This window comes from Streptopelia decaocto, assembly GCF_964273445.1.
Source record: "Streptopelia decaocto genome assembly, chromosome: 9".
Lineage (NCBI taxonomy): Eukaryota > Metazoa > Chordata > Aves > Columbiformes > Columbidae > Streptopelia > Streptopelia decaocto.
Genome location: NC_138664.1, coordinates 3,605,614 through 3,893,971, shown reverse-complemented (window position 1 = coordinate 3,893,971; position 288,358 = coordinate 3,605,614). Strand labels below are relative to the sequence as shown.

The 288,358-nt window shown below is 39.2% G+C and overlaps 3 protein-coding genes across 5 annotated transcripts; 1 reads left to right on the top strand and 2 right to left on the bottom strand.

The window, feature by feature from the left end:
* Nucleotides 1-32,950: 32,950 nt before the first annotated feature.
* EFL1 (elongation factor like GTPase 1) lies at nt 32,951-92,128 on the bottom strand. Its single transcript, XM_082061495.1, has 20 exons — nt 92,076-92,128; nt 91,335-91,437; nt 90,596-90,663; nt 90,319-90,403; nt 88,794-88,927; nt 88,026-88,163; nt 86,941-87,149; nt 82,859-82,982; nt 80,975-81,051; nt 80,702-80,838; nt 79,762-79,884; nt 79,249-79,348; nt 75,703-75,854; nt 75,037-75,215; nt 74,262-74,397; nt 54,254-54,385; nt 51,665-51,812; nt 49,003-50,000; nt 44,482-44,666; nt 32,951-33,508 (listed from the first exon to the last, which is right to left on the bottom strand). Exons 2-20 carry the CDS (start codon nt 91,423-91,425, stop codon nt 33,320-33,322), a joined length of 3,405 nt encoding a protein of 1,134 aa, XP_081917621.1. The 5' UTR covers nt 91,426-91,437; nt 92,076-92,128; the 3' UTR covers nt 32,951-33,319.
* Nucleotides 92,129-92,261: 133 nt separating this feature from the next.
* SAXO2 (stabilizer of axonemal microtubules 2) lies at nt 92,262-100,801 on the top strand (the record flags this gene model as incomplete). Its single annotated transcript, XM_082060945.1, has 4 exons — nt 92,262-92,302; nt 96,839-97,018; nt 98,206-98,408; nt 99,819-100,801. 4 exons carry the CDS (start codon nt 92,262-92,264, stop codon nt 100,799-100,801), a joined length of 1,407 nt encoding a protein of 468 aa, XP_081917071.1.
* Nucleotides 100,802-103,763: 2,962 nt separating this feature from the next.
* On the bottom strand, nt 103,764-280,252 carry ADAMTSL3 (ADAMTS like 3). 3 transcript variants are annotated; one of them, XM_082060787.1, is made up of 31 exons: nt 280,118-280,252; nt 278,719-278,810; nt 250,934-251,053; nt 201,123-201,250; nt 198,706-198,751; nt 191,461-191,697; nt 177,449-177,575; nt 169,846-169,920; nt 164,546-164,703; nt 163,469-163,580; nt 160,890-161,028; nt 159,274-159,324; nt 154,942-155,146; nt 153,927-154,074; nt 152,842-152,926; nt 146,036-146,322; nt 139,001-139,130; nt 137,757-137,949; nt 136,908-137,087; nt 136,033-136,186; nt 130,818-131,898; nt 128,780-128,907; nt 128,328-128,456; nt 115,940-116,122; nt 113,784-113,903; nt 112,785-112,997; nt 110,254-110,437; nt 107,539-107,737; nt 106,975-107,084; nt 106,202-106,416; nt 103,764-105,699 (listed from the first exon to the last, which is right to left on the bottom strand). In XM_082060787.1, the coding sequence occupies exons 1-31, from the start codon at nt 280,236-280,238 to the stop codon at nt 105,539-105,541; spliced, it is 5,511 nt and encodes a 1,836-aa protein (XP_081916913.1). In that variant the 5' UTR covers nt 280,239-280,252; the 3' UTR covers nt 103,764-105,538. The 3 variants fall into 3 exon arrangements, with proteins under 3 accessions (XP_081916913.1, XP_081916914.1, XP_081916915.1); XM_082060788.1 differs by having other exon boundaries at nt 278,719-278,813; nt 280,118-280,171; XM_082060789.1 differs by lacking the exon at nt 112,785-112,997.
* Nucleotides 280,253-288,358: the final 8,106 nt, after the last annotated feature.

The following is a 288,358-nucleotide window of genomic DNA, read 5'->3' as shown; positions in this document are numbered from 1 at the left end:
TTAGAAAACCACATGCTGCACTGAAGAACTGCTTATTTCTGTAGTCATATCAGCTCAGAGAGCACTCCTCCTGCCATTATTTGTATACAGATTCTTTCATCTAGAATTTTGGAAATACAGCTTTTAACCAGGGTTCATTCAGAAGGCAGATTAATCAATAGCAACATTGCTCTTTCCAGGGCCTGTTAAGCCCTTTGTAGGTTCCAGCGCCACCCTGAAAAAGCAAATGATATTTTAGAAGAGAGTATCTTCGACATCACAGGATATGTGGGAAGCAAAACAGAACAGATAGCAGTGGAATTGGAATTGTGTTAGCAGAGGTCTGTCACGTATTTATTTGAGCTTTGGGCAGGTGAATTTCACCCATAAGGAAAAACAGAGACTACTTTTGTCTGTCTTTTTTATGGAGTGCCTTTATAAAGCCTCGTCAAACATTTCCTGAACAGATCACGCTACATTTACCGTAGTGATTAATCCTCAGCATGAGTGATGAACTGGCATATTCAGGACAACAACAAAAAAATACCAAAAGATGTCGACAGTGCATTCCTTCTGTGGAATAAGAATTACCAGATCAAAATATTAATGGTTTTAAATAATACTTCATGGCAACAACAAATCGAGCTGGCTAAACCTTGAGTTCTGAAGCACAGGTCTACAATTACACGTTTCAAAGAACTTCGTTTCCTAGATTATGAGTTTTCCTAGCCTTTATAAAATTAGTGTTACTAAAGCAGCAGCACTAGGATTAAAAGTTAGATTTGATTGTGTGTTGGCAGGCAAAGGCGGACCTCTACAAATTCCTAAGCTAAGAGATTGCCTTACTCTCTACAGATACAGATATATCCAGTCTTATCTTTAGATGAAGAAACTGTTAAGAAGATTCAGGCACCGCACATTTATGAAGAAAGAAAATAGAAATGCGAGCCATTCTTTTTTAAAGGTTAACATAGCTTAAACATTCCTGAAAATATTTATTGTCATAACAGACTGGACCTACTGAAATGTTCTTGCCTAGGATTTGGTCTTCGACACTCTCAGCAATCCTGTTGACTTCAGCTGGATCACGTGGTTGCCACAGAAAGCAGAATTTAGCACGGAAAATAAAAGACACAAAGTAGTTGAAGACCATTTGGAAAAAGACGCTTGCTTTCAATGTTACTGACTATCCCTCAGGACTCAAATTAGAGTTCTGTTATATTTTAAAATGTTGCTTTCAAGCTTGCTGAAAGTGTCAGACAATTTGAATAGATCTCCATTTTAATTTCCAATCTAGCAATATGGAACAGCTGCCATAACTTTGTGCAACGTGGCAGATTCGACATCCTCATTCCTCAAATGGCAATCATCTAGAAGGGACTCTGAAAAAAGCATAATATGCTTCCAGTTTTACTGCCTTTTAGTAACTCCCAGTCAAAATTGTACTTGAGATAAAGAACCCGAGCCCTCAGTTGTACTTTTAACTTACACTGTCTACAATGGGAAGCAAAGGTGTTGTGTGAAACTTGATGGGATTTCTAGAAGCCTCTCTCCTACTTGCAGCCAGTGAGCTGGGGGTTGGTTTACATCCTCCTGGCTTATGTGTCACACTCGGTGTTAAAGGCTCCCGGTCAGGACTTCCCCCCCAGCCGCACTGGGAAGGTGTAATGAATGGAACAAGCCCCAGCTCAGCCGCACCAAATCTGCCGTGTCAAAGCCTCCCGGCTCCTACAGCTCTGGCAGACGGGGGGAGAGCGTGAACTGACGTGTGTCACCCTCACGCTTTTTCTGCTTCCTAGCAGAAAGAAAATGTTGAAAGGAAGATGGAAATAACGATTATTATGTTCTTAGCTTTTGTATTTCAGACCGTGTTAACTCAAGGAGGAGGACTGAATCCAGAGGAAAAGCTCTTAGGGGTTCATATCGAAAACCTTAGCACAGTGGCCCACTCTGGGGCTGTCTAGGCAAGGACAAAGGCAGCTCAGGCGTATTCAAGGGAATTTGCCTGTATGAGCTGAGGTACATTTCTGAGCACAAACACATGTTACATGTAATTTGAGAAGGACTATCTCATTTTTTAGTGTGCTGTAGTGTTGATGAGTTGGTCCTGTTACAGGAACAATGTCCCATCTAGCTCACATTTTGTATTCATTCACAGATTGTATATTGTGTGCACTTAGTTAAAGCTGCCTCCTACTCTCCTCCTTAATTCTGAATAGAAAACTCAGAGGAGTTTTGAGACCTATCACCACATAGCGTGATGTCACCAGTGCACCCAGTAAGAAGAAACAGAAGCATCCAGCAGAGATCCTGTTGCTCCAGGATGGACTATTTATTTCTATACAAACAAAACACAATTTAAAAGCCTTCAGCATGGCTGATTTCAATTGCTAAATTAACATATCTGTTCTCATTTCTGCAACATTACCACTGAGTGTGTGGTTTCTTGCCTTCCACGTGATACAACCAGCTTCTGACCCTGAGATCCCTCCTTTTAATAGTCTACATTTCTCATTAAAATCTCCAAGCATGAAACCCATTCTCACTAATCTTTTTTCTTTTAGCAATATACTAACAGATACATTTATATACTGGGGAGGACACACATCAGGGTAGCATCAATGTCTCTTACTTGAGTTTGCCTCTAGCAGTTACCATTTGAAACACAAAAAGTAGAACAGAAATGTTAAGGTCAGCATTTTCCAAGTGGACTCCGACTTTGTATGTCTAACTTGATACCATTTCCAGTCAATAAGAATGATTTCTTCACAAAATTGGATTCCATCCCACCTTCTACCACACAATCAACTTAGATCCCAAGCGAACAGGTTAAGAACAACAGATAATACAGGAAGGCAAACAGGGAGGTTAACTAGATTTCATTTCCATCCTAGAACAGTTGGACATGGCTGCATGGGACTGGAAGCAGGCTGCAAGCCTGATCACCTCCAACACCTATTTATTTCACACTGCGTTTTCTTGCATTAATGGAGACCATAAGCATTGAGACAAAAATCAACAAGTAAAGAAGCAAACTTCAGTCCAGGTGCAGTAAAGAGAAGCCAAGACTCATTAACCGCTGAAGATGGAAGCGGTTTTGATAGTTTGGCTCCTCGATATGCCGAAGCCTTCCTCCACGCGCAGGAGGACGGCAGCTCCCTCAGCTCAATGGGAATCTGTTCAGCCCGACTCAGACACAGATCTCCTCTGCATGAGTCCTATGGGCTGCACTAATTCTGCTCCTGGGAAGGCCCCATTACTCCCTTCCTGACTTTCACTACAATTCCTGCCAAGTGTAGCTCGTGGACGCTGGTGGCGCAGACACATTAACTCCACCTGGCAATGAGGGATTCTGTCTGTCGGCGTGTGTGCCAATAAGACCCTGATTTGCTCAAGAAATTATAAGCCATGCAGTTATTTGCACTGAAAGCCCTGCAGAAACAGCCCTCCCCCACTTCCTTCTCTGCTAGCTTGCTCGAACAGCAGGCAGACAGAAGTGAAAGGAAAAACAATGAGAAAGGAAACTTGGGAGGGCCAGGTTAGAAGCAGAAGGAAGAAGCAAAAGGTCTGACTCTGCAGAGCGTATTCCTGATGAAAAGCATTTGCACAAATAACCTAATTGCATTCAGTGGGATTGCCAGGCGGAGTAAAAGTGCCACGAGTGCAAGCAACAATTGCAGAGGCAGGAAACGAGTAGGAAAAGAAAGAAGAAGGAAGCCCCACATGAATCAGACACCTGCACTGAGGAGAGCAGTCTCATACACCCCAGGAAAAACAAACCAACCAAAACGCGAGCTGCCTTTGAGTTGTTGCGGAAATATTTATAGAGCCTTTCCCAACCTCTGCCTCGGTTCCTGGCAGGCAACACCACAGAAAGAATCTTTACCACTGGCATCCCCTTCTTCCGCCACACAAAAATTCAGTCCCTTCCCAAAAGCACAACAAAGGCTGTAAGACAGACCAGCCAGGCTGCGAGAGCCGTATGGTCGTCACCTGAGGGGAGGACGAATGTCCAGCCAGGGACATGCTCATCGGAGATGTACGAACTGCTCTCACAGCAGAGAGAGTGGGCATCTCTTCCTCTCTGACGAGCTGGGGGAACAGCGTTGATTTAGGTTACTCTCAGCAAGGAATAACACAGGGGCCAAGGAAGTGATGGTTTCCACCGAAACTCCTTGTCTCCTCCAGAATGGTCAATTCTTTCTTTACAAAGGATGAAGAGGCACTGAAAAGAACTGGATGTCCGGTATCTGTATTGCTCCTTTTCCAATGAGTTCTTTCAGGAATTCTCAAAACAACTTCTCTGACAGAACAATTCTACATTTATAAATCATTAAAATTATGCATTTATTTATCAAAAGCTCTCCTTTTAAAATGAAACACTAGAGAGCAATCCAGTTATTCCAATGAATACATGTATTTCAATTCTCAGGCCTCATACTAATTGGCACTTTTCAAAATGTTTCCTGTTAGATTTGTCCATGAGCTTGAAAAAGAAAATCAAAATATATCTCTGTGAGATGGGCTGATGTTTGTGCAACAGAACTATGAAATCAGTGAGACCAGGGACTGAATTCAAAGCAATGATGGTTTGAGATCATACATTAAAGATGACAGGATCTTTCTAAATCACCTCAAACATGAAACACTTGCAGCGCAAACTTACAAACCTATCTGAAAAACACACACTACCACCTACTGGCAATTATTCATATATGATATTTACATACTGATAAGTGGTAACAGTATGTGCACATCTGATTTGCATGAACTTGCTAGGACAAAGATTGGGCTTCATCTTTACTAGACTTGTATCTGAAGAAAAATATATTCCTGTGCATTTTCTTCTTTTCAACAAGAACTTAGCCAGAATAGCTGTTTATTTAAATACTTCTCATTTCAGGTTGTTGCTTTTGTCAGAATCCCTCTTATGTGAGACTGGGGGTTTTTGCTCAACCATAGAAGGCTGGTAACATGGTACCACCGGGCTTACAGACTTTGCCATTTTATACCCACTGTTTTGGAAACTGGGCACAAATTACAATGGTGGCGTGGGACCAGGGAGGAGAATTTGGGCAAGTACTGCTCCTAGGTATGCACCTCTTCTGCACCAACCACACAGAAGCCTGTGAAAAGAAGGGCCATGGCTGGACAGAGGAGATAACACCAGGGAGCGATCACACTCGGAAACACTCCTGGAGTGTTTCCTTGCCTTTTGCTGCAGTGCTCAGCTTCTTGCCCTAAGATTCATGGTGACGCCAAAGAAACATCTTGGGGTTAAAAGTGCTGTGAGGTATATGCAGAAGGTCATGTTAGTTAGAGGGCCGCATGTGAATACCACAAACATCATCTTTGCTGAACTTGGATGACATGTTTTTCAGCCTGCGTGCTCTCTCTGGAGACCTTTGCCCGCTGGCAAAAATCTGATGGCCAATGTGGTGCTGCCATGGCCGATGCCTAGTTTTGGGCTGTATTTGACTTACACCAGTCAAAATACAAGTTAGTGCTAGGACTACATGAACAGGACCCGCAGCACGAGGCCTCACCTGTGAAAGGAAATGTGTTGGGGAGCTGGGCCTGACCCTTCTGAGTCAGCCCATGACCTGTCCTGGTGCCGCAGTACAGCTACTGCCATTTCTTCCCTGAGACCACCTTTCAGAGAGGATTTTGGTGTGTGGGTGGCAATGTCAGAAAGATCGGCTGGTCGTGATGTGAAGGTTCACTGGAGACCAAAGGCTGAGCCTGTGAAGAATTACCTCCGCAGTTCTGTGTGGGCACCTGCCCACACGACACTGAGTTAAACCTGAGACAATGTCTATTCAAAACTCAGGCCAGCAGCAGTAGAAGCTGATTGCCAGGTATTGTAGCCCCACAGGAAAACAACCTTTTCAGTGCCTTATAAATAAAACATTCTCTCCAACAATGGCATTGTATGTATATAATTAGATAAATATTTAAAAACTAATACACTTTGATATATTTATAATTAATCAAATTTATAGTTTAATTTAATTTTTTCTTACCCAAGTCAGTTTTCAGAATATTTTTTCTGTTACTTGTATCTTAATTAAACACAAGGTTTCCTGCTGGCAAGTACCAGTCTAGCTCAAGACAGGCCTTCAGCTATGCTATGCTAATGCCTGACACTCAGGAACAGACACTTTGCGTTCTCTTCAATATGTGCATTACAAGTAGTATTTTAATTGGGCTCCCGATTCAGAAAGCTGAAATGAGCTTGTGAGTCATTTTTTACAAGTTGACTCACATGCTGCAAAACTGAAGAATTTGGTGTTGCGAGAAAAAAAAAGAAGAAGAAGAAGAAGAAAAGGCAGAGGGTGGATTTGTGCACGTGACTGTCACTGGGGAAAAGGGTGAGTTTGTCCCTAGTACCAGCTGCAGCAGCACAGCGGGGTCAGCAAGTGCATCGCTTGGATGAGGCTTTTTTGCTGTAACTGTTGAAGAAAGATGCTCTTAGAAGTCTTTTGTTTCATGAGAGCTGTGATTATGAGATTATATCAATATCATAATTTTGAGATTCTTCCCTTTGCAAAGGGGACCAGTACCAGCACCACAGGATACCTGGTTTCAGCATGTTTCACTAATTGCATTTCAGCAGTTCCATTTCAAGGCTGGTTAATGTATCAGCAACCGGGAGAGGGATCCTCCTCTCCCTTAAGTGCCAACCCTGCAGACTCAAATTGAACACAGAGTCAGATTAAGTTATTTTCTCCTTGCACATCACCACTGGGAAAATGTCCCACAGCTCCCACGATACCCTTGTGAAAACCCTGTTGTCTTTCTGTTGTACTGTCTGCATTGTTTGTGCAACCCCAGAGCCTCAAACCAAGAGATGGGTGCAAGAGATGGGAACTCAGTCAAAACAAGCAAGTGGAATCAAATCTCGCCTTCTCTTTTTGCTGTGTTAACTTCAAACAGTGGTAAGAAACATATTTACTTACTGAAGCAAGTAAGGGAGAATTGCAAAACACAGAAACTGCAGGTATTCTGAGTAAAAGGCTTTTCTGAACTGTCACTTTTCCTGCTATAACCACATTTTAATACTTGTCTTTCCATATCCTTAGAGGAATCCATACAGTACACAAATGAAAGGCAGATTCGGAGAAGGCAGAAAATACCAGGGTGTTTTTCATCGTCCAGAGTACAAATGCCAGAGCCCTTCTGGGATATTCAGAACATCTAGTCACTGTATCTTATTCAAGGGAAAAGCCATCTGTCAACAGACTAATCACTGGACAGATTCAGAGACAACTGACAATAAAAAGCTAATACAAACGTGCAGATGAGGTTCCAGTCAGCGACTAGTCACAGAAAGCAAAGAAATCCTGCCTACAAAGCCTGGCATTTGGGTCCAACCATTTTTCACTGAAGTCAAGAGCAAGAGGAGAGATAATGCAAAGTGATCTTCAAACACAAACTTTCAAATCAGTCAATATGACTGTGGAAAGATGGGCATGAACCAAACCGGGATCCAAGCCCTACCTGTGTAAGCTAGCAAGAGCAGCAGAGTGAAGCATGAACAGAACAACTGAGCATGCTACCACATGTTATTAGCAGCAGTAAAAGCCCTACTGTTTTATATTTAAACATTCAATAATACTGGACAATTTGAGGCTTAGTTCCTGGCTGAAAGCAGCCGTCATTTTTTTATTGGAAACACACTATGCCAAGGGAATTGGTCCAAGTGACTAATGTTGAGAGTGGCCAGGTTTCTATCACCAGTGAAAAGTGAAGCATCTGCCCCATGTGTGGGCCCAACTCTCATATTTTTTTCATGAGTGTCTTCTATGACAAGGGACTTGATACGTGGACTGAGATCTTTGCCCGCCCTCCTCTTGAAAAATGAAAGCCCTCTCCTGGGTCACCACAAGTACACTTTCCTCAAGCACAAAGCCGCGAGGGAGTTCCTTGACCATCAGGATCTGCAGTTACTTCATTTTCTAAACCTTACTTAAGGAGGTGCAAGCAAATGACAAAATGACTTAAATTATTTTGATTCTGCACCGAATCTGCTTTCCCATTGGTGAAACAATTGAACAGCACAGAGCGAAATCAGGGTGTTTCAGAACATCACTGTGTGCCACATTACATACACAATTGGTTAGACTTCAATTTCAGCAACATGAATCATGAAATAAGTTCGGCTTAGCACTAGCCAAAATCAACCTGAAGGAGTCAGAACTTCTGACAGCTAAAATCATAATTGCTTCCTTAAAGGCATCACTTGAATAAAATTAAATGCATTTCTCCAAAAGCCTCACTAGCATAGCAACTGATTGGCCCTTGAGGATTCCTATAGATACTTGTCATTCAGCATGAAATCAGGTCAGCAGCTAAAATTAAACACCCACCTCTCCCCTGCACCACATGTGGAGTCATCGCTTTCAGTATTGCTCAGCCTCTGCCTCCCCAAATGGGTTCATTCTTACCACAAGCTTAAAGGATGCCTTATCAAGGAGCACTGATGGATGCAGCCATTCCTGTTCCGAGATGAAACGGTTGGGAATCAGCCTCGCAGTCCCGTTGACTCCATCTGCATTGATTAGTCCTCGGGCAGCCTGCCAAGGCAGTGGCTGCCTCTCACCCTCGCCACTGCTGATCTGCCTGAGCGAGGCCTGCAAGCCCTACAGAAACTGCAATTTCTCTTCATTAGTGTGATTCTGCCTGCGTGAATCTGATAACATATGGGGTATTATCATAAAACAGCCTATTTCACCAATTCATTTTCTCCTTTATGAAGATTATGAATGTACTGCAAGTGCATTGGGCAGGATAAAACAGAGGAGCCTACTGTACAGTTTATCTTTGATTTAGTTTCTAAAATGCAGATATCCTTCCTTTTAAATTCACATTTCCCAATAATCCTGTACTAATATATTATAAAAACTGCTGAGTCTCTCTCCTTGATTTCCTCTGGTTCATCATGGGGCTGATCCGCACTACATGCCCCTTGCCTAGATTGAGGCTGTAATGATGAGCAGAGCTAGCAGATGCCGCACAATGGAAAATATGGGAGCTACAGTAACTGTTTAGTCAACCCTAATCACAGCCACAGTCTGACTAAGCCTGAACACGAAACATGACCGCAGTTTGACTACCGATTATGCAATTCCAAACATGTGCTTTGTGCCCCCTCGCTCCCTGCCCACTGCAGAGAGCACAGGGCTGGTGAACGGGCAGCTTCTGCGGGGCCGAATGAGCGCTTTGTCTGGGAACGACAGGGATGCAGGTAGACTCCGACCTACTGCTGAGATTTATTAATTAGCACGTCCCCATTTAATGAAGCCCGCGTGCCCTCTGCTGGTACATGCCTGCACTCCCAAGAATGTCAACACTCCTGAACTGAACAGCCTTACATGTAGAACTGTTGTTGCAAGCTCCTTGGACAATGTGTGTGTGATTGCCTCAGCACGCTTCTGCATGCACTATAAAATGAAATGAAATGAAGACCACCATTTATTCTAAACCTCACAGCTGTTTCGTCCTTAAAACTGTTAGGCTGGGTTTATGCCTCTGTTTTGAGGGAATTTTCTGCTAAAAGGTACCATTATAACTGCACAGTGCCTGTCTCTTTCAGAGGAGGTTTTTGTATGCACTAATCCATTAAGGGGTTGTTGCGGAGGACAGAGAACACAGAAGCCTGCAGCAACCATAGGCTTGTTCTGAGCTGCTCCCAAGAAAAAAAAAGGTTCAGTTTTCCAGGATTAATCCATTACCAAAAGCTACACTAACTCCTGTCTAATCTGTATCAATTACTGAGTACAGAAACATGCAGTAGAGGTCATTTTAATAATAAATTCTCTCCTTAAATTGCTCCCACTGTCAAATCAAGTGAAGATTGCTAAGGATCATAACTAAGGGATCATTAGCTTAACCCATCTGACAGCCTAACTATTTATACTGACAAACAACAATAGCAACAGCAGACCTTAGAAGAATATGGAATGGCTCTTTTTAATAAGGAAAAATAAAATATAGCACAAAAAGGCATCACATGAAGATGAATATGCCCATATATGACCAGTGCGTGCCAGTGCCCAGAGAGAAGCTGAGAGTTCCCTGCAGCTGGATGGTTCCCAGGGGTATGGGACATGCCCTCATACATGGTGTTACAGTAGAGCAGAGAAAAAAATATCTTGCTGTGCCCTAGACTATGACAGATGCTGGGGAAAAAGACCTCAAAAAAGGAATCCTTTCATGTCTCACTAATGGCATTTAAAACAATAACAACAACAAAAAAGGAAACAGCTGACTCCCTGCCTTGGGAAGTGTGTTGGCGTATCCTGATCTGCTCCGGGCAATTGCACAGCATCACTGGCATGGGTAGTGCTGTGAGAGTGTATCAAAAGGGTTAACCATTGCACATCAAAGAGAAGTGCTGGCGTGAATGTAATTTATAACTGGCTGGCCCAGGGCATCTTAAAAGCTGCGTAAATTTTAAACGCTCCTCATCTACAGGACTCGGTTCGCAGTGCTGATGTAGTGACCTATGCCAGTGAGGTCTGGTTGCAAGAGGAAGTTATTGCTCAGATGTGCATCAAGGACTCCTTTCGATTCTTTCCTTTTAAACTGAGCAGAAGCTGCATCAGCACGTAAGTGAAAACGGGAGTTTTAACTGCTGCAGAAGACAGAAATGTCAAACAGCCTGTCAGGAAGAGAAGTCAGAGTTATATTCAGTCCTGCCTGGGTGAAAATGTAGCACAAAAATGACCTATAGTGGCATCTTCTCTGTATTTCTGAGATTCCCTTCATTATTGAACTCCATTCTCACTGTGGTCTCATCTAGACTAAAAGAAGCCACGTCCAAACATAGAAGCAAACACAGCATTAAACACAATTTTATGCCCAATGTACTGTTTTCAGCTGTGTTTAAGTATCGAGTTTCAAAGCAGAACCTGGCTGGAAAGGAGTGAATAGGCTCCCTAACACACAGGTACTACTGAATTTTGAACCGTGACCCATTTTACAGAGTCAGGGTACAGCAGATGTCCACACTGTCCTTCTAATAATGCCTGTGAGAGCGATCAGGGACACTGTGCAGTGCTGTTGCAGGTACAAGAAGCTGGATGTGCAGGTGAGCAGGAGATGGAGCCTGGCCAAACACTCCAGGCCCAGCTTCCTGCCATACACAAAACACACATGTAGACATTATTTTTCCAAATTGAGACGTAAGTTTATTCATTTCTATTTCAAGAATACACACGTTCTACTAGAGACACATTCTCAGTAGCAAGTATCTGTCCCTACATACTCAAATTATCTTCCTGTAGGTACTCCAGCTGGCTGGTGATGTCTCTGTTAGGGCTATGTGACTACCAGCACCAGGAGTTCCCCCAGCCACCCCACATTAATTACTGAACAACAACAACCCAAATTGCACAAACAACTCATCTATGTCTAAAAACTTAATTCTGTTTGTATGTCCTCACTTAGTATTTAGTTGAACTGGGAGGAAACTAGATCATCTCCCTCTCTGCCTTCTGCTCAGAAGATACAAAGGAGACACAAGAGTTAGGAGACAGACTCTATTTTTATATAAATATATGTTTATATATATAAAAATCCTGACCAGATGGGAAAAATCTGCATGGCTCCAGAAGCTTTTATATATATGTGTGTGTGTGTATATATATATATATAAAGTATATATATAAAAACCCTTGGCCTCCATTAGAAACAAGACACTGGCCCAGGCAGAGCTGTGACCTGTCCCAGTGCAGCTGTGCTGGTGCAGCAGAAGAGCTGAGGGAACAGTTGGCTCTGAGCAGCCTCAGTCCCTGTTTTTCTCTCTACACAAGTGTTCTCCCTGCTCAAAGTTGCTTTGCCCACTGGGTTGTAGCAGCAGAACTGTCAGACCGGGTTTCTGAACCAAACACATTAGCTTCTGGAGCCAGCCTTGAATTTTCCCATCTGGCCAGGATTAAAAACACGTTAGGTGGGTTTCCTGATTTCCTCCTGCCACCCTTGAAGCTGAGTGCAAAGGAAGAGGAAGGAAAAGAAATAGCAGCTTTAGAAGAATAGGGTTAGGTAATAAATATCACAAACGTTGTTACAACTTCCAGCCTGTGAGGACATAAGCAAAGATCTTCAAAGGATAAGATCTGAGGTGCAGTTGTGCAGCAGACTGAGGGGGCTGGCAGTGAGAGTCCAACAGACCTTGCTAGTTTGTGGGCCACCTTAGCTCCTCATTACTAATGCTCTATTCTGCTTAGCAATGGGTGAATGGTAAGATCTTGGCTAACAGAAATAACCATGCTTCAGTTTTAAAGCAGAGAGATATTTATCAATTTCCTGGATCCAGTTAATGTCTAGGTATTCAACTCTTAAGATTAATGTTTATAAGGTTGCCTGCCAGGTCTACCTTCATGTCTTCATCAAGCAACGAAGAGTTACTTAAGATTGGATTGTATTCTTTTAGTCAAAACAAGTATAGAAAAAGTTCTTCATTTCCTGTGAACAGATCTGGCTCACTTAGTGTCTTCTCCTGCCTTAATCCTAAGATTACAGTGACCTTAATGCTTGGCACTTGTTGTTGGATATATCCTCACTACTAACTACCACCAGCAACCACAGCATTCCCTGCAGAATCAAAGCAAGTAAAACTTCTCTCTCCTTGGTATTTTAAAAATGGAAATAAGACTATTTGATGATTTTAAGAGCAATTCCTGTACTCAAAAAGATCTTAAAGCTTAACTGGGCTGGGAGTACTCACTAACAGTGACCTATTGATAAACCTAGAGAATGAAGTCTTGTTTCCATCCAAACAGCAGATAGCCTGCACAGCACAACTTCTCCCACTTCCACCTCAGTCTTGTTCTGACATCATGTCTAGGACTGAGAAAGTTGCTTAGTCTCCATGTCCATTCAATCATACTATTCTTGGAATTAGATTTGTGCCTTCAGGCCTCAACCCATTTAGGATTCAGTTGTATGAAGCATTCATAACGTGAGACAGTCCCTGCCCCAAAGAGCTTACCATATAAATAGCACTTTCTAAAAGCAAAGAGCACACGGTCAAGCTTCGCATTTCGTTATCAGACTGTCCATATGATGTGAAAATCTTGCCTAATTGGAATAAAAATCTCATACCCAGCAAAGAAGCCATCAGATGATGGTAACTATTTTTAGACTACTTTTGACCTTTCAGAAACTAAGGACTGTTCAAAAAAGATGATTAAAATACTAAGTAAATTATGCAGAGAGTTGAATAGTCTGAAGAAAATGTAACTTCATTTAGTCTTGCATAATGCCTTTGGTAACACGGTTAGATTCTTCTGGCCCACAATAGTCAAATTTTCCACTGTAGTGTTAGGATGTAAGTTGGGCTGGTTATTGAGTAATGGAGAGGGCTTTCTTATTTGTGCAAACTTCTTAACCTTCAAGAGAACAAAGATTAATCAACAACTTTGAAGAGGCTGTTGTCATGAGATCCAGTCATAAGATTTGTAGGGACTCCTGCAGCAGTTGCAATCCCTAAAAAAAAGGTTTGGAATAAAATCTAAGAGATGGGAGCACACAGAGAAAACATTTTCAAAATAAAATCCAACATAGTTATTAATGATGGAATAAAAGAGGTTCTACCATTCCACTAAAGAAATCTGGAAAGCAAAGTGCAATTCCAGTGCATGAAGTAGACATAGTGAGCTAGGAAGAAATACAGACAGGGCCACATGGCACCCAGCTCGTTTTCAAAGCAAGAGCTCTTCATTTTGAAAATGACTTCCAAAATCATCACCAGTATAGACTGGCCTCTCTCGTCTCAGTGTGGTTTTGTGTTAACATGGAAGCAACATAAAGGGAAATCTCTGCACCTTAGGCAAGGTAGCTAAGGGACTCAAGGCTGTGTGGCACAGACGAGCATCCACACGTAGCTGCAGTCTATGTGGTTCCAGGAAATTGTGGACAAGATGTTCAAAACTCTTTGAGATTGCTGATTTCATCTTATTCAGCATCAAAATTTGCACTCATACTGGGAGCAGATCTACGGAGATGCTGAGCGAGTTCTTAGAAATTGCCAATTGTACTACCAGTTGTTCGGTAGGATTTGCAAAGAGGTGGGCGATGGTGTTCACCTGGTGTTTCTGCCTGCAGCCATACTGATCTGCTTGTGACAGTTGCATTTCTAAAGAAATCTTAGCAAACATTCCTTCCTAATTAAAGATGGACCAGCGGATTTCTGAAATTCCTTAACTAGGAAAGAAGCCTCCTCTCCAGGCTTGTCACGTAAGGCAGCCTGAGACGGGGTGGGCTCAGCTTGTCATATCACCTTTCTCTGCACTTCTAAATATCTTTTCTTATGGCTTACAATGAAGTGCTGAACAGTATCTGGGAGCTGGTACAGTACCGATCAAGTGACGAGCTGGGAAAGAACCGAGCCACGATGACTTTAGAAGATGCATCCTTAACTCCCTACAAAATCATTACTTATCTACCAGGCAAACACAAATCCTGAAGCAACCAAGTATTGAAACATCTGAGGCTCTGCTGCCAGACCTTTCAAAACAAGAGAGAAAAAGGAACAAGTAGTTAGTGGGAACCATAACAGTGAAGGAGTTGAACTTAGAAAGAACGATTAGATGTCCGGGTAACTTGGGGAGATATGAGGACGAGGGAAAGCTGGAAGCAGTTGGCTTGTGCAGCTGAATGAAGAACAAGTTCCTGATGAGGAAAGAGTGGAAATAGTCATAGGGCCAAAAGGCCAGGCTGGATGCAGGGAAGACTGTGGGGAGCTGCAGACCTGCACGGTGTGTCCAAAAGAGTAGAAGCAGATGAGTGAAAACCCAAAGGTCCTGTTTTCTCAGCTACCCCTAATAAAAATGAACATGGCACAGGAAAGCAAGTGCTCTGCATGGAATGTTGCAGGGTTTTCCATGGACTGTCAGCAGCTTCTTGAGCACTTCAGGGAAGTCAAAAAAACATTAAAAAAAATACGAAAAAGAAGGAAACCAAAAACCACAGGCCAAGCTCAAGGCAAAGCAGCGAGGGCTGAGCACAACAGCCTGCAAAGGGCACCCCTGAAGAGCTGCAAATCAGAAAAAAACAGTGTGTGGAGAATTAAGACTTGCCTTTGTAGGATCCAGTGGCTGGGGACACAAAGGTGCAGGAGAGAGAAGGGAAGCAGAACCCAGGCTCCGTGCCAACCCAGATAACCAAGGGGACCGGAGGAAGGAAACCACAAAGCGCTGCAGTAAACACAGGGATCAGGAGAAGGGTAGACCAGGCAGACAAAGTAACTGACCCAAAATTCTCTTCTCAAAACTCAGATAAGATTTGTGTTTTAAAAATATCCAGTGCTCTCCTCTCCTCCCACTTCCTATAGATCTTTTTTTCTTTTTTTTTTAACACTTTCTAGTTTTGGCCGGGATCGGATAAGAAAGTGCCAGGATACTGCTAGGAAACCTGTCTGTTCTCTCGGTATTTCTGGCCCAACCAGGAGGAGGAGGGAGCTGGACTCGCAAGAGGGAGTCTGTTTCCATTTAATTTCCAGGCCAGTTTTGCAGAATCACAAGGTCAGGGTATCAGCCTTCTGGGTGCTGCTGAAAAAACCCTTGGGCCCTTGGAAACTTGTTCCTTCTCAGCTGTCAGGAGAAATGTTGTAAACTCAAAGGGGAGAGACTTGAGGAAACGCGGTGTTATCGGTGGGCCACTGACATCCCACTAAGAAATATGGAGGGTTAGAGCCTCCCACGCCACCCCTCTTCAAGCCACCCCTTTCTTCCCAAGCCCAGGTCTCTGTTTTGTAATAGAAGCTGCATGAGCTTATTTAAAGCATTAAGCCAAGGCCAGCTCTTGTGTTGCGTAGCACCAAGCAGACACTAAATACAAAGTATTTCATTAACCACTCGAATGTTTCTTCCAGTTCTATATTTTACACTGTAACAAAATATTGGGGAAACATTTGTCATCCTGAGTTGGGTGATGTACTGCTGGAGGGTTTCCCAGGCGAGAGGCCCTTGTGGGCTACTCATCTATTTGCTGTAATTCCCTGGGGCAGCTGGGGGTGTTTTGAGGAGGCCAGAGAGGAAAAGTGTTCGGGGGCTGATGACTGAAAGGCAGGAAAAGCCTCCTTGAGAGCAAGCAGAAGTAAGAGCAAGGCCTGGTGGGAACTGTCAGCGTGGGTGTAGCTTGCTGGAGGTTTGGGGTTTCTCCCCTCCTCCCGCGGCAGCGGAACCCGCATCGGTACCATTCTTTCAGCTCCTGGCACCACTCTGTTTGTGTAACTCTTTTCCACACACCAGCCCTGGCAAAAGCTTAAAGAACCTCATGATGACTCTAAGTGTCATTAAGCAAATGGGGAAATGGTGCTGGATCTGTCACTCCAAGGGCTCATGGAATCAGTGCAAGAATTCGTCTAGCTTTTTTTTATTTTTTGCACTTATCTGGGGTTTAATTCTCAGCCCTTTTAAATATATTTATTTTCTTTCAGCATACCACAGAAACCACCCATTCAAAAACATTTGCTTGAAAAAAAAACTCAACCCATCCATAATCAAAGACGAATCATCCTTCCTGGAATTCAGCAGAGGGGAGAAGCAAGGTTCCATGTTTTAGATCTTGAAAGAAATCTTACCTCTAAGATGCAATGCAGATTTTAATTCTTCTAATGGCAGAAAGTTACTCCAGCTGGGCTCTCTCCACGCTGCCAACACCACTTGCACCCAGTCCAAAGGAAGCAACACCTCTCCTCGCTCTCCGTTTACACAACTGACACATCCAAAGCAGAATGACTGCAGCAAGGAGTCCCAGGCCAGGCACAGCGCTAGCAAGAGGCAGAAAAACAGGATATCAAAGCACCTGCTTGATGTGGGGTAAGTGATGGCAACATCCGATGTATATTAAAAAAATAAATGTTAGTGACATCGAAATACTTCTGAATGTAAGTAAATTCAAAATGACAATATCTTAATGCAAACTTACACTGAGCTGATCAAAACACACTGGACAGAATAGGATTTGCTTCTCCTAATGTCGTATACAGAGTATATTTAACAAACAAACATCACATTTCCAGCCTCTGGCTCCAGCAGAAATGCAAATTTCTGAATCCACCTGCATCTTTCTAAGGTCTGAGAATTCTTGTAACAGAAGAAACTTGTATGAAGGTGAGATCAGGCCTAACAGATGTTCACATTTATACATGCTTTGCTCCCTACATGCATGGTTTTTCTATTTATTCAGGAATTCTGCCCCCCTCAAGTGAACTCTTTAAGGTCTAGGTAAGATGTGCACATAAAACCTTCTGCGGTCCAGTAGGTCTCCAAAAGCACTTCTAGCTAAATCTCTTTTCTGAAAGGTTTTGGCTTGTCTAGCAAGGGCATGCAGGTGAATGCAAGGAGCTGTCTGGAAGATATCCATGAAGTTATTCAAAACCTGGCTGGCCATGGTCCTGGGCAACCTGCTCTAGGTGACCCCACTTGAGCGCGCAGGTTGGACAAGATGACCTCCAGAGGTCCCTTCCAGCTCAACCATTCTGTGAGTCTCTGGGTACGAGCCCAGGGTGGTGCTTGATGGAGAGAAGCAAAAATAGACACATACATTTTATCCACACTGAAAACTTTTCACACTCTCACGTTCATATCTCTATCCCAAACCTGGACTTGCCTCCCTAGAAGATGTACCTTATTTAAATTATTTTTTAACAATGTAGGAAAGATGTGAAGAACAAGCTCACCAAGGTGCAGCCTTAACTGTGGAGCAGCTACACAACTTCAAGTTGCCAGTTATGCCAGAGCATCTCTCCAAACCTGTTTTTAAATGGCATAAATGATAAAAAAGCCTACAGATTTTATTAAAAAGTAACAAATATTGTACATATGTCTGCTTTATCTACAAAATGTTAGAATCAGAAACAAAGGAAGAATGAAGGTTAAACATTCATAAATGGTCCTGGTAATGGAAACCTGGGCTATTAATTTTCAGCACTGCACATATGGTAGGAAACCAGGGCACAAGTGTATATCCAAAAAAACACCATAAAAGACATTTAATTTTCTGACTCTGAGCTTAATTAACGTGTGGAAATACTTCCCAGGTATGTTATTTAAGGTAGTCATAATATGGATGAATGCTAAAGGAAGGCTTGGGGCTGGGAGAGGAGCTAAGGATGAACTGTCTGAGGGTGTTTGTGTAAGGTGTCACCTACCAGGATTTTAAAAGAAGATACAGAGCATTTTCTAAAAACAACTTCTGAACATCAGCATTTTGGTTTGAGATTATTCACACAGCAGTAGCTTCTATCATCCACTCACTTCTGGGGAGAAGGGCAACTACATGGATATAGAAAAATACATGACCTCTTTGATGTTAGATGCTACCAGATAATTACCAGAACTGCACAGCCGGCTTAACGTTTGAATTATTTGTGTTTAAGTGTTGTGGGTTTTAACATTGGCAGAAATGCTCAAGGCCTCCAGTCGGTACAATTTTAAGTCATAAGCAGTAACTGTAAATTAACATTCTGAATGTCATTTGGTCACCCCATAAATTCCTTAGCACTGCAACACTTTCTCAGTGCACTGAGCCTTGACCTAATGACTACCCTTTAGTGATCCAAGAGCGGAGTTTATGTTTGTAGGCATTGAACTTTAGGGAGTCTTTGAACAAAAGCCACAAGGCAGATATGTAATGCATCTGACAATCCACTGGGGAACTCAACAAAAACATTAGTACTTTAGCCAGCCACGTAGCTTTAGGCTTCATAAGACAAAAGAAAATACCCTTATTATTAAACTGCCCATTCTTCCCAATGATTTAATTCACAGACTGAATAAACACTTTGGCTAGCTCCATAACAACATCTATATCTCTCTAGGAAAGGAAGAGTTAATGGAGATGGCAGGTGATGGGGAGTTTCACCAGCCTCCCTACAACACGAGGGCTGGCAGGCCCTTGGCAGCAGCAGCTCCCAGCCCAGCTGTCACCTTGCACGCAGGGACACAGGGAACGTCTCTTGGCCGAACAGCTGTCTCCTGTGATGGATTGCCCCATTCACTATTCCAGACACCATCCATTTCTCCAAATCCTCTTTGCACACGTTTGTGTAGCTTCTAGTTCAAACCTGCCCTGGGGACAGAAGAACAGTCAAATTCCGGACTACCTTTGCACAGGCGAGAAACAGAATTGTTTTATTCTGGCGTTCAGGCTGGAAACCAGATAATCCTGTAAGTGAGCTGAACTAGTCACAGTGTGAAGCTTTCAGAGAAGGCAGTTATAATTTCATAACGCACTTCAAAATAAATATAGAAAACATGTGCCTGAGTCAAAGAGTCCTCTTTGAAGGATACCACAGATAGCCATCTTCCTAAACAGATTTTTACTTCCTTTAGTGGAAACAAAATACTGTGGATAAGTGCTGAGACGTGTCTCGAAGTGAACTCGCATTCAAAAGCGAGGCTCTTATCTTTGCAATCTTCTCACTGCGATAGGAGTGGGGTAAGCAAAGCCAAGGTTAGATAGTGCTGGGCTAACAATAGAAGCACGCGGTGCCTTTCAGAGCGTGAATGCCAGTTTTTTATTGCAGGTGCTCTTGTGGTGTGGCCACAGGAGGAAAGCGATAACTGACATCCTCTTCCATTCAATTTACAGTCAAAAGAGTGCTTGTAATTCAGTAGTTGACTGGCTGAAGCGCAGCCCATATGGTGGCTGTTGTTTGGCAAAGGAGAAAAAATAAAGAGAGTACAGTACTTAAACCGGAAAGAACAGGCGGTCTGCGCATCAACTCAGCTTCAAGGGGGTTCTGGCCCACTTTCATTCATATTCAAATGTGCATGTTCACACTGGGGATGGAGACACCGAGCCACACTTCCTAATATTGCAAATTACAGCTTTACTCCAGGGCTTGTGTGTTATATACAAAGAGAAAAAAACCAAACTAAATGCAGATTTGCATCAGTGTCCCATGAGGAATGCGGAAGGTTAGAAGCAAAACCAGCTGGAAAATACATAAAGAGCACAACACAGACTACGGTCTGGTTCTTTTTTCAGAATATTTATCTCCTATTTGTGTTCTGATCAGCAGCTCGAAAAGGCCCAGAAGTCACTGTCTACAGCACGTAATTCTGTACACAAAGAAAACAAACACAAACTGCACAGATCATTTTCAATACATCTGTGAGCTGGGATGCAATTCTGAATGGAAATGGCTCGACTTCAGAGGAGAACAAAAATCACTGTTATTTCTTTTCCATCTTTTTAGGAAACGTTAGGCTGTTATCAACATTTCCTTAAAAATATTTTTTAAATGACAAATACATCCTATGGATTCTTATGGAGAAAACAATACTCCAAACAAGAAACTGAAAGAATGACGTGAAGATGAAAAGGGTAAGATGATTATTTCAGTTTAGTTTTAGCTTGGACAGAGTACTACAAAACAAATGAACAATGGCAAAGAACATGCAATCTTGCATGTGACAGCTACGGAGCTTCCCAAGAAAACATGGAATAATGGAAAATGGGCAAAAAGAAAAAGCAGTAAGCGGGAAGGAAGGAGAGGAAAAGGGGGACAAAGCTGATGTTTCCTACACTTTCACTACAGCCCAGCCAAGTTTCTTAAAGCATCTGTGGTATCACTGGGGACCTGGAACTGATATATGACTCAAAGTGGAGATGTAGTTATTAAAATTGTGATTAACAATCACAAGTGCAGGACTTGTGAAATTATGCTTTTCCTGTGCAAACAAATCCCAGAGCTTCACAGATACTGTATTTGTACATCACTGCACACATTCATCGGCTACTGCCAAGCAGCTTCGCTTTTTGTCCATTTTCCCTTTAGTTTGTGATAAGATACAGATCACAATAATGAGCCAAAGAGAACAATTTCCAGACTGAAAGAAAAATAAAAAATGGTCAGAAATAATTTTTACATTCTTCCAACTACTTCTCAAACTGTCCAGTGTGTATACCTTGCAATCATATATTCTTAGGCACTGTTTTCTCTTCCTCTTGCCTGTGAAAAGCCATAGAAACGTAACTCTGAACATGCAGGAGAAAGACTGAAAGTGTTTGTGCACAAATTGCTCTCAGACACAGGAGCGATCTGAAAACACTGGTTTGATTTGGTTGATTTTAGTGCCATTATGAGGCATTAATTAGGCATTAGAAATTAATATAAATAACAGAAAAGACCCATATCACCCAAAAGGTAAAATGCATACAAGTCAACATATGGAAGGACCAACAACAGAAAGAGGCTTTCCTTGCTTCAACCCAGTAATAGGCTGTGGCACTAATATCAAGTACTTAATCTTAAGTACTATCACCCCTTGCAATGCCCTGGATGCCAACATGAAGGTGTTTACTAGAGAAACTGACAGGCTCCATTCACATGTATTTTGAGAAAAAACACTTTCAAGAAGCTCCACAGAAAATGTCGTTAAATAAGAAAATGGTCTTTGTTGGCTCATGCAAATATGGCCTTTTCTATAAATTAAGGCCATTTGTTGTAGGTCAACTTGTACATTTTGATTTTTTGCAGTGTTCCTGCAATTTAAAAGTTGGTGACTGTGGAGAAGGGTCTCTCTTTGCTATTGTGTTTCAGGCTAATTAATAAAGCCGTGTGGATCACAGAATTAAAAGAGGTTTAAGTTACGGCTCAGCTAGATGTGCATATTCTATGGGTTGGCATATAATGGACCTGTTAAGAACATTAAATAAGGCTACGAGTATCTGAATTTACCAGCTTTAAAAAGTAGTTTTGAGCAGCTAAAATCAGTTACACATCCAATAATATTAATATAAGAAAGTGGTTGTTCCATCCTATATATTTCTGCAGGTTTTATTAGCCAGGCCAGGAGTCAACATTAGTGATTTACAGTCTGTAAAAAGGATGATGTAATTGAAATGTGAAGGTCAGAATCCCCAAAGACAAATTATCTTAACAATAGAGTGAGATCATTCCATATACTTATCTGCTCCAAGGGGCAATAATCAAACAGACCTACATGTAAAGCCTGTGCTGAGCATTAGATAAAAAGCTTCAGAGGCAGCACTTTTTCTAACGTAATACAGTAGAGTGCTGTAGGTTTTGCTCTGAGCTTCACTCATGAAAAAGCTTGCTCTGCAAGGGTCCCAATCCCATTTAGTTTTGCTAAAACATTACAAAGAAAATGTTAAAGCATATGTAAGCTTGAACAGGTCTGGTTTCATTTCAAATAGAAGCACTGATACCTACACGGAACCAAATAATAGGGCTCATTTAAAAAGGAGAGCTTGCCTTTGAACTTTCATGTAAGTTTTAATATACAGCTTTTACCTGAACTAAAATTCTACAGGCTGCTTAAGATCCAAATCTGCATAATGAATAAAATCCCCCATAGATTCTCAGCCAAAATAAATCAGATTACCTTATTCGATATAAGAGAGTTACAACACTAGCTAATGTTAGCTACCAAAACAAGAGAACTACACAAGTTTACACTATCTGAGAAAACATCCACATTTTTGTTATTCCTTGAGTAATTTTTACATAATCTCACCGGTTGTATCTCCGTCAACGTTCTCCTATGGATATGGGGGTGGAGGTTGCTGTGTTGTGGTAAAAGGAAAAGCTGTGCCTACAGAACAGGGAGCGATGCTAATCATCTGCCACAGGAATTAGCAAGTCATCAAAAATTAAGGAAGTTTTTAAAAATTAGGAATTAATTTGTAACACAAAGTCTCTCATTTAGAAGTGATAAGCATTGAATTGTTAGCTTGCCTTTTTAATCTCAAATAAACATAAATTGCCGAAGTTCAGTGCTTCTGAAGTGAAAAAGAAGCCCTCCACAGTGCATTTAATGAAGAATTGCGATTGTGCTCCCACATGAGCCAACCAGCTTCCTGGATGTGGGTGTTTCATTTAAACTTCTAAGAGGACATCAAAACACATTTACATGAATATAGATTGTTGCTTCCGCTGGGTGATTTAAATGCATGTTACAGCTGTGGAGAAGGATTTTCTCAGTATTCAAAACACCCTTCTTAAGGAGTTATTAGCTTATTATTTCACATACATCAATAAAATTAGACCCATGTCTGAACCACCCTCATCCTCCTTCCATTTCCCCTGTACAAGAATTCCACCACTTTTGCCTGACAAAGATTTGGTGGCACCTTCTGGGTTTCCAGGGAATGCTCCTCCAGGTGTAGACGTGCTTCACAGCTACCCCACCTGATGCTGTCACAGCATCCCAGCACAGCCTATGGAGTGTCTAAAATCAGGTTTTTCCATTACTGATTAATATGGGTGTGCTGGAAGACTGACAACCATGAGGAAAGAGAGATCTCTGTGAAATACGTTCTCTCTGAATATTCCGTCTACAAGGTTAGGATAATATTTAAAAAAAAATAAAAAAAAAGAAACAATACCAAAGGCTGTTTCTTTAGCAAGTGCTGAGAGTAGAAACTCGGTTTTGGATAGACTTCTTTCATGAAGTAGTTAAATGTTTGCTGGATTTGCAGCTCATCTGTGTGGGTGAAGGTGAATGATGCAGCCCTATCAGCTGATCTGGGGAATGTGGTCCATTAGAGCACCATCCTGCCCTGAGGGACCCAACAGCGTGTATGGATGGAAGGCTGTGTCAATTAATGCTGCACAGACCGGTAATGACTTGTGATTAGATATTATAATACATCCCTGCGCAATCAGCACAGAAAAAAACACCCCAGGTTTTGCCACCAGTTCCTCGTTGGCTACACAATCCACAAATCACACATAGAATCATAGAATGGTGTTTCACTTTCCACAAGTACGCATTTAGCTTTTTTAAAAACCTTGTATAGCCAATTATGAAGTGTTCAAAAAGACATTTGCCAGGCCTGAAGGAAAAGAGAAAACATGTTTTTTGATATCTTGATGAGTTCCTGGGCTGTCCCCTATTTTGATATCTCAAAAGAAAAGCAGCACACTCTTTGGGAGCATTGTTATAAATCAGTGATAAATATCATCACCAAGAGGTTTGATATAGCGGCATCAGAAAAGGAAATATGGCATAATAGGGGAAGTCCCCCTCTTTGCCTTGAAACTCTGAAAATATACCTATGACTCAAGCGATTTGTTTAAATCCACAGAGTAAAAGGGATGCAAAATAAACAAACTCCCTTTGCTGTAAGACTAAAAAAAGCTTTTTAGAGGATAACAACATAAAACCAACATAGCTCAAAGTTATGGAAAATATCCTTTGATTTGGAAATTAACAAAAGCTGCAGAATTTTGTAAGTATCAGGAAATCATTATTTCTGCAAACCTCCCCTGTAACAACTCCATCAACCTTTCCAAATTAATAGTTGGTGGACCCAAAAGGCCTTTGAACCTACCAGATTCTTATTTTCTCTTCTATAACGTTACCTCTGGTTGCACAACTTCTGCAAGCGAAGTTTGTAATTATCTTTCTCTCTTCTGGCCCTGATTACTCCTCCATCTACAACAGCATTTGTTGTCAACAAAAGCAGAGTGAAAAGCTTACACTGTGACTTTTTGCCCTTTCATTACTTAGTCAGGATGACTAAAGCTGATCTGAAATACTTTCAAATTGATTTTTACAACTGAAATATCAAATAACAACTTGTCATTTCTCTCCCTTTTGTTGAAGTGCTGGATAATAATGTTGTGCAAGACTTCAACATTAAGTGTGTCTTTCTTTCATTAAGCCAAAAAAGAAAGGCAATTCCTAAGAACGGCAGAGAGAAGGAAAGCTCTACTTCAGTTTTCAGTCTCCTTTGGTATCTCTTGCACAGTCCCCCGAAGATTTAACCAAAGCACTTTGGTTCACAGAAGGGATGACCTGAACTTCTCTAGAAAAAGCACAGTACAAACACACTTGTTTGTTTGCTCTGAGGTTGTATTTTGAGCAAATCTTTATAAAATGAAATCCAAAGTCTAAAAATTAAAATCGAATGAACTATTCTTTAAACATTTACCCTGACGAAAAGCAGGGGTAACTCAGTATAATTCCAGCAAGGAGGGAAGAACCAAGATGAGCGTTTCCCCCCGCAGTATTTCAGCAGATTTACTGTCAACCTCCAGCCCTTTTGCTTTGGATCAAGAATCAAATCTGGAGAAAAAGGCATCTGTTCAGGGACCATTAGCAGCTCTTTGTTTTATAAAGTGACCAACGTTTCCAAAGGATTCAACATCTTTTCTTTTTAAATAAGGATTTTGCAAGAAGCTTATCTGCAATGAAAAAATAAAAAGAACAACAAACCACCACCACTTTATAAAAAGTATTACAAAAGTCACTTTTACAGTTACAGTAAAAGACCACAACACAGACATTAAGATTCTATCCTTCAGAACCACAGGCCTTTCATTTACTTGGTGGTTTGGGATTTTTTGTTTGTTGCTTTAAAAGTAAAAGCCTATATTTGGGGGTTCTCATATGCATTTGGTTTTTTCTGCCATCATAGCAAAGCTGCAAAAATGTTCATGTCTTTCTCTAATTTGATGCCAACATGAAGCTGGAATTTTTTATTTTCTTTTTAATTAATGAAAACAGAAATTCTGATTAAATACAAGACCTGAGGTTTTTAGGAAAAACAAAATATCACAAGATTTGTCATAAAAATGTGGCACTGGCAACAGTAACAGTCTCCTTATGTACAGTAGCTTGCTATTTATAGGAGTGCTCACAAGTCTGCAGACATAATTCTGCTCTCCAGTAATAAACCTATGAAGAAAAAAGGCCCAGCTAGCATTATCCTGATACCTGTCACTCTGTACATCAAGAACAAAATCAAAGTGGCACAAAAACCAGATCCTCATCTGGCAGAAATCAAACAGAACTTAACTGAAGTCACACAAGCCACAACGAATTACCCAAAATGAGATTCCATCCTGATAGTCCAATGTGTATGTGCTAAAATCTGAAGGTGAAGCTGCATTACATACCACACTTGCACGTAATCAGCTGCAAAAGGAGGGCAGACCCTCCAGAGAGGCAACACGAGGGAGTGGATTTGCCACACCGATGCAAATGCCACATCAGTCTCACGGCTGCGCCAAAGAGTGTCTGATCAAGTACATATGATTTTCATACTGTTCAGTGATTCTTTCAACTGTTCAGTGATTTTCTTCACTAAACAGCTGCTTTGCTCCTTCCAGCCAAGGTTAAAGCTAATACCCCACTTCAACTCTTTTGGCTTCTGTTTTCCCTTGGCTGCTTGCTCACAGCACATACACTGCATTAACACAGCCCACAGCACGGACTGGAAAATTTGTCCCTTTTGCTTGTCTAAGGCTGAATCACCCATCATATGACAATGACATTGCTCGAGTCCAAACATCAAGTCCTAACTTCAATACTAACTTTGTTCATACAACAAAAGCAAGAGAACCTTAAACTTACCTCACCTTACAGACATGTTTAAAAGATCCGACGGTTTGATGGTTTTTTAGTGAGCTATAAGGAAATATGTAGCTTCATTCTTTCTGGACAGAGAAATGTTACCTGCAACCTCTAGAGCAAAAGCAAAGCCCAGCTTGTCAGCCACCAACTCTTCTCTACACAGTTAGGTGTTTTCCTTTGTCAATCTTCTCTTTGGCTTGGAAGAAAAGATGTTGATAAGCTCAAACACAGGTGACAGCTGTCAAAAAGCAGGACAGTTACTCTACCTCCCTTCCTTTAGCCCAAACTCTTGTAGCCCAGGTTGGAAAAGGCTTCTTCATGTGCTTTGGGTGCTCAAATGAGAGAGAACCACAAGAGCAAAAAAAAATAATCAAGGACTTTCCCTTACAGCGTTCTCTTACAAGAATTACTCTGTAATTTCATGACCCTGGGCCCCCACCTTCATGCAGCCTGTGGATCTCAGAACAACATCCCTTCAAATATCCTTCCATGCAGTTCTTCAGGCTCCATCTGTCCCAGCAGCAAGATTCAATAGAAGCCACGACTCACTGCTGGGTCCTGGCAGAAAGGGATTTAAAACGTTATTTAGAGCTGCTTTCTATACAGTCAGCAAACCGGTACCCAGGGAATTGCTGCTGCCGGGGATGTGCAGCTCCCTTCCACCACGCTCCCCGAAATGATCAGCCTGCCACAGTCAAGGAGTTTCTGTGACGTTTACAGGACAGTGAGGGAGACAGACATGAGCTCCAGAGGTTTGTTCCTTCACGCTTTCCTTCGCAGAGACAAGGCCACCCAGAAGCCACGCTCTGACTGGGAACGGCATTCTGCCTGCCAAGGCAGCCTGTCTGCCATTTAGCACACTTGCATACTATCTACTATTAAACGCTTCTGCAGCAGCACAGCAATCTCATTATGCAATTAGAACAGTTACTGTAAAGGCACCCATGCGAATGTGATGTTACTTTTTTCCACTGCATTTTCACATTTCTTCTCCAGCCTTTCCCTTTCACACCAGCTGCAGTCGAATTACTCACTAGCCTTGATGCTTACAATGCTGGATGTGATAGGAACAGACTAGACATTGTTTTAACATGAGAAGGTTAATTTAAAATAACCTTCCTAAGCTGTTCATACTGCATGACAGCACCATTACAAGGAGGACATGGATTCATAAATAAGATCAGCTTTCAATCCCCAGACCAGTGATAGCAGCACTTGTCCCGAACATACTGTGCCTCGTCTCCAGGGGAAGCGGCTTCAGCTGCCACTTCCACAGCTCCTTCTGTCACTCACTCCATGAAGCAATGCCAGGTTTTCCTTCTTAAGAGCCATTTTCTTGACCTCCTAAAAGTAAATGCTACCATGACAAGAGATGAAAACGCAGAAAACAAGTAGCTGCAGGTATCCTCCATAGCACGCCTGCGACTGTATTTCAGCACCAGTTGGCTCTGGATCAGCCTGCATCACACAGCAAATAAATCAGCCTTTGCAATTAGGTTGATTATTATAAAATCATCATTTAAAGGAGCATTAGAAAAATTAAGGATTTAAGGTCAAACACATATGTTAGAGGCAACCAGAAGCCACTGCTTAACAGTTGTATCACTCCTGCCATGAAAATTCTTCAGGGTTTTTTGTTATCTCAGTCCCTACTCCTACATGACTGACTTTGAGTTTGCATCCTCCCCTTTGAACAAAGCAGGAGTAAAATCTCAGAGTACTCAGGCAGTAAGTGTAGCCAGAAAGTTATAGTCCCCTCTGATGCAGCCAAGGAGCGGGATTCCTGAAGGAGCCATGGACTTCAAGTCTGATCAAGTCTGCCTTTCCATCATGAGCACCTTTCTTACAGCTCCACTAAGGACATTCAGGCTTGCACTGCACGGAGGCCGCTCCAAACCCCTTTCTTGAATCCTACAATAACAAGATAGTTGAATGTTCCTTTTTTCAAATGCTATAAAATCATCGCTATAGCAAAAAAATGCTTTTGTAAGGCACACCGAGTTAGAAGGCCACGGATCATTCTGTACTAACCACCTCTAAAAAGCTTGTTGGTTATTCCTTTTTACATTAAGATTGTGGGCTTTTATTTTTTAAGCAAGTTATAATCCAGAATTGTTGGTTTCAGAACAATATGGATACACATAACTGTCACAGAGGGACCATGAAAGCCCAAAAGTTTCATAAGACCTGACTCTGTGTCTGAGGCCTTTGCTACAGCAAAGCAAACGACAGAATATTCCAGGATAGAAGTTTACACTGGCACAAATGGTTCAGAAAGCAGTGAAACAAGAGTGGTTTATTCGTTACCTGACTTAATTTATTACAGCGTAAAAGAACCATATGAAAAATGCTGGAAAGAGCTCTCCACAGATGGGAAAAAGCCAGCACTGAATTGGTGATGATGATCAATCTGCCTCCCATTTGTAATTCCACTTGAGAAGATGCATATTTTAGCTGTGCTTTGTAGCCACTTCACAAAACAGCAGCACAACATGACTGAATTTCCCTCCCTCTCGGCGGGTAGCAACCGTGTTTGTGAGCGTGTAGGAAATGCAGCGTTTAAAAAGGCTATAGATTCTTTTGACAAAAGTTTCATTTTTGCTGTCTGTGCAGATTACTATATATTGTTAGCCGTTTACATCAGCAGCTTTTTTGGGGGAAAAAAATGCATCCAGATATCTCACCGGAGAAGAGTGAGACGTGGCACTGTTGTAAGGGTGAACACAAGCCTTTCATATGGCCATCAAAAACTCTAACAGGAAAACACTACTGAATTTTGTTCCCCTCCACCCCCTTGCTGATAATAAAAATACTCCTCTAAAGAATCAGTGGGGGGTTATGGAGTTAGATCCTTGGTGAAACAGGAAATGAAGGAGGAGAAATGAGTAGGGGGGGAGGAAGGATTAATTAACAATAAATAAATAGATAAAGCTCCTGTAGGAAAACAACATCTGTTGAAACAGAAACGTCTCTGCCAAACAGCCCAAACCACCCTACTTCATGGTATCTGTTTTTTTCCTACTGTTAGTCATGGTTTGCAGGAGTTTTATAAGCATAGAACGATACAGCTGTAAAAGACCAATGCCCCCCAAACCCTTCAGTTCAGCTTATTAATAGAAACTATAAAAAATCAATATTAATTTTTATCTTATCTACTTTTCAGTAGATCCGAACTAGCACGAAACAAGTCAAAAAGCACACACAATAGAGAATATGATTAAGCCACATCAAGTAGAAAAGAGACCAAAATTCAGAAATATTGCTAAACCAAAATGGCATTTACATGTAAATGGTTTATGTTTCATGTTAACTATTTGTCTAAGCTCCAGGCCTACACTGAGTACTCACGTTAACACAAAGTCTTTTCCTTCTCAGGGCTGTACTGAAGAAGCGAATCACAGATACTGCAAATTTGAGGAGTAAAACTGCAAACTGGTGAAGAACAGCACAATAAAAAGTAAGTGTATGCATTTTTAATCATCTTACAGACATGTCTATGCATGGTTTAAAATAAGAGATTCTACTCCACATTCTGCCAGCCTTTCCCCAACTTCATTGCATCCCAAGAAGGTTGAGTTACGGCTGTGGAAATGGCATCAGCTTTTCTTAAAAACACCTTATGCCTGGTAACACTACCAACATGGATGTTTATGTCTTAGACCCCTCAGTCACAGCTGAGATGTCATAAGTGAATCAAAATAATTCAACCGTAAGCTTGAAGATCAAACAATTATAGTTAAAAATTAAAGCACTGTTTCAGACAGGAACATGTATTTACTTGGCTTTCTGCATATTCTAATAATATCCGTATCTGTTGGAGTAGCAGGGTAGGCAGGAAACACAGGAAGCAAATATTCCCGTCTGAAATTGAAAGCTTTGGTTCATCCATGCTTTTTAAAATACTTCTTACCTCATCAGAAGTACAATGTACAGTTCAAATGTTGCATTTTTCTCTCATCTTCTTAGTGCGGCATGTGATTTTATGAAGGAGTGACACGCTCTATGTTCCAAATATTAGTGTATCATATAAGAAGAGTTAGTTCCTAAGGTTAGCAGGGAGTCAAGAGATTGTATTCAGACCTAATTTGGGAACAACATGTTTTGATACAGAAATATTGTGCTTCTCTGGTGTCTCTGTCCTCACCAATTGTAATATTGAGGCTGCAGCTGAAGTCCTAAACTAACATGAGAAGATGGGTAGGAAAGAAAACACAGCAGGGATTCCAGTTACGCTCCTATTTATCTTTTGGAGTCCTGCTTTAAAAGTGAAGTTTGTTGAAAGAAAGCAATAAAGAAATCTGTGGAAAAAAATGGTGAATCTCCTAAGATTACTAGTGCTTGAGAAAATGAAAGATTTGTAAAGCAAGAAGAGTGGCCACAGACAAGAGAAAGCAGCTTGCTGGCCACTACTTGGTCTTTATTCTTCTCTAGGGAAATAATTGAGATTATCACCTGGCTTGCACAGTGAACAGTTACCATTCTCTAGCAAATATTACCACATGGAAGCTGACTGTTGCTTTCATACATTACCAGCTGTAAGGAGACTTGAGTCTACTAAAGCCAGTAGAGCCCAATCACATTGAGTGTGTACTTTTTAGAAAGTTAAAAGTGTGCTAAACATTTACACATATAAAATATTTTAAAAGCTGTGTAAGCTTATTTTAGATATGTAACATACTTAGCAATAAAGCTTGTAATGGAAAATGAAATTATATAATGGCTAGCTCTCAAATCATTCCATGGCTTGCTCCATCAGCAAGTTAGTTATCCTGCTTTACAGAGATTTTCCAAAATTATGTCATATTGTTATGTATGTGTAAGAAAGCTGGGGTAAAACAGCTACATCAAGTTACTTTTTGAATAATCTAGAGAAAAATCTACATTAAATTACTTTTTGAATAATGTAGAGAAAAATGGTTAGAGATTCACGGCACATAAGCAATTAGATTATCTTCTCACTAGTAGCTGTTACTAAAGAAAATAGATCTCGAATATTGCCACTAGCCCTTCTTGCAGGTTGGTTTGATTGTCTTCTGCTAGTTAGTGGAGTTTTTGCTCCCTACAATTAACAGTGTTGCCCCATTCTGGATCAATTATTATCTTCATGCTGTTCGAGACGCAATCCAAAAATATGGCATAACAATAAATGACTGCTATTGTTAAATATTTAAAAAGCTATGTTAATGCGTTTCTTTTTACTTCAGTAGATTACAGTTAACAATTATGCACTCATAACAGTGACCAACCATCTCCACATCACCTGTTCCAGCACCTTTGTGACTGAAGGCCTGACACCCCAACTCTGTCTCGCTTCTAGCAGGCAGGGCAGCGATATTAGCCAAGATCTCATTACAAACATTGATGTCTCGACTGTTTTTTTTGCAGGCTGCACTAAGTTACCATACCTTGCATGGCTATAGCAGCTGGCAGTGCCCAAACTCTCCAAGTATGTTGGTACAAGCTCTAATAGGGCTGCTGTGCAGATACTCCTTGAAAAACAACAGCAATTTACAGAACAAACCTCCTAAGGAAGGCAAATATTTCATTGGCTTGAATAATTCATAAATACAATCTTAAAAGGAAACATTTCCATAATGAAAGCAAACAAGCTGGAAAAGAAAAGGCTGCTATTTAAAAAAAAAAAGTTAAGCATTCAAAATCATTCTATTTGTGAAACAAGTAACAGTTTCCTATAAGAAGCAAAACTGATACGAGTAAGTTCTGCCTGCTGGATTAATTGACACACACAGAATATTTATTCAGAAAGATCAAGTACCAAAGGAGTACAAAGCAAGCACAAATTAAAGAAATAGCTATATTTTGTAAAGAAAAGGACAACCTATTTGCATGGTTATCTGAAACAGAACTCTCTGCAATTAGCAAAGACAAGAGGTAGCAGGAAGTCAGATTTAAAGACTTATTTCCCATTCATTTAAAGAAATATCACAAACTCTTCAAGGACAGCTATCTATTTAGCCTTAACCTTTGAGAATTCTTGTCATTTCCTTTTACAAATCTAAGTAGCCAAATGAGAAGATAATTAATGCATCACGTTTCTCTTCTACTCAAGGCTTCCATTTTTCTTAACTAAAACTTAGGTCCTGTGAGGACCGTATTTCTTGTTAGTCTTGGTCTGTATCATTCGGGAGCATTCTGCATCCTAGACACCTGTAAACAGCAAGACATTTTGTATAGTTTTGCAAGTGTTTCCTTTCACTGAATTCAAGACAACAAGCTGAATGGGCAGAAATTTCTGCACTGGTCCTTAACCACACAGGACTGGCAGGTGTAGCTGTGTGCCTAGTTCAGAGATGGCAGCTCCCGGCTTAGGATAATCTTACGAACTTTGTAATAAGGTGTGTCCTAAGGAGGGAAAAGAGACAAAACTTGGTTGGTTTGCAGTGCTTAGTCTTCCAAATGTGCTGGTTTTGCCCTCAGGTTTAAAGAAGGTACATCGCTGCTGTAGGTGACTGCTCATGTGAGAAACGGGGTAAAACAATTAGTTTACAAACTCCTAATAGGGTTACATCTATTGGCATATAGGTAACTATGGAAAGTACTGGTGAGTAACAAATACATTGCAGAAATGGAAATAAATTTAAAAGACAGAGTCAGAAACATTAAGGAGCTAAATTCAGTGCATAGTTTATTTGTAACAAACTAGCTAACCAGCTCTAACTGTAATTACATCTGATAAATCATAAAGAAACAAATGAAATTAGGAGTTCCTAATCCTGTGACAGAAGGTTCAATATGGCAGTCAATTTTAAAAATTCAGACCGACTTCAATGAATATGCCTATATTTTATTTAAATAAACAAACTATTTTCTCTGTATAAAAGTTGGAAAGGATAGTTTATTGAAACACAAGCCATAGACATCATGGCATGTAAGAAAGTGGCGTCAAAGCAAAAAGTCCAGATGAAAGTCTGAATCTGCTGCATAGAAAATAATCCACTCACACTTAGCTGAGTCAGGCGAGAAAGGAAATGACACAGCTACTTATTTCTACTGAGCGTTCTTTGCTTTTCAGCATGTTCCACAATTTTCTCTTCTACATAAAGTCCCTTTCGCTTTCTTACTGCATTCATGTACTTGCGGGCCTGGTTCTCTGAGTCTGCCTTTTCCCCGAAGTGCAAATATTCTTCCTCAGTGGTTGGTACCCAGAATGGGTCACTTGAAATGATCTAGGAAAAGAAAAATATAATAATAATGCAAAGGTTTATTAGTACATTGCAGGTAATCAGTCTCTGAAGTAGAAGAATATGAAAGTTGTGCAGATAGTTTTCTGGAAAGGCTGTAATTAGCTATGTCGACAGAAAACAAGAGTTAAGATAAACTATGTAGCACTTGCCATAAGAAGCACACAATAGCTTTTCAAATTCAGTTGCTTTTATCTGCAATTTTTTCTGTTAAAGCAGTTTTAATTGCCAATCAGCAAACAATGCCAAACAGCCTTCAGAAAATTCTCAGTTTTAAATAAAGATTTCCTTATTTAGAATATTATCTCACTATGATTTTATTAGAATTTATAAGAACTGAGAGTTTTTGCTCAGTTCTGTGCACCATGTTCTCCAACCCCTATGAGTTGGACAGATGGTTTAAAAATCATTGTTTCTGGTGCTAACATATTTAGTGGAGCTGTTCTTGCAGCTTAATATCTCAGAGACCGCCTCTAGAAGAGATTTCAGATCTAACAGAGAATAACTGGATGCGTCTTTATCCCAAGTTCATCCTACAGACCTCACCCTTCCCAGACTACCATAGAGCGTGCCAAAGATCTGGTTATCTTACAAAGTCTTTAAAAGCTTTTCTCATTTCATCCTGCACAGCAAAGCTACATTCCCCAAGAAAGAGATATTTACTCTCAACCTTTGGGCTAAGCAGCTTTCACACAAATTCTAGGCTTAATGCTGAAGTGGCTGCCCAAAATGACAATTTATTCCATTCCTGGTAGTGACTCTCGCATTACTTTTTCTCAAGCCATCTGAATAATTCCGGCATACATACTGTTTCCAGAGCAAGTTATGGTGGCATCTGAAAATTTCTTTTAGAGGATCATAGCTATCTGAATGGTGTGAACACGCTGCAAAAGATGAGGTTCATTAGAGCACACCATTTGTATGACCACACCACGGTAAGTAATGAGAAAGAGGAAGCCAGATCTACGGAGTCAGTTGGAACCCGGGCCATCAGCTGGGCATCTCCTTTAGCAAGTCAGCAAATGTTAACATAACCCTACTACACCTACACAGAGGTGTTACTGACACAGCGATACAAAAGAACTAGGAAGGTTGATTTTTTTGAAAGTTCTGATTGTGTAAGTGAAGGTGAGGGCAGAGACCAGACTGTCCCTCTCGTATTCACATCATCTCAATGAATCAAAGCAAATGCATATAGCAGGTGGCATCCATCGTTCCCCGTATTCTGTTAATACAGTGCAAGCAAGCAAAAGGAAAAAATCTTTTCTGTATAATGCTCAAAGCACTGTCATCACTTTGCTTACAATAGTAGCTGTCAGAATGGTGAGTCTGGGTTTCCTGGAATCAGAGCTGAGAAGCCTTTTAGGGCCAGAGCTATTGTTTGTATTCATGGGAACTGCACAGGGATGACTCTGGAATCTGCGACAGAAATTGAGGTTTTGTCTGGATAAAGTCCCTAAATAATTAATTAGATTCTAAATGGATTAATACTTCTGAAATATGATGTAGCCATTTAACAGAAGGCTCTTACTGTGGATCCTGGAAGACCCACAGTATCAAAGCAGAAAAGACACCCACAAAAGTTATTTATTCCATGTTGCATGTCGCTTCTTATTTAAAATTATTTAGGTGTTCCTGCATACTAATTTTTCAGCACAAAACTAAAACATATAGCCTAAGATTCATTTTAAAAACAGAAATGTGATAACAACTTAACAGCAAAAGTTACACTCCTAAACAAAAATTTCAAGCCAAACAGCACTGGAAATTCAAAATGCCTTCACTGGGAAGCACTAAGCCAGGGCGACAAGCAAATGATCACAGCCAAACTGTTTATATCCCAAGTATAACAGGTAAAAGATGTCAAGAAGAACCAGTATTAGAAGAAAGACACTGTAAAACAAATGATGTGATGGTATTATTAGCACGATGGTGAAATACGTTTTTAAATACCACCATACTTATGAAACACACCATGACTGTTTTGATAACTTGATCTTTTTTTCGGGAAGTTTTGCTAGGATTTGGGAGTTTTTCTTAATAACAGCACAAACTAGCCACTGGCCTATGCTTAGTTGTTATTCAACACCAGAACAATCTGATGGGGACAACAGTGGCCTTAACTGCAAACTGCCCAGAAACAACACATGAAACTCCTTCCAAGTGAGCCCGGCGGAGCAGCAAGACGGCTCCTGGTTAACACAACCGAGTATTTCTACACTACATCTGCAAGGCTGTTCTGGAAAGTGAATTATAAATCAAGGTTTGTGTAGCGAATCATTGGGCTCACATTTACTCTGTTAGAGAACAAGTATTTTCTCTAAACGCAGCCCATATAAAATGCAATACAGTAAAATGAATTAGCGCACAGCAGCTCACAGAATTCTTAAATCTATTATTGCAAATGCAATTCTTAGGTGATGGAAATGTTCCTTAATAGTATTGTTTAATAATATCTTCATTGATCTACTTTAAAAAAAAATATATCACCCAAGACTTTTATAAAGTATGACTATAAGCAAATCACTAGAATTCCATTATACTTAAAAACAACCAAACAGTTAAAATATGTGCTGAAGAGTGTGTTCCATAGCTCACTGCAGAACTATGAGCCCACTCTAGGTATAAATAAAACATTGTTTATAATGAAGTCCATTGGGATTTGGTATTTCAAAAGAAGTGAAAAGATTACTTCAAATACTCTAAGTGCAAGGGTATTCTTGAGAAAAAGAAATCATTCCAAAGCAAGATATTTCATTAAATATCACAACTATTCAAACCAACACACCCAAACAATGAAGTCTCCTAAGACTTGTTTAGTAACAGGCAAAACAGCTGTCATTTTCTTTTAGCCTAACAACCTACACATTAATTATCCAAACAATAAATGCTTGTACCTTTATCAGAGACATAATCTGAATACCTGTAACAATCCATAAAAATACAAATACTATGAGAGTACTATGTTAATATTCGAAAACAATGCAGTGTGTACTCAATTCTGCGAAGTATTATGTAAGCTAATCAAACTTTTTAATAAGATTTGAGTTAGAACGGATCGCTTTCAATTCAAGAAGGACTTGGAATTTTAAGCCTTAATTTGAGGATGATTTATTATTTGTATTTCAGTGGCACCCAGATGGCTCCACTAGTGATCTGGGCCCCATTGTCTAGTGTATTTCACAAAACGATGGTATGAAACAGTCTGTGCCTAAGGCAGCCTAATTATGCAAAACAACGTTGAGAGAAGCATCAAAAGCAAACAGAAGGGATCTGCCTAGTTCATCCAAAAGGTCAGGCAGCCCGGGAACACAGCCACGTTCCTGGTAGCATTTCCCCGACTGGTCCTTACTGCCTGACGAGGACAGAAAATTTCTTTGGAGACAAATATCATCAGTGTGGAAAATGCTTTAGTTGCACCATGAATTGGAAGAGCAGTTTTACACTGTCCGGTGAAGATTTTATGACCAGCAAGCAGCATTTTGGCCTTTGTGAACTGCTTAATGAGAACTGCCAAGAACCACTAAATTCAGTGTGATCGGGCACTACCCTTAACATGGCAGGAAAAACATTATGCCAGAAGCTGTTTTTCAGAAAAAAAAAATTCAAAAGATCTATTATGCACAATTTCAAAGATGATACAGGCTTCAGTGTATCAGAACCACTTCTACCTTAGAAAAATTGATGCTAGAAAGATACTTCAAGAACATAGTTCAAATGGTGTCCGTCACTTAGTGATGACACAGACTATGCAACTTAGAGGGTACAGCTGATGTGCATGTCTGAGATGTCTGAAGCAGCCCTGTCAAATGGAAACTACCTCTACCTGTCAGATAAAATGACAGAACTTTGCAGAGGTGTACGTGAAATGCGACCTCGAAAAACTGTTACCTGCTGGGTTTTTGGTAATACGCTGGGTAATGCTGTAAAAGAGCTTCTGCACTGAACATAACCAAATGGTGCAAGGTCCTTTAGATCCTGGCGGTGCGCTGCCACAACAGGGAACACCAGGCAGGGTACCCAGCAGGACTGAGGGCTGGGGGAGGCTCTAGCATGGCCTTGTACATTTTTGGGATGTGGAACAGCAGCACGGAGGACACAACAATCTCCAAAGTGGATAGAGGCTAATTGATTGACTGCACTGCTCCTGTGAGCTCAGATCCAGAAAGACCCATGATGTCAGTACTTAGTAAGCCTTTCCTGGAATTTCACACCCAGTGTGATGCAGAGGTACCCAAGTGATGGGCTAATCCCTGGATTTAACCAAGCAGTTACCGAGTCAGGAAAGCAGCACTGGCAGTACACGTTTCCCAAGTCATTCCTTACCTCCATGTGAAAGAACACAGAGATCCTAGAGTGGTGTTGCAAGGTGATATTTGGCAACTTCCAAAGCAATCTCCACATCAACAGCTGTTTTCCATCAGCCGCAGGTAAAACAGCATAATGCTAGCATATAACTGGGGGCTGCCACAGCCTGCAAATGTAGGGAAGTCTCAACACCATTTTTAAAGTGATTTCTATTCTACAGTGTTGAAATACTTCTGCTCAGCAATATACAGTTGAAGAATAGGTAAAAATTATGATGAATTTTGCCATTCTGCTTTCAAAGCAGCCAGGATCTCAGCCTGTCCTTGAAAGGAACCATGATTTTTAAGATCTCAAGGAAAGATTCTACAAGTTTGCATCTTTTCTTGGTGGTTGTTTAAGAAACGATGGGGTCTTACTGGTTTTATTCAGTGAAAACCCCTTTCATCACAGGTGGCTCATTCCTCTGTAAGCCTTTACAGGCCCCAAATGCTTCCTATTCGGAAAGGAAGAGAAGATTCTCTCTGCAGATCCAGCTTCTCCGTTTTGCTGCACCGGTTCCAACAGAGGGGAAAGCAGATATCACCTCCTTTCCCACTCAGGAGTCGAGCGACTGTGGGAGGTGCTGAGCACCTGAAACACTTCCACAAAACATCATGCTGGGCATGAGGATTAAGTGGCAGAGGGTGGGAGGAGAAATATCTACAATATGCTGAAGAATTTTACAGAAGCACCTACACATAAATGTTCTCAAAACAAAAACAAGTCATGCTTATTTTGTTAAAACACAAACTTTCGCATTGTACCAAATACTTTGTGTACCAGCTCGCCTGTTTTATAAATAGCTAATCTCTATACCACATCCTGAAAGGAAAAAAACAACAGCTAATTTTCAGCCTCCCTTTTCACCAATTGTTTGACTACCTTGTAGTCGAATCTTGGTTTCCCAGCACGCCGCCACTTTGCATCACTACAGAACAACTGATGTATCAGACAAATAAACACAATATATCTTCTTCTCAAGATTATATGTACTTTTATATAGGCATTTAAAAGCAAGCCCGAAAACAGACTGCTTTCTTTGTAACTAACTTGAAAAAAACCTCCCAATTTTATTTCTGTTTTCCTTAGGAGTATTTTATGTCAACAGCTCTTCATTGTAAATTACAAGGTTTGGCAAAAATACAATTAGAAAAAAAAAGAAAAAGAGAGAGTAAGCAAGACAGATGGAAGTTATAAACCCAACAGAAAAGTTCACTTATTTGGTATCTACAGCCATTCTGCAAAAGCTTCAAAAATCCCCCAAAATACCAGGTTCATAACTTTTTGTTTTGCTTCCGAGGCTCAAGGGGATACAGAATAACTTGCAGTCAGACCTTAGATGTTTAACCTACCGAGATGTATTAGGAGTGCAGAGTTAAATGAGTATCCACAAGTATTTCATAATTCAGAGATCCCATTCACAATATATAAAGGGGATGGCCAAGACCTTAAAATGCCTGAAGTCAGATATGAGAACTCCTCCTCCAGTTAATATTGCAATAAGGAACATTTACAGGACTAGTTATAAAATAAACTGATACAAGTTTATTTTGTCTTAAGAGCATAATGCTTGTTTGTTTCAATCAGTGACAGCTGAGCCTTGGCCTTGACTTCAGTCAGTAGCTACAAACAGGAATCTGGGAACTGGGAAGAGGAGACGTGTGGCTCTACTGTTGCATTTTCCCCTTTTACTTAAGAAATGTATTCAGAGGGAAAATTAAAGCCACACCACTACCACATTTATTTACTGTTTTAATTAGCTCCAGATGTCCTGGCCAATACAATGAGCTTTTCTTATTTGAAAGGTTCCAGGTTGCTCCTAGCATTCATTTACATGCTTCAACTGTTACTGGCACAACGATGTATGTAAAGTTAGAGTTCAAACCTAGCAGAGATTCACAGACTCCTAGAGTCTCTCTCATTACCTTAGTCTGCTTCCTCTTCAGTGCAGGCCTAACAATCTCATCCAGCAGCTTCTATATTAAGCCCTCATCTGAGTTGTAAAATGACTTAAATTTTGACAGGAATGAATTAAAATTCAGAATATAAAACTTCCAGATTCAGAATGCCTCATATTCTTCTGACTTACTACATGCAGTCCTCCTCTTACCTTTCTCCAGAGCCCTTAAGAATGACAGAATGATAGAATGATCACCCAGTTCCAACCCCCCTGCCATGGGCAGGGACACCTTCCACTACACCAGGTTGCTCAAAGCCCCGTCCAGCCTGGCCTTGAACACTCCCAGGGATGGGGCATCCACAGCTTCTCTGGGCAGCCTGTTCCAGTGCCTCACCACCTTGATGGGGAAGAATTTCTTCCTCATATCTAATCTAAATCTGCCCTCTTTCAGATCAAAACAGTTACCCCTTGTCCTATCACTACATGCCCTTGTAGAACTCCCTGTCCAGCTTTCTTGTAGGTCCCCTTTAGGTACTGGAAGGCTGATACAGGGTCTACCTGGAGCCTTCTCTTCTCCAGGCTGAACAACCCCAACTCTCTCAGCCTGTCTGCACAGGAGAGATGCTCCAGCCCTCTGATCATCTTGGCGGCCTCCTCTGCACTCACTCCAACAGGTCCATGTCCCTCTTACGTTGGGGGCTCCAGGGCTGGACGCAGCACTGCAGGTGGGGCCTCGGCAGAGAGGAGCAGAGGGGAGAGTCACCTCCCTCCCCTGCCGGCCACGCTCCTTGTGGGGCAGCCCAGGGTACAGCACATTCTGGACACTACTCTACTTAGAAGGGACACTGAAAAAGAATTCAGATTGAACATGTGTTTACAGTGTGCCCATGCCCTACCCACCCCCAAGAAAAGAAGCGTGTCTAACAGCCAATCATTATGCAATTTAAAATATGTGAGTTAACAGGAATATTATATATTCTGCAACCTTACAACCAGTAGACATCTTTGACAATTTCCGCACTTGCTGAGAATTCAATCAGCATCTGAATAGAGCCACATGCATTTTTCTTTTAACTATAACACAGATTTCCCAAATGGGATTAGAGCTCCATTATTCTAAGCATTGTGCAATCACAAATATCTTCTTGTTCAAAGAACCTTATGATTAAGATAAAATGACATGACTGAGTGAAAGATGTAACTGCAAAGAATCAAGAGGGAACAAAAGAAACAGATTCAGGCAAAAACATACAATAATTGAAGGTGTGTTATTAATTCAAGGATTAAAAAATACAAGGAGTTCATAATTATCCCAAAGTTATATATTTCAAACTAAGAACTCAGAAGAAAGTTTATGGAGAAATCTAAGAAAATATGGCCAAGTAACCCCAATACACTTAATATTTGCCGAGGGATATTATAAAGAAAAATACTTGGCTAAGTTTTAAAATCAATTTATTTAAACTGGGATCAAACTTAAAGCCCCCATGAACGGTTGGTTGCTGCCATCCTCTACAGGCAGGAATAAATTGTATAACCATGACAGAAGAAATTAATAGAAAAGGTGTATCTGACAAGACAGACCTCAATACGTGTATTGTTTCAGCCCCTGCACCTGGAGCAACCTGAACTATACAAATACATTCATTAATTGAAGAAAAAGAAATGGTAATTTCATTTCCACAGAGATCAAAATGGCTTCAACTAAATGTAGGCTCTGTCACTGACCTTCCTATGTTTTACTCTATAATTCATACTAATGAAATATAAAAATAATTTAAAAATTAATTCAAACCTAATTTCTTTAAGCATAATTTAGGCATGTGATTTCCATGAGATCAAGTGTTTAAAAGTTTAAAAAAGTACCAAAAAGTGTCTATTTCACTATCTGTGAAATAGGGATAACAACAGTTCAGAAAGAATCGGTATAGAGAAATAAGTGTCCCAGGTACTCAGTTAATGAGCTGAGCACACTGAGAAAATACCACTGACACAGAATTAAATCAATGTCAGGGAAGGGTTTGGATAGAATGCAATTAAAGCAGCAACTAGACACTCGGTAACATAGGAAATGCAAAAATAAAACCAAGTAACTACTGCACTCCCTTTCCTTTTTTAGCACAATGGAAAAATAGTATAAGATTACCCAGAGTTCACATCATGTTATCTAACACATTGATACATTGAATAATTGAGATTCAAATAAAATGCTGGTGTTTATCATGTATATACATAAACCACCATAATTCATCGGTAGTGGAGCAATGTCAAAGTCCTGCCTAATACCTGATGAAACATGAAAGGGTGTTTAATTTATTTGGGGGTTTTGTTTTGTTTTTAGCAGAATACAGAAAGAAAAAGCAGCAGAGAAAAGCTCTCATGTGATCTGAGACACAAACCCATTTTTTCTGGCTTCTCTGTCATATCACCATACTGAAAATTCTATTTATTTAGCAATTCTGCTGATGTGAGGGTAGCGTGCGCTCCCTCTGCCATCACCGCACAGAGCCAACATTGCTTGTAGCTTAGTAAAAGGCTTATTTTGTCACAAAAATATGTGAGCATGTCCTTCAATGTGACAAAAAAAAAAACCCCAACCCTCCCCACCAACAGATTTGCCAGATGGAAAGGTGACTGGCTGACACAATCATTTTTCCTGCCATCAATACATTTTAACATAGGAACTGTAATTATAATCTCTCCAGAGGGAGAGTTTTAGAAAATGTTGCCAGTTGTTCAAATCTCCCTCTCCGATGCATATCTGTAATTATGTGTGAACATTTTCTTATGTAAAACTCATAACATCTGACAGACTGAACATATACACAAGGTCTGGGGATAGAAGGGAAGGTCAGAGAGGCAAGGGGTTTATGTTTGTGCTTAGTGTTGGAGCACAGTAGCTACAAATCCTAAATAAACTGGCACAGAACAATGGTGAGCTGGAATTAACATCCTTCTGACTGATATTCCTTCGGGGCACTGATATCAGAGCCCGTTCAGACAAAAGACCAGTTAAGCCACAAAACCTCACCAGCTGCTCTTCAGATGAGAACATCCCAAACTGACAAGATGCTGTGTGCAATACTGCCAGCACTCCTGGTTTGAGGCACCTCCGCTGTTACTGCCTTCCACCCACATCCCTGGACTCACAAAGCCGATTCATACACCATCTATGGAGGGTTGCCTTTTCTTTCTTCTTCTTTTTCATATAGTGTAGCTCTGTTTATCCCTTTTGTGGTTCTCTGTGAAGTCAGACTGAGTTACAAGATGATTAAATGAATCAGTACTGAGGGAGGAGAGGTAAGTCACTAGTCCGCTGCATTTTCTAACTAAGGTACCACTGCCAAGAAAGACATAATGTACTTTTCTAAGTGTACTGTTTCAAGGATTCTCAGCTCTTTTGACAGCACATGACTCAGCTGGTTTGCAGAAATCCTCCTTTTCCATTAGCATCCGCGTAAAATTCCTGAGGCAGTTACAATCATTACTAACAAAGAAATACTGCTAGTGAAATATTTAACAGACGCTACCTATCAGGACAATTTAGCTACAGGAAATGAGGAAGAATCTACGCCACATGAAAAATCGGCACACACTTCAGAGAGAAACAGTGGTAAACAGACCTTAACTGGCAACTGCATGGAGTATTACTGACCTCAAAAATCTTTAGTTGTTTGTACTCAGAGACTTGACATTTGAGGTCACAAAATAAATCAGGAGATGAAACAAACACAAACAACAAAAAGACCTAATCCATTTACAAAAGTGTCTATGGTCCTAACACCAAATGAAGGAATGCTTGACTAAAAAGAAATAACCAACAAACAAACAGAAAAACTTAAGGCTTTAGTTATTTTAAAGATTTCCTGTGAAAAGTTTCTACGCACTGACTCTTGCCCTTGAACCCAGTTTTAGCTCCTTCAGTGCAATCTTCTGAGGAGCTCTACAATGCAGGTTTGTCTTGAACAAGGAACTCTGATTAACAGCTTTTTATATTTCTCCTTGAAGATCTAATATCCACATCGCAGGAACAGAATACAGTGCACTCTCAGCTGATGACACTCCTCACCAGCTTTCCCATTTCCCTATTTCCTTTACACCTCCGCTTTCACCTCTTCATTTCTATAAGTGACAAAGATGACCACATTAAATAATTTTGAGGACACCTCAACTTAATATCGCCAGACTTCATTTTGAAAGCATTATATCTATTCACTTTGCCTTTAAATATGAAAATATATGTTGACTTGGCAAATATAAGGACAAAAAAAAATACCTAGGTGTCTGCGAACCCCTAAAAGGTTAACTCTCACAGGCACTAGATTTGTTGTTACATTTTCTATTAGTGGGAGGTTGGGGTTTTTTGTGTGTTGTTTTTTTCCATTTCCCAAATAAGTTTACCAGACAACTCATTAAAAAATGCACATAAAATTGAGGAAAACACATTTATGAAGAATCAGTTTCATTTGTGAAGGACTTACTTTCTCTTGAAATAAAAAAGCATCCCATCTAAATATATAAATACATTTCTGAAGAGCATATCCATAAAAGCAAATAAGACTAACATAAACCTACTTTTTCCCTCTTCATTTCAAAGAGGAATTAATCAATTGTCTTGACCAAAACTTAACCTTTTCCGTTTATTATTCCAGTCTGCCACATCTACAGGAAATAGATCACCAAAACAGATGGAGTGAATAGATATTTTTACCTCCCAGTGGCTGAACACCAGCTGCGGACTGGCCAGGCCACTAGTTCTCTTCCTGATTTCATCAGCAAAACCAAAGCTTTCTGCTACTGGCAGGACTGCCTTAATAATAAACACATCCGTCCCCTCTTTCATCTCTTCTTGTAACACTCTGCCTTCTCTTTTCGACAACACAGCATAGACGCGACCTGAAAAGACATAATTTTCATGAGTTTACCGATATATTTATATTCTGCATCATGAAGAGAAATACATAAATATTTATTTAGGAAACTCCAGCATTAAGTAAAACACATAATTTCTTTGGCTAAAATTCTTCCCTGTAAGTGGATCAATTAAATTAAAACAAACAACATATTCTGCCAGTACAATGTGCAGAATCATATGAGTAACCTTTAATTAGTACTACTGTATGGATCTAGATCATACTCGCACTAGGTGCATTTTATGCAATTGTATAGCTAATTTTAAAGGCATTTTGCCAAATTATTTGCCTACCTTGCTTTATTTCTTACAACCAAATATCTGAGAAACACTACTAAGAAATATTACTGTGTTTCAGGAACCATGTCGTGACTACCTTTAGAAGTTTGTTTGGATCACTGTATGGTACTCGTCCCAGACACTACAGTGCTATTCTAATCACAGTTTATCTGAAACACTACATATTTATTACAGTTAATGTGTTCAATTAGCTTTTTAATTAATTCAGCTTTGAGTTAGTCATGGATAATTTTTATTTCTCTTTCCCAAAGGAATGTTCAGTCCATTGAAACACAGTGTATGTATCATGAAAGTAGCTGTGAAAATGCCCATGTTCAACATTACAGTAGGCGTTAATTTTTTAAAATGTTTTTGCAGACGTATGGGCTAAGTATTCTACAGACAAAACCTGGCAAATACACGTATTGATCGAGATAATAAAAACACAAGAAAACCTTTGCACTGGAAAAAACGTTTTAGGTATACCTTCATTTACAAATGTGAAGAGTTAGTAAATATTAGATGTACAAATAAACTTTAAAAGTACCTTGTAGTGAAGAACAAGTTTATATCAATTGCTAAGAGGTTCAAATATTTATATTATATTGCACTGAAAAAACATGAATGCATGTTGCTACCTTGTAAATAGCTGGGCAGTACTAACTCTCACTGGAAACAACTAGAAATATCCAGTACTTCGTAATACATGCTACCTATTCTGACTTGACAGAAAGATATCATTAAATACTATATCCACATCGATGGATTTGCATATATACTGTAAGCCTTTTGTGGGATACCAGAGGAAATGTTGGAGTGCGTTTATTTGCAATTATATTTTAAATACAGAATCTGGTGCTTGTTCAGAAAATTCAGCACAAGCAGACAGCTAGTAGAGCTAAATCTTCCCGTTGGATGCAGGTAATGAAGCATCAGTCCAGCACCAATCAGGGTTTAGAGTTCTCTAATAAAACATGGGTTGAAGTTCTTTCTGCCATCACTGATCATTTTAGCTCCTCATGCCCTTACCAGGATCTGCTCCTGTGACTGAGCTTCACCTTTACTATGCACAACAGTCATCTTATTGCTCATGAGGCAATTGAGGAAATACTTAAGACTCTATATTTAAAATCACAAAAAGATTAAGGCGTTCTGAGGATAAGTCACTGACTTTGCCACGCATGTATAGCCTTTGTTAACATAATTAAGCAATTTCAAGTCTACAGAAATTTCAGTGAGGCTGGAAAATTCTCAGATATCAAAGGGTCATATTTCAGCACAGCTCACAACTCAGTAACTGCTTCAAAATGCAAGCTTAAATATACACGCTGCAAAAGAGCATCACGTCATGGCCACTGTAAATATACTGTGTATGTATCACACAGTATATATTAAAGCCATTTGTTAAAGCAAGTAAGTTCAAACCCACTTTATAGGTTATTCATATTATACTCCAAAATATTTATTCTACTGATCATTTTAAGTAGGACTTGGAAAGTTTTGCACACAAATTAATGAGATAAATAAGGTAACTTTATCACGAAGCACTTTAGATGTACATATTTTATGGTCATAATTCACTGAAGATTATTCTTTGAAATCATAAAAGCCAGAAGACAATTTATAGCTTACTAAATGGTTCGTAGCTACATGTATTCCATCCAAGCAGTCAGGAGTATTGCCTCAGTTAATAGCATCACAAAGTGATAGAAGGTCTTCAGTTTTACCACTATAGGCAGACTGCAGTATACTGAAGAAATACTGGCTCTACCTCTACATTAATAAGTTGAATGGATTTAGCACCATCAATCACCAACATCTTCCTATTCAAAATAGTTAAGATGGTTATTTTGAAAATCTGATGCTACTTCAAAAAGAAAGCCCTGTTTCCATTTGGTTTTATGGTACAACTGATGAGCTGATGCATGCTAATTACATCACTGTAAACAATCATGATTTTTGGTAGAAGTCATTTTCGAAAACAGCAATTTATACAGTGGTTTTGTGGTATGAATATTGATATCTTGCTTATAACTTGATGTAGAGATTCAGAGTACTGTGCCTACGTGCTCCTGGAACAGTAATGTGTAATGCTATGAAGTCCAATTGTGATAGGCATTCTTACATGTTAAAAAATAAAGACAGTTTAAGATGCAGAAGTTCTATGTCACAGTAAGTTGTACGTTAAGGTGCTAATAAGGTTACCACAGGACACCATTTACCAGGTGAAAAAGAACCTCCAGAAAAGAACAGGATCACGCACCTGCATGAAAAAATTGCTCATTCAAAAGCATTTCTTTTCATTAGACACAATTGTAAATTTTGCCCTTCAGACCAATTTGTTTTTTTATAACTGCTATCACAGAATCACAGAATGTCAGGGGTTGGAAGGAACCTCAAAAGCTCATCCAGTGCAATCCCCCCACGGAGCTCCAGGTTACACAGGAGCCCAAGACTCTGCACTTTCCCTTGTTACATTTAATTACATTTTTCCCTGCCCAGCTCTCCAGCCTGTCCAGGTCTCTGATGGCAGCACAGCCTTCTGGTGTGTCAGCCACTCCTCCCAGCTTGGTGTCATCAGCAAACTTGCTGATAGTGCACTCTATTCCCTCATCCAAATCGTTGGTGAATATATTGAATAATATAGGCCCCAGCACTGACCCCTGGGGCACTGCACTAGATACAGGCCTCCAACTGAACTCCGCCCCATTGACCACGACTCTCTGGCTTCTTCCCTTCAGACAGTTCACAGTCACCTCACTACTCGGTCGTCCAGACCACACTCCCTCAGTTTAGCTCTAAGGATGCTGTGGGAGACTGTGTCAAATGCCTTACTCAAGTCAAGGTAGACCACGTCCACCGCTCTGCCAACATCCATCCATCTTGTTATGTCCTCATAAAAGTCAATGAGGTTGGTCAAGCACGACTTCCCCTTGGTGAAGCCATGTTGACTGCCCCTAATGACCCTCTTATCCCTGATATGCCTTGAGATGGCACCAAGGATAAGTTGTTCCATCAGTTTCCCAGGGATGGAGGTGAGGCTGACTGGTCTATAATTACCCAGGTATTCCTTCTTGCCCTTTTTGAAGACTGGAGTGACATTTGCTTTCCTCCGGTCCTCAGGCACCTCTCCCGTTTCCCAAGATTTGGCAAAGATGATGGAGGGCGGTCCATCATGCTTGTGTGCACAACAGCTGAGATTTTCACAGCAAATAACCAAATATTTAATTATTGTATGTGGGATATGCTATAATTTCTGTCATGAGTAGTATAGTCAAAGGAAATTTGCTGATAGCTTAAATGCAGTGGAAAACAGTTTTAAAGAAAATCTTGGTGCACTGGATCAGATTAACTGTGCAAGCAACTCCCATGGAAAACTCCAAGAACAAATGCTAGGGTAAGTTAAGAAGTGTTGTAAGTAGGTCATAAAAACAAGTTTAAGTAGCTGTAATGGTAAGGTAATATAAGTGACACAAATTTGGTATGCACTGGGTTTGCAAAATGAGCAACTTGCATACCAGAAGGATACAGATGCTACTAAAAAAAATATTAAAAATCTACCCAGCTGGACTGTAACAATAATTTAAGATTCTCTCTCTTCCTTGATTTTGTTTCTATATTGATTATTATATTAACTCAAAACGTCTTGAAATGGCATTAACTAAGATTTTGCACTCCTTTTACAAACAGGATAGATTTCCTCATCTCTTCATGGAACTAATAGTTAATTATGAGGCAGAATCTTGTTCTTTGCATTTACTGAAGTTGATATTACAAAAAATTCATTAACATTTTGTATCTTGCACTTCCAAAAATGAGTAGCATTGCTATTTGCGCATGTGCTTCAGATAAGCAAGAAGAACGCTAAATGTCCATTCACAGGCATCAGAAAGGCATTGTAGAAATCTACTGGAGAACTATAAAAAACTTCTGACAAAAGTTTTAATCAAGTTACACTTTCTGGTTCAGTCTAATTTATAAAATCTCACCTTGAAACTCAGGAAGCAAATTCTCGACAAAGGTTTATTTTGTCTGTCTTACCTAAAACTTCTGCAGTAGCCATAATTTCACATGTGTACATTGCTGCCATAAGCCTCTGGGGTTTTGCTTGCAAAGCATAACGACACGCTTCCTTCATGGTGGCAATCAGTTGCCCAGAGAAGGGACCGTAACAATCTGCAAGTAAAACTTCTCCCTTGTGTTTACTAATTTTCTCAGGTGATTTTGTAACACTTTGACTGCTGTCCTGGTGTTCATTCGCACTGCAAGCTTCATCAGTGCAACTGCTTGCCAGAGTAGTATCTTCTTTATGTTCTGTGGCATCACATTCCACTGAATCCTGACTACTAGTTGACAGCACCTCTCCAACTTTATTCATTTCCCATTTTTCCACTGTAAAACAAACACCCATGAGGGGTTCTTCACACATGGGACCTGAAAGTGTAGCCAGCTGAAATCCACTTACTATGCTGTTGTCAAAGTCTCTGTATCTACTGACTTCTTTCTCAGCGTTCCCAAGGCACTGCCACACAGACCTTTTATAGCCCTCAAAATTATATAGCAAAATATTAGGCCCACACTTCCGTGGTCCAAATGACCAGATTTGATCAACAGCATTTCTCCATTTTCTTCCTGTCAGATTTTGCTCCAACTTTTGTTTAAATTCCTTGATCCTATCAAGAGTCTTCTGATTTATCTCATGGATTTTTTTATCTTCATTCAGAGATGTGTTGAGTTGCTCCATAGTTCGAATTAAGTCACTGTTTTCTTCAAGAAGTCGAGTTACCTCCTCAGGAAGTGGCATTGCTCTTACACTGAGAGTAGCTTGTTTATTTGGAGTAGATATTGTAACAAGCCCATCAGAATCGACCTGAATTCCTTCAGGAATTTTATTTTGGTCCTCTTTCATTTGGTGTATGACAGCAACTTTCTGCTGTTTTCCTATTTCTTCATTCACCATATCAACTTTTGGAGGTCTCGTTATTGTCTCTCGGAATGGTATAATAGGTGCTGATACACTAATCTGTACCTTTGCAAACCTATAAAGTAAATTTTAAAAATTAGTTCAAAATTTATAAAATACTTTTAAACTTGGGAGGTGGGAGAGGGAAGGTAGGGCAATGGCCTTAACACAGAACAGACGTTCATGAATAAATTGGATTGCAACACAGATTACTAGATAATGCACGTCAAACTCAAACTCTTTTAAAAGAGTTACATACTTCAATAAAGAAGCATTTCCTCACATCTTCAGAAAGATTTGGAAAGAAACTGAAAAAACTAAAAGCAATAGCACTGCTGTGCCCCTGTATAAATCCCTCATTCACCCACATCTTTGCAACTATGTGCTGTTGTTCTCTCCCATCAAACAAGGTACAATAGAACTACAAGAAAATGAGAGTAAGGATGATCAGGGGAATGAAACTGAAAGCAGCCTTCAGATGTTTCAAGGATACAGAGGTCTACAAAATCATGAGGGGCATGGGGAAGACTGATCGGGATTAACCGATAACCAAACGACAAGAGGTTCTGAACTGAAAACGATTAAGGCCCAGGAAAGCATTGTGGTCGCTTTGTTTTTACTTCTCCCCAGACATCTGCCACGCTGCTGGAGACACGATGCTGAGAAAGATGGACACCCTATCTGAACCAGAACACAGCTGTTCTTACAGTGAGATGCTCTGAAAGGATGAAGCACTGGGTAAGCTGAACAGGCTTTAGTAAAGGCGTGTGGAGCCCCCAGATGCTATATCCTCATGTTTTCAGATCAAATACTCCCTCTGCAGCTAAGAGCGCTTGGAAATCTGATACTCCCATTTTCCCCACACTTCTGTTACAGCAGATTCAAATCCACGCAACGCTGTGCTGCCCACATGCGTGAAACTTCACACGGCAGTGCAGGAGCAGGAGGATTGATGTAGGGAAAAAAAAGCTCCCGGTGGCTTCACACTGTGATTAGCTGGTGGAAGCCTTACCCACTGCTCTCCTTCCAAACCTGAAGGATCATTCTGAATGGTGATCTGGTAACAATGTAAATACACAGGGCACTATTCTGAGGGTAGAAGTCAACAACTGCCTACAGTGGAATGCCTTTAAGTGCCTTGAGGAACAAATTTCAAGTGAAGCAGCTACTACAAGTATCACCAAAGGGACTCATTCATTACAGAATGATGCCAGATGATTAGTTCATGTGTAGACCTGTCATTAGTAGCAGCAAAATCCAATCCCTCTCCCCAATACAACCTAAGCAGATTTATATTGTACAGTCGTTCCAATTAAAATTAAGTTATAATTTTTTAATAAAGTTACTTGAGTACAGCTTTATACAAAACTAAAACATAAACGAAAGAAACTATGGGAGATAATTAAAACAAACTGACCATTAACTACAGACAAAAATTGAACCATCAATTCTATACCAGAAAACCCTATTATTTCAGGTCATTAAACACTCTTAAGTTTGTTAGAAGAGTTTATATTGGAAGATTCTCAAAGACAACAAATTTCCTAATGGAAGGAAACAAACAAATTTATTATGTTTTGGATGAATCTTATTTTTGGGCTAATTAAGAAAAGGTAAGAAAAGTCAGTGAGGTTGGTCAAGCATGTCAATGCATGATAAAAGGATAAATTACATGACTGCATGGACATACAACAGACACCTACTGAACTAAAAATATTTCTTCCTCCTTGCCCCTCTAACCTTTCTTTCAGGTCATCCAAGCAACGCTGAAGATGAACTTCTCCTGCTGTCACTAGCACATGCTCTCCTGTCTCCTGGATTAAAACTTCAACACATGGATCAGCTTGGTTTAAAAGCTTCATTCCTCTGACCAATTGAGGCATATCACCTGGTAAAAGAAGGTGTTATTAACAAAGAAATACCAAAGGAGGAATCCTTGAAGTAGGTTATACTTAAAAAGATAAATAGTAACACTCTTTTTTATAGAAGTCTAAACACAAGTACACATTTTAGGAAAACTCAAAAACTTTCAGCTAGATTTGGAGGTCTTTCTGTGGGCTAATTTCTGCTTACGAATCACAAGGAGTGGTATGGTTTAGGAGCAGCAACTGAAGTTATAACCTATACTCATAATTTGTCACCAAGAATTTACATACTGATGATAAAATTCACATTGTACAACCATAACACACTAGATTGCACATTTTTGTTTTACATAGTTTTACAATAGGGTTAGCATACCAAGCTATGTTATCTTCCTTCCTATATACAATTCAGTACAGATACAGCTCATAATAAAATTAAATGTTATTGATATGAAGCGATTAAAAATTTCAGGATTTCACTCCTCATTTTCACAAATTATGAGAACATATAACCTTCCTTATTTATTAAAACTGTTTAAAGTCATCTTTCAGTAAGTAATTGTATTTCTTTGCAATCTTTCATTGCTAAGAAGTGTAGCAACCAGTAAACTGCCTACGCTTAAAATTCTCTAAATACATAAATACTAAGATGTTAACTTTACTAAAATAAAAGCAAAAATAATTCCATATGGATTAATTATAAGGCATAGGAACAAATGAAGCACAAGAAGGATTTAAACTAGCTGGAAGCCACCGAGAAGCTTCAGTGCTGCTACAGCCTAAAGAGAATGTGAGACCTTTTCAGTGAGACAAGACACTGCTGCCCCTAAAATGAAGGTGTTTAAAAAGAGTTGCCTTAAAGTTAATGGAGAATGAACAACCACAGCTGAGTCAAATTTGGCTAGATTACATCAAAGCTATGCATAAAGACCTCATGTCACCAGCCTTTCCTAATTAATACAATTAATACAAATTAATTATGATTCCTCTTTTTATTTTACCTATGGGGTAAAGAATACCCACAGGCTTCCTAGGAATACATATTCATATACAGAAGGAAGAGTGACGTTGAAGTTGTCATTCTCTTGGAGACTATTAAAAGAAATATGATATTGTATATTTAATCCTAAGCTTGTAAGGGTATAATAGAAAAGTATCCTTGAAAAACAGACATAAAAATAAACAAAAAGTGGAAAAAACACAGTGTTAGTTCACATGGCGAACACAGCTGAACAAAGATTTTCATTTAAGCCCACTGAGAGGGATGAGTAGATTTTTTGAGCTTAGGGCAACCATATTGGAATGTGGATGTGGACACGAAGATGTGCAGTAATTTTTCAAAATATACATAAGGAAATAATTTGTATTTATTTGAGTCACTTTCCCAAACAAACAGATGCAGTTTTGAAGGAGGTTTGCTGTGGCAATCCAAGGCACCTGTATGTGCCAGTGTGCCAGAGCCACCTCAAGACTCTCCGCAGCTCACTGGACAACCAATTGCTTCCAAGCTGAGCCTGCAATGGCCAAATTTTGCACAGCTTTCTGTTAGCACAAGTGCCAGCTGATTTTCAGGAAACTTTTGCATTTGTAGCTACATTTGAGGCTTCTGTCCCTCTAACAAATTTAGTTCAAGCCATAGATTCAGAAGTTACTAGTGAGAAGAAATTAAGCAATGGTGTAAGAATGATACAGCTTCATTTCTGTAAGAAAAAAAATTACCCCCAAAATCAGTCAGTAGTTCTAAATTTATGTTTCTTTAACATTTTCACCTTAATACAACACTCAGTAGAACCAGTAATTTCCAATATTTTAAAACTGCTTTAACAAATGCGAGAAGTACAATGTATGATTATCTGTTATTCAAACATGCAGGACAAACAGCTGCTAAACTGTCCAATCACATTCTGAAAAGCATGTAATCTTAGTGTTAAGAGTATTTTGTAACTGAACAGAAAGAGGGTTATTTTTGTTCTACTAACACTACAATAAAAAATGGAAATTGGGCTGCAATTCAAATATAGCCAGAGATACACTACTCTGTAGAGAAGGGGGAGTGGGGAATAAATTTGAAGCATTACTGCAGATCTGTGCCATGAACTTAGTGATGTAATATAAAAGAATACCAGCAGAAGTGAAAAACGCAAAGATACAGTTACCTTCATGGTAAAGGAATAGCCAACCTTTATAGTCACATAGTGTCTTACTTGTGGAACAGCTAAGTCTGCCCATAAAGGGCACAAGGTTGTCTGCTATCTCCTCACCTACTGAGCCATGAGCTGGCCAGCTAGAAGAATTCGCAAGGACAATAAAGTATGGCCCTCTAGGCAACAAATACATTCATTTTACACTGGGTCAGTCTCTGATTCAGTGGATAGATCATTAACTAGCCAAATTGCTAAGGGTGGGAAGCTGCACTGCTACCACATTGAATTTGCGTTACCATCCCTGTTCTCTTTAAACTTACTTGGATGTTTGGGTTCAACAGCCACCCGCACAATCGGTGTAGCTTCAAAGTTGAGAGGTGTAAATGGTGGACAAGCTGGCGATGTTGACAGTGTTGCAGACTTCAGCACAAAATCTTGCAGACCTCCTATTCCTAATGGAAATTGGAAAAAGAAAAGTAAAACGACAAGAAATCACCCACTGTCATATTACTTGAGACTATAAACATGATGGCAAAGCTGAAAAAAAGCTGAAATTATTCTAATTACAAAACTCAGATTCAAAATCCCTCACTGTTCATATAAAATATCTGTTAAAATATTTGTGCATAATCTCAGTATTGAAGTCTCTGGTGTAACAGTTGATATTCAGTCTCACATTTCCCATTGCATTCCCTCTGTATTTTTTAACAGGGTGTTTACAGCTCTGAAGAACAAAATGGACTTTTTTTTCCCGTCTAATATGTCCGATCCTTTGTACAGCTCACACTTACTTTTGGTGGTTTAAATTTAGAAAAATTCAGATTGCAAGAGCCCTCCAAAGGTCATCTAGTCCAACCTGTAGCCCAAAGCAGCGTTAATTTCAAAGTTAGATCAAGCTGCTCAGGGCCTTGCCCAGTCAAGTTTTAAAATGCTTTAATGATGGAGACTGCACAGCCTCTGCTGACAAGCTCCCCCAAGTGCTTAATTAATCTTATTTTGAAGAATGCTTTATTTTTTTCTTCCCACCCCCCATATGCCCATTTGGGATTTCCCTTTTCTGCAATATGAATCTTGTAAAATTTAATTTATCACATAGAAAGCTATTAATTCTAATCCTACTATATTTTTAAATGCTGCCAGGTTGGAGAAAACGGAGCTTAAATTGTAGTGATAAGAAAAAATACAGAAAAATATATTAGCTATAAATCTACAAAATAGCTGCTGTAAATGCGAATTTAGTCTTGTCTGGCTTGCTGGCACGTTTAAAACAATTTGAAATTATTGCCTCCAAATTTCTAACCAACAGGACATCATTCATAATTTAGCCAGAGCTATAAAAACACTACCAGAAGTGTCTGAGTAATAAAGACAACAAATAAAGCTGATATTGATATATACAGTCACTTTTCCTGATTATCCTTCAATTGTAAGCAATGAGCACTGCAGTACTTCTAATGGAGTAGAAATTAAATGCACATGTAACTTACTATGAGAAAAGTTAAATCTTTAGCTCATAATCTATATGTGCTTAAAAATTAAATTTGCATTTGTAGATTGCAGTATATTTGTGTTCCTTCCTCATTCTCCCCTACGTGCCTGAGCAGTGATAAACAGAGAAGCTCTTAACCCCAGCTCCCCATTATCACCCTAATACTTTTCCAGGTTCTTTTTTGGCTTAGTCTTTATTTGAGGCCAGAAACAAAGCAGCTCGGCTTCCACCCTATGAGATCATGAGGGAGTTTAAATTCTGAAGAGCCAGTCTGCTGCAGAGTTCTCATCTGCACAATCGAGCTGTTTCTACAGCTCTGAAGCTGAATGTCTGTTCAGTAGGATATGCCAAAACCCAAAATGTCACTATTTAAGAAAACCTGCCTTAAAATAAATAGAAGTAGAAGAGCATTCAATGGCTTTAAATCCAGGATAGCAGATGCTACAAAGAAAATAAATCTGTATAAACTCTGTGTTGCACCTGACCTATGACCAGCATGTATTTCCTCTTTTTCACTTATTCAACATGTGGTTTGAATGAAAAACAAATGCTGGATCATCATCACCACCAGGGACTGAGAAAAGGGATGGGTCTATTTTATTCTGATCTTCTCCAGCTGGTAAAAGGAAAATGATTTAGAGTGGGAGGTGAACAGCTTCTTTTCACAGTGTAATGTGAACCAGAGAAATCAAGTTACCAAATCTTACTTCAGATAGACTCATTCTTTTCTTGACACACAATACAGTGTTCTTATTACCATAAAGAAAACTTAAAGCTCTCTGTTCTTTTATTTCCCATTTGAAGGCAAAAGTACATCAATTATACTAGTGTCTGGCAATAATCATACACTAAAAATAAAAAAAATCTGTCACTTTTCACAAAAATCAGGTTTACGACCTGAACTTTTTAATTGCTTAACTGTGTGAGCCAGCACAGAGCAGTGCCCAGCCCTGATGAATCTAATTTACAAATTCTTAGTAATGAACTTAGACAAAAAAAGTCCATAAAGGTTCTTGGACACTTTTTTCATAATATCATTATGAGTAACTGCTAATGTATTTTCTGAATAATATTAGACCAAGATGTAACACAACGAATTCCAAAGTACCACATGACATGTCGATTAAAGAATTCTATTGAATATGCTGATACATCAATCCTAAATTTACTTATTGTTCATCCCACTAAAATTTACACATGCTACTTGTTAATTACTTGAATGGACTCAGAAAAGCCACTCCAAAATTAAGCTTACAAATATGCCTCCCATTTTAAGATTGGTTTTGTCCTGTTCAGCCTTTGAAGACAGACATTGTTGTAACACAGACATTTTACTTCACATTTCTTTTTGTAGTACAATAATTTTCAAAAAGAAAGGAACCAAAGGTAGGAAATAACTGTGTAAGCAAGATGAGATAAACTACTGCTCTCTTGTTTTAGGTGATTGTGAGGCTGCTCTCAGCTGCCTGTAGAGGCCCCATCAACTTCCTCACCCTGATCTGGTGGCCTATAATAGATGCCCACAATAGTATCACCCCCGCCAGCCTGCCCCTTGACTTTCACCCACAGACTCTCAACTCACTCCTCATCCGTGCCTGGACAATACTCAATACATTGTAGTTGCTCTCTCACATAAAGAGCGACTCCACCACCACGCCTGGCTGGCCTGTCTTTCCCGACAAGGACATAGCCATCCATGACCACATTCCAGCCATGTGTGCTGTCCCACCATGTCTCCGTAATTGCCACTAGGTCATAATCTCCTGCCCTAACACAGGTTTCTAACTCCTCCTGCTTATTCCCCATGCTGCACGCCTTGGTGTACAGGCATTTCAGGCATTTTGACAAAGCATTTCTACTGATCAATAAATACAGGGCCGGAACTCAATTGGACTTGAATAATAGGAACTGAAAAATCCCACTCTCCAGGCCTCGCTCTGTGTGCCAAGGCCTCCACAGACAAAAAGGTAATTTTACAAAACTTAACACTCAGATGGAAACACCCAGGCGAAGCAGTTCTAGTTCTACAAACTTGATACCATCTTTAAAGGAACAGGCAAGACTTCAAGTATTATACAAAGATATAATTTTTGAAAGATGACAAATTATCTCTCTCGTCCTAAAGAAGCCATTCCTACACGTATTTGTTTATCAAACTGATTTTTGATAGCAGATATTAGAAGTGTTTTCCACATTTATAGAAATGTAACCGGTTGCTTACTTTTTACATAGACTATTCAGATTACTCTGACAAATCATTCACAGTGACCAACAATAAACATTTCAAAGCATTAAAGTTATTTCAACAGTAATTGTCAATCTGTAGGTGGAAAATAAGACTCCCTCTTAACAGACAAGGAATTTATTAACAGCCTGTGAGATAATGTTGTGAAAGGCCGCCTGAGTTGGGTTGTTTTGTATTTAAAAGTAGACCAAATTACGGTGTACATCAGAGAGAATTACTACACAGATGAAGAAATGTGGGATTTACAAAGGTCCTTCTTTTGTTGAGCCGTTTCTATGGCTTGCCCTAGAAGATAAGAATACTAAATCAAGTATACACTTGTATCACCAGTGTTTTTACCACATGACAGAAACTAAATTGTAACAATAGATAAGAACATCATGACTGAAATTTTCAAAAGGAGTCGGAGACTTAAGACAAGCCTCCATATACTTTTCGCTTCTGTGTCTTGCTAGTAACCACTACACCTTAGACACTAATTTTGCAGCCTTTAAAGATAAAGTGCACTTTTCCAGCTGAATTCAGCTATCAAGATCCAAACACATAATAGATCAATTTCAAGATAGATGTAATTAGTTTCCTTTGATGTAGAAAGATTTAGCATTTAATATTCTTTCAAGATGCAAAAAATGAAGCCGACACCACCACCATGCATAACTTTTACAATCAGATAAGGAAATAATTTAGTTTACGGTGTGAAAATCAAACAAAGAAGAATGAAAGCTGTTAAAATTTAAACTTCTGCCACATTGTTATTAGCCTCGGCACACGAGTTCGGGGCATTTTTATCTTCTCTCACTGATGATATCACCACTTAAGAATCCTTGGCTGCTTTGGAATGGAGACATGTCAAGCTTTGGACTAACACCGTAACGAATAAAGTAAAGCAAAAAGCTAACGTTAATCTTCACAAAAATTCACAAATCCACCTTTCTGTATTTGCCAAATGATATTAAAATCATTAAAACTTAATTAAATAACTCCACATCAATTATAATTCTCCTTCAAATCTAGCATAAGCCCAGAAAATATTATACCAGAAGCCCACTGTCACCTATTAGGGTGACTAACATGGTTGCAATGTCTCCTCGTACACTTTAAGCATTAGCCTCCATCATTCCATTACTATCCCTAATAAGTAAATAAAGAGTAAGTAAATAAGTAAGTAAAGAGAAAGAAGAAGAGGAATTTTGCAAGGGAAAGGTGGCTTTTGGTAGGGTTAAACTCAGTTATTCCTTTTATATTTGAGGAATCTTAAAGTGTTTTGCAAATTATGGGGATTAAATGATGGTAACTGTAGGGACTTTGGATAAGTAGTCACTATACATTTATCACCTTAGATTTTTAGCATGTTTCTCTTGAGTCTCATGGGCACTGCATAGAGACATCTGATGGCAGAACTTGACCTTTCTATATTAGAAACTGTTTCTGGAAAGGAATGTAAATCAAGACACAGACCACATTCTAGTCAAGATTTCGTCAACTTTTTTCCGTAATACAGACCACATGTTAGCAGATTGCCGGTGAGCCTCCTCTTCTCATCTGTAATTGTGCACTTTCCCCTCAATTGTTCTTTCTTGCTTCTGAGGCAAGTGAAATTGCTCGTATGGAAAACAGAATATTGTAAAATATGTGCATGATTTCAGCTGTTCTCAGTACTTTCCAATCATTTTGCAGGAAAAGTTAATTCAACATTTTCTCTCATATTTCATTCCTCTCTCCCAATGTTGGGGGTTTTTTTGAGCTGAATCTCTAAAAATCACCAGTATCCAACAGAGTGTAGATGCCTCTGTCACAGTTTCTTCATGACTTTCAAATAAACAACTTCTACCTAAATACATGCTAGACATTAACAAGCAGAAACATGAATTCAGTTCCTCAATACAAAGGTATTGTAGAACTTTACTGTTAGTTTCACTTCAGTTTGAGGGCAAATTAAGCGAAACTTTCGGATCAGATGAGAGTAAACTCAGACATATTATTAATAATGTTTTAACAAAACTCCCTTTTGACGTGCTAAGTGACCTTTAATACAAGAAGCCCCATAAGGCTTTACTACTGAATAATCGAGTATTGAAAGATGAAAAAGCACCAGAGCACCCCATTGAGTTCTTTTAGGGAAAAAGACTATCAGTTCAAAGAACAAAGCTCTCTGCTTTTAGAAGAACTGCACGGAGAGCAATAATATGATCTAATAGTATGTTCCAATAAAATCTCCTATTGCAAGAATATAGTTTGGAAGAGCATTGCTAACATATGAGTAAACAAGCATAGTTTATCTTCTTATCTTCTGCTGAGATTCCTCTGAAAAAAAATACCATATATTTGATAGAGTACTTAAACTGCATGATAACATGTTTCCTAACTGTAGATTGAGTTGACAATTGTAATTATGAACTTTCCTACACTTTTTCCAGATTAGACTAAAAACAATTTCAAGGAAGGTATAAAAAAAAATTTACATTAAACAGTAACAATTTAAAAATTTAAAGTGAATGGATAGAGATCTACCTGCACTCAGACTGTGTGAAAAAGCAGACACCAAACCTGAGTCAGGAATTTGCTTGCTGAAATACAAATTTACCTTAAAGGAAATAGAATTAAACCAAAATCAGTTAACATGCCAATCTGACTTCTGGGTTTACAAATAGGTGTACTTAAAATGAAATATCCATTCCCTTAAATTGCTTAATGAGGCAAATAAATATAGAAGATGAAAGTATTTCAGATAATGGTGTTTTTCTTATGCTACAAAATTATTTCATTTGTTATGCCATACCAATTTTTTGACCTCAGAACTAAAGTAAATCATCCTGATTTTTACATATTGATAGTTAAACTTCATTTTAGCATTGAAACTTAGAAAGAAATTTAAAGCTTGTAACGTGCTACCATTAGTCTTTATATATTATGCGATCAAGGCGTTCATAGATTTACACCCAAAAAAGTATATATGTATATAAGTATATATGTAATATACTTTGCCTGAGTCCACATATTATAATTCCTTTCCACACACCAGCTGAACTTGACATCATTTGAAAGCAGAGATACCGAACAACAGTAGATATGTGGACAGATCTTTGAACAATGTGACCACATAGGTACTGGAACTCCCTTCAGTTAGCCTGTACATCAAATTAATACTTCCATTACTGCATGTGGAAAGCATTTAGCATCATACAAAACTCTTCAAGGCTTTCTGAAACACAAACCAAACTTTAGATTTATAATTACATTGGGTAAATTATTTTAATTTGACCTGACAGCAACACATCTGAATTTACTTATTTTTTTTTAAAAATGACTACCAGAACTTCAGAGGCAGTTCAGCACAGTTGTTGACCCAAACAAATGGAATTTAGGAATGCTTGTTTCAACATATTTACTTTGATAATCTAAAAGTCTTTTGAAATGCTGATTTGTTGGGGTTTTTTATTAGTAACAGTAAACATGCTTTTGTAAATAAATTAATGAAATTGCATATTGTACTGGAAAACAGATCAACTGAATTCATATTGAACATCCTATGCAAGAGAAAAAATTTTGCCCAGCAATCCTTTAAATAAAAAGAAAAGCCTTCTACACAACAGAGCATTAAGTACACTCTCTAATGACAATATATATTTTTTGGAGATGAGAAATGTCTCACAGGTGTAGCTCTTCCTGTTGTCCTTGACCCCTCTCGCCAGGTTTAATTCTAAGGAGGCCTTAGCTTTCCTAGTTGCCTCCCTACACCCTCTGACAACAGCCTTATGTTCTCCCCAAGTGGCCAGCCCCTCCTTCCATGATCTATAAACTCTCCTCTTCCACTTGAGCATACCCAGCAGTTCCCTGTTTAACCACACAGGTCTCCTGGCTCCCTTCCTTGACTTCCTACATGTCGGGATGCTCTGATCTTGTGCCTGGTAGAAGCAGTCCCTGAACACTAACCAATTATCTTGGGCCCCTTTACCTTCAAGCAGCCTTGCCCATGGGAACACTAATCTCAGCTAACAGATCAATAACATCAAATGATTTCTTCATAAATCAGGCCAGCTATGGCGTAGTCTAACAACCAATCGATCACGAAGAGAAAATGCCATTTTAGGTTTTATTCAGTCTCAGTAATGTGTCCTGAAAACAGGCAGACTTCATGTATATACTGTTGTCTTAAACTGAAGATTATAAAATATAAATAACATCTGTTACTTCCCAGAATCAATTATAAGTGGTGTTAAAATTAACGAGGGCTTCAGGCACTGATCTTGCAAGGAGTTCATTTTGATCTGTAGAAGTCTTGGAGGTTTTGTCATGTTTGCCTAGAAAAAGCTACATGAGCATATCACTACAAGTTCTGCATTACTTACCCTCAGTACATGGGGAATTTAGAATCTACTACTAGAAGTGCCAGCCACAAAAATACAATGGTAGTCAGTTTAAAAGCTCATTAAATTTTGCCCATCTTGTGCCAATCTAAGAATTTTACTGTAGAATCCCAATATACCTGAATTATATTTTATCAGATAAAAAGAGAATATGAGGACTTTATCATTCAGTACATCAGGTAAACGCAAAGACGGACTAATCAGTTCTGAAGATATTTCAGACATCACACGTAGAAGCAGCATACCAATTACCAAATGTGTACAATATCCTGTGGGAAATACCCTACTGAGTCATTGACCATTTATCCTGTTAACTTGTAAGACATGCAAGTAGCTAATTAAAATTCAATTTTCCAAGAGCTGACCCGATGCCCAATGCTCTCCTTTAAAGGCAACAGCCCCCCTGCTCCCTTACATCTGCCTGTAAGTGATTTCTCCTTGCTTATTTTGTTGCCCTGGGAAATAGGACTTGAAGTGTTCCAAAGTACCATGAATAATGGCTCATTTCAGTCTATGTTATGCAGAGGTTGATGTTTATTTTAAATACAATAATTTTCAAGGAAGATAAAGCATAATATAAAATTTGGCTTCAAGCTAAAAGAAACCTTTAAATAGCTCATTTGTAGTTACAAGCAATAATATTTTGGGGAATCATTAATTAGAAGAAAAATGCTACCAAATGAAAGCATCTTTCCAATGCCTCAGATTAGGACAATTTGAAATAACGGGCATACAAAGAGATGGCAAGAGAGGGAACCAGGAATGCCTTCAATACACTTGTTATATTAGCAGCCTAGGAAGTTACTGATAACAAGTTATTTATCACGTGCTCCAATTTAATAGCAAAATAAATTCAAAAAAACCCCAGAAAATGCATTCAAAAATGCACATGAAAAGCTATGACTGGGCCATTAATATTGACCTCAGTTTGAAAGGCAAAGATATGCTCCAAACACATCAAATGACACTGAGCTACAATAGCGACAAATTCTCAGTGAAAAGTAAAGATGGAATTCCAGAAAGTTATTTCAAAGCACACACATTAATCATTGACTAAAGTACCTAAGAAATACAAAATAATAAAAATCTGGAGAAAATGTTCTGTTAGCCCTTCATTATTCTGGTTAAAATAGGGAGAAAAAAACCCCTCTAACTTTTCCACAAAATTAAGACTATATTTAAATCATTAATTTTACAAGTCAGCTTCACATTAAGTATTTCTGGCTGTCTGTGTAAACTTAACATACCAAAATCATGTATATTTAAAACATTAAAAAAAAATACTTAAAACATAAGACTGCTACTCCTTTATCCCCATAATAACCTTTTTTCCCCAAAGGGATTCCCCCCTAATCTCTGATTACTTCAGTTAATGTATCATTGAGAGTTATTACTGTAATTCATAGTCCATATAACTTTGACTTCCGCAAATATTGCAAAATAGTGACTTTTATTAGCTCTAGGTCAATAAAAAATGGGAAAAATATATAGGTCATTCCTAAGATATGAGGATTCTTAAGACTAGTGCAGAAGACTACATGTTTGAATTGGACTCTATTTCAAAATGGAGAAATTAAATAGAACTAATCTTGATTTTTCATGTCCCCTTGCAAAAAAGTAACTAATAAGATTTAATTTTATTTACATCCTATCAGTCTACATGCAATGATAACATCCCCAACACTGCACTCTTTGTTAAAACCAGGCATGAGCCTCATACTGACAAAAGATACCAGGAAGGGAGCTTGGAGCTTTAACATCTGCACATCTGGAAGACCCTTAGTGTTTAATTTCCCTTTCAACAGTAATAACAGCAGTCGTTGAGTGCTTCATTTGCATTAGAGGACAGAAGGAAGAGAGGCCCCACTCCAAATGGTGGTTTCAGAACACCATCTCTAACAGAGCTGGGATGAGCCAGCAGCCGGTTGCCATCAACAGGAGCAGCCGTGTCCCCACTTCTGCCTCCCCAGCACAGCACTGGCATCTGTCAGACCCGGGGTGAGCCAATGCAGGACACTAAACAGACAAGTAAAACCAACCTAACGAAAAGGCAATTTTCCTTCTCACCCAATTTTCACTCCCCTCAACTAAGAAATACATTTTTAAGAGAAACTGCTTCTGACATATTGTCCAATAAAAAGCAAATCAATGTATCGATCATAGTGAAACTCCTATGGCATAATGAAGCCAACCAGAAGTATAGGATTGATAATCAACATCTTATAAAACCAGTTAAGAAACCTTTTTCACCCTGCCATCCATGCAGAAAGTGGAGCTAACACCTCACAGTCCCATGTGTCTCCATGTCGCACTGCCACCCCCTCCAAAACCAGACCAGTCTGCTATCGTTTTGCTGAGTAAGCAGAAGAGCCCGCAGACACCGTCTCATGTATCACCCACAGGCAGCAGCAGCGACTCAGCTGCTGCCTCAAGACAAAGCAAAATCTTGAAACACAGAATGCCTGTCAGCTGCTTGTCTGAACAAAAGAAACGTGGCCATTTGCCACTGCTAGGTATCAGCTTTAAACATTTTGGAAGAGCTCTGGGTAGATGAATCTTTTCTACTAAAAACAAAAAGCATTTCTGCTAAAAGCGGCTGATTACTTAAGACTTTTTTTTTTCGGTTGAGAAGGAATGCTTCCAACACAGTATGTCATACTTCCTGATGGGATTATGTACACAAAAGAATCTGTTAAAAATGGAGTGTGTTTTTAGTCTTGTTTCCAAAGTAAACGCAACTCCTGTAATCACACAGTCTCCCCTCAACAACTTTTAAACATGTTGTCAACTTCCACTAAGTTTACCAGTGAGAGAGAGGAGAGGATTCAGATATAATTAAGTTTCCACAGATTATGTGAAATCAATGGCTAAGTACTGAAGGGAAACCAAAATTGGTGAGCCCACTGAAAAAAGGGCAGGCAAAACACGATCATTATATATCCCGCTTGGAAGCAGCTGCCTGGTGACCAGCATGCGCAGCCTGGCTGGCCAGCTGGGACAGACACAACTGCAGGATAAGCGGAGCTTAGAGGGAATCCGAGGATTTTAAGGACACCAGTCCACAGGAATCCAGGCTTTGTGAGTGCCACTGCTCAGACAACTTGCTTTTTGAATGTCACAAAACAATTAGTCCTTTGTGGAAAAGCTCCAAAAAATGCCACCGTCAGAATTCCATATATTTTAGGTCCTGTTTTGAACGCTGCTCAACACTCAGCTCTTTGCATCAATGAACCATGTAGGTTGTCTTTAGAATTCATCACATGGGCTTTCAACTTTGTCCTCAACAGAATAAATAGGGGGGAATCTGTTTGAATGTCTTTGCTGATGGGTAAGTGCGACAACAAAGGTAACAAGAACTACCAGCAGGTTCACATTTTCATTTAGGTTAACGGGTTCACAGTCATGCAACTCACAATGGTTGACCCAATACTTCAACATTGCATAAAGCATGATTTGTACAAATCTTAACATATGACACGTAGAAACCACCAACTATTTAAATGAATACTTATTGCTCGATACTCTGTTTCAGAAATCCAATTAGTCACCAAAACAGACTTCTATCAAAGTTGGTGATGACAATACTTTAGTCAGTGAAGCCTAAAATGACAGTAACAGATAAACTAATGTGTCAGACACATTAACCTAAACAACTGTACAACTGTGTGGTTTTTCTATTTCCCCACCAGCACATTGTCTTGGCTCGTCTGCCTACATTCAAGTCAATAATCGTGCTTAAGTCAACACCAAGTGCCTCTGAAAAACCTGCTCACTTCAAATTCATTAGGATGACGGAAATCTCTTCATTCTGTAAGGAAAAGCTTTCACTCACGTCTCAGCTGGGGTCCTTAAATTCATTGCAATTTTCCTATTGCAATCTCACTGTCTTCACACAGACTGGCCCAGAAACAAAAATGGCAATATAAAACTACTCACTACCAAATTAGGTGAATTATCTACCCAAACATGCCTGCAGAAAGGAAGGGTACCAAATGCAACACCCCAGAAAAACACCAGCTAGAGTCCATGGCGGCTATGACAGAAGAGCAGCCTTGGAAAACGGAGCCTCTCATTTTTTGAAATCACTAACTTGAATTTTGCCCAAATACAGAACAGACCTCATTGACGAGAATTAGTATGGAACAAGAAAGGTCTGAGAAGAACCGTATTTCTTTTAGGCTTATTTAGATGTAAAAAGTTACCTAAATTTCGTTCCAGGTATCAATGCTAAAATTGAGGAAAGTCAGTAGCTGTTCTGCATCTTAAGATAAAACCTCAATGGCAACAGCCCCTCAAACATTACCCTTATCTACCTATAACTGGAATGAAACAATTCTCCACAAACAACAAATTCTTACAAATTCAGATTCTGAAACCTGTAAAGTGAAACCAGTTTTCTCTATGCTTACTATTTTCAACTCATACAATTTTGACAATGAAATAAATGCAACTAGATAAATACAAATGGCATTGGAATTCACACTACTTGACTTGCAACCTCTCTAGAAGAATATTTCTAGTAAATATCAACTTTTCCAAGTATTTACTAAATGATAAACCACTCGAAACAATCTCCACTTTGAGCCTAAACTCCCCAGTGCTGCCCCTTTAACACTGTTGTTTTGCAGTGCTCCACAGTTTGCAATCAGTTGATATTCCTAAATATAGCTCTGCCTTAACCCCCCCCACAGTTCACCAGCCACACAAAGCCAACTTCATGACTCACACCCCAATACAGGCCAAGCAACCCTCAAAACACTTCTGCAATTTCACGTGAAGCATGAAACAACATCAGAATCTCAGGAAGACATTTAGAGAATAACTCACTAAAACATAGCCTTTCTTAACAATCTCTTTGATTTTGTAACCTTCCCTTTTGCTACGTGGGATTTGGATTCTCTGCAATCGTGTTTGTGTTCAGTGGGGTTGCACGTAGAATCAGTTCCAAATTGGTTTTTCTCACTCAGGCTCCCATTCCCTCACTGCAACCCCCTCCCTGCTCTTTCTGAACTCCTTGAAGAAATTTTGGTAACAGCAGACAATGGAAGCAAAAGAGAAACCTACAAAGTAATATGAGGCTTGTGTGACACGTTCAAACGTAGAAGTAGGGGCATTTCACAACCACAGATGGTATTTATTGCAAGAATGCCATGTATTGCAGGCACCAGGCCTGTTACACAATAAGACAAACGCTTCTTCCCATGCGGGTGTGAACACGCGTGTCCTGCTCCTCGCTCCGTTACGCGGGACGCCTGGCTAACAGTAGGAAGTGCTCTGGCAGGAATTTAAAATGCATTCAAATCAATTGCCCTCATGGACTGGTGGTTTCTATTGCATAAACAATGCCGGTTAGGAGAAGAGGTTTTGCATTTGCTTAGGTTGTGGTTAACTAAAATGTTCTCATATAGTCTTACTTTATTGACATAGGATAACTAATGTAATCGACATAAAAAAAAGTAGAAAGAGTAACAAATAGAAAGGCAGAGGGAAATGTGGAATCTGAAGAGAAAACATGAGGTAAACACTACGATTTCAGGTGGGGAGCTTAGGGGAAATATGGTACTTTTCAGAGCCCGTTAACACTCCAAAAGAAAGCTGAGGGAGGTCCAGCCTTATTTCTACAGCCTGGCTATTACTCTGTGCAGAAGGTAATTAGCGTAGCCATGAAAATTAAAGAAGCAGAGAGGAGATTTTCCCATCTCTTTTTCATATAAGACAGTAGCTTTGCACAGGACAAAGGAATTATCAAAGGAAAAATGGAAGCTAAACAAGATGTTTTCATGACAGTGGCTTTACTTAACACTACACTGCCTCTGAAACCACTACATTATTTCCAAGTTGAGCTAATAAGTAGGCACCACACTGAGCACAGATTTTTGGCTTTCAGAATACCCAGTGAGACTAATTTCATTTAGAGACAAAACATTTGTAGATTTTCTGCATGAAGAAGTGCACATTAAAAACCATAATCCAAAGTTTTCACTACATTGACAGTGCTGTGAATCCATGAGAGACCTTTCCCCAAAATTACACATTTTTGTATCGTATGAAAAACAGTGCCCCCTGGCTTCACATTAAATGGGAATCAGAAAACAGTTCAAGGGATAAAACAAGTTACCTTGTTCCTATTTATATTTCTAGTAAGGAAACATATGGAAAATTACGTGACAACTCTCTAACTACCCTTACTTGTCAAAGAACCACATCATCACCACATATTCTAAACCAGGTTTGATTTATGGAGCCTTCAACATGTCTGAATTGCTATACATTAACTTACATGTAACAACACATAGATTTTCAAACTCAGTTGTGTTTAAGCAAGTATTTTGTACTATCTCTGAAATGATACTGCGTGTTCTCAGTTTGAATTTCAGAAAACCCATGGCCACATTAAACAAAGGAAACGCTCCTGTAAAATAGCTTCCTGAAAGTTTGAGGTTTCCAGCACACTACTTCTGCAAAGGGAATAATCCAGCATGTTTAATTCAGAAGTAGGAAAACAAGCCTAATACCACTTTGTACAGAGGGATAAAAGGTTTAATTATATAGTCTAAATACAGATCCTTGGTAAATCGGGTAATCTACACCTCTACAGAAAACTGAACCTTAAACACTAACTCCTCAAATTAAGCAGGATTGCTGGATCTTGCAGTCAGTGTCCTGGTGTCCACATTCAACCCTGCCCTGATGTTTCCCACTTTGTACAATATTTGACAACGGCACTAACAGGCAGGATATTCTTAGAAACGGAATTCTGACAGAGTACACAACTGAAGCCACTTTGGTTCATCTATCATAGATTCTCATTTAGTTATGGATCTTTAGTTAAGTCTCTAGAGATTTTTCAACCAATCAAGAGAAGTTAGATGGTTCCCCTTAAAACCACATCATAAGAAAGGAGAGAGCACACAGTTGTACTACAAACTGCCACCTATTAAACAATACTGACATTAAAAATGATACTGGTTTAAAAAATACAAAGCACCAAACACAAACTCATGTTCCATGTAATTTTTATAAGCAGACTGAGAGAAGGATAGTTTTCAGCCTCTTCAAATGAAAATGTGAGGTAATTTCCCAAAATCGTCAGTGATGTATCTCAGCGTGCTGGAAAAAATCCCAAATGCAACATTACGAATGTGAGCTCAGCCAATCATCTCAAAACTTCACTTTAACACTTCTATTACTATTTTACACTGGTGATACTAACTACTTTAACACTCTAGTTCATTTACAGTATTGGAAAAAACAAGAGGTTTATTAGCCAAGTAATAAATATGACTGTTTCTGTAGATAACTGTTCTCCCTTTATTTATACATGGACATATTTTGTTTCATAGAGGGAGAGACTAAAAATAACATAGTGAAGCTAACTAAAGAAAGTAACTGTGAAATACTGGGTAAAATCCCTGCCCTCTGTACTTTAAAGAGACTTGAAAAATCACACCCAACCAAGTACTCACACAGAAGATTTGGAAATTTTGGAGATGAACCAGATGGTATCTGGGACCTAAAACCACAAAGCTACAGAAAAGCTGAGGAACATCTCCCCAGTCAGTTCTCCACCCTTACACCAAGAAAAGGAACCAGTCTCCTGCTGCTGTGCTGTGAGTTTCTTCAAGCAGCAAAGGTATGAAATTGTCTTGATTCTTGTTAGTCCCACCACTGCCCACAGACATATAAGTAGCAACAAGGGACACCGACAAGTTTGGACAGTCTTCCTTCTAATACAATTTGGAGAATCTTAAGCACCAGCAGTATCTGTCTGCATACAACCCCCTGCATACAATGTGCTTGTCTTACATTCAGAAGATTATTTAGAAATCTAATTTTTGCTTATATGAAGACTCAGATTTTACAGATTATAATAACTAAAAGTTGCTTTAAAACTGACATAGAATGTTTCACTGCATTCTCTCCATTCCTCAAAAACTTAACTATTTGAGTTTTCTGACATTATAACCCATCAGCGGTCAAGAGCTAACTTAAAGGCATTTTTGGCTGGATGAATGTATTATGACTGTAGCTTAAATAATCTTATACAGCTCGATTTTTAAATATGATTAAAAACCCCTTGTGTTCCAGTGGCGAGATGAAACACATTTTTAAGATCTCATAATAAACCCCTGAAAATTAGGAGCAGAGAACATTCCAGAAGCGCGAGAGAATTCAAAAGTGATTTTCTTCAGAAAGAATTACTACACTTATGATTTCCTTTTATAGTGCTAAGAAGCTACAGTCAGAAAAATAAAAAAACAGAGCTACTCAAAAAGCAATTTAAAAATCTTCAATATAAATTAAAAGAAAAACCATCCAGCCTAAAAAAGGCTTTATAAGGGAACTATTAACCAAAGTATTCTTCCCCAAAAAGCCTTAGCTGGGTCAATAAAGACACATGTCAGTGCTGTACTGCTGACCTAAGACATGTCACATTTTTTTCTTATTGAACGATATGTTGATATTGATTTGAAAACAAGGCAATGAATCACTTATTCTTTTGCAATAGTCAAGTCAAATCCCCTGAAATAATCACAAATAAAACAGTAGAAATTGTAAGGCAAACAAGGTAAATTAAACTTCTCAAATGACGAGCAAAATACGCTTCTAATTTAATTTGATCCTGGTTCCTTAGATGCATGCCATATTATGATACATTGCCCAACAAGCAACACAAATTACTCAGCCTGCTTGTTGGAACCACACAGAGCAAAGAGCAGTAATTGCAAAGGGAGTAAGTCCACCATAACAAAAATAGAGTTAAGAAAATGGTTTCAGTTTCCAGTGCTGAAAAAGGCCAAACAGATTAAGCATCATGTCTTTAACTCAAAGAAATAACCTGAACGTATTATTTTTTTCAACAATTTACCTATTTATAAAACATGGATTAGGTAGGGAATTAACAGAGATACAACGATGTCAGGTAAACTCAACAGTTCACAGAGATAAAATGTAATTCAATAACAAAATCCACTGAATTACATACCTTTTCCTGAATAATACCAGATTACTATAAACTAGTTAAGAATGCAAGGTTATTTTATTGGAGTTCTAAGATGGCAGTTAGTCATAAAAACTGTAAGCATTCCAAAACTGAAGACAAAGGGTTGAGTTTTCTTTGTTTCATTCACTATTTTAGGCTAATTTCAGTAACATTCTTGAGCAAGACTGCCCTCCAGTGTTCACTGATCATTGTGCTGAGATTCCAGCCCATACAGCTGGAATCACTTCAAGCTGGCTATTTTTTTTTTTTTTTTAATAATCACATCACTGATTCAGCGAGTGAAATTAGCCCACCAAATGTTTGCACAGAAATAAAAGGCTGGTGCAACAGCAGGACTGTTCCTAGGGCTTTCACAGAAGGTGGTAACGCTTGCTGTTTGGCATCAGTCCTAGAAAGCCATTCTGGGCCTTTAAAATGGCATCGTTGCTTGCAGCTGCTCTTTGCTCTTAACAGAGGCTGCTTATTAAAAGCTTCTAAATTGTTCAATGAAGGCCTAAAGGAATGAAATGCTTGTTAGACACCTTGTAACAAGGTTAGCTGTGCTAGTCTGTACCAGCTCTTCACACTAACTGCAGCTGTATGGCACCTTCCTTCAGAAAGGTACCGAAGCATCCACAAGTATGAATCCATCATCACCTACAGCTCCCACGTCATATTGTTTACATGGCAAGAATCCTTTAAGTGCTTTATAAATTATTAAAAGCATTTTAGAAATGGAAAAGCCAAGGTACACAGCAGTCCATCATGTAAAGTCAGTTCGTAGTGAGCTGGCAACAGGAGGGACCTCTAGATTCCTGCTTTTAACAACATCACTTGGTAAGTTAAAGAAACAAGTGCTCTAAATTTGGTAAAACACTTGATATTCGCATAGCTGACTGCATTTGAAAACATTCAGGAAATCATCTAGCCTCCTATGAGCACTACACTAAAGCACTACAAACCTGGCAGTAAGCAAAAAGCTTTGCTTTTAACGGTATTCAATAAAAACAAAAAACACTTAAATAGTCACACAGGCGACTCTAAGAAAAAATCTAGTTTTTGTATGCTAGCAAACATAAGACTACTGTTGTGGTACTTCTGGATGAAAAGCAGTACATACATCAATTTTAAGATATGTGTTACTCTGAAATTGTGTGTCTGTGTGCATGAGTGCGCATGAGTCTACCTTGACTTGAGTAAGGCATTTGACACAGTCTCCCACAGCATCCTCACAGCTAAACTGAGGGAGTGCAGTTTGGATGACCAGGTAGTGAGGTGGACTGGGAACTGGCTGAAGAGAAGAAGCCAGAGAGTCGTGGTCAATGGGGCGGAGTTCAGTTGGAGGCCTGTATCTAGTGCAGTGCCTCAGGGGGCAGTACTGGGGCCTGTATTATTCAATATATTCACCAACAATTTGGATGAGGGAATAGAGTGCACTATCAGCAAGTTGGCTGATGACACCAAGCTGAGAGGGGTGGCTGACACACCAGAAGGCTGTGCTGCCATCCAGAGACCTGGACAGGCTGGAGAGTTGGGCAGGGAAAAATTTAATGAAATATAACAATGGAAAGTGTAGAGTCTTGTATCTGGGCAGGAACAACACCAGGTTCCAGTATAAGTTGGGGAATGACCTATTAGAGAGCAGTGTAGGGGAAAGGGACCTGGGGGTCCTGGGGACAGCAGGATGACCATAAGCCAGCACTGGGCCCTTGTGGCCAGGAAGCCAATGGTACCTGGGGTGGATTAGAAGGGGGGTGGTCAGTAGGTCAGAGAGGTTCTCCTGCCCCTCTGCTCTGCCCTGGGGAGACCACACCTGGAATATTGTGTCCAGTTGTGGCCCCTCAGTTCCAGCAGGACAGGGAACTGCTGGAGAGAGTCCAGCGCAGGGCAACAAAGATGCCGAAGGGAGTGGAGCATCTCCCGTGTGAGGAAAGGCTGAGGGAGCTGGGTCTGTTTAGCTTGGAGAAGAGGAGACTGAGTGGTGACCTCATTAATGTTTACAGATATATAAAGGGCAAGTGTCAGGAGGATGGAGCCAGGCTCTTCTCGGTGACAACCAATGATAGGACAAGGGGTAATGGGTTCAAACTGGAACACAAGAGGTTCCACTTAAATTTGAGAAGGAACTTCTTCTCAGTAAGGGTGACAGAACACTGGCCCAGGCTGCCCAGGGGGGTTGTGGAGTCTCCTTCTCTGCAGACATTCCAACCCGCCTGGACACCTTCCTGTGTAACCTCATCTGGGTGTTCCTGCTCCATGGGGGACTGGATGAGCTTTCCAGGTCCCTTCCAACCCCTGACATTCTGGGATTCTGTGACAGCAGTTAAAAAAAACCCAAATGGGTCTGAAGGGCAAAATTTACAATTGTGTCTAGTGAAAAGAAATGCTTTTCAATGAGCAATTTTTTCATGCAGGTGCGTGATCCTGTTCTTCTCTGGAGGTTCTTTTTCACCTGGTAAATGGTGTCCTGTGGTAAACTTATTAGCACCTTAACATACAACCTACTGTGACATAGAACTTCTGCATCTTAAACTATCTTTATTTTTTAACATGTAAGAATGCCTATCACAACTGGACTTCATAGCATTACACATTACTGTTCCAGGAGCATGTAGGCACAGTACTCTCTCTACATCAAGTTATAAGCAAGATATCAATATTCATACCACAAAACCACTGTATAAATTGCTGTTTTTGAAAATGACTTCTACAAAAAATCATGATTGTTTACAGTGATGTAATTAGCATGCATCAGCTCATCAGTTGTACCATAAACCCAAATGGAAACAGGGCTTTCTTTTTGAAGTAGTGGGGGGATTGGACTGGATGAGCTTTTGAGGTCCATTCCAATCCCCGACATTCTGTGATTCTGTGAATTTCCACTGTTGGGAAAATAATATAAATAATCCTTGCAATTTATAAAATATAAGACCTTACTGCTGTCTTTGGCAATTCCTGGCAGCAATACTTACCTGGCTATACTCCAACCTGAGGTTAACAGTGAATTAGGACAGTGTAATCCCTAGTTTTCTCCTATTCATGCATCTTTTCCCTCCTCACAATTCAAAGTTCACAGAACCATTTAATTAGAGTGCCTTCATTTTTTACACAGATAACATACGTAAAAACATTCATAGATTTATTTAAGTTTTCTTCTTATTAAAGCACATCAAAACAATTTAAGCGTATTTTGGATGATATACGGATTCAAGCTCTAGGAAATTAACTGTTAGTTACAACTTACCTAGGACATTTCCTGCAGGTACTTCTTCAAGATCTTCAAGTTCTCTTCCCATAAGCAAGTAGAGATTCTCCAATGTACAGCAAGTCATGTGAGGTACTGATGGCAGATCATCTGTAGCAGAACACTGGGATGACAGCTACACAAACAACCAGTGTTACACATTTATCATTTCTTACCAATACAAACTTCTTCCTCAAAACCTATTTGCATTCCAAAGCTAAAAAAACATTCTCCAGTATTTTCATTTCAGAAGTAAAAATATTAAAAACCAACATACAGTTGAAAATATTTTTCCCCTTCCAAAAACCCAGTCTCGTGGCAAATGAGTAAATGTTACCAAGAAAACTTAAAAATAATGCTTTCTTTGTTAATTTTTAAATGCATACTACTCCTACTTTTCATTGTCACTGATAAAACAAATGTTTTAAAGTAAATTCATAAGTAATGAACATCTATGATCACAATCTCAAATCATTTAACACCATTTTTTTTCCCCAAGCTTTGTTTTTTCGTTTTACAAGTTTTCTTTGAGTCAAAGTATGCACATACTGGATTCATTGTTCACTAAAGCAACACTGGAAATGCTAAGGTTTATAATGAGTTTACGGATACAACCAGCCATTACCACAATTACCTAAATTACTTTGATACTTTTTGAAATTTTTGACTTGAACTTCTTTTTTAAATTTTCAGAGTGAGCAGCATGTAAAAAGTTACGTCATCCGTGTTACAACGGAGTCCCAAGTTATGGTAACATTTCACTGTCACCTCTTACCTTTTGCAAAGACTCAGCAGGATCATATTTTGGTCCTAAAACAAAGATCTTTTGCCCTCTTTGCACCACCCCACTGAACACTCTTGCAAAAGCAATGAAAGACTCCTTGTTGTCTGCCTCCTGTTTCACTGCCTTTGAGGTCGCGTTCTCTACTTGACCAGTGAGCTGCTGCTCTTCACCTAATCAAAGTCAGAAAAATATATGAAGTATAAAAGCAGTTTTTGCCTTATCACCTGAAGGAAAAAAATAGTCAGTTACATACTACATACATCCTATCACACCTTGCAATGCACTAAAAGACTGAAAGAATGCCCCGTTATAACTCATAATCCAGTCCTGTTGCTTATACATTGCTTTTCTAGCAATTTATTATTAGGCTGTTTAGGAGGGGGGTTTTGGTTGTGGGTTTTTTTTGGTTATTTTGTTGTTGTTATTGATTTGGTTGGCTGGCTAGTTGGTTTGGGTTGTTTTTTTGTTGTTTGTTTTCTGGGTTTTGTTTGGGTTTGATTTTTGTTTGGGTTTGATTTTTGTTTGTTTTTTATCATCTATGGAACTGTTTGGACTGGCATGTACATGATTCTTTGTATGGTACACAGACCCTCGACAAGACCTAGAAACCTCTATTAAAAGTTCTATGAGAAAAATAGATAGCAGAGCATGACATACCTTTCGTATCACCACTGTTTGTAGTTACTTCAGATGAATTTTCACCTGGTGGCTTTTCTGACATCTCCTTTCCTTGATTTGCTGCCAACTTTTCTGCATGCCTTCGTTTCGCAAGTTCACGACGATGAGCTATTTCTTCTTGAGTTAAAGGCCTACATTATATTTTAAAACATTAGTATTTGGAAATGTCATTTTTTAATAAATCAAATCACAATAATTAAGATTCTGCAAGAGACTTAATTTAGAAACTGCTTAATGAGACCCTTCATTTTAACAAAATTATTCTTAGAACTTGAGGAAATCACTTTGAACACAGTTATCATACTTGCCTTTAATCCAAACATTTAACTCAAAAGAGTAATAAAACTATACATAAATTAAAAATCTCTCTAAGAATTATTTAGGAGAGTCCTCCAGGATAAAATGGCAGAATTTGAAGCACAGATTTCAGAACTCAGAACCTGGGACAGACACATCACACGTCACAGAAAAGGCAAAAGACAGACAAACCTGCCACCATAAACCTCTCAGCAATTCTTTTTCTTCTACTGTTAAAAAAAATCATCTCTTAAACAATCATTGTGACAGAACTATGAACATGTATCTCTGAAATTTGGGATAGTGTGGTAATTCTGTTTGGTTTGTTTAGTTTATTTTATTGCAATAGAGAGTGAAGCTTAACAATACAAAATGCAAAACAGATGGTAGAGAAGAAAACTTTTTTATGATGATTTTTTTTTTCCCTGAAGGCAGCTGTTCAAAGCTATTTAAGGGTTTGGAATGTCTGAAAAATTCCCAGAGGGGAGAGATTGATAGGGAAAGTACAGATGAGACAGCCATGGGTGTCATAAATGCAGTCTATATATGATGGCATAGCATACACATGAGACATACATATGCATTCCAACACATTTTATTGTCCAAAACCACTTTTCATTTGTGTAAATAATCCTGAGAGTGAAAGAAAAATGTTTGTTTGTTTTTTTCCCTTTACATGGTATTTTTTAAAGTATCAATATATTTAGATGTTAAATAACCCTAATCACAAATGTTAAATGTACCTTAAAATTCTGAATGCACTCACATAATGTGCATATGCACTCACATACAAGCATATGTAATTATATTCTCAATTCGATAAGAAGCAGATTGAGTGTAGGTGGGACTTTAGCTAGTAGCTACAACCTAGACTTCCATCCTGGTTTCTGTCAGCATCAATTTCTATAAAATTAGTCACTCCCGGTAGTATCATTAAAAAACACAAAAAGATAATGTTGTCAAATAAATCCTTATATAGAATTGTAACATACTCAAACAGAACACAGAACTAGATTAATGCACAAAAGGCACTGAATCTTCAACAAAATCAGTCTGAAATTATACCTTGATTTATTCAATTTCCCCAGATGGCAAAACCAATCAGAAGGGAAATCCGTTTTGAACAAATGCTGCCCAAACCAGAAAAAAGATCCTCTCCATTTCCCTTTTTTCACTCTGCAAGAAAGGATCTACAGCCTCATAATATTGGCAGAAAAAAATAATGGCACCATGCAGTCACACAAAAACTAGTAAATTAAAATCCTGGAGCAGAAAGAAAGAGATATTCCCTACCTCTAGAGAGAGGCTACAGCATCCAGACACCATACACATGAAACAGGCACAAGTAACGGAGCTGACATAGATGGGTAACTCACTATTTCTAATTCATCTTAACCTCAACTGTGTGGTAAACAAATGCTATACTTTCTGTGCCTGCTATACGTAAAAGCCAGTTTTGCCACTATCCTCATCACGTCCAAGAACCTCGATCCTCTCAACAAACAAAAGAACACGTCATTATCAGTGACAGAACAGCCAGAAAGCGATGGCCTCGGTGTAGTCTTCTCTGATAACTAGAATAGCTATCCAGGAAAGCAGACAAAGCAGGAACAGCACTGCTGTCCTACACCAGCACCTGAGCAAAACCCCTTGTTCCAGATACATCTAAGGACACGACTCAAAGTAAAACTGCACCATCTAGTGTCTGGTCTGGCCGTAAGTGCAATACACCTTTTGCCTGAATTCAAACTTAACTGCAAGAAAGATTTTTGGTGGAAGATTCATAGATAAGTGTGGTAAGAAAAAAAATGAAGTAATTCTAGGCAATGTGTGAAAAACCTAATATAGTAGTAAAGCTTTCAAATATTACTACAGCAATAGTACCACTTTTGAACAAAGACTTAACAGTCAAAAGCAGTCTAATTTATTATAGTAGATAGACTAATACTTTCTATATTACTACACTGAACAGTGACAACCCCAGAAAAACATGGAATGGCCAGTTAATACATAAGTTGACTACTGAAAATGCTCCAGAGGCTTCGAGGGATGAAAGGTAAGAGGAACTGCATTATTATAAACCTATCAGAAAAGCAGATGGTTTCAGCTAAAAGCAGTCCACTTAAGGACGTCAGGGAAATGAAATCAAGAAGGATTTACCTCTCAAAGAAAATAACAATAAAAAGCTGTAACAAAAAAAAAATCTTCAAAACCCCCGAGAATAAAATCTTTTGAAATGCATTCATGCCTTTCAGTTCACTGCAATAAGTTCGTCAAGGCTTAGACTACTTTAATTAACCCATTTTATTTTGCACTTGCAATGGACGGGATGATGACTTTGCTAGTATGTCAGATACGACGGCAACTGTTGCTTGGTACAAACACAAGCTGTTATAATCATGCCAAGACAATCTTACTGAAGAACTGAGAAAGCATTACAACTCAATCACATTTTCAACCAAACATCCTGTAACAGCATGCAATGTCTGCATTAGGATGATGTATATGGACAAAAGTACTCTTCTCCAACAAATGTGGGCAACAAAGATGCTGAAGGGAGTGGAGCATCTCCCGTGTGAGGAAAGGCTGAGGGAGCTGGGGCTCTGGAGCTGGACAAGAGGAGACTGAGGGGTGACCTCATTAATGTTTACAGATATATAAAGGGTGAGTGTCAGGAGGATGGAGCCAGGCTCTTCTCGGTGACAACCAATGATAGGACAAGGGGTAATGGGTTCAAACTGGAACACACGAGGTTCCACTTAAATTTGAGAAGAAACTTCTTCCCGGTGAGGGTGCCAGAGCCTGGCCCAGGCTGCCCAGGGGGGTTGTGGAGTCTCCTTCTCTGCAGACATTCCAACCCGCCTGGACACCTTCCTGTGTAACCTCATCTGGGTGTTCCCGCTCCAGCAGGGGGATTGCACTGGATGAGTTTTTCAGGTCCCTTCCAATCCCTAACATTCCGTGATTCTGTGAAATGTGGGGTTTTGGGGATTTTGTTTGGTTGGGAGTTTTTTGGGTTTTTTTTTAATCTTCTAAAACTACTATGATTAAACAAATATTCTCATGAATTCATCCAGAAAATCCCTACCTGCTGAAGGATTTTATTGCATCTCAAGAATTAGTGAATTATCTTCTCGGGTCTAAAACAATTTATCCGCACTTGCAGCATAACTCTTTTCCTAAACGTATCTAATGTAAATCAGAAAGTTAAATGTTACATTTTCTTACCTTGGTTTATTGTGTGGTAATGCCTTTGCATCAACAGCAAACATTTTGGAAACAAAGACAATAACTGGGGCTGTTCCTTCACTACTGCATTTCATAAAAGCTGAACAAACATAAAAGGAAGTTATTTTCACATTTTTTTCCCCAATGGCAAGGACAAAACTATGGCTCTCCATTGATTTTATAGGAATTACTGTTCACTTGCTATTTCAATGGATAATATGCTAAAGACAAATTAAGAAGTAGAAAATTACTCTAGCCTTATCATTTGATAATACTCCCATTATCTTCAAGTCTGTTTCACAACAGAATAAAATGAGCAAAATTGTAAAAATAGAACTCTTCATGGCCATAAAAATAAGACATAATATTATGTCACTGACAAACATCAACGAAGCCACTACAAGTAAAATAATGATAAATCTAAGTAGAGATTACTACACATCTTATGATACAAAGAAACAAAACCACCAAGACAGAAACAATCTACATGTTAATGGGAGAACACCTACTCACCACTTTTCAGTTCCTGAGTTTCTGGTGGCAAAGAATCAAATGTTCTTGCTCCAACACACATCAGCTTTTCCACTCTCTCTGCAGTGATGTCAAGAGGACTTGGAAGTTTATTACACACCATGGCTAAAACACATTGTTAAGGACATATATTTATGTTTCCTTACTGAAAGCAAATAAAAGGAAGACAAATGCTTCCAGTGTTTGTTTCTTTAAAGCAACCTCATGCACAAACTGCCAGCAACAACAGATAGCTAAAATCCTGTCTGTAACTGTCTGTTAGTGCCTACAGCTCCCTGTCAAGTCAGCAACAATTTATGGCATGTGTCCAGGGGCAGAATAGAGAGTTAAATGGGGTGGCTCACCCTATGTGCAACTGGGAAACTAAGAATAACACAATAGGGCAAGATTTTAGAACTAATTAGTATTTATACATTAATAATGTGTGCATACTTACAATAATATGTGTATTATGTTATAAACGATGGAAAGTTTGCCTACACAGCAGACAAACAGCAAAGGCTAATATTGGATTAAGAATGCATATGCCTAAAACGTAACACCAGATACTTCCAGAAGCTCGTGGACATAAGAGCAAAGATGCTATTTTATAAAAGGAAGATTGGGTTATCCTTCAGGAAAAATACTAAAATTTGTATAGAAATCTACATAATGAAAATGTTTTGTTAAACTGGCGCTAGTCTCATAACTTATTTCCCTAAAAAAAAGGACATGTGGAAAAGCACAAAATCTGTGGAAATATAAGACTAATTGTAGATATGGAACTTAAAATTACAAGTGAGAAAATAGGTCCAGCTAGCATAGACACAGATGTGAAAAAAAGAGAACAAATCACACCAAATCACACGTTGAAATATGCGAGTACTCTCTGAAGTCTAAGAGCTGCCAATAGAACAAAATGTTCTATCTTCCTTAAGGATACAGAGGACTGCATCAGATATTGGTAGCCACTGGCTACAAATGGCATTAAGATGAACTTTTGGGTCTGCATGCCGTGATTCCCGTGCACCGATTTTCAATCCCAAAGAGGTGACTATCTTTTCAATTTTTTCTTTGTCTCTGTAAGGAAAAAAATGAATAGATAAAAAAACACAGTAGCAATACATAACAAGCACCTACAACATTTCTTGAGTATTTCAAAAAACACCATAGCACATGGAAAGAGATGCCATGAAAACTGTCTAGATCTTCTCACCTTTTCATAACAGCTTCATACAGACTCCATATGTTGTCCAGCACCAACTGCACGAACAAAGGCTTCTTTCCTTTTGACTAGTAGAACACAAACATACAGCTAATTACCAGCAATTCCTCACTTTTACAATAGGCTGAAGATAGCACTTTTAACTGACCATTCTCACAAGGAAAATCAACACAGTCATGTGTTTCTACACAAGATCACTACTTCAACAGTCTGTCTTATGAGAATGATAGAAGGAACAAAACAAACACAAAATTTAAAAGTAAAGAACAGGGTTTCAATTTCAAAAAAAGAGCCTAATAAATATAGAACATGTCTACCTTGAGCTTGTTATCACCCTTTTTATAACTATTACTCCTCAATTAAGAAAATGAAAAAAAAATCAGTGTTAATTGAAAATAGGGAAACTCCCTTCTCCTCTCTTAACTTTTAGTGGTGGAAACGCTTAATGCAAGAGAAGTGTAGTTTTCAGGCCGGGGTTTTGGTATAGCATTCAATGGGATCTCACTAAGACAAAAATTATTTTCTAAATCCTAAGCTAAACATCAATATCCTAAATCCCGATCTGCTGAAGGACTCTTCAAATAAGACAGAGATGCACTCACTACTCTGGTTTCTATATTGTTAGTCTTCCATTCATCTTGTGTGTTTTGCTCTATGCTGAATCCTTGAGCTGGAATGTCGCTTCTTTTGTGAACAGAGACATTTAAGAGCAACTGTTAAATTACATTCCTCCCTGTAGCTTTTGAACGGTCAATTTTGGAATATTCTCTCTCTCCAAGGGCTGGCGCAAGGCTATCCGAGTGAATTTATACTTCCACTGATGAGTGAAAAGGTACTGAGGTCAATTTCACAGAATCACAGAATGTCAGGGATTGGAAGGGACCTGGAAAGCTCATCCAGTGCAATCCCCCCATGGAGCAGGAACACCCAGATGAGGTTACACAGGAAGGTGTCCAGGCGGGTTGGAATGTCTGCAGAGAAGGAGACTCCACAACCTCCCTGGGCAGCCTGGGCTAGGCTCTGGCACCCTCACCGGGAAGAAGTTTCTTCTCAAATTTAAGTGGAACCTTTTGTGTTCCAGTTTGAACCCATTACCCCTTGTCCTACCATTGGTTGTCACCAAGAAGAGCCTGGCTCCATCCTCCTGACACTCACCCTTCGTATATTTGACCCCACTCGCCAGGTTTAATTCTAAGGAAGCCTTAGCTTTCCTAGTTGCCTCCCTACACCCTCTGACAACAGCCTTATGTTCTCCCCAAGTGGCCAGCCCCTCCTTCCATGATCTATAAACTCTCCTCTTCCACTTGAGCATACCCAGCAGTTCCCTGTTTAACCACACAGGTCTCCTGGCTCCCTTCCTTGACTTCCTACATGTCGGGATGCTCTGATCTTGTGCCTGGTAGAAGCAGTCCCTGAACACTAACCAACTGTCTTGAGCCCCTTTACCTTCAAGCAGCCTTGCCCATGGGATTTCCCCTAGCAATTGTTTGAAAAGGCCAAAGTTTGCCTGGCTGAAGTCCAGGGTTGCAATTCTGCTTGCTATTCTGTTCCTGCCACAGGAGATCCTGAACTCCACCATCTCATGGTTGCTGCAACCAAGGCAGCCCTCAACCTTTACCGCTTCAACCAGACCCTCCTTGTTGAGGAGGATGAAGTCCAGCAGTGCACCTCTTCTAGTCGGCTCCTCCACCCTTTGCATCAGAAAGTTATCGTCATGGCACTGGAGGAACCACCTAGACTGTGGCTGGCTGGCTGAGCAGTCCTTCCAGCAAACATCAGGGATGTTAAAATCCTCCACAACAACCAGGGAATAGAATAAAAAGATCCAAAAGAGAATTTTAAAAAATCAGGTATTGTTTCTGACAACCTCCCTACCTGATCGCCTTTCATTATCTTCTTTGCTTTTGTATTTAAGTAATAATCTCCCCATAAAGTCTTCAGAAGTACTGCAGGCTTGATTCCAATCTTTTGGCTGTACAGTTTGGCAAAATGCTCAATGCTGAAAGGAAACAAAATGCATCTTGATAAAAGTGTAATGTTGTTTACATGTTCTTATCAGCCTAAGCAAATGACAGCTTATCCTTGTTTTACTCCCATTTTTCCAATTGCCTTCACTTTAGGTTGTCTTGTTTAACATTTACAACTGCAAAAATATTTAGGTATAACAGCTAAAAAATGTCAGCAGTATTTGTATGTTTTTGTTTTGTTTCAAGGGAGCTTCAAGGCTGAACTTATTTATTAGAAATAAATATTTGTGTATTATCTCCATAGTAAAAAAAACAAAAGCATAATACAAAATTTCTAAATGCTTATGTGATGACACTCAGATTTATTCCGTGAAAGACATCCCACAACACATTTAACTATGGTTTGTGACCAGAATGGTACAAGTTAAAAATCAAGTATTCTTTTGAGCCACACTTGAACCATCAGATGCTGGTAATTATTTTTTAAATTAACTACTTAGGGTACTTCCTGTTGTTTGAATCACTGCTTTAATAAAGAGTAAAGTGCAGAAAATAATATAAAACCCATAATGCCAAAATTGTGTTATAAAGCCAATTGCGTTGTTCAGTGGTCCCCATGAGATAATAAAAGCAGGCTGCTCGCAACCTATAGGAAGTGTCCTGAACATTAAATAGTTTCCTTGCTGAGAATGTTCAGTGAGCAGTAATAGAAAAAAATTTCCACATATTTATCCTTGTGCACACAGAAACAAAAATACACATTTACAATCATAACAAACCTATTTACAGAACAATGATATTTGATAATCTTTTCTTTGAAATCCAGCTCCTGGATATGTATTTAAGGCATTCTTTCAACACTTGATCATTATGAGAAAAGCATATGTACTAATTGCACTAGATGAGGCTGGCACTGCCTAATGGCTCAATTTTTTCTGCCATGACAAGTTGCAGTGCCTTTAGGAACAGAACTCACAACCATGTCACAACTCACAAGCAGTCAAGGCTTGCCCTGACTAAGGAAACCCCTCACTGATCCATATGGGCTTCAACTCTGCCAGGGGAAGTTTAGGCTGGAGATTAGAAAGCAATTCTTTGCAGAGAGAGTGGTCAGGCATTGGAATGGCTGCCCAGGGAGGTGGTGGACTCACCGTCCCTGGAGGTTTTTAAACTGAGATTGGACATGGCACTTAGTGCCATGATCTAGTAAACGGACTGAAGTTGGACCAAGGGTTGGACTTGATGATCTCTGAGGTCTTTTCCAACTCAGTCGATTCTGTGATATTTCACCAGATTGCACTGCTGGCAGTCCAGACATCATCTCTTGAAACTAATTAAGGAAAATGTTCCTTTTCCTCCCCCTTATACAATTCATCAGAGTCATGGCCCATCAGTTCATCATAAGAAACAAAGTAGTATCAGAAAACCAACAATCTGTGTACAGCTTCAACAAATACATTAACCCATTTTTAAGATGTGAGGGAAAAATGGAAAAATAGGACAGGTACAAATAAAAAACCTAGCAGATAGAAGCCCTGTTATTTGTCCAGACTGTGGGCACATTTTATGGGATAGAGAACACATTGACACACATTAGTCTCCAGTATAATGTACAGTCTGATCCAGCCCTAGCAGCAGAATATTAACACCCCTTGTCTAAGTTATATGCATAAAAGGTTTGGCTGAGATAAAATATTGTACATGGACAGTTCAATTAATATAATCTTTAAAAAGTTTCAATATATAAAGCAGAAAGGCATTAAAATTTGGAGAATCTTAGCAAACAGTTTTTAGTCTTACATTCAGTACAAACCATTGTTTTTTAAGTTCCTTTTTTATCCATATAATATAGGCAAAGAATAAACCAAAAGCCTATCAATCCTCTCTAGTATACCAATATATCAATCACAAAAATAAGGACAGGTCATATGTGGCCCATTTTTTCCCTTCATTCAAAGATAAATTACAATCAATATTTAGACTGCAGCCTCATGAAAGGAAGATAATTATCTGAATTTTCACTTTTACAAAAATAACAATTATCTTGACCTACCATTTAAGAATAACATGCTTGCTTTCTCATTTACAAAGCTGATCATAGGTGTTTATGACCACAGGTTCATATCAGAATGTAGTTCTGTAACCTATAAAATCTTAATAGTTGATAATTTGCTTGCAAATAGCAAGTAGCCTGAGCTAAAGAAATAGCTTCTAAATTGCCTTGGAGCTTATAATTTTACTTATTGTAAAAAAGTACTCCACTGAATCATTTTCTTTAAGAAACATTTTGCTTAATGTTTAGCGTTCCCTGACATGCTTTGAATACTAATACTAAACCTAGGCTACCTTTGAACTTCCCAAACCAAAAGCTTGTCTTTTTCATTCATTCCCTTCCACAGGCTTTCTCAGTATTCAAACAAAAGTAAGCTGCGAATTGCCCAATCTTTTTCCTTACAGGACAAAAATAGCAGATAGCTCTAAATTATTTCAACATCTGCTAAAGAAAATCTTCATATTCTGACTCCAAACTTGAACAAGTGTGTAACAGTTGCATCCCAAATACTCTGTGTAACAGCAGTTTACTACCATAATCCATTTTTTCCATGGAATTTCAATGAAAAGTTAAAGTCAGAAAAGCTAAAGCCTACAGAGATCAAAATACTGTTTCCCTGACACCATAGATCAGAAAAGTGACTGTTGGCACCATATGGGAGTGGAAGACTTCAGATGTGTATTAATGTACAGATCACCAAAGATATCAGCAAACACTCTTTAGCCTTCAGAAATGGACACGCATCCTCTGTGAAAATATCTCTTTCAGACTAAAGAATATTCCAACATATCAGAATTTGAAGATTTGTTTTCAATTTCCTTTACACCACTGACAACGATTTTTCTTTTTATAAATTATTATTATTCATGGCAGACAATTAAACTAAAATAACCCATTTCATTTTCTCTTTCCTCTGCAGTGATAAGAAATGTTCATGTTAGGCTATAAACTATGCATGAAACCTCATTTAAGAGCTTGACTGACAAAAATCATGGAGCCGATTCTTTTTAAAGGTTTTGCAATATTAAAGACATGTATTGTATTTTCACGACGAAGACAACGTCTCCACCTTGTGGCAAGCAATCAGAACTTGTGTAATCTATACAGTAGCCTGCTACCCTTTGAAATCAGAACTTGTGTAATGTATACAGTAGCCTGCTACCCTTTGAAACTAGCTACCAAGACCAGGACTGAAAAACACAACTGATCACAAACTCAATACAGTAATTTAAAAAATTTTCTAAAATCGTTCTGTCCTCAAATTCTTACATTTACTTAAACACCTCTGCAATGTTCTTTAGTAACTGCTGACACATAAAGATATTAGGTAACAAGAGATAAGAAATGCACCTGAATGAAGAACAGAAAAAAACTAGATTAAGACTGATGAGCATAAACACTAGAGAACAAAAGGCATAATTTCAAGGTCAAGTCAAAGTCTGGTACAGAAAAAACAGATCACAGTAATGCTGTGACACAGAATTGTACTGGATTGAACTGGACAGCTGAAACTGCTGCCCTGATGCCAGCTGCCTGTCTTATGCTTCTTAGGAATGTCACTGTCCCTGTAGCTGGAAGGTCCCATCTAGTTGTGAGAAAGCTCCTGCAGAGCAGCAGGTTTTGACCTAGTCTATTACAGCCTATCAAAGGAGAGTGATCAATAAAATACTAAGTTTACCAAGCTAGGCTGGGTACCACAGTTTGCTCAGCAGCTGCTGTGTAAGTAAAACAGGGGTCCCCGTCACAGAGATGCCAAAACTGGTAGTATCATCAGCTGTCCAGTGCTAATAATATATTAGAACTGATTATATACAGTGGTATATCACGGAAAAATATAAAAAAATCTTTAAAAATATGAAGCACCTAAAAATACTTTAACTGCAGTAATCAATGAAAACAGACAAAAAACACCACAAGTAACTAAATTCCAGACTTACCCAAAACCCCAGCCATCAATTGCACTGGCAAACACCACGTTTCCATGGTCTGGTGAAAAATAAAGATGTGAATCATCAGTATCTTCCAATCCAGCACTCCAGTCATAAATTTGATCTCCTGGTGCAGTGTCTGAAACACTTTCTGTTTCTTTCTCAGCTCTTTCTTCTAAGACTTTAGAGGTAAAGAGTGTTCCAGTGACTGCATTGATCTACAGAAGGATATGTAAAAACACCCTATGATCCTTACAGTCTTTCACAACTGTTGCAATTAAAATGCAATTCCCGCACCCTCCAGAATATTAAAAAAAGGGTTTTTTAACAAGATAGCATGCCCATAAGTAATTTTTCAATTTAAAAGACAGAACTTGCATATCTGATCCCACCCATTTGAAGACAACAGGAGTTTGATGAGACTAACACTCCAACTTAAATATCATGTATGTTTCAAGTCAAAGTCAGACACATCAGGATTGAATCAGATAAAAAGTATCATGTGTAACACACCTTGTTTCTCAGAACAAGGAATAATGAAATAGGAAGTTGTTACTTCCAACAAATAAACAACAAAGGAGGGCAAAGGGAAACCTGGTACATAAGTGCTCAAAAGTAAACTCTAGGATAAAAAAAAAAAGTTTGAAGACAACTTAACTTACAATTCAAAAGCTTAACTAACTTTATCCCTGCATAAATCCATCAATATCAGGAGCAGCATAAAGATATTATTTGTCTACCTCCAAATAAGTTTAAGCAATTTAACAGGAAGAACAAAACATTCAGCTTATTATTTCTAAAAATGAAGACTCTTCCTGATAACCTGTCAGGAGGCATTTAATACTCTTTTCTCTATCACATGAACCTCAAAGACAACTAGAAATAAAATGCATCTCAATGTTAAAAAATTAGGCTAGGTATTACGGTGCTCAATCCCACGAAGTGTGAAAAAACTGGTTTTGCTGCTCTAAATTTATTCCAGCTGTAAGGCAAGTGAAAATCACAGTCTCTCTCAATTCAAGAATGAAGAAAAGCATGAAGAAAAAAACCTCAACAAAATCTGCTGTGTGGACGTGACACTGTAGCATGAATACCTGTTCTAAGATATTCTTAAGGTGCAAGTATGCTTCCTGAGGGGTGAGCTTGAGCTCCACAATCAAGCGATCAATTTTATTAATCACCAGTACTGGACGTATATTTTCTAGCCACGCTTGCCGTAGAACTGCTTGAGTCTATACAGAAAGAAAGAGTTTAAAACAATCCATTACAGAAAGCTTAATACCACTAAAGTGATGATATGTTAAAGTAAATTACAATGTAACTCTAAAATTTAATTAAACATATAATAAATACAGGACAGGTTGACATTCAAAACAGAAATTTGACTGCCATAGTACATAGTTATTATAGAATTCTGCAGAATGGCAGAATTTCATGGCAAAAAACACCCACAAAAAAAACCAACAACAATAAAAACACCTCTTTATAAAAAGTAAGCCATGAAAAAAGCAATGTCAATGCTATTTTGCCTATTTTTTTTCACCTTCAATACTATAAAAGTGCATGTAATGATACTAAATTTTTCCCTAAAGACATTTATTTCTTCTCTGTACAAATATTCCATTGCCTGAAAAATTGCATACTGTTTCAACCCTACATCACTACACCCACTCACCAGCACTGCGCCGTTTTTCAGCACAAGAAACTAACTACCCTCTTCCATACCTCAAGTACACTGTCATTTATTAAGTTTTACAAAACTTGTTAAACCAGCTCATCTTTTAGTTCTACATAATACGCTTAAGACTTTGCTCACCCTGTCTTCTCTACCCCTTTTCTCTATTTAATATACTTTATTTCACCTGTGGACAGACTCCTTCAACAGCATCCACCACTATAATGCAACCATCACAGAGCCGGACAGCAGTAGATACTTCTGAAGAAAAATCCACGTGCCCTGGGGAGTCTATTAAATTAATCAGATACTCCTGATCACCTAGGATCAAACAATAAATTAATATTTCAGAACAGTTTTCAAAAACAGTTCTTTCAGCCACCTGGTTATACTGCTTAAACTATTGTTAATTTGTAAGGATCAAATCTGCAGTAACCATTACACTTATGAAAAACTCCAATTGGACAAGGAGACTGTCAGCAGCATAACACCCAGTGGCTTGTGCCTGATCTGTTTTAATTTCACTCTTAATGCCAATCTTCCTCTTTCTATGTCCAAATACCTTTGGAAAATTAAAAACAAAACCACACCAGCCAACCAAACTAAAAGAAAAACTCTAACGCTGAACAAGCTTGTAGTAACATTACAAATAGATCACTAGATAAAACACAAATCAACTGCATTACAGTCTGCATTTTAAAGGTAAATCATGACAGACCATCATAAAAAGAAAACCTATGTTCTTGATAAAATGCATCATTTCAACCTTGTGATTTATTTAAAACATGCTTTTGACTCCATATTACCAAAATATCTTCAATATATCAATACAGGAGTTTTACACTACTCTCCCAAAAATTCTGCTTAGCAGAGACTCCAGTCAACTTTTGATGAGCTCACTGCATTTATCATCAGTCATAACCAAACCTGATCAAACAACTTTCCTGTTTAAAAAGTTGTATTAGAGTCTAAATTTCAATATAAGAGAAAAACAACAGATATAAAAGGTTCAAACCATTTAAAGTAAGGTCATCTCAGAGTCAACAATAAACTAGGGACAGTTTACAATACTTAGCTGGAAGATCATTGATTTCAACCACTCTTTCTAATCAGCTGTAGCTGAAATAGGAAGACTAATGGTGGCTTTTCTGTTATTCTTTTATTCTGCACAAGCCTGTTAGTAATGTATTTCATGGTTTTATGCTTTTCATGTTTATCATCCTAGCTCAGGATAAGTCTGGTGAGGAACATGGAGTCATAACAAAGATGAGACCGTAGCTACACTATAAAAAACCCTCTGAACAATTCATAGCAGAGTATAACAGGCACCTGGACATAGAAGTAAAGATAAGACTGCACAAAATAATTTAAAATTTTTTTGGTTTTTGAAAGATCTTGTCTTTCAGTGACATTATTTCAAGACTTACAATCAAAATATAAAGATTTAGATCTAAAATAAAAAGATAAAAGCAACTGTTGTAATTGCCTCCACTCAGAGATACAATTGAAGGTGGTTTTCCTAACCCTGAGATGGAACTCGGATTATCTTGGTGAACGGCTGAATTCATACCTTAGTCTTCGCAGAATCATGGCCTAACACTGAGAAACACAAATGCAGAAGTTGTAAACAAAAAGATCTCAACAGCAAAGAGACAGAGAAAATCAACAGATATATATATTAAAGTTTATACTTGCCAGAATCAACAACTTACCTTTCACAAAGTGCAATGAAATTGCACTAGATTTCATTGTTATTCCTCGGATCTGTTCATCTTCTCTACTGTCTAGATACCTCAGCTGAGAACAATAACAAAAGAAGATATGATAAATCTGCAGAATTATCTCCGTAAGTTACTTTACAACTGTCAAAAAGTATGACTATGACATGAGGTTTAGCAAGAATAGCAATAAAATTTCCTTCATCACCACCGATTACAATCCCAGCACATACACACCAGAATTTTGTTGAAAATGACAGTATAACTCTACCTTTCCTGCCAAGCGACTTGAGATTATTCCATTGCTAGATATTAGACAATCAGCCAGAGTAGTTTTACCTGAAAAGAAAAATAAATTACTTACTGTAAATTAATAGAGACAACAGAAAAAGATGCAACAATATTACAAATTCTGACATCTAGTGTTCTGAGATATCAACTGTAATAAAGGCTTTAAAATGTCATGAAGGTACAAGCTAGCTTTAAAAAAGAAACAAATCTAATTATTCAACTTCGGCCTGTTAGCTGCACACAAACTTATTTTTGAAGGGTGGATGCAAACCTACCTGTCATGACCAGTAAAAGCAGTTGAAATAACAAACAGTATGTCAGAACGTCAATATATCATGCAATTAGACAAAATATTTGTGTGCCAAGGTAAGCATTTATTATTTCCACCTACAAAACAAACTTCTTCCATTAAGTAAACATAGCAATACAACAGCCCACCACACAAATGCTTATATTTAATTCATGCCAACATTCAGCATCACAAAAATGTTCAGTTTCAGCTATTCTAAATTCTCACAAGTTTTAAGAGAAAACCTGCATCAGGACAAAAGAAACATGCATATAGCAAATTTACTTCTTAGAATTAGGTTTGAGACAGTTTAAACGTGCGAAAGCCGACTGCTTTTAAACAGTGACCAAAATATCTCACCGTCATTCCATCAGACACGCACACAAGTTTTTCTCACGAGGTGTCTGTCAGTCACAAACTCGTGCCTTACCATGATCCACATGGGCTAATATACAGATATTCCTGATCCCAGAAGTTTTCTTCTGGAGGGCGACCATCTTTTCCACACTTGTGAGGACCATGGTTGGCTAATTCTGTGAAAGGAGGGAAGTTTTATGTGGTAAGCAACTTTAGAAACAGGTTTGGTTTTGTTAATTACAGCAGCTGTGAGGAAGGCTACTCATCAGGGAAACCACGTGGAGCGTGTCACGTTCCTCAGACACCACTCACCCACACCTCGGATACCAGAAACTTACAAAACACGAGATGTGTCTCTATGCTTCACATGGGCCAGCGGGCGGGGGCGCCGGTCAGTTTCTCGCTCCGTACAAACACGGAGCCGGCTCGGCTCTCCGCAGCTGTCCCGCGGAGCAACGACCTCCCGCGTTACGCTCAGGCCGCACAAACACCAACACTTCGGCTCCGCACAGCCACCGCAGGGGCCGGTGCCTCGGGCGGGGGCCGCAGCCCTCCCTCGGCGGCTCCATGGCGGGACGGCCGCGGTGCAGCCGGGTGAAGGGCCCGCGGGCCGGGGCTGAGGCGACGAAGCGGGGAGGCCGCGCGCGCCTCCCGCCCTGCCGCCCCGTGCGCGCGCCTCCCGCCCTGCCGCCCCGTGCGCGCGCCTCCCGCCCTGCCGCCCCGTGCGCGCGCGAGGCCAGTCCCGCGCCCCTCCCGCCGCGCGGGCCCCGCACCGCCAAACGGCCCCTCACGGGACAAGGAGACGAGCACCCACCTCCGTTCCCCGCGGCGCTCCGCCGCCTGCACCCGGAAGCCCGCGCCCGTCCCTGCCCGGCCCCCGGTGCGTGACGCCCGACGGAAGCCGGCGGAGGCCGCGCAACCGCGAGGACGCCGCCGTTGCCACGCGACGGAGCGCTTCCGTAGTTACCTCAGCGGAGCGGCGCGGGCGGGCGCGGGGAGCATGAGAGCGGCTCGGTGTCTGTGCGAGATCTGCACCTGCGGGTAAGCGGACTCGCGGGGAACCGGCTTCCGGGGGCGAGGGGGACACTTCGGGTCCCCGGGAGAGCGTCCCGCCGGGGAGATGGCGGCGGGTCCCCTCAGCGCTCCCAACGGCACCCACACAAAACCATCCCTCATCTTCTCCCCCACCTCACCTGCGCCTCACCCCCTCCCCCCCCGCCTCACCACGGGGGTCGTGTAGGGACCCCCATATGCCTGGTCATGGCTAATATTTGTATCAGTGGCAAGGCAGAAACTGGGTAACAGTCCCATTCCAAAAGTTTCTGGCTTCCCTTATTTCTAAAAGGGATGTCCTCAATAAATATCAAGTAATATTCTTAAACAAAGCAGATCTTAAATGCATTAAAACAGGAAAGAATGGAGACACTCAAAGCTAAACCTCAGGACCAGGCCTTTCCATCAAGCGGCGTCAACATCCACCGAGGGGCTGCGCCAGAGGAACCCCCCAAAGAGCCCTGTCTAAAGCAGCCTTGACAGAAACCCATGCAAGCAGTACAGCCTTTTAAACAGATTTAATATATCTTCATTTCTAACATCACATCCAATAATACTACCCACCGTGAAGGGAAGCCCCACTGCTTCTTCACGTTCAATGTACCCTTATGGAGACACACAGCTCATTGTACTGTAGCCTCTTTGGTGCAGGGAGGCTGGCAGAAAAGAGTACAGCAGGCAATTTTTGTGTTTAAAATTGCTATTACGCATCTATAAGTAACAATATCAATGCCATAAGTACAAAAATCCACAAGTCAGGTTTCCCAATATCATAAGGGATTTAAACCTTGCCAAATGCAGATATATACTTACAGGTTTGGTGTCAGTACTGTTAAGATTTTCAATTTCTTCTCTATCCTACTTAAAAAAAAAAAGAAGAAAAAAAGAAGGCGTACCATGAACTACAGGTTTCATTTTGAGGTTTGTATGGCAAACATACTCTTTATGTGTTTCTGTATGGGAAGTCTGTCGACCTGTTCTTTACCCCCTCCACCTCTTTTCTTTCTTTAATTTTCTGTAGACAGAGAGACAGGCAGTATAAAAGCTGCTTTTTGGCCAAAACTGTGCATGTAGTTTGCCCCATGCATTTGCTTCAAAAGTCCTAGATCAATGAAGAGTTGGAACACACTGTTTTCATGATGAGATGTCAAATCTGGCTCAGGCTCAAGTGTAAACATGGTAATATAACACAATCTGACAGCAGAAAACTGGGTTCAACTCGACTGAATATTCTCACTTGAAAACCCCAGTTTAATAATATGACTAATTGAATAAAATATGCACAAAACTTATTGTTTAAAATAAACTTTATAGTCAATAAAATCTTAAGCCATTATTGGTTTAGGCAGCACAGTGTGTTTGCTTCCGTGTAGCTTTAGTGGTTTTGTTTTTAGGAGAAGATTAGTCGCTTAGCAGTGTTACCTGGATATTGCAATGCATACATTGCAAGGTGAAGCAAAAGCTTCGCCGCTCCACGTCAGCTGCTCTCGCAAGGGCTGCTGGGAGCTTCTGGGTCTCTCGAGAACGAAAGTGCCCGATTGAGAGAAAAACAAAACAAAACAAAACTGTCAACACTAGGAGAGCAGACGGCTCTTAAAAATCGTGTCCATATGTAACATCTGCCTTTCAGACCATAGCATGTGCACTGGCAGTTACAAACAAACAAACACCACCACACAACACAAAACAGTAACTTGGAGGGGTTTTTGTTTTTAAAATAAGTTCGTTATCATCATAAGCATGAAACTTTTGTCATTATTAGCCTAGTTCTCTGAGAGGAAAATACTTTGCTAGCAAGGCCCTTCAAATTTTCCTACACTGTATTAGAAACAGATCCTGAATAAGTGAAACTCAGCATCATTCTGTTAATATAATCAGACCAACAGTATTTGGCAGTAGAGAGCCCATATACTGTCAATTTTATTTAGCCGAGATTCTGTTCAGACCTCATACAAGCCACAAGATAGTCTCACTCAAAGAAGGAAACTAATAATAATCTGTCAAAACAGGCATCAGTCAGTCATAGGGGAAGGCATATTCTGACCAAATTAAGCTGAACTCTCAGTACCTCTGGGGTTGAAGATACTTACAAGTAACAAGTTTAAAATAATCAGCGACTCAGGGAGTTCTGGCCAAATTGTAAGCAAAATATTTCTTTTATCAGAGCTGTAATTTGTCTGCTTTGGTTGGTGATTCTTAGCATCATCTCTCTAAAGAGCTGTGATGCCCTATGTATTACATTTAATAAAGTTATTACCTAACTGAAAATTTTTTGGTTTAGCAGTTGGGCAACATCCAAAAGTAGATTTATTGGTTAACCAAAAAAACCCTGATCTCTTCTCCAAGTCAAATTCGTATTTATATTAAGGTAATTTTACATTGCCTTTTAGGCCCACTGCATGTTCTTTCACAGCACAGAGTAGGGGGTGAATTGTCTCATCTGAATCCAAGTAATTTTGTGCATAGATAGAGGCTGTTCAGAATTATTTCATATGCTAGAAATGACTGGAAACAGGGACACTTTTGATTCAGCAATGAATTCTAATGCACTTTCAAAACTTTCTTTCCTTGGAGAGATACATTAGATTACTTTCACCTCTGTGTTGAATCTACCAAGAACTCCAGGCTCACTCTGCAAGTAATTATTTTTCTAGTATCTATTTCTGTTTGTAGCATTACCATTCAGCAATACAGGGAATATACTGGCAATACTGCTTAGAAAGTAGTGAGAGTTAAATCTTTAAAGACTAGTGATATGAGAACAGAGAAGGTGTTTTGTTTGGTGATTGGTCTTCTGAAACAGCTTATGGTAAACTGTAGACTGGCAAAATGAAGTTATTGTAGAATAATATTGCTTTATTCAAATTCCTTTGAATTATATGCATAAAATGTGTGAAGAACATTATTATTTGATACCCTGTATTTCAACTATCTTTCAAAACATACATTCAATGGTTTTAGTTTCTGCTTAACTGTTACTTTTAGATGCTACTTGACACAGCATATGCTGCTTATACTTACTGAAAAAAATATTACTAAGGTGGTAACTGAATCTCATGAAAAATGTAGTGGCAGGCAAGCACCATGCTGAGAAATAACAGACGCCTCCTTGTTTTCCTACCTTGCCTGTTCTTTCCGTCTTCTTCCTTTTTCCTTTTTCCACCTGGGGCTCCAAAAGGATCTGGCTCTTTAGACAGGGCTACTTCATTTCTCATTTATTGAAATACTGAGTTGGCAAAGTCAGGCAGCCCAAACGAATACCAGCTTTAGGGATCTCTAGTTCCAGACAACTTCTTTTAGTGATTTTTACATTTTACTTTTCCCAGCAGGAGTCCTTCATGTCTGCTTCTGGGTTCTATTTTACCTTTCTTTGTGCTTTTCCTTCCTGGTAGTCAGTGCTAGCTAAATATCTCTGCAGACCTTTTAACTATTCCGTCGGTAACTAGGTTCCTGAAAATTGATTAGTACCTAGTAAGACATGTACACTTTAAACCTTCTTGTTTCTTTGTTTTTTATGTACAGAATTTTACAGAACTCATTTAAAAATATGCTTTATTTCTTAATTCCCTTATACCTGAGCCAGTATTGCAAGTTGTTAGCCATAAGTAGGAGGAACATTTTCATTTTATATCTACCTTAAAGGAGAGATTAAATCATAATCACGCCAAACAAAATAAAATTTTAAAACTATGCTTGAAACTACCAGAGAGATGTAAGTGCATTATGCAAAATAGAATTAATATAACAGCGTTTCCAAAACAATATAGAAAATAACGTGCAATTTAATTTCATACATAATTTGCACAAAACAGCAAGGTACAAGTAATAAATTAAGTCATGATAGATCTCTTGTCTTTTAACACAATGGTGTCACTAAAATAGGCAAGCAGGTATAATCAAATAAAGCCTATTAAGAAAAAGGAATTAATTCTAAACAAGCATAGGGTTTTTTTGGATAAAGGATTTAGTCAGTCCTTGGGAAAAAAAAAGTTGAAATGTCAGAAATGGCCTGTAGAGCACTAGAAGTGCAGATGAGATTTCACATCACTAAAATTTTAATAAAAAATGGTTAATTAAGAGTTGTGCTGAAAACAAGTGAGCAGATGCACAAGAATTAAAAGATAAATGATGAGGAAAAACAGTAAAGAGCATATGAGAGGAGAAATGAAGAAGAGTTGGTTATTTTTACAGATAAGACTAGTAATATAATTAAAGATTTAAAAAGAGGGAAGTGCATCGTGGCGGTAGAATCATTTAAGGGACAGAGATCAACTCCATCCTTTGTATTCTGTACTAAGGACTCACATACCGATACAGTTTATGACCATACTAGCATAGTGTGCTCTGGGACCTATGCCATCAGGACAATATTTTGTGGTTTTATCACTCAGAAAAGAGTTTTAAACAGAAGCTACTTGCATTGCTCAATCTTCACTATTTGTTTTTCACTCCCAGTAGATAGGGCATGGGTTTTCCCCTTAATGAAACTATTCAAAATGATCTCATCTGATGTGTTTTACCCAGGCGCCATCGCTGCCCTCATAAACCCACAAGGATTTATGATAATGGACAACAGCCGTGCCTCACAACAGAGTATGTGGAAAAATATCCCAAGTATAGCAACATCTCTCCTCCCCGGATCCTCAAGCCGAAACAAGAGTACCAAGTTCATCGTGGGAGAATGGAAGGAATTACAACATTTAAGTAAACATTTTGAAGCAATGTGTTTTATAATTACTCTATAAATTTCTCATACTTTCTCATTTAAAGGAGGACCGAATATTGGATTGCAATCATTTTCAAAATGCAATCATTACATCCTTTATACTTTCACCATACTTAAAAGTATAAATTTTGAGTGTAGAAATACAGTTACCACAAAAAGGTCATAAGAAATAGTGAAGAACACATACAAAAAGATTTGCATTCTTTACAGCATCCTTTAACCTACCATCTAAAATTTTTGTCCTTGTTCTCAGCCTCTTTTGGAAATCTAGGTCTCATTGAGCCTGAAAAAGCTGGCAAACTAGGTAACTTTCTGTAATACACGTGTGGAAAATGAAACCTTAAGAAAAAGGAACAGGGATTTCCTTTACGCAGGCAGTTCTAAATTACCAGGAGTTTGAAGAAAGCCAATTGTCTAGGCGTTCACGAAGTCTGTCCTATCAGTGTACAGACTCTGATGTTAAGCTTACAAAGTTAAAGTGCATCTTTCAAAGAGTTAGAAACAGATATCACTCATTATTAATAATGCAACAGGATCATAAACCTTTACGTTTTTATTATTGTTTTTCTTTCAAACTAGAAAGGCAACAGGTGAAACTTCTTTCTTTGTTTCTAAAAAACCAAAAGGGACATACATAGAAAGGACAAACACCCTTCTGCAAGGTTGATTGTGTACTGCATATACTGTTTAAACACATATGTAATATACACCCTTTTAATGTAATGTGTCCATATAAACTGGTGAAATGCTCTTTCTGATTATATTCCATTCTCCTCATTCAATTAGTAAATGCTGACACTTGTAGTAGTTTGACCTTTGCTCTTCTTCTCCTTTCTGGATCATTTCTTTGCAGCAACTTTTTCAAGAGTCCTTTCAGAGATCTTAAAGAATATTTTTAAACTGAGAATGAGACTCAGAGTGTTGAAAAAGTTGCTTCACCACCTACCTTTGAATAAACACTATATCATGTACCAGAAACCCTAGATTTATGTACTATGGTTTTCTTTCTTGCTTGCTATCCCTCTAACATATGGCATCAGATTGATTTTTTTCAAAGTAAACGCTATACGTCATTGTTTTTCCACCCAAGGAAAAAATTTAAACAGTGACTCCATCAGAAAAAAAAAAAAAAAATTAACCAGTGTTTCCTTTTTCCCCAATTCAGATCTGATTATTTACCATATGATATTGTGAAGCGACCTTTTCGGGTACAAGAAGAATATAAACCAAAGACGGGAGAGATAGAACTGGGAACCACATACCAGAAAGATTATAATGCTCATAAAATACAACCAGTGACATTAGTAAGACCTCTAGAGAGAAAACACACTACTGGAAGAAAATTGGATACCATACCAACCTATCAAGGTAATACTATATGCTGCCTTTAGAAAGAGAAATAACCAAGGTGAAGGTAGCATTTTGAATTAGCTATATTAGAAACCGGGTTTCTTAGCTTGGGCCAGAGAGTAAGACATAACAGAAAACAGGTGATAATGCCTTAAGATGTTCAGCACTCCCGTTGTTTAGAGGTGACACTTATTGATTCTAAGCAAAAAGCTTTCTCTAAAGTTTTCTTGGCTAAAAGGAGAGAAATTCTAACATACACTAGGCTATCTCAGGCAAAAGTTGGTTGCAATTCAATTTCCAGTATATCTTTCAGATAGTTTAACTCATGTAACATTTTTTTTTCTACAGAAGTAGATTTTAGATTCCTTTCTTATGTACTGTATTGCTTACATATCATCCTAGTAATGATCTGGTTTGACACAAGCTATTCCATTACAATGGTCAGCACAAAGGCACTAAATCATTTAAGTCATTCTGGCAATTGACTTTGATATACTTCATACAAGTAGAAAATTTTATATATAAACTGTGTTATTGAATTTTTTACATGTACTGCATGGCAGCCTGAGCTAAAAGTAAGTAACAGAGTTATATTTCACTAGCTTCTTTAAGCTTAGGCCTATGCTAGATAGAAATGCATTTGTATAAATATATTCCACTTATATTTGTTAATTCTTAATAGTTTATAAGAAATTTAAATATTTCTGTTTAGCCTGTGTGTAAGTAATACACTTGCAAATAATAATTTAGCCTAGTCTCACCATAAACAGCATCTCATCTAAGCATTCAACTGCTTCATTTAAAATGTGGTGCACAGTTCAACAGGAAGTAAGGATCAAGGAGTGGAAATACACTGAAGCTGAATTACTTCAGTGGTTGCAAGACAACAATTTGATTTCAACTGCCCATGAATAAGTTTAGATTGGACAGTAGGGTTTGTAACTATAGCAGAACAGTCTGTTAGTAAAAAAACACCCAGAAGCAAAGAAAAAAAATCCCAACAAGCTTTAAGATGATATAATGTTGATAAGGAAATTATGAGAGAGAATTCTCTCCATCAGTAGTGAACATGAACCATTGACTTATGAGGTTCATTTCAGTCTTGTATATTTGCATAAACTTCTAAGTAAAATGTAATATATTGTATATGGCTATTTTCTGTGTAGAATACACACTAAGTATGTGCATGCAGCATTTTCTTTTTCCTTGAGGAAATATTCGAAATAGGCCATCATGTACAACTTTTTGTCTGTTTTTTATCACACCAATAACAGAAGACGGTTTTGTCATATCACAAACACAAAGATAACATTATCATATATTTTCTTTGTTTTACGAGATTTAATGCCAGAAGAATTTGGCTTAATTTTAAAGGAATGGTCTTAAGTAATAACACCTGTATGGTGAAGTTTTGTTTTTGCCTTAAAGATGACTATAGGTCATGGGAAGTTCAAAGAAGGGAACCTAGTAAGGTGGAGCATATATACCACCCACCTACAGAGAAGTTTGGAAATTCTACTACGTTTCAAGATGACTTTATTCCTAGGGAACTGAATCCTAGAAGAAGTTTTAAACCTTCTTGTGTAGCCAAGGTTTCAGATGTGCCTTTTGATAGCACCACTAGCCATCGTACTTCTTATATCGCTCATCAACTGGAACCAAGATTCATGAGATCAAAAGAAGAGTACAAGCCAAGCAACCAACCCTTTGAAGATCTCACAACCCACCGGAATGATTTTAAAGGGCTACCCGGGCAACTTACAAAAAGCTGCAAGCCTGAAAATGTGAAAGTTGGATCCAGTGCTCATTTTAATGGAGTCACTGAATTCCAGGATCGTTTTCAGCCATGGCTGGTCTCTTTGCCTGAGGTCCACAAAACGAAAGAGTACGTTCCACCTGCAGGCAACATGGATTTTAACTCCACAAGCCACCTTGATTACATTAAGCATGAAATTTCTCCTGCTGTCCCTGTAAGACCGGTTTCTAATGGAAGAAGAACCAATGCCCCTTTTCAAGGGAATACTACTACAAAGGAAGACTTCAAAGCTTGGGGCAGCTGTCGGCAAGAGATTATTAAGAAACAACAGGAAATTCCAAAACCTACAGGAAAATTTTATGATTTAACTACATTCAAATCTCATTACATACCACATCAGATCATTCCAGCTCGAAGTTTCAAACCTACACATGCTATAGTTCCTAATTCAGCTCCTTTTCAAGGTGAAACTATGTATCGCACAGAGTATACTCCTAAGAAGCAAGATACCTGCCCAGCAAATTATCCATCTCCTCCAGGTTATGTCTATGTAAACACAGATTCTCACGGTCACAAGTTCTTCCGTCAGCTTACTCCAGAACTTTCTGAGTCAAACAGTAACCCCATTCCAAAGGAAGTAGCTGTTCTGTCATAATATTTAAATGGAGTATTTCAAACACCCTCGTAAAATAATTGGGATCCTACTTGTTTACTTCTTCTTTAAATAATACCTAAAGTAAATCAAATCATGCAAATTATGATTTTAAAAGCATTTAAACTAATAGCTTGAAGAAAATCAAAGCAAAACCAGAAGTTTATTACAAAATCAGTAAAGATTCAACAATTTTGGTAGGAATAATGCATCTTACATGGCATCTATTCTTGTTTTGATTGAGCATACTACTTTTCTTGACTTCCCAGATTTCATTATGCTCCATCTCAAGCATGCATCGTACATTTAATTCTTTCAGATTTTGTGCAAATCAAATGATTGTGTTTGTGAAATAGCAAGTAACTTTTTATCATAACTTTTTCATATTATAGTAAATAATGCTATGATAATCGAAATAATTAGCTCATCAGTCCAGCTTTTCATCTCATCATCTTTTGGGTAATCAGATAAAATGATTTTTTTCTATACATTTTGCTGCCCATGTCACAAGATAGCACCCTATGACACCTATGCATTTCTAAAAACCTGGGTTTAGCTTTAGTCATCGTTACTTCTTCATCCAGTTTAGAGAAGAGTATAAAGGTCACGCTGAAATTTCTGACAGCAATTAACTAGTAGTAATCTTGCTCTTTTTCAGTACACATACTTGAAATCACTCAGACATAAAGAGCAGGTCATTAGACTCCGTTTCCTAATGTCCTTGATCGTGGTTTTTTCAGCCTTACTTCCAAAGAAAAAACAAAGCTGATACAAAGCTTTGGACACGCTGAAACACTGTGTGTCCTCTGCTCTCTCCGAGTAATTATTAAACCCAGCGTGCAAATTCAATCAAATCACACAAAGAGATTTCACAGATGATTTTTTGAGTTTCTAAGGTAGATAGTGAGGAAGTAGAGAGAATGAGGCTCAAAGTGTTAGCATCCGTCTGACCACCACAGTTTTTGGTCCTGCTATCTGATTTTTAAAGCTATACAGCCCGTTATCAGTGGCAAAGATCACTGCAGAGGCAGTCTGAAGGGGGAAATGGCAGAAAACTATAAAGGTGTATGTAGAGATAATGGAAACTAGTGTAAACTCAGTTAAAGACACATCAGCCAAGATGCAGAAATCTCTAGACAGCCTGGCTTCAGTCTGTCTGCTCTTCAAAGAATTACTTGTTACACAGAAAACAAAACTTTTATAGAAACTGTACATGCAATGATTATGCTTTTGTATGAGATATTTAGTATTTTCTCTATGTGTATTTACCTGACTTTGGGAAATTTAGATTAACTTATTTCAGTCCTATTATGCTCATGATTTAACCAAGTCCAAATAAAGAGTTCTATGATTAACAGTATTATCATGTTCTATCACAGTACAGCAGTATGATTTTTTTCAGTATTGCATGACTTGTACACATTGGAGAATTATGTGCTCATACTTCATAAACCAAATCACCAATAAAAGGACTAAGATCAACTTGGGTCATTCTCTGTCTGGCCTCAACTGAGGAAACAAAGTCAACACTTTGCACAGTTACACAAGTCCATATCCTACTCACAATCTTGGTACCTCAGGAGTTTAATGAAGCTCCTAGTATCCTTCAGCTCTCTCTTCTAGGGAGAAATAAAATTCATTCAGAAATGCAATCTAAATCCATGAAATTACGTGTGCCTGCATGTTCTGCTGAAAATGACTCTTCCTCTGGGTCTGTAAGCCCAGATGCTTTTTGTAATATTCACAGCTGTTTTTTTTTTTTTTGTTCTAAAGTCACTTCTTCCTCTTAAATTATGGAAAGTCATTTGCTGCCACCTGCCAGCACAGTACAAAAAATCTTTGAGAGGAAGTGAAGGGATATTGAGATACGTTTAACAGTTCTTTGCAGATGTGTTTCAAGACAGTTAGAGGGGAGGGGGTGTATTTCCCTTTCATTTTGCCCTTAATCTTTTCCCCTATGTTTAACAGTGAAAGAGAGAAGCCTTTATTACATTACAGTTGAAAGAGCCACACCCTACCGATTGTGCTTCCAGACAAAGCAGCAAAATACAAACCTTCAGACACTCTTCAATACTTGAGGTCAACTTTTTCATAAGCAACATATTATAGAAAGGCAGACAAGATGAACAGCAGGCTGGAAAACTAATATTTCTCAAAATAACAGATGCTAAAAGAGCATTTTATGATGTCATGCTAAAGTGAGATGTAAAAGCAGAAAAGTTACTTATGGATTCAATTGCTGTTCTAAAAGCGCATTTTGTCTCTTCATGCACTGCGCTATATAGAGCATGCTCCACACAACTGCTGCACAGAATCTTTTTTTTTTTAAAGATTGCACAGAAAAAATGCATTGATGACACAAAAGGAAAATTAAACCAACCCACGCACCTTTGCCAATCACTCTGAAACACCACCGATTTATTGCTAGACATTTCTTTTTAATTTAATAAAAATTTTTAAGGCTTTTCTTGCCATGTTATTTATGAGACTCTTCTTTCTAAACTTTATTACACATACTGGATATTCTGAACCAAGGTTTTTTTTTCACATCCCTATTCACTTTACCCATGAAATATAAACCATAGAGCCGTTCTCTCGCGTCTAAATGAACTGTGCTTGGTGCAGTGCATGAAGGCCTCGCAAAGCAATGTACCTTTATTCCACCTTTTTACAGAACCTTAATTCTAGATTTCAATGAGTCAGAGCTGACTTAATTGGATTTTGGCAAATTATCTTCTCCACTTTTTCAGTCAGGTTACATCTGTGTTGCCTCTTAATAGCAGTGCAAACAGACTGCAACGAAGCTGCGAATCTGTCTGATAAGCTGTCAAAAAATAAGAATTAATCTTCACTTTGAAAAAATCACAGAATTATGGGCATTGTAGGTTGATAAAATAACACTTGGAATAAAAGCATAGCTACCATGAAAATTACAGTAACAAACAATCTCTGGGTAATCACAGTATTGAATAATCAAACTAGAGTTTATTTCAGAAATATCAAAACTACGTTCGATAAAGCTAAATATTAGACATCTTCAGTTACTGGAGAAGCAATAAAATAATCTACAAAGAAATATCATGCCAGATGCAATAACAAACATTTACAGCACTGCTCCTGTATAGCATGCATACTTGACCAAAGAGAAAATTAAAGCAACAAAAAATGCTATGTGTTAACATTTGAAATCTTTAAATATAAAAGAAAAACACAAATAAGAAATTTAGGTAATAAGAAAAAAAATATACGTCCAAAAATCTTTATTAAACACTGTACAAAACAAAATATTGCACTTTAAAATCAGACAATAAATATCTACAAAGTATCTTACAAATGTTTTCTTTTAATTTAAAAAACTGCTTAAACAAATCAAGACCCATTGCTGATTAAAAAGGTAATGATCAGGAACATCCTCTCCTTGCAGTCAGCCTTGGACACAACAGTCCACACTAAATATTTTCTATACAGTAGTGCTAATCTAATTCTCAGTGATGCAAACCCCCTGTGCAGGAATGCTGGCTCCAGAACTGCTCTTACAGCACACCCGCTAATTAGCATGTGGTGTAGTTCAGTAATGCAACACAAGATCCAAGTCAGTACAAGCGTTCAGGCCTCCAACGTGTGCAGTAGTTTGGAAACTACAAAAGAAAAAACCCATCTATCTGCTGCTTTCTCTGAGGTTCTCTCTGCTTATAGCCCTAGTGAGGCATAATCTGCAACATGGAAAATAATTTACCTAGGAATATCATCATCAGAATTTAACAACTTGCAAAAGACTCAAATGGTTAATTGTCACGATGAAAAGCCGTATTGCTGGAAAACTGCTCAAAATAGATTTCTTACACTTGCCTATCTTCGTAATTAATAATACTTTCTTGGACATTTTTGCCCATTAACACGGGAATAAAATATTCAGGATGGAAAATCTGACAGCTGTGTCTGGCCAGTTATTGGCTCCTCATTTGACTTGACATGCACAAGAACAGCAGTCACAAGTGTTTCATTCACAGGTCTGACAAGCAAGCCTCATGTCTAACTTAAAATCAGTAGAAAAGTCTAATTATGCCGGAGCCTCAACTGCACTTCAGTGACTGGAGCAGCACAGAAACAATGGAAAATGACTTCTCATTTATTTGAAAGAGATCTATTGCTGTTTTGAAAATTGTACTAGCATCTATAATGTCTTCCACTGTGTACACATAAATATAAGCACAGAAAATAAAATGTACTTCCCGTGATCCCGTGAGATCAACCCTTAAGCTCAAGTTGTTTATGAAAATGAGGCTGATGTCAAAAATTTTACAGCTACAAGCCATGGCTTATATAAATTAAAAAATTGTGTTAAAGTTGATAAAACAATAAAAACAAAACCTTGGGGTCAATAGTTGCTGCATTCCAAAATTCTTCAAAGGATTTTGTGACTTTGTTTTTCCCATGAGTCAAGGACAGTGAGCACTACCTAGTGCTTTTCAATAATACTATTTCCCATGACAAAATGATAAGGTGACTGCCTGTAAAGTTTTACAAGTGATATGCTGTGATATTGTCTTCCTAACCCAGACACAAAAATGTCTAATACACTAAAAGTTCCATCGCAAAGAGTGGATAATAAAAGTTCCCAGAAAAAATACCCTGTCCAGCATATCAATCTGCAATACTGTTTTTTCATTAGCCCCATATTTCCGTTTAACTGTTATGACTAATGTCTTATTTACAAGTATGTACTTTGAGCAGGCTAATTTAATGAATCTCTTCCCATCTCTTCACTGCAGCATCATGAACTTTCCATAGAAGAGTTACTTGACATGATTGACAACATCTTTGTTTGTAGATGTCTATCAAGCATAACTTTAGTTGCTTTACAAATGTACAGTAGTGAGTTGTATCCTTGCATTCGCCTTCTGAAAAATATATTTAAACATTAAAAGGCTTTATAACTGACAAAAGATAAATAGTAGAACTTGTAATTGTAAACAACTGACGGATTCTTGGTAACTTTGTAGTTATTTTACATTTCTGGCAATAGGTCACAAATAAGAGGTGTGATCTCACTGCATTCATGTACTTATTGTCTGTTTCAGAAAACTACCCCATCTTTCAGGATTTAACAGCTTGCTCAGAGACTTATGAGTCACAACTGGCACAGACACATAGAGAAGTTTGCATAAAACAACTTCCGAAATATCCTGTTTCTAAAAGTGCTTTTGAGGCTTTAATATCAAACTGGCCTACTCAGAGAAAAATAACCCCAGGATGATGAAGTGCTCCTTGGAGAGGATAGTTTTACCCTTGATGTACAATCAAATGGTTGTAGAATCACTAGCGTACAACCGTGAGTCACCTTCTAATATAACAGCTACAAACTATTACTATGCTCATATATAAAAAAAAATGTTTACATACTGCCACAGGATGTGACATTGCAGTGTTGCCAGGTCACTGGTCTCTTCCTCCATCCGCAATACTGATCAGCCACAGGTTTGTTACTCTTTCTGTGTACACAGTACACTCGTCTGGACTGAAACCCACTCCCGCAGTCCACACTGCAAGGCCTCCAAGGGCCTGTCTGCCAATGGACATCACACGCCTCTGAAGAACAGTTTCTTCTGACAGGAGATCTGTGGAGGAAAATAAATGGCAGTTAAATGCTTACTTTTGTGCTAAACCTTTATTTGCAGAATGATAGCATGAGTATCAGAAAGGACTTCTGGAGACTAATTAGTCCATGCTCCCTGCTTGTAGCACAGTAAACTAGTACAGGTTGCTCCAGACCATAAATAAACCAATTTACATGGTCCACAAACTAAGGCCCAGAAATATTTTATTTTGTAAAATTCGGGCAGCAATAGACCAGAATAAAAAGTAATATCAGAAGAGACCTATCTCAGTAGTAACGAAAAAAAGTTATGACAGATCACTCCAATTTCTAGTTTCTTTGGGGAGTCAAGATTCCCTCAACTCTATTTCTAGCTTTGCCTTTAGCACAGTGGAGGACACTGATCAAATCCATTACTCTCACTGGACAACTGAATTCATCCAGTGCATGCACAGAGATGACTGTCATTACCTCCTTTCCTTGTGTTTGATATGTAAGAATTTGCATATTTATACTGCATTGACAATCCTGTATCTTTGATCATCTGAAGATCTAACTTGCAATGCTTCAGACTGTGTACCTCTTTCTTTCATCACAAGAAGAGTTTCGCACCAAAGATCCATTACGAAGCTGGCATATAAAGTGACGATGCTGTAAACCTACAGGGCGGCCTACACAGTGACTGGAACACTAAAAAGTGAGAGAAAAGGATGAGGGGAAAGAGAAAGAAACAACCAAGTTAATCATATATACTAGCAATATATTAGCTTAAAATATAGAATATATAGCAATGGATTAGCTTATAAAATATATTGAAAGTAATACTCAGGTTTCAGCTCATGTCTTTGACAAAGCAAAGTAGCTCAGACATCGCAAAAAAAACAAACAAAAACCAAAACAACCAACCAACCAAACAAAAAACAAACAAACAAAAACCCCACAAAAACCAAAACAAAAAATAAGCAGAAAACCCCAAACCAAAACACACCAACCAGGATTTGTAATTCACTGGTCTGAAAGGTAATTACAACTAGTGCCATATAGCTTGCTCTTTGTGCAACAGAATAGATCTTCAGCCCATGGAATGACGACACTGATACACTTTTATACCAAAAGGAGTTTCCAGACAAACTCTGTAACTTACTTGCGTCTGTATTGTCCCCGCTGTACACGAATGACCCGTACATGGTTTCCTTCCCACAGGACGATCCCTGTGTACACAAGCATCTGGTGGCAGCCTGAGCACACTGCCGTTGGCTTTTACTTGTTGACAAGTTATTTGTCGATAACGAAATCCGTTGCCACAAGATGCAGAGCACTGAGACCATGGACTAGTTACCCACCTGTAGGATGCAGAAGGAAATTTGTAGCAATCATAAAAGCATTGCAAACTTGCTGGTAGTTTGCAGCAATCTGTTTGCAAATCAGAACCAAAAAAAACCTGTCATTGCAAATTTTAGTTATGGGCAAAGGTAGAATCAGAGCTTTTTCAGCTGTTAGGCAAGACCTTATTAATTTGGTTAAATGATGACTTCCGAGATAACTGTGGCTCAATATATGCTAACAGAATTTATACGGCTTCTTACCCAAAAGGTTATATTAGGTAAACCACGTAGACCCTGCTGGATTTAACATTTCTGAAGGAAGAACAGTGTACTTTTCTGTAACTTATAAAATGACTGGTACCGATTTACCTACTACTAAGGTGAAGGGTGTCATAACTCATCCAAATTTATTACATCAAGATCTTGCTAGATAATGGCTCAAGCAGAGCATGTTATTTATTGATTAGAAGCTGCAAAGATTTAGTCTGTCTTGGCAGCCAGGAACAATACTGGGGAAGCAACAGGTGGTAATACAATTTATTTCACTTGATCTTTTCATAAATCTAGGCTAGAAATACAGAATGGGACTTTATGTGTAGAACAACTGTGACAACAGGAAAAATATCCTGTTCTCTTTAGCAATTATTTCATTTTCATACAGTGAAACAGTTTATATCCATTCAAGAAAGATTAATCTTTTACAGTCTGGACTTTTGTCTTTTTCTTCCTTTTAAATCTCAAGTAATTTTGCAAACATTTGGTGCAGTGCATGCACAGCAAGTCAGCCAGCCCCAAATTTGGCAAATACTTAGAGCACAAGTTAAGTACATGCTTAAACTCTTATATTTGCTTAACTGTACTTCTATGCTGTGCTGAAGATAAGTGATTAAACACATGCAAAACACTTTGAATTACAAGGGCCCATGATACTGATCATACATCTAAGCTTCTGTAATTCTATGGATACATTTTAAAGAGTTGCCCCGGGGCAAGAAGTTCGTGTAGAAATCAGAAAGTGGGAAATGGAAAGACAAGTCTGAACATTTTGCACTTCCACCCCAGGTTGGTAATGCCAGGGAGGGAGGAGAGGTTGGTGGCACCAGGAGCCAGTCACAGGGCTGTTGTCCAGGTATCTGGGATGCACTTCCTATATGGGAAGCATGGAATACTTCATAAAAGAAAAGCAATTTTTATGTTTACATATATGTATAATTCAAGGTAGAGTTAATTATGATAGTATGCACACAATTCCCTTCCACTGGTAAATTCATAAAGCAAAATTAAAAGCAAAAGTCCAAGTATTTTTATTAAGAGAATTTAGGTCCCAGTCTGTTTAGCCATATTAAATAACTGATGCTTTTGTGGTGAATACTGTGATAATTAGAGATTATTAAATCACGCACTGCAGTCCACTGAAAAGGCACAACCTTGCTTGGGGGAGCACTGGGCCCTCTAGTATCCTCCTAACTCTCTCATCTGCTCTGAATGGCTGAATTTTAAGAGGGAAACCTGCAACTGAGTCTGTGCATTTCAAATGGTTAGTTCTATTTCGGTATTTTTCCACTGGCAAAAAGTTTGCTTGTTATGGGCTGGCTGGGGTTCACACTCACAATTTAAAATTTTGGCTGCCAATAATGAAATAGAAACGAATTTCTCTTGATATTTATCTGTTGCTATGTTTTCTGGTTTTGACACAGAGTTTAGAACATACTGGCAAGATGCACTCCCAGAATGTCAGCTGAGGTCTTAACACATCTCTCCAAACATTTTCCAGCAACGGACAACTCCAAAATGCATGCATGACTTTTCATCCCTCACAGATTTTTATGTTGCTGACAGGGATGGCCAATTCTTTCAAGCAACGGAAAGCACTTGTTTTGAGGACTCTTGTGGGATTTCCTGCTAAAAGCCTAGAGAAACGCCTTGTTGAGCTGGAATGCTCAGTGCAACTCACCAAGTGTAGAGGTAACGTTTTGGCTTTTGGAATCAGATGTTGTGGTATACTTGCCTCTGATATAAAGATTTTCTGACCCAAGATCACAAGGTACTCCAGTTAATCCAGTGAGAAAATTGGCAAGGAAGGACATGCAAGGAGTGTGACACTGTGGTGAGGGGTATTAGCGACAAATGAGGCATTCCATAGTAAACATCCTACTCAGAGCTCTGCTGGCATGGAAGGAGAAGAGGCAAACAGATTCCACACACAAGTATCCTGGCTGCTCTAAACGTAATGAGTTTTCTCTTGGGGCATTGTCATGGATTGCACAAAGCTAGCACACCAGTGGCTCAGAGAGACCTCCAGCTCAGCTTTCAAGATATGAATGTGGTAGCAGCAAGACTTGCAGAGAGCTCATTTATTCAGGTCTATCAAGCGTTTCCCTACTTGCTTGTTATCCATTTTCACATCTCATGCTTTAGGGTTCATGATAAAATAATTTCAGACTCTGAGTATGAACACAGAAACAGTTTCAGGAGGTTGTGAGTGCATTTTAATACACATAGAGCACACAGGAATAAAACAGAAAGGAGTTTACCTGGCAGGGCAGTCTTCTGTGTTACATGACTGGTAAATTATGTCTGGCTCTTGCAGCCCTCTGCATAATGATTCATTTACTTTCTGTTTCTCTGCATTCACACACTGTAGTCTTCTGGAGCGGGTTCCTGAATTCCCACAGCTAGCAGAGCAAGTACTCCACTCAGTGTATTCCCACTTATGATCTGAGAAATGCAATTGAAAGTAGTGTGAGAGAGGCACTATACTTTACAACTGTGTCACATTTTAATTGACTTGGCAGCATATTCTATAAGCTAGAGAGATACTGCGTCCTCTGTAGAAAAGCAAATATTTCAGCATTGTGAAAAGGGATCATAAGCCGAAGTAGAATTTAGTCCTACTCAGCTTCCCTTCAAGTTCAGCCCTTACAAATGAGCATGAAGTTCTCTATAAGGCAAATGCGATCAGCACATGTGCACATGAAGGGCAGAACCTTGCTCACAGTAGGAACTGATGAACTTCTTTAAAAACTTTCATAACGTTTTTATACAATGAGCATTAAAAGGAGGAAACTGTAAATCAGGCTCTCTAGGTTTCCTGCTGTTCTAGAAAAAGTTTATTCTGAAGAAAACTCATCTTACTCCAGACACTTCCCATAATTTGAGAATTTAAGAGAATCCTGTACTGAACTATAGAAAAGTATTTAATGCATAAATAATTTGCCACCAAGGCATCTGGAAAGATGAAAAAGGAATTTGTTTTAAGGGGCATTTTATATTAAAATCCAATGACCTCCAACAATTACTACCTTTATATTTAGTCACAATTCCACACTTATCCCTTCCCCCACAATTCTTTTTTTTGACACTTGGTAAAAGATGAAGTACTATGCAATGTTGACAGATTTTTATGTGATCACAGGAGTCAGATTTTTCTGTAATAACCAAGAATAATTGATAGCTACCAGCTGTGTCCACAGGCTCCCTCTTCCAGCACATAATGAATTCTTTAACTTATTGTTTTTCAATGTTTCCTTATTACTTCTGGGTTTCTTAAAATAATACAAAAGAGCCTTTTTCAAAGTAGAAATAGTTAAATTTACTGACTGCAGCTATGACGGAGAGGCTGTATTGTTTGTTTAACTAGGATGATACTACTCAGAAGTGCCCTCAATATGCCTACTGTGCAAAAAGCACTGAAGGAGACTTTGCAGTCTTCACAAACGCATGGGTATTTCAGTGATGACACATTCACATAAGCATCAGAGTCAAAAGCGCGTGACTTGAAAATGGGATCTCCCCAAAATACTGACCAGCCCAACTGGAAATGGTACTGGGCAACAAAAAGGCTAAAGCTAAAGACTGCAGTCGGATAGTTCAATGCCTGGCTAGACCTGTTCAGAAATTCTAGCTTCAATGAGATCAATATCAGGACGAAGGGCTGGATATGCTTTTTATTTACTTTGCAAATGTAACTGACTCCACAACCCCATGCATACCTGAACCATTCTCACCCACCAAAGTAGCCCCTTGGCAGTCACTGAGAATCCACTGACACAGAGCACAGGGGATTTGCAAGATCTGACCTTACACATTGAGTCCAGGAAGTCAAATCATATTACTGGGATAACTGATAAATCACATACAAAAACTTTAAATTTCAACAGATACTTGTTTCTAAACCTGATTTTCATGCCCTGACTATCAACTGATTAGAGATTTTTTTTTTCTTTTAAAGTGTCAAACGAAGTTTCGTACTTTGCTGCCAGACTCTTAGTAGGATCCAAGTTCCTAACTCCCTTTTTAAAGCCCAATTATAATGTAATTAGTTTCTAAAGCACTTTAAATATTTACAGTCCTTCTAAAATGTTTCCATATACAGCCTATTGTCCTGCTGGTACATGTATTAATATAAGATCCTTGTCAAATTCATCTTTACTCCTCAGTTGCCCATTTTATAAACTAACAACAGAAATGTAGTTTTGTGCAAGTGAGTTAGGTTGGAGAACATTACAAAACACTCTGGAATATTGAACATTGAAACTGCTGAGTGTGCATGTGCCCTGGTACATTGATAAGTTTAAGGGTGACTATTAATACAAAAAGATGTTACTATATCGTTGTAACGACACTGGAATATGACAATGATATTAAAATTATTTTTATTATAATTAAAATCTTTGCAAAGATGACCTCAAAATCAGTTTTGTTTCAATTTGGTGGGCTATCAAATCAGCAATTTGTATGATTTGTTGAAAGGGAAGCTGAGAAAACCAGCCTGATTTAAAACTGTTTAAGCAGCAAGACACTGAATCGGGCAACATTTTCTCCGCTACACAGGTGAGAAATGAGGACCTGCACATGATATTTGGATGCACATTGACTCCCATATCCAATTCCGAGTATGGACATTGTCTAGTGACTTAACTGGAACTGTTCACATATGGGAAATTAAAGATGTTTTTATGAATTGCTTTCTAAGTATAAAAGCATGTTACGTTTCAGGGAAGTCTTTACAAGTCATATAAAATATTTCAAAACTTAAGAATTTGTCATATAATTTTCAACAAACCTTCCTTCTTGACATTTACCCAAACTGACATTGGTTTTGCAGTAGCTGAAGTCCAACATTGGAATTGTCCAGCAAATTGACCCGTGTTGGTGTTCACCTCTAGGATACGACCCCCAGCCAGGGTTCGGTATTCCAAGGTCTTAACTTCTGCAATTGGACTACCTCCAAAAAGCCAGTGAACTGTATTTCTGTAGCTGGGCAGCACTGGGCAACCTAAAAATCAACAGTATTTTAGCAGGTTTTTCTATGAACATTGAAATGCTTGTGGATAAGTATGTATGATTTTGTGATTCTGCACAAAAGACCTTAGCAGTCTAAATTAAGGAACAACTATGCACAAAATCAGTGAGGTCCAGGCTATGGCCTAAAATCCTGACTGCCCCTTGAGGGTTATCAGCTGGGTAAGCTGATGTATACTTACCGCAGTTCTTTATATTTTGCCTTTCAGTAAGTTCTTACAAACTTAACTTCTGTATGAACAAAAGGCATAGGAGGAACAATTATTTAAATGGAATGAAGATATCATTCCAGACTCTACAAGGTGCAAAGAGTTTGTCTATTTTGGAAAGGAGTCCTAAACACACTAAATGAAATCGCTGCCTTTTCGCTCCACAGGCACGAGCAGGGATGGCAGCAGAGGTATTCGTTTAGACAGAAAAACAAGAGAGCAGTTCTAGAGCCCAGCTGAATTTCCTCCCATTGTTTTCGAGTGAAGCTCAAAGAGAAATGATGTCGCTTCAGTCTCGTGGTGAGTCACCTACACGATGCCCAGTTTTAATTTTAAATTTTAAGACATTTTTTGAAGAGCTGAATCAAAACATAATTGTCTCTCTTACTCTGAGGCTCCCTCCCTGATAACAGAAAGCTGAGATATGGTTAGGAAATCCAGGTCACCAAACCCAGACTGTTAGGAATTACACTCACTTTCTCTTTGGGGCCCTTTCCATTTTAATTAAATGAATAAATAATTTAAATGACAAAGCAGACAAGACAACATACCCATTCTTAGTGGATCTCCAGGTGCCACACTGATGTTTGTACCAATTCCAGATGCCATTAGGACACGCTTTCTTCTGCTTCCCTTTGATAACAGAGTGTTATTCTCTACAAATCTTTGTTCTGTAACACAATGCATAAGCTCTCTTAGCAAGAATTAAATTAAGATGATGAAAAATAAGATTGTAGCAAAATATCCAATATGCTAGTTGTGGAGCAGAAAGACAATAGCACTTCAGAATTCTTTAGGATCAATCAACTTCATTTTTGCAGTTAAACTGTTCGTCTAAGAAATACGACTTCAGATATTTAAGCAGGGAGATGCAGAAATTATTTCAGATGCTTATGCAAGTTTCTAAATTAATGAAATTTTATTTGTTTAAAATATAAGACTGTAACACTTAGTGTAAAAACAACATTTAGAGCACATATGATGTATCTCCTGTTTCTCATGACGATGTTGCATTATTTCATTACTAGTTTTTCACATCCAGAATTTTTAAGAAAAATAATTCTCTTAATGGAATCAGGTCAATTCCTCTGTTCCATTAGATGGAATTATGACAAAGTGTTAAAACAGAAAAAAATAAAATCTCTTAAAATCTCATTTTGCATAGAGATAGCATAATGTATGCAGAATCATATGCCTGTCACTATAGCAACTCCTCCTTTTTATCATATGCCAGACAGAAAAACTGCCAAAAATGTGGGCAATCTGTCACTAACACACAGTTCTTGCTACTTAGTCAACGTTCCCGTTTTAATGAACACGCATAATATCCATGATCCTCCTTCCAGAATAGTTTAAAACTTTCGTTATATCCTAACATCCGTGGGTCATTTTACATTGGTTCAATGTTTTTCCTCAGTGGGCAACATCTGTACAAAGCCTCCTGCTCATCTGTGTAAACGCTGGCACAAAAAAGTCTCCCCAGAAGCACAGCAAGGCCGATCCCAGGCAGGCAAAGGGCTGGTTGCCTTGTCAGTCCTTAGGAATTGTATTAGAAAGGCTGCACAGATTGTGCGCTGCTGCTGGACTGCCCCAGGTCAGGCAGTAATTGCTGTAGTGAAGTCCAAAGGGCTGACGTGATGTTGCTTTAGACAACACTGAGTCAGCGCAACCTGCAAGTCCTGACACCAGAAGTTCTCCCATTTCATTGCAGTTTTGCACAGCCAAAAAAAAAAAGTAATGCAGAATTTGGCCCTATCAAGATTTATTTAAAATAATATCATATGACCAGGAATAGAAATGAAGTTCAGACTCTTGTGAGCAATCTTGCCAGTCACAGAATTATAATAATATTCCTCTCTGGAACACCTGAAGTGTTGATGTAGTCCGGGAAAACTGAAACCAAGAAGGGAGCTTCAGTCTACACTCATCCTCACACAGAGACTCCTATTATGTCTTTGGTACGTCTAACAGGTCCAAACATCTATAACCTGCCCTACACACGTGTGCCTATGAAAGCAAGCTTTGTTGCAGGATTGGCTATATATAACTGTGTTGTACATCATACAGCAAAATGATGAGAAAATCAATCCCTAGAACTGAATGATCCATTTATCGGAGCTATTTGCAAGGCCTGATTTTATTATACAGTATTACATGATTAATCTTTCAATAGAATAATTTAAATCCAAGTTTTCTTTACGTTTTGTGTTCTGAGAGTTAGCAGTTCATATACAGAATTTCTTGTTTTCCATGTCCCTACATTTTACTAGCCCCTATAATTTAAAAAAAAATAAAGTAAAATAAAATAAAAATCAAAAACAATCCCCAAACCAGCCTTTGCTTTCATTTCACCGCATGCATTTCCCTGCAGATTTTCCAAATAACTCAAGCCTGCCTCATTTCCCTAGATAAAACCACTGGGAACAATGGAACATGACAGAGGGTTTATTTTTCTAATGTGTGTGCTGGTTTAAGGGAAGCAAGAAGATGGAACAACTTTTGAAGTCACAAGTCAAACCATCTGTACCTAGAGCCGCTATTACAGGAAACACAAAATAGAAAACAGATCCCAGGGAGTGAGATGCAATCAACATTTCCAAGATCATAATAAAGTGTTAAATATCCCCCCAACTATTTTATTGGTTAAGCTTCATAATCAAAGTGGTTCACTGCTGTTATCAGTAAGGAATTTTCATTTAGCACTTACCGGTTAAGTGGAGAACAGATGCAGCTTCAGCTTGGCCGAGAGTGTTAGTTGCTCTGCAAGTGTATGTTCCTGCATCTTCATAGGAAACATTCCGCAGAAATAAAGAGCCATTCAAAACCAGGAAAGAATTGGTTTGCAGAATGTCTTTCTTCTTAAACCATGCTACGTTTGGTTGTGGAACACCTTGGAAATGCAAATAATTGAAGCATTTATTGTGAGAGATAAGCCGTAGGTTTTTTATTGCTAATTGTTACAATAACATCCAAGAATCATTAAGTTCCTTTGTCATTTCATAGACAGCATAAGCCAAAGAAACAACATTGCAGCAAAACAAGTGTTTTTTCCACTCACTTCTCAGTTGTGAGCTCTATTAATAATTTGGTATCCTGCTGAGATGAAAGGTTAAGCACAGAACAGCTTTAAAACTGCTATCGCTCCTACAAAAGTAGCATGATCAGGTGTCTTGCTACTGAAAGATGTGAGACCATTACCCCCAATCAGGACCAATTAACAGAAAGATCTGCACAGCATCTTTTAATTCAACCTGCATCCCAGAATACATGAAGGAGCAAATATTCAATTTCTAATTATAAATTAAAGAAAAAAAAAAAAAAAATGGAGGCAAAATATTTCTCTTGAAGAAAAAAATGTACACATTTGCCAATTAGATTAGAAAATACACATGGCTGATTTCTACCAAAAAAGCTCCTGAAATCTTCTCCAAGTAGCAAATGTCATGTATACAGCTTGTAACAATGCAGCGTGAAGAAAAAGGAACAGAAAGAGCTAATAACAACTAACCAAGGGACTCACTTGTGAAGAAATCTCATCTACCATGTTACAGAAAGCCAAAGGTCTATCGTCATTCCCACTGAAAAGCTTGAACTCTGGGAAAGTCAGCATTTGCAGCTAATTTGTCATTCTAAATTTTAATCAATGAATCAATGAGTTAACTTTGGACATTTATTTTTAATTAGACGTTTTTTTTTTCTTTCCACTGGCACAATACCACCTCAGTGGGAGGACTTCTGCTGCTTTATTTTCCTCAAACATTTGCCTTTAAAAGGATATTGTGCAAGTTGGCAAATCAGACACTTCACTGCTTGTGCTCTGGTTGAGCTGCCGCAGCAGAAGTGCTCTTTCAAAGCTCCAAAATCCCAGATAAATCAACGATAAGCCTGACATACGTGGCACAGTGACTTGCCACAGAGGTGCACAAAGGCGCAGGGCACAAGACAAGTCAGCGCAGTTTCACTGTTTTCCACCTGAACTCCGTTTTCTCTGAATATATCGATCAGTGCTCACTGAAGACTCCCAAAATGGTTCTGCTGTAGAAGTTGACCCAAACGTGGGACATTTGGAAGTTTCAGCCATACTAAATGCTAATTCAGTCTCCTCTCTTCACAGATCATTGTGCGGTATTACTTTACAGATGATGCCTTCATGATGTGGAATAGCCTTTAGGAACAACTTTAACATTTCAATCACTGGCTTAGCACTTCCAATGCGCACCTCAAGTTTTTTTCCTTTACTGTAATAGGAACCAGACATAGTTTTTGGAACCTGCTATTTCACTGAAGGAAAAAGCTCCCCCCACCATTTTGTCTAGAAAGAAACGCTCTTCTGCATAATCACAGATTTTATTCTAGACAATTTAGCAACTGTTCAGGTCTTTTAAACTGGTAAGATTGTGTTTTAATGAATGAAACTGCATAAAACAAAGTACAGATCTGCAGGGTGCACAAGTGTCCAAAAAAACAGGCTGTTTTTCAAATTTCCAGAAGTAGTTTTATGCCACTACAAAAAATCCTTTTGGAATTGGGATGAGGACTTGTTTTAAGGGTCTTTTTTTCCATCTTACCCCAGCTTTCTGGCTAAAGTGTATCATTCTCAGAGTTATTTTTCCTTTACAGTGTACTTTACGTGGCCGTTCAGGCACATGCACTTACTACACAGATGGGCTGAGGAGGTGTTGTGATGATGCTGAGCTTTTTTAACCTAAGACCTAGAGGTCTGCAGCCAGACTGCCCTCACTGGTACCAAAATCCTCCAGACCAATCAGGGCCAAAGCAGCATGGTTGAGATGGGACTGAACTCAAAAGATTTGAAGTCAAATTCCGCAAAAGAGAAAAATGTTTGGAAAAGTTCAAATTTAAGCTTTTAACTCGAGCCTCTATCAAACTTCAGCCCAATATCACCCCATGATGCAACGTTCAGAAATGTACCTCATTCCCGGGATTTAACTTAAGTAGAATATACAAACTGGGTTTGTGTTCTAGAGTTTATCCTGGAAAAATTGCCATGTCTCTACTCTTCTACCTGTGTCTCATTCAGAGACATGTAGAGCCTTTTAAAACCTGGAGTTCAGTTTGCAGAACAAATCTGCAGAAAAGCTTTGCCTCTCTTTTTAAGTTCAAAATTGGGTCTCTGTCACACTCCTTAAACCTAATGTAAATTATAGCAAATGATTGCTCTCTGTTTCTCCAAAGAGCTGTACGCATTTCTTTTCAGGGGAAACAAGCAAGTAATACCACACACACACACAAGTAAATCAGACCATTTCTCAGGTGAATAGTGTGAATACACACACATCAATTCTAGGTCTAAGGAGCAGAAGTGTGCACAGAGCCCCCATGGCAGTCCAGCAACCAGCCCGACTGAAATGCACAATGACCGATCACCCAAGCAATCTTAGACGTGCTGCCACTCAGAGATAAAGTGCGTGGGGGGGGAAATCCATGAGAAAAAGATCAGTTAAATGTGCCATGGAAAAAAGAACACTGTTATGCATTATACACGGTCATTGCACACTGTCATGTTAAAACAGAGTTAATATTCTCTAGATACTGTCAGGGTGAATCCATAAACATGAGCTGTTTGAGCTGAACATAGAAGTGGGGACAATCACAACACTCCTGAAACTATAGCGAAGTAACATTTTTATCTAAGGGTCAATAATTTTATGTGAACTGTGTGCTGAGTCCCTCTGATCTGGCCTCTTCACAATGATTTTAAGGACCCTTCAAATTTTTGTATTTCACGGTTCCTTTTCTTTCACAAACATTTGTATTATAGGGAAACCAATTCACTATCTGAGGATGAGCTTGGGAGATATTTGAGCATCTGCTTAAGACCAGCTGGTATTTGCCATCAACCTCCTTCCATGTCCCTTTTCACGGGTGTTTGGTTAGGTTGCCATTAAGAGTATTACAGCAAATCCTCCGCTGGAGCCCTGACCTAAGGGAAAACAGAAGATACCTTTTCAGAGAAGAGTTCAGAAACCTGTCACTGGCTGGACGAGACAGGACAAAGGGACAAGAAGGGGCAGGACTTTGGGCACTCTGCAGGCAGGACATTGCTGTATGCCAGAAATCAGGGGCCTCTAACCCAGCCTTTCAGGTGAACCCAAAACTGGTGAGCACAAATGTGATATAAAGCTTTTGGAGTTGTTCATCCAGAGAGATGCCGTAGAGAATCTGGCCAGAAAAAAGGTTTATTGTGTGGTGCTATCCCATCTGCTGATAGACACCCTTTAAATAGATTAAAGCAACCAAGCAGGAGAAAAACACATCCCTTATAGTCCAGCTCCTTTGCATTCTTCGGCAAAGCAGAGTGTACATTTCAAACTCTTCTGGACAGCTTCAGTTTATCCATATGCTCGCATTGCCAGTGAAAAATCCTTTTCTGCCATATCTCTCATGAAAGACACTGAGTTCTTGTACAAATTGCCATTTCTGGAATTCCTATGGGGAGAAACTCTTACTGTTGGAAGATACTAAACCCCATGATTTTTACGTGCGCATTTACCTTTTTAATAGTCTCAGTGCTTAACAGTACTTTGTATAAAACTCCTTCTCATAACACAGCACACAGCACAACCCCAGTGTGCAGTCACCATTTATACATACAAAAGCTTACATCGTGCAGATTTTTGATGCTTTTCCTTTAGAAATTAGACTCTGTATTAACTGCTCCTGAGTTAAGATTTTTCTTCCCTACCCGTATGCAGCACTGCAACTGAGTTACGTCTCACCAGCAGCTCCTGTGAGAAAGCAGGCAAAGAATACAACTCCCACGTTCCTCATGAAAAGACTCTCACAGTAGCACTGTGAAAAGTATTTTTCTACACAGAAACTGCAGGATAGAGTTCAAGCAAACCATCAACATGCAAGAAAAGCTCTTTTTTCCTACACAAATAGGTAAGGTCAAAAACCTGTGCTTTATCCTTTAGTATTTGTGTAAATAAAACTTTAAAAGTTTTAGACTGTTTTCTTGTCCAAGTAGAAACTAAACTAAACAAAATAAGCCAGACCATGAGTACAATGGTGTGTTTTCTTTTCTTGTTTGTTTTATTGTTTTTTGGTGGGGGGTGTGTGTACTTAAGCTTTAGGAGGTATTCATAGGACTTCATGGAGTTCATCCTGTGTACAAAGTGAGATTCTACTGCAGATGCTTGACTCTCCTTTACATAAAGGTTAATTTACATAGGGACTTCATATGGACAAAAATAACATTCACAGTCTTCAAGAGCCTTTTCCACTCCAGAATTGTAGTGAGGAGACTTTTAACAGAGATGTCTAAAAGCTAATTGCATTGAATTTTAAAAACATTTCCTCCTCACTGCTATATTTTTCTGCCCTGCGTTCTGACTCAAAGAGATTTCTACTGTTGTCATTTGTCCTTTCCCAGACAGTCTAATAATGTGTCTTTCCTTTCACCTTACTGTCCAAATTTAACACATCTACATAAGCTTCTTATACAGAACAGCTGCCTTTCTGTGTGTTAGAAGACACCAAATCATTTGGGGATTCATTTGCTAGATCTTCTCTTCAGGAAAAAAGTAAATCTTCCAGTTTGTAATCCAGGAAGTCATTCCCTATCTACATCCAAAGAAATATTAATTTCAAGCTGAATAACTCCTGGTTTGATCCCCAGCCAGCACAAAAAAAGGAGGAGGTATGGGATGGCCTGTAGTCACCTTTGTTTCCTTCATACCCCAACTCTACAGAGTTGCAGCTGAGGATGAGCCCAAAGGTACCGACCCACCCAAACTGCCAAAGGTTCAGAATCCCTAAGTGCAGTTTAGATCCCAGCGGTTCAAATGGGAGATCCATCACTGCCCTCAGCCAGCAGCGGAGTCAAACAATCATATCCTGTGGCTCCAAGTCAGGAAAACACTTAATTCCAGATTAAACCCATCCCTATTAGGGAATGCAATTAAACACATGCTTAATTTTAAGGATGGCTGTCATTGTCCTTCATGAACAAGGATGCATTCCTGAACTTGGGCCTTCTTAGTCTTAGAAAAACCTTAATCAGAATCTTACTCTTGCAATGGATCTAAATCCTCTGATGGTAAAAATTTCTACTACAGACCTAAGTGGCAATAAAGCTTTAAAATTACTTTAATCTATTTTTCTGACCTCAAACACAGGTTATTTTCCACTAGCACTGGAGCAGCTCTAAAATACTCAATGTTCCATGAAAAAAGTCATTTTCCACCGTGCGCAGCCCTGGGACAGCAAATGTTATGGAAAAAAACTCCAGCTCCGGATGGGACTGTGAAACACGTGTTTAAAAAAAGAAAAAAAGAAAAAAAAAGAGGAATCCAACACTATAGGGTGCCCTTAAAATATTCAATGTTCAAAACCAAATTTCCTCCAACCTTGAAAGCCCTATGAAATATTACACGCCATAAAAATCTTGGCCAACTAAATAGTTGCTCTAAAACATTGGATATGTCTTCAGATTTTTTCCCCCAGCTATGTAGAATCTCATAAAGTATTCTGTATTTCCCATTCAAGGGCAAGGCAGAACTGTGCTGGCACAAATCACGTTTTGCTGCACTTCACTAAAAACTTACCTAATTTAGAGGCTAAATCCGTGTGTCGTCTTTCAGAGAAAACAATTCTGGGTCAGTAATATGCACAATGAATGTCACCTGATTATTTATGCTACACTCACTAACACCTACAGTGGATTTAATGTAAGTTACAACACAGTTTCTTTGATTGATACATCTTCATATTTTCCCCAGCAGAAGTCGCAATCTGGCTTCATATTAATCTGAATGATGCTTGAACAATCAACTCCTGGCAAATCCTAAAAAGCCTAAATCCTGCTGCTGAGATTAGCTGTATGAATCTTGTCGACTTCACGGGGAATAACGCCCTTGGACAGAGAGCCAGTGTGAGATTAAGGTACTTGGTTTGATCCCCCAACATACCCTCAGACACTGCCCCATTCTCTCGCAATCTTTCAGAGCTATTACCTCTGCCTCTTCCTACCAGCCACACAAAGGCTCCTCTTCCTAGGTGGTAGCAACATTTGGCAGGTTTTAGGTATATTTATGGACATCTGGCAGCCTCCTTAGAGGGGTTCCTGAAGCAAGACCCCTTCCTATCCCAGCCTTGCACAGCTCTGTCGGGTTCTGTTTAGTTCTCTGGCTGTCAGCTGAAAACGAACTTGATCTTTTTTCCAGCTGGAGAAGTTTAAGGCTAATATTTTTTTTTCAAAACCCAGCATTTAAAATAAGGCAACTAAATTTAGACAACTAAACAAGAGGATCTGCATTGAGTATGAACTCAGAAATTACTGCTAGATTAAACTCTCTAGTCGACCCTCAACATAGACTGGGTTGGTGTGCGTTAGGGCAATTCTACAATTGGACACTGTTTTGCCCAACTTGTTAGTAATTATAGTTTACTGAACAGCCATTCTATTATATATCAACCAAAGACCCAGACATTTATGGTCATAAAGTAGATATCTACTCAGGGACTTTGAAAATATAATTTTAACAGAAATTAAAGAACTACCCAGGAATTGCCATTAGTCAGACCTGAAGTCTACCCTAAATCTGCAATGGGCACCTGGGGATGTGCAGGTCCTCCGTCGATATATCTTCCTAGCTTCCAGAACCAGATGTAACACTTAGGCCATGTAATTTTAGGACTGGATAAATGTAGGAGTAGCCACATTCATACAGTCCTAAAATTACATTCAGCCCTTTGAAGGCCATTGCGAGGCTGATGTGGCCCCTGGTGAAAATGAGTTTGAGACCCTTGACTTAGGCCATCATGCTACTTTCCTCTAAATTGCTTTTCTTTCTACCTTTTCTAGCACTACTGTATCTCCTTTTCGAGATGAGATTATCAAGTTGCAAACAGGATTTACCACAGCTTTAAGCAATGGCTAATTTGTATTTTCTTTTGTCCCTTCCTCTGCCGTTAGTTTTGATTTACCTTTTGATTTACTCCCTGGGACACCACCCAGGGAGTGTGCTGGTGTTCCGACAGAACTAACCACCATGACTCCGCAAACTATTCTCTGAGAGCAGTCATTCACGTACAGGCACATGTCTATATTTAAGGTTCATTCTGCAAATATCATTCTGCACATATCAATAATTCATTCTGCAAATATCAACTCTGAACATCCCTTGCCCTCATTTAGCTACCGAACATTATTTGTGCGATCCCGCTGCAGCTCTTTGCAGAGAGTTTTAGATTTGACTAGTCTTTATAAATCTTAGTTCTTCACAGATTTAGTCAACTAACTGTTCACATTCTTTTTCAGAATGTTTGTAAAATGCTGAGCATCACAAATTCCAGAACAGAGTCTCAGGGCACCCTACTGGTAACCTCTGTCCACTGTAAAATTTGACCACTTGTTCCTTCCAATCATGTAATCAGGTACTAACCAACAAACTGACCTCTTCTTTTACACTCTGAGAATTTGTTAAACTTTGCCTAGGGAACTTCCTGACAGGTTTTTGCAAATTGAAGTAGGAAGTATCAAGGGAATACCCACATGCTTAATGAGCATTCCAAGAACTCCAATAGATTTTGGAATTTTACCTTTCTCTACACAATCCATCTTAACCTTTACTGAATCAGGAATTTGAAGGAAACCCCTGCCCCAGTAAGGAAAGCTGGGAGACAACGGAAGAAACACTCAGCAAAAAAAAAAAGCAATGCTGTAAGTTTTTCTAACTTATGGTGTGTGATTTGGGTGAGTTGTCACTGTTTTTTTTCTCCCCACAAACTCTGTAGAACGTATCTACATTAGCAGGTAGGAAAGAGCACCAGGAATATGCTTGTAAATAGACATAGTTGGTAGGGAGGTCCCAAAACACACCCAGGGTGTGTTTAGATGAGGGTTGCTTTGAACTGCTCGGTGAATCTTGCCTGGATCCTTGCACTTAACTGCCCATTAGTATTTGGAAAGCAATAGGTGGAGTCCCCAGGCACACCTTTCAGGTTAGTTCTATTTGAAGGGATTCAGTTTGCAGGTTCCCAGACTCTTGTGGGGCACAAAACAAAACACAATTAAGCATTTGAAGTAAATCTTTCAGTCCTTCCCACTCATGCCTGATCCAAACAAAACCTCCAATGTAGATGCACTTATAGTAAAAAGAAGCATAAAGTGAAAAGAGGTTTCTTTTATTATACTAATTATACAAAGAACAATAATAAAATAAATCTATATTTACCCCTTTAAACCTTTGAAACAAATTACTGATATCTTTTAGAAAAACACGCAAAAAACCTAAAAGAAATGAAGAGCCAGAACCCTATGTATTAAACTGCTATTTTTCTTCACTGAGATGTCTTCTGAGGGGTTGAGCATAGAAGACAAAGAACAGCATCGAAGTTATATTTGGAACAGCGTGGGTAAACGAAGGAACAGATGGAAAATCAAATTCCTGATTTATCTGGACTTGTTTCAAGTTCCAACACTGACAACAAGTAGCTGGTCCATCTTCGTGAAACGTACGTGCAAAAAGATGACCCTGATTTAACAGGTTTTGTGTATTTCTCACAGGGTTTTTTTTATCAATATGTTATTCTTAGAGACCCAAAATATATTCATAGGAATGCAGAATTTGGATAACGAAGGAGTTTCTACTTTTAAAAAGCTCTGTGCCAACGTATTTCAGAGATGCAATATAATGTATAAACAACCCCAACTCAGTATATTTCCTTTCTACTCTCTCACCAGGAGGTGGCAGACGATGCACATTTTATGTGTCTTTTTCTCCTCCTCCCCCATTATACTTCAGCTCAGAACTTTCAAGATTTCACAATAAATGGAGTCTGACAGTTTTAGTTTATTTTAGTAATAATCACAGGACGATCTTTTCTGCAAATACAATAAATGTTATCCAAGAGCAATTTGGAGCAATCAGTATTGATATTTATACCATGTGTGTTGATTGAAAAGCTCTTGGCTGTAAGAATGGAATATAAATCTATCCAGAATCTTATGAATATCTTCTAGTATACACTCGTGTGGGAGCTATAAAAGTGAGTTTATTATAATTAGTGGAAAAATAGTTGTGCTATAGACTAAAATGAGAAAAGAAACCGATACTATTAGCTTTAGCAGTTTAGCTAAATTTTCCTAATCTGTTCTTTGATGTTCTTCTATTTATTAGGATACACTGCTCTTTACCATTTCCAAGTTTTTCTTTCAATCTGAATGTGATTTTTGGAGTGTGCAAGAACGACTTTCAAGTGGACAAAAAGAACCAGATCAGTAAGAGTGAAAAAATAGAAACCTGCCGTCCACTGGCTAACACTGTGTGTAATATTAAATTGCACATATTTTCCACTAAAACCACCAAACAAGAGCTGTCCTGGGTGACATGGCCCAGTGAACCCAGAGCCTCTAAAGTGGAATATAGCTGGTTCTCTTCAGGCCTTGAGGAACTAAGGGTGTGTTGTGCAGCCATTACCCAGCCAGGAGGGGAAGCTGGGAACGTATCTTTCCTTACATCACCTCCTCTCTGCCTTTCACAACTGTCTGCAGGATTCTTGGGTAAGCTGCTCCTACCTCCAGTGGAAGTTCTGCTCTATGGTATGATATTGTCTCCTAAATGAACCATTAATTTACCATTTTGCATATGTGCATAATTTTTATATGCGTTTCCAAAAGAAAATTTCTGAAAAGACCTTATGCTGCTAGACACAAAATATAGAACTCTACGTGTAGAGTTATCCACAGAGAAAACTGGTTTGAATGGCTATAAGAAGTATTATAGGTTATTCAGCCTATAGAAAAAGAACACTCGGAAGTCATTGCAGCCAAGAAATTTAAAAGTGATTTAAGAATTCTGCTATGGCACTAATATTTTTCACACACACAGACACTGTATTCATTAGATGGTTCTTATGCAGAACTACTCTGTGGCCTACCAAGAGTCCAATAGATCAGATGTATCTGCTGGATGCCACTGAGAAATCTGCATGAGCGAAGTCAGCGTGGAAGGATCCTGAATAAGTATTTGTGTTCTTCATGTTCTGCTACAAAGTCTCATCGAGTAATTATTCACTCAGGAGAGGCAGCGAAGTTGGTATCCACAGTTCCTGTCGCTATATGACAACTCCTGTGGAGCTGCCATATGCAGAGACAGGAGGTGGACTCAACGATCCTTGTGGGTCCCTTCCAACTCAAGACACCCTATGACACAAAAATTGTCCTTCCCTCTGAGCGCTCAGGAGGAAGGGCGGTGAGGAAAGGGTGCTCCAGATCCAGCCATGGTCTGCCAGACACTGGAGGAAGGGCGCTCATAATTACTCTTACAGTGCATCCTAATAGATCCTCAGCTGATAGACAGTCACATTCAATCACTGTCCAGTGGCATTTTTACTGTAGATATTAACTGTAAGGATTTACCGCTGGCTATTACTCCAAGAAGGTAAAAGATTCTTACTGTAAATCAACATGTCTGATGAGGAGAAAAGGGCTCTTGTGGACTCACGTTGCCTGTTTGTAGGAAGAGAACTTTCAGAGTGTACAAAAATACTAGTATTTTTTTCCTGAGTCAAACTCTTGCTTGTCTTATAATCCTTGTGATGCTTTATCAGCATTCACAAAGTTCTCTTCCTAACTGCAAATGGGCATATTTTTGCGTTCCACCTATTAGACAAACATGTTAGCACGAAGTGCTATTAAATTCAACCTTCTAAAGTCAGTGGTTTATTACTTTTCATTAGGGAAAGGAGATCAGAAAAACACTGCTTACATCATTGCATAAGTTTTTCTGCTTCTAAGGCTTAGTGACATTTTAAGACACACAAGCTCTATTTTATTCACAAACAGTAATACTTACTTCCTTGGCAATGACAGGAAATAAAGCAATTAGATAAATCATTTTTTAAGTCAACACTGGTGCCTTAGCATAACTAAAGTTTGGCTCGCAAATATACACAACTCTAAAGCATTTGGAAATCCACAGTCCCATGTGAAAATATTAATTTATATTTAAATTGCTAACTGCTTACCCATCCTAACAATATTAATATTAACAGCGTGACATTAACTCTCTGCTGAATTTGAGATGTAGGTCAGTTACACACAGGGCTGGCAAACTATAGTTGGAAAATATTACTTCATCAAAGAATTAGCCTTGATACAACAGTGAATAGCAGAGCCACATGTCCTAATATATGTCAGCCTGGCGCCACTATTGTATGCAGAGCTATTTGCATATATATATATTTCTATCACTGCTCTGGTTCAGTATCAACACTCTGATATGCGCTCCCGCAGCAATAGGAATGTGAGCACACTGACTTCTCTGAAGTGTCTCTTTGCACTTGGTTGCAATGTTCATCGTTAGTAGCACTTACATACATCATTTTCAACAAGCAACAAATGACTGACCTTTGCTTATTAAATACTTGACATAATATTGCTGCTGTAAGTTAAATCTTACAGTTTAAACTTAACAGATAATAATGACAAGATTAAAAAGAAAATATCTAGCTTTCCAATAAAGGACCAGAAAATAAAATGAAGCAGTGAACTGCTTAAATGCTTAAAGTGCTTCTGATTAACATTAATGCTGCTCCACAGATGTTGACCTAAAAAATACCTCTATGCTCTCATGGCTCAGCACTTTTCTTTGTTTCCTTACTGCAGCTGCAAACTGATGGCTCTAAAAGGTAAGTTTACTTCACTGTCAGTTTTAAAGTTGTATTAAGCTATGGCTGGAGATTCCATTTTCGATTTTAACAATAGTCTAGACATATGTGCATCTCAAATAGGGATAAGGCAAGTTCTCTGATGAGCAAGTCAGCTGGCCATGCTTCCTATTGAAGCAAGATAGCCATTCACCCTGGTGGGCTTTACGCTCTGTAATGGAGCCTCAGACCACTTCATGGAGAGAAAAGTACTTTTAAAGGAACGTCAGTTTGAACATATACGTGTGTGCAAATTAAAGTGATAGACAGGAAAGAAACAGGAATGCTGTAGGTGACATGCCTCATAAAAAATTACTAATGTTCTATTATTTTCTACCTTCATTAGTAATTTCTTTCAACATATACGGTAAACTTCTGATTCCAACAGTAGAGGGAACTTCAGTGCAGTTCTTTCTTACCTGTCACTGGACATTCAACAATAATGTTTGCTCCAGTTCTTGCCACAATTGTACCTCCAACAACTGCCGAGAGATTGCTGGCTTCCAGATTTGTAACATTTAATGCAGAGGACAAGATGACAGGAACCTCTTTGAAATTAAAGGAATAATCAGTTTTAAAAGATTTATTTGACTTTTAAATATAGATCATGTATTTAAAGTAATCACATTTAGAACAGTATTTGGTCTGCAAGGAATCAGGCAGAAAATACAGGTGGGATAGCAATCAGCAGACTCAGTTCACACCTGCTGCAGTGTTGGAGCAACAAGACCATCTCATTGCTGCCTATTGAATCAGGCAGAATTTCATGAACTGCCAACAAAAGAAACTATTTCACATTGCAGTGGAGGTGGGTGTTTATATTAAAGAAAAAAAAAATACATGCCCGATTCTTTGGGTGCTACAATCTTACCTGCACGCAATAGCAAAGATGTTTCCACATCAAAACCAAAGTCATTAACAACCAGGCACCCGTATGTACCAAGTTCCTTTTGAGTAGGATTCTGAATCTGCACTTTTCCAATGATGTCCAGGATCACCCTGCAGAGCATTCAAGGAGAGACAAAGGTTACAACCCTGGGACAAACCCAGATGAATCTTTCTGCAAGACTTACAGATCCAGCAGCAAAACCCCTTCTTAGGAGGTCCCCATTCTAGACCAGGGCATGCAGTCACAGTTCTGCCTCCTCTTTGCTGACAGAAGGGAAGCACGGAGCAATACACACATGGGAGATTCTTCAGCCCTTTGGAGGACAGCTAGTTTGCTACTACAAACCAGAAACCCTCAGGAACAACAGCATGAATAAATCAGACTACCACAATTAAAAGTATTAGGCTTGGCAAGAAATCCTTCTCTCCAGAGCAGCTTGGTTTTCATCAGGATTGGGGAATTTGCAAGCATATGATCCAATCTGACTTCCAAGTTACCGCAGTGTTTTGTTGCTTGTTTTGGTCTTTTGGTTTGTTTGTTTTTCAATTACTTTTTTTCAATTTTAGCATCATTAAAGCTCAAGTCTTTCACCAAAACCCACAAGTGTCTTGAATACCGTGCCTGCCATCTGAGGGGCAAGATAAGAGAGAGCAACACAGGCTGGGGAAGAGCCTGAAAACAGCAGCCAGGACTTTCCCCCGTGTTCCCTTTCTCCACAGTAAGTTATGTGAATTACACCATAGATTCAAGTCCAAAAAACCTGTAGCTCTGGTACTCTCCCACACTAAGCACACTTAGAAAAGGAAGACACATGCAAAACCATATCAAAAATACTTCTGTCTCAACAAAAGGCCTCTCATGCATGGCTTAAGTATGGCCTTTTGCAAACCCAACAGATAAACAGCCCATTTACCTCCTGACATTCTTTTTTTCAGATTTAATACTACAAATCTCACTGGCTTTTGAGTACACACACATATATATGTGCATAAGAAACCTTATTGTGAAAAAAATGAAAGCATCACTTGCAACAAATTAATGGGAAGTTATGCGTATTTCACAAAATAAACATAACCGGTGGGAGCTACACGGTTCCAAAAACATTTGCACTTTTAAAAATGGCTTCGTTTTCATGTCTTTCCTTTAATTGATAGCCCTGCAGAAGTATATTTTTCTTGGCAGTGTGGTTAATCAGTTAAGTATGTTGAAAAATACCCACAAGCGCCTTTATCATTTCAGAATCGTTTTTTTCATTACTCAAGAGCTAACTATAATTCCAAGAGGCTCACACACGAGGTTAATGTTAATATTATCAGGTGTGCTTCTAATTTATCAGCAATGAAGTAAAAGTGTTTGCTCGGTCTTGAGCAAATACCTGAATGTAACACACACTCTTGCTGTACTTGTTCTTCAGATATAGTTCTCCAAAGTGATGGTAATACAGGTTATTATTTTGCATTTCACTGTCCTCAATAGAAATATTTGCAAATTCTAAAGTATTGAAAAAAAACATAAAGGCTCAATCTTTATTTTTAAATTGAAGTTATGCAGCTACCTAGAGATTCATTGTTTGAAGGATGATGGTAGCAGTGATGTTTTCCCTCCTTAAAATGAGTGATTTCTATACCATGGCAGAACTTTTTAACATGTTCCCACTGTATTTGGTGTATGAATCAATCCAATAGATTTATACTCAAATTAAGAAACTTATTCCTTTGCTGATGCAGGTGAAATGATTAAGGCAGATCACAAAATACTCACTCAGGACATCCAAAACACTTCACCTACTAAAACAAGTCAATCCTCCCACACCACACTGTAGAAAGAGACATAGTAAAGCCAAACAATGTGACAGACACTTGAAATAGAAAACAAATTACTTAACTAAAAAGATGGAAGTCATACTGATCGTGCTTATCTCATTTTTAAAACAGTGTGTTTTAATATTGCACAGTGGGGTGGATTTTTACAGTTGATAGAGACAAAATAAGTCGTTAAAAAATAGAAGATGTTTACTTACTTCTCAGAGGCTTTTAAAGTCTCGCCATCTTTTGTCCAAGTGTATTTCACTTCACTCATACCAGCTGTTTCACACAGCAGATTGACAGCCTGAGTATTCTTGGTCAGAAAAACTGTATTTCCAATTCGCACAGTTACTGTTTTGTTGAAGGAAACTCGAGGAATTTCCTTTTGCCTCATAATAACTGGAACCTTCTGGTCAAACGTTAACTTATCAACGGCTTTTGTGCTGAAACGTTCAGATTCATTTGGCGATTTGCCTGTGACTTTTGAGGCAACTTTCTCATTCTGGGTCCCCTTCCATTTTTCAGTAGTTGGTTGTGGAGGCCTAGCTAATTCAGCAACTAATCGATAAATAACCTGGGATGCCAAGTCATCATTGACTTCTCCGGTTTCAATGAGCTGACTCATGTTCCTTATCAGTTCTTCAAACTGCACGGTGTCCATGCTGTAGGCTCCTTGGAGAACTGCTGCCTCCAGCCGTTTATTCTTGAATTCACGAGAGCTGAAGTCTTCTGCTGAATTACTCCCAAAGGTTTCCAGATTTCGCAGAAACGGCTGATCGCTTATTTGCCTGTCACCCAGATAGAGCTCATTCTTCTTACTCCACAGTTGCCACATTTTGCTCATTTTGTGCCATTTGGCCCCAAAGCTGTTGGACTCATTGTGATCTGCGTTACTGCTCTCGCTGGCGTGTTTTCTAAGACTCGGTGGTTCTATCAATCTGTTGTCAGTACCAATGAGTTTGAGTACAAATGTTTCATGCACAGAGCCTGCAATACACCGGTACATGCCAATGTCAGCAGCTTCAAGACTGTGTATTTTCAGGGAGCCTGACTTAGTGATGCCAAGTCTTTTAGAGTTTTGTAAGTGTTGTCCATCTTTCTCCCACCGGATAAGTGATTTCTGGAACCTTCGTACAGGGCACTTAATTACAACGGATGTTTTTGGAAGTAAGTAGGCTCGGCTTCCTATGGTAAAATTAATACGCTTCTCTTTTCTGGTTTGAATATAGACTCTGTGGATACTGACAATCTGAGGTCCATGAGCAGAATACTTTTCTGGAAGCTTTGGTTTAATCTCTGAAAGAAAACGAAGTGTTGAAAAGTATCTAATCACTGATAGTCGTGCTTACAAAATCTGCTTTTCACAGAATGCTTGACAGAGCTTCTCCTGACTCTGTTCAAGTCAGATTGCGACCTGCTGAGCTTTTATCTGAGTCACAAAAATATGAACATGAAACCCTAATATTCCCCTGCTACAGCCAAGAATTCCATTGCTTCTTCCAAGTCTCCTAACAATAAAAATATACAGGTAACGTATACCTATATTAAGGACATAGATGGTGCACAGACATAAATATATACATAGTTGTATTGTAGAATATGTGAATTTATATTATATGTAATTCTACTATGGTTATATTTCCTATATATTTCCTGTTGTGCCTTAGAAAAGCTAGGCACGGCGTGAACGGAAAAAAGTGAATAAAAAACTGTGAACACATTATCACTTTCCCCACATTTGAGCACTGTCGAGTGCAGAATGACCTAAATAAACCAAAACCTATCCAAAAAGTAAGGCTCCCCTTGACTGTTAAAATGTTGGTTGGCCACGCTGGTTGACTGAGTCAAGCCAAGCTGATAGCAACACAGGAGGTGAAAGAAACAGCGGAGACACGGTACATGCAACAAGCAAAGCCACTGGGTAATCATTGGCTGAGGGCAATTTCTTTGTGTTGAAAGATGACATGCTCACAGTGTTGTGCCAAGAAAGTAGGGAGGGAAGGGAGGAAGGAGAGAAATAACTCAGCATTTTGAGAGGTTGAATACAGTAATGGGATGAACTGACAAAAGCAGGCGATAACTGCGTAAGGTTTCACACAGAATGGGTGTGGAGACACCGGGTACCGTGAACTCCTCCTGAGCTGCCCTGCAGGCATGTGGGTGCTGAGAGGTTTGCAGTGCTGGACAACGCCAGAACGACTGCAATGTTTCAGATACCACTTTGTTGACTTGCTCCCGGCAGCCACTGTGCCCCACTTTGATCAGCAGAACTAATCTTACTAAGAAAACACCAGGTAAGTGAGAACCAAAAGGCTGCAGGAGGTGCGGGGCAAGGGCATGCACCCCCGAGCTCGTTCCATGCAAGATGGAACTGGGCAGCTGGGAAGAGCTGGGAAACACTCCGCACCGGTGCGAGAAAGCAACCCCGGTGTGTTTGGTGACCCAGGCTGTTGGTATGTGACAGAGAAAAATCCCTGAGCCTGCAGAATGAGTTGATGAGCCAGGAAACACACAAATCTAAACGCTTCTCAGTATGCCTGAATCTGAAATCATCACTGCTATTTCTACTTGATAGGTAGATAAACAAAATGACACTACACTGATGGCACAAAAATGATATTTGAAAAACTGCATGCTTCTTATATACATGTGCTTCAAATATGCTGTGAAGAAATAGGTGAAAAGCTAAATGCTTCAAGCATTCAATAAGTGTGTACACTATATGAACTACACCCTGGAGTGCATTCTTATGCTTATAAAACAAAATGGTTATTTTCAATGTTTTGGGTAATGAGTTCAGACCTGTGGGGATATCATGGTTTCATAATTACACAGCTTTTAAATCGGTATTCGTTATCGAGATACATGGTTCCCTCAACCACTTCTCATGGCACAGTAAATAAATTGCTTTAGGCACTCAGTTTACTGAAATTATTAAAGTAGCATCCTGTTTTTAATAAGTTACTGGGCCCCAAATATTTATTTTAAGGGAAGTGTTCCAGTATTCAATCTTCCATTTCCAAAGTCCAACATACAGACACAGTAAGTGTAACTTTAAACACACAAATTAAAATACTTCAGGCTGTGCTCTGTTTACACTAGTTATTCCAGCATGGAATTAAATGCAGTGCATGCTTGTAAATATGTTAACAAGTCTCATCCATTTCATTTCTAAAAAAGAAAGACCACTAACTCTCATTAGCAGTTCAACACTAAAGGGTGTGTATATTTTTACTGGTGACTGGTGAGCGAGCCTAGGAGTGAAACAAAGTTCAGAGCTGTGGATGGCAGGCGATATAAATATATAAGGTCATATAAATATATGAGGCCACATAAGTATGCATTTTCTAGATCCTTAGTATCATCCAATTTTGCAGCTGCTAAAGTAACAGACTATTTGGGAGAGGTTTTTTGCTACAAGGTAAATCTTTCTTAAGGATTAGATCATACTGGAGCCATTGGGCATTTTCACCTGGTACAAATCCATCTGCGTCGCTGACTTCTAATAGTCCTCTACAGCTTTAGCTGGACGTCAGGTCTCTGTGACCTCAGGGCTAGATTGGTGTTATATCCTATTTTTCAGACCCCACAGTCAGGAATGTTTCTGATTTCACAGGGCTTATTAAGTATAAACCAGCTACAATCACTAGTCCCAGGGTAAAAGGTTGAGTCTAAAAAGCCTCAGCACTATCAAGAGGCAGTAAAAAAGAAGGAGCTCATCTGAGCCTGGAGGAGGCACGTTCAGAAGCTTCGCTCCCAAGGGCAAGGGCCCCTCCACAGCTGGGGAACCCCCAGGCAGACCCCGGGGCTCCCCTGTTTTCCAAGCGCTTGTGGAGATGGAGAGGACAGTGATTCTCCCTGGTGACTTTGATCTGCACCCATTCGGTACAACTGAATTCCCTCTGTGGTCCCCTGCCCCGCTTTCTTGGCACCGTGGTGGAAGCTGACAATGTAACTTTAATATCAGTCTGTGCTAAGCAATTTGCGAAGCAGCTACACTGCCATTCAACTATCCACGATTAATTAAATTCAGATAGATATGCAGCTAAAAAATATTTTATTAAACCTTATGCCAAGGACATTCCTGAAAGTCCGCAGGGCTTTATTTAAGTGGAGTTTTGAACCTCAGGATTTTGGCATGTTAATCTGAAACACAGGCCAGGAAAAGAAGTTTCATATTATGTATGAATCAGTAATTATTCTATTTCTTATTTTGTTTTATGCATAATTTCTAAAGCAAAGCTTCAAAACATGTAAAGTAGTTAATTCTTGACAGCACTATGAATTGGGTCAAAACATGTCTGTCTCTGTGATCTGTGACCAAACCCAGGCCACTCATAGAGGCTTTTGGTTTTCTTCCATCTCAAAACTACAAAATCTCCTTTTTTCCTTTCTTTTCAGTGTTCTCGTTCCCAAATCTACAAACTAATATTCTGCTTTATAAAAAGGAAGGAAAGCACAGGTTCAGACATAAGGAACCTGCCTGTTCTAAACCACTGTATTTAATTGAACGTAGTCTCGATCAGTAAGGTATTTTCATTGGTGTTTTACATACTCAATTAGTGCTGCTACCATCAGTATCATAACCTGATTGTGCCTAAATTGTGCGGTTTCTAGAGACAATATTTCTGAAAATACTTTTATATTGACAGTAATAATATACTGGATTTTTTGAAGAGTGTCTGCACTGTCATCACTCCCTGGAAAGCTCAAGAGACCTTAATTCTCATTTCTACAAGGAAAGATAGAAATTATATCTAAAGTTATCACTGGCACAGAGCTTCTGGTTTTGAATTCCACCATGCTAAGTGAAATGTCCACTGTAATATAAAAGTACAGTGAAAAGATGAGCCAGAACTGGATTTTTATCTTTTCTAACATCCTCTGTAATTTATACACAGTTTATGGATATTTTTTCTCCCCCCGTTGGGATAGCATAAGGCAGGGCTATCAAACTCATGTTCACTGAGGACCATATCAGCCTTGCAGTGGCCTTCAAAGGGCTGAACCTAATTTTAGGATGCTTTATCCTAAAATTTTAGTATACTGTATCCTAAAATTACATTCAGCCCTTTGAAGGCCACCGCAAGGCTGATGTGGTCCCCGGCGAACACGAGTTTGACACCCCTGGTGTAAGGGATAAAGGAAAAATCAGATCAAATGTAGGTACGTATGCGGGTGAGAGGTATGTACCACTAACATGTATTCAGAAACTACTTCTGAAGATCATAACCTTTATTTCTGACTGGCAGAAAAACATTTTTAAATAATCCTGTTATTACTGGTCTAGTAATTATAACACTCAGTTTATGCCAGATTAGTAACATAGTAAAAGTATAGGGAGATGAGTGAATTAACCTATGTAGAGATTTTTCTTTATAAATAGATCATTCCAAATCAGCAAGAAACTACATCCAGTACCATACTTACTGTTGCAGGCGTTCATCTGACAGGACCTTACAAGCAGTGAAGGAGACAGACCACTACACATTGATCCATTGACTGTGACATACTGGCCCTTTGCAGTCAGGCTTTGGCAGGCAAGTTTCCTTCTCTGGATTCCAACACCGCAGCTCACTGAGCACTGTGAAGGGAAGGATGCAGGCAAACTAAACGTGGTGTCCCAGGCCACATGTCATAATTTTAAACTAGTCTGTTTGTTTGTTTTACTTCTGGGAGAGAGTGCATATGTTCTAGTTCATATGAATCTTTGTGTCATCCAGACATTAAACTCTCTCCGTTTTTCCAGGCAATGAGAATATAAGACAGACAACTCAGGAGCAATTAAAACAACATGAGAGTATTTCTTTAGTCCAACCATGAGCAGAACAGAGCAATGAGATCTACTACCTAAGAGAAACAATTCGGCACATTCTGTGCCTCTCTCCCAGTCTGTATTGCATGAATCTTTTATTGCTGCTTCTAAATTCACTTTTACAAATCTTTTTTGAACATGGAGTGGTGGCAAGCTTGCATTAAATGGGAAAGGAGGCACATATTGCAGAATAATGGAAAGTTTTGCTTTTTGGAAGCCATACTCTGAAATAACTGATAGGTAAACATGTCTGATAGAATGCACGCGATGCATTACAGCCCATCCTTCCGCCACTGAAAGGCAGCGCAGGAAGGGAGGTGTGATGGGTCTGGCTGCAGGCAGGGACAGTTTAGTCCAGACACGTGCCTTGCGAAACCTCCAGCTACCCTGTGAATCTATTTCTCCAAACATCTTATTCACCCAAGCAGAAATCTTTAAAGCTCATGCTGCCATGGAAGGTTTTGGTTCACCCTTGTTGGGGGCTGCTTACCTTGGACCATTCTCCTACAACCAGCTGAGGAGGACAATCAACTTTTGCACAAGATTTACTAGTTGGCAATTTAGGTCCCTGGCAGGTGTCATCAGAGTGTTTCAGGAAACTCCCATCCGTCAGCAGCTGCCTGCAGTGCACCTTGCGGCTCTGAACCCCCCCTCCGCAAGTACGTGAACACTGAGGAGGAGAAGAGAACACAGCATGTACACCTGCATGGACATCTGTGCTCACCCATTACACTTATTTTACACAAATATCGTAAGCCCTGCCTTTGCCAAATACACTCTCTTGAAAAATGACATCTACTTTTAATTAAAAGCAAGCAGCACATAGAAAAATTTTCTTCTAAAATATTCAGTATAATATATTATACGATGAGAACCTAGCTACTAAGTCAAAAAGGCACACCGCTTGAACACAATTAAGTAGTAGAAATCTTAGAGAAAAACATGCATCTTACACATAGATCTGCCTGTCTCACATCAGTTAATACACCTGGTGGGAGTTTAGAAAACTTTGTCCTTGAGACCAAAAAAATAAATAAATAAAAATGAAGCAACATTTCCAAAAGCAGGTTATTGCGTTTTCAGAGCATAGAAAGAGAGGTCATGTCTGGAGTAACTGGTATCCAGACTTCTGAAATGTTAAAAAGGACTTTCCAACTCATCGTGCCATTGGCACAGTAGTCAAAAGTAGTATTTTTGACCCTGGGCTAGTTTGTTCTAATGAAAGCAGTTGAAACACATACCAAAGTTTAGGAGCTACGTTCCACGTGATTCTGGTTAGAGAACTGCAAGCACCCAGCCAGAGGAACACATTTCAACCGTTTCTGTGAGCCAGTCATACCTGCTGCCATTCCTCAACGTGCCAAACGGGGGGACAGTCAATCTGGTTACAAGCTTGTAAAGAATGCGGCTTTTTGTCTTTGCAGTCGTCTTCAGCAGCCGCCGACCCTCCCGGCTGCCGGCACAACACGTCTCGCGTCTGGATGCCCACCCCGCACGTGGCCGAGCAGCGTCGCCAGGGGCCGCTTTGCCACCTGTTCCAACAACACGGCCCCAAGGCCACATTTTAGCATTGAGAATGGGGAAGGAGCAATTGTACCCAAACAGACCCAAGCAAAATGGAACTGGAGGCACAGTTATTGAGACTTGGCTAAAACATCCCTTCGGTGCGGCTGGAATGCAAGATTATAAACTAGATTTATAAACCTATAGGTAACAAGGAGATGCAGAAGTTACTGACAGTAAATGAAGAGCCATTTGCAGACAAATTCAACTCCGGCATTTACTTTCACAATGCTCCTTAAGAAAAAAAACAGCCTGTTGGCAACCTGCTGCCGTTTACATTTATAAATGTAAATATCTAAATAGACCTTTCTTACATTTACCAAACTTCCTTTAAATGTGTATATGTTTTCTATAAAACATCCTGTTCCTGTTAACTTCTTCCCTGCATTTTGCAAGAGGAGGTTTCTGCAAACATGTAGAAACAATATGCAAAGGGATCAGGGATGTCAGAGATCAGAAGTGGGTAAATAAGGCAGCACATGTCAAAATTTCACATATGGCCCTTTCAAGTGACCAAATTAGCCAGGTTATCTTGGATTGGAACTGCTTTTGTTCTTCTTGCAGGATCTCTAAATAAACATAAGAAGCCATAAGGACTATGTGGAGCTACTAAAGCAGCATGAAATTAAAATAACTTTAAATCATAATTTCACCTTTTTTTTTTCCTGTTCAGTATGGATAGAAAGTAAATATTCTCGGTTCTTTTTGTGAAATTGCCTTAAAATTTTCCTTGTACCATTTAAGAGTTAAGGCTGTTTTTCCAACTCTGGCAAATATCTACACAGAAGAGATCTATTTCAGAAAATGTTCCTTATTTTATTAGTGAGATGTGAAGAATGGAAAAGGAGTGAAGAAGACCAAAAAAACACACCCAACCCCAAAACCTTGTTAAAGACAGAAGTAGTGAAATTTCATCCCAGAGCAACACCACAGCTCTGCAAGTCCCTGACAAAGCCAATGTTTGCTTAAGTCACATTAACCATTTCCTCGCCACAACCTGATTTCATTATTACAGTGTACCTCGGAGGGCAAAGCTTTGTATTGCAAGCACGAGTCATTGGCGGGGGCCTCTTGGAACTGTCACACAGGGTTTCATTGCTGGCTTGTTTCGTCTCTACGTGCAGACACATTGCAATGGCTTCTTGTGTTCCTGAATTAAAAAGGAAAACACTCATGAAATGCTGAAGGTGGAAGAAATTTCTGCACCGCCTACTCTGGAATAATGCTTGATAAAAAGTCTCCAAACACTGAATTAGATAGCAGGCTTTAAAGTAACATCTGAAAAGGAAGACGGAGGTAGTTTATGTATTTAATGCTCGAAAGATATTTGTGAGTTATACCTAGCACTTCCATGATATTTAAATGGCTTCATTTGACGTTCTACCTCTCTGAAAACCCACAGAAAATCAGCTGCTCTGTCCAACATCAGCTGCTAAGTCTGCCTGGTTCTGAAATGGTCCCAAGCCAACTACTGGCTTCATTGCCAAAATCAGGGTAAAAGTGATTCTCACCTTCACTTCAAGAAGCCAAAGTTCTGAAGAAAAATGTAACTTTAAAAAATGCAGAAAACTTGCAAAACTATAATCAGGAGAATGGCTGACTAAACATAGAACCTTTCTCATAGGGGCCAAGAGGTGCAACAGTTTTGCTGAAGGCAGCAAATCTGACCCAGCCTTGAGTTTTCCTCACTTGTGGCCATTCTTGGCACTTTCTGATCTGCAGCTCTTGCTACCTGGATCTTATTACTGAAGCGTGAAAGATTACCAATACTCACATTTCTATGAGTCAGAATGAAACGTAATATAAGTTTGCTTTAGAACAAGTCAGCTTAGCAAATACACATCTTGTGAACTGCTTTTATTTTTAAACCTATGTAATTATCCAATTTGATGTCTCATATTTTTAGTATGAAATCCTTGCTCCATTTCAAAGCTCACTTGCACGCACATGAAAGACATGATTGTTTGTGATGTACTTGGGGGATCCTGTATAGCTGGGATGCTCTGTATAAGCAATTCTAATAATCATAATCCTATAGGACTAAAAAGCACTGAAATAATAAAATACCTATTTTGTTGCTTCCAGGTAAGAATGGCTTTTGAAGAGTCACATTTTAAAGAATTTAAATCCCACCTTTCATTTATCTCCCGTGACCTTGTAAGGATACAAATTTGCTCTCAGCAGCAGGTAATGTTTTCTTTATGACAATTTCTAATGTTTCAAAGGGAGTTTCATTTCTAACTAGAAACCTTTGCCTACCACTTCAGGGTATTCCCTATGAGATTACTTCAAAACATCACCACTATTGCCACACAAAGGCTACTACCAATATTCCTGTATCTGAATCGATCATGCATGACGACCAGTTTCTTGGCCCCGTTGCTCTTTAGCCATTCTGAGTTCAGTGGGCTCAATGAAATATCCTACACAGAAAGTTTCATCTCCATGCCAATCTCTATTTCAGACGCTTCCGCAGGAACAGACCAGCAGCGATTTTCACACCAACATAGATTCCCATTTCTTTCAGGCTCTCTGGGTCCACTTTGAGATCCCCTCTGGGGCTCATTTCCAGCTCAGAAAGGCTTTGTTAAATAAATGTTTTGACTACATCTACAAAGTGATGAATTCTTATAGAAGACTGGACCTTAAATATGATTGACAACCTATTCAGCTCATTTATATCAAAGTATTGATAATTGCATGCATTGAGTAAAACATATCTTACTAGTAGGGCTGAGAAGAGTCCTTCAACAGAGAATATCAATACTGTAATGCAGACATTAAAATGCCCCCCCCCCCCCAAAAAAAAGACAAACCAGTAAAGAAACATGGTTTCTAGAACTCTAGTATTTTACTCCAGACTGACAACCAAGGAAATCAAACATTTTCTGTCCATTTGGTCCCCACATGCTTAACAGGAGCAGCTTCCCTGTCCCCTCGCATAGGAAATGCACATCTGTCTACAGGAGAGAAATCAAGATTTAGAAAGTGTCTTCTGTCAGAAACAGAATGACATTAGGAGACAAGCAATCAAGCCCATATCAAGCATCAATAGAATCTCTCTTTTAAGTCAAAATCTACCCGAAGCTACCAGCCCTCGGTTTTGCTGGCCTCACTGTGTTCCTGTGGGAAAACCACCCTCGGAGGTGAAGTTGCTCCTAAACAGCTTGTCATAAGTAACATCTCCTTAATACCTCACACAAAGGAGGGGAATGAAATGAGATTCCTTCCAGACCATCTAAGTGGGCAATAACCCCATGGGAACATTTTATCTCAGCATTATAAAAGCTAAATTGGCCAGGCAAATGAACAAAGGGCATGTCATAACCGGGTGACAGGTTTTGACTGCAACTTGCCACCTGGAGGCCATGAAAGCCCCTCGGCCGTGCAGCAGGACCCACCCAGCTTAATGGTGTCACCAGGAGCAAACATCACCGTGCGGTGGATCTTTCATTTGACTTCACTACAGGGCACAAACTGCATTCATGATTCCTTATTGAAGGAAAAATGGTACCATTTCGATGGATAAGTACAAAACAGATATTAAAGAGTTGTTAACATGCCGCGCACCCCATTCCTGTGCCTTGGTTCTCAGTTCAAGGACTCGATTTGATTGATCAATCAAACACGCACTTAATGGATGCAGCGTTTGCTTGAACTTAACTGTCAGAATGTCTTGACAATTAACCAGATTTCTCACCCCCAATTATAATTTTCCATTAGTTGGAAACTTCAATCACTGGTAAATTTCTTATTCTATGTCAATTGGAAAATGGAAAAATCTATTATTCAAACAAGCAAAGTTTTATATGTATGACTTTCTTGGCTTATAATATAAACATAGTAGATAATTTAACTAAAACATTATGTATGCAGCAGGGAGCACTAAGTATTTTTAAAGTAATCTGATGCACTATTGTAGTAATTATCCTACTATTCAGTGAAATTGAATATTTTCTATTTTAACCCAGCATTCAAACCACATACATTTACATTCTTTTACGAGCTTTTCTGTGCAGTGAAACACACACGGCATGAAGCTGTGTTAAAAGATCAGAACACTTGAAAAAAAGGCCAGAATTTCGTTTCTGTCCTTTTTAGAGCACAAGAAAAATGGGGGTGGAAAGTTGTCGTGCGAATGGTGGGAGGGTGGATCTATTCTCTCTACCTGGAAGATGAAGGACAGTCACTTATTTCTACCAGATATTCTCTGTTGGTGAGTGCTTAAAATGATGTACTATCAGCTGAAAATAACTCAGAAGAAATGCCAAGTCCTACACATGCTTGAGCCTCTGTAAATCTACTGACACTGGCAATGTTATTTATATTCCTTCTGTAAAAGAGCAAATGGTGTCTGCAGTTACTGGAACCAGTCATAGGAGCAACCAGTTACCAAATTGCCTACAACACTATTGCAAATGCTCTCAACTTTATATGTGAGTCTCAGAATGCTCGTTGTTTTTCTTAAGAGTCCTTAAATTTGGCTAGAATCCATTGGTTTTCTAAGAATCTCAGGTTTCTTATAAATAAACTAGTAAACTTTTAGGCATTATGGTGCAGACAAAAGCCTGAAAACACAACTTGACTGCACCCTAAAGCTTCCAAAGCCACAGACTACAGAGAAAACAACAGGAAGCGCATAACGTATGTATTATTTAATCTCATTATTTTTAAGCCAACACAATGACTTTGGGAGGCCTGAATAATAATTTTTGAAGCATATAGAATAGAAATAGTACTGATTACACCGCAATACCAAAATCTGTCTCTTGAAATTAAGTATTTTTAAAGAGGGACCCAGAAAATGTTCGATTATCTTTTTTTTTAAATGGAAAACATCTCTTTAAAATATTGCAGAGTAGTTAAATGATTGACAATATTAAAGAAATACTACAGATTACAAGATAAACATTTCTTCTCCTCAGGTATACAATTTATTCTGATAATAACTATCACTTCTCACTGACAATATTATGAAAATTATACTTATGTTGGGGGCTCTCGCATCAGTGCGAAAGTTCTTCAGATTGCAAAATCAAACAAAACCACCAAAGCACAAACACTGTGGGAAAATAAGGACAAAACCCAATATCCCCCAGCACACAGTTGGACTGTTTTCACTTGGGGGTTCTTTCAGTCACTGAATACAAAATAGATCTTTAGCTTTCACAGTTGTTATGGACTCCCCTATGGATGTTAAAGGGGACATCTGACTCAATTAGTCTGGACAACTTTTATTGGATTCGTAGAAAGATTGATGAAAGTAGCATTAGCTACACTAACAGACGTAACACAACGTAGCAGTCCTCAAAAGCAGCAAGATTTATGGCACCCAATATTCTGCCACGCAGATTTGGTGCAGAAACACACAAAAATGGCCAAAGACTCCTGTTGCTAATGCTCTAGAACCTGCTGCATATGATGAACTGGCAAGTAAAGATTGTGTTTGATAATGCCTTGCAGATTGCTCTATCTCTGCAACTCCAATAACTCAAAAACAATGTTTCCATGTGCATTTTTACATCTGCTTTGGAGAGGGACCAGAGGAGAGCTTGAATTAAAAGTCTAGTCTGTATTAGGATTTAAAAAAAAAGGTGTGAGTGACAAGTGCTGAAACAGAGATTTAGTCCCTGCTCAAACAGTGGCTATAAAGCTTCCAGCCTACCTAGACCTGCAGACGTTTCCCTCATCCAGAGAGAGCTGAGCACCAGGAAACGGAGGGAGGGAGTTCCGAGGATGCAGAAATCCAGAGGTATTTATTTTAATAGCCACTGCTAGATACATACATAGTAGAGAAAAATACCTAATATAATTTACATTACACTGGGATATTGCAAACTCAGACAACATTTATTTCTTGTAATGAAAGAGTTCATCTAATTGAAATGAGATTTGAACATAAAACTTAGCAGAAATGGATCGGCTCCTTTGAACTACACAATGGAAAAAATAGTAGACAGTGAGATCATTAGTCAGTACATTGCAATAAGTTGGAAACAGAAGACATGTCTGGTTCCCTTAAAACTATCGGCAGGTAATTTTTGGTCTGTTTGAAATCCTCTGCCAAGCAGCAAGAAGACCAGAACTGATAGAAGGAAAAAATCACTGCTACCTAAATACCATAACAGCACAGGGACTTCTGAAGCTGTTCATTGATAAAATATCCTGACAACTTCCCACATTTCCCAGGAGCATCACAAGAGAAAAATGTCTAGACATAGTACCAGTGATACCACAGAGTTCTCAAGAACACAACCAGATCTTTTCTTTCAAACTTCTTTCAATGGATCATTTCTACTGCATTTCAAACCAATGGTTCGATTACTAGGAACACCCAATGGACAATTCTGGGTCAGGCAACTTCACAACTTCATGGAAGGGCCTGAAGACAACAGAACTCGCACTCCGCTCCCTCAGGAACGTGGGATTCTGCTCATCAGTCATTTTGAAGTTCCTTCATGTCAGTAAATGAAACTAATGTCTTCAGTACAGGCTCCTTAAATTACTGGTCCCTTGCACTCCAGCTGCAAGTTTTTATGTGAATATTTTTGCATGGACAAACTGAACATGTGAAGATGCAAACAACAAAAACATGCACAAACACAATAGCAGGCAGAGCCTAGAGATTATTTCAGACTAGATGTCTGCTGATGTCCTCAAAATTCAAAAACTTGTGAGTTTTAGAACACCTCTGACAAAGGTGTTGGCTAAAAAGTTGTATGTAGCAGGGTGAATTTAAGACAGCAGTGAAATGATTGTACGTTTCAAAAATCAGTTGTGCTATGAAAAAGAGAACTACAAATTCACTAGTAACGAAAGCAGTGTTTCTGCTTTAGAGTACCATTTCCCTATTTCTAAAAACAATACCCTCATTAAAATGAAGAAACAGACACTCAGTCACAATAGCTGTCAGTACCATGTCACTTTTGTATGTATATACTTGGACTACAACCCCTTCTACCCTACCAGTGAAAATGCCCACTGATGACAATGGAAGAATGCGATGCATCAGATTTTGTGATCATGAGTGTTGCTGTTCCCATGGATCAACCTCACCAGCGAACAGCAGTAATAAATGAAAAAGGAGGCACTTATCGGCCACTTACCACCCAACTGATGGCATTCTAGGGCATCCCTCCCAACTCCCGTCTCCGAGGTCTGACCTGGTGTATAGTTCAGAGGAGGCTGCTTTCCCTGAGCTCTGGACTGGTTCTCTGCTTCTGATTGTTTCTGTTCTCCTTTTGCTATATTTTTTATTTCTTCTATGGGTACAACTGTCTTCACTTCCCACTGATGTCATCAGTCCTGTCATATATAGGTGTGTTCACAATTCCGCTGCCTCCCCTTAACACTTCATAACTCACTTGTGTTTGGTCCCAAAGCACAGTGTGCAGTGGCAACACCAGCAGCCTTGTCTAGTAACATGTACTTAGGACGACAGGGAGATTCAATTACATCCAAAAAGGAATGTGTGTAACTACTTGCAGACAGATGTATGGCACAGAGTTCCTATAGAGTGATATACCATACCGAGACCTAAACAAACTCCTGTTTGATCTTCGTGACAGTCAGACAGAAAACAAGTCTGCGTAATTACAACTTTACATCCCTACTGTACTGCAGAAAATGGCGGCATTTGGAAAGATAAGGAATAATTAACATGGGAATTTTAACTCCAAACTACACACTTTCAGTTCCTAGGAAAAGAAAGATCACCTAACATGCCCATCACTGAGGGATTAAACATGTTGGCACTACCAACTGCCTGGCAGCCAAGACTCCTGCAGCAACAAGACTAAAGCAAGTTGCTGTATCAACAACTTCTTGCACCTTACTTAACCAAATAAAGTCAATGTTTGAACACAGGATATAAAGGAAACAAAGTGGTTTGAAATACTCTATGCATAACCTAGGAAAAGTTAAAACTTGAAGCTGCATGCTTCCCTACAGATCAATATAAATATTAATAATTTAGGGTAACACTAACAGAAGACCCAACACTGTCAAGCAATACCATATTCTTGCACCTCAGGATGAGTCACTAAATAAATGTACCTCCAAGACATGTGGCTGAACAAGGAGTAAAACCAATATATTCCCAGTCGTAAATCACACTGCCATCTTCAGCACGTGAAAACTCCGGTGCAACGGGGACAGGATCGCTGTCACAGGACGCCTGGTGACAGACTCGTTCTGTTGGTGGCTTCACATCTTCACATTCCTCCTCAGGCAGTTCAACCTCAGTCTGAGTGAACGCAAGAAGAATTCGGCACTTCACATCTCGCACCTGGACGCCGTTGCCACACGTGGCACTGCATGGAGACCAGGGTTCAGGAATAAACCTGCAAGTAATCACAGCGCAGTAGAAACACTGTCATTTTATTCCATGTAATTGTGCCTCTTTGCGCACGGTTAAACGTAGCTAAAACACGTAAATGTGTGTTTGCACACAAAGCAGACAATACATAACACTGTTTGATACTTAAATAGAATGCATAATCAAACGTCTTAAGTCTTTCACTTGCCCCCTATCCCAGACATTTTCTCAAAATTCACAAACAAAAAGATGTAAGAAAAGAGGAGAAAGCATCACGAGGAACAGGGAAAGCTGTATCCTTTTTAGGGGAAAAAGGACATCACCTAAATATTTTCTCAAAGTCCCTCAGTGGCAAAAAAGGAGAAACTTCACGAAGACCTATCTACACAATATAAAATAGCCCCCTAGGTATGTAGACTTATGCCAAAAGTATATTTGCAGTCTGCTTATATCTGAGAGAGGCCATCACTTTATGTCATACTAATAATCAGCAACCAGGCACAGGAAAAGCACTTTTCAAACCTCACTATCTCCCGTGCACACACCGCAGGCTGCTGTTCAGGTTTCATCTTGTAAGAAGCCTCTCGTCTTCAATAAAGAGGTCTAACCGGCTCAGTCTATAATCCATCATTTTTATTAGAAAGCATTTATGCTTCCGATGAGCTATAGTAAAATCTTATTTCACAGATCATGAATTTACTAAATAAAAGGAGGTTTTAGTGTATGATAGTCTCTGACTTTGAGGGTCACATTAATATCTGATAGTAATTTTCAAAATGGCACTAGAGCCAAGGGGCTGAATTTCATTAATAAAGTCATCCTGAGTGGCTCTTGGGTACAATTTTTAAGAAATCAAATACAGAGTTTCATGTGTCATTTTTTCGAAAGGTTGCGGTTGCTCTTTATTATACATCCAAATGCAGCTGATGATCAAAACACAAATGGGAGATGCAGGAGTATGTATTTGACCAACATATTCTGGAAGGAAAAATCCAAATTAAGATTCCAAGATTTTCTCCTGATCTTTGGTTAAGAATTATCTTTCCCTTTACAGCAGAAAAACTGCCCTTACCAATATAAGAACAGATGTACAAGACAGAAATCGGTATTTACGCTCTACATACACAGTGAGCATAGAAAAATGTCAACACCATGTGGTTGATTCTGTGGACAGTTTATCATCTTGAGCCAGTGACTTCTTGCCAGTATATACAGAGGAAGAATCAAACAGAAGAAAGACCAGATGAGTGGGTCACCCATTAGGAGACTCTAACTCAGGCCTTGGGGAGTCACTCAAGCTGTACTTGGGACACACCCCAGGACAGTCTCCTGTGGAAATGACTATTCCCCTTGCCTATGGAGGTTATGAGGTAACTGGCTATTCTTTAGGGAGGTGTTGATGAAATACGTTTACAACTCTACTAGGAAGATAAATAAAGATGTCAAAGCTCACCAGAATGATTTTTAGTAGAAAAGTATTATCGAAACGGTGGATGGTTGTGTCTTGCAGGGATAAAATCTGAGTAAATGCCATACTGGTGCAACCCAACAGCCCATCCAGTCCAACAGCACGGCTGGCAGGGTCAATGCCCACACGCTGTTGATAACAAATTGTAACTGAACAGAAGCTGGAGGAGCTGCAAAGGCTTTCGCTTACCCAGCAGATAAATGCAGCTTAACCCCGAAACATCGGATCTCAGAGTCTTTTCGAAGACAGCCATGCCAGCTCCCCAGGGCAGCAGTGGCCAAATCGCCCTCCTCCAACAAAAAGCTTCAGCGTGTGCCTCACTTTAGGCGTATTAGCAGTTCTTTGAAGTCAACAGAGTGTCCAGAGTTAAACTTGTGTTTAAGTGCTTTACTGGACCAAGGCCACTGTGCATAGGCTTAACAAAATTATGCCTTTCCTCTCCTTCTAGTGAAAAAACATATAAGTCCATTCGTAGTTATGTACCTAATTGGAAAACGTAAAATTGATGGACATTTATAGTTGAAAAGGGTTGGCTGGTGTTCTGACCGCACCTAACAGTTTACAGTCTGAAAGCAAATAACTTTTTTGGTAAAAATATGATAGCAGGATACCAGAAATTAGTGTCAGCTTTGTGTATTGTTAGCTGAGTGCATTAAAACATTCCAAAACTAATGTGTGATGCATTCTTCTGAAATTCTGTATAAAGGAAATTTCGAACCACAGCAATCCTTTCATTCAGCAACCCATCGATTTCTAAAGAAACTCAGAAAATTCTAAGCATTTTTTCTTTGACTTATAGCAAGTCTATATTATAATTGAGGTTTTCCTGTTGAATATTGGTGTCTGGTATTTTTCAGTGAAGTGCAAGATGAAAAAAATGACCCCAAATACTTTTTATTCTACCTTGGCATTGGCTAAACTAGTCACTTGACCAATTAGCTATTAAAATCCTAAATTATAGTACCTTGCAAAGGATGACCATGTTAAAGTCACCCTTTCATTACCTTCAACAGAAGCCAATGGAGGCTGCTAATACAAAATTAGAGCAGGGAACTGACTGGACAGGGAGAAAGCTCCAGATGTTGGCATCATATGTGAAGTCTGAGTTCATGCAGATGATTTTTTAATTTTTATTCTGTATTTAGCCTATGCACAAACAAAGCCTGTGACAGATCATTAAAGCAAACTCCATCAGCCTCTGAAGATACGTACCTATTTACTTAGTGACATTCACATCACACACCTGGTGATGCTTTAGACACAGTGCTGCCCTGAAGCAAATTCACTTGGCCCCTGATGGGCACACACTCAGAGTGGTCTCAGGTCAGAATTAAGCATAAAAGCACTTGTATTATGATGCCCTGCAGAGCATCAGGAATTTATAATGGAATGGATAGGATGGTGGTAACTCTGAAAATTTTCTGAGACCTTTAAGTTAGCAGATGAGACTCCTCTTCTGATTAAAAAAAGGAAAAGAATGGAAAAATGCAAATCTGAGCACAACTTTTCACAATCAGCCTTTTTGTACAGTCATTCTTCTCAGTGCAATGTAGAAATCAAGTTCTCCTATAATAATTTGCACGGTTATAAATGACGTACACGCTTATACGCAGTGGAAAGTGTGTCCATGCTGCAGCGTTACCAGTTTATCGCTAAGGGAAATGTGCGTTCGCCTGGCACACTCTGAAAAAGCCTGTGTAGGATGACCTGGAAAATGAAGCAGTGACCTAAACTACAGATGATAAAACTGGGACAGAACAGCCCAACCCAACCAAATCATCTCTGAACTGAAAACCGAAGTCAGCGCAGCCTCCCGCAGCTGTCCAAAGACTTGGAAAACTTGCTGTCTCCTAATATTCTTCTTTATTATTTTCCTCATGCCTGCAGTTCTTGCTTTCAGTTAAGACAGGAAATGCCTAAATCCTGAAAAAAAGGCTGCTCTTGTGATATTTCCAGTCCAACCCTCCAGCGCCAAGGGGCCTGGATAAAACTTTGCAGAAGCATCTAAAATGTTGGCTGCTTGCTGGGGCAGAACTTCCACGCCATCGGCAGCCTCCCCTCCTGAAGCACCGCTCTTGCCTGCTTCAAGCAGAACCACGCTGCCAGGCTTTATCAATCTCTAGTGTAACGTGTTGGACAAAATCACCAGCCCACTTTCAGAGAAGCAGCAATGGGGACGTTTCTGTGAAAATGACTCAAATGCAATGAGCAGCAACCTTTGTGACAGACACCACATTTCGCATTCAACCCCACAAAGCCAGTGATTACATTTTAGCTCAGGTTGCTGAAAAAATATATCAGCTTTTGAAAACATTTTAGTTTTGTCCTAAGCCATGACAGGGAAAGGCAGCTGAGGTGTCTATTTCTTTAACTTACAATTAATAAAAAGGATGCAAAAACCTTGCCGGAGTTTCTCTGCGAATCCCACTGTAACTAAGAAGGCTCGAGGGAAGAACATTTAGAATAATGATTGGTTTCAACTGTCATCACATTCCACAACTAAAAACTAAAAAGGTCAGGCTTACATTTTTCTTGGCCTCACTTTAAGGGCAGTCATTTTTTATTTTGCTAATAGCACAAAAAAAGAAGCTTTTGAACGTTCCCCCTCTATGCAAATTCAGGACACCAGCCGTGGTAGACCACAGCAGCAGAAGTATTTATCTTTCACAAGCTACTTTTGGCGTATCCATCATTTGTGGGTTCTAAAACACAGCTGCCATTATTCTCTTATTCATTATCAACTAAAACATCACACGAAAGCATAGACAGTTTTAATAAAAGGATGGACTAGAAGCTGGGACTTCACATTGTGGTTTAAGTTTGGATGACAAGAGAATAACTAAAATTAGAAGTTATGGCATTTTACCAAGGAAATCATGAGCCTCCTGCTAGGCAGAGGTGGGCTAGGAGTTATCACTGTGCACTGTGTAAATTACAGGAAAAAAAATTAAACAGATTTAAACCAGAGCAAAATCTTGTTATAATTTACACTGGAAGAAGTAACAACCTATTGTTACAGGGTTTTTTTTTTAATCCTAAACCCTGACCCAAAAGCCTCACTCCAGCTGAAACACAGGAGCAGTTAGGGCATGAGATTTAGAGCATCTAGTGAGAAATTGCTCTGTTTCCAAACCACTACCCACACGACCAACAGGCAATCTGCAAAAAGGGATGGAGTCAGACATCAGTTATTTCTCATTTCTTCTTACCTACAACCTTCCCTAGAGGAATAATGTAAGAGCAGGTGACAGCAGAAGACAAGTAAAACGAAATTAAAGGGGAATTTGGCTGCAACCTTACAGCCCAGAGTAGCAGACTAGGAAACACAGCACCTCCGTAAAGAGGATGGCAGAGGAGAGTCAGCAGCAAGAGGTGGCTGGAGAAACCTTTTAGACTTAGTAGAAGATGCTTCTGGAAAATGTGAGGGAAGGAATCCCAGGACAGGATTAGAACCACAAATGAAAATGAAGAACATCTAGGTCTCCAGAGTAAGCGAAGAAGAAAAAAAGATCCAGAAAGTGGCACAGCTGGGACAGGACATGCACTGAGAACGCAAACACACTGCGAGGCTGTGATGGAATACATTGGTCATGTCTAGGGAGACATGAATAACTGCTTGCTTTGTAAGGACAAGGTATAAGGGAATCCATTACCAAGTTTTTGGCTCAGCTCTGTTATGGTCTAAATACACTCTGAACTAGTGTGCTGTGTTTCTGCCGTCTGCTTGTTCTGTCAGTCTGCTGCTGAAGAATCCTAAAAACCTAGAGACCACATCAGCTCACAGTGGCCACAACATGATTTTGTATTGCTAGAGATCTTTTTGTTTACAGCATCATGCTGAAACACCTTTAGAGGAGGCCTCATATACTTTCATTCTGATATGCTGACATTCAACATGCACATTTGATTGCATCACCCCCTTTGACAACCACACTATTTTTATATCTTTGCTACTACCCTGCCTGAATCCAGGGCCACCAATTTGGAGAGTGAAATAACTGCTCACAGTAGGTTGACACTTGACTTGAGAGGCTGGAGCAGTGAAAAGTTAAAAGTACAGTCACCATAACTATGCAAACACCTGTTTGGCAAGGGTTTCCTTCTGTGAGTCAGTGCAGGTGTAAAGATTTTATTACTCGTGATCACACCTGTTGGTGCATGTCTGCCAAAAATCAGGAATAGCTAGATGGAGGAAGAAAAATAAGAAATTATGGGGCATACTCTGCTCTCAGAGCAATATAAATCCAAAGTAACTTCAGTAAACTCATCTAAATTATTTTAAACTAACACTGCTACTAATTAGCTAAGCACAACACAATAATGTCCAAGATCTCTCAAGAAAAACTTATAGAAAGCTACTACTTTCGAGAAAGTTACACACTATATGTTGAATATATTAAACATATACATGAAACATACACAGGAGATACAAGCAGTTGTGTAGATGCCGTGACATACAAGGGACAGAAACAAGTGCAGCTGGATTCAAGTTATAGTTTCATCCCCGGGACTTAAATGTTGTGAGGCTACCCCCCATCAGCTTTCAAGGGGACTCACAAAATCCAGATGTTATTTCACATGCACACGTGTAAAATGTCACAACTTTTCCCCGTAGATTCAGCTAAGCTCAGAGATCAGCAGGTTTTTCTCACTTTCTTTATATGCTGGTCTCACCCCCCAAGGAAATCCTGGCAACCCTACAAAGTACCTCTTAATTTTTAATATAACCACTACATTCCTGAGGTAACAGCAAAGACTGGGATAAAACTGAGTTTACTTCATTTACATCTGCTGAAATGTTTCCACACGCATTAATCAGGGCTTAATTAAGCTAAATTAAGATCCCTTTGAGTTGCTTGAATGATACAGGGCCATTATAATAGAGTAGCTCTGTGTCATCCAGAACAGGAGCTCCAGAAGCAAAGCTCTTGAGATGTAAAATTAGGAACAGCTCACAACCCAGCCCATCACCCAGGGAGGGCCAACTGTCAAAGCAAACTGCACAGCAGCTTCATTCCAGAGGATCTGCGAAATATGCCGAAAATATTTCTTCATTGTAAAAGACAATGTACTTACGTTGGTTCTTCTGAGACTGTTCTCGTCTCTTCCATTTCATGTGCCTGTTTAAACCACGGTAATTTTGCTTCCACAGGATTTTTTTCTGATAGAGGAAACAAAAATAGGTTCAGTTATTCCTCCAAAATCAAAGCAATATGTAAATGTTAGCATTATACACCTTGGCACTTTACATTGCCTATTGATCTAATGCTTTTGAATAAAGATACACTGGATAATAGACCACAATTTACTAGTAAATGTCTTCATGACATTTAAGCTCCATTCTGACAGCCCTTTTTACTTAGATGGTACCAGTAATCCAATTTCCAATCCTGTTTCATTTCCATTCCTGATTAATCTTTTACTTCTCCCATCTTCCGCAAATGCAGGCAGTGTCTAGTAGATTGTATCTTATATCTCGGTGCAATGCATTATCATAAATATTTAAGTTTATAGCTGAAAATGAAGTCAGAGCATAGCAAATGTACACATTGTTCTCCAGATCAACTGGCTTCATCAGAAAATTTGCACAGAAAAGATTGGGGTTCGGGTTTAATTAATTAATCCTGTTTAATTTCCACCTACTGTTTTAAACCTCAGCTATTCTTTCAGAGAACATTTGTCAATTTAAAAGGCCCGTAACAATGATGTAAATGTGCAGAATTGGAGGACAGGCACAGAAACCAGTTTAATTATAACTTCATGAACTGACGAGGCCCACTGAGAATGCTGAGACATTTAATGAGATGCAAATGAACAAGATCCCAGGTGATATAAATGGTCTATCATTCCCATTTCAAGTATTATTGAACAACTTATCCTCCACATGTTGAACTCATTAATTCTGGTTTTCTCAATTTGACAAGGCTGTATAGATTTAGTTAGTACGTTCACCTCATGACAGTCTGGCCACATTATCAGCAAAAAAATACCAGCAGGGCACATTTCCTAGCACCAATAATTAAAATGCTTGGTTCTGCCAAGACTGAAATAAGTCCTAGTAAATTCCAGCTTCTGGCATTTCTGAAAAAGGTTACCAGGGGCTCTTAATTCTCTTAACAAAAATGTAAAATAGTAACAGACCCAGACAAAATTCCAGTTACCTTTTGGCTTGTAACATGGTATTGGCACGATGCACTCTTCTTTTATGTGCAGTTTGAGTTGTGGATTACAGCCACCGACGTGCTGCCCGCGGTGGTCGATACACAGCACCACTCGGTAGCGCAGGCCTCGGCCACAGGTCACCGTGCACTGCAGGACACAAAGCAACCCCCTCACGCTCTTTCCTTTTTATTATATTTACAAATACTGTTAAAAAAGCAGGTTAGAAGTACCGATGATTTGTTCACCGAACTTTTTCCACAATCAGTCAGGTATCAGAGACGTATGAATTTTTCCCTGCATTGCTAGGTGAATGAAGAAAAGGTTGATGCTGGAAAAAATGTCTAAGTTTTGGGAAAAGAAGTGATTTCTCGGGGTTCTGTTAAGCTTATCTGATTGGCAACAGTCTGAAACAGAGGTGGCTGTGTACTGAGAATGTGCTCTCAGTGGTCATTTGCAGTTACAGCTGGGTCAGACGTGCTGCGAGAACAGTTTCTTTACTGTATATCAGTGATGTCATTTGGATGAACTAAGGAATGATAGAAGTGCTGAGCCATCTGACTGTATCAGATAACCACAGCCAAGATAAGTTGGCTTCGTGTTCTTGTTACTATAATGAAAGGTAAGAATGCTGGAAAAATCAGACTTGCAGACATGTCAGCCCCTAGACAGACACGCCTTTAGCTGTTATATGCAGGGGAATATTACATTTTTCAAGAACTGAGAGACAAACGACCTAATTGCAAAGGGGCCTGACCTCTGGCTCTAATTTCTCCACCATGTAAAGGAGGAATTCAACAGGCATAAATAATTCTATATGCATTTTTCTCCACAAAGACATGTTAACATTTTGATTATCAGGCCAAATTATTTTGCGTGAACTTCTGCTAGTAAGTACTATGAACTACGCCTGCAGGGGTTTATTTTTTTTAACAGCCCTGTGCTCAGAAATAACACAAGACTAGAGGTTTTCTTTAGAAAACAGGAATAAAGCTCCAAACTACTTTTCAAACTTACTTGAGACCATTCCATTGCCACCCATTTAGGACAATCAAAGAGATTGCAGGTTTGAATGACTTTGGGCTTAGGGGCGTACATGCATTTCCACTCTTCCACTTGCAGTATCTCTCCATGAATTGTCTCCTCTACACACACAAAACTTCTCCTCTGAATGCCACCTCCACAGGATACTGAACATGCAGTCCAAGGGTTATTTTCCCACCTGGAAAAAGAACTCACATATATTAAAAATAAGGCGATTTTTTATTCCGCTAAATTCTGTTAAAACTCTAAAATGCCGTATCCAACCTTAGCATCATTAAAACCCACCGACAGTTTGGTCAGTGGATTCTTACCACGCACTGAATATAAATACATTGAATTACAGAGCTATCTTGCAATATTCCAGGCTTAATTTAATGCATAAAATGAAAAATAGAACTATAAATTTAAAAACATTTCCCCAAATACCAGAAAAATCTTATTCTTATACATGACTTAAAGACCCTAATATACTGAGTTCAGTTACTGGAGTGATTTTACTTGCAAACAGTCTAAATCACCTAAATAGAATATTTTTTTACAGTTAATTTATATGGTTACATATACTCTTACTACCACTGTCAGAGACCAGGGAGCACATGTACTTGAGATTACGTGAAGTCCAAAGACAAAGACAGCTCTGGTTGTGCTGACTGAGGGGTTAGTACCCACAGTTGCTTGTCACTGCCCACATCATGCAGATTACCCTTAAAAAACAAACTGTTCATGAAAGAATTTTTATGGGAGCTCTAATACTTGTTTTGGGTAAACCCAGCCATTTCGTTTCATTTCAGACTCTCTTCATCCATAAGGACCGTGAACAAATTAAATTGTGACAGGTACCATTTGGCTGGTCATCGCTGCAGTTCTGCGAGGGTTTTCCACCCTTATTAAAATGCTGTTGAATTAGTTTGTATTTGCACTTTCCAACTTGCTTCAAGCAAAAGGCGGCTCCTTATCCAGTCCAGCTGCTCTGGCTAACCTAAAACCCCAAAGCAGGGGATGCCCAGGTGGAGGAAAACACGCACAACCCTGGCAACCAGCAGAGCTGGGGGCAGTAGCACCCAGAGGGATGATGAACAACCTGTTGGGAGGGAATGTCTTCAAAATGGCCATCTATCCATGATCTTGGACCCAACTACAATACAGACGGAAGTTGTTGCATCATCTGAAGTGACAATTACCTGGAGGTTTTGAGGTTACAAAATTTATTTCATGTCTCACTAGGTCTTAGCATGAATGTACATGCAAGCGATCACTTCTCAACAAAAACTGACTTAACAATGTCTTCCTGTCATGTTCAGAGAGAACAAGCTTCTATCATAACTTTTGTCTGTAGGCTCCACTGACTCTCATGCTATTTTTCCTGACCCTTTACCTGCTACCTTTTGCTTTCTTTCTACCACCCAAATCAAACTAAGTCCTGGGAAACAATTGAGTTCAGCAGCGCATTCTATGGTTCATCAATGTCTTGTTAGTTTAAAGCTTATTCCTATTGCAACTGCAAGAGCTCAGAAAGCATCATCAATGAAATTATATCTATTATAAACAATGGACTCAGCAAGTACTACAATAATCTCACCAACATCAATTCATCAAGAGTAATTTAGCCATCACAAAAGAAGTCAATCTCAGTAAGATGAAGCAAAAGCCTATAAATTGAAGGTAAATTTAAATAATTACTCCCCACTTTCTATGATACAGCAGGTAAATCAAGGGCACTTCCTATTTTAAGCAATTCATTAAATTGCCTACAAAAACATATTCATCATGCTTAAGCTCAACAGAAGAATGAGTATGAAACATACGGCAAGCCATGGAACATTAACCATAGAGTACATACCCAAAAGCATTCAGAGCAAAGCTGTATGCCCAGATACTGATATCATATCACAAGTATAAAATACATTTGAAGAACAACAGTTACGCTTTTCTTTGACTTAAATGAATGGCTAGCATTAACATATTTGCTTTAAAAAAAGTCAGGAACTAAAGAGCAATTAACTGTTCAATGAATTAGCAGCTCATGGATTTATATATATAAGGTTCACTGTGCTGTATGTAATACTAGCCTCACAAGTGTTTATAGCATAAAGTTTTATAGTTGTTTTTCTTTATCTCATCAGTTTCGAACACACTCCAGATCCCATACTCCCATAAGCATTTTCAAGATGGAGTGAGGTCCATGGCTACTGGGGAAAAGGGGGGTCCTGGGCAAGCAGTCAAGGAGATACTTTCCAGAACCCACAGCTGTCAAGGGATCCTCAACAGTCCAACAAGTCTGAAATAAATGGAGGCATTCCAAAAGCTTTAAAAGAAAATTTTCATCCTGGGAAATTTTTCTATTTATTTCAAAAGAATTCTCCATCTGTAAAAATATTTCAGTGGGGCATTTACAACTCTGGCCGCAGGAGAACTCTTTCAAGATCTTGCGGTGTGCACCACGACTTTCCCACAACTTCCCCGTGCGAGTGGGAAAGTGGTGGTAAAGGCCACAAGACTGCAAAGGAGCCCTCCACATGGCCCTCGTCTCATGTGGGTGTGATGTGTGACTGCTGCTCAAGGTGAAGGAGCCCATACGCCTTTGCTTAAACGTATCTACAGCACTTTGTTCTTCTGCCTGCTTTGCAAGAACAGTCTTGGGTTAACACACAAGAAACAGGTGAGGAAAGAAAAGCACAAAGAAAAGGTGAAGAAGCCCCAGCAGAACTGGTGCAGACAAACGTGTTGCAGTTACTTGACAGGCAACAGCAGATGGAAAATACACCCTGCTGCACTGAAGCAAGACTTGCATCCACGCTGGACCAGATGCACCTCATGACACAGGTACACAAACTGGCTGTTTCAGTTGCTGGTTTTCTCCCAGAAATTCCAGCAAGAAAAGGTGTTTTTACACCTCTGTTTTGTTACTTCATGCAGCATCCCAGTGAAACACAGCCTCTTTCCTTCCTGCTGGCACCAGCTCTGAGCCCAGCTTGGCCATGAACTGTCTTACAGTTCTTACTCCTGAGCATCACGCAGGAAGACCATGATACCTCCTGACAGGACACAGGGAGGTGTTGAAGCGAGGTGGGCCTCTGTCTGCAGATCTCAGGGTTTGAAATTAGAGAACCTGCCCACAGCTTTATCGCAGACATAATCTATCTCACCACAGTGTCGTGCAAACGTGCTGAGCACAGTAAAGCACAGAAAGAGGGATTAAATTTCTCTTCCAACTGGTGTCCAAGCCCTGAGCAGTTCAGAAGATTAAATACTCATGTAAATAAATTGTGCTGAGTTCCAGAAGAGATCTGAAGTACAAAGGAATTGGCAGAAGAAGTGGAAGCAGAGAAACACAGAATATAATTATGGAACTTTACAGGATAAAGCTGTAGAGAAAAAAAAAAAATCTCAACCTATGTATGAAAGCCAAAGTATATCACAGGATAGCAGATCCACAATAAATGTAATTGCTACAGAAATAAACTATGACATTTATATCAGCTGTAATCAGTAGCTCCACTGAACTGCGCAGGACTATGATTTCATTCTTATTACTTAATATCTTTACTTCTTTAGAATAATACACATCATTCATTTCATGACATAATAAAGCAGAGGTTCAACTCAGATAAATATGTATCTAACTCCGCCAACTATAATCCTTTACATTAACATAACCCGGCCCAATGCTTTTTAGTCCCAATATTCTTTACAAAATATCTAAACCTTCCAGAGAAGTTTTACATTCTTGTGATTAATTAAGGTAAAATAACATAAAATAAGCTGTGCTCTGATGATTTTAAGCAATAGATATTCAGACAAGGCAGTATCTGTAAAGTGACATGTCAGTCTTGACGTCAATACATAGAGTGTAGTTCTGAAGAAAAGCAAAAGAATGAGACCTCTCAAGGGAAAAATAATCTCTAGAATCCTGTACCATAGTGAGACCTGTTCTATAAAATAATATATTAATTGCTTCTATCTTCAAAATAAAAACCTTTCAAAAAAGAAATATGTGTATTTTAAAGGAGACGCTTTTCTCAGCACCACAGCAGGAGAAGGCTCAGGGGGACAAGTCTCTATGCTGAAGTCTTCCACATTGATATGATCAGTAATAGCCTATTAACCTCTTACTGTTAAGCTGATCACCCAGAGCACACTGAAATAGATCACAAGCTTCCAAAATGTGTACAGGATTGTTATAAACTTGCTCTCCTATACAGCAAAAAAAATCAGAACTTGTTCCATGATCTTAGTACTCAAGTAGTATGCTTGCAGTGAAAATCATGCTGATGCTGACACATACGCTATATAGATTATACATACCGAGGAAGTGGCTGGAAGTGATCATAGGGCATGATTTCTTTAAATCCATCACTGTCAACAAGATAAATATTGCATCATTATTTCTCATACTCAAGACTGTACCTCAAGTACATACTTTTATGTGATCATACTTAAAGTAAGCAACTCCCAACACGAAATGAGGGAATCCTACATTCATTACACATTACCCTTGTGGCAAACAATAACTTGTATAATCCTACCACTTCTGCAGGAATAGCAATCTATTCACCATACAGTTCCTCCACTTCATACAGTCAAAAAAAAAAAAAAAAGAAAATTAAATGAGCAAGCCTTTGGCAAAGAATTTTATTAACAGTGATCTTTTAGGTCTGTGCTACATTATTAAAAAGAAAATAGTTACATACTTGTATCTGTAACAAAAGATCACTGAGGAACATGAGTGGCAGTGAAATAAATGCGTGACAGGATGAATCCTACACAGATCCTGAATTGTGCTTGAGACCCTCCTAGAGCTGCTTGTTTGAACTGCCCGGCACAGAGCAGGCATAAAGCCCTCCTTCCAATACTAAGAAATACACTATTCTATCCAGTAGTAGTTCCCTTTTTCTGTCTGTATAAGCTAAATTTGCAAGGAAAAAGCTAATTACACCCTTTCTTTCCCTAACTTTCTCATTCCAGCTTTGCAACATTTGGCACCCATTGCCATTCAACGTTACTGAAGTCTTACCACTCCATATAGCGATCAACTCTCCAGAAAAAAAAAACTTGAAAGTCAGCACATCTATAACTGTTAGAGGTCACTATCAACAATTATGTTCAACAGGAATGAAAGGAAATGGACAGTTTAGCTATAGGAAATGAAATCCATTGAGAGTGTTTCCTTTTCTTCTTGCATATAACTCTAGCTCGGCCAGCTGGCATGTTCATGTGAGGTTCTGGGACTTGATACTGTGATGTTATTTTAAGATTCTTTAGCACAGCCAGGAAACCTCACCAGACAATCCAAAAGTTAGTTTGAAATACTGTAGTGCAATCCAATACAATTTATGAATACTATAGTCTTTATAATTTGGCAATAATATTCTGTAGTATTTGTACCACAAGTATATTTACTTTGATTTTACAAAAACTAAACTTCAATTATGAAGTGTCAACTCCACAGTACAAATGAAGAACAAAACTTTTACAGTAGGCAGATGAATAAACCAAGTTAAACCATGTGCAAAGCTGGTACACTGACTGAGAACTGGAGCTACCGTCTGTCTAATGAGGGATCCTCAATGGCAGCATCAATAAATCCAAAAGCAGGCAAACATTCTGCCCTCCGCACTCAACCTCACAAAATGCCTGTACTAGTGCTGTACCACTCAGCAAAAGATGAATGTAGAATTAGCCCGTGAACGGAATAATTGATATTTACAATATCTCTGTATAAAGCGAAGTCTCCTATTCTACAACACTGGAGTGCCACAAATCTACTGGCAGTGGTGCCAGGCATCAGCCTTTAGCAACTGCAATGATCAACTAAGATTAGGTAACCCTCAAGATGGAAAGAATTGAAATGAAGTAAATACAATTGCTTGTTCCTTAGTAACTGATTATACCACACATTTAAATTCATCTGTCATACAAACCTAGAGGGGCAGGGATCCATGTTGCATTCCTTCAGCTTGGGCTTTGGCTTCTTGTTTTCTGGATAGTAATGACAATAGTGGTCTGGAACAACACGCTTCAGACGAATATCCATGCATTCAGCTGAATTAAGCTGATAACCTAATGCAGAAGCAAAGTTAAATTTGGGTAATGGAGATAAATAAAAGCAGCTTTGTTCCAAACACCACCTCCTCCTCCCAGATAATGTGCTGCCCATCAAATTAATTTCCTGTGTTACTCTTGTTTGATTTGCTTTTAAACAAGGAAACACTGCACAGGAACATGCAGGACCAGATTTTCATCTAGAGCAATTCAGCATAACAACTATGTTAACCCATGTTAGCACTAGATAAGACTCTGGCACATTATTCTCATAATATTCCAAGTGTAAGGGTAAAAGTATACATATTGTCATGTGATGCTGGAGCAGCTCACCTGTCACAGAGGCAAACCTACCAGGTCATATGGTTCTACTACATGTTCCACACTTGATAACTGCCCTCCCTCCAGAAGGAGTTACCATTTATGTTAGAGAGCTATATTACACAGTCATGCATGCTAAAAAAAAATAAATACTTAAAACAGAAAGCCAGAGGAATTGAAGATGAGATCCAAAAACATTGCGAAGTTAAATTGTGGAAAACCAAGAAATAGTTTCCCAGTTGAAGAGCCAACAAAAGAAAATTTGAAGTAACTATTTGGAGGGAAAGAAAAAAAAAAAAGAAACTGATGTTGAGACTGGTTACATGAAGGGATCTGAGTTTTATAAACCACTAGGTTGGTTTCTTGGCTAAGAAAAAAAGACTCATTCAAAAGAGCCGAGCTGGACTTAAAATGAGGAGAGGAGGAGGATGTTCTGGTATGCACAAAGAGAAAAATTTGAAACCACAAGAATTAAAATCTAAATAGAGTCAATAAACTAGCAGCACAAGTTCCAGTGTCTACCGAAAATGCTAAGTATCATATATCAATGGCTTCGCTTGTGTGTCTCTTGGCTGATTCAAAGCATCATCATGCATGAGAGTGATAACCGTAAAGAAGAACTAAGCAGTTCCAGTACTCCAAGCATGTGTGTTCCACTTCTTGTAAGTACTGAAAGGACCCAGAAGATGTGCCACTTGCAAACAAGATAAACACAATTGTGAACATTCTTGCTCATTCATGCCCGACTGTGCTTTCCGAGGTGCCCGCCACACTCCCCCTTCCCACACATCCAGATTACAGAATTAACTGTAGAAGCAGCATCCAAGCGCGTAATGGTGGTGCACTGATTCCATATCTCAGTTATGAGGAACTTTTACTGCCAGTAAAAGATGCCAAACAGACAATCTGGATACTAAATCCACTTTAAGATAACAGGTTAAAGCCAGGCAGCTGCAATACAGCTCCTCTGCGTGCTTCAGTACTACAATATGCCCTTCCTAACACTACTGCTTTTCACGGGTAAAGCAATAGCTTTGTTTCTGTGCTGCTTCAGTTCCTGGCCTCTCTCAGGACTGCCATCAAGAATGTCAAGTCCTGTTGAGAAAGGTACCAGTTTCATGTTAAAAACATGCAAGTACAAAGTACAGCATTGAAAACACTGTCTAATTTCAAAGAGATTGATGTGTAGTTGTAGTCGTCAAACCATAACGTGAGTCGGAATAAGGCTGGATTTGAGGCAGTAACTTTGAAGGTAAATGTGTCCCCTGAGTTACCCAGGGTTTACATGCAGTCCTCAAAAATAACTGCGAAGCTTTACACTTCTTCCCTCGTCAGATAGGTTAGGCAAAAATTCATAAATGCAGTACAATGGAACCATCGGAGGATACGTGTTGCCACTCACAGTTCCAGTAAAGAATCACACTTCATGAGGCCAAGTATCTTATAAGATACAGTAGTTTCCTGTGGGACTACATATTATACACATATATTGTCTGCATTTCAGATTAAAGTGAGGTGCAAGTGCCAAACTGGATGGTTCATCAAAAGATCCCCAGACTCTGCTTGTGCTTTAAACATCTTTAACTTTTTTTTCTCATGTCCCAAGTAACCACATAACCCATATTTTTACTCTCCAAGAAAATCGCTACACCAGTATCCCAGTCTGATTCTCAGGTGACCTGGGTAACGCTGGTTGAACCGAAATAGTGATCCACAATGTCAAACATTCCTCCTGCCACAAAGCCACAGTTTTTGCAGACCAGACATGACAAGCAGTGGGCTGGGCTGGATGAGCAGTAACAGAGCTGAGCTGCACTTCATCTAACCATTGTATAAGCTGTAATGTTTAAACCAGGAGTACACACTACAGCACAGTACCTGCTGCTCTAACTTCCATCAGGACTAAGTGTCTACAATCAGACAGCCATAGGTATTGATAGAAGCTGTTCTTTAAATTCTATATCCCTATGCTTATACTAAAGCAACCAGCTTACCTGCTACGCTGTCATTTGTTTAAGAACCACCAGTGTGCAAAGAAACACAAAAATTTAGTCAATAAAAATGTAGAACGAAGATTGTAAATCAGATACTTTGAACCTGCAGCTGTAAATGCTCCTGAGGAATTGCCTTTACTTACCTCCTCCACACGTCACCGTGCAGGGGAAGAACTCTGTCTGTCTCCATTGATGACTGATGGGTTGATAGAAAAAGAACTGAACCACACTCTCTTTTGATCCAGAATACCTGGTCTGAAGAAATTTCCATTACAACACATGTGTATACTCTACGCCAGTATTCATGTCATTTCAAAACTTATTTCGTATATAATAACAGTTCAAAGAGTCATATGACAACAGGCAAATAATTTAGTTGTTACTGTAGACTTTCTAGAGGTTAAATTTCCAATAATAATAAAAGTTGTGTACTCCTTTGTTTTCCAAATTAATCAAGGTACTAATGTGGCTATTTGATTATCAATCATTCATTAGCAAATTTCCTAACTGTATCGTGCCTCATCTCATTATTAGCAAAATTTTTAAAACTTTCTGAAGAGGGAAGTCAAGAATTGAGCTAACCACACTGGTTGATATTCAGGCAAGTCTAATGGCACGTGTGATATTGGACGCGCAAAATAAACACTACTGAAAGTCTGTTTCTGCAATATGACAGATAAAGCCATGTGGTATAACAATGAAACACCTGCCATTTCCAATGGAAAACTGCATGACTACCTTCCTTCGGCAGTAAAATATTGATATGTTTTTGCATATAAATATCTGCATGTATGATGCAAACCATCAGTATGTGATCTGAGTAGAACAGAAACTTAGAAGTGGTCACTAGCTGGATTAGCAAGGTCTAAGGAAATTCCAGAGCTCTGTGCTCCGATTCAGTAGGTGGCAGCCTTCAGTTGGATTAACAGCCATCCACTGCGCAGGACCATGCTGTTATTTTTCTGTAACATTTAAAACAAAAATCCTGGCCATTTTTACCATTAAAGATCCTGTGATACTTTCCACCACAGGAAAGAATTAACCTTGTGATATTTGATTTTGTTTGGATATACTTAGTATAAGTTATCTCTGGACTTTGATTAGGATTCTTTATTTGCTAGATAAGATTTTGTTGTATTGCTACAACCTGACGGACAGCCACCTACTCTGTTGCATATACTTGCAATATCTTAGTAGTTTTGTAAATACACACATCCCACCTTGATAATGAAATCTGCTCCAAGAGGTCCCTGGATCTTTATGATTTCCCTGTCTGTATTCTTCTGAAATTCAACAGTTGTATTTTCTATGACAAACGTTCCAGGACCATTGAAACTGTGCTCTCCCTTGTCTCCTTGCAGCGTCTTTGACTCTATAACTAGAGAAGAAACATGCAATTAATCAACTTAAACAGGATATTTTTTCAAGGAAGTCAAAGTAATGTTTACAACTTTGCTTTGCAAGTAGCAGCATTGCGTGCATTAAAAAAAAAAAACCACACAGAAGATCTGTGAGAATATTAGCTGCTTCAGATTATAGGCTGATACATGATCGCATGACATGTCAGCACAGGAATACCTGCCTGAACACACTGTTGTCTCATAGCAGAAGCACTTATGAGACAGTTTTCCCTACACCGAGTGCTCTATATAGTTATAAAGCAGTAAATTCAGCAGGACAAGTGGACAGAAACTCAAAAAAAACATATAGAATCGATACACAGGAAAATGATTCATACTTCCATGCAACTCAAAAGCCCAGCAATTCCAGTAACCAGTCTCCAGAGAAGCCTGAATCTTGTCAAATTCACCAAACACTCACCTCGATACCTGTATCACTCTACCCATTCCAGAGGTCATTGACTCAACTTCTAATATTTCTCATGTGAGCAAAAAGCGCGGCCAGGAGGCGGGTGGGTGCAGCGCTGCCGCAGGGACGTCCCTTTCTCAGAACAGGTGGTGATGAAAACCCTCTTTGAGCTGTTCTGCATTCTTTGGAAACTGATTAAACTGAGAGCCCACAACCTCCAGAAGACAGATTAAGCATTTTGGGATTGAGGCACTTCCAGAAAACTGACCGAACTACAAGTGGACAAAGCTAAAGGAAGATATTCTTGAAATACACTGGTCTGGTTACAATCTATCAGGGCACTGCATGAGAAAGGCATGAGTCTCAGATGAGCTTTTAGCTAAGAGGAACCTTCTGATGAGCTATTAATACCCTCTTTTTCCAGCTACTTTGCCTTTTTTGGCACTTTAAACAGAGTTACCTAATTCAGGCTAGATAATTTAGGTTAAGAGCATCTGTTTTTATCTGCAGTGAAAACATACTCTGAATGCTGCAGTCCATCAGTACTGTTTTCTTCCTCAAGACCTTTTAAAACACATTTTAAAATGCATTCTGAAGCATCTCCAACAGAGGGTGAAGAAAATCTAGAAGAAATTAACTTCCTTGAAAAGGTATGAAACACTGTCCCAAGTTTCTAAGCATTGGGTTCCACTATGCTTATAGGTATAACAAAGATCACATACATGGCTGGAAGGAAGTTTAAGGAAGGATATGTTTCTAGGAAATGACTTTAATGTTGATCACAGGGTAGGAATTTAGTGGTGAATTTAATGTACTTTGTCAAAGAAAAAATATATCTTGAGAAATCAAAGTACCCCACTGTCCAACACGTTTCCGTTAGGAAGAAATAGTTATCAACAAATTGCAGAAAAAGCAACAAGTATTTAGATGATTGCTACATATTTTTGTTTGTCACTTTTATGGAAGTTTTCTTTCCTGATCGCATCACAAAACAACCTTTTAAATATTCAGAACTCGGCATTCTTGGATTAAGCTTCTGCAAGCCTTGACCCCAAACTTACACCACTTAGGAGTTAAGTATTAATGCACAGTGCCTGTTAGTCTGTTATTTCGTTGAATAAGAGTCAAATCAGCAAACCTCCAGAACTTCCACCTCCACACAAAGCCAGTGGGATCCTCAGGAGTACAGGACTCCTTTGAAACCAGCGTTTAAGGTCACAAAGCAAGATATCACAAACCAAGAATATTGTTCAGCAAACAGCAACATGATACCTCACTGAGAGGTGACATACATGTATATGTTAGAGCTACGCTAGATTTGAATCCAAAGCATGTGTTTATTTGCAAGGTCCAGCTATAGAGTGACAGCCTGTATCTCTGGAGGTCAGGTCAGGGAAACTTAGAACAGCCGCTCAGATTTTCCCAGATGTGTGTCACACACATAGGGACACAAAATGCTGTTCCACAGCACAACAGATAACCTCTGATGCAATATATTCCTGCTCCAGCAATATCTAGTGCTTGTCATCACAGGCTTCTAAAACAGAATGAAACCAAGCATCTAGTGTATGTAACATATACATACCACAATAATCCACTTCCCCCCCAAAAAAACCACTTCATTGATTTCAGCACAGTGACTGGGAACAGAGGTTTCACCAACTGGCTTATAGGCCGGGTTTAGAAAAGGATTCTCCAAACATCTATTGATTCTTCAGGGTCTTGTAATCCTGGAGAGGTGGGAAGTTTGACTTCAGGATAAGATCCCTGGGGGGTCTTTGGGACTCCAGATGTGCAGAGTCATAAGGACAGGGAATTCTCTTGAGTGCTCACCTGTTTCTGTGCCTAAAAAGATAATCACCAGTACCAAAGACCTATAACTGTGTTACTTCCCTTACCTTGGTAAAAAGAATGTTTTCCCCATGGAAATGCTTTACCAGGTTGTGGAAGGAAGATCCACAGCAAAAGCTTCCCATACTCTTCGTGGCAGGCAAGAGTAGGGCAGTATGGCATGGGGAACCCGCTGCAGGTACCTCCCTGTGTAGAGGTGCATGGAAGAATTCCCAGGGAAATAACTCCTACTCCCAGCGCAAGAAGGAGCAAATCATGTTGCTACCCAAAAGCGATTCATTTGTGGATAGAACAATACAGAGACCCGAAAGAAAATACGCTCTCTTTTAAAAATGCAAGCCACATTGTCTTCCTCTTTGCATCTGTCAAAAGCCAAAACAGAGCATAGATGTGCAGCTAAACGCTGCCAAGTAATGCAAATCGCTGCAAGCTGAGAAGAAACCAACCAAAAAGGGAAAAAAAAGTTGCAGTTCCTTTTAGTGAAGTGTAACCTCCCTAAGTTCATGAATTCAGTTATCTAGCATTAGCCACTTGTAAAAATATTAGCTTCTGGTTTTCCTGTTTCTTCTGCTGGAGGATTAATTTCAGGGAACTTTCAATCTTTCTTTTGATTCTAATGCTCTTGAAACAACTGCTAGAAAAGCTGTAATTTAGTCCAACTCAAAAACGAAACCCAACAAAATGTAACATTTTATTCACAACCATTTTTTATACTAAATATATGGTTCTCTTCCACCAAGTCATTCACAAAAAACAAGCAAACAGAAGTACAAGGGAGACCTATTCATAAAAAAACCCAAAGTAATGCCCTTGTTCTATGATGAATCTGTTGCCCGTCTTGAACTGTCCATACACACAAACAAAATACTTATTCTTACCAGCTGCAAAGAAATGCAGTCTTTCCTAAACCACTAAGCTGCTGATTGTAAAACAAGGTTCAGGGCATTTATTTGTTTCAAATCTGTTATGTACTACATCTCCAACCAGGTTTCCATTTTTTATTAATCCAGCAGCTGTGTTTCCTTGGAACAAGAGCAGATCATAAAGCCCAGGATGAAGCACAAAAGAACACAAGATAGAGGGAAAAGTGCCAGACAGTCCATGGTGCTCTTCAAACATTTGCTGTTGCTGCTGACTTGACTTGAAGAGCAAATATTTAGTGGCACCAGGAGGCAGCGTAAAACTCTACATTAGGTAGTCCCTGCTCCACCTGTTAAATTCAACTCCTTACCAGCCAGGAAGAACATCTCTGACAAATGAAACCTGTAATTATAAGTGATTATTTTTTAAATTTACCTTTAATGAGAGCAGCACACCCACACAGAAGTCAATGAAATTGCAGACCGAAGATCACAAACACATGTACAGGCAGAAAGGCGGACAAGCAAATTGTCCCGAAGCACATCCCCCTAGAAAATGGGTGCCGGAAGATCCGGCTATGAAGCCAGAAGCAATTTCCAGCTTCCTCCCCCACAACAGCTCTCACTTTTTCACCTCTGCCATTTAAAATATTTTAGGTAAAAAATGTCTAAATCCTCACAGATTTGCAAACAGATGTGCTGGGGGAAGTGGTTAAAGGAACATTTCACACTCCTTGTCCAGCTAGAGAACGAGCTAGCAAAGGTAACGCCAAGCCACAGCTTTTTTACGGAACCACCCCGAGTAGGAAGCCAGGAGCACTCTGTGCTTAGTTACCGAGTTGCTGCTGTGTTCCTCAGGAGCTTTCCAGAAATCCCCCCGGAGCCACTGAATCTCGTACTTTTTCCTCATAAGAAGCTGAAACAACAACCTCCTTCTGCGGAACTACTTAAGAAAGACCAAGAGTCCTGACCTGAACTGGTCAGGATCACTCCTTCATATGTCCCTTACAAAACTTTCACATGAATATTATTTATTTCAAGTTAAGTTCATCTTTGTACAGTGGTGAGATCAGTGTTACATCTAGAAGTCATTGTCACTCTGGAGATGCTCTAAAGCAGAAGTCTTATTAGATTTTTTTTCTTTGAAAGAAGATGGCAATATATTCTTCAAAGCAAGCAAAGAGATGAGCAATTTTCAAATAAAATGCATTTCTGTCTTCTATTTACACGTCTCAGAGCAGTAGAAGTTCATATTTCTATGATTCAGACTAAGTCTTCTACTTTTACTAATTAAAAAATAGCTCAAAATGTTAAACGAATGGTTTATTTAATGTCCTGGTATGGCAGCCCCACTTACTGTTGGAATGATTAGTTCTTTAGATAAAGTAGACCTATGGGTAAAGAAATTACCATAGATACTACCATCAGCCTTATATAAAATACTAGGAAACAAATGTCGAAAGGAACAGCAAGCTGTTTCTCATAGATGATGTGTAACGATCAAAGGTATTACAAGGAAACAGGACTTGTGTAGTTTATTTTATGTATTTTGTTTATGTTACCTCATTTTTACCTACATTACTCTTGTCTGAACACTGAGCAAGTGGGACGTCAGCTGGACTGTTTGCACTGTCTCAGGCTCTTCAACTGAAATCCAGCGCTGGGTTATACAAGAGCTATTGATTCCACGCACAACTCTTTGAATGTCATTTTGACGTAATGGTTTGCATGTAGTTTAAGAGTGAACTGTATTTTGGATGTCTTACGTAAGAATTCCTTGGTTTAAACAACTTTAGAAACCACCAGTATGTATACTATTTCTTTCTACTAAGTGGACTTCCAGTGTTCTGTAGGACTATCTCCAGGCTGGATATTAAAGATGGGAAGAGGAATCAAGGTCATGATCTTACCCATATTCCCAAAGTTTGGATGAGTTCAGATACAAGGTTCTGTTTTTTTCTTCTGCCTATGAATAAATACATAAAACAGCTCAGTCGTACCAAGGTGTGCTGGTCCTTTCAGGGTAATTCTCACACTGCGACTCCCATGTGGTACAGCAATCACGGTTTCTTCCCCTAGGAAAAGTAAAGAGCTGTATTAGAAGTTATCTTGCATCAGGGAATTTGCACATCACATAGCTAGACTGAAAACTGTCAAATGTGTCTAAGAAAATATTTAACAGCTTTCACCATTTTTCTATTAAAAATAATCATATGCTATTTTATTAAGTACAGTATACCACGTCTGTTTGCTATGCTTTGCAATTATTAAGGCCTATGAATGGCCTTGTAAATCTTTCTTGTTATTAGAAAAATTATTTGCTATTAACAAAAACAACTGAAATGTCAGTAGCGTATTAGGAACATATTTACACTCCGCTGTCCTAGTTTTATTTCCTAATCACTGAACTGACATAAGGAATCTGCTAAGTAGTACTTCCCCCTTACAAAAATCTGCAGCTGTTCAGTCTCGTTTTGCCCACACCTCATTTCCTGCTGCAGGTCACAACTTTAATAAGTGGCAGGACTTACAGGAAATAAATCATCTACTTAACACTAAACCTTAACCAATTACAGACCAGTTAAGAGCAAGTATATATTAGCTATAATGTATGTTATAACAGAGTGTCTGCATCTAACTTACCATATAAGATCATTCCTTCCAGTAAGAGCCTTAATTTAAAATTAACTGTAAACCAAACCAGCCCTGAATAGAACATGTCAATACAAAACAGCTTTTGGCTGCCTGAAGGGCCTGTTCATATATAAATGTACAACACACTTACTTCAGTGCATTTTACAAAGGCAGAAAGTTATTACTTTCCATTTCAAATGTAGGAAATCTGTAATTTGCCCAAGCAAACTGAGTTAACAGTCAAATCAACAGACCAGAGACTTTCATGCCAACAAGAGCAGTGCTCTTGGACAAGGTGTGCACAATACACAACGGAGATTATCCACAAAAGGATGGGAGAAGTGTCCGAGCAAAGTACCAACGTGCTGTCTCCCATTTCCATCACAGCCCAACTGCAAATCTTCTTTGGAGCAGGATCTGCAAACATGGGCCCATTGCAGGAACACCCCACGGAGGGTGCTCTGTTCGGTGATGGCATTAACATATATCCAGGGGCTGGTGTAGAGGAAGCCCATTTTTCCAAATTCAAAAAGTAATGCAAGTTGAAGGTCAGTTACACGTTGGCTCCAGAATTACTCATACAATGCATAGAAGAAGAATATCCAAGTTTAGTTTTAACTAAAAAATAGTTGAAGAATGTTTCTTTCCACTTTAAACTGGACCCTTTTATAGTAGATGCTAAATTATCAGCTTCTGGTTAACATCTCCTTAGCATAAGTATGAAATCCTGCCAAATGTTCAGGATACTTCAAGCAAATACTGCAATTATTTTTTCTGAAATAAACACCTTCTTATGTTACAGTTTTTATATCGCCAATTTCTAGGAAGGTCATTTAAATATAACAATTTATTTTGGATGTAATAAAATATGATCTTTATTAATTTCATACTTGGGTATTCCACCAGAGTGCAAAATACTACAGTAAGAACAATAATACAGCTAAGGAGCCCTGGAAAAAACATTAACTACTGAACCACTTAATATCTTTTTGCATCTTGGTTTTTCATCAGACAAATTGCTAAAGATAGCCAGGAGGTAGTGGATGTGTGTATCTTTAAAGCAAGGAAATAACTACTGAATTCATATGTGCTCTCCAGCATCTGAGAGAGACCAGGTTTGAGGGGCCCATCTGTCCCAACTGGGTCAGCCCGTCTTGACAACCAACCAGCAGTTACAGCACAAAACCTCAGCAAGAGTCTGACCACGAGCAGTTCTGAATCCACACAACTGCTGTTTTGAAGTGGAACCAAGGGCGCCCCGCGCTGAAGGGACGAGGCCCAGATTTGCAGATGTGCAGAGATGTGTCTGACTGCTCCTCTTGAGAACAACCAGGCTTGTTCTGCTGCGCTCCCTCCATCTCCTTACAGCGAGCTCTGCTCACCTCAGCAGGCCTCGCTGATCCCTTTTCAGGATGCTTCACATTCCTTTAGCACTACTGCAGACATTCCACCCTCACCAAAGCACTCTCTGATACGGTCCAAAAGTCTCATGGGGGTGCTAAATTTGGTGTTTCTCTGCGGCAGAGACAATATTGCCAGCAAGTATTTTATTTGCGTTAGAAGAGATGACCACCACAGCAATGTTCAACCCCTGCAGCCCCACAGGCCTGTTAAGAAGCCTGACAGCAGGAGATTCTTGCAACCTGACTGAGATAATGATGACCTAGGGCAGTCTTTCCATGAGATGAAGTAAGTTATAGGAAAAAACGAAAGTGAGATTTTAGGAATTCTGAACTGAAATGGGGAATTGGAAGAAGATGGGTCAGAGCTGACCTAAGGGCTCCACCTTCTCCTGAGGACAGCTTCTACTCCCTGCAAAACAGCAGTTACAATTGTCCAGGTCTGGCTCCAAAACTCTGTATTCCAAAGGTCTCCCGTTTCTCAGCTGAAACATATAATTCTTATTCTTAAAGGAACAAAAGGCCCTGTAAAGCCATTTAAAAATTGTTATGCTGTACAATTCCCATTGAATCATTAGGATCCACACTGTTAAAAGCACTGAACCCTTATGGAAATATAAGAGATTGTTACCCTGAAATCTATATTTAGAATTTTCAATTATCTTTCCCCCGCTTATACTATTCATGTATCTTTGAAAGTTAATTGATGACCTTTGTACAAAGCTGAAAACAACTAAGCTCAAAATAATCTGGAACGTGCAGAAAACTAGACTTTAAGAGCTGATTTTAGGGTCATAAAGGTCACCTTAAAAACTGGAAAACAGGTTAGATATTGTCTCTGTGTTCTAACACTGCTTCCACTGTAGGGATTCCCGGGTGCATGTGGGTCACCCTTCTCCAGCACCTGCTTGAAATGAGCTTTCTGCTCTTACCCAGGGGCTCTCGGCAAATGTGTGTTCACACACTACATACACACTGCACTTGCTTATTAAGCTCCCCGACTACTTTTGCTTTAGATGGCAAGGTTTGATCCTGTTTCTACAGTGTTAATGTGGATTTAGATTTTGGATTTCAATGAGAGCAAGATCAGACTCCCTGCTATGGTAAGACTGGGAGCTAATCCCCAGGATCAAAATAAAGGAGCCACATTCCTGAGCTCAATCCAATTCAGCAGGTTTTATTTATTTTTCCATGTGGGCCATGGTGGACCCATTTACTCTTTCACATATGGGCCAGTTGGGATTTTTTCCCCTCTCTCCTCTTACAGCAGTGCAGAGGGTTTATTTCAGGCCTATAAAAAACCATTTCTTTCCATGTATTTGCTCAGCACTTATCTGCTGGTCCTCCAGTTCTAATCAGAGGCCTGTTTGGTCTCCAAGTACAAAGAACAATAGTCCAGGAACAACTATCAGCACAAGGGAACTAAAAAGCTCAAAAAGTTTTAGTCTTACTGCAGCGGCTCACCTCCTCCACTCAACATTTGGTGCTGCGGTATGTGCCGAACTAATGACAAGAACCAGTGCAAAGCCAAATACATATATTTTAATAGACATCTAAACCAGACAGGTATTTCTCCAAGTAAGACAAAAGACATCAGGAAGGTAAAGAAGGAGGCTTCATACTACCTAATAACAGCTCCAAGTAAAACAATCAACTAAACAGAGCTATAGACAAAAATGGTTGGTGCTGAAGATGCAGCATTCACACTATGCACATTGCAGGTGCTTCATTTGGACTAACTCCAGCCTGATCCCCCGGGCTGCATATTCTCTACCTGTTGGGGAACATTCGGTGCTTTTCTGGAGCACATCTTCTGGTTTAGCTTCATGCAAAAACAATCCAGTTTATGCTCTCCAAGACCACTCCGTGATGTGAACTGATGAGCAGCATGTTAGGACCATGATGAAATTTGCTTCAGAAAAATGTACTCCTTATCCAAACTGAAAGGCACTCTGTCCCTCCCCACACACAGTTTTCCTGCCAAACCAGCCTCAGTTCCCTCTTCTGGCTCTACATATGGTTGATTTTTCCCCTTCCTCTCAGAGTGTTTCTGATTCCATCTCCCACCCCAGACTCCTTATCTAATCTGTCTTCTGCCCTTCCTTTTTTCCCTTGATCCAGCATATCTGTACATTCAGTCCTAGGTCCTCCTCCCACCTTCTCATATCTGTTTTTCCTTCACTTTATGAACATAAGATGTCTTTTTTTTTTTTCTTTTCAGCTAGTCACATCTTTCTCTCTCCTCATGTGATCTCATCACCACTAGTTGTAAGTCTGAAGCTCAGGAGAGTCAGGAGCTCTCCATGAAATCTCTTCTGTAATGTGAGGCAGGAGGCATCACAGAGTTCATCTCATGGTGCCCATTCTACACTGCAGCAAAGCAGAAAGCAAGAGAAGCCTCAAGGAGACTTTTTTAATAGCTTAGCTCTATAAGAGCAACATGTTATTTTATTCTAAGGAGACAGCACACACGATGTGTTTGCCGTTAGGACATGCAACAAGCTAGAGCACACTTAAAAAGACAAATTTTCAGAAATGTCAACTGTTAACATCCAAGAAGCCTCCACAGAGCCTGAAGGAAAAGGTTCTTTTTTGTGTGAAGGGTTATAGTAAAATATCTGTTGATATTCACATATATTGCAAAAGACTCGTCCATGACCAGAAGACAATTGCCTGCCAAATTTCAAATCCCTGATCCGTGATCAAGTCCAACAATGGAAGGTATTAAGACATATTAAAGAAAAGGTTTCAGGAATGTTTTGACAGTGGGAAACAACATGTTTTTCTCTGCTGCGTCCTTGGAATATGCTGAGTTGTTTGGGCTGAATTATCTCCAAAACATCCAGCACCTGGCATGGAAAGTTTCTGATCCAACTGTTGAATACTTGGCAAAAAATCATTCACATAAAGTCAAGTATCAGGCAACCTTGATGATGGAGGTTGCTAGCTCCATGCATATTGATTTAAAAGATGGAAAAAGAGGCAAAGTAGCAGGTTGTAACAAAACTGAGCCAGCTGATGATAGCAAACAGGGAACCTTGCAGAAGGCCCCTGTTTAGATAAATGGGCAAAGTGGAATTAGACTTTTTGTTAAGTGTTCTTGGGGATGATGACATAAAAATACGTGATAATAAGCAACCAATGGTAAATTACACAAACACCATAGCAAATAAAACACATGGCAAGAAGAAGTTAAAACAGTTACAAAGCTATTGACATTGAAACATTTGTAGGGAGCTTTTACCAAAAAGGTAAGAAACATAAAACTTGGAAGCTTGAGAATCAAATAAAACCAGATTAGGACAAGTTTGTGCCTTCAACTCCACTCCCAGTTAATTTCAGAACCAGCATCTTCTTCCTTGGTATCAGAACCAGAACATTTTCCTACCATTTCTTGGCAAGAGCGGTGGAGAAAGCAGACATCAGGGCCCAATCCTACAATATTTCCATGCGCGCAAAGTGCAATGGAGTTAATGGGAGTTCCATGCATGTACCACTAGTAACATCAGGCCCGTGATATCTCATTTCCCAATGGGATGGTACATTTTACAACCTATTACACTTTTTGTTTGAGTATCATTAGTCAAAGCTTTAATCATTTTACCAGAATGTTTGAATCTGGCTTGCTGGCAGAAGTCTAACTTACTTTGTCTTTCAAAGGCAATTAAGTGTCAGTGGAAAAAAATAAAGAACTTTTGAAATGACAGTTCATTTCATATTTGCAAAACAGTAAGCTTTCAGAGTTGTTTAGTTTTCCAATCAAAGGCACTAATTTTATGTAAAAACTAATTTAAAAAGATAGTAAAACAAAGGGAGCTCTTTATTAGAAAACTTTTGCTATCAATGCCTAATTTTCTTTTTTTAAAATATGGACCAAGATAACTAGGCACTTTTATTTTTCCTTTTATTGTCATATTAAAATCTTTGGCTCTTGCTTTGCTTCCAGTTCTTTAATTTGCCTCATTGCAGAATAAAATGTACATCCTGCTCACAATTTTACAAGCTCCCTCTTAATTACATGCCTGTCATATCGATATTTCACTTCTCAACGCTAGCTCTGCAAGCTTCCAAATTACTATTTGGAAGATATTGTGTCTCCCTTCACTCATACATTAACACAAAGAAAGCACGGTGGTATTTCCACTTTTCATTCACACAGAGGATAATCTTGACCCTAAAAAAAAGATTTCTGCACTATCACAATACCAAGAAAATCATCAATTTTTTTTAATTTTAGTAGCATGTATACTGTTTTGCTTACATGAGTGGTAATTCATTCATATAATCTACCTGCTACAGTACACAAAAATATTCTCTTTTTAGTTTAGATTACTTTTGCTCTACATATGTATTGAATTACAGATCTGCACAGTGTAGGACAGCCTAACTCAAAACCTTGTAGATCAATACAAGTGATCACACTGTAAGCTTGCAATCTTTAGGATAACATGCATTGCACTTCCAGTTACACCCAGTAAGCAGCGAGTACTGCAATAAGAATTAAGCATGATTCAATATACAACAGCTCTTTCAAAATCAGGGCACAGGTGGAATCTTTGCAGGCTGAACAGCTTTAAAATAGATGCAGCTGTCAAAGGCAGGTGCTTCATCCATTTAAAAAAATACCTGCTTGCATTTGAATTTTGAGTATTGACTTTAAGAGCACCAGATCATCACCCTTGTGTCTTGTGGCTCTGCAGGAAGGTAATGAACCTCAGAGGCTCCATCTCTATACAAGAAATGCACATTATGTGTTCAGAAACAGAAAAAAAAATAGATGTGAGGCAACTATCTCGCATGATAAACAGGTGGGACATAAATCGTGAGACTGCAGGGAGTATCATTGGTGAGGGTAGAAAACACAATCTCTATCACCAAACCTTGCCTGGATATCAACACGGTCAGACTCTCGAGGCTCCAGTAAAGAGTCTAGCTCTTATAGCCCTCCTCTCTTCGATTTTCAATACTACTGAGACCTACAGAGTTACAGTAAGATGCCAATTGTTTTTGAGAAAGAATGGCAAAATATAAGCCAAACATACAAAACAAAACAAAAACAAAGAGAAGTATTATTTCCTTTCACCTTGTACTTTTTGTGCCATATAAGTAGTTAATTTGCCTCTGAAGTTGAACTGTCTTTAGATACTTTAAAAAAAAGGCAAAGTTAAGTTGAAAACCAGGCACTTTCAATCACAGGCCACAATTTCCATAAAACCATCTATATGATATTTCCATGATTTAAAAACATTGCTGCAGCATCACATATATAGCAACATGAGGATACCCTCTAAAATAAGCTGTGCATCTTGATGGTTATTCCTGATAGAATGAATTGAGTAGCTCTATAAAAAAATACATATCTCACATTCTTTCCTAGCTATACCCTAATGTGTGGTATCCCTCGTGGAATTTCAATAGACTAATCTAGCACAGACTTTACAATAAGTAGCTTTGGAAAACTGCAAACAAGTATGTAGTGAAAAGGTCAATACTCTGCAGTATTTCTGTTAATACACAAGCAGAAAACATCGTCAAGGACAAATTATCATAGGATCAATTTGCAACCTACTTTTTTCTGGTGAGACATGTGCCTTAGCTTGTCCCCTCACAAGCCTGCACGTTGAACCATCTCCTGCACAGACTCCACAGTTGTCTTCCTTGGCATTGCTCCCAAGTTGTCGATCACAGCCTACTGCCTGCCAACATCAACACCACAGTCAGAAGGAGGGCAAAGCTGTAGTAGACATGCTCAGGTTTCTGGAATTTTATTTATTATGTTTTCCTTTTGATTTTACGAGCTGGCCTCATTCTTTTAAAGCATATATTGCTATTTATGATGTTAAAAGCACATTATCATTTCCATTATTTTAAGGATGAACCACAACAACTGGTACATTAAGCTATTCAAACACAGGAAAACACATGAATCAATTTCCCACTATTTATGTGAATACCATTGAGTGTTACTCTTTCCAACACAAGAGACAACTATGCTATTTACAATTTATTTTTCATCACCTGTTCAATTATGTCTGAGAAAGGATTAATGGAATGAAATAAACCAAGTTAAATATTTAAATGGCACTCAGCCTTCAGCTTCATAGACAAGCAGCTGTGGGGCAGTGCCCATAATCTGGTATCTTGGCCATAAAAACTGAACTGGCATTCATGTAGATCTCCTGCTTGCCATTCACATCAATGTCAATCACAGATGCATTTGCTAACCAGGTTTTAAAAAACTTGGATGATTTAGGTCTCACCTTTTCGGTTTTTGTTTGTTTGTTTCTGAATATGAGACCTGACCTATAAAACTTCGCAATGGTTATTACAAAAACACCCAACCTTAAACACTTCCAAAAATTCCAAAAGTGAAGTTTTTAAAAACTGTCAGTTGAAAACTCTCCGGTTCCAACTCTAATGAAAACATTTTTCCAGGTTTTCCTTTTTCTTCATATCAGTCAGCCTACAAGAAGCATGGGACTGAGAATGGGAAGACAAAGAAAAATAGGTAACATTGACTAAAAGCACCTTCTTGCTGAAAGGGAGATAAATATTTGGTCTCACCTATCTTACCTCTCACCATTTCATAGATGAAATTTGTAGGGAGTACCAAATGCTGAGCAACGTGTTAAAAAGCTTATATGCAGCTCCAAGTTTTCTCAAGGCAGCCTATATACCTCCTATATCCACACAACCCTGAGAAGTGCAGCTAATTTGTCATGGACATGTGTATTTAACCAAACCGACAAACAGATAGAAAGCACTCTGGAAATTCACAGTTAAAACCAGTGCTCGAATCCTGAAACTGGCCAGCACACTCCTCTTCCATTTATAAAAATGCTTGGAAGGGGCAGCCTGAGCTGCCAAGATCCAGTGCAGCTGTGCTGTGCCAGAACCGACACGCGATCCCTCGCAGAGGCGAGGACCGAGGCCGCACGGCAGCGGCAGGGCCGGGGCCGCCAGCACCCAGGTTAACGCGCAGACACCCACACCACACAAATCAGGCACCTCCGCTGCCAAACCCGGAGAAATGCGATCCTGAAGTTCACGTGTCTATAGAAAAGACTGCAAAGCAGCCCCAGCTCCCACTCCTTTGCCTTATTTTCCTAATTTCCAGCAGGGTGACCATGAGCCAGCACTGGGCCCTTGTGGCCAGGAAGCCAATGGTACCTGGGGTGGGTTAGAAGGGGGTGGTCAGTAGGTCAGAGAGGTTCTCCTGCCCCTCTGCTCTGCCCTGGGGAGACCACACCTGGAATATTGTGTCCAGTTGTGGCCCCTCAGTTCCAGCAGGACAGGGAACTGCTGGAGAGAGTCCAGCGCAGGGCAACAAAGATGCTGAAGGGAGTGGAGCATCTCCCGTGTGAGGAAAGGCTGAGGGAGCTGGGGCTCTGGAGCTGGACAAGAGGAGACTGAGGGGGGACTCATTCATGTTTACAGATATCTAAAGGGTGAGTATCAGGAGGATGGAGCCAGGCTCTTCTCGGTGACAACCAATGGTAGGATAAGGGCTAATGGGTTCACAAACTGGAACACAAGAGGTTCCACTTAAATTTGAGAAGAAACTTCTTCCCAGTGAGGATGGCAGAGCCTGGCCCAGGCTGCCCAGGGGGGTTGTGGAGTCTCCTTCTGTGCAGACATTCCAACCCGCCTGGACACCTTCCTGTGTAACCTCATCTGGGTGTTCCTGCTCCATGGGGGGATTGCACTGGATGAGCTTTCCAGGGCCCTTCCAATCCCTGACACTCTGTGATTCTGTGAATTCCCTCTATCCTGCACTCTCGTAAGAAGAGCGCAGTAAGGAGGACAGTTTATGGTGCCTTCACCTGAGAGATGTGCTGCACTGAACAGCGACTCCTGACTAAAGATTGTAAATAAATTACTCTAAAGAAGATTATCTTCCTATTTTATCACCAATTAGCATTGAGAAATGAATGCAAACACCTTTTCGGAAACAGAAATCGACTGGGCCACTATGTGAACCAGAAAGCAGATACAATTTCACAGGATATAATAATTAGTGCTCAACACATCGGCCTTAGTCTCAACAACTTTCTTTCAGTTCCCAGCTCCACAACAGCCTTTCTTTTTGATCTTTGAAAACTTCATGTGCTTTTCTATTCCAGTCTGTGAAAGGGTTTAACTGCACTTCCCCACCTCACAGGGATGTTACAAGAATAATTCTCCTCAAGATTCTGTAACATTCAAGACAGTGTAATGATGGGGACCATACCAGTAGTTGAGAGAGTCTGTCTATCTCTCGGGTAGATTTTTAAAGTATTTATTGTTCTCCACTCCTTCTCCTCCGCTTATTCACACAAAGGTACTACCAGCACATAGAGGGAAACTGTTAGAACTACTTCAAGGGTAATCTCTCCCCAGATCTCACAAATGCATTTCCATTTCATAGTGTAATCTCGTGTTCTAAATACTAAGAATCTGTTTATTCACTGGTCAATTAATTCTCAAATGAAAAATTAAGCTGCACATTGTGATAGTCTGTGTAAGAAATTGAGATTTATATTAGTTTAAGCTGTTGTATATTCGTAGGCTATAGATGCTGCAAGCCTTTGGTGGGAGGAAGGTATTGAGGGAGCAGAGCACTAGGCAAGACCAGCCCATTAATGCCCAAAATTATAAAAATAAACATACATACTGAGCTGTTACACACAGTCACTATGAAAATAAACTCTCGTTGCATATAACAAAAATTATACAACTGTGCAAACACAAGGCACTATTGCATCCGCCATGGAACGTAAGAAAAAAGATAATCAGCACAGCAGCATACTTCACAGGACTGTTTAATATAGTATTATTGCTTGCTTTTTTTTTGAGTAATACACAAATGCCACAGAAACTAAACAGGAGTGCTAGCTGCAAGGGATTTCCCTGGATGTGGGAACAGCTTTCCGGCTCCCCTGCCAGCAAAGGTTCAGCCAGATGCACTCACCCTCTGCGGACTTCCTTCCGACATTATATTTACATCAACTGTTATGAATATCAAGCAATGCTATTCTGGATCACAATTTAGGCCTGAAATGAGCACAGAATTTCAGATTTTGTTGAACAAGAAGCACCCAAAAAATCTGCAGGTTTTAATGTGACAAGCCTGAACTTCAGACCTAATTCAACAAGCGTTGCTACCGTGCGATCTTAGTGAGTCAACACAAGGGTGGGGTGTATTTCAAACCTGATTGTCTAGATTCTGCCTTTTTCATCTGTTTGTAAAAGCTTGATGACAAGTAGTATTTCTCAGACAAGCGGACAGCCATGGATCTCACCAAAACAACGGGAAGGTGCAAGGTACAGCTTTCAGAATCAGGCCTCAAACACATCTGGTAATTTGGCACCAAACATCATGAATTTAAGGTACTCATATTTTAGCCAACAACTATTAGAAAAGCACAGTTTTGGAAGAAGCATTTTAAGAGAGCACATGTGTATTTGCAAGCAAATCTGCAATAAGGATGAGAAAATGATATATGGCAGCAGCCTTCCTCAGTTCACACGCCATCTCAGCAAGCCAAAGAGCTCTGATGATTTTCACTATTAAGGCAGTTGTTAGGGTTAATTTACCCCACACTGCTCGCTGTTTACACAGCGAAGGGATAAGCTATAAACATTACAGGCAGACTGGGAAAACATCTGCAGGATTTCAGGGCATATTCAGAAATAATTATATTAGGTGATTTTAACGTAGGCTGCATAAATGAAATAAATGATAACACGCACTGTGTAATGGAAGGAGTGGGACCCTGTCAAGTAAGGAAATCTGCAATCATAAATACCATCATTCAAAAAAAAGATACAAGCATTGTAATGACTATGTTGGAAATGAGCTTCTCAGACAGCTGGGAGAGTACTGACCAATAGGTAACAAGAAGAACAATAAGTGGAAACTTAATATAAAATAAAGAATTAAGAAAACGGGTGCTTTGTGCATTTAATAAATTGGCCATGATGGGGTCTCTATGAATTTGGATGTGATGGTGGGATTATTTTCAGGAAGAGATGCCCAATTCATTACTATTTCAGGACAGAACATTAATATATTATTTGACTGTGTTCTTCTAATGAAAAATATAGAAATATGAAAAAGAATAATACCATTTTCTCACAAGAAGTTGGGATAGAAATAATCTGATCAAGCTGCCAACAGAAATGCTCATCTGCTTCAACCAAGTCATAAACCAAATACCATATATATATATATAAACCAAATGCCAGTGCTATTGTGAAAGACAATACCGAAGGGTGTTAAATATTTTGTAGCATGCTTAGAATAGTCTATGTAAGTTCAGAAAGGCAAAGGAAGAGCAAAAGGTCAGGGTATAAAATACTGCAATACAGATGAAAGAAAAAAATGAAATTGCTGCTGATACGTTAGGGGTGACTACGGAATGCTACAAATATTTTTGCAAATATGAATCCAAAAATCACTCAGGAGCTCCCACAGCTGTTTCTTTAGCTCTTATTCACTTAGTAGGATTTCAGCTGAAGAATTAGACTTAAATAAATAAATAGAGCATGTTAATTTTGATTTATGAAGGTCAAAGTATAATGTGTTAAATTCAAGGATCTTCCTCTCCTAAGGAGTTGTCTATAGTTAACTACAATGAGAAAATGGACAGGACCACAAGGTGACAGATTTTTAACTGAGCTTCTAATACGGCAAAAAAGCACTGGAATGAAAAATCTGGAACATCTCAAACCCCCTTCAGGGTCTTCTCTTAAGAAACAAATACAAACATAGACTAGAATTGCCAACGCAGAGCCCAATGCAGGAGCAGCTTTTGCAATTCCAGCTTTCGCTTGCTAGACCAACTGCCCACTCACCTCCAGCTGCAGGCACTCTCTTTCATAATAGGCACAACACCATTTTTTGTAGAACTCGTTCCACTGAGGTGAGTTGTCAATTATAAAATTATGTTTCTGGGATGTTAATAACTCAAGATGACTTCAAATAAAGAACCTGAAGACATCCTATTCTCTTCAAAGGAAGAATACTGAAGTGAAACATGAGTAAAACAAGAGATCTGTGCATAAAGAGCACCATTTAAGTGTTAAGTATCATTATTACTATCAAAAGCATGTTATTATCTACCCCAATATACATAATTATGTATAACATTTCTCTTTAGAAAGGGGGTCTCCTTCTATGGTCTTCTGGAGCCAGAGTTCGCGGTACAGCCAGAAAAAACAAACATACTGAGTTCTGCTAATAGAAATGGCCACAGAAGAATAAATCACTGCTGTTTTTATTTGTGACAGAGACATAAATTCTACGAAACATTAAGGCTGAAGTTGCACTAGTGCCATTCTTTCTCTACCTGCTGTGTCTTAGACTAAGCTCTTTAGCAGACAGACCATTTAAATATCCAGCAATGTGTATGTTAAATACTATATCTTTTTCTACATTGTCTAATAAAGTTTTGATTGATATAGACTGCCATTTATCGGAGATTCCATTAAAATGAGAAGTTACATTTTTCAGTGTTCTATGTTCGCTCAAGGGGCCGGCAGCAATCAAGGAGTGATTCCCTTTATTAATGTGATTGAGTTTAATAAAATAAAAACAGAAAATCATATTCAACAATACCTCAATATGACATAATTACTGTCCCTCAATGGGACAATGCTCAGGGAAAGCCAGCTGAAGGCTGCTCTGTCTGCATTCACACTCGTGTGCCTCCACCAACCCGGCTGTTTCAAAGGATGCACAACCGTGTGCGCTCATGAAAGAGACCACTATGGGACTTCAACAGAAACATACAGGTAGCATTGATTGATAGTTACATTCAGCCAATGCAGAAAACCCAGGAAATATTTTAAGGGAAAATGCTCAATATACTTAAAATCTTAAAGAAATTGTGTTGAGCAAGGAACAGCACTGCAGAACACACAAACGGAGATGATAGTTGGATTTCTTCACAAGAATGTGACAATTATAGAGGAGATCCTTTTCCTCAAGGGCTGAACAATCTGTAGTTATCCCAGTACGTGATGCGCAGTAGGTTTTGTCCTAAAGTTGGCTAATGACAGATGTGTGATGGCAACGTCTCACTAAGAGAACCTTGTGTTGCTTGGACCACTGATCTGCTGAAGGGTGGCAAAGACTTTGTGGACAGGGTGCAATGGGGTTTTCACTGTCTGTGAAATGTGTCAAGATGTGAAAAATATAGAATGAAAGTAAACTATTGCACCAAACAGATCCGGTGAAGCGGTGTGACTGCCCTGCCACGGGGATAGTAGTACCTTAATTGTTAGAACCAAACTGTTCATTTCAGCCTTATGAGAGATCAGAACTAAGATAAAAATGGAACAAAAATGTTTACATACTTTTAAAGGTTATCAGCATTGCGCAAAATACAAGATAACCTCAGAATTATTTCCGGCAAAAATATCTTCTGCAAGTCTTGTGACTTGACTAAGAAAGGACACATGTTTTATTTCAACAGTTACTAGTTCAAGAAGAAAATAGAGAAAAATCCTTACATACCCAAAAAAGATAAATCTCTGCTGCAGTTTATTAGAATCACTCTCAAAAGGGAAAATTAAAGTCCTCAGGGTCTTGGTCAGGGAAAAAGGATTTCTGTTTCTACGAACACAGACACACCACAAAATCCAAAACTCTGAGAAATTAAGGCTGTAATTTACTGTACAGCTGCATGTGCTATCGCAGTCCACAGATCTCATTGCATTAATGTCAGCTATTTGTTGCATTTTCTCCTGCTCTACTTGTCTTAGCACAGACTCACAGTACGGGCAGATGTTGGGAATGTCTGCATCCACACAACAAATAATTTTAAATATGGCTATGGGAGTTAATGGTGATAAAAACATGAGTATAAAACCCGTCATGTGAAAATCCTGCTCTGTCTTTGTCAATATTTTCCATGTATCTTTGTCCTGCTGTAAAACCACTGTCATTCAGAGCCCATCTATTCATTTAGTTTTCAATTTCTGCTCACATCATCTGCTTTGTGATAACTCGAGTTTACACTTTATTTCTCCACAGATAAAATATGTCCCTGGAGAGAATATAAAGAAAAAACTCCCACTGTCTTTCCCATGCTCATCATCTGCAAGTAATTGATGCTGACAAGCAGAGGGAGAGATACCAGAATATATCTTCAATCAAGAAAGTCACTTTTCTTTTTCCAAATTACTTTTAAAAGTTGTGTGGAATATCATCTCTCAAGCACCACTTTCAAACTCTGGTTTATCCTCATTAAAGATTTAATTTGGGCTGAGATACTATTGTGTCCTCACATGGTCCTGTCTCACAACTCTTCCGTTATGTCTAAGCTCAGCCTAACAAAGGCCTGATTGTGGCCCAGGTTCTCACATCTCTGCAACTGAGCCATGCAGGTCCATAGCAGCCCAGACAAGCTGACATGGGCTTCAGCATATGTTAATAAACAGAGTGCAGCCCTTTCAGCGACCTTGGGTATGTGCTCCGATTAACAGTGAACGTTCCCACCCACCACGTCCCAGCAAGCGAAGCAGCAATCCCAGTTGCTAAACTGAACAGGTATTAGTGGCAGTGGGAGTAAGAAAATTTCCTGTGTAAGGAGTTTCAGCTGTTCACAGATGAGGAAACAGGGAGTAAAGGAAAAGTGTGCCAAAATGCAAACCTCACAATAGAGGCATAAAATAATTCAGAATGATGGGCACGAGGAGACACACCGCAATATTCAAATTCCCCAGCCATCCATACAGAAGAAAAGTGTGTAAAGCAATAAAAAGAAACCCAGAAGATAAAAAAAATATATAGTGTATAAAAATCATTGCATATTAAGGGCTCCTAAAAAGACTTTGCACATATTTCTGCAAACATTTTATATCTGAAGGCAAAAGGCTAAAGAGTGTTCCGCCATTCTGTAAATCCACTCCCATCATATAAAGCGAAGTGTTTCCAAAGCATTTAACTCTTACTACAGGATCTGTCACTCAGATTGTATGACCACCCAGCCAGGAAGCAAGTACCCTTTCCCACACAGTTTTCATTTTAGAAAATACACATGCACACACTCAGAGGGTAGGACACAGATTCCCATCGGGCTTCTTGTTTGTGAGAATGCTTTCAAAAAATATATCAATATATGGAATCAGATTACTCTGCTGCTTTTCAGGCTGGGTCCAGCCAAGTCTGCCTCGCTACATGAAAGTGAAGTTCGCACTGGGGGATTTGAGGGTCACTGAGGCTCTAGTTAAGGATGGCAAACGAATCCGGAGTTTTTCTGTCACTGCACACATGCTTTGGGACCTTGCTGGAAACTCAAATTGCTTTTGCACAAAGCTCACTAAAACAAAGCAAGACTTGGCAGACAGAGTCACTTAGGAAAAAAAGAAATATAGATAAGAAGCTAGAGATGAGAAAGAATCCACCACTTATCTGACAAGAAAGGATAAACTCGGACAGTAAGAAATCCCTGTGGGGAGCATTTCTCCATAAGAAACAGTAGGAAGGAGAATAAGAGAAGATCTGAAAAGAGACATCAGTTTCTAGCAGCAGTGAGCGGCTGCAAATTAAAAACAAGTGTTTCCAAAAGAACTTTTCAGTGTCTGGGATGATCCTATTGTTACCTGCAGTAAAAGCACATCCCTGAGTTACCAACAATGTCATCTCAAGGGAACCACTACACCGAGGTGGACTGGGACCCTGACAGCGGTGCAAGTGTGTCTATGGATAAGGTTTCCTCCATGCTCCAAAACATACTTTGCATGTTGGCTAATTAATAGTACTGAGGAAAGAACGCCAGCTTCAGTATAAAGGTTGACTTAACGTAGAGCTACCTCGAAACCAGTTCTTCCTATGAATAATTACTTGAGGTTTGAAGGCTTTTTTTGGATAAAAAGGCAATGCTGATTAAAAAGAAACAAATAAATAAGATAAAACAAGGGTTTTTAACTGCTATTCAAGAATTAACTACTCTAACATGCAAGAAACACGGCCTTATGTCTGCAGTAACACTGGATGGGAAGGAAACGTTGCTTTTTAAGTAACTGAGCACCAAACCTCCTGTGCATATTAGGGAGTCCTTTAACAAAATATGTATCTACAGGAACCCAAAGGGAAAGTACACAAAACGTATTAAATTAACACTTTGAGAAAGCAACTCAGAATAAAAGGAGTCCAGATTCAGAAGAAATTAATAATCTGCTATGATTGAGTTTTAAGCATGACCAAAACACACACACAAACAGAAAAGTGCAATATTCTTCCAAAAGCTTATAGAAACTGTTTGCAACGACAACTGAGACCAATATTTACAGCAAGCCTAAGAGTGTATTGTTGGCAAGTGAGATGCCTACTTACCATATCATGACACGAGGCAGAAAAGAACTAGTATGGCAAAAGTTGATGGCACTCCGCTTGACAAATGTGTTCTGATGTCAGCTGAATTTATGCCATATGCTACAAAGCATCGTGTAGTGTCTGCCTTTTTTGGAACATAAACAACTTGCTGACACTAAATGGAAAGTTCATTGCTGGATTTACATCATCTTTGACCTAATTGTGACAGCCTAGGACAGAACTACCCAGGCTGTTCCCTAGGACTCCAGATTTTTTGGGGGATGCGTGTATTTATTGTCCAAACACATGACTCCATATTGGGAAAATTACCACTGTAACCGCTTCAGGTACTGACTCAAGTAACACCCCATCCTGCATTTTGGTAAGAAAAAAAATAGAGAAAAGAAAAAAATCCACCACAACAACAAAAAAAACACACACCACATGTGTGTCTGCATGAATTAAAATAACTAAAATAAAATAAAATATAAATGAGAGAGGCAGGGTCCCGAAGCAGGCAGAGTAACTGGGTAAATGTTGCCCACACGTGTGTCTGACATGCAGATGTTTTTAAATGTCTCCACCCACATCCAGATGGGCACAGCAGGAACATATTATATGAAAAAAAATAAATGTGTTGGGAGTTGTGCAGAGACTAGAAAAAAATATCAGAAGTTAAGTGTGAAAATCCTCCCGGCAGTGAAGTTTTGACCTGTCCCCATTTAACACAACAGCCCCAGATATTTGCTTTTGTAACAGAAGCGTAGCGGTAGCAGACTCAAACGTCATCAAATGGTTTGGCTGAGCTAAGCCTCAAAGCAACCCCAAAATATCCTATTAACTTTTCCAATAAAATTTTCCCTGCTCCACCGCCTTTAGATTTTACTTCCCCTGAAGCCTCAAACCTCTTACCCAGTGAGCACTTTAGTCATGTCATGGTTTTCTTTGCTTGTCAAAAGAAGTGCAAAGAATCAGAACTGAAGCTGGACAAGGGGAACTCATCGTCCTTGTAAATTCATACGCTGCCAAGGAGAGAGCTGAATAAGAATCCAAGAGGCAGAATTAGTGATGCAACCCTAACTTACCAAGAATAAGAAAAGAGATGAACGTGAAGTCAGGGGCAGGGGGAAGGGAAGGAGATGGGGAAGCTGAGATCTTATGAAACCTGTCAAATTTGAGACAATAAATGAGCAAAACCAGCACCAGTTGCAAAGGGACTCAGGGAAGCCCATCTCCTTACACTAAGTCTTTGGTGCTCGCAGGCATAAAAGCAGAGATATCCACATCAGCAGTATGACATGTTTATTTAGATGAGTTAACTGTAAAAACACTTGCCAAGTTATTTGCAGGTTGTGCCAAGTATATGTCAGAACCCAACAGACCGATCTTATAGCAACAATTGCAGAGAATGACGATTCCACCGTCTCTCAAACAGCAGTTGACTAAATTAACTCTCTTTTCCCTGAAAAGATCAGATGTGAATTTGTATTCTCTTCCTGCTCGAACACGAGCAGCAACAAAACTCTGTGCCGCTTTCTGAGAAGTTCCCCACCTCCTGCGGTCCCTTGCACAAGTAACCAGCCTTTCCTCTCTGCCCTCTACATTTTAAATAGGAGAAATTTGCCATTTGTGCAAAAATACCTTAGCAGTAGCCAGTGACTTAAAGGAAACAGAGTGAAAGCACCTGACAACTCCTGAGGTTAAGTTATGCATCAATTAAACTGCATAAATCGCAGCATAGGACACATCCAAAACATATATATATATATATATATTTTTTTTTTTCTTTTTCTCCTGGAGATGTTCTCTCACAGAGAAAAATATTTTTGTGAAATTAGAAGGAATACTGACAAAAAAAAAAACTGAAGGGATGAAGAAACGGATTCTTATCAACAGTATAGAAGATTTCCAGTGCCTGCTTCTGGAATGACCGATTTCTCCTGCTACTACTCAGCTTGTTCCAAAAATGGATTACATTTCCAAGAATTTAATATCAGATATACACATGAATACTACAAAATATTACATATACCTTTCAACTGTTCTTCACAAAGTTGGATCCAATCTAGACAAAGTGAATTTTATTCTATGCATGAAAGGTGGGAGATGTTTGAAGTCGCTGTGGGAGACACTGGAAACCTCACAGCACTCCGAGCAAGAGTCTCACAAGCCCCTGGCTTCAACATCCAACAGGGTGAAAGCAAAAGCTTGTATTAGAAGAGGAGACATCGCTAAGAATATTGCAAAAGAAATGTATGATTTGGCAAGTGCTTCCAGAGCGTATAGAGGTATATCCTATTTTAAATGTGCAGGGTAATGAACGTTGATGGATACCACTGTGAAGTACTATTGACAAATGCTGTCTCTTCTGTTTCAGAGGCAGCAGATGCATTGTGTGTTGGCACGACTGGTATTGGAACTGCATAGTACACATAGAAGTCACATAAAACCCACAGCAAGGTCCAGATAGTATATTAATGTTGCTGTAATCCACACACCAGTCTTCTGCCAAATGTGTCAAATTTTCCCCTATAATGGAGCTATTTTGCTCACTGGGCTATATCCTGCATTTTTGAGTCGCACACATTTCAGGAATTTAACAGAGCAACAACCACTTGCAGAGAAAGAGAACTAATTGCAATAACATATCCATTCTATATAAAATTGTTCTGTTAATAAAACTTAAGATTACAATATTTCTTTGCTAACGAGACATAGGCAAAGAAGTCTATGGCAAGCCACAAATATCATTACTCTCCTATTTATACTAACCGTTTGAAGTCAATAGTGTAACTCTGATATTAAATATATCTACAAATGTAGATTTCCAGTAGAAAGATACTAACAATCAATTCACTCAATGAGAACACGCACGCATTCATCTTGGATACTAACATTTGTCACCCTGAGTGACTGGTGCTCATAACAACTGGTTCAAAGTTATTGAGCCTGAAGTTGTTCAAAAAGTCATTATGTTAGTCATTGATATCACCTACAGATGTATCTTATAACCAGGCACGCAGGGCACATTGTACATGTACCTTGTCTGTGCAAGGATGAGTCTCATTCCTGCTTCTGGCTGCCCAAAGCCTTTCAGCTGAGGCAGAAAATGCGCCGATACAGAGATGCAGCGGATAGAGAGAAAAGCCTGGGTAGGACTGGTGGAACTAGGCAGGATGCTCAGCTGAATGAATATCAGCTGGCTAGAACCAAAACTGGGAAAAATGAAAAATGACGATACTCAAGACAAGAGTACCAAAGAATTATGACATCGTCCTCCCTCCTGCATTCCTGTTCTCCAGTTATTAAGGCAGCACAACGTACTGGGATCTTACGCTGGTCCATACAAAAAAATTAAAAGCTAGAACTGTCTGTCTTCGTCTCAAGGTTGTCAGGAGGTTGGGTCACCTGGACCAGGTCAGGTCAACCCATGAAGATGCAACATCTCCTGACAGGGAGCTGTGTCTGGAGGTGAAAACAGGCAATGAAGAAGCTTCATCTGGTGAAGTGTTGGCAACCTGCCAGCCAGTTCTGTTCTCATACTCGGAGGTTCTGACCAAATTTTCAGTTTGACATGAACGTTCTAAAAGCCTGAGAATGCCTCTTCCATCAAGGGACTTCCCAGATGCAAGCGTGTTAGCAAAGGGTTTGGAGACTGGGAGATCCTTGTTTGTTATTTTTGATGTTTTTATCAGACAGGCCCTCCATTATAGATCGCAAATCTATAAATTCCATAGGTATCCAGGAATTAAAGATTCAGCACTTACCTTGTGGAAAGGTAAGGAATTTACCTTGAAAACATTTTATTACTGTAGACATATTTATTGCATGGACTCACAACTTATTAATGGAACGAAGAAGTGAGACTAACACACAGACACACACTCCGCACCTGCCCTTCAGTTCTCCATCCCAGGAGATAAAAGACTCGGAGAAGGAACAAAATGAAACTGAAGGCTATGTAATTCCATCACACTCTAACAAACATACTAGAGGTTAGAAAGCTATAACTAGTTTCACTAATTTTTTACATGTCTAAATAGAAGGGTACGTGAATCTTGTTGGCCTTTTATTTATATATAGAAATATCAACGGCTAAGGCAGCCAGGAACTTCTGTGTGCAAGAGAAAGGTGAGTTATCTACAAGCCATTTGGCAGCGTCTGCAGATACGTCTAAAGTAAATTGATACACGAAGATGAAAAATAAACAGAAAGAGATCATTTAATGTGCAAAGTGTCTCACAACACAGGTCACATTTAGATTTACACTATGAACATACCTGGCATATTCCACTGATGCACATATCCAAGGATTCACTATTGCAACGGGTACCGTCGAGTACTTTTGGGGCAAGCTCCACAACCAAGTTCTTCCCCAGCGCCTGACATTTCAGGGCACACGGTGCAGTAGGATCATTATACACAGGGATCCACTCATAAAAATGTCCCTGGTATTTGACATCATTGTAGGCTGAACACTGTTGTGCTCTGAAGTCACCAACATCCGAAGGGCAGTCCTAAAAACAAACCAAAGGAAAGATTTTTCTTAAGAAGGGAATATTTTGCACTTCAATGAAGTTTTCTGATGATCAGCTTGTTTCAAGAACTGATCTGCTATGACAAACGTGCCCTATTGCAAGGTTTTACTGTGTGTATTAAAACAATTTATATTGCTTAATCCATTGTTTGCAATGCAAGTAATGGAATATCATGCATATTCCAGTAATAACAACATAACTGATATGAGAGGACAACTAAAAACGCTATTTTTTAATGACATTATATAGTACACTTAAAGTCTGGTTCTGCAATAAAAATCAGTTTCTAAAGGAACCTATGTGTTTTAAGTGACTATAATGAGAGGTCTGACATTAAATATGTCTCTTTTCAATAGCTCTTTCCACTTAAGGATTTCTGAGCGCTCTGCACTCATTCATCAATTCATACATCAGAATAATGAAAGAGGTATTATTGCTACTTATACATAAAGAAATAAGCATTTGTCTAATTAATTGTTCAGTATTGCTCAAAGGGTGCAAGAGCACTAGGAGGAGACAACAGCACTTTCAGTGCTTAGTTCTTTAATCTAATTACAAAACACCTTTGCCTCCTGGAAGCAGTAAAGCTTATTTTATTGAAATAAAATATACTTCAAAATGGTAACTATTGATTATATAGTTCCAGTTCTAACGAGACAGCTCTGTATGTCCTGCCATACAGGGCCTTAGAATATACAGCTGAAAGACCAAATATGAGAACTGTTTGAAATAAAATATTCTAAAATATTTTTTCTCCATAAAGCATTGCACCCAAACAATGATGTTAATATTAAACTATGGTGACAGGAATGGAGATGAAGACTGATTTACTCAAAAATAACTTTGGTAAAATACTGACAAAGGAGTTATAGTGTGTCAAACAATTTCTCACTGAAGACTTCATTTGAAAGTATGTCCAGTCAAACAGCCCATACGCCAGACTAAAAGGATATTCTTCCAGGAATTCCAACTGCACATATAAGCCAGATGTGAGGCTGGTTTTAACAAAGTTTTGTTTTCGTTGGATATAGGAGTGAAAGATTGTGATGTGTCAGCTGAACTTAGCGAACTTATTGCCAAGTACTAGTTAGCAATACTAACCCTGAACACAGCTTCAACCTTATCGGTGAACTGAGCCTCCCCTGAAAAAAGCCAACGAAATCCTGGGTGCATTACACAGTACTGAGGATTAAAACGTATATGAGAGAGGTTTGAATTCCAGTCCAATGCTCTTAACAACATTGTCCTAACACCTATTCGCTCCCATGAATCCGGATGAGTTGGCATTGCATTAGCTCAATACTTTGACAATGCCTTGGAGACTTTTTTCCACCATAGAAAACAGTAACTTAGAAATGTCTCAGGTTTATTTATAGTCTGCATAAAATACCTTCTAAAATCAGTATTCTCCCTACTGATCAACAGGTGCGGTTTTTGCAACTGAGCACCAAGCAATTCGCTGGGAATTCCCAGTAATGCTTTTCAACCCTGTCCAGTGCTACATTATACAGTGAGAAGATGTCAGAATGATGCTAATACATTTTGTATTATTTTTAATCTGGGATAATTCTAGTTTGAGCCATATTTTTTTGAACTATAAAATGATGGAAATTACAGTCACTGTAATACTTTGAGAGTTTTACCTTTGCAAAATCCCCCAAGTCAGAGCTTCTAAAAACATCAAGCAAATACGGTTAGAAACCACCCTTATTTACTGCAGTGTTACTCCAGAGACATTCACCAAGTTTGCACTGGTGTGAGAGCAGAATTTGGCTCTGACTTATCTGTCACCTCTCATTTTGCACAATAGCAAGTATAAAAATCGGAGGAGACTTCAGGGTTCATATGGATACCATATGGTTCCCTTCCACCAGTGCAAACAAAGGAGTAGCTAAGGATAGAAATAATAAGTGGAAGTTAGATTCAGGTAAAGTTAGAAGCACTGTTTTGGAGTGGAGTTACTCAGCCACGCACAGCTACCTTGTCATCACAAAGAATTAAAGAGCTATCTGTAAAATAGGCAGAGCGATGGCCTTAGGCTGAGTTTTGACAGGCTGTTGTTACAATTCATTATCGCTTGGTGTTGATGCAGTGCCAAGACACAAACACCACAATGTCAGGATGTCAATCCATGGTTACTGTATGTTTCTCATTGAGTCAACATAATGCAGCTCCTTCCTTCCACTTGCTTCCTGGCTGCTTGAAAGCAAGTGAATTCTCATCTCCCCATTCTGTTTTGGCATCTTCAAAGAACACCAAGTGATCCTGGCAACTCGATTCATATGCCAGCTCCACCTGCCTTATGTTTGAGCTGTGTTCAAAAGCAGCAGTATAAAAAGAGCATCACACAAAGGGATATCAAAGGGCTGAAATTATTATCATTTGCATTATATCAGAATTTGGATGGCAACCAAGTTCAGATCCCTGTTTTCCTGGGAACAATACCTATTTGTATAAGGAAAGTTTATACTCTAAACAGAAATACAACAAAGCACAGAAAGGAATGTAATCAAGACAACAAGAGGACTCGTAAACTTGAGGTTAATTCTATGAGAGTGGGCCCGAAAAGGGAGAGGGAGTTTAAAAGATGATAATGATAACGAGGAAAAGGGGGGAGACAAGGTGTAGGACAGGCAGGCAAAGCAGAGCATGTTTGGGCAGTGGGCAAGGCCACCATCAGACTGCGATACGTGGGCCCCAACCCTCACCCTGTTTGTTTGCTTTGGTTTTAACCTATTTCACACATCAATTCATTCAATCATTCCCTCTTCCCTTTCACTATTCCACATTTTTTTTCTTGTTTGTTACATATTTTTGCTACTAATTCCAGGATTTTTCAGATTTCCCAATTTCAGCAGTAGCTTTTGCTTTACACTCAATCCATTGAACCATAGCCAGGCTGTCCATAGGTTTGCACACTACAGAAGGAGCTGAAGACACGTCTGTGAGGTCTAATACATGAAAATGTTGGCAAAATAATCACATTGAGATCTTGTATTGGAATGAAGCGTCTATATGACATGACTTACAAACATTATTAGACAGATCCAAAAAAGATGCTTCAGACATGACTACCATGCAGGTTAAAAATACATATATGTATTCCCGTTCTTTTTGTGACAGATGATTAAAAACTACTGCATTCCAGGGCTGGTTTATGAAATGTATCATTTAGTTTTGGCAGTGAGTGCTCTTAGCCTTCGAAAACAAAGCTAACCTGGGAAATGTGTATCTTTGTAGGCAGTGTTCATGTACAAAATATGAAGGTTGCATCAGACCCTGTGACTCCTGCCAACAATCACTCCGCTGAAAAAAGCACAAAAGAGAAGGCAAGAAAATTCCCAGTAAAAATGATGACACCAAAGAAAGTCTAGCCCTTTGTCTAGTTTTAGTTGTTGAATCTCATGTTGTTGAAACCAAGCCAAAAACCATGAAGTCATTGTTTTGTTTTCTTTTTGAAATTAGCTTCGGGTTCTATGTTTTTCCTAGGCAATTTTCAGGCCACTTCTTAGCTAAATCAAGATACCTGAGCTAGAAACCCCAGCCACGAGAGCCATGCGGTGCAGCAGCATTACAAATATAAAGAAATTAATAGATTAGACAGAAACTATGCAACTCAATGTGAAATATCATAGGACTAAAGGTAGGCACAGTTCAGCCAAGATTTTCTGAATGGGATAAATGAGCTGGTTAAGAAGCAGATGCTGGGACAATAATCTGATGAATATGTTGAACAAGTGTGAGCATTAGCTGCATATAATAAAAGTTTATAATGGAATTAAACACGGGCAAATCTGTTACAAAATAGTGTCTTTTCTTGCTGTAGAAGAGTCACTCTGGCAAAGGTACAAGTCACTTTTTGGCACATAAGAATGTGAAATTTATGGGGAAATGGCCCAAATAACTTGTTCTGTGAATAGGACCCTAAAGGATTATCTTAAACACTTCCATATAGTGCACATCATAGCATTAGAATGTAACAGTATATACAAAAATGGAAATATAAAAAAAGAGGGGTTAAGAAAGACTGAAAATCTCATTGAACAGCATATAATGAATCATTTATATAGTTTATTTCTCTAAAGTTTCGAGAAGAAAAGCTGAAAGCATACAGGCAGTTGTAGGAAATCGTGCACCTGGCATCTCAGTTATGATCGAAAGATAAGAAGGCTATACATACGCCTTAATCTCAGCAATTATTTTGTTGTTAAGACCTTGAATTAATTTTTTGATTGAAATATCACTAATATTATTCTGAAACCATGTTTGAGTTCAATGAACTTACTACTATTCTATTACAAATCCAGATGAAACCAATTTTCTGGTAAAATGATTCTTGTTCTTTTCATTAGAATGACACACATATTAAGTTGTGCTTCATTTGTACTCCCCAATATAGATGTTAGTGGTGTAATGTATCACGTAGCAAAATTACATTTGCAGACAACTTTACACTGTGTATATATACTGAATGTCTCATGTGGTTACCAATAATACCCACTAATGTGGAAGAAAGCTAGTTTAAACTCTTAATTTTCAAACTAAAATTTTACTCCTGAAGTGAGAAGCATTCATTAGGAACGATGCTTTAGGGAAAATTACAGCATTTGAAACAAAACCGGCCTAGTAGTCCCAGGTTTACATTAGGTGTAAGCTCCCATTTCAAGGTTAAGTCAGGTCTAATACTAGGTTTGAATCCAGTGATGCCAAATTCAAAGATCAACTGTATTAACAGTGGAAAGCTCATGAAATATATTTTTCTCAGGAGTTCTCAATTATCTGATCCACCATCTAAGAAAAACCATTCCTGAGAGATATTCTGGCTGTATCTGAACTGAAATGGAAACTTGATGCTTTTCAGACATGCCCCAAAAGCAGAACTGAATAGGCAGCTTCCTGTCTGGAAATTAACATTTGAATCATCATAAATTCAAACAGACTCACACACAAGATGCTTACCACTTATCGCTTTAAAATACACCTCAGAGTTAAAAACCAGGCCCCAGTGACTTCAGAAAGGATATAGTAATCATCTTAATTTTCTCCATGCTGAAGCATGGAACGCCTTCGTTTCCATCAGATTTATACTGCATAATCCTTTAAATGAACACAATCGCCCTTAGGTATCCTAAAAGCATCTAGACCCCTGCTTACCGCAGAAAATATGCCCAAATTGCTTTCATTTTTGTCCTTTTTCTGTACACTGGGTAGTTTTTTAGTCCTCTCACTGGAGGAACAAGGTATATACTTGGCTTGTTGGCTTTGTTGCATAGGAAGCTGTAGTGCATGGGATCAAGCAACCAGAGCTATACTATGTTACTGTATACAATGCATACAACTAGGTATCTAGATAACGAACATCACAAATAGATTTTACAGTAGCAATTTATTTCTTGCTTACACACTGGCTGGCTGCAATTTAGCTTATTGCACAGCTTTAAATGATTATGGTATTTTTTGCATGTGGCATCTGTATCTATGAGATAAGGAGACAGTGCACAAAACTGCGGCGTCTTTTCTTCTGAATGGGCAAGTGGCAGGGTTTGTCTCCAGAATCTGATTTTTGCACGCGCTCGGCCTGATTCATTAATCACTTCCACCACTTTCTGCCAGCAGAAACTTAGGCTGAGAGCTGCTGTGGTGGAAAATTCATCCAAGCCCCAAGGAGTGGAGTGTTAGAGCAATTGAAGGTGCTAGCGAGCCTTGTTCTTGGGGAGGGCAGAAGCCAACTGGCACACAAGAAACCATAGGTGTGGCAAACTGAAGAGCAGGAATGGCCAGTTCTCCCAGGAGATTCAACATATTTACTGGGGAACTTCCAGTGTCAGGCCTCCTAAAGAGAATAAGTCATGCTCACAGCTGCCTGCTGCTGGCAGAAGTCACAGGGTTGGCAATGACACGAGTATCACTTGCTCTTGCCTGGGTATAATTCAACCCAAGGGAACCGCAGTCCTCACCTTTTAAACGGTATTTGTGTGAAAAATGTTGCCTTTCTCCTAGAGCCAGAAGCAGATCAAATGCACCACAGGAAAAATAAATAGAAGCTTTTACTTTCATTACTTATCTACCTTATCTCTTTTCTGGAATGGGATTGTATGAATGTCACATTGTACTGCAAGGTCACCTGTGCAAGGGGGTGACTGCTGGCCATCAACAATCTGAGTTATTGTGTTTGTACACACAGGCTGTTGGTCAGCGGTATCGCAAAGTCCTGCCTGAGCTGCACACCGTGAATAGGTGACAACACCTGGGGTGAAAGGCAGCAGCTGTTTAAAGAGCACAAAGCAGCACTAGACATCAGGTGAGCACAACTCATATATAGTATACTATATATGAGTATACTGGATGTGACTGCTTGTCATAAAACGTGTCGGTAAAAATAAAATGTGATCGCATCACAGCAACAGCGACTGTATAGTCAAAACTCCAGCTTTACATTCAGCATGCAAATCATCCCTGCCAGCGTGCCTAAATATACACACTTTTGAATACAGAAATATAAAGATCTGAGCTTTGGCAAACAGAGGAAATATAAGCAGTAATTCTCCAGTTTAAGGTTTGGAAGGGACGCAGCGGTTAACCTCTTTGCTCCTGTGAAGAGTGCCACTCTAACATTAATGATCACAAATGATCAGGAGCTCAGTTTAATGCTTCATCTGGCAGACAGCACCCCCAGGAAATGCACTTGCTAGTTTAACATGAGAAGTGAATTGTTAATCCTCCAAAATGTGGAACTTTCCTCATACATTATATAAAACACACTGAATCACAATGGCACTATAATATCAAAAGCAAATGTCTATTTGGGAAGCCTAAATCTGAGACCTCATGGTGTCATGCAGACTGAAATATTTAAAAATTGTAATAATGATGGAAAGAAAATTATGCACCATGAGGTTTTAAACAAGAAGCAGTTTTTCTTAAACTTTAACACATTGTTTGAATAAGTAAAAGAACCTGTAAAATAGGATTAAAGGCCAGACTCACGTTACTACTGCAGGTTTTATACCGAATATTTCGACCTTCACAGTTCCTGAAAAACAGAGGGAAAATGGTTACACTGCACAACAGCAAAACACAACCCTGGCTGGTTTACAGCTTGTTATTCTCTTGAAAATTAGACTTTTACTACTACTACCCTACCATAATTTGGACTCAAAATACAAGGTTTAAATACAAATCGGATCTGGGGACTAAACAGGTTACATTGCTGTCTCCCTTCAGCGAAAAACTGGTGGCTTTCTCTGCAAGCTCAGTTTAGTTCAAACCTTATGAAAAACACACCTATTGTGTGAGAAAGATTTCACAGGGCAGCCCTACACCTGATCTGTGCTGGCTTCAGCAAAGCTCCTTCTAATCCATATCACATAACCCAGAGGAAAAAAGGGTCAGAATATCTAAGCAATCCTTTAATCAAGCGTAGGGCTAACGAGCACTCATTTTCCTCTTCCTATTTTGTTTAAGAAAGAGAAAACAGGCTTAAGCCTTTTTTTCTCCCAAAAAACAATGCAACACTTTTGAAGAGCAGCATGTAAATGTACTGACCCATAGTCACATGAGCAGAATTCCTAATTTCAAATAAAATATCATTCTCATGGACTGCATGTATTTGTAAGGTGCCCAATGTATGTGAATCCTGAAATCAGGCCAATTCAGACCCTCCAAGTGTGTTGTTAGTAGATGAAGTAACAGGCATATAATAAAGTCATCATTATTTATTGTGCTCTCATAAATATGGGGGTACAGGGGTTTCACACTTTTTTTAGGGGCACAGTTTGGCAAACTCTCAATGACTGACCAGCACTTTCGCAAAGGGTAAGATATTCTTCTTAAGAATGGCAAAATCAAAACCTTGAAAGAACTGAAATAATATTGCAAATGACTTGACAGGACATTATAATTAGTGATGTCTTTGAAATGAGGAATAGTGTTTTGGAACTTCACACCAAAAAGATCTGCCTTACATTAAAGAATGCATGAACGCATTGCTGGTAATTTACAGCTCTTGGACTAAATTTTCCACTTTTTGCATGAAAACTTATTGCAAATATTTAAAAAAATCTTTAATATGTGTGAGGTATTGAACAATACCATTTGGAAAGGAAAAAGCAATGGATGCCTGGAGCAAGATTCCAACCAACTCATACAGAGGTACAGTTCCCCAAGCTCAAGATATTACGTGTCTCAGTTTTCTTATCTTTTGTAAGACTGATTACATCGGAACGTGCAAGTTAAAAACGTTTATGGTACATACAAATGCGAAAACTTTGTTTCACAATTGTGGATTTCCTGAACATTACAACAACATTAAAACACAGGAAAAAAACATTCAAACCACACATTGGTGAAGGTATGGAAAACACATGTTTTTCACAAGGGAACACATCAAAAATACTAATAAAACCACAATGGAATTTATATTGCTACAGTTTATTAAGCTTGTTTCACAGTCCCTCACACACTGGTAGAATATCACAGCTTCTTGCTGGAAATGTTACTTTTCTCAAAGATCTTAGGGCATTTTGCACTAAAATAAACAGGTAGTGATTTAATCAATCATCTATAGCCATGTATTTCATAAAGTTCACCCTTAACTAGCAATATCAGGCTACACACCTTCTTTAAGAAAAATTGACTTCCTGGGTGATATTGGATTTAACTTCAAAAAATATCAACAACATAGAAATTTAAGCATAACCAGCAGCTTTAAAAATGCTTAAGAAGAATTCAAGTAAAGCAAGCAATTATGGACACCATCACAGCTGCTTCTAAGCTGGTTGTGATCTCTTCTTGCCTGACTACAGGCCTCTTGCATTACTCATACTTCCAGGATTGTAGCAACAAGTCCCACATTAGTCCAGCTTTGCTACTTGGGTAGACTGTTTTCAGCACATATGCTCTTCCCTTAAAGCTACACTGAGGCTTATCCACGAAAACATGAGGCCACCAGGACCACTGCATAGAAAGAACTGGCAGAGGACAAGTTTACTAACAGGAAACAGCACTGGAGACATCCATACGTGGAGTAAGTCACTTGTTTTTTACCACAGGGAGGACATGGAGGAGCCTGCACTTGAACATTATTCAAGTATTAAAGCAAGGGTAATTTGCATGCAGGTAACTCACCATTAGTTTTATGCTATTGTGCCAAAGATTTCTTTCAGTATTGGACTGTACTAAGTAAATCATTCTTGTTATTTTACAAACATATTTAAAAGCATGCTAAAGTTCTATCAGAGTGGAAGGCCAAGCTATTTATCTAATATATTTCAATAATTAAAAAAGCAGGTTTTCATAACATTTGGTTCCAGAAACAGACGCCAAATTCTTCTCAGTAGACACCATCAGAGAGGGAAATATGGCAGAGCTGCAGAAGAAGATACCCACCTTGACACATCACTCACCTGCCATTTAAACATCTCCTCAGCGAGTAAGAGGCTCCCCCTCCACAGGTCCGTGAGCAATCGCTCCAGGCCCCCCAGGCGTCCCAGGAGCCGTCCTTCTCTTCATCGGAGCGGGTGATCCTAGAGGTCTGAAAAAAAGGGATGGGGATGAGGAAAAAAACCAAAACACATAGGAATTGATTTGGTACATGTTTCACTGCTTGGCATTAATAGCACTGAGTACATTGCTTTGCTGCTTATATACAGTATCTGAAACTTATTTACTATTTTTACAATAATAATGGTATGAGATGAAAACACCAATTACTTTCACTGTGGGGATAGATATTGGGCACAAACTGCCACAAACAATAATGAAACAGCTACAAACACCGTTATGAATGATAATCCCATTCTGGATAGCAACGGGGCAGAGTCATTTATCTCACACGACGGAGAACACTGACCAACATTTCCTCTGCCCCAATATGGCTGCAAATGAAAGAACATGAAGAGTTCATCCAAGCTCTACTGAAACAACTGTTTATACAGCCAATGTTTTTGTTGCCATTGACTTCAGTGGGCATCCAAGCAGACCTCAGATTGATACACAAATGCACTACATTCACGTTACTATTTTATTTTTGACAGCATAGGAAGGCACAACTTAAACAAGTGGTGTTTCAGAATCTTCGCCCCCCTCCCAGAAAACAAGTGTGCAGAAAGACCAAGGAAAGGGCTCTGTCAGCAAACACAAGGTAGACAGATAAAAACATTACTAACTAAACTGCATCCAAGTTAAACATTCAAGTCTTCATAAATGACAATAAAAGAGATGTTAAAATGTTAAAAAGGTTTTAATGAATGACTTGATCCAGAGAAGCGTAAGAGATTACTATACATCCTAATACCAAACCAGATGAACCAACTTTAGTAATCCATATTTTCCCTAAGAAATGACTTAAGTAAGCTTATGAGAGCAAGACTCAGTCCTATTTTCTTCCCAAATGCCCCACAGAAGTGATTTGAAAGTGTGGGATGTGCAATTCAAATCTTATGGTACAAGGGGCTAAAAGACACGTAACTCTCCCTAGATTTAACAGTACAGATAAAGTCAGCTTATCTTCAGCCATGAAATAAATTGACTCCAACTAGAGCCTACCAAGCTTGAAATGAAAATGACAAACAATAAAAACAAGGCTGTTTTCAAAATAATATCATGTGATGAGTACGACTCAGCACCATGTTGTGTAGGCAAAGCAATGTTCTCCTATATATTACAGTAAAAAGAAAACTAATTGCGTGCCACAGAACTTGAGCAAACTGGCCTGTTTCGGTGAACGAGCTGTTACACCTCGTACGAGTTCACGCCGCGGGTGTAAAATAACTATTTGCCATTTGGGTTTGATAGTTATAACTTAGCCACACTTAAGCAGAACTAAGAACTACTCAAGCACATTTTAAAGGCATTAATAAGAGTAGGCAGGTGTAGTAGAATAGCCCTACTCTCCATAGGTCAGCAACTAACACAAACATCAGCAATTTCCAAACTTTTGCACCTCTTCCTCTAAAACCTGACCTTGGCAAAAGCATTGTTAATTAGAGGATAAGCTATCTTCATTTGAACAATAAAGTTGGTCTAAACACAACAGTGACTCCCTAACTTTCTTGCTCCCCTAAGCTTACATATTTTGCAAATACTTAGTGTAAAGTGTACTTAGGCCAACCTGCCATTCCCAAAACGATAGAGCCCAGCTCTGCCAAGATCCCAGAGGAATTTTCTCACTGGCGTTGGGTTTACTTTACATCAGAAGCCAACTCTGAAACGTCTGACACTGAAAATGGAACCAACTGCCTTCAGTCTCGAACAAAAGGAGCTCAGCACTAACCGGCACATCACTCAGCACATGAAAATAAGTCAAGATGAACAAGAGTCACTTTTTTCAAATTTATGATTGCAAAATTAAAACTTGTCCTCTGTAATCCCAACTTACCAAATTAAAAAATAAATATATGCCACTCTCTCTTTTAGACTAGCTGGTTTCTTTTAACAAAGCGGTGACAATGCCTAAAATAATCCTAACTTCATCATTGTATTAAAGCCAGCCACATGATATTAACAGACAGTATGTCATCTAAAGCCCTAAACAATGTCCAGTTGTTCATTTACAAAACTGCTTTGATAAAAGCCATTGTTCTGAACTGTATCTAATTAAAAAGCTGTAAATACCAGGATGATCAAAGCAGAAGTTTATGCCAACAAAGCCCTCTCCAGAATCAGTGACTAATTCAGTGCCCACAGTGTTGATTTAAACTCCAGCTAGTTCAAACTATTTGTCCCATGGGAAAGAGTTAAAAGCAGCTTGCACTGGCTTAGTAATTTACTAGCAAAATAATATTGATTTACTAGCTGTCTGGTTTCATAAGCTCTACATATTACATTTGTCTACACTATGGTACAAAATTGAAGTAAAATAAAGAAAAGATCATCAACATCATGATTTAAACCAATAAAACCTTGGAAGCTTGTTTAGGAATTAAATCAAGAGCTAATTGCGATCGGGCACAAAAAGATATTATTGTACCTCAGGACTGCATTCATGGTTTGCTTCTTAACTTCAATTTTTCATGTTTTTACTGTCTCCAGTAATAATTCCAACACGGTTCAGCAGCGAAGTTTTGCTCAACCATACTACAATGGAAGTGCTTTCCCTTTAGTGGTTTAATATTGCAACAGATGAAGTGCAACATATATTAAACATATTAAGTATGTATGTACCTACACATGCATAAATGTGTGCATGTACCTGTACATGTGCACCCATGATGCAACATGATCAAATAAAGCCACAAGTGCTGTAATGAATCCAGATAAAATAACTTTAAGCGGCAATAAACACAACCGAGATGATTTGCTGCTCTTTACGTAGAACTAGATGGCAAAAAGCGTCACATTTCCCACTGGATCCAGCTATGCTAGCAGGAGCTGTAACCTCTCCAAAAGCATCACATGTGAACGCAGGGTTGGATGCAAGTATTGCATTCAAAGCAATAGTTGAGAACCTGTACAATGTTCTCTGCAAAAATTAATCCTGCTTATATGATAGTTTCAAAATACTTCATCACAGTCTGTGTATCCAAACTATAATTCATTTTGAAAGTAAAAAAAAAATAAGTCCTACCAGCGCACATGAGCCTGAACAGGGATCACCCCAATCAGTGGATGGGGGAAAATAAGCTACAAGTTTGGAAGTACTTGATGACATAGGCAGAGCCTCAAAGGCTGAGATGACAGGATGCCAAGGTTTCCTCAAGGTCTGAGGCCCCATAATGTGCAACCTGAGTCTCTGCTGACAACCCTGAACTGACAGAGACAGCCTTGTATGTGGAGAATGTTACTCAAAGTGTGGCACTGGTAGATTTGGACAGGGGGGAAACGTTAGTGCCAGTTTCCCTTCTTCCATCCAGGGCTCTGTTTTGCTTCTGCCACATGGGCACATACTGTAGCACCATGTTCTGCAAATTATTTGTGTGTTTTCAGGCCATACTTGCCTCACAAGGTACTACTCAAAGGAACTGAGTACAACAAAAGTGGGCACTGAGGTAGAAGAAATTAAATCCAGATGTTACCACAGCTGATCATTAATCTAAAACAAGGGGATTTTTACTGTCACTTGTAACACCCAGTAAATAACAACAGCTACATTGACACACATTACAAAAATCAAACACAGTGCTGTTATGAGGAGAAAAATGATTATTTGGCCAAACTTTTGTTTGGCTGTTATGAAGGATGACATAATTGTCTTGAATTTGGTCATGCAGACTTCAAAGGAGATGTGGTGCCAGAGAATGAAGGTCAGTTTATGCAGTTTTATTATTATTCAGACATCCATTACATAAGGCTTGGATATGTAAATGTTTAGTATTCGGCGTAGCAAAGATTCAGCTTCTCAACAGAAATGCTCAGTACTTCAAATGTTTGTTTCCCAGAGTTTTTAACACACATTCTTGCTTTAAATACAAACACAAGCCAAGGACGCAGCATTTGACACATGAGAATTATTGTAACAGAACGTGTAATGAAAGAAACATAGAGACTCAACACTCTGACTCATCAGCAAGACTCCTCAAGTGACGACTCCTCTGCCGTGTACATATTGCAACACAAACTACCCCAAATTCTGCCCCATGACGTGTCCATGAGCCCTTCCCCAGAGCAGGGATCCCAGTTCTGCCCAGTTCTAGAAGACATTCAGTGCAACCTCTGGGCAGCATCTATAAATGCAGACCATGCCCAAGGCTGGAGAGATGTATAAAATTATCTACTCAAACAGGTTAGAGTGATGTGGCTCACCAAATAAGACTATCATAACAAGTATGTACTTGGTTTTGCAGGAATACGCCCCAATTCATCTGCTACTGTGCCAACATCACTGCAGCTCTCTGGGGGAGCACTCTGTGGTTTTTCTCATGGCTGCTTATCAAAATGGTTTGTATTAATTCAAAAAGACATGCCAAACTCCAAAAGAAAATCCCCATAAGGGGTTACATTGGCACAACTATATCATGTTGCTATTTAATAACACATGCATTTAGCTACATTTCTCCATACAGAATCTAGATTTTTCAGATTAAATTCAACCAAGTGAAAGAACCTATTGAAGGGTACAAACACCACTTCAGTCCCATGGAAGGTCTAAATTAAGCAATACCCAAAGCTCAGCACTGGCCCTTCTCCCAGGAGTAAATTTCATCCTTGATTTTTGAACAGAGATGAAGCATTTCCTTTTTATTGCATCTTCCCACTCTACCAACCCACAAATACTATTAACACTATCCTGACTTTCAGAGTCTTCCAAAGCAGAAGGTTACGCTGCTGTTCACTGATCGTCATGTGCAGCACTGCACCGTGCCATTTTCTCCTCCTCATACTTACAATGGCGCCAAACAGAGGTAGCACAAGAAATTATGGCACTAAAGGGAAAATACCCTGCCTGAGTAGCTCTGTGATGCGTTTCCCAGATTCATCTTTCCAGACACTACACTTGGTGTAAAAGGTATCAAATTGTAGTGTTGACTGGATCCGTGAGCAGAGCGCATAAGCGAAAGAACAAGTATTTACCTGCAGATAATCACTGGATATGCTATTCGGCCCCAGAACTGCAGCCTTCACTTTTAACTCCGGTTGTTCGGTCTATGGCTTTGTGAAAAACTAGACTGGAAATCTCTTTCCCTGCTAAAGTCACGTACAAAAATTATTTACACTTGTATTTTGTACGATCTAAGTCAGGTGTAGAATGCAGATTACAGGCTTAGGGACAACTATTTCAGTTGTGGCAGCAACTAAACAGAAGAACAGTCAAAACTTATTTCCAGACAACTACGAGTTCTTAATGAAATCTTGCATTACCTGATTTTAGCAGAAAAACTTCCACTTGTTTCACTGGGACAGATTTCAAGACATTTCCTGATAGATTTCTACTATTGCTGGGTGCATTATCTATTACCTCATTGTGCACTGTATATGTCATTAGGTTTAATAAATATTTTACTTATATGTACCTAAGTTGATTATATTTTATTCTGTATGTTAAAAAGGACGTGTCTGGAATTATAAAATCATGGAGAAAAAACAATGCGTCATTATTTTAGACTGATTAAAAAATACCTGGGAGTAAATGCAGCTATTTTAAGCAACTGTTTAGAAGTAATTGGTTTTAATATTACTGATATTATTTCAGTCACACTAGCCATTCCTTGCACTTGGCCTTGCCACTGTGTAGGAGCATCCGTGCACTATGAACTGACTGCAGAATGGAATCTGAGCATTTCAGAAACACAAGCTGGTAAAGCTCAGTGACAGACCAGGAGGATCACCAGCAAGAAATGAGCCAAAAGGCTTATTCAGCTCCATGAAATAATACATCTGGGGGCTCAGATGCTGTTTAGAGCTCTCGGTGTTGAATTCTGCAATATATTCTCATTCTACAGCAGTTTTGAATAAATTCAAATTCGAGTTTTGGAAAATAAAACATGCAAAAGAGTCACACACAGGAAATATTTACAACGTATTTCATTTTGATACTAAACTGAAGGCGAGTCCCAGCATGTTTTTCAGTATTATACTGCATCCAGATTTTCCATTGTCAGTGTGTTGCAAAATTTCATATTGACAACACAGGCCTGCACTGCAGGAGTTGTCAGGACAAAGCTGGAGGTTTTGGCAGGTGGAGCGGGGATACTTGAGGCTTTTGGCATCTAGGAAGGGATGAAATGTTGCTTGGCTGTTTGGCACCTATGAGCAAGCTGAGGCTTTTGGCTCTGAAAAGAGTCTGTATCACCTCCTTCCTTCTTAGTGAGCAGTAACAGAGGGAACATGGAATTTGTGGGCACGGAGAAGGAATTGTGGTTCCTGCCCTAAGAACTCTAAGCAGAAAGCAACTGCAGCAGTCTGCCCGGCTCCTCAGGTTGCTTCTGCATCTAACAGCAGCTAAAGGCAGCAGCTACGTGTTCCTGCTAAAAGGAATCTGCAGGGAAGTAGTTAAAGCATAATAACATTCCATTTCTGAGTTAACTACATTGTTCAAATGAGTTTGAAAAACCCCCCCACAAATTCTAGTTCTACTCACCGCTGACAGGTATTGATGACCCACACTGCGGTCCCAGGGTACATTTGTATCACATAACTGACTTTCAGAGGAGGAGCACTTGCCTCTACCCTCTCCTCCGGACAACAGGTTGATTTTCTTGGGTGATATTCCATAAATTATTATTTTGGCTGATAAATGTTTAGGCAAATAGAGAAACTCTTTTTAAAACCCTGAGAAGCGTGTCACACAAATACACATCTCTGACACTGCACCTGACAATCCAGACTTAGTTGCCCTGGTTTTCATTCACACTTGCCCAGCTAGAGCCATATGAGCCCTGTATCTGCCTAGGGTACAACACTAAGCATAATTCCGCATTCACCAGTATTAGAGCATAGAGAGTTCAGGTCCTGAGAACGGGGAGGAAGGCTAATAGCCAGCTTTGGTGATATCCACGCAAATAATAGGTCCATGCTTCTCTAATGCTTTTAGGTCCGGTCATCCAGGACAGCTGACCAAGATCAAGAACATGAAAAACTTCTCCTTGAGCTTCCAGTATTACATTGTCTTCCAAGGTTTAAAAGTACATGTGAATATGTAGCTGGAAATACCTAAATTTGAACCCTCAAAACATATCCATTTCTCTGAATCTGCCCCATCTGAAATGGAAAATATACTTAGAGATGTTTAGCATCACTCCAGTTCCCTCAATTTCTAAGTAGTCTGGAGAATTATAACTTAAAGATTTGCACGTGTAGCTGGCAAACAGCTCGAAAGCCACAGACCTCGGGGAAAAGAACGCAGGTTCTTATTGGGAACATTACAATAAAGCAATAGAATTTGAAGCACTCTTTGCCCACTTTCTCAGTAGCGAGCCTGAGGCAAACACTTGCCAGGGCTTAGAAGAGAGATAAAGGCAGAAGTTAAAATAAGCAAGAGAGAAGGAATGGCATGCTTTAAAAACTTGGTAAGAAACGTGATATTCTTTTTGAACATATCATTGGTATTAACATTCCCAATGAAAAACTTAAAAGTTATATCCTCATATATATATAAAAATAATTTTTCAATTACAACCAATTACACAGAGTTCTCCACAATAAATACAGTTCTTGCATTTTGCTATGAAAATACATCTTATCATGGGCATAATGAGAACATTTTCATGTGGCAAATACACAGTCTTAATACTTTTGAATGCAGCTTTCAAGGCTGTGTGTTGTTATGTGAATTTTACAGATGAGAACCTGATCTCAGGAAGGAAAATAAGGCACATTATGTGAATAGCACAGCTGAGAACTGCATCTCAGTGTCCAAAGTCAGATTTTAGTGCCCCTTTTAGAGCTCTTCACCTCCTAATTTGGAACTGTAAACACTGCCCTTTCTACTGTGTGTATCTACAACAGGTACAAAGTATGAAGGGGAAAACAATCTTCAGGACATTTTGATTTGTTAATTATCTCTGGGCCTACTTACAGATCTGCATTAACAACATACCATGTATTTCCTGGAGTCCATAAAAGCAGTATGAATTCATGCAAGCTTTACTGAATGCTTATTCAAAATTTGCACCTGGATACAGTGGGTTTTTCAGCCTTCACACTGCACACCACATGTTCCTCATCCAGCATAAACACTGTGATGGGTCAGCCAGAGTCCAAGCTGCAGAATTCCTCAGGTGCGTAATAGAAAGAGATTCCAGTTGCTGGGAAATGTATCTGGCATTATTTTTTTGCATCACCTTATTAAATATATTTGCAAACATCCCAATAAAGGTGCTTTTAAATACTTTACCATGCAATATTTAAAACTGGTCTCAAAGGTTGAAAACTGCATCACCTCAGCACATGCAGTGGAAAAAAAAAGAGCAATACTGACAATCCGATGAGCATTATGCTTGTGACAAAGCAGAGGATTTCCATCAGCTCCCAAAGATTGCTCAGTGGCACCTTGGTGCCACTGCCAAATGTGCAAATCTGTCCTGATGAGACTTATTTTTCAGGGTTTTTTTTTCCATATTCTGATACCATATGAAATTGCAATCATACTTCAGTGATAACATATTTTTGAATTGAGTCATGCTTTCCATGTAAAAAAAAGTACAAAACAAAAATCCTAAATATTCCTCCTAAGAGTCAAGTATCTAGTCCAGGCTCATCTCCTCGTGATAAAATATACCTGCGCCAGCTTAGGACCTTCTCATTTCCTTCTTAAACGTGTTCATTTGATGGAAACCCATTTGACAGTGGCTGAGGAACTCATTCCAGGGTAAGGAAAACTATAGCAGGAACGCTATAAACTATTGAAGCTCTAGATTAATCAACAAGGTAATAAACTTGCAGTTTACAAGTATGAGAAAAGCAAGAGGGGAAAGCACGGTGCAGGACTCCTCCTTGGTTTCCAGCCTACACGTAAGCTGTAAGGACACGGAGAAAGACAGACCTGACACAAAGCCAGGAGCTGTTACCACAAGCAAATTTCCCTCCTGCTGATTCGTGGTGGTCCTGGTGGTGTTTGCCCAAATGAGCACAGCAAACCCTGAAGTACAAGCAAGGCTGTTCTGCTTACATGACACGCACGAGACCTCTGAGTGTCCGTGTCCCAGCCCATATAACAGACCGGCACAACAGTATCTACTTGTTCCCACAGCCTTATCCATTATTGTATTATGCTGAATTTGCTAAAGGGTTAATTTGCCAAGACTCTCGTGTACACGACTTAGAGAAAAGTTCCAGAAAAGCAAATAAAGAGGGAGTGTGGGCATTTAAAATTACTTATGTTACCTATTATTTACCTTACAGTTTATTACATCATAAACAAACTTTACCCCACCACAATGATAAACCATGTATTTAATTCAAAGCTATCACTTACAAATACACAAGTCCTTGAGATTTCCACACAGTACCTCTATGCACTTGTGTTTGAAAGAAAATTCATGTTTTCCATTTCTAAATGGTTACAGCATTTTTTAAAAAATTTGTTTAGAGGGTTTACAATGGAAAAAAAAACACTGAAACCAACCCTTTTTCAGAAAAAAATGACTGCACCTCTAACTTCTAAAAGAGCCCCAATACATGTATTTAAAAAAATTGTTTAAAATAATTTTCCTGACTTGAGACACTGGCTGCCAAGTTCCAGCTAGAAGCAGGATTTTATGGCTAACTGCCAAACCTATGAATAAAAGGAGTTTATAGGGGAAATACTGACAGAAGAATAAACTGTAGCAAGAGCAGTCGGTATAGAAAAGTCTTTCCTGTGCATTTTGCCTATCTATAATCTGCAATATTCATAACCCTGGGTATTGGGATATTGCACTCCTGCCTGGCTCAGTTTCATGCCAAGATTATCAGTGGTGCCAGACCGTTTGATGATTTAGTTGTAGGTATTTATACCATATCACTCAGAGGAGGCACCCAAACTTCTCATTGTGAGCTAGAGATTCGACCCATGTCTCCTGACTCACCCTGCTATTCAATACTATATGTAGCACTTTTAACGGTAATATTTCTATAAAAGTAATGCAAAGCAGATCACAGAACATAAGCAGAGACACCTGGCAACAGAACAAATGTTGAAAGGGAAAATATTAAAGCCGCATTGATAGCTGACAGCAATTATAAGAATCTTATTTTTCCTTTCTATAAATGTAGAACAATTAAGTCTATCAACTTTGAATTTTAAAGACATTATTTTATGTTGATGTATTTCTCATCACTGATCTTTAAAGCAGATATCACTTTGTGTAGAGCCATTTGAAATTAATATATTGAAGGAAAAGACTTATTAAGCCCATAACTGAGAAGCAGGCTGACTCCGGTCAGTTCTGCCCAAAGTAACTCTAAAACTTGTCAGCCTGGTCATGATGCCTCTTTACTGTGGCATAAATCAAATTTAACAAGATGAATTTTCTTCTCAGAGAAAACAGTTCTTGCCCATTTAACCATGAGCTGATCATTCAGTGATATTAAGCAATGGTATAACTGATCCAAAAATCAAAATATAATTTCAGTGTTTCTTTTATTACTCATGCTTAACTTAGAGACAAATTTAATATTAAAGTTTGCTCAGCGTCGCTGGCTCTGGCTGATTTCCTGCACTTGAAGAGCGGTTTTATTCATTGTTGTGAAGAGCTCAATGTACAGCAGGGCAGCCTGACGTGGGGATGTTGTGAACCTTCTGTGCTGGGCACCTGCTCTGCTGAAACGTGTCCCTAAGCTGCTGGTGTTTATCACACACGTACCATTGGTCTGATTACAGGCAGAGGCTTGTACCAGTCCTGTCACCCCAAGCTTCCTCCAGCTGTGCTCTCTCACATGCAGCAAAACACACTCATTCTCCAGGAAGTTTTTCTAGATAATTCAAATAAACATTAAAATGTCCTGCCTATATCTCATCTTGCAGAGGATCCCAACATGCAGGAGTTGCAAGCCAAAATATCTTTTGAGGACAGATTTTGGATATCATGTTCATACAGGATTAAGAAAAAGAGCATTACTGAGGGGAAAAAAAAAAAAAAATCTAAATTAAGCTCCATGTGTAGAGAACAGTTTCCCAGAAAGGCATTTTATGTAGGATTAAAACTGTAATATTTTCTTGTCATTCTTTTCCACTTTGAGTCAAATAAAATATAATCCACCGAAATTCATTTGATATCTGGTGAATAGTTTACCTTTTATTGATTTTCTACCTGCCAGCTTGAGGAAAGCAAACAAACCTGTCAAGGGAACAGTTGCAATGGCAGCACGAGTCCAGATCCAATTCCCAAAACAGCCAAAGTAAGAAAAGAAGAAATGCCACTGACTTCAAATAAAGCAAGTTGGGGGCTTAATCACATATGTGGGGTAAAACCACATATTTCCCTGTTTGGAAAAGTCTGAACACAACTTGCTTTTTTTCTGTGTCCGAGTTTCCGTTTTTGATTCTCCAAAGACGGAAATAACCAAGCAATGGTATTCCTGGTAGCAAAGGACAATTTCATCTCTCTTGAGTTTGACTTCATTCCAGATCTCTACTACTGTGTAGGTTTAACTACAGGATCTTTAGCACTCGGCACAGGGTAACAGGCCTGGATATGGAATATTAGCACGACTCTTTCCATATCTGTTTAGTGCCAGTGTTTCCTATTATCAGTTCAAACTTTTATGGTTATTGTATTAGCTTCCCAGCAGAACTTTCTCAAGTCCTGTAGCCTGAAACCTCCATTAACAGATGCTAAATACAACAGTTGTTTTTCACTTTTAGACCTTGCGAAAGCCCATAAAAATGAGTGGTCAGTTTGTCCAATTTTCTAAAGAAATTTTCCAAGATTTGAATGGGCAACTTATAAAACCACTAAAAATACACTTGGCAGCTCATTCATTTGGATTGTGTTCCTTCTGCCAAGCCAACTAATGAGCGGCTTATTCCAAGATAGAACTTCCGCATGAATTTTTTGTAGTAAAGGTAAGAATATCTATTTATATAATTCCCTGGTTTCTTGTATTTGAAGGGTTTAAAGAAGGGAGGAGGGTTTGTTTGTTTTTCTTAAAAAGGACATTAGCTTTCATACTTATTTACACAAACTTTTCTTAAGCAGCAAAGCTTCTTTTTTGGTTTTTAGTTTTAATTGTGCCTTATACTCTGGTAAATGAAAGATAACCCAAAGATTACTGTCGGGTAGATAATGAATAAGGCTTGATTTAAAAGCCATCAAAATCAATGGAAAGCATCTGACTGATTTTGTTGGATTTTGTATAGGACCTACAAGAACCACCTGAATTCCATGTCAGATACAGCCAAGCTAGAGACGTGGATGGGATTTCTTACACAGATGCGCAGATAAAGATCAAAGAAGAGGAGAAAATACTCCTACATACTTTTCTTAAATGTATTTCTTCTACCAGCCTCCGCTTATCAATGTTCTGGCTCTTAAGTAGGTATTTGGTTGGAGTCTAGAATTGTACTTCAAATACCCACAAAAAAGATCCACTTAAGAACTTTTTTTTTTGGCCACAAGAGAAAGAAAATGAAGCCAAGTTATGCCTCAGATGCCATAGATTTCCCCCAGACCCCCAAAATAAGTTGCATTTGGTAGCTCCATTATGATTGGTTTGCCCTCATTGCAAAGAGTTGTCAGTCACATTTCAGTTGCCATAAGTCCCCCCTCTATCATCCCATCACTCCCCCAGTTAAATATGTGAATATTTGCACTGATACTAAATGAGAGTCTAGAGAAAAATAAGAAATGTCAAATAATTCCTCACACCAACATTTTAACCAAATGGTATTTCTTCAACATCTTTAGTAGAGAAGCTCTTTTTTTTTTTTCTGGCATGAAAGAGATATGTATCTTTTATGTATTTTCATGTATTCTGAATACAAATTTGAGAGTCTGAAACCATTTCCTGCTTGTTTGCACACTCTCCCCAAAATATATAAACCTCAATTATTTCAGTGAAGCTTTCCAGAGAGCTGAGCGACCAATGAGCTGTGTGGTCCATCATGCGCAGCTCGCAGATTCTATACTAGTTCACCCTGTCAGACTCCAAACACTTTCAAATGTTCCATATTTTATGGCATTACTTATTTCTCTTCCAAAAATATATCCTCACCAAAAAAAGGCAGCTTGTTTTCCCTTAAAAAAAGAGACCTTGCTCACCATTTATCAGTCAGTTCAACAAATACAATATAATCAAGTTCACCATATTTATGTTGCTGAGCACAAAGGGAGACCAGCACCCATTTTTTCCTCACTGATGCATTGCATCTAACTTCAATGGTTTTTTTCCATGCATATCATTCAATTCTATTAAAAATTATCTGTGTAGCATCTCATTGGTTCAAAAATAAAGGATAAACTTCTCAGTCTTCATAGAGATGACAAACAGCTAATGGGAAAAGTCTAAATTTGGGTTATGATGTCATTCTCCTTTCCCCTTTGTGTGCTCAAAGCCAGAGCAGCAGCTAGATAAGAACAAAGGAAAAATAAGGGAAATTAACTACAAGGATAAGTAAATGCTATTTTTTGGAAGGTTGTGCAATCCCGATCAGCAAATACATTTAAAAACAAGCTACACAAATATCCCACCAGGAAAAGTTTCCTTGGAGTTGATTCTGCCTTGGAACAACAGAATCAAACAGGGTTTCTTCCAGAGCCATTTTCTGTTTGATCTATACCAGACACTGAGAGAGGGGAGGAGAAGGGCTAAGATTTAGCTACTCTGAAGCAGCAACCTGAATTCTGAAAACAACAGTAAGGAAAAAAGGGTCTGTCACTGTTTTAATGCATACGTCTTGCAATGACGCACATTTTGCTTGGAGACAAGGCTCATTTCTCAGCTGTTCTTCCCCAGGCAGCATCCTTCAAATCATGTAACGACTGATTTGCTCTAAGCTTTTATCACAAATCAACTCTTTATTTCTTATTTAATACAAACACAGCTTGGATAACTCAAGCAAGACAATGCCATTGTCTTCTGGAAACTAGCTATATATACCTATTCCCAGGTGGTCTGTCCGGAAACACATACATTGCATACCCAAAAACGACTTCTTTGGGGCTTTTAGGCTCGCTGACGAACTGTTCGTGACCACTTTGGATCATGAATTTACACTCCCAAATCCTTATTCACACTACAAATACCACTTATCATGCACATATATTTTCCCATACTCTAGGTCACCATGGGTTAACAGCTCTCTTTAGAAACTACTCATAAAACACTAGGAAACACCATTAGCACAGACAACAGCTGCTGTATCCAAATTCAACTTCCTTGGGGTTGGACTAGGTGACCTTTGAAGGTCCCTTCCAAGCAAACTGTTGTATGATTCCTTTTGCTGCAGCTCAGTTTTCAGCAGTTGTACGTGGCCACGTGGAACGTGTCCGGCCATAGCCCACGTTGAGAGCTACGTAAGTGACAGGGGAATCAAGAGGAGCGAAGAGTGGAAACCATCTATAACACCACTTGCATATTCTCTAAATCTGAACTGCTGTAGGGGCCAAACCTCTCCCTTTTTGACACCTCTGGTTACAGCAGCAGGTTTCTGACCCTTCTGGAGGTTGCATTGCAACAGAGAATTTCCCGACTGTAAGCTAGGCTTTAAATTTATGTTGTACACCAGAGACTTATTCCACTACTGACCCAAAGACATTTTCCTCTGCCTTCCGCATTGCTTTTTAGTACATCCTGGAGCATCAGGTGAAGCAGTATAAGTCCTGCTGCTTGTATTTAATTCATTCAAGTAGTTTATAGCTTTTGATCTCCGCCTCCTGCCTTTTATACACCCATACTGCTAGAGGGACAGTTTTTGTATCTAGATACACGGTTGGTCTGGGACTTACAGTTATACAATCAGAATTCATATTAGATGCCAATAAAGGGTTTTAAAAATATAACTATGAAAACTTGACAAGGATTTTCAATCTACTTTGTGTAATTTGGCTAAAGTTATCATGTTGCAAGGAGATCTATTCATAGGCAATCCTACGGGGGTTTTTAGACTAGTTCTCACTAGGGAACGTTCTGGAAGAAAAGTATAAAAAGACATTGTTTCCTTATTATATAATACTCCTGACTTACGCCAAGAATATTCTCATTGTAAGCATGTTCATAATCTCAAAGACTGACACAGCTATTGCATTACTTGTGTCTACACAAGTACAGCTTCTAAAAACACGATTTCTTGACAGTTTTTGAAAGGCAACTTACATATGATTAAAAAAGCCGTGTGCTTGTCTTTGCATTTCTGATTTGTAAATCCCATCCAGTAATTAAAAGCAGATCTGAAGTGTGTCTGCACAAACACAAAATGAATACAGATCCAAGTTAGAGATGCATTAAGGGAAAATATAGCTTTGCTGGTGGATAACTGTTTAGACATTACCAACAGTTTCCCCAAGTAAAAGAAAGTTCCTAAATTAATAGTAAAACTGATCATGTTGTTAAGAGAAATCTCTTTTAAATTTTTAGCTACAAAAGTCTAATAAAGAGATTGACAAATCAGAGAGCGTTGGTTTGCACCATCACATTAACCATGTTCTGGTACAATGGGATTAACATAACACCCGAAGCAGCTAATAAATTCCCTGCTGTGAAATAGGAATAAAGCACTGATTTGAAAAGGAGGATGGGCATCTGGCCTGACCATCTACTCTGACCTCTAATAGCAGCAATAGAATTTAATCTTACTGCTTTACTGAGCAATAGAATTCAAATATGTTACTTCCTCCCATTTTTTCAGATGGGGAAATATAAGCACATCCTGAGTTGGACATAAGAGACAATTTTCAATTGCACAGCTAACATTTTTTATTATATCCCAAAACCCTTATTCATAAAGCTGTTCAGTAATTCTTGACTGAAATCAAATCTCCCAGTACAGATACTTCACATCTGCCTCTCAGATGCCACAATTTTTGCATTTACAGTCATAAAATCATTCAAATCTGCTCCTTACAACAAGTTTGCAATAATGAAGCATTTCACTCAGCTGACACAGATGACATCAGTGAAAGATTTTGGTCTGTCAGGGCAAGCTCTTTCTACAAAGTGAGCGAGCTGACAACTTTCCCAGAGAACAGAAAAGTACTAAATAAAAAAAAAAAAAAGGCAGAAAGAACAAAAATTACTTCCCTGTTTTACACCACTGAATTCCAATGTTGTCCTTGCCCACTATGCAGAACAGGAGGCTCAGACAGTTTGATGGAGCTGGGAAAAGGACAGTCTCCTTAACTAGACTCATGAACAGGGAAAATCAAATAGGATGTCTTAGACAGTTAACACTTTCTTCCAGGAGAAAGTGTGGCAGTTTCAGAGGCCAAAATTTTATGCTTTATCATTCTTCTTTAAAGAAATAATCTTTAAGATTGAAAGAAACCTTGTACAGCGTGAAGGCTGGTACCCTCATTGCCAGCAATGGCTGAGCATGCTGAGTGACAGAGCTGAGATGAATATGTTTGTGCTCTACCTATCCTCCCATTTTACGGTGGCTTTGCAACAGACAGGGAACCTCTGCCTCCATCACGCTACCAGCTCATTTTGATAAAGAACTCAAATGCGGTAAAGCTTCTGTTGCTTCTCCAAAACTATTGTTCACCCCCTCGCAGTGCATGAAGAGCATTTCAGATTTTACTCTTGCTGCAGTGACTCCTCATTTAATGTCTCTAGGCCAAGCTGAGGATCCGGGAAGCACCTTGAGGCAGGGAGCAGAGCGCTCGAGGCTGTGATCGCGCCGCACAGCGCTCTATAGCCCATCCGCGTCGGGCAGAGCCAAAACCCCAGCTCAACACTGCCTGGAAACGCAGCCTGTCATAACGTTAACCTCCCAAGTGAGAACAAGAATTGTATTTCAAAAAAACCACACGATCCTCTCTGCCAAGCAATCCCTATAACTGTCCTAGTTACTTTGCATAAATCCCAGCAATGCAGGGGGAAAAATGCAGAAGCCACACTACACCCTTCAGTAATTCAAAACCACGGAGCAAAGATACCCTGCTGTAACATACATGGTATTCCAGGATTATAATTTTTGCTTTGAGCCACCTTTCAATGTATAGCAAATGGAAGCAAAACTCATTCCAGAGTGTTACGAAGCCAGTTTTGCGTCTCTCGCAATTATGTTTGAAACCATAATGACAGATTACAGGAAATGAACTAATGGACAGAGTGATTTATAAACACTTTCAAACAATGCAACTTTTATCAGTTCTGCTACATCAATCACAGATCTAGGAACAATTATTTTTTGTATACGATAGTCTCAAGAGTGGTCAGGACAGGATTTGATGACAACCTATCTTAAAAACTGAATTATAAATTGCATTTGCTTTCTGTGCCAATGGAATGGTTCCTCACAGATAAGGGAACAGAGAAGCATAAGCAGAGAACCAAGGAAAACTGGAAAACTTTGCACACCAACAAAAAGCCAGTCTTGTCAAATCAACCCGATGTCCCACTGGTAGCAGGGGTGGCTGGAAGGGTTAATGGGTCAGAAAACATTTCTGAGCTGGTACACGCATTTGAATTTGAAAATCAAGATTTATAAAATCAATAAAGCATATGCCAAGTGAACATAAATGAGTGGCACTTTTCAATTAATACTTCCCAAGGAATCAAAAGGAATTATGTGTAATTACTAATAAATAAATAAAAACAGGTAAGGTGAGCACTAACTAGGCAGTACGAAGGAGAAAACAATTACAGTTGCACTTACGGATGGTGAAACTGATTTTGAAATTCCCTCCACAATGCTGATGGTCATATTTTTTAAAACTGTGGAAAAGCTTAATGTGCAAAAAAGTAGTAATAAAAATGGCTTAAGGGCTTAGACAATGTCTTACCTACCAAGCTTCACAAACAGAGAGAAGACAGGATTAGAGCAGTTTAAATGGCTTCCCGAGAGCAAATACCACTTCCTGGAAGCCCATTTATATCTATTAATTGTAGAAGGGTATAACTGGAACCAATCATTGGAAGCTGAAATCGGACTAATTCAAGTGAGACACTGCGGGCAGACATTTTTAATGCAGAGAATGCTTGGTTTGATACAAAGGTCAAGTGGATGAATTGGATGTACATGTGGTCACAAACATCATTTAATAATGCTTTCTCCTTCAACTTCTGTGAATATCTCAAGAATAGGGAAAATCAAGTCTAATGTGACATTTTACTATGGGTATTCCTGAGAGCTAGAAAAAAAAACACTGAATAAACAAAAACTGCAGCTAGGAATCATTCCATAGGGAAATGTACAAGAAATAAAATGGATTGTGAATAATCTAAAAATATATTTATAGATTATATTAGAATACATTGTACACATTCTGAAAGTGTGCTAAAAAGACCTCACCACCATAAACGTGCAACCACTCCTCAAATGCATTATCAGACATTAACACTGGTAAGAAGACTCAGCATTGTAAGCTGGAAATGGACCAAAATTCCAAATTACCATTGCATTAGTGCATAATTCAAAATCAAGTGGCAACCATCTAATAGCAAATTACACATTTCAAAAAATGAATGAAATTTAATATCGTGCCTGATTTGCATCTGATTATGGAAAAGAGGTGCCGCACAGGACTAACATTTCTGTTATTATGGGGCAATGGTTTCCGTAGCAGATCAGATTTTCAAAGACTAAAACTTTGAAAGGAGATCACATAGTGTCTGTATTTCTTCTCTGAGGGTGAGAACATACAATGCTTCCTACACTCCATTCCACAAAGACCACCGCAGCTCGAACCATATGGTAACAATAAGCCTCCAGTACAGCAAAAGTGTTGGTCAATGGCTTACAGACCCCAAGGCTTCTTTCTAGAGAAATTAGAGGGTGAATCTCCCATTGTACCTGGTAAAAAGCAAAATATTTTAGAGGAAAGGAGGACACTGCAAAAAAAACCTACAAGAACAGAGGAAAAGAATGCGAGTCTACAGCTCAGCGCAGAACTGACTCAGAGAAGCTCCCAAATCAAAACCTCCTGATTTCAGCAGAAGCTGAAATGGTTGTCCACTTCTGAATATCAGATCCTACATCTTGTACATTCACAAAGTCATGCAAGTAGTAATAAAAATTGCTCGTATATACATATACATAAAATCTACCCTTGCCATAAAACAAGAAAGTCCCATCATCTCAGTCTGAATCATGTTAGACTTGCAGAAAAGTAAAAAGTTTCTTCAGATAAATTAATTCTCAGTGTGTCCATTACTCTACTCATCATTAGTAGCAACTTCTCACCAGGGGTACTACTGGGCCAATCAACCCCTAGAACAAAGCAGAACAAAATGAACCATGTTTCTACAATACTAAGGAGACAGCATTATTTTAATGGAGCAGTAGAGGGCACCGAAGCATAGTAAAGCTCAGAGATTCTGGTGAAGAGAAGCTGCCTATAGGTGTAACATCCATACACAGCATGGAGTAGTGGCTGCAACACAAGACCTGGGATCCAGGGCCCTGCTTCCATATCTGCTGAGGGGTAACTACAAGCATTTGGATAAATAACTTTTTCTGACTCAGTTTCCCAGAAAATAAGTGAGATTATGTGCAGCTCATCCTTACAACACACAAAAAGCTCGTTTGTTTTTCAAATTTATGAGTGAATGTAACATTTGCCTAAGTAAACAGACAGCTGGAGATGGTCAGGCTAATAACCTTTGAGAGAAACTTACTAGACACCCAATAATATCACTACGATATACGCTTCACAACTAAAATGGATAGTCCATACTAGACAATGCAAACCCTGTTTTAAATTATACTGCGAGTTTTAACATGTCAAATAGCCAGTCGAATCACAAGGTTTCGCACATCAGGGCATGAAAGCAAAGTGTGTAACACTTCCTCTGGAGAGCTGCCCAGGGTACACTGGCCTCATCGCTTTTCTCTTGTGCCTTCAGACGTGTTCCAGCAGCATCCTGCTGCCTGTTCCAAGAAGGTGACCATCAGCTAAAGGGAAAAAATTAACTCCCGGTGAAATGGTCAATAAGCATATAGCTGGAAAAGAGATCTGAAGAAAGCTTTTATGAGGTAAGTAACCTAAGTTGGCGATCAAGAGCTTGGTTATAAACTTTAAAGAGCAGCCTTCATTTTATATCTACAAAGGCTGCTACCACCCCCTCCCCCCCCCCCAAAAAAAAAGTCAAATGCAAGACCAGCTTGCAGTTGGGCAGTACTTTTCCATGTTAACCCTACAGACACACAAAAAAGGTTAAAATATGGCAATATGTTTAAGCAGGGAAGTGTCTTATAACCTACACAAAAATGAGTGAGGAGGACAACAGATGTTTCTTATTTTCTTTAAGCTGTTTTCAACCTTTTTTTATGTGCTTCTGCAGGAAAAAAAAATTATATTCCGATAAAGTACAGCAACCTCCCACAGAGACTGGAGTCCCACTGGAAATTTCTACCAGTTTATCTGCTACCTAGATTTCAGTTCCATGAACTTGATTCACTTTGGATTAATCTGCGTTTTGTGAAAATGAGTTATTCTGACATTCGTTTTTCAGCACCCCAATCATGGGCTGCTACCGTGCGCTCCCCGGGAGCAAACTCACACAACCTGGAGCGGAGCCTTGGGCTGCCAAGACACGCGGCTTTTAAATAGTGGTACAAGACCAGTTTAGCCATAAATGAGGGCAGGCCCACGAGCGTAACTTTGCGATGAGGCCTCACCAGAATAGTAGGAACACAAGTAAACAGTAGAAAGCCTTTTGCAGAGAAAATTTCTGGCTGTTGTGTTTTTCAGTCTTCATTAATTCATGCCACTGGGTCAGGGAAGACCCCATGCTAGCCCAAAGAAAGAGACTTCTCAAACAACATACTCAAAGGATGGCTATGTCTGCTCTCCATCACCCACATCTTACTCTGCAATAATAATGAGGTGAGATAGATTTGCAGCCTCTTAGGCCACAGCGCTTAACCCATCTGGAGCCATTCAGCAAACAGCACATTTCTGGGCAAGCTGGTGAAGAATGAAGCACCATGACTGTCTTGCAAGATGGGGAAAACAACAACTGCTTTCTCTATGTGTGAGGTAGGTGCTGTAATACCCCAGTGACACTTTGCCTGGGAAAGGCTCAGTGAGAAAAGCCCCTGCTAATCCTTCCTGTGATTGTGCTGTGAGCTACAGATCAGGGACTACGTTGTTGAGTTCACTTCCTACATAATCTTTTCATTTGACAAGGGTAAACTAGTCCAAAAAGGTATTTGCTTTCTTACCCTGCATCTGTCCAGCATACATTATCTTAGTCTCTGCTCAAGAAACAAAGACCATTTATTGCATGAATGCAGTTCACAACATCAAGACAGATACATCATTGGGATCTCAAGGTAATAACATATGATTACAAATCAATATTTGTTCTTCCGTCGCTGGTACAACTTCCAATTAAATTTCAATGTACCTCTTAATTGTAGGCAAGCCTTTAAAGTCACCTCATGTATTCCCCAATATTCCACATATTCACACAGAGTGAGAAAAAAGGCAAAACAAATACGGTCTTGCAAAGGTCAGGAAACAAGCAGATGCAGTTTCATAAGCAGCATTTCGGGACTGTGTATTTTTAAAGCATACATAAATAGTTAAGGACAAATTCTCACATATTAGAGTTGAATTCCAAATAAAATATTCTTATTCAAGAAATGCCTGGTTCGAAGAACAGTGCCTCCTATCTTTCATGGAGGAAAAAATATATTATGGGCTCCTAAAAAGCCGACTGGTTTATATCAGGAACAATGACTCCAAGTTTAATCAGGTGAAAAGAGGTATTTCACAAAGCTGCCTGGCTTTATTCTAATTATGTACAAAAAACACTGTATATAATTGGACCAAATCTTGTTTTGAGCCATTTACGGTAACCCATCAGCTGAACGCAAATCATCCACGAGACAGAACACCAGGAGTGGAGATATGAGATTAAAATAACAAACTGGGTTATTTCACTTGTGTGCTGTCAAAGAACGCTTCTTCCAGAAGCTCGTTTAAAAGCTGTGCCCTTAAAAATTGCTCTGGGTTATGTTCCTGATGATTTTTGGCTCCAAAACCAATGTTTCGTTCTATTAACTTACTAACTGTGAATAGAAAGTAGATCAAGTTAAGGAAAAAAGTTCTTACTATGTTTATAAACCATGTTGATTTCTTCCCTTGTCTTCTCCCCAGAGAAATTTACTGAAGTAGCTGAACTGATTTACTACCTGCATGAGATTTTAAGGTAGAGCCAACTTAGAAACAAACATGAAAGGTGTTCTTGGTGGCATCGTATTAACTGTACTTCCAGATGAATGTAGAGAGGGGCTCTTGGCAGAGAGAAGAAAGGTTTGAAGAAACTCAAGGGGAGGGAAGAATATTAGTCCTGGCACTGAAACTCTTTTGGCCTAGTGCTATTTTGGGAGCAGAGAGAGCATCTCTTTCACAGTTCTGGACTCCTCCTGCTCACTCACCACTACCTTTCTGCTAGAAAAAGTGGGTCAGCAATACCAACTCCAATGTCATTCTCATCATTAACTATATTGATATTTAGGAATAGAGGAGAACATCGGTGGTATTAATATCTAAAAAGCTGAACTGTCTTCCATTGTGAGTGGTGAGGGGATGAAGGAGAACACAGATGTTGAAAATACAGCTCTTTAGAGTCTACAGAAGAGACAGCAGAGTGTCTGGGTCAAAGCACATCACAGCAGGGCGGTGAGCAATAAAGCTGGCAGGAATAATGAAGGGCCCAGGAAAACGATAGTGTCATTAGGCTAAGACTACCAAAAGCCTAAACCTACACCCAAAACCCCTATGAGTTTCATAACTTACTCCAATGACAGCAGGATTTGTTCCTTAAAAGGAAAAAATGAGAAACAGCTGTCCCTGGGCTTCAGAAGCAGGTGTGATGCATCAGCCCAGACCGACCAGACTGAAAAACCTGATGGGTAAAGTTACATAACAACAACAAAAAGTAAAATACATTTCATTTAAACTCTGTTAAGCATTTTACACTTTTTTCCCCTCAGCTTGCACATCTGATTTGTAACTTTTAATTAAACAGCAAGATAAATAAACTTCCCGTTCTTCTTTTAAGTGCACGCTTTGGTGAAAACTTACACTACCATTTCTTAGTTACAGGTTTCATAACTTCTTTATTGCTAGAGTTAATTAAAATGAACTTTTATGAGGAAAGTAACTTAATAAAAAAGAATCAGTGTGATAAAAATGTAGTTGAAATAAGAACCCTGAGATGGCCAACAGCACAAATTATAAAAACACAAGAATGCCGAGCTAAATACGGTGAGCTGAACCTCAAGGTGACAGAAAACAAAGAACCTACAGTGTCCACAATTTGGGTATGAAAAGCAGTACAAGAGGTACTACAAATTTTTTCCTTCTGACCTATTGAATTACATGTTTGTCAGTTCTAATTAGTTTTGTCATAGGATATACACAAAGATTTATTAAAGAAAAATAACCTTACATACACATAAGATCATTTGATTCTAATTAAACTGCGTTCCAGACAGAAATACAGTTTCAGCTATAGACCAGTTCACCAAGAGAAGATGAAACCAGTGCAGATGAAAGGACAACCAGAAATATAAGCTCAGTTCTACAATAAGAGCAATATGGGGGTCACTAGTGGCAACAAGGGTTTCGTAAGCACGGCAGTGATGCAGCTTTTCCTCCAGCTATTTCAGCAGCTGGGGTGGATTACAGGAGGTGTTTGTGGAGAAGACGAGGTGCACAGCTGTGCTGCTGAAGGTGCAGTTTGCACCCTGGCCTGGGGACGGAGCTGGGAGCAGCTATAGGGACTCTAACCGGGAAGAAATCTCCTGGGAAACAGGGCTTCCCCGCTCCAGTACCCCCAGTATTTTGCGCTCTGAAAATACCATCATTTACAAATATAAAAGTAACTACAACAATACCTTTTTAGACGTATTAATTTTAGAAGAGAAACCCACAATCTGACCTCTAGGCTCAAAAGCAAAAATAAAGGCTTCTTGCATTTTATTTTTAAGAATTTCCTGATCTCATTAAAATCTTAATCATCCCTGATTGAGAAGAAGTATTGTGCCCCACATCAGAGCGAGGTGCAGACAGCCACATTGAACAGGGGCTCCTCCAGGATCAAGTTGGCAGAATGATTTCTGCTCAGACCATTGAACAGCCATTGTTCTAACACTACATATGCTAGAAGGCACTTGGAGAGTTAAAACAATAAGCCTGCCTCAGAAACACTGATTCTTTTGTCATTGCCACTCAATTATAATAAAGTACTTATCACATGTCCATTAGCAGCTGTAGTTCCTGCACAACCTGACAGCAGGTGATTCGAGGAGGTACTACTGTAAAGCAGACCAAAGCCAAATTATTACTTAACAGTAGTTCCTCCATTAGCTTAAATTAGTTGGAGCATTCCTTTAATGAAACTATTCTTGGCTCCTCTTGTGCTTTGGGGGAAATGGATACAATAAGCTAATGAATATACCTGATGGTTTAAACACTGGTGCACAGTACAACTGCCAGCCTGTAGTAACAGTACAGTCCACATCAGTGTCAGGCCCACAAGCATCTACCCAAACAATCTTAAAGGGCTATCTTCTCATTTTGCAGCAATTGCTTCTTTGGAATCATTATGGCTCAATGTAGCCATTGCTGTGCAAAGAGCTTAAACAGTTTTGGATAGAGCAGACCTCACAGTTCCTCCTCGGCCATTATGTGGTTGCCTACATGCACTGCAATATATCATTAATTCAATTGCTTTTGCTCCATAATACCAACTGGGCTATTCCAAATAGCATAATATAATGTATAGTATTATATTTTCAAATGTTCACTGACAGGAGATATCAAGGCAAAGTCAAAACACACAGTAACAAAATTACAACTGAAAAGATATCATCGCGGCTAAGCGTATACATTGATGGTGTGCCTCTACTAGCATCTGTCCTTCGACTTCTTTTTGCAGTACTGGGTACAATTTTGGAGTATTGCCTCAAATACACAACAGAAATGCTGACCTCCAAGCCAGCGTGCAGTACTCCCAGATAGCAGCCTTTCATCTTAGACGCAAACTCTGCATACCTCCAGCACAGAAATAGTGTTTTGATTATGTTTTAAGTACCACTATAGTTATTAATATTTGCACTATGCTCTGCTTGGGTCTGACAGCTGAGCAAGAATATGATAGTGTTTGTATTCATGCACAGACAGCTCAAGGGTATAAATACTGGTCTAGCAGAAGTTCACAAAGCCATCCCCACTTCAGGGAGCAACACTTCTATTGTGGGACAGTCAAACGGGAGCACCAAGCTGCTCTTCAACTCCATCAGCAGCTCTCTCCATTGTCAACCCAACACATGACACCAAAACTCAGCACTCCCCAAAGGTTTCTGCTTAAACGGGACCATAGATGTACTACAAAGAAAAGCACTACAATATTAATCATCTTATTTCTTTGTTTCAGGTCTTGCTACGTTCCTCAAGAAATGCTCACAGAGGCTGATGTCAATTCAGCCACAAAAGTGTACTGAAAGATCATTCAGTTTGGCTCAACCTTAATTTCTGCAGCTCAATATCTAGGCACAGTACAAGAACTATCTGGCAAAACTCAATCATACAACTTTTTGACTTGGAACATTAGAAAGAGTTTATAATATTTTTAATTGACACAGAAAACCCAAGGAGCGATGAAACAATAAATAGGGATGGTACATATTTTCATGTAATTTGTGAAACAATTTGCTTTTACCATAAAAGGGACTTTGCATATAGCTTATAAGGAACTTGCACACAGCCATATTCTCCAATAAGCTACAGCCAATGGCAAATTCGCTGCAATCAGAGATGAGTCAAAGGAAAAATGCTATCCAGAACCATGTGCCAACAGACAACTGATTATACATCGCTCCCACAGGCTGTTTTGCAGCCAATTTAAAAGCCAGCAGCATCAGAGCCAGCCAAAGCAGCAAAACAGTGCCAAGTCAGTACTATATTTGTTTGTGCCATTAAGCATAAAGAATGCCATTGCTTCCCAGTCTTATAGAGAAAAGCATAGCATGGGATTAATGACAATTACTACACAATAAATTACTTTAAAAATAAAAACCTATACTCTCATTACACCATGACTCAGATATCAGAAAAGGCATTTAAGATAGTTTCTTTTTTTTCTTCCCCAAGAAGTATATTGTTACATCACGGACAAAGTTTAAAAACATTTGATTTTCAGTGATGGGTGCTGTTTTGTTTTCTCCTATGAAGCCACATAATGTCATCTATAAAAATAAAGCAGGAACAAAACCTGAGCACTTTTCGTCTATGAATTTAGAGAAGGCATTAAGCCCTGCCTAGTGCCAGGTCTCCTGACAGAGATGCTCCAGCAAGCCAGGACAGAACTCCAGTAAAGTGCCTTTTCTCCATGCAGTAAAGGTACTCAAGAATTTTCCATACTATGCATGGAATCATCTGATGTGAGAAGCTCTTTTACCTGCCTTCTGTTCTGCTGTTACATGTACGTATTATGGGTGTGCTGGTCTATTATACCTATGTCTAGTGGGAATCAGCAGCCAGAGCAGGAACCTGCTATAGATATCTGTTAGAGTAAGGGTGTGCCGATGAATGTATGCGCTCTGTGAAGCAAACCAAAAGCGTTACTACATTTTTATACATGTGTGAGTCTAAAACAGAGACTAACTATAAACTCTCCTCCAAAGGGAGAGATATAATGAGAAAATCTTAATGTCATAAACTGAAGTCAATTATGTTACCCCACCCTCCACCATAAACAAGAAAAACATAAAAAAGCAGTGGGTCCTAAGGAATCTTTGAAAATTCAAATTTCAAAAGGAATATCTATATATGTATATTTCTTTTAACTTAGCACTCTACAAACTGTAAGATGACAAAGCATGTAGTCTTGATTCTTCTTTTCAGCATCTAAAGATCTTCCAGGTCTTTTAGGGAATTACAATAATCTCTGTTCACTTTGAACCAATGAATCTGGAATAAAAGACTCTAAACCCCGTCATCGTGAGTCATCCCATACACTGAAAAGAAAAAAAAACACCAACATTTTTCAGCAATTAGGTACAATACATGGTTTGTGGTTTTTTTTCCTGTCAGTCTGTTCTATTACCCCTTTGAAAGGTACCACAAACTCCACTCATCTTTGAAGAATGCATCTTGATTCTCTTCTCCACAATGTACTTTTATAGGTGGATTAGCATCACAGTCCTCCAGACTCCATAGTCAACAGGCTTCAGAAGGGAAACGTGGTCTTACCTTTCTTCTCATACAGTATTGCAGGAAAACCTGCCCACCCTGCCAACCCAGAAAATATGGGTCTGCATCATTCAATCTTTAATATGAGTTCCCACTGGTTTCAATGGCAGAGAACCCCAATATTAGCCACCCAGTCCTACTGCTGTAGCACTATTCCTGTCCTAGAGGAAGAGGTGCCATATACAGTACATTTCCACCCTGCTTGTGTTAATCTTTATTTCAGCACCTACTTAAATAGAAATGTAGATAAAAGCATTCCATTTGCACAGCGCAAGAGCTCAACCTCTTGTCAGATCAAGTGGGGGTAACCGCATATGTGAATTATTCAGAAAGCAGAGTCCGTGGTCTGGGCTGAATGATCCCTGCCTCCTTCCTTTCCCTCCAAACCATTTGGTAACATCCTGTGCTGTACAGAGAGAATTATAATGGAATTATATATATTCAGAAATATGTTGTATCTCTGGAAAAACAACGACTCATTTTATGACAATATTTATTATTAGTGTGCCATCCTAGATATTTAAAGTAATTTTACTATCAACCATCGGCAGATTTTCCAAAGGTTATGAGCACAGACCTCAGCATTAGGTTCTTTCTTATGAAGTCAGAAAAATAGCAACTATCTCAGATGTTATTTGAGTGGTTCTGATACCTTTATCAGCACTATGCCTCCTATTTGCTCCATGTACCTATGCAAACTACATGCATCTCCTCAAATTGATAGCATCACCCAGTGAAAACTACTCAAGCCCACTTAACAAGCAGATTATGCATAAGCTTTAAGCCACATTTAAAGCAAAAATCAGTTGAGACCTCCCCCACTGAAACCTCCAGGTCTTTAACATACAAAATGAAGTACAGCCCGCAGCAGAGTTGCTGGGTTAGAGCTGATGCCGGCTGCAAACACCCTCCACAAACCTGTGCCATATGTACTTTAGAACAGAAGCAAATGGCAGGAAGCAAACTGTCAGCCTGCGCAACCCCCGTGCACAGACAGTGCCCGTGGGCGACCTGCTAGATGCGCTTTGTGTTAACCCCTGTTTCCATTTAGTCTTCAAGATCCACTCACAGTATCACAGTATGTTTGGGATTGGAAGGGACCTCAAAAGATCATCCAGTCCAATCCCCCTGCTGGAGCAGGAATGCCCAGGTGAGGTCGCACAGGAACATGTCCAGGCGGGTTTTGAATGTCTGCAGAGAAGGAGACTCCACAACCCCCCTGGGCAGCCTGGGCCAGGCTCTGTCACCCTCACTGAGAAGAAGTTTTTTCTCAAATTTAAGTGGAACCTCTTGTGTTCCAGCTTGATCCCATTACCCCTTGTCCTATCATTGTTTGCCACCGAGAAGAGCCTGGCTCCATCCTCATGGCACTCACCCTTTATATATTTATAAACATTAATAAGGTCACCCCTCAGTCTCCTCTTCTCCAAACTAAAGAGCCCCAGCTCCCTCAGCCTTTCTTCATAAGGGAGATGCTCCACTCCCTTAATCATCTTTGTTGCCCTGCGCTGGACCCTCTCCAGCAGTTCCCTGTCCTTCTGGAACTGAGGGGCCCAGAACTGGACACAATATTCCAGATGTGGTCTCACCAGGGCGGAGTAGAGGGGAAGGAGGACCTCTCTCGATCTACTGACCACCCCCTTGTTATACACTCCAGGATGCCGTCGGCCTTCCTGGCCACAAGGGCCCAGTGCTGGCTCATGGTCATCCTGTTGTCCACCAGGACCCCCAGGTCCCTTTCCCCTACACTGCTCTCTAATATGTAATTTCCCAACCTATACTGGAACCTGGGGTTGTTTCTGCCCAGATGCAGGACTCTACACTTTCCCTTGTTAAATTTCATTAGGTTATTCCCCGCCCACTCTGCTGAACAAAAGCCAAGCTGAGTGGCTTTCAGGTTAGAGAGTGGAGGTCTACACATGAAAACTACTGCAATGTCATTGTCAAGTGAAAACTGGGTGCGACAATAATCTGCACATTGAGAAACGCACAATGGCCATAAAACCTCCAAAGGCTGATACTTCCTTAATTGTGCTGAGCCTATGCATTCTGAATATTTACAATTGCCACGCTATTCTGCTCATCTTCCATACACCAGCTGTGCCTGTTCTTGTTCGCGTGTTCAAACCAATGATTCAGGCTCCTTTGCTTCAAAGAAGAAAATTATTTTCTTCTAAATTCTGAAGGCATTGCATCACATCGCTTATCTAAATTCCTTCATAAATTCAAACATTAGCCGTGGCACAATCACAACATTTATGTTTAAGGCTCTTTTCAGTCATAGCTTGTTCATTCTGTTATTTCAATAGTGTTGTCACATTGAAAACTGACTTAACTCCCTCAATTCTCCATGAGCAAATGCTAACTATTAAAGTTTGGGTGATAAGAGAGAACTGTTTTATAGATCAAACGGAAGCCCATTAGTGGGTAGTTTTGAACAGATTTATTAACTACTGCCTTGAAGTAAATGAATTTTCATTTTCAAATGAAGCCACGCTATCTCCAAGTGACAGGTTTCTCAAAAATATTACAGAGATAAGAGAAATATTTTATTTTAAAATGAAATCCAGAGCAATTATATGTACTCCTCTTGTAACACTGCATTAAAAAAAGCCTAAAGGCTTGCCCAATAATCCCACATACATAGTAAAGGTTTGCTACTATGAAAAGGCAGCCTGTTTAGGTTTGTCATGAACTGACAACCTTGCAAGAAAGGAAGGACCCTCTAAAAAGCTACTACAGATTAGTCAATGGATTGGGTTTCTAGGTGTGCCTTAAAGTTATCTCAAAAAAGCAGTATAGAAACACTTGGCATTGAAACTGCTGCAAAACCCTAAAAAATACATATACATACATATACACTGCCTCTGGTCTTCCATCAAGGTCTCCTAAAACAAGCCTGAAATGAACTTACTATTTAAGCAGATTGATATCAACTCCTTTCAAGAATACTTGTATTCTTCAGTTATCAGACCATTCCTTGGCTGGAGGGGTGTGTTAAATGCCACATCTGTTTCTAAATAACATTTATTACCAATCTGATATAGTGTAATTAAAAATTCCAACCAAAATACGTGTGAAGCTTTAAAAAAAAAAAATCAGTATTAGAAAAGCTGAAGACCTCCCAAGTTTAGTGCTCTGCCATTTAGAAACCACAGCACGTCCAGTTTTATAATAAGCAATAGACGTTGAAGTCTGCACTCTCATAGCCCATAGAAAATCTTAAAACAATGCAAAAATAACAAATGCACAGAAACCACTTTCAGTGTCTGTATTTTTGTTTCGTGGGGCATACATCCCTTGAACTCTTCACAGGGTGGTTTTCAGAGAAAGGTTTAAAGGTTCTGCAATAATGCAAGAGATCTATTAACTTTGTGTAGCACCACCCAACCCAAGATCTCACAGCGCCTTACAAAAGCACCATCTAATTACACAGAGCAGATATGCATTAACAAATCCTCCCCTACCCTGAAGTCCAAAGCAGGAAAAGTAGAGTTTGCAGTTGTCTGGGTTTAAACTTGGAAAGCTTAGCAGTTTTCGTATGACATAGGGTCCAATTTCTGCAGCAATGAATGATATAGGTCATACTGAATACATGAGGAGAAAGTTTTGGTGCATGAGGCAACATGACACAAGAAAAACCATCTGGGAGCACACAGTATGCCAGGGCCACAGTACTGAGCTATAGCATGAGATGTCTTTTAGTAGCTCCTTGCTCAGAAACAAGCCAAAAGCAGCAGAATACATTGCATCAGAAATGTGAGAATATATCTGAAACTGAGGGCTACAGCTGTGCTTTAGCCACAAGAATACATTGTTTCCTGAAAGAAGTATAATGAATATATAGATAGTGGATATATATACACACACATCCAGATACAGAAGAGCTATAGTTACTATATATATTTGGTTTTGATATATATATCAAAATCTTGGGTTTTGATGCTGCCAGGTAAGCTGTAGAGGTGGGATACTGCACTTGTACTTTCTTCTCATGCAGTTTTCTGGCAAAGATGAGGCAAATTCCTTACATTTGTGTAGACCTAACTTTGCCATGGAGCTTTGCATTGACCCCAACAACATACATTTTCACACTAAAACAAGAGAAATTGGAAATACTGCGATTCACTGTCTGCATGATCACTTCATTCACAACTGGTTTCAGAGGAGCATTTGCATGTTGTGCATTACACTGCCACATATAAGCCAGTACACTTTCACAAATACTTCACATGGGTCTCTGAACCAAATAAGTCAGGTTCCCTATGGATTTGTATAGTGGGCCCGAGATCCCAATGGTTTCTTGGATGTTTAATACAGGCTCAACTCATGCTGCAGCCTTTCACTCAAGTAAAAGGCATTTGTAGCACTTCTCCGTTCCATATAAATACCGATTTGTACAAATTGTACAGTGACTTGACGTTTTAGAGCCTGTCACAACTCTGTCAAATTTGGATTAAATCAGAAAAGAAAAAAGCATCAGGTGACAATTGAGACATGGGCACATACACACCTTCTTCACTAAGTCTTATTAAGAGACCAGACTGAAAAAGGAGCTGAGCAGTCAGACACAAAGTCCGGAGAAGCCACCCAGACCCAAATAGGAAAGGAGCACCCACAGTTAACTGCCCTGTCCCTTCAGAGCCACCATGTGTGAGAGTCGGGGGCGTTGTCTGAAAACACACACGGCGTGTCTCAAAGATACTCCTCATTCAGGCCACAGATGAAAAGTAGTCATAATAGCTGGCCAATTGTTAAGCCATCCATTTTATGACTGGCAAACTCTTATCTCATTTCAGCCTTAATAGTGATTTCTGCTTAAATGTGAGCAAACACAGAGTATCCTCAAGTGACCTCATCTACAAAGTGAAGATTTCAAAGACTGTGCAGAGGAGCTCTTTGTGTCAAGTGGATCATCCCTTTTTCATCTGGAAGGGTAAATGCTACACATGCCAGTAAGTTTCTGAGTCAGTTAACAAATTATAATAAATTTAAGTACTTCCAGTAAAAAACCTACAGATGTTATTTTAACAACTATAAGGATATATTGAAGCATTAAGAGTGGTAAAAATTGTTTATTTTCATATGATTCTCTGCTTGGCAGAAGTGCGGAATACCAAAAATCCCTCCCAATAACTAGGTCAGAGTTATGTGAGGGCAAATGACTGACGATATCTTTAAGATAAACAGAAGGCTTTTGCTTCCATGCTTCTGTGTTAATTGCTGGGTAAAGTAGAAGTAACGACTCAGGCACATGACATACCTGTCTGGTAATCCTACATGAACACCTAAGGCGATCTCCCTGTACAGTGTTATGAAGGACTCTTTCCGCCTCAGAAAACCTGTTCAAAATTTGTCTCCAAAGAACAGGAAGGCTTTTGCTACAAGACAAAACCATTGTCCACGCTTCAAGTGAGCTTATCTCGCCACGAAAAGATGGGTAGAGCTGTCAAACCCTTAAGCTTTCATGCCTCCCAGCTACCAGCTGTCACCCTCCCACCTGCAGCCTGGTGCACATTGGAGACAACACCAGGTCTGGAGACTCTCTGGATAAAAACCCGGGGCTTAGGGGAAACATGCAGTTCAAACATACAGTATATGAGGGCAGAAGATTCCAAGTACACAGCTTATAATTGATATAGACCTTTCATGCTACCAGCCCGATCCTTCAAAAAGTGTAACTCAGGAAATATAGAGTCTAACTGCACTGGAAATCAGCAGCGCCCTGCTCTTCAGCATGAATCCGGTCTCAGAGGCAGAACTGGGTTAAAATGGATCTACACTCAATCTCCTGCTTTTCTAGAATCCAAAGGGCACAATCCTATAATCACTACACACATTGAAGTCTCAGAGCAACAGCCTGCAACACAAGCTATAAAATATCACATCTTACGTAAGGAAAAATAAAAATTCTATTATTTAAAATGAGACTCATTGAAGTCAGTAGAAGAATTCCCATAGTGAAATCACAATGTTTTTGCTTTCAATAGTTTTGGACCAGATCTTTAAGCAGAAAACATTAAGGCAGGCAAAAGAACAGAGATGGACAAAGGAAAGAACAGGTAGATCTGCCATAGCATCATGCTTAATGACAACTGGGATTCAGTTTTAATACACAACACATATTCTCACATATGTATTACTTTCCTATTTTTGTGTCTCGTGTGTGACCTTTAAAGAGTAAAACAGAGCATTTGCTTGATCAGCAACAATGATTCAATACAGTGGCCAAGAATTTACCAATGAGGAGGTTCAGAAGTTGAGTTTCATTAACATTTCCTATTCCGTGCAGGCCATAAGAGAAAGTAATTGATTCCTTCCCTTGTCACACAAAAAAATGAACGGTTTCAAGCAATTTTCATTTAAGAAAACATATCCCCTGTACAATACTTAAAACAGCAGGAACCATCCTAGTGTAAGCATATAAACCTATAAAGTTACAGTGCTATTGCCAAACCAACTTGAATACTATCTGCATGCATATGCGTTACTGCTCATTGGAAAAAACAGATGGAAGTTTTCCTCATCTCTGCATGTCATCTAGAAATGTTGGGTTAATGGGAGGAATTTTATTTTAAATAAAGAGGTTAATAACTATAAAGCTTGCTAAGAAAAATTATTGTAAGAAGGAAAAAAATCTGAACAAGCAATACACAAATACTTCAAGTAATACAGGCTAGGAATGTGCCTGAATCTACTGTTAATTTCACATATTAGTTATGAAATATTTATTAAAGCACACAAAATAACATATGGACAAACCAGTTGAACACTGAGGAGCTACGACTTCTGTACGCCCATGTGTTAACTCAATTATGCGGGCATGACCAGCATGGCAAATATTTTCTCACAACTGGCACTCCAAATAATGCAGCTCCTGGGGCTCCACATACAGACTTGCAGCAGCATCACATTTCTATAACGGATTGTGTATCATAATGAAACACATCAGTTTGTCCCTTTTCTCAATACTCCTGTTGGGCAGCTATTTCAGAATCTTACAAAATGGCTAGAAACCCCTCCAGTGTCCTTGGTAAGATTAACTGAAGGCCACCACACTTATTACTGTGCCCACAGCATCGTTAAATATTACTTCTTCTCCTGTCTAGCTTCATGCAGTGATGGGCAGCAATCACGTCATCAACACCTTTCTTTAACCAGTATAAAGGAACTTGTTATAAAATAAGCTGTCCGTTCCCTAATCGCGCTGATAAACTTTCTCCACGTCTGTTTTTCCTGAATGCTATTTTACACACTAGAGCGCAGCAGTACTGCTAAGTTAGAACACAGTCCCACTTTGCCTTGTTTCCAGTTACGAGCTCCAAAGAGAAATTTTTGCTGGTGGTCCCTACGTGCGTGACACTGCACTTTGTTTTATTACTTCCATCTTTGAGGTCATCCAGTTATTATTGTAGTGGTCTCATACTCATCTGTGTTGACAGCTCCTCCCAACTTTATCTTATCATAAAGTGTAATGTACCCAATCTTAATCTTTTTTTGTCCCAGTCATTAATGAAAACATTAAGCAGCTCTAGGACTCGAGTGATGCTGTGCATAACCTTTCTCTAGGCCAGTATTCCTCTCTCAGCACAGTCAGTTATTATCTTCTCTCCCATTCCTTATTCATTTCCCACTTCACACACCAGACCACATCTCCTCTAAGTTATTTCCAGTACAGTATTACATCAAATGGCTTTACCAAAGTCCGGATGAATGAGGTTTCTGTATTCTCCTCATTTAAGGAAAAAAAAAAATGATCAAAGAAAGGTATAAAATGAGTTAAGATAGGTTTGATCTTCCAGACAAATCAGTTTTCTTCAGTTTTCCATTTACCTTTATGCTATTAATTACTCCTTCCTCAAAAAGCATTCCAAAGCCTTATACACTTAAGATCAGACAGACACACTCAGAGTTTCCTGGCTCTTTCCCTTCCATATATTTCAGTACTATTATACATTAGCCACTCGCTACCACCCTTGTTTTGATAGACTTGTTAAAAATTCCTGCTATCACAGCTCTAATTTCACATGAAGTTCTTTCAAAGTTCTATAAGAAATTCTTATCCGATCCCCCCCTGGTGTGACTGCACTGAAGCTCTATGAGTTTTGCTGCCTTCTTGAATTATAATAAATAATAACCAACTCCTGAAGACAAGAGTATATATCATACCCCTATAAAATTCCTTTTCCAGAGCGGTTTACATGATTCCTAGTAGAATTGTTTCATTTAAAAACAAAATACCTACTCCTTAATAAAAGACAGAGTGTTTTCACTTCAGAATAGCAGCATCTACATAGGTGTGTGCAATTAATACAAAGGGGCATAAATAAATTCTGTCATTGTAGGGACAAACTATTTAGATACAGAGACATTATAGCCATATTGCACGGTATAACTCATTTACAAAGAAACTACATAGGGAGTTGTGAATGGAAGAGTGAATCCCTCTGTTCCTGGCACCAACATTTTATACCCAAAGTATATGTTATAAAATCATATACAAAATGGTCCTTAATGTATAAGGTGTTGAGAATAACCATAGGTTTCTTCTAGAAAGTGGACAGCTGTGTTAACATGATCATTAAATTCCAACCAAGAACTAAGCACATCCTTCATTTTCAGTCTGAAATGACTCCTTCAACTAAATCGACACTATTTATGTAAACTCTTACCTACTCCATATGGTTTAACTTAATTCATATAATCCCTTACTGCACAGATAACAAGGACTGCATTACAAGCACAGGATTAGACCCCAAACACATAAAACTTATAAAAACAGCTAGGAGTCTTAGATTTAAAGTTGTCAGTCCCACCCACCTATTTGAAATCCCCCTGTTTGTTCATTTATTTTCATCAGATCATACCAGTTTTAAATTAACACAGCAATGTGACACTGGAAAATATGTTACTATAAAAATCACACAAAATCGTGGTGCTAAGATCACACAATGCTTTAACATAACGTTCGGTTCAGCTGGCCACTTTGTTGTTTTCTATATGCATTATTTATAGTCTGGAAATGGTGAAAGTAAAGACCCATTGGGCTGATTGCTTGGATATTTTGCTGTGAAAACCTGTGGCACAGCTGATCTGGACAGGAGAGCAGAAGAATCAGGGAACTCCAAAGGCAAAGCAATATTTAGGATGTTCAGTCTAAAGTATTTTGAATCAACTGTAAATACTCTATAACCGATCTATAGACAGAAAAGTCAAGTGTGAGCGTGTTGGTTAAAAACCCATCAGGACTCTGGATCTCTTCAGAACACCACTGGACAGAAAGAATCGTGATGACAGACTGGAGAAGTGGAATCATACCAAAAGGAACAAAATGAAGCAATCACTTCACATTCTGTGAGGTGCTAAATTCCTCTCACAGGAATATCTGCTCCTTGAGAGTATGTTATTTTATAATCAGTACCTAGAATTAGGTTTTGTTACTATTATTTTGCATACCAGAATAAAGCAGGAGGTATCGGTAGGGATTTTGCTGGCTATCCCCAGACTCACTAAGACAAAGCAAGCTTGGCTGAGCTCAAGAAACGGTAAGAAGGAGACAGTCGCATGATTTTCAAAGTAATCGCCCCTTTTTTCTGTTTTCCTACGTGACAATTAACATTTCTATATTGTTAGTATTATTATGGAATGAACAGCCTGCACTGCTCTTGTTTTGTACTATCTCAGCCTCTTCAGTTGCCTTACATGCTTGTGTACCTGCACCACACACACAGGTTTATAAGAAGATTTTGTTCACATCCCCACCAGCTAAACAGTGATTAGTGACCCTACCCTGCAGACAAATCAGTTTTCTCCTCGTCAGCTGCAGTCATTTCAGATCTGGCCTTTCCACCTCCAAATCTAAACTGCTACCAAAGTGCAGCTGCAAAAGTCATCTCTCCTCCCACTCTAGGTCTGTCTCCTCCTAGACTCTGTTGGTCTCCTGCCAAGTCGTATTCAAGTACCTTGTCTTCACCTACAAGATCTTGCATAGCAATAAATAAGATGGGAATAATCACGATGTGCTGAGGAATTATGAAGCCACAATCCCCTGACTTACACCTTAGAAGGGCAGTTCCACAGTCTCCCCTCAGTTCCAGCATCCTACAGGAAAGGTGCAGATCAGAGGGATCCCTGCCTTCAACTTTGTTGGGCTTGCCTAACAACACTTCTAATTACAGTTTGGAGATTAGATAGTCCGAAGATTAACTAAACCCCTAACAGAAAAAAAAACAAACACACAGGCCTTCTGAGACATAAATCTTGCAAGTATGGTTCCATATAGCACAAGTCGAAATTCCTGAATGGTTTATGATTCTGTAATTCTTCACTGTAAAAGGCTGCATATACTTAAAATCTGCAAAGGTAGCAGCTTAAAGTTATTTCTAGTCAACTCATAAAAATGTCTTTAGCACTTTTTTTCCTAAGAAAAAAAGAAAGAAATCCAGACATACTTTAAGCTTAGTAAAAAGATAAGATTCTGGATATAATACCAACATGACGTCACCCTTTATTTTGTAAAGGTTCAAAACAATACTAGATTAAAGTTTATATATAAGCATAAGGGATCTGCCAAAATGAAAGTGAAAACCCAGCAAATTACATTTCAGACACCTTGACATATTAAGCACTACGCATGCTGTCAGCTTCACTGTCCTTTGCTGTAGGCCGAACGCTTGAATACCGATCTTATTAAACTACAACTCTGAATTTATCCACTATATATAACATTCCAGATGTCGTACCAGCTGGGAACAGGCCCTTAGGCCATCTTTGGTCGATCTCTTAGTCGCTTTCCAGCTTTTGCCAGGCATTCATCCAAAAATATGAAGGAAAGTGCTAAAAACAGATGTCAGAGTTAATGGGTTTTTTTTCTTCATGGTAGGAAATACAGAAAACTTGCACCCTACACCTATTGTATGAAATATGAATGTTGTCAACAAATCATAAGTTAATTTTAAATTAAATCATAACGTAGCAAAGTTAATTCATACCCTATTTTTCTGACAACAGGCCAGTCTGTTCTTTGAAAATATTAAATGGTCATTTGGATTTTTTCATTAAGTTGAAAAATCTTCTGATGTCATCAATGTGCAAAAATGGTTTCAAGTCCCTCATTTAAGAAAAAGTAACGCTTAAAATGTAAACTAGACTGATTGCAATTCATGGTAAGCTTTATGACAGTGTCGGAGTAATGGGAGTTGTTAAATCAGTATGCATCTGAGTTATGAAAGAGAAAGACCTGTTGGCCACATCATATTACACAAATGATTTCAACTTCCACTCACTGCAATATGAACGGGGGATGTTCAGATCTTCCCAAGAGGTGCTCTCTTTCTTTGGGGTCTTAGGAGTTTAAGCAAGGAATTTCAAGGAATGGGGCTGGAAACGAGGTGCTGCTCCTGCCAACACTTTTGCACATGTGCATCTTTACTTATGTGGGTAGTTCACTGACGTAGATGGGAGTCCTCGCAAGAATTGAGTTATGCGTGCGCAGAAGCGTTTGGGCCGCAGACTGCGACTTCTGCGCAAGAGGGGTCATCTGTCCTATCTGCTCTAGACAGTGGTCCACATTTTGTCTGCACTCACCAAAATATTAACAAGCGTATGTAGAACCAGTTCTCAGAAAGACTTCATCGTGCTGCCAGTAAAATCTCCCTTCGGTATGCAGGACCTTGGTCTCTAATATAGCAAAGTACAGATAGTTTCAGTTACAATGATATCTTAAGCAAGATGATAGACATCCTTTCTAAAATGAATTTTTGGGCAATATTATTCATTAAAAGGAAGTCGCTTAATTGCATAGAAAAAGAACTATTCACAAGAAATATTTTCACCCTCCTTTTCATTGCCTCACAGTCATTAGAACGCAAAGCTGAAAAATATGAGAAAAACAGACTACCCTATAGCCTCGATATTGAAGGAGCAGAAGAATGAGCATTAACTGGCAAGTTCATTGTGAAGTATAAAAATATCTGCAAAAAAGAACAAAATCTTTTTCATATGGAATGAAAAGACCAGGGCAAGTTTAAAACTTAGCCCTAGTACTTAAATAAGATACTTAGGATATATTTCTGATTCATACATTAAATTATAATATTACCCTAATGCAAGTAGTTACAACAGAAGCCAGCGCTTGAAGGTGGTAAAATTTCATGGTTTACAATCTGATATTTGAACATATGTTACATCACCTATTAGTAATGTCAAAAAAAAAAATGGGAGTCAATGCCCTGCATTTCTTGTAAGTAAAATTGATGCATTGTAATATTTTAAGTCTTTTTTTTTTTTTCCCCAAACAGTATAACAAAAAGAGGTATTTTGCCATTATATGTTTTATTGATGTTATGAGGCATTATATGAGCTGGCTGAAAGAACATGGCTTGTTTCTTCAGGTTTATACCATATGAAACCATAACATTTAGACAAAGGAAGATCATTGACCTATATGCTACGCATTTCAGGAAACATGCATATATTTAGAAAAGAGGGGGCACAAGAGTGGAGTAGTAAATCACATTTTGTCAATATTTTGTGATGTGATTTGAGTCCAAAGTAACTAATGCAACAGATCAAATATTTTCAAAACAGAATGCATTTCAGCATTCAGGGTGCGTGTGTAAGTTTGGTTCTATAAGTCACAGAAAACTCTGATCCTCACCAAATCTGCCAGCAGTTGATTGAAACTAAATTTACTATACAGCATCTTTTGTACATCTTTTTGACACCATTTTTGAAAAAAAGCATTGAACTTGTCTCTCTGCAGAATACCGAGGCTACAACGATGCTTGTGCTTTGTAGCATCCATCCCATTTTGCATTAAACTAATGCCTTAGTCTAACACTCTCTAGTATTTCTTCTGGGGAACCTGAGCCCAGCCTAACTGAAATCAACAGCAAATCTCTTTTGCATTAAAAAAAAAGAAGGCCTGATCCAAAGCCTATTGAAATTACTACAATTTTTGGAGCAAAGCCTAAATAATCAGGTAAAGGAGAACATATAATCTGGTATTTACAATTACAACTACCTCCTAAGATTTATTTTAAAAGCTACAAGAACATCTCACATCACACAGCAGCATATTACTACTATTTCATCTTACCCATGTGCAAATACTCCCATCTGCTTCATGAACCTTCCAATGAGCAAAAGGTTTGGTGCCTTTTTAAAAGCCTTTTTTCTCCTATGCAGCATAAACCATTAATTGAAGAAAGGCTTATACCATCAAAGCACTAAATTACTTTCTCTTATAGCATGTTAACTCAAATAAGTTTACTAGCAATAAGATATTTTTATAAAGCGAGACTACACAGGCTCAAGTGGCAAGAGGTCAAGTCTAACAGCCTCAAGTGCAGATTGTTTCCAGTTCTCAGAGGTCTGACTGCCACTCCTAGACCAAAAATCAGCTTAACAGTTGCCTGTCTATAGGAAAGTGGGAAAAAGTCCCACAGAGAATGAAAAGGAATGTTTGATTTTCCAATCATTCCACAAAATATGAAGCCTACAATTTGTGTCAAGTACATTAAAGTACTGAAGGCAAATGTGCAAGTATAGCATTGCTCTTTATCGAAGACCACACTAAACACTCAAGCAAAGCATTGACCACCTTCAACCACTGCCTTAAATCACACACAAGCATTTATTCATGTAACTTGTTTCAGACATGCAGAAAGATCTATTGACATTCACAGGACATCCTGTGTACTGGAAGCTGCACCCAAAGCTTCAGTAGTTTCCTGGGGGTAACAGTTTAGAGGGATTAGAAAATAAGTAATATTATTTTAGGCTACAGCCCAAGCCGAAAAGCAAGTAGCTTCCATACATAATACAGAGGAAGAAGGGAAGAAAAAAAGAAGAAAAAAAAATCACCGAGCTTTCATAACTTGAAAGAATAAATAACAAATTCCATATCCTTTTTAATTTTAATACAAAACACTCTCCCAGTTCTGTTACTGAAACCCTTGGTCATCCTCTCTACCCTTAAGTCAAGCACTTGGTACAGCAACCATGCTGGTGGGAACCTGCAGGTACAACCTGGCACTTGAAACGCACCGTACCAGGACGCTTACCTGGACATCACAGCTACTTCTGTCTGTCCGAAATCTATATGCATCCTTTCTACCTGTCCTTGTTCTGATCCTGAGCTCAATCATTCTTGCCCATTCTAAGACCTGCCCTCCAAATCACTTCTGCTTTCTGTAACAAAACCAGCAAATAACAGCATTTTCCTGTGTTCAGAGATGTTTGACCTTCTTCCTTTTCATCAATCATTACCTTATCAGTCTCTTAACACAACTGAGTAACAAGGGCATAACTCCCCTTCGCAAACTGAGACAGCTGTTTATAAAACAGGATAAAGATTTAACATCCAGTCACAAAAGGAGAAGAGCTCCTGCCCTTCCTGGCCATGCTGCAGCCACATCACTTGACTACATCACATAAACACACTTTTATTGAATTAGATATCAGGAAAGACAGTTGCCGAAAGCTGGGAAACAGGACAGTCCCCTCTTTTTGTCTTTATATCAACAGCACATTATTAATGTAGGTCGTGAAACCTGGTACCGTTTGTTTCACACATTAGGAGCACTAAAATGCTTCAGTTCTTACAGTATCACAACCTATAACACTTTCTAAGCTCTGTGAATAATAAATACAGTTGTCAGTGGTGATCCTCTCAAGAACCTAAATTTACAATTTACTATTTTTGCTGTTACTGCCAAATTAGTAATTAATGTATGTAATTTTCTCCCTTCTGAGCAAATAGCTTTTGAAGTCTATTAGTCAGTAGAAATAAATTAGGTTTACTGACAACACTGACAGTTATTTTGAAGTAGTGTGAAGTGAAATAACTGTTTGAAGTGGTAAAGAGATTGTTCTTCAGTTGTCCCAAGGCTGGGTCATTACGCAAGTGTTAATGATATCCAGCAGCATTTTAACTATTTCTAGAAAAAAAAAAGCCAAGATATGCGGATTTTTAAAATAAGGTTTTTCACTGCATCTTCCACATTAGTGGCAAATGAACTGGAAGAAGTTTAGGTTCAAAAATATCTCCACTACAAAGGTCGTTGTGACATCCAACCTGTACTATCGATCTGGTTTCCATGCTGGACAGGCCTGAAATGACGATCGTCAAGTATGTGAGAGATTTTATCCACATGCTTGACAATGGAAACTCTACTTAAATTACCCACCACTTTGCAAAACAATAGAATGATTTCAGAAACACCGTACACAGAATGATTCATTTTATCAAGCAGGCGTTTTACTCAGCCTTATTTCAGAGCCAGTATAAGCTGAAGTTTCTTTTATTTTTGCACTAAGGCTTTCCATGTTAAGAGAAAGAAGCTACTATAAACTCTCAAAGGTCTTTTAATGTTACCTGTGGCATGGGCAGCACAGAAGAAAAAAAATCCAATCCATCACATTCACCCTTCATGAAAAATTCAGCAATACAACCTTATCTTCTCATTTTTGCAAAATCAAACAGGAGTTCTGAACAGCCTGAGAAGCTCTACAAATCTGCCTATGTTATTGAAGAACTAAATACAATTTGTTCTGATCTTGACTGAGACCAGTGAAAAAATGAAGTTCTAAAATGTATTTTCATTGAGTAGACAAAATTAACCCACCATTGAGTTTTATCTGCTTAAAACATCATCTCTTCCATGCACGATCTGAGGAATGACTTTTCAGTTCCAAGCATGGTGTTTCCTATGGTACTTGAAAGACATATTTTGATTTAGAAGCACTTCTTTACAATATCTCAATTAACTCTTCTTGATAGACGATAGCAGTGGTGCGTCAGACTTGTGTAAGCATGGGATCATTTCTGCTACCTCCAGAACTTTAGGTCCTAATTTAGAAGTCTGAAGCTGAGCCTTTATCAATGTCAAAATTCTTGGATAAGTACATGTGCCAACCACTGGGAGTGCACTGGGGTTACCAGGAGGTCGGAGGTAAATTCACATTACGGTCTGTATGTTGTTAATTCATTTCACCATGTGTCTTGCTACCGGTTCAAAGTAGCAGAACTGAGTTAAAGACTTTACGCTGGAATATTTGCCCAAGTGCACATCCTTCCGTCTGCCTCTGGCAGGGGTGGGAAAGGAAGAGGAATAAAGACCTTAAATCTATTGCTAGGAACTGAAAAATGAATTTTGGAAAACTCTGAATTGACAACATCAGAACATGATACACTGAATGTGAGTTGGAGATTCGATCCTTTATGAAAAATGTGCATGATAGAGAAATTATAAAAACAAGGCACTTTCATTTTATAGCCTTTTGTTTTGATATATACCCACCTCAAACTGAATAAACATGCCATTGTGGCCCCAAAGATATGGCCAAGAAAAAAAAAAATAAGGAAGAAAATGAGTATATCAAAAAGTAACATGTTTTAACAATTAAGTTCTATTTTCCATTAGTAGAAAAGATACTCATTATTTTTCACTCACTTCCTACAAATAGGTAGGAACTAGGAAATAGGTATTTCCTCTAATCTGAATCTTTTCTCCCCAAGCCAGTGGTCTGCAGCCAAGCTGCTGGCACTAGCAGAGGCATATTAGCAAAGCTTAATGGATCCCTGCGGAGCCCTCTGTCACCCCTTAGAGCAACCCCGGTATCTGTCCAGCACCCAGGGGCAGGAATAACAAGCACCTGAAGGTTTACATCCATTCTCCTTTCTTCCTTGGGAAGTCATTTTGGGGGAGGACCTTGCAAATGAGGGGCTGCTTCTGCTACCTGGGAGTCCTCTGCCAGCAGCTGAGGCCAGCGCTGTCACAGCCACAGAAGGACTAGGGACCCAGGCCAACACGTTTTACCACAGAAATCAGTGGAATAGGATTACAGCCTCGTAGCGGGTATTGGATCCGAACAGAAATGATATAAAACGTGTTTTCTGCAGAAATTGTATTATTACAGATGCCCTGTGAACACACTTCTCCTACACGAGGTGAAGACCTACTGGCTTCTGTAAGTGTGATTTACACACAGAGACCTTTGGCAGGGTTGGGACTACTGCAGCAATACAGAATAGGAAAGCCTGTAGTTTTTAGTGCCCATAGAAAAATGTACTGTACACAGCATTTCCACTGTTTTCTCTGAACAACAAAACCCTGAGTTTAAAATGTTGGTTGTTGCTTTAAAATGTGCTAGTTCCTCATTGAATTTGCCAATAAACTAAAGTATGTTAAACCAGTTTTCAGTTCACTAAGCAATCTATTTCGCACAAGAATATATCACTAATGATATAATTAGTTGTACATATGCTAGTCACACACTTCCAGCAAGCAATTAGCCTAAACAAAAGTATTAGAATAGGATCATGCCCGATTTATTCAGTACCAGTCTCTGTTAGAGCAGTTCTGCCTGAAATTGTAAAGGGTTTTCATTGCTCTTAATCCTTGCCTCCTTTCCCCAACTCCAAATCAGAAACATATTTCACTTGTAATCTACGTTCAGAGGAAAAACAAAAACAAAACCTTTAAAAGAGACTCAAACCTGTGAACAAAAAATAAAGGTATCAAAAGAAATTTTTTAAAAAAGGAGTAGAAGAGTTGAAAATCTTAGGGAGCACCTAATATCACCTTCAGTTAAATTTCCACAAAAACATAATGTTATGTCTTTTTTAATGGTTCTGAATGCTTCTTCGGGGTATCAACAAAAATGTCATGTCACAGGATAACACGAGTGTCTGGCTCCCTCTCAAAAGGAGAGCGTTTAGGTAGTGGGGTAGCAGGCGTGCTGCTAACTGGAAAACTCCCTCCCATCTCAGGATTAGAGCTTGTCTTCACTGCTGTGTTAATGTGAAATAAATGTGTGCCTTACATGACTCATCTCCAAGCCCAAAAGTTTCTAGCTCCATTTCCCTGGCAATGTACATGCGAACCAGCTGGCAATGGAACCGCGGGGCTCAGACAAGGAGCAGCAGCTGGTACTCACCAGTTGGGACCCAGGGGCAGTTCCACCCGCACATCAGAGCAAACTTCTCCAGCAAACCCAAAGAAATGCTGGTTATTAAGAGAACTGCACCAACCCCAGTTGGTGTATTACAACTTGCACATCTACTTGAAAACAGACTCACTGGTTACTACCTTACCTCACATAGCTAAACATTCACAAGCCTGAAAGTTCAGATTTTCATTATTTTAGTTGTTTGCTGGGAGGTTTTAAGATGCCAATATTTACCACTCTTCCTGACCGCACTTGAAAAAAATTGTTTAGAAACACTATACTTCTTTGCCAAGATCGGATACTTAGTGCCATATGTCTAATTCCAGAATCAGGACTTCCTTGTTATGAGTTTAAATTGGTAAACACCATAAAAGTCGGAAGGAACAAGGTCAGCTAGAAAGCTGACCAGTCAAGCAAAGGTTTTCTCACTTAAAAAATAACAACCTCTTTTGAATTTTCTTTTCTTTCCCCCCACCCCCAGAGCTGTTTCTTCCAGACGGCCAATTGAAGTAGAAAGGTACTTCAAACATCCAGCCCAACCAAGTTTGCACTGCTGTCCTTGTTGGTGGTCCGTCATATGGAATGGTTTTAATACTTGGAAGCAATACCTTAAGTGTCAGAAAACAAGAACATTTTATTTCTGCAAGAAAGCGTTCCAGTACTACTAGCATTCTGGAAATGAAAAAAAAGCAAATTCCTTGTAGTAGATTAAAAGGTGAAAAGCCAAAAGAAATCAGAAAGAAAATTAGGAAATTATTACTTATGGCAAGGTTCAACTCATATCTCAAAGTTGGGGAAAGGGCTGTTACTTATACATTTATTTTTAAACTCATTCAAGAAAGATAGTGGAGGGGCATTTTTGTTTCAGTCTCCAATTTCTAATGGCAGATGAAGTCTTTGGCTACACATCAAAATCTATTTGGTACTAAGTGAGATTTAAATTACATTGACTCAGTAGAATTTTAGAAATGCAGTATGCAATGCACTGATGCAAGACATAGCTTGCTGGGCAATGCAGGAGCTATAAGAAAATGCTCAATGTAAACATCTCTATGTTTCTGCTCTTTGGAAGCCCTCTAAAGTATTTGTTTTGAATCACTGTTTTTCTTTTTCCCTGAAGATACAGCAGTAAATGTGTCAAAACTATAATGTACCATTCTGTCCAGATGTCACCTCTGCAAATAAAGGTGGCAGTATTTAATCAGGGCATGTAAGGCATTTTGCTCTATAGTCATAGACAGGGTAAATATATATATATATATATATATATATATGAATTTTGAAAATATCTAGCCAAAGAATTTCATCTGCATGTAATTCCTAAACATACACATAGCAACTGAATATGCAAAGGGGGTTAGTGCAATCCTGTACAAAAATGAGAGCACGGTCCTGCCAGATTAAACCAGAACAAAATGTACTGTCTTGCATGTACAACAAAAATCCGTATGTAATTTTGCCGGGCTAGAACAGAGTACAGTGTGTTCCCATTAATATTTACTCATCTTCCATTTCAAACTCTAAGTTTGTCTTTTTCAGATAGCAAATACTTTTGAATATTTAAGTAACAGCTAGTTCTATTTTACTGAGATTACTTACTAACAAAGGAATGAATGATCCTGATTAAACTGGCTCCCTGCTTGAAAAATATCACACACAACAGCCAAAGAAAACCCCTTTGAAACATTCCTGTGTTTGGAGGCTGTAAGGAAGCTAATCTTGGATCATGACAGTAATGATGCTGCTATATAAAAATAATATCCATCTATCCCAACAAACTGAAAATTTTATTGGCCTGGATGTGAGGAACAGTGCAATGGGGGAAGGGCACAGCTGGGAAGATGCAGAAGGATCCCTTTGCCTGAAAGGGTCTCAGCATCATGTTGAGCAGCCAAAAGAACAGCAGCTGTGAGCCACCCTCTTCTCCCACCCCTGCGCCACTGTCTCAAAAGCCTCCCATCCCTCTCCTCTATTCTGCTCCCTTCCATCAATACACAGAATCATAGCATCATTTCAGCTGGAAGAGACCCTCAGGGTCATCGAGTCCAACCATTAAAACGTAGCCCTTACAGATGGAGGTAGGACCGTCACAATAGGTGGGTAATACTGATCTCTTATTTTGTTGGGGTCAAATGCACAAGGTCATTTCACTTTTCCAATTTTCAACTATGTACTTAGGATACACAGGAACATCAAGACTATGTGGAGATGCCCACAGGACAATTCTGGTATTCCGGGAAAATGAAGGAAGATATTTTCCCCAGGCCAGCACCCTTTTACTTTCTATCCAGCCCCACCGTGAACAGCTGAAACTGAATTAAAGTGGGATGATCCTATGGCACTTTTCTATTATACAGCAACCTTTTTGTATTGATTCCATTTCCCTGTTGAATACATCAGGTAATTTAAACACACATTTGACTCTTTTTAATCACCTGCATCCTTATCACAACTACCGCATATCAAGCCCATCCATACCAGCTCACAAAAACTCAAAAAATTATCTGATGAGGGACTTCCACCCTCTGGTTTAAGAATTCCCTTCATTCATAGAGTAAACGTCATATGAAAGAGTAGAAACACAGAAAACAAGAAATATTCAAGTTTTTTGGCTCAGTTTGACCACATGATAAAATTGAGTTTTGTATGAACATTTCAGCAAAAATATAAATAAATTATAACTGTACATTATTACAATACTTCGATTGATGTCCTAGAAAGTTAAGGAGAATAATACTTCTTTTTACTAAAGAATTCTTGGTTTACTCAGAGGAAGGTAAATTAGAGACATAGATCGGTTCCCATCTGCATTTCATGTATTTATATTTTTTAATAACACTTAGGGACTACACTTCCTTTCAAAAGAAACTACTACTGATACGGTTGCTTTTGTTTTCAACATTCTGATGTTTTAGCACCATTTTGAGTTCTAAGAATTCAAACGTAATTGCATAGTACTCACTAAGTGTCTGGGAATAGCAGATTTCAAAGCTGAATAGCACTTGTAAAAGAACAGAAGCCGACTATATCCCAGATGCAATTCAGATCCCAATGGAATTAATGGAAAAATTTTCATCAAACAGAATTGAGCTTGGAACTGGCTTCTGTGTATATCTGAGTTGGTATTTGAGGTTTTTTTTGGGGGGGGAATTAATTTTTATGTGGTTTTGTGGGTGGGATTGTTTGTTTTGGGGTTTGTGTTTGGTTTTGTTTGTTTTAATGCCATTCACATAGTCCAAACAGTGTATTTAACAACTCAGACTATCCCTCTGTTATATTTCTCTCCTCTAAAGTGTTCTCCATTTAATGGAAGCTACTTTGATCTAAGTGAGTAACCTTTATGGGGTTTTTCAGCTACCAACAGTAAATGCAGCCTGAGTTGCAGCTGCATTTGACTGTCCTGTAAGTTATTGCTTTCCCAGGTGTTTGGTCCAGGGGACATTTTATCTAAGTACCTTTTTTGTTGATAATCAAGACTCTAGCATAGCAAAAGTATTAATTATTAGAAACATATTTAAACTAAATTCAAATAATTTACAGTAGCTCAGCACAATTTCTGTTGTATCTTTTCTGCTTCCTTTTCTCATCCTAAAAAGATACTCGGTCTAAAGCTTCAATAAACTCATCTCAGTTCTCTTCTCTCTTTAGAGTCCCAATGAGAAAACTGTTTCCTACAAGGAGATGACCTTTGAAAATAAAGCTGCCAACCCCTTGAGAGAAGCATATCTTGTGAGTGCAGGGCGAGTTTGGCTCTTCTCTCTCTTTCACAGGGAATATTTCCTAACAAATTCCCTCACCTTCCATTAAGAAACGTACTGTAAGTGTCTATGAATGTAATTCAGACAGTTTTCATGTGAAGTTCAACTGACTTCTGGAACACATTGTGTTATGAGTAAATTTCCACAGCGTGCCACACATTTCCTAGATATACTTCAGATCTTTTGCCAAGATTAACAGCATTTCTTTCATGTTGCTTTCTTTACATTTATATCTATATTCCATGTTGAACATAATGTTTCTATGGTCTGGAGAAAGCATTAAAGATCTTTAACTTTAAACACAGAATTTGTTGCTTTCTAAACACTCTGCTTCATCCATTATTACACTTTGCATTTGTTTCTTTATAATTCACTCAACCTTCCCTTTTGAAAACTTCATGAACTAATAAAATGTGCTGATTTTCACAAGCTGGGAGATGCAAGATCTGCCATATACTGATTTATCCATGAAATAAAACAATTTAGGACAGGTCAAATAATTCACAGAAAGCACAACCACATCTAATTCTACACGTTCTACAGAACTATAAACATCTATTAACACATCACTAAAACATGGTTGCTTTCATCTCCACTACATCTTATAAGTATTTTCTGTAAGTGGTTGTGATCTATTAGTTCTACAATTAAGTGCCTTAATTTTCATTTTGTATAGCATGCTATCATTCAATTTACTACAAATCTGATGTGGCTTCAAAAGGTAACACACACTTTTGTTTGACGGTAACCTATATCTTTCACGTATGGCATACTGACCTGGTCATCATAACGGTAAGTGAGGAATTGTTCCCCCGTGGTATCCTCAAGAAAACTCCCCTGTGGAGAGAGTGCAAACTCAGGCAAGAAGTATGCACCTTGGGATTGCTCTGCTCTCGTCTGTAAGAGATTCAGAAAGGTCACATTGCAACGACTACAAACACAAGTCAAAATTTCAACAAACTCTCTGCATATAATTACAAAGACTAGACATGAACTTCTGGGGGAAAAAAAAAGTGATACACTTCCAAGCACAGTATTTCTGGGTGGATACTTCGGTACAGAGGTCTGTGATGAGGATATGCCAAATGCTTACAGGGTCCAAAACCAATTATGATGCCTCAATAGTAGAATCATCTGAATTATCTGTTAAGCAAAAAGATACAATCTCTGGCTTATGAACCATGACTGCTGAAAGATGCTGTGAAAAACACACTGTAAAAGCAACATTAAGCTATACTTCTTCCTTAAACACTTCACTAGTCAGTTACTGGCTGCTACAGATAACAGGTTTTTGGTTAAACAGAGTATATATTATAGATAGCAAATATATATGTATATATATAGTATATATTCTTACAGAATATACAAAGACATAGAATCCTAGAATAACTCAGCTTGGAAGACATCTTGAGAGCTCATCTAGTCCAGCCTCCTTAAAGTAGGGTAACCCATGAGACCATGGCAGAGTGAGATGAAAATTGCCTTCCAAGAGGCTGAAGCCTTTCAGTGAAGAAAACAAGGCCTGAAATACACAGGTTACTGCTGGACATTTCCCAATGAGCCAACTTCATAAATGGGGTTTAATTGAACTATTTGTTACATTTTGACATACATAGTAATTTTACACGAAAGCTAGCTGTTGCCATCGACCAGTTTCCAGACTGTTGGCTGAGACTGTACCAAATATAGGTATGTAAATTCAGTGCTAGAGATTTCAAAAGTAATCCACAAAATTCAACAAGTTTGTGGTGGAAAAGGAAGGCAAGACCTTCTACAGTTTCCCTCTTGCAGTGAGTTCACTTTCTGAAGCTCAGCACTCATCTCATAAAAAGCAGATGAGATGTCATTCACAGTATGGGGCTGGAGAAGCTTACATTGCTTTGTTTACTCTCTTCTGCAAAGAAGAAGCTGTCAGCTTCTCACACTGTAAACCCCATCATTCATGACAGCATTAAATTAACATACTTGTTTTAAATCAAACAATCGTATAAACCAGAAATAGCTTGCAAAGGACACGTCTAGACTAGGGTAAAAGGTCATATTTTAGCATGCAAGACTGAATCTGATTTTAAAGAGGATTTTTTTCATCAAGCCTGCATAAGAGTAATTCACGTTCACATCATATTATCATGGCATTTCTATAAAGCCTATTATTGCAGCAGCCTCCACTTGTACACTTTAGCCAACTGTATTTATGCAGAACTAAATCATAAAATATGGAGAATTAATCTACATTTGATAACAATAGTTTCCCCATAAAGCAACCAAGAGAGGTCCACAGCTATGCCTGATGCTGGATCCAAGCTGGCTCAAGCAGACACAAGCCTTGACACGTTAAGTATAACCCAGACACGAAACTGGCTGACAAAATCTGGCATCTTTCCCCACTGGTTTCAATGGGCCATCAATAGATCCCATGTGAGGGAATATGGCAATGATGTAATCTATGATTTCAGCACAGGACTCATGGATAAGAGAGATGCCTTCTAAAGCTCGAGTGTCTTGGGTTACAGTACTTAACTTCTCTACCTCAGTTTCCCCAGGTTTAAAACACAATGAGAACACCAGTGGACCCATATTAATGGTGCAGTTTATATTTGCAAAATACTTTGGAAAATAATAGCGTTAAGTGCTAGCAATTCATAATATTTTTGAAAGAGACGCCTAATTCACAGACAGAAGACAATTCAAATTATCCCACCACGCTTCTTAGATAAATATGCGTATCATACTGTTGCTTAATTTCCCATAAACAAATTTGTCAGTAGGACATGTAGCAATTAACTTGCTTGTGTTTTTCATCTTCGTAAGTTAAACATTTAAAATAGAAAGTCTTTGGACATTCATCAGCGTTATGCTTTGAATACGAAAGACACCAACATATGAAGCTGAAATAGCAGTTTAATAAATATGACTGGAAAAGCAAGGGCTTCTCACACACATTCAATTTTTGTAACAAAAGCTAATGAACAGTCAGCCACTGGAGAAGCAGAAGAATGCTTGCTAGATTCAGGCAAGCAAAACCTGGCTTCTAAGCATGGAAAAAAATCAATGTAAAAGATTAATGCTTCATAAGGTTACACAGGAGGTTCCAGTGGAACTGATCTCCTAACTTCAGCAATAGGTACTGCTACCTACCCAGTATAACTAAAGTAAGGAATAATGCAGCAAAGCATTTAATTAAAAATAAAAATTTACCAAGAACACCATAGCAGTTGTCACAGTGAGCTGGCATTGAAACCAAGTAATTACAGCTGATAAACAACCCAAACCCAGAGGTTCATTAAAAACCAGTAAAGTTTCAAATTCTCAAAGAACTCTTTTATATCAACTCAAAGTAGCAAAAAAGCATTTTTTCTGCTCTAGATATAGGTACCTTCCAATAAGCTACATGTGTCCAATGCATTTCCATTCACACATTGTACTGAACACAAAATGTACTGTTTCCACTTAGTCCACTTTATTCCCCACTAAGGAAACTAACAATGTTCCTTGTGAGGCTTTTATACTTCTATGGGTACTTTTGCCTAAACCTAATTCAAATTTCAACAGTCTGTGGGTTTATAGCATATTTGGGATCATCTCTGAATGACTTGGCTAAGCCAATATAAATTCATGTTTTAAACTAAAGGCAGCAAGTGTATGTTTCAGAAAACAACTATATTTCATGCTAGTGTTTTAAATCTGTTTAATGGCCAGTTAAATGTTAATAACGTTAAGTTAAACGTGTCAAATTACAAGTATACTTAAGATTGAGAACAGGCATTTTAAAATAGCTTTTATTACCTTTTATTCTATGAAGACAGTAGAAGGTGATAATGTAGCCAAACCAGATATAATAATCACTGCGTAAAATTGATTGAAATTAATATATCAGGTAGCAGGGAAGTGTGTACTATGGTACTGAAAAAGAAGAAAATGTAACAGTTGGAAACAGATTGGGGTTTTAAAATCTTTCTAGATAGCTGTTAATCAGAGCATGTAATTTATTAGTCAGAAATCATTCTATGTGTGATGAAGGAGATGAAGGAGTAGTATCCTGAAAAATAAATAATGTAGGTAGGTTCTGAGAAGTGCAAAATGGCACCATTCTTACTGAGAGGTTGTGACTGCTTCCTCACTCATCACTCCCCACCTGAGTGCTTTAAGACTAAATTACTCTTCCAACAAAATGAATGGCTTATACCCAAGCCTCTGGTTTTTCAATCTCCCTCTGTGACTTGTATGTTATCATTTTTACTGCTGCCCAATTTCATTGCTCTGCATACTACTCTGACTAGAAGCATCTGCCCAAGTCGAAGTTACTGGATTTGGGGATTTTACATTTTATTTTATTACTGGAAGTAAGAGGGAAGATTACCGAGTGCTTCCCAGCCAATGCTGACATTAGCAAGTAGCATGGCCAAGTAGGACTGAATCTGCAGATAAAAGTATGTGCAGGACCAAATGCCCACACAAAGCACATTTGAAGGAGAAGGGCTTATTTTAAACTAGGTCTAGTAAATCCTATGGATTGAATGTCTCTTAGTGGCTGAATAACAGTAGGTGTGCTGCTGGGGCACATCTTCTGGCACAGTTTGACCCAAAAGGAATCCCATTGGCACGCTCTGAAACCACTATGCAACGCAAACCACTTCAGCTGCTCCTTCTCCTTGATACGCAGAATTCATATTAACTATTGCCATCCACTTGTAATCATCAGATCAGAGCAACTGTTGAAATGTAGTTTATGACTAAAAATTACAAATATTACTCATTGCTCATTCCTTCCAAGGATCAGATTAAGAATTTCACCCAAGGATTTAAACTGTTATTGTAATTTCAGAGAAATTAAAAAATGTAGTTTAGTCTACAGTTCTCAGGGATCATTTGATACAAAGGCTACGACAAATTCAACTGAACCTCATAATAATATGCTACTATTGTATTTAATTATAACCACCAGGAGACTGAAAAGTAATTGTTCCATATTTATATATAAACAGTAGCAGCTTTAGAAAGTGAAGCTTTCTGCTACATCTGAGTTGTGAAGGTCAAGAAGATGAGAAAACAGAGATGGAATGTCTCAAAGAAATGACTTGAACATAATTAGAAATAAACCACTAATCTTTCCGGTACAAAGGAATTTTTAATTTTAGAGTTTCTTGGCAGCAAGAACCACACTAAGAGAAGAACAAGAACTGTGCTCTTATGTACACTGAATGCAAATCAGCGTCACCTAGACTTAAAATCAGTCATTCCCCAATCCTGCGTGCATGCTAAAATTGGGAGCATACTGAGAACAAACTGTTTTGTGCAATAAAGAAAATGAAAGCTTCAACATTATCTACTTTAAATGCCAAAGATGACAAAATACCGCAACTCCTCCTGAAACTGCTTCAATATCATGTTTTCAAAAAGTGGAACAGATGAAAGATAAAGGTCCAGTCACCTAAAGCTTTATAGTTACACACAACTGCACTATCCTGCCCAAAGCAAATTCTATTAAAATAATGACCAGCACAGTGGAGGCAGTTTCCTTCCCAGAGGTTTGTGGCTCTTTTATTAGTTCCTGTTGGAAGGGGAAAATTGGGTTTGGTCTTGAGTGTCTTAGTTTCCAAAAAAATCACTGTTTTAGGGAAAAAGATGGGAAAAGCAAATAAAGTGATAAAAACTATCTGCATTCTTAATGCCTTGTAAATACTATGATTACTATGCATGGCAAGTCCAATCATATACCAAATTGTGTGTCTTCCAATTTAATTTAAATATGTCTGCTAAGCTGTTGTAGAACGTGATTTACGCCCCAGGGAAGTCACACGCCAGCTGAATAGATGTTCAGTTGAATGGATTTTCAAGGACTCCAGTACAACAATGTTGAGCGAGCACAGCACTCCAGCTTCATCACAAGACGAAATGCGTTAGCAGATAAACAAAGTCACACTAACAGTTCAGAACTTCAGACATCTCCAGAGTAAGCGACCCTGATTAAATATCTAGTAAGACCCAGATTAGCTTCTGTCATGGCCAAGATTTACAAAAACAACTTCCTAATGCTGGCCACTCGCAAACATTTAAAGATCCTGCAAGTGAACTGAGTTTCCACAGAAGCAGCCAGCAGCTCAGTGTTTCCGGAGAGCGGGCTAATTATTTAATTATTAATATTAAACTACGAAGCCAACGTTTCAAACCAGAATTAAACTATAAATGTCATTTCTTCTTAAAAAAAAGATGACACAGCTGAACTGATGAAAGGCAAACATTTCTTCATTAAAGAACCTGAAACACCGAACCTGACTATCAGGTTTCTTCAGAGAAGTCACAAGTGAGATGACAAGACAACCTGAAAGACTGAACCAAAAGTTCTTGCAGGGACAGAACTGAACTGTGTGAGTCAAGAGTCAGTTTTCCGTGGTGCATGCTCCGTATTAAAGGCAGACTTCAGATCTGTCTGATTTAAACCCAAATCTAATGATTTTTCCTCTCATTCTACACCTATTTAGAACATGAAGAAATAAAACAAGCTTGGGAAAATCTGCTTGTAACTTGAAGGTACATAGATACAATATGAAAGACCAAAACCACCAATTTATGACACAGTCAAATGCTGCCAGCAAGCACTTAGAAACTCAAACTTCAGCTATTGCTTGAGTAGTGTCTACTATTGAAAACTATTTAAGTACAAACTATTAAGTACAATCATGTTCCCAACTGCAAGAACACAACTGGCTCCATCACCTGTGCTGCTCAGACCAAGCCCATCCTGTGCCCATGCAAGTACTAGGAGTCAGGTCACTGATTTGAACGTGCTTAAGATCACATCATCAACACTATAGTGCTCAATCTAAACCTTTTTTCATGCCATAGGTTTGTAGATCTTAAAGCAAACGCAACACAAGAAGGACAGCTGAGACAATTTTCATTTTAGAATAAGATACTATCTTTCAGTGTTTTCTAAAGAACATTTCTACCAACATTTTTATTCATTAAATGCAAATACATTTTCCTTGGCATATCTTGGGCTGCAGACTGAGATCAACACATTTTGAAAATCTTTTTGCTGTACCTTCTAAAATTTATACTAGTGATTAAGCTTTTGGATATTTATCAACAACTACTCATGTTTTCTCTTGCTATGGTCTGGCTAAAAGATTAAACTTTTCACTGAAAGGCTGCAGTATTATTTAGCCAACGTCTCAGTTTCAAAATCCAGCTTAAATATCAACTCTGTTTCATATTTCCAGAAGAAATATGAACTCTGGAGTTTTTCTTCTTCCAACGAAGCTGCTTCTAAACTCTGCATTAGGCAGACTCTCCTTTCCAAAGGATTGAGTTCAATTGCCTAGGATTTGTTTTAAAGGAGCTGCACTAGCAGACTGAAGTTGCTCCCAGTGATATCGATGGCGAAGTTCCCACCAACATCTTTCCAGAACCAGGGCCCAAATACCCCGCAGCAGGACAGCATCCCTCGTTACATAGCACTTACTATTAGAACCATGAATAACAGTAGATACTCAGCGCTTTCTAGCTTTGCGCAAACAAGCATCAAGGTGAAAAACAGCACTCAGGATGACCCCCGAGCAGTTCATCTCCAATTATTGTCAGGAGGTTAGTGACTGTAGATCAGATTCTGCTTTCAAAATACGCAACGCCCAATTATTTCCTTAAGTCTTTAGTTTAGCCTTGAGGGAATGGGCACAACAATACTTGGAGCTAATGTAAAAGCAATATGAAAGTTTTACTAAATCCTCTTGATGAACACTTCCCTGTGCCTAAAACAGTGAAAGGGAAGTAATATCTTGTTAGAAAAAAAATCTGGAAGTGAGACAGAAAATACTATCCCATTAATATCTCTTTTTAAAGTCTTGCAAGCAAAACAGACACAGGTAACTGAAGTATTTGAAAATATTCCTTCTTTCACCACGTGTTCCACGATTCCAAGCAAATCCCTCTTTTTATTCTTCATTTAGTAACGTCATAATTGGTAAAATTCTTGTCATAAATCAAGTCCTTCCAGCACAACTGGAACATGTTCTCTCTTATTCATTGAAGGTTTCTTTATGATCACCATAGAAAAAATACGCTACAAAAGTACCATCAACAGCCTTAGCAAAGAAATCAGGACAATCTATAATATGTTTTTTTTAATTTTATTAAAGCGTCCTTTATCGTGAGCACCATGAGGTGAAAGAAGGTTTTTGCTAACCTGAGAAGCTGCTAACAGCTGAATGGATTCATTTGCAGGAAACAGGGAATCCTGCTTGTTTATCTATGGACATGATGGCAGCTTCAGTAACATACTGGAGGAGACTGGAAGAATAATATTTGAGGAACAGCAGATTTATTTACAAAAGGGAAGAAAGGAGCATAGTTTAAGGCTATATAGGATCACTGTCAGAAGCAATGGAATTATAAAGCCAAATCAATCAACACATGCACTGAATGAAGATTCACGTCATTTAAGGAGTAAAAGAAAGAAGAAAAGGAAATGAGAAAGGATATAGTGTGATTCTTTCATTGAGTGGCAGGAGCTTCTACTGTGGAAGGGCAAGCAGGACAGCTCAGCAGCTTTGGCAGGCCATGCATTAACATAGACCTTGGGATTATTCAATAACAACAACAAATAGAAAAGATGATGGGCCACATGAGATAAACGAGAGGCTGTTGCAGGCTATGGGCTGCAGGTGCCTAAATTTTAGTAGAGAGATATTTAAATAGCATCCTATAGGTTTGCAAGGGCTCTTTTCTAATACATGAGTTCCTTCTCATGCCCTTCTCCATTATCCAGACTGGGTTTTTCATCTAGTTATGCTAAAGAAAGGATACAAGAAAGGTGTGAATGCTCCCAGGTAACCAAGAGTTACACCAAAATGGGAAGCCTCCTAAAAGCTAACAAAGCAAAAATTTGGGGCAGGTGAAACTTCATGGCACAGTTTTGTAAGTTATTCTGTACCGCACTTGTAAAACTCCCCTTTGTTTTCATTTGGCCGCGGTGACATGGCCACACTGACAGGACCGCAGGATTTGGGATTTAAGGAACATCATCCTCAGCTAGATCTGACCAACCTTTCTACATGCAAGCTTAAACACACCAAGGGAGATGATACAGGGGGCGAGCAATTCACATATGTGAGCAAAATGGGACATAACACATGGTTGGGTCCTGCAAAACAATTTGTTAGCCACTATCAGATGCAAGAAAGTAGGATGCAAGACTTTACACAATACTTAGTTCCTAGACAGTATATCACAGAGTTAGAAAATAGCACTTAGTTCTTATATATTGTAGTATTATAGCACTATTCATCATGAGACTTCATATGACTCAGATTTGTCATCATCCTTATTTTACAATGGCTGGTCTCAGGAGAGTCTGGCTAAGAATGACATGGGACTCCTGACTCAGATTTTCCTGATTCTTTTTAATTTAAATTATGACTTTAATGTTATTAATATTATATTATGTTAGCGTGATTATTTGTATTTCATTTCCTTTTGAGTTTTTTCTTTAATAGTGATATAATTTGAACTGACACAGTAACATGCTTTTCATATACTTGAGTTGAAATTGTGCCTAAGGGCAGTGAAATTCTCATCCATAAGCTGCGTAAGGAAAAAACTCTGGTGCTCAGAAGCCAAACACCTGCTAGAGCTGGTGGCAGATCCAGATTTTTAAGAGAATTCTTGTTGCATAATGAAAACACAAAGAAGGGAAATGTGTGGGGCAACGGGGTGGTATAAAAAACATGGCATTTTGGGGGTCAGAAAAAATCCTAAACCGCTATATACCTCAGAGATAAATAAAGATCTTGAAATTGAAGATGTTTAAACGTTCAATTATAAACAGACTTTTTTTCATGTTGGGAAGGCTGAACAGTGACTCTTCATCCTGTACTGCGGGGCATTGCCATTCCTCTTATTGCTAATGACCAGGAGCTTTCTCCCTGCCCTCAATGTCTCTACACCTGCTTCTGATTGAGGTGGCGGGGGAAAATTGGCAAGTGCCCAGCCCCAAAGACGTCTGCTCTAGCACTAGTTATTTTTCCTCACTACATACTGTCTATCCAATGTAGCCATCAGCAAGAGCATGGTGGCACAAACTGAACAGGTAGATGAAGTGTATGGAATTGCTCTGCTACTGTAAATGACTACAAATTCTCATCACAGAAACAGACCCGGAAACATGCAAACTCTCAGTCTCCGAGAACTGGAGTAATCTCTCCGTGAGAAAATACAAAATAGTACAACTATTTTGAAGATCAAATAGCCCAAAACTCAAGTAGGAGAACCAGAAGGGCACACAACTGAGCAACTCTGACAGATTAGGGAGACTGAAAGTTTCTGATAATCAACATCTACCGTCACAAAACTTCTCAATGAATTAGATCCTCAAGTAGTCCTGTAAATACCATATAAACAGGTATAATCCAGTAATACAAAGAATAAGGTGGCAAGATTCCTCTTCAGGGACGTGTCAAATCAGTTTACTGCAGGATACGCATATAAATATCCCTCTAAAAATGAATATACTGATGTCACACGCACAAAGGTCATTCAGCTATACTAAAATAACTGAAACTAAAATAACACAAGATGCAAGAACAATCTTTATTGATCAGCAGTGCTTGCTGACCTACTTCAGAGACTTCCACAAAGAATAAATACACACAGATAAGGCTGTGTAAAGGCTTGTGCACCTACAGATTAACAGAGTGAAATTGTTCACGTAAAAGGAGAACTGAGCTCGGTGGCGCCACAACTTCTCTTGAATGTCCCAAAGGCACTAATATGACCTGCATGACACGGAATTGGGGGAGGAAATTTCTGCACCAAGTTCATAACTTCTTTTTAAAGTGGGCAACATTTTCTAAAAGATTCAGTCAGTTTAAAGTGTAGCAAGGAAAAGGGATTCTACCTAATATATATATTAGTTCCAAATTTAATTACCTTCATTGCTAAAATTCTGTCTATTTTTGCTCCAAATTTGCCTAGTTTCTGATCTAGTCCTCAGGATAGGCCTGTGGGGTTTTTCTGTGCTATATTACACTGTCCTTTATTGTCAGAAATAATGTTCTTACTTTTTCTCAAACAAGATGGGAAAGGTGGTGTGGAGTGGCCTAAGAGCACCCACAAATTACCGAAATATTTATTAACACACTCTTGGAACTGCTGTCCCATGGAATAGAAGAGTCTGGGCTGGCACTGTTCTTCAGGGGAGCACTGGGAGCACCTGCTACCATCTTGTCAACAGAACTTCAAAGAGAGGCTGGGGGGGTGTCCCAAAATTCCAGTTAGATTAACAGGACACCCTGAATAAGAGTGTAAATAATCAAAATCTCTCTCCTCCCTGTTAGCTCTAGCTGATGAATACTTTCTCACCTGAAAGAAATCAGACTGGAGAGAACGCCACAGCCAGATGTTCACTCTCAGGCTACCTTATGATTTATAGCAGCTCAGCACACGAATGCGTCTAACACATGGCGAGGGAAACGTGATTTTTCCACTGTTAGTTTTCCACCAGTTCTGATAATTTTAGTGATATTAACCCAGTTCTTCATCTACTCTTCTTTCTCCATTGCAATAAATCCCTTTGCAGGGTTTATGGTCTAGGAGCCTAATACACTGACTGGGTCAGGCACATTTTCACAAGAAGGAAGCAGTTAAATGGTCATGGCTCTGCTGCAGGAATGTTGGTTTAAGGCTATTAATAAGGCACAGGAGGTGAATGCCTTTCGGCCGAGCACCCTCCACGTGTGCACACCTGTTTCAGCACAATTTTAAAGAGAAATTCCCAAAAGAAACTGTTCACAGCACGTAGTCTCTAAGTCTCAAATGTTTTTTTGCAAATACTCAAGAGCTTTCAAGCTTTTTGTGCTTTACTGAAGCCAGGAACACCAACACACCACCCACCAGGTAAAGCGTGGTACTTCCTAGTAAGCCATTTTCCCTATGAGATGATCTTTGTCTTACCAGCATCTCTGTTGTTGCCATCTACCACTTTGAGATTATTGCCACTGACTTCCAGTATCTTGATCATTCCCTACCTGATCTTTCGCTGCTGAAATGCTTTCTCTGACCCAGGCTCACAGTTCAAACACTGCGACTCACTTCTGCAAGCGTATATCTGCACTGTTACGTATTTCTTTTAGCTTCATTTAAATCTCAGCTTAACTATTCCCTCAGTCCAGTGATACGAGTCTTAATATTTTTATCTGTCCACTTTCTCATTTCCTCCTAATTCTTTTTTTTTCTGGGGGGACAGGGGATGCTCGTTCTCCAAGTGTACTCCGTTTCTTGCCAGTGAAGGCATCTCAAGCAGGACAAGGTTTTAACTGTGTGTTGCATTGAGCCAGGCACACTGTCCAGCATTAGCAAAGCAAAGGCTGACAAGAAAAAGGTCAATAACTGAACAAAACACACATAATGTAAAAAAAAAAAAAGACACAGAAGAACACACACACCCCAAAAAAAGGCAAAGTCTATAAACCAGAAAACACTGAGTATGAAAGAGGATCTACCATTAATCCGAAGATTGTCCTTCCTGGTCACAATTCATCTGCTATCATTAACTGACAATATTTCACATGTACACTTACTAATAAGCCGTTACCAGATAACTATGCTTTAGCTGTAAAAAGGCAGAGCAATTAAAAGCTCGTATGGCAGGCACTGCAGGCATCCATTCACTGACAACTGTTAAGACTAATGGTCATTAGTTTAATGACTCATTTTTGTTCTTCTACATGGTGTGTACAGTAATGCTGGAGGACTGATATGGTGAAGGGGAAAGGGCTGTTACTGAGGTGAGAGAAGATAAACACAGGATCCACTGCTGGAAAGAGTGAAATAAATCCTATGAATGAACTGGAATTACTGAAATGTTAAAAACACAGCTGAGCAAGTCAGACATAAAATGAAAATAGACACTGCTAATTTACAACGGGATGCCTGTTCTACTCAGGGTAGTTTCAACACTACAACTTTATCACCCGTCTTCCATGATCAGCAAAGAAATTTTATTAAGCAGTTTTAAAATTATCCAGGTGATTACAGAAAGACATTCAATGAACTCGCCAACAGAAAAAGGGTGCAGCAGGAAGAACATGGAAGAAAATGTGCAATTCAAATGCAAGACATTGCCTAATGTTTTGGAATTAAACAGTATGATGCCCTCTCAAATGCTCTGCATTTTTTTTTAATTTTTAAGCACAAAGTATCTTCACTGTGACTGATCTCACTAACACAGTCTTTTAATCCTCTAATGGTCTATATTTCTAATGCAACCAGTAGCAATTATAAGGGATCAAAACAGTTATCACAGAAGCAACATTAAAAGATAGGCCATGTGATTATATTCCTACTCACCCATCTTGTATTCTCATTCAAACAGCTGAAGTTAAGTGAATTGCTTCACTATGTGATCATTACTCTGGGAACTTGGCTACCAAATCCACAATATGCAATTTGCCAGCACATACCACCTGCACACTGAGGGAACGGAAGACCTTCCTGTGGAAGAATATCTTCCCATCCTGTGTGGGTGTACAGAAGCAGATGTGCACGTACAACAGATAGCTCCCAGGACAGATGAACTGTGACATGTCATAAGTCATGTATCGCTTTCCAATAATGATTATCTTTCTACCGGAAATTTAACAGAATAATTTTCCTCCCTCAGAATACCGCACTGGAGTTGATGATGGCACAGCAGATGGCTAGTAAGATAAACTATCTCGTTTCCTTCTCTTTTCCAGCAGTTTGAAGAATCTAACTGCAGAGGGTAGTAACTTTTCCACATGTATGCAGTTACTGGCATTGCACAGAATCTATTGGCAACTAAAAATTAAGCACACAACCAAACACCGTGTAGAGGCTGTAGACAAGCTACTGAAAAGCACTCCTACCTTGGCCAATACAGGAAAGGTTATGGAAGGACTGACTCTTATTGTTGTTTAAATCTCTTAATGCATACGTCTTGTGTGCAAAATGAACAATTAAGTGACCAAGGCATCTTTTAGAAGAGGGGGTCACTCGGCCTCCCCTGCTTCCAAGTGGAAAGCAACACTGTTTTACTCAGAAGTAGGACAGTTACTAAGGAAAAGCTTTTCAAAAGCAGCTTTTATATACCGAATTCTAAAAGAGTACACGTAATTTTGGTTTGTCCACTTGACTGTGTCTTTTGAAAAGCTGTCATGCCTCTTGCAGGACTAGGGATACTCTGCTCTTTTAGAAACAGCAAGTGAAAGGGGAAATGCAGAGCTCCCAGTACATGCCCAATTCCTAACCAACGGTGCAAAATCACTTATTGTTGCATATCTATTAATAGCAGCTTCTCTTTTACTGCTACCATTTGCATGTAAAGTTAAATAGAAGTCTTGACAGCACAGTTTAAAGATTTACAGAAGGGCACTATTCCTACAGAATATTTTCAGCTGTTCCAGAGCACTTTTGGATGGATCTGTGGCAATAACCTCCCCTGAATTTTCTTATCCGCAGTCAGCTCTTAGTTTGCCAGTACAAGCTAATGTGAGCGAGGAGGCCAACCCTAACAGTTCAATATCTAAAGCTTTAGCATGGTTCCAGATTCTCATATGTTTGTCTTTAGCATTCTAAGGCTTTTCAAAATACAGACAGAATCCAAGAACAATGGACTGTGCAAAGGCAGGGAAATAAATTCACCCACCCTTTTGTTTAATTGCAGAGGATTCCTTTTGCCCTATATTTCTATGACTTCTCAGACTGAAGACAACCATAACACCAGAAACTACTGAAGCTAGAATCTACACGATCTAAGGAATTTATAAACAGTGGTGTGAAATACTGTGCTCTTAATGATTTGGTTCTTATCACACATAATTATACATCTCTTCACATTCTCCACTGCTTTACAAACTGCAAACAATAAGATAGTCTCAAATCTCACAGTTAAGCCATGTTGAAGTTAACTGTGGCAGTAATCCTATTTTCATTTGAACTTTTTACAGGCCTGGCTTCCTCTACTCCATACCAAGTAAAATGTTATTATATGAAGCTTAAACAGCATCCATTTTAAACAACAAGACCCGAATATAAATCTTAACCTGTGTATGTCTCTGCAAGTTTGGCCGTACTTGGAATTATCAGTCCAGAACATCTTTATTTCAGAGCCCAGTCCTATTTGCCAAGAGAGATGTTTGTATCCTGATTATAGTGAAAAAAGCCAACTTGCTGGCCTGACTCAGGCTGTAATTATTCTGTGCCTTTATACAAGCTTTTTATAGTTCCTGGTAGAAAAGTTGAAGGGAATCCTACACAAGGTCTGAAATTTGTTGCCCTCTTGCAGAAAACCATTCAAAAATGACTGAATGAGATTTGTCTCTTCCTTATATGCTTTTCCTTTCCTTAAGATGATACATGCAGCAGCTTCCCTCATTTGGTGTTATTCCACCTTTAATAACAGAGGAAGGGCCTGACTGCAAATTGTTCTACAGAAGAGACACCCAACTTCTCAACAAAAAAACACACAACAAAACAAACAAACAACCCTGATTACTGAAGCATCTACACACTTTAAGAGGAAATACAGGACAATAATAAAATCTCCAAGTCAAAATGCCTACGCCAAGAAGATTTAATATGGTCTCTGAATCTCAAAATAAGCCAAAACTGTTCATTCCCGCTATTTACAAACACAGAATAATTCCAAATTGCCTAAAAGCCATCAGAATCCAAACCAATCAGCAGCATTTCACAGATTAATCCAATGCCACATGCAGACTGGGAACACAGGGCTGTGCTGCCCTCCTGCTCTTGCTCCTTCAGCATCAAGTTCAGACTGATACCTGTTCTAAATCAATGTGTTCCACAAAACTATGTCCTGGGAGGCTGGGGGTGAAGACACGTAGGAAAGGGAGAGCCTTTCTCCTAGTTCTTTACAAGGTATAAAAATTACACTAAATTTCCAGTAATATAACAAGAAACCTTGCACTTAAATCCTCAGGTCTATTGCTAGTGGACAAATAAAAAAACAGGGCACCCCACTTAAATATTCCACCTACTACTACCACTATTCTTTTGTCCTCACAAACGTGAGAAATGGCCAATTCGTACTATTTTCAGAATAATATTCAAGGAACAAAGGAAGTTATGTACAGCACATTTTAAACAAAGTCAAAATACAGAAATCAAGTTCAACTTTGGTTGAGAAATGTTTTTTAAAAGTTGAAGTTAATAGAATAAACCCTTCTCTGTAAATCTCTTCCTATAATTTCCTTTAGCTAAAGATACTAACATAGTGGATTTAAGTCTATACATAATATATCAAATGCTTTCTTTACAGAGGATCTATTCATAGCAGCTTCTAGTCACAACATATGCAGCAAATTATACTATTAAACACTTAATCCTAATAAAGTTTAAATTTCACCCCTAACAAAAGCTTGCACAAATCTTCTAGACTTGAAATAGGATTCTAGAAATAACCAATAGGTAGCTATCATGACAATTAATAATTGAACGTTTGATATGTAAATTTAGCTGTTTACATTGAACGGTTCTGATGAAATTTTAATAACTATAAGGGCTTTTTCAGTTGGTTACAGTTTACTTTTTATTTACGCAATACAGGAAAATAACAGATAGGTGAGAGCCCTGTGAGTTAGTTACAAGTCTCTGAAACACGTGAGCTCTTATGTACCCTCTGGAACAGCCATTAACGGGCTGATCCCACCAACAGAACCAATTCCAATGCGAGATGGCCCAGGCAAGCAGACCCCACGGTACGAGATGCCGCTGCAAGCCCAGCTCAAGCAGGTCCTCAACCCAGCAACATGAAACATCACTCCTCATTTTTCTTGATCAATGTTCTCCTTTAGTTGTGCAAAAAGATCCGACTGTGTCTACTTTCTCAACCAAAAATAACTGTAAATAATTGTTTTATACAGCAGCCATGCAACTTATATGCTGAGAAGAGTCCATCAGGAACCTGCAGCCATTTAACACCTTATTCAGACTAAAACTCAACTAAAGACAATCTCAGTGTGCCTGAGACTTTGTTAATGTAAATACATACTCTATACATCCATATATTTGCACTTAGCAAACGCATAGGAATAAAGTCTAAGGTGTTAGCAGTGAATTGAGGCCTTCAACACTGCACACCACCACCGAAAAGGGGAATTCTATTTTTCAGAGAGGTTAAATGTTCTTTAAAAATAAAAAAGTGCTAGCTTTTCTCTGCACAGAAGCATTTACACTTTGACAGGTATTATTAGGTACTTTTGATTTAACCTGAAGATGCAGATGTAATTTCTCAGTATAACACAGATGTCTTAACTCTTTCAAACACATCAACCTGAGACATTGAAAATGTCACCGACCATTTGGGTCCTACATCACAAGGACAGGTTAATAGAACTGGACCTGCCCCGTATCACTGTGGGAATCGCATTATTATAAAAAAAACTAGTAAACTGCTTAAATAGCGTGGAATAATTTCATGAAGGGGTTCAGAGTGGCCTGATTTTGAGAAGAGCTGGGGAAGAACTAACAGGTGCAAGGATGTTGTACCAGGAAACTCTTCTCTCAGGAGACTGGATAGAGCTGATGACATGGGAAACTTGGGTTGCCAACTTTCTACAGAGTATATAACCTTGAAACTCTGGGAAAATGAGTTGGATTATGAAGGTTGAAGAGAGAGGCCAGACCATTACTGAAAGATAATCTAATCGAATTTTGCCAATTTTATCTGGATGATTACTCTCAAGATGAAGGGCCAGTGCCACTTTTTCATTGCTGCTAGTCTGTTTTCTTCACTTCGCAGCTCCCTTCTTTCACAGACTCATCTGGAGCTAAGAAAGCACATTAGTGAAAATTCCCCACAAAGGGCTGGTTTGTGCAGCCAACTATGCCTTCGCCACACTTAATACAGCTTTTCTTGAAAGGATTTCCTCAGAACTCAGCATCCTTACTCTAAGAGTAGGGTATTCTTGAACAGAGTAAGGCAGCATTGAGTAGTAACAGTGGAACTTAAAGGTTGGCTTTGGCTATTCTGATCCAGACATACATGTTAATGTTTTCATAATTCATTTGCATTTTGTGCCAGAGGAATCTCTTACTTCGTGAGTTAAATTTTATTCATAGCTGAAGTCTACATTCAAAACAAGACCGAGCTATTATGGAGGCAAAGACTTATAAAAACTGAAAACTCCCTTTGAAACACATGCTTTCCAGTAAAAGCAGCTAGCAAAATGCAAAACACAGTCAACATTCCAACACCATGATGTCAATTTTCATACGCACAGACAAAATGCTACATGTAGAAATCAGCTCTCTATATCTTCCTTATTTATGGTGTGCGTGTGTTTCCCTCTATTTTCATTAGCAGAACCACACCATGCAGTGAAGAGCACAACCCTTAAAAGGTTCAAAGGGATCTTCTGAATATAGTAAATCTGGCAAAAAGTCACACTGATTTTGAAAAATTGAATTTCAATGTTCTGCTTCAGTTCTCCTGAAAAATAGAGTTCATGCTCTAAGGACTGATTTTGATGGTTCCCTCTGCAGTAGTTCAGGGAAATTCCTGCCAATAGGGATGGTCTGGAACACCTGAAAAAATGGTCTTCAACGACACACAATAAAAAAAGTGACACGTAAAAAAAAATGGAAATCACTTCAAATTTTGAAAGGTTTATAAGCAACAGACAAATTACCTTCTTATTGTCACTGCTTTTTTTCAGAGGGATAAACACAGCCAATTTTCTAGAAAACTAACACGTGCAGACACAGCTTTAAATGCCATCTGTCCCTAGCGGTTCTGTGAAGAAGAGACGAAATTATTCACACCACAGGAAATACGAGAACCAACTAGTTAGTGCTAATGAAATTCAGCCTCAGTTTGCTTCCCAGAGCCAGGTCTTACTCAGGAAAATTCCCACTGATGCCTCAGGCAAAGTGCCTGCGGACTTCACCAGCACTCTTAGTCAAGTGTAGAACATTGTACTGTTGAAGTAGAAAGCCTTAATTTTACAAAGTAAGGTCTTATTTGTGGTACAGTGACCTAATGAAGCACACAGGGCTCCGCAGCCCGGATCTTTTTCAGGACTGTGGATTTCTAGTGCCTAGACCAAGAGTCCTCGTACTACCAGTGATCAATGTGAGCTTTTGGCAAACAAGGAATGACCAGACCTTCCCATTGTACATTTGAAAAGGGCAAGGTCCTTTCTTCAGAGTTCTTGAGGGCTGGCCTTAACATTTGAAAAGTAAAAAGGAAACTCTACAATTCCTACATTTTCCCCATTTCTAAACAGTGGTTTCTATGTGACATATGACAGATGGCTCACAGAGGTCTAAATTCAGTAAGAAAAATAAGCAATTATAAACAAATACATCATTGGTGTTTGCTAAGGACATTATTCAAGCAAGTTCAAAAGATCAGAACAAGACCCACATGTTCTGTTATCCCAGTTAAGGCCCTTCTCAAGATGGTTATCTACAGGAAGAAATTTTCACTAAGAAAAGCTTAATGTTCCCAGCACATCTCTGTTGACCTTGGAGAAACCATGCAAGTTTTTAAAAAAACTACAATTCAGCTCATAAATAAAAATTAAAAATATACAGAGTATAGACTGCTATTTAAGCCTAAAGATTTAAAAGGTTGCAAGTTAAGAACAGGTGATGCTAACAGAATATTTGAAAGGCCCATGAGACTTGCAACATTAAGTAAAATGTATTTGCCTACTGATCTAATTGCTTACTAATTTTCAAATCTATTCCCACCGGATGAATAATGGCATTTTAAGCCCAGCTCCTGGTATTAAAAATACATTTATAGTTTCCTCTTAGCAGAAGATAAACAGCTGCATGGTAAAACCCCATACATTAAGATGGCATTCTGGAGCTTTTCCTATAGTTGTAACCAACCTATTGTGTTCTAAATTTAAGTGAAAGAGGTAGGAAGAGGAAATGGGAAAAGCATTTGGGTGTGCAGTTTCACACTGGGGTGAAAGCAAGTGCTCACTCATGCAGGAAAAATGTCCGGAATATTTGTGTCTTTTAGAAGGACTGACCACATAATGAAAGTGGAACTTAAGCCAAGCCTTTTTAGTAAAATATCAGAAGCCATTTCTCTATTTATCTTGCTCAAGGAAATACTAGTGTTTGTTTAAAAACAAGAAACTACTCCAGCAATTAAGCAAAATGACCCAAATTTCCTTGCACACTTTAAAAATCATTCCAAAACTTCAAAATTTGACAATGCACTAGGAATATCATAAAAATGTTTGTAAAGAATAAATTTAATAACATTGTTGTAAAAATACTCCACACAGACACAAAGAAGCTCAGAAGGTGGGTACCTCCATAGGTTTTGAGCAAGTTCTTATGCATCCAGGACATACCTCCAGATGCACCTGGAGTCTGTAGATGTAGCAGATGTAGATGTAGTCTTTAATGTTAGTTTTTAAATGATGAGTAGATGTAGTCTTTAATGTTAGTTTTTAAATTATGAGTAGATGTAGTCTTTAATGTTAGTTTTTAAATTATGAGTCATAAGTGACAGTAGGTCTAGGATTGGTTCTACCTTCTAGTTCAATGATCCTCAAAACGTAGCCCCAAGGAACATCAAAATGACACAAGAACAGCTGAATTAGTTCACACCAAGGATGCATTTAGCCCATCAGCTTCCAACAGCAGCTGTAACTGGACACTCAAGGAGTATACCCAGAGCATGTACATACAACACTCCCCTGAACCCACCTACTATTCTTAACCTGCTGTTGTTTGTCTATATAGCAGCACTTAATGGAACTTAGTACTCACCTTGTCACCCCTGAAATCCATGTAACCTTCTACAAAAAACAAGCAAACAAACAACACCCAAACATAGCAAGGAGCGCCAAAGATCATTCCAGGGAGAACAATCACCTTTCATTGGTCTGAATCCATCTCCTAGTAGTTTTACTAGGAGTTCTTATGCTGAAAGAAACAAGTTACCAGCCAATCCCTGTCTAGCCTTTCCACCCCACTCATAAAGGAATCACAACTGTGTATAGTACTCAAGTGTGGGTAAACCAAGAGTTCACACAGTGCAAGGATGATACTCTTTGCTTCATAGTGTTTCCCACCACTTAATTTGCACCGTTAACTGCTACCAAACTATGAGTGGGCTGTTCCATGAAAAGACTTACCTGAGATGCACCCCTCTAAATGAAAAGTGGACTTGTTAGTCACATAAAGCACCTTATATTCATATAAAGTTATAAAATCGGGTCACAAAAACAGAGCCTGTTCAAGCAGTCTTATCAGTTAGTGGCATTAGTAAAATCCCCACATAGCATACAGCATATACAGCACATCTCTCCAGTGATAGATGTATTCCCCCTTCTGCTTTCTAACAAGAGTGTTGATGAGATCAGCCAAAAGAATCAGTAATATGTTGGATGTACCGGGCAGTTTCCAACTAGAACATCATCTACCAAGCAGGCAATACTCAAGACACTACTACGCTATTGTTTTTTCAGCCAACTTCCATGTTAGTCAACCAGGGAACAGTTTAAAACTATTTGGAGACTCAAGAAAACAAAACGCCAAATGAGTAATGAGACCTTGAAAACATCTAATAAAAGAAGATTCTCAAGAGAGGAAGCCAAATCATATTTTAGCATATTTCATTCGTTATCCATCCACAGAGAGCACTGAGCTTGTTTAGCCTGCTGCTTCCCCACCACTGCTACACCAACAAGAGGCTGCGGTAGCTGGGAAAGCAAAGCAAGCTCTCATCAGAAAAGGGGAATCTGAATGTATCGGTACCCGCACTTGCACTGTCCTTTGACATTTCTCCACACCAGAACATGGCCTGGAGCAACCACATATACAAGCAGGGAAATGACAACCAAATTGGGGGGATATTTTGGAGGTAGTTAATTTCTAGCTGCATCAGCCAGCTGGGAATAAAGGCAGTTTCTGCAGCCTTCTCAAAGCTTCTGCAACATGCAGGCCAGGCAACATTTACTGCTAAACAGAGCTTGAAAGAACACAATCCCTTATGCTTCACATTCTGTGGCAATGCAGGTGTGCCCACATCATCTTACTTCTATGATACTAAAAGGCAATATATCAAACAGCTAAAACTCTCTTCACTATGTCTGCATTTAGTATAGAGTCAGCCTCTACAGGTGCTTACACATATAGAGACTGTAAGCGATACCTTGTTCTGCTTGCATGCACTAACAAGTCATTGTATCCCATAAATTTTAAGCAGCTTCGATTTTTGGCAGAGCACCTGATGACAGGAAAAAAACATTACATAAATACATGTTTCCACATATAAACAAATGCTCCACTTATTTAATGGTACAAAAACAGCATCATTAACCAGTTGGGCCCTCCCACCGTGACACAAATGACAACAGTTAGCATACAACAACAATCTAGTAATTGCAATCATAAATGCATTTTTAATATTGTTTCACAATTGAGTCGAGCTGACTTGCATTCGCTGTGTTTCTAGTGGATCCAGAAGCATGACAAACCGACAATTCCTGGAAACCACATTTCTCAAAACAGACCGAGAATGCTGTTCTCATTTTCTCTCCATAATGATGTTAAATCTAATAAATATAAAATTAGAAACAGAAATAACATTGTTCCTAAACAATTTATGTAATATGCTGTCTGGAAGGGATATATTGGGCCAAGTTTTCAAAAACCACCCTCCCTTTATAAACACGTGATGCTTGTACTTGCACTTCTGAAGTATTACCAAATATCTACACACCCAGGTACTAGAACTTACACACCAGAAGCCTATTCTTTTCTCAAAAGAGTTTTAAGGCTGAAAGTTTTGGTTTAATCAGCTAAACATGATGACAAATGCTTAGCCAGACTCTTAGAAGCACCTAAGGGATCTAATGCCTGGTTCTCATTGAATTAATTGAAATTTACCTTGTTGCTTGCTTCAAAAAATCCAGCTAAACACCTACCAACACAGGTAAGTACTTCACAGTATTTGTGTTTAACTTATGTCTCAAATCTTACTGAAAGCCATCAAAACAAAGGCTCCACATCGCACAGACCCTTCTGAAAATGCTGCTGTATCTGCATTAAGTTTAGCACCCTCGTGTACCTGATGGTGACCAAAAAGTGGGTTTGTAAAACTGTACCTCCCCCTGGAAGCTGGAGCAAGCATTTTGAAAATATGACCCTTAAATTCAAGGGCACTTGACAGTCCATGTACTCCAGCTGCTATCAAGAAAAGTTGCCCTCTTATGGGAAAAAAAGAAATTATAAACATGCTTTCAAAACCTAAAGGAATTATTTATCTCTCAGTGACAATAAAGCGAGTGCAGAGGGTACATCAGAACTGCAGTGCTATACAGTCCCTATGCGGGTCTTAATCGTCACTCCAGAGTTGCCATGGCTGTACCCCATGTCCCTTCTGGAATGTTGTGCTCATTAGCAAACCGCACATCAAAAACAAACCCACTCTTTCAGCACACACAAAATGTCTCTGTTTTACAAAGATTTTGCATAATAAGATTTACACTGGAATTGTTCAAGTAAGATTGTGTTGGACCATACGCAGCCACAAGACTTTATCATCAGTATTATCAGCTATATAAAATCTGAACAATGCACTGACTTAATAGTAAAGTACACCACTTGCACAGTGTGATATAACTCATGCCCAAAGATTTCTTGCACAGCCCTACAACACAAACAAGCAGAGAGGCACAATTACAAATCTGCTCCCACTATCACTGAAATTAATTTATTTTGCTACTTTATTGCAAGCCACATTATAATGGGTGTTTACTTAAACCCCACCTCCTGGGTTCAGGTGAGCACAGAGGACTGTTTTAAGAAAAGCTTCAAGCCTAAAAATTGCAGATAAGGACAGAATTATGTGAACCCTACAGGTTCCAGAACTAAAAGTAAATAAAAAGGACTCAGATTTTAAACTATAATTTAATTTGAAGTGAAACGCATTATTTTGGATGGCCAAATCATGATTTCTGAATGAACAGTAAAAATGCTTTAATATCAGCACAATCAGTCATATACATTTCCTGCAACGCAAAGGCAGGAAGGGAGTTTGGGGCACTGGGCAAAACTGCCACCCTCAGTGCCAGTTGTGCCCCAGTTTGGTGAGGAATATGAAGGATCCAGCTGCAACAGGCAGACCTGAATGAATCATTATCAGTGACAAAGTATTCAAGTATCTGCTAAAACCAGAGAGCTATTCCTTCATTTCTTCACTACTTTTCCAATAGATATTAGAAGCCAGTTGTTGTTGTGAGAGATTATTCCCACACTTGAGGCTTTTCTAAAAGTGTTTGACTCTCAGATATCTTTTTGGAACCAGCGATTTGCAGGTCAACACACAAGTGATTTGAGAATCTCTGCCCAATTTCTAGTGTAACTGCAACAAAAATTATCATCACAGTGAGCCCAGATACCCATACCTGAAGACACAGATAATTCAAAATTTGGCTATATATGGAGACTAAACCACCTTTGCCGCACTGGAATGAATGGGTTTGGACCATGCTAGAGCTGATTTTCCAAGTTGTATCACTGCAAGCATCACTTATAATCACTACGATAAAAATTTTTGCTACAAAAATGAAAACAAGTAAATGAGATAGTAAAAGGATCCCCTCACTGATATCATCTGTACTCTTGGGTCATCTCCCACAGCTGACTTCAATTTTTGTGAGTACATTTTTAAAAATAAGTATTCATATACAGCTCATGCCTCAAGTCACAAGACAGATTCATCACCATTTTTCTGGCAATTCAACTCTTTCAGATTGTAAATTGGGGGTAACGGCAGTTCAGATCCTATGAGCACTGGCTGAGCAATCATTATTAGTCATAAATTCAAAGCTTACACAAGTTTTCTGGTAATGCTGTCACTGAGTTACAATCTTATAAATAATGAATATTTTAAGTCAGAACAATTCTACAGAGTCTCAAAAGTGTTATTTGACTGTAGTAGAGGCATCTCAATGTTCCAACTAAGAATAAAACCACGGGCTATTGAGGCTGATGGCAAAATTCCAGATGGGTGCAGAATTGCAACCGGCCTGCAAAGAAAGGCAAACTGCTTCAGATTTAACTCTGGACTTGCAAATCTCATCCTGATATTTTTGATTGAAGTTACTGGAGATCTTAAAAAAACTTACTATTGTATGGCATGTAGATCATAATCTATTTTCTGAACATCGGTGTGCAACACATTCAGTGACTGTAAAACAATCTTCCAAAGGTTTTCCACAAAGATAGTATCCAAGTCCACTATGTCATATAATGGACATCAGATTTTTGGCCTTGCAAAATTCAACCTTAAAGACGTTTGCTATGTTGGTAGTTTTTGGCAGATTGGTTATGGCAGAATCATTTTGAATAAGATAATGTTTTCAGCATGTATAGCCTTTATATCTGAAATATCACAGATAGTTAGAAAAAACCATAAGGCAGGCAGGGACTGCAGAAACATAAATCATGGGAACAACCAACAGTTTATTCAATGATTATGTGACCTAGGAAACTTTTCCTTCCATAGAAATCCAGAGTAATGCTGCTTAAATATCCAGACATGGTGTCTTTGCTGTTATTCCCTCCTCAGACATTTGCAATCCCATGGTCTTTGAAGGTGAAATGAACTGACTTGTAGACGGTTTAAGTGGGACTGTAAGAACCTTAGAAAACATCAGCATATTCCTGATTTGAAACAAAATAACATAGAATAAATCTAAAGTGAATCCATGTGTAAAATTCTTGATGACATATCTGTCTATATGAATCTGCTAGTCATCATTTCTTGCTGTCATTAATCCATTAGTACATATATGCAGATATAGAGTCTTGCATACATTTCATAACAAATATAACAGCATGTAGTTGAATGGTGTGATGAAGTGTTATCACAAGGTTAAGAAAGAGTTGGCTACCAGGCTGAACATCCTACCTTTTCAATTACCAGTATGGAGCCACATGTACTCAAAAGATCACTTAAAACCAGCAAAATTGGACTTGGATGCCTTCTATTTTGTTTATTGGCTTAACCATCTCCTAAAATCTGTAGTATTGATAGCTCGCTTGCTACCATGTGAGAAGAACGAAGAGCCTCTTACACCATATGTAGCCATACATATGAATAGTTACACTCAAGGCCAAGGATATAGTTGCAGTTCACAAATGCATATAGGCTGTGGAATACAGTAACTTCTTTAGACTGAGTCATCATTTAAATCTTTAGAAAAAAATGGGGTCTTTTTTTGTTTGTTTTTAAGAAAAACATATAGATATTATTCGCTTGGATTACCATGGGCTTTAGAGTAATACAGATCCATTAATTTCATTTATGTTGGCACATATCAGAAAAAGTAGGCTCTATGTCTGCAAAAGAGCACAGTCAAGGGCAGCCTGTAAGTGATCTAGTCCCGAGTCAATTATGCCATTGCCCTTGGTCACAGAACAGGTTTCCTGGAGAGGCAGCTCAGCAATGCTCAGTGCTCAACTACTCACCGAGTTATCCTGGGAAATCTAACTTACTACTACAGCAACTAATCTGCCCTTGACAAAGTTATTTTGTCAAACTCGAGACGCTGCATACCCGTAAGGGCAGAGTTCGGTTTGGAGCCCAGCTGAACACCACGCTGTGCTGGTTACGAGGAATCAGAAAGGGCTCCTCTAACCAAAGTTAACTTGCATTTCTTCTCAGCAGCAGCTACCTCTTTTTCACAACTTCTCAGATTAAAGTTTTCTTTGCATTATGTTCATACCACATTTCCACCACAGTCTTTTAAAATGGTCATGATTTTATTCTGTACCTGCCTCAAGCAGGATGAAATTAATCAATTGAACATAAGTGACATGACATAGACTTGTGACCTTGCCCAGCATCCAATTGTTTCTAATTGATTAAATCCAGACATAAGCACTTTAATAGCCAAAAACAACACAAGTGGAAGCTATGGTACGATATTAGGGCAGAATGACTGTGTGTGGTCCATATAGTATGGCCCCAAGCAACCAATTAAAGCATTAATGGTTATTGGATACCAAAAATGTTATGTTAAATAATATAAAGTATCTTTAATATGCCTACAATTGTGATAAAACACCTAAAACTTAGAAGCACAACGGCCTTCTGCAAGATTGGGGTTAAGTGCTAATGATTCAAATACGCCAAATAGGTTAGAATATTTTAAAGGACAATCAAGACCAAAAAAAAAGACTTAGATTGAAACGTTCATAAAGCTTCTCACAATAGCCTATTGATTACTACAATGTGTTTGGGTTGTTTTTATTATAAAGAGACATGTGAAGCTATGCCAAACCATTCGTGGAAAAGAGGAAACTATGCCACTACTGTTTCCAGTTCTACAATAAGAAAAGTATGAAAGAAAAAAAAATACCAAAAAATAAATATTGTAAAAGAAAAAAAGTGGTCTCTTCATGACCAAAAAGCCCAGTCACGAAGGTGACACTTCCCTTCTCTGAACTTCTATTTTCATCTTGAACAGAACTATCAAGTGAACTTTACATGCTACTTTCTGAGTGTTTTATAGGGCCAGTTACAACAGCATCACTCAGCTGCGTGCACACAAAAATACAAGCCAGATAGGCACTGCAAATTAGTAGCATTTTATTCTTGCATAAGGAATATGCAAGCAAAAAGCAGCAGATCCCACTGTTGCCCTGTCTTGTTGGACACGCAGCTGCCAGGTGTCTCACAGCACACAGTGCACTCAGCGCTGCTCCTGAGGATGGGTTGGAGCCCCGTTCCCACTACCTTAAACCCCCGAGTCCACCCTAAGTTGATCATAGCTTACTCAGCTGTCTACTACAATCTCTTCAGTTCTTCATGCTCCTTATTTCCATGCTATTTATTTCCAAAAAATATTCTTCAGTTTATTTAGCTGCCCTTTTCCAAGGATTTCTGGATTTGAGTGTATTTAAGACTGAAGAATCCTTGTAACATTCTGTGCTGTGGGAACTATCAGTATAGAGAATGACATCCTATAACATCTCTGCTGCATGCCAGCACACCATATTTCTTGAAATACACACTTCTTGGAACTGATTAGGCTCAGGTGTCAGGCAATAGATCAGTTGGCAGCTACAGTTTTCCTCCGTGGTTCCTGTGTTCATTGAACACTTGAAGCAAAGACCTTTTTGGACCACCCTCCCCCCTGACACCGACTTCCAAGTGCTTTAGATGGTTCTACCCAGGTATTTATATAACCCTTGTCACCTACAGTATCTTAACGTTTATCAGGTGCTAAACCTCCTGGGGACAAAGAGCAGCTGTGCTGCCTAGAAAGATCCATGGCATTACACATCTGGCAAGATCTCCCTTTGGTCCCCACATAGTACAGTCAGGTACAATATTACTAAGAAGAGAGAGCGTATTCATTTACCAGATGGATGTCTTTGAAATTCAGTTCAGTGAAAGGAAAACCTTCTAACTGAGAGCATTTTATTTACAGTATGATTCTTGTGGCAGTTTTCCATTTAAAAAACAGTAATTCAAAGTGTGCAGCAAGATCATCTGATAAAGGACCATGCATGACAATAGCAACAAGTTTGTCACCTACCTGTAGATGAGCATAGACAGCAATAGCAAGCCAAGTGATCTCCCAGAAGAGCCCTGTGGCTTTAGGGCTGGCCATCCTTGTGCCTTGGGGCTCTGCTGAGAGAAATTGTTTCAAGTTACAAACAAAATCAAGTGGGCTCCGCCAGAGTTTCAATGACTAAAGCAAACTGGGCAAAGGAATGGAACGGGGCTTTGGAAGAAACGCAATGCAAACACGGGAGTAGCGCTGGCCAGAGGAGCCGGCGCGCTGTGCATGCCATGAGCACAGCCTGCAGGGTGAGCTGCCGCCAGCCACCGAACAGAAAGGGGGAAAAGGAAAGGCTGGGGGAAGCTGGCAACAGTGGACAAGTTTGATTATCTCCTGAACAGAAAAATTATCACATTGGGAACACCTCCCATCCTGATCTCCAGAAGGTAAAATCCAAAGAGCGCAGGATTTCTGATGTACTGTTTCAGCACTTTCACTCACTTAAAGCTGAGAGCCCAGCCCTGGGGCCTCAGCAGTCATTTCCATTGCCTTTGAAAGCTCTGATCACAACAGCTCAGACCCCAAGCAATCAGGGCTAAGAAGAAAAAAAAAATCCCTCAATTTACTGACCCATCACCATTTCAGGGCCAACATGGAACTGTCACTTTTACTAAAGACTTCAAGTTAAAATTCCCATCAAGAAAAAAACAAAAAGAAAAACATCTGGTAACACTGCTAATTCCTAGTGTCGATGCATCTTTTTGCCCCAGACTATTTATCACCCCAATGATCTTAAAATAGTAGAAGTTCCATGCAGCCCTAAAACATAAGCACACAAACAGCGCTCCCTCCCCTCCTCCATACCACCCCACTATTTTGCAAACCTCCACAGTGAATGTACTCCTTTCTAAAAGGTCAGATATCCCAAAGGAAAAACGTCTATCCAAACAGTTCTTGCACCTGTCAACTAAGCATAATTAAGATTCCTTACAGAAAAAGGTATTTTATTTCCTTCCTCCCAAAACCTTCAGCACTCCTGGATGCTCTTGTCATTCAAAAGTTTCAATCAACTATGTCAATAAGAGGTGGAAGTTTCCCCTTACTCCCCCCACGCCCGCCAGGCATTGCTGAGAGCCACAACTGGCAAAACGCACCAGCCCTTCACAGGTGTCGGTGCCTGGGCTCGCCAAGGGCTCCCCGAGCAACCCACGCCGCTCTGCCCTCTCGATCGACCATCGCCCAGCACCGCGGCCGCCCCCGCTTACGCTGAACCCGACCGGCCCGTCTCGGGGAGCCACCCGCGGGGCCCGACCCGCCGCCCTGGCCAGAATCCGCTCGGAGAAGCGGGTCGAGGAAGCTGCCGCTGCCCGAGAGCCAGCCCGGGCTGCCGCGGAGGCTCCCGCACCCTGGCGCGGCCGCCGAGCTCACCCACCTGGAGCGCCGCGGGGCTGGGGCCGGGAGAGAGGCGGGGAGCGGGTCCGGCTCTGCCGGCGCCTCCTTCGCGCTCGCAGGGCAGGGAGCGCCTCGCCTGTCACGGCACCGGGATACAGCATCCTGCATCAGCGCGGCAGCCCCTCCCTCACGCCAGGCTCCAGCCCACAGCCGCACGTTCGCCAAGGTCCTACAGGCTGCTGGCAGCGGGCCGCCCCCGCCCGCCCGCCGCAGCCCGGCCCCGCCGAGAGGCGCCCGGGCGCCTCCACCTGCGGCGCGGAGCCGCGGCCCGGCCCGGCGCCCGCTCCGCCGCCGCGGCTCGGCACCCCCCGCGCAGCCTCTGCCTCCCCGGCCAGCGCGAACGGGCGGGCAGCCAAGGGGGCCCGGCTCCCCCTCCCCCGGCTGCGGAGGCGCTGGCGGCGCTCCGGTGGCGGCGGCCGAGACCCCGGCAGCCCGGGACCGCGCGGTTCGTCTTCCCCCGAGGGGCAAAAGCTACCGTGAAGTCAGCCCCCAAATCTGATGCAAAGCAGATTCCAAAACCACAACCATCCTGTGTCTCATCTCCAAGTAACTCTCACAATACAGCTGCAAATCTGCTCACACACCGAGGAGGTCTTTAATCATGCTGCCCTCTACGATATTTTTAGGTTTCCTACTGTAAATTTGACGAGTATGTCTCCTACGATAGCTTCTCCCTCGGAGCTTTGGGCTGCTAAACAGCAGCACTAAAATCCTCTACCTTCGCGCTACGGCTTCCACTGATGTCCCAAAACTTTCGTCGAGTCCGCTAGGAGCAACACGTAGAAAAAGGGCTATTATCCCTGCCACTGAAGTTAAAAATACGCTCCAGTGAACTAAACATAACCGATGAAGAGTTTGTTCAAATATGTTGCACTGTAAACTTTTCCAATCTGTGTAGGTTTCTCCCCAGCACGGGAAGCGCCTCCTCCACCGTGAGAACAGAGTGCCCTCTGCCGAAACCCGCCGGAGCACAGACAAGGCAGGAGCGGAGAGCGGACCCCCGGGGCCAGCGGCTGCACCGCAGCTCTCGGGACACCGGCGGGAGCACAACCCGCGGCGCTGCCCGCGCTGCCCCCTCCAGTTACTTAACCACATAGTCCTTTAACTATGCCTTCAGCTATATTCCTGCAATTCGGCGTCTTCAAAGAAAAAAAATAATACACAGGTGCAGTCAGTATATAGACCAGACTCGATCACAAGTAGTTTTAAAGCCAGAACTTAGCCATCAGATCAACCGATGCAGAAAATCAATTTTCCTGTCCCAAAAGCATGGCTGGTAGTACTACAAGAACAAAACCAAAAGATGTTCACAACTACAGGATGAAGCTGACCCTTAAGACCTTGCCGTCTAGTTAGGAATGCAGAGAGTTTGCACCATCCCTATTTAGAATATCACTTCTCTTCAAATTATTAACCCCTCAATAGTGAAGCAGACCCTGGGCCCCGCAAAGTCTTCATAACCCCTTCTGCTGAGTGAAGCAAAAACTGAATGAAAATCAGGTGTCCAGGCAAGATGTGTTTGTAAACAACCACTTCAAAATTCACAGCACCCGTAGCTGCATAGCAGACTCTTCCAGTATGCACCCTAAAGCTAAAGGACACAAAACTGCAGGTTCTGGGTGCCTAATCCCTGGAGAAGTCTCATCAGCAAATCCACAAGAACTAATTGACCATTCCAGTTTAAGATAAATCATCATTTTCTAAGGAAACATTTAACTTCCCTTCTGTTTACTGTCTTGTCTGTAAGGATTATAAACTCTTCAAGGCAGGAACTATTGTTCTTTGTCTGTTACACTATGTTTACATATCATGTCCTTTAGGTATTACCTTATTAGCAGTTTTACCATGCAGGTTTCTAATTTCGACCCACAACACATTAGCTTGGCAGAGCTGGTATAAGATTTTTGAATAAGAAACTATAGCAATGCTCTTAACAGGCAGGGTTCACATGTAGAATCCCTGTATTTGTCTCTCAGTATTACCAATGCTTTTTATTACATAAATACTTTTCTGTTGCTGCCCTCTAAAATATGTATCATTTAAATGACATTAAATATGAGAGCTATAAAGACCTTACTGTTCATAAAATTGTGAAATATGGACATTTGCACTTATTATTTCATTGAACACATCATGATCTTGTCCATCTGTACAGCTGGCACAGTCTCTCCTGAGGAAGCTGGTTGGAAATATTATGGTCTTACCCTTTGTTTTACACTGGCTCGAGACTATGTGTCCTCACTATTAAACACAACCATTAAATATTTTGTCATTCATTGATTTACATTTGATTTAGCAATAGAAAATTTCAACTTACACTCAGCAGCTCAGGCAGAAATGGCAGAGAAAAGAGATCTTGCAAGATATAGCTAAGAGCAAAATTGAAGCAAATTATATCCCTGGTCTGTTAAACAAAAATCTCTGTTATATCTGTGGCCCAACAAACAAAAACCTCTGTTCAAGCACATGATAACCACCAGATTTCACTCTCTCAGTGAACATCAATAGAAAAACTTCCTATCTAAGAGAAAAACCACATTGTTCAACCTTTGTCCCGAAACACAGGTATACACACTTCTTCAGCAGACTCCACTTGCATATAAATATTCTTTCAAAACAAGTTCAGCTAAGCAAATCTGATGATCCTGAATGCCCATTCTTTCATCACAACAAAAGTCTATACTACTCAGGAAAAAAATATGTTTGGCTAAACTACAAATTTGAAATCTATTGAAACAGTGCAGAACAACATTTGGCTTATAAATCAGGATTATGTCTACTGAATACCAAAGCTGGAAGTACCCTGCTGAGGCCCCATGGAGAAACTGCATTTTGGTTTGAGGCCTCAAAGTTATCGGCAATAGCGCTGCACCTGATTGACTAATAAAAGCAAAATGTTAAATTTCCTGTAACTAGAGTCATGACAAGCCTGACATGGTATAATCAGTTCTTTGGCCCTTTATTATATTTGTACAGGGTGCTTGTTTACCCTGAAATAACAAGCTCTCTAGGGTAGAGCGCAATCACGCACTGTCACACTTCTCAAATATGTTATGGCCTATAAAGAGTAAAACCTCTATTAGTGTAAGGGTACGAAGTTCAGCTACAGCACTGTCTTTGATTTCTTGGTGTTATGGAACCTATTGTGTTGCACACTGATCCTTGTCCTGGGCTTTGGAAACAGCTCCATCAATATAGGAAGTAGAAAAGATTCCTGTGGCTTAAAGAAAGAAAAACTACTTATGTATAGACCTAAACATTACAGAACAAAGCTACCGTCTTCTTCTCAGCTTGTGTTTAAATGAATCTGGCATTAACCAATACAGTATATACAAATGGCCACTATTTCAAGTATTTGAATAAATATTTGTCCTTTCTTGTCTCTTAAATTCCTTTTTATCCTCAAGCAAAACAACTTGTGGGTCATTTGCATATTTGTGATCCTATATAGTAGTAGCAGATGCATTAAATTTCATGACCCTCCAGAGTAAACACATCTTGATTCAGATGTCACATACTTTTTGTTGTCATTCAATGTTCATAGCCCTAACTAAAATGTCAAAATGAGCATTTTGAGATAAATTCGTAATGCACTTAGATGATAATTTTGTGGATTTGCAGCATATCTTTTCAAAAGGATTTAGGTGCGGTTTTGTAGACATAATTACAAAATATGAACTTGTGAAGATGAAGATTGAATGCAGATAAGGCAAAATGAAAAATTCATTGCAGAAGTAAAATAGCATCGGTTTATTTACACATAGCTATGTGCTCTTTAACAGATTTTTTTTTTTTTTTCAAAAAGCAACCCCACTGAGAACCGTGGATATGCCAAATTTGAATTCCTGGACTTGTCTGCCATTTTCTTCTCATGCAACAGTGACAATGATCTGTTCTCCTCAGTTCATAATGGCCCTTACTTCTGTGATTATTAAAAATAAAATGTTATTGAGTGCTACGTGAAAGAAGCAACATTTGGTGAACAAACAGGGGCTCTGAGGATAGCAATTATGTTGCAAGTCATGAGCACCAGACAAAGGTCAGCAGGACAATTACTGCCCTCACTGGGAAGGTTCACTGGGGAAAAGCAAGAGGAGTAAATGAGGTGACCTGCATCTCACAAGATGACTTGTGTCACTACATGAGTGTCTAAAGATGCACACTGATATGGACACAGAAGAAGAGAATGTAAGCAAGGAGCAAACAGTGAGAATGGTGAGAAAGAATGAAAAAAAAAAATAAAGACAAGGTTGAAGAAATACATAATTGGGAGGAATACTAGTGACAAAGACAATGTCAGAAGATTAATGATTAACATAGGAAAACATAGCAAAACCAGAGGAAAGAATAAGTGTGGGTAACAGTTCAAACAGAATTGAAAAAAAAATCCAAAACAAAAATTAGGTCACCAGAAAATAGCTTCAGGAAAGTGACATCGTGCATCAAATGTTTGGCAACAATGGGAACAAAATTTCCACTTTCCCACATACAGTCCATGTGCCAATAGAAACAAAGAAAAAACTCCAACAAAACACGTAACATAAAATGGTCGCAAACTCCTGTAGCTTGTGTGAGTTGGAACAAAGCAGCAAATAAAACATGAGATAATGCATTAACAGAGGACAGAACCCCCAAACCTACCTATACTTTAAAGCTGAAAGTAAATGTGAAGACAGAAAGCAAGTTTGAAATCCATTTTTGACTCTTCCGTTCTCTTCTACTTGCCAACTTCTTTTCCTATGTTGGCAAATGCTCGTTTCCCAAGTTGCACATTTACAGTCTTCATTCAGAGACTATATTGGGAATCATTACCAAGGAAAAGTCTCCACTCCCCTCACCATAGCCTGGCTGCAGCCCAAGTGCTCCAGATCGAGTGAGTCAAGTGCAATAGCAGTGGGATAAGTTATTTGCTCTCTTCAAAATAGATTCAACTCATCCCAACTCAGCAATGTTGCCTGGATATAAATGAAGACTTTTTTGTTATTACATTCTACTAAAAGAGATGGAAGTGACTTCATTTTCACAAGGGACTCAGATTTGACTGAGCTCTGGTGGATCAGAGGTGGTTCCTGACTCCTGTGGGAGCCAGCAGATGGACTTGTTATTCTTATTAACAGTCAGTGATGGCAATCTATTTGACAACAAATGAAGGTAAGAAGGGTTAGCAAGATTGGGTGGATGGGGGTGGATGTTTTATCAAACAAAACCTATTGTTTACTTTTGCATCTAGTAATGCCACAAATAATTTAATTTCTTCACTGATAACCACCTGGTGTTCCAACACAGACAAAAAAGCCTGTAAGCTGATCAACTTGTTCTGCTTAATTTAACAAGGCAAGTAGGGGTATATGCTGAAGCATGACACAGGAGGGTCACTTGTACAGGTACATGTTCTGGAAAGGACTTGTCCATTTATGTATACTGCCACCAACAACACAGAAACAGATACTGCCCTTTAACCTCTCCGGTTTTTATTTCTAATTTTCTCATTGTCCTCTATATTTGCGCTGGTACTGTGACAACCATTATCAGGCTAGTACAACTCAATCTGTCTTCATTAGCTCTGGACAGGTGTTACTAAAAATCTATCTGTTAATAGACTGCTCAGCAAACTGCTTATTGATATATTATAGTGTATCAGAGCAATACTATTTGAAATTACATTACATTACTGTTATATACAGAGAATTCTTAAACTGTTACAATGGCTGTCCAGTGATACTTTGCTTTGTTTCCAATAGGCATTTAGGAGGAAGTCCTCATCAATTAGAGAACAGAATGACTACCAGAGAAAAACACTAAAATGCTACAAAAATTTCTTTTGCCTATGCTGACCCTACATCTATGCCTATAGTAGACAACACAGTATTTCCACACTAATCAAGCCTGTCTTCTTACTACACATAGCCTCAAATCTCAAATACATTTAACACTTGAAAAAGTAGGTGCGGATTCCAACATTTTATATTAGGTCACTAAAAAGTCTAAAAAAGAGACACTACTATCAACAAGCTCAGACTTACCTAAGTATTCAGCAGTCATTGCTCTAACAGTCCATTATCTGGAGTGGCAACATCCAGCTGCTTCCTAGCAGACAGAGGCAAGTCAGGCAGGCAGGGGCCACACCAGCCACAGCCTTGTCCCACTGCTCCTAGGCAAGATAAGTATGGGGGGATGAGAAATAACAGCCAGGGTAAGCAGAGAACCCAGGCAAATATACAAGTATAATATCAAGATAGAAAATCAGTCCATAGGCCAACAAAGCTTACAGTAATGCAGAACCATAACAAAGCTTAAAGAGGGACTAAAGGCCAGGCCAGAGCTTAAATGGAGCTCCTGCACCTGTGGGCGGAGTTGTGGGCACAAGCCCCAGCTGAGGCTCGTCAGGGTTGTTAAGGCCTATTAGTGCACCCAGAGCATTTTGGAACCAATACCAACAGATTGCTTGCACATGGTTGGAGTCAGCTAGCAGGTACCTAAGGAAAAGGACAGCAAAAAGTTCAGTTGACTTTTTCATGGTTTTCATCACCTTGTGGGGTTTTTTTCCACTTAATTTCACCAGCTCAAGGTCAAGGCCCAACTAAGGCACTTGAAAAAGCCCATAAATGTTTTTAACGTTTTTGTTTTCTTAATTCTAACTTTGTGGAATCTGCTAATACCATCTAAATCTCCCATATCTACATTTTCCTGCAAAAGGACTATTTGTAGAAAAAACTTTTATTTTGCTTTAGTCTGGCATATATGTTTTCTCACAATTTTTCCTGATACCCTCCATATCTCTTAATCCTGAAACATTCCTGATTTCTTTATACTTAAAACAATAGGAAAAGATGGGACGGGCTTATCTCCACAGGAATTCCTCAGCTGCACTTGTGGTCCAAGCAGTACAGACTACAGTCTTAACTGAAGAAAAAGTCAGAAAAAATGTCAGAAACAGAAGAATCAGTAACAGATTTGCATTGTGCTCCTTCTTAATTTGCCACCTTCTTGCCTAGGGAGAGGAGGTGAAGAACAAAGAAGATAAAACCAGCTCAGACTATTTTTGAACTATCTTTCAGCTGTTTTTGTTTGCACTATTACAAAGCCTTGGCAGGCAAGGAAAATATTCTTAGAATAGCAGATTTCTTGCTTTGTTCTGCATCTGTTCCAAAACCATGCAATTGTATTTGAACAGCTGGCCAGTAACATGCAACCATCAAACATGACAACGACACGCGATCACAATGTGCTTTGCAGTGGACTGAGGTTTCAAAGCTGAAGTAAATCCTCAGATGTACATATCTTGGTCTTAGAGGTACACATTCCGATTTAAATCATACTTTCTATTTTTCTTGAATGGAGCTTTCTATTGGCACAAAAGAGCAAACAAGTACTCATTATATCAAAATAAAAAACTGGAACAGCTCTACAGAAAAGAATTTCCTGGTGCTGTTACTAGGACTAGAAGCAGAGGAGCTCAGTCTGGCCATATGCCCTTACCATGCCGCCTATAGTTTCAGAGTTTGGAAATTTTGTTTTGTTTTTTACGCAAATGTGTAAATAAGTTCAGGAAAAAACCTTAATGAGCATCCACGCCTCCTTCTATATCCTCATCTACTTTGTAAGTTTGCATCTAGGGGTTAGAAATAACCTAATTCTAAACCCCAGCTGCAATCTTGGGGCCAACTATGTTGTTCTCTTATGTTACTTGCCTGCTGACCTATGAAGTGAAGCTTGAATTGACACCTACAACCTTCATAAAATCTATCTTTGTATTTTAAAAAGTCTAAGAGAATGCCAAGGCTATTTATTTGTGTAGGAAATAACACTGCCCTAAGCTAAGTTCTTAAGTAAAGTTTCTTGTAACTGCTGCAACAAACACCATAACTGTTATATTAATGTTCAGAGATTTTTAGGCTCATATTGTATGAGATCTGTACCGCATCTGCTGTCCAAGATGTAAGTGAAAAAGGGTAAGTTAATTAGCTACTGGAGAAAACTGATAGCTATCATAGTACATGTCACTACATTGAAGCAACTTTCTTATTGAACAATTATTTTTATAAAATATATTAGCGTAAGGCTTTGCAGACTGCTTCACACATTTGTCTTGATGCAGGTTCCCTTTCCCCCTCCGTTCTTCCCTCTGCTCACACATCAGCTTTCAACCGAAACACTGTAGCACTGGGATGGCTGACAGCCTCCACAGCCTAACCTAAAACCTAAAACCGCTGCCAAAGAA

What these genes read in the sequence shown, in the direction of transcription:
- EFL1 (XM_082061495.1), bottom strand. Translation starts at nt 91,425, where the DNA reads ATGGTCCTCACAAGTGTGGAAAAGATGGTCGCCCTCCAGAAGAAAACT. An exon ending in CAAGTCGCTTGGCAGGAAAG is followed by an intron (nt 90,404 to 90,595) that starts GTAGAGTTATAC and finishes TATTGTTCTCAG; the next exon opens with CTGAGGTATCTAGACAGTAG. An exon ending in TTCATTGCACTTTGTGAAAG is followed by an intron (nt 88,928 to 90,318) that starts GTAAGTTGTTGA and finishes GTTTGATCCTAG; the next exon opens with GTGATCAGGAGTATCTGATT.
- ADAMTSL3 (XM_082060787.1), bottom strand. Translation starts at nt 280,238, where the DNA reads ATGCTGTATCCCGGTGCCGTGACAGGCGAGGCGCTCCCTGCCCTGCGA. An exon ending in CACTTCCAGCCACTTCCTCG is followed by an intron (nt 155,147 to 159,273) that starts GTATGTATAATC and finishes TTCTTTTTCCAG; the next exon opens with GTGGGAAAATAACCCTTGGA. An exon ending in ATCTTTGCTATTGCGTGCAG is followed by an intron (nt 128,457 to 128,779) that starts GTAAGATTGTAG and finishes TTAATTTCAAAG; the next exon opens with AGGTTCCTGTCATCTTGTCC.